Source organism: Falco cherrug, chromosome 3 (assembly GCF_023634085.1).
Source record: "Falco cherrug isolate bFalChe1 chromosome 3, bFalChe1.pri, whole genome shotgun sequence".
Classification (NCBI taxonomy): Eukaryota; Metazoa; Chordata; class Aves; order Falconiformes; family Falconidae; genus Falco; species Falco cherrug.
Window position 1 is genome coordinate 105120556 of NC_073699.1, and position 243793 is coordinate 105364348.

The 243793-nt window shown below is 47.8% G+C and overlaps 3 protein-coding genes and 1 long non-coding RNA gene across 17 annotated transcripts; 2 read left to right on the forward strand and 2 right to left on the reverse strand.

Moving 5' to 3' along the window:
* Positions 1-8156: 8156 nt before the first annotated feature.
* Positions 8157-166759, forward strand: SAMD11 (sterile alpha motif domain containing 11). Of its 7 annotated transcripts, none has more exons than XM_055705922.1 (16): positions 8157-8229; positions 35007-35049; positions 36180-36973; positions 38376-38467; positions 74378-74556; positions 85418-85468; positions 107399-107523; positions 124993-125085; positions 131662-131826; positions 137530-137680; positions 146817-146932; positions 147326-147404; positions 147671-148374; positions 155619-155743; positions 160587-160697; positions 163561-166759. In XM_055705922.1, the coding sequence occupies exons 3-16, from the start codon at positions 36196-36198 to the stop codon at positions 163807-163809; spliced, it is 3018 nt and encodes a 1005-aa protein (XP_055561897.1). In that variant the 5' UTR covers positions 8157-8229; positions 35007-35049; positions 36180-36195; the 3' UTR covers positions 163810-166759. The 7 variants fall into 7 exon arrangements, with proteins under 7 accessions (XP_055561897.1, XP_055561899.1, XP_055561898.1 ...); XM_055705924.1 differs by lacking the exon at positions 163561-166759 and adding an exon at positions 161197-163542; XM_055705923.1 differs by having other exon boundaries at positions 8161-8229; positions 38376-38416.
* LOC114015486 (uncharacterized) lies at positions 22062-36157 on the reverse strand. 3 transcript variants are annotated; one of them, XR_003559424.2, is made up of 3 exons: positions 32001-36157; positions 31499-31579; positions 22062-22386 (listed from the first exon to the last, which is right to left on the reverse strand). It is a non-coding gene; the product is annotated as an uncharacterized LOC114015486 (long non-coding RNA). The 3 variants fall into 3 exon arrangements; XR_003559425.2 differs by having other exon boundaries at positions 22062-22211; positions 22298-22386; positions 31499-36157; XR_003559423.2 differs by having other exon boundaries at positions 31499-32138; positions 33560-36156.
* A 514-nt stretch (positions 166760-167273) lies between the features above and the next one.
* Positions 167274-220016, reverse strand: NOC2L (NOC2 like nucleolar associated transcriptional repressor). Its single transcript, XM_055705929.1, has 19 exons — positions 219884-220016; positions 219478-219651; positions 218444-218612; positions 217802-217912; positions 217035-217155; positions 215713-215803; positions 213977-214055; positions 211910-212020; positions 210179-210292; positions 209308-209496; positions 206881-207020; positions 202565-202676; positions 195127-195240; positions 194856-194957; positions 189869-190012; positions 183861-183974; positions 178788-178923; positions 170315-170446; positions 167274-167716 (listed from the first exon to the last, which is right to left on the reverse strand). Exons 1-19 carry the CDS (start codon positions 219901-219903, stop codon positions 167571-167573), a joined length of 2319 nt encoding a protein of 772 aa, XP_055561904.1. The 5' UTR covers positions 219904-220016; the 3' UTR covers positions 167274-167570.
* On the forward strand, positions 219954-242404 carry KLHL17 (kelch like family member 17). Of its 6 annotated transcripts, none has more exons than XM_055705933.1 (12): positions 219954-220080; positions 230309-230560; positions 230982-231103; positions 231575-231796; positions 232849-232965; positions 233989-234202; positions 234292-234436; positions 235032-235199; positions 235555-235643; positions 236739-236812; positions 237852-238033; positions 238706-242404. In XM_055705933.1, the coding sequence occupies exons 2-12, from the start codon at positions 230350-230352 to the stop codon at positions 238932-238934; spliced, it is 1773 nt and encodes a 590-aa protein (XP_055561908.1). In that variant the 5' UTR covers positions 219954-220080; positions 230309-230349; the 3' UTR covers positions 238935-242404. The 6 variants fall into 6 exon arrangements, 5 of the variants coding, with proteins under 5 accessions (XP_055561908.1, XP_055561907.1, XP_005437796.2 ...); XM_055705932.1 differs by lacking the exon at positions 219954-220080 and adding an exon at positions 220106-220412; XM_005437739.3 differs by lacking the exon at positions 219954-220080 and having other exon boundaries at positions 220420-230560.
* Positions 242405-243793: the final 1389 nt, after the last annotated feature.

Genomic DNA, 243793 nt, shown 5'->3' on the forward strand with positions numbered 1-243793 from the left:
TCCTGTAGTGGTGTATAGCAAAAGGATTAGGGAAGGCAGGACAACACATTGCTCAATATCAGAAACTCATATCTATAGTTCTCATTTAACCTTTCAGGCATGCAGGTGAAGGTTTTGTTGACAGTAGAGTGTAGCTTCCAGAAGAACTGGGAGTATAGATTATACTGGGTTTGAAGATAAAGCTTGCATTAGCTTTGGCTATTACAGTAACGGGGAGATGCAGATTTGGGATTAATGAAATGTGAAAACAGCAGGGGAGAGAGAAGTATGAGACACTGGATACTATCATAATTATTGCTCTTTTTTAATAAGAGCTATGGATGCTTATCTCGGTAAATAAGGTTCCATCAGGTGCCTGAATTTAGGCACCCAAGTTTGAAATATGCCACCTTCCTGGCTTGCTGTCAGGGTCACAACAGCTCTGTGACAGATCTGGAAACAGAACCTGGGAGTTCTAACCCCTTAGCCTCTTGCCTCAGGCAGGCAGGAAAGGAACCATGGGGCTATAACTTCAGGAAAAAGAACTACCATAATGAAGGTTGTGCAGGAGCCAACTCAGATGCCTGGAAGGGAGAAGCACAGAGCTAGAACTGCAAAGATGAAGGACCTCATTGAACCTGAAGTGCCTCATTAAGTGCAATACAGCTTGTGCATGCACAGTGGCAGATTTTTCAGAAGATATATGTGCAAAGCTCAGACTGAGAAGGATTGGAGAAATGGAGGGAATCACTCCCCCTTCTAGAAATAGCAAAGTTAAGTATCATTGTATGTAAGGAAAATAATTAAATTATTTTATGCTTAGTAGGTAGTAACACGCATGGTCCATTTTAGAACAGTCTGGGCATGTGGAATTGCTTGTGTGTAAGGAAACAGAGTTGTCTCTGTTGATTCTGAAATGCCAAATGCTTGCTCTGTGCCTTCATTTTTCCACAGGCAAATCAAGGGTTATAAGTTGATTTATCTGAATCTTTGTGCGCAGAACTGTAAGGCAGCAAATATCCATGAGGTTAAACACTGTGAAGTAAAAACAAAAGCAGAATAGATACAAGAAATTGATTTGGAAATTCAACTATGTATTGAAATATTCAAGAATATTGAATACCAGAATGTTTTTATGAGGTTCTTAGTACTATGGGGCACTGCTACTAAAGCATGGGATTTTTTTTTTACATTACTTCCATGCACATTGGAAATCATACTAATATTTGTCCATGTTTGCTTCTTCCCTGGCTTCCCACCATACTACTGGAAGCTGAGAAAGGACTGTTTGCCAGGTGTTGCATGAACTTCAGATGATGGTTGCTATTTCTGTGCAAAGAAGCATCATGAATTAAATCAATGGCATGCTGGCTATAGGAAAGAAGAGAAAGGGGTCTGGAGAAGGACATCTGCTTGAAGTGCTGACCTCTTAGGAAAAAAGTGACTGAGTGTTGCTACTATAGTGTTGAGATGTCGAGATACGAAAGTAGGAAGTGCACTGTTTCTTTTAAAGGGTCTCAGCCATGCATGCTACTTGATTTATCTTCCTGGCTGGTCCTACACTTGATAGCATTTAGCCTTATAAGGACCATTTCTCTTATATTATTCAGATTAAGCTGGCAAGGTTTGAGCAAATGATGCACACTGGATTTCCAGGGACTTGTTTGAGAATGATTTGCAACCAGACTACTCTGCTGAAGAGTTGTCAGCCTGCTTTTAACCTTTAACTGGACACTGAAGTCCAGTTCCATGTTAGCTGTCAAGTATTTTCTTGTGATATCTGTCTGCTGCTTTTAAACCCACAGAATCTTTGCTGGACAAGTTCCATTGTAATCTCCCCTCCAATGTCTTGTTGTTGCTTCACCAGAAATTTTAAACATTTCTGTAGTTTGGTTTCATCTTTCGCATAGGAGCTGGTATTTGGCCAGCTGTCTCAGTGAGGGATGTGACTAAGGAATTGGGGAGGGCATGGAAATGTCACCAGTTTGGGTCCTCCAAGAGGCACCATGGAGACAGTATTTTTGACAAGTCCTGCCTGTGGCATGCTACCAATTTATTTTACAGAAAGCGTGGCCTTGGCAGGTGCTGATGGCAGCAGAACAAATTTAGAATAAGTTGTGATAAAGGGAGTTCTCTTGGGAAGTGGAAAAAAGTGATAAATATCTTAAAACTGTTTGATCACAGGAAGAGTGAAGATGTGCTTGTTGGAGCATTCAGGATCTGTCCTCTAATGCATTGGCTGTTGTAAGACAATCTGGGGGCATGGTGAAAACCTAAGATTTTTGTTCAGTGTTTTTTCAGTATTTTTCTCTCCAAGGATAGAAATTTGCCTGTTCCAAGGACTTAAATTACCCAGTATTTTGGGTCCCTGGGTCCTGAAGGGACAGTCAGCCTTTCTTCTAAATGCAATGAATCAGGAGCCCTGATTTCAGCTACCCTCTCAGTTGATGTGTGTTTGAAGCTGGTGGCTCTATTTCATCCTTATTTCTGGGTCTTTATGCAGTGAAATAACCTTCTGCTCACTCTATATTTTTTTTCAGTGTCTGCTTCCAGTCATGATTTCAAAAGTAACTAGATGGCTTTTTCTAGCCTAGTCTGCAGTTTTAAACTGGAGAGTCCAAACTGGGAGCGAGCTAGGAGAAAAATCAGAGTAGTGAAGGCAAACAGCATAGGATATGTGAACCTGGTAGTGAGGGAATCAGCCAGATTTGTGTCCAGTAACCAGGAGCACATACACGGTGCAAAGTGATTTCTTTTGCTGATGTAAAGTTTCTCTTTTCTGTCCATTAGTGTAATTTTGTGATACTGGAGAGGTTTCTACTGTGATCTGTAGAACTTTGTTCTGAAGGAGTTCTGTGATGCTGGTGTTCCTGTCTTTGAATTTTTTCAAGGACAGACCTGATAAGAGAGAAAGCATGCAACTATTCAGTTTACATTCATTTTTTTGTTTTAAATATACTTATTACAGCTGTAACTGACTGCAGCTAGAGTCTCTCCTGTGTTAATATTTTTGACATAGACGTGCTCTTTTCCTGGGTGGGCCTGATAAGGGAGTTTTCTAACATAGGTACTCAGTGAGATAGCGGTAGGTGGGCTGGAGTGTTGTGTGTGAGCAATACTTTCGTTTGATAGCAGTCTGGGGAACGTTCTGTAGCACATGGGCTTCCTAAATTACTGGGGTTGGGGGGGGTGGCGGTGCGCAGGGGCATCCCACTACCCTTGATGAGGATGATGTGCTGCTCTGCAGCTCTATTACATGCTGCTGGCTACTGAGATTTTAGCTGTACTGTGGGGGGAAAGGCTGCTCTTTGATTCTGACAAGAATTAACCCAGTGAAACAGAGCCCTATTGATGCTCCTTCAGCAGATCATAAGATCTCAGGGTGGACATCTGGAACATAGCATGAGCCATGGATGTGTCGGATGTTACCCTGTAGACATAAGCATCATTTTGAAATGATCACTGACTCACCAATGCAGTATAATCACCAGAGACATGTCGAGCACTGAGCCATCAATCACTCTTGACTTGACAATACACCCTTATGTGTGTGCTGTGCCTGCCTAAGACCCTTGTTATAAATCCTCTTGGAATGGAGGAACATACATACCTACACAGGAGTGCCCCAAGCATGTCACATCATTCTGTTATCGATAGACATCATCGGGCCTTGGTATGGCTGCTTGTGCTTAGCTATATTAGCAGGAAAAAGCATTCTGTGAAGCTGAATAAAATGCCCTGTGATCTCCAGCCTGTGGCTCCACTGCAGCTTTTTGCACATATGCTCTTTGTAGTAGACACGTCCAGTATGCACAGCCATTCTTGGCCTTCCCCAACCTTGTTTACACAGCAGGTATTCAACATTTCAGGAACCTGGGAGGGAGAGTAGTGGGCTTTGGTTGTGACTAGAGGAGTCACTAGAGTTGCCGGTGAAGTATGTAAAGAGAGAAGAAGAGAATGTGGATGCAAAGACTGCTGTGAACAGGCGCTGCATAGAAAAACACTCTCAACTGGTGGGTAGTTGTCTTTCAATGAAGCTACTGCTGCACCTCCTGACTTCACTTATCTGTAGGAGCTCATGGTTTGCACAGCCCTTGGCAAGTATGTTGGCAGATGCCAGACATGCTGTGTCGCCTGAATCTGTCAGTACTTTTGAAGTTAAGTAGATGTTGGTGCAACTGTTCCTGGGACACAATTGAAAGAGACACATTGAATGGAGAAGACCATGAGGCTGACATATGGAAAGGTCCAAGAATTCTGGTGTGGTTTATATGTGAACTGCTGTATTTAACAAAACAATTAGCATCACTAAAGAGCATTTCAGCTGCTGTGTGTCAGAGAAACAAGAAGGATGTTTTGATAGCTTTTAAATGAGTTTTAATCCTTAGTGTATTTCCCCCACTGAACTTCACGTACTTTGGAAATGTAAGTAAAGCATCCATTTTACAGAGGAACATTGAGGCATTCCTAGCGTTTACCTGCGTAATGCTATAGAAAGAGAAAGCCCAAGCAGTTTCTCAGCTACGTCCAAGAACTGAAACTTCTTAACCTGCAACTGGAGATACAGCTGTCTTGTGTACAGCCCGATTCTGTGCCAGTACTTTCCTCCTTTCAAGGATGGTATGAATTCCAGTCTCCTTTTTTCCTCACACTGAGTTGCACACGTGCAACTTTCTTGCTAGTATTCCAAACAGATATGTGATAGAAGCTGGCAGGATGGTGGAAGCCTGTCATTTCCTTACTCTTGAGTGTTGTCAAAGAACAGTGCTTTCATTAGAAATGTAGCTGGCAAATGGCAGAGTACCTGCCTGTCTCCACAGACAGTGGCATACACACAGACGCAATACAGTGCATGCACATGCCAGTATTCAGGTGGGGAGGAAGATTGAGGGAGAGGCAATGCAAAAGTGAGTTTGTGTAATTAAAGATGGAATAGCCATCTTCGCTGCCTTTCTCATGCAGCGTAAAATAAGACCAAGACTGAGGGGTTGGCTTCTGGCGATCTAGCTGTGGCAGCATGAAAAATGAGGAGGAGTGCGATAAGAAACTAATAATTTATGTTCCAAGCACAGACTCACACCAGTGTGGAGGGAAATTTGTGCCAATAACTCCTACTAACTCAGAAAGGCACACAATCTTTTATTGCACAAATTATTAACGACCAGAAAATAAATGACTCTGTAATCAGATTGGTGCTGCTGGCGCTTTTCATTTCTTCTTTTATTTGTATAAATTCTGAAGCCAGTCCACCCCTGAAGCTGAGGCAATGGGAACTTTTACTGGCCCAGTGCCCTGCCTGACAACAGAACAGATTAAACAACGGTGAAACAGGGACGTCCTAGTATCTCATTGCCTATCAGAGATGGGTTTGCTCAACAAACATGTTCTGGCCCCTTTGGCAGTAACAGCTCTGTAGGCACTTGGGGATCTCTGATTTGGGACTCCATTGCAAGTGAATTGTAACAGTCAAACTGCAGCATAGTGAACCTTTATTTATGAAAATATACAGAAAAATAACAGCTCCCTTGGCCCTGTCCCTTTTCAGGCTTCTTTCTTCATGTCCTTCCTTTGTCCTCAGGGCTGCTGGTGTTGCATTCCATATGCTTCTACTCTAGGTTTTCAGCGTTTGTGCTTAATATCCAGAAGTGCTAGGTACCTACAGCAATTACTGAAGTATATGAGAATTGTGGATTCTCAGCCCTTCTTAAATTGGGTCAAGGTGAATCTGGGCTTTGTACTTGCATGGGGAAAGGAGCATGAGGAGTTTGGTTTATTTAGACAGAGTCCATATGGAAACAAAACATGGAACAGTTTCCCTACCACCAAATGATTACATCCTGTAATCCTTCTTGAATTAAAATCTTTACTGTGAATGAAGGAAAGAAGCATTGATGAAGAATGAAACATCTTAAAGGGAAAAGATGATGACTTTTGGATTTACTGCAGGTTCCCTTCTGTTTACGTGGTGCTTTGTGTTATCTAAAGGGTGACAGTGTTCCTGTGTTAGGTAGAAGTAGTTAGGAGTTTGGGTGTGATGCCAAAGCAAGATAGGAATTTGATTTGGGCTTGGACTGGTAGTTATTTGCAGGGAGACAGAGCAAAGTAGAATGGTAGAAGCAAAACAACTTTGACCCCAAAGGTAGCTTTGGATCAAGATCTGACTTTCACTTGAAAGTTATCATGACAACATACTAACCTAAATCTTGGTCTGGGTGCCAACCCTAGGAGATATTTTAATTTGAACCTAAAGTTTGCAGGACTTGCTGCATCCAACCTGTTTTGAAGCCAAGCCTGCATTCTGGATGGCAAGGCTTTTTGGCCCTTTATCCAAATGCAGCTGCGTGTCCCATGTCTACAATTCACGCAGGTTTGCTCTGATTCAGATGACCTACACAAACCTGTGTGACCTGGCTAAGACTCGTTTAAACCCTGTGTTTAAGGTATGTAGGGTGATGTTTCTTCAATAAACAGGGTTCCTTGAAGGCAAGGGAGTTACTCTGTATGCAATTAGCAGCTGCTGGTCTGTGTTTAGTCCATATATTTTTTTCAGTTGGTGGAGGAGACCCATATGTGAGGCTTAGACTTTTCTTCTTCTCTCCCATTCCCCCTCCCCGTTTTGATTATGTGAACCATATGATAAGGAAGAAAAGCGTTTCTATTGTTAATTCAGCCCATTCATTATCGATGGCACTATCTCCCTGATGGCTTCATCTGAATGGAGGGGGGGGGGAGGCGGCACTGCTTTCCCTCTCTCTCCCCCTCTCTTTCTTTTTATGGTGAGGGGGTGTTGGTGAAGGCGACCGCAGCCGGGCTGCAATAATGAATAATGTGCAGATTGTTCCTGAGGACTGCAAGTGTTTTATTAATGCAGGTTTTCTTAGACTGAATGCCCAATTGCCACAGAACCATGAAACTCAAATTGCCTTACAGCTCTCTCATGAACATACTTTTAATCTCATTGACCTGTCATTATACTACAACACATAAATTCAGATTTGGAGATCTTATGTCCAATCATAAATTGGGCTGGCAGACTTCCGATCAACAGAATAAAACTGTCTCCTGTGAGGTGGGGTTTTTTTTCATCAGTGCTATTCCAGCAGATGGAGTGGAGGTACAGTCGGCTTTTCTTAATAAACTATTCATTAAAAAATGGAGGGAAATAAGAAACCCAGCATGAAATTCACAGGAGAGAGAATTAAAAAAATAAGGTGACGTTTAAATACCATTAACATTGGATATAAACTTAGAATGTGGAAAACTATGAATTAAGGGTTGTTAGCATCTGCTAGCATCATGGAGAAATGATAGAAAAATAGAAGAGTTTGTTCAGTGGCGTTCAGGCGTACAGATTTGGTCATAATTCTGCATGGTTTTGGGGCAGGCATATATGTGCCAACTTCAAAGAATTGCTTCCTCTTCTCTTATGTCTTTCTCTTAATTTAAAGTTTTATTGTACTTAAAAGTAAAGTAAACCTCTTGTTTTGTGGTGTTTTATTTGGATTCAGCAGTGAATGGGAGATTTCAAATTTCTGTGGGTCAGTAGGAATTTGGATATGAGGGGAGACTTTGCTATGCTGGTATCAGGTTGGGTATTCATGCAGAGGGGTTTCCTTGTGTGCAGAAAGATGACAACCAGTAAATCCTCCTAAGTGCTGAACACGTTAAGAGTGATGCGGCAGACTCATCTGCAAGTGCTGTCACTGCATATGGGCAGTTCCTGTTGTTGTTGGTACAGATGTCTCATCCTAAACGCTGGTAGAACAGGTCAGATAATTTTTTTTGTGTGTGCACGTTTCCTCTTTACAGGTCATTGTAGAAGAAATTCTTGTGGAGATATGGAGCTGCTGGCAGTATTTGTAATATTTTGAGTGGAGCTTCTTATTATAAATAAATATAATTAATAAATTAATAATCTTAAATAAAAATAAATAATCTTAAATAAAAAAATATTTAAGGAGCTTCTTCTCCTTAAATACAGCATGCAATGTTGATGTATCATTAGTGCTTTCATTTACATAAATGTCACCTTTTTAACACTCCTCGGTTGTATGTGTTGATCTGTTAAATAATGCACATTAAAAAAAAGAAAAGAAAGAGTATTTCATAATCTTGCAGTGTGCTGAACCAATATTTTTCTCTTTATCTTCAAAAGGGTTCTAACAGACAGCAGCACAGGCTTCCTCAAACACAGCTAACTCCAACATACTTCACATCCTACCTGTTACAACCAGCTCTGCGGTTAAGAGGGTAAGTCAGTAACATGCACCATCATTACACGTGGTTCTGCAAACCCATGTTGGAGCTAAGCTGGCAGTCTAGAAGTAATGTGCATCCTCTCCTCTGTGTGGCTTCACTTGGGGGCATGTTGCTGGTGGAAGGAATCCCTCCCTAAAGACAAAAAGCAGCTAAAGTTTGAGGAATACAGAAATGTGGAGACCTTTTTCCAACCTTTCTAGAAAGTCTGTGGTGGAAGTGGTTCATTTAAAGAGTATCATGTGTCTTTGGAGTGTTAGCAGTTGAGAGCAGCGCTAGAAACTGAAGAGTTATTGCATTAATATACGTCAGGCATCTGTACCTCACGGGAACTGCACACCGGGCGGGCATGCAGTGCACTCTGGTCAGCCCCTGTGGTGGTTCTCCTGCCCTCAGATAGGCAAAGCAGGACAGCAAACTCTGGTTTTGGACAAAGGTGCAACTTCTGGCAACTGCTTGCCTTCAGGTGCTGTCCAGTAGCATCGAGGCTGTGGCTGGCTCTGCCTTTGTTCCACTCAGCACTCCAGCCTAGTACCTGCAACGATTCGGCAGCAGTCATTTGAGGGAGCAAAGCACTTCGGACTCTCTCTCCCCCAGGGTTTTCTGCCCTTACAGTAATTTTTTGAAGGCCTCTGTTTTCACAGCACTGGGATAGATGGACCCCTAAAATATACAGCCAATTACATAGCAGAATTTATTAGACTTTATTCTAGTGCATGTTACGTGGTGGGGGTGGGGAAGAAAGAGCGAAATCTGGAAGGAAACCCATAGCAACTGAAAATGTAAGTGTGAGGATTAGAAGTCCCCATAAATATACCTGATTTTGCCATCTCTTTTAATTAAATGCAAGTCATGAAACATGGGCACAGAGTGTGTCAGTGACAGGGTGCAGCAGTGTTCAGAGACAGGAAGGAAGAGTAAGTGGGGGGAACTGGCTCTGTGGCCTGGGGCTGAAATGCAGAGCAGAGCCAGGAGGGTTAAAGCTATGCGGATGATTTAGAGCGAGCCCTTCACAGCAAGGCAAAGGGAAGTCTGCAATCAGTTATTAATGTTTCCCGTTCTATCTTCTCATCTTCATGGGTTTAATTGTAAATTATCCAGCATGCTGTACTTTTCTGCTGTGTTTTCTTCTCCCATCCCAGGTAGGTAGTAGAAGAGACCACACTGATGCTAAGAAGGAAAGAGGGGGGCATAGGAAAGGGCTGTCCCCTCTGAGCTTTGCCTCAGGCTTGTGCAGCCATGAATTGTGAAGCTCTCTGGGCTTTATGCCATGAGTCACTCAGCTTCTGAGGCCGCCTTCCCTCAAAATGATGTGCCAGAATCTGGCTTGTATGAGCAGTGGTGCTTGGTTTACCTCCAGATATGTGTGGCCCAGAGGGCCTATGTCTGAGAGACCAGGTTGAGGTACTATGTTAATTCAATCCTCCTGTAAACAGCTTCCTCATTTTCTTCCCCTTCTATGTATTCAAGCATTTTTGCTTTCCCAGCTCTGTTTCGCCTTTGGTAATCTCCCCGGCATGTACTCCATCAGCACTCCTGTGGGGCTTCTGTGTGTAGGAAATAAAGCCTGTAGTTCAGCGCTATCCATCTAATATCTTCTGACTGCCTTTAATCATAGCATTTTCCATTTAATTGGGAAGGCAGGCACACTTTGCATATTAATACAGCACAGCCTGCACCTCCTAAGCATTAAAATCATAGATGGCTGGGATGTGTTATGCAGCAGCTGCGAACCTGCTGGGTGTCCTTTAGCATCTCTGTGAGTGGGGTATTTTCAGCAGGGCTGTGTTTTGCCCTCCTTGATGAAATCCAACTAAAATAAACAATAACAAAAAATTCCCCCCTCCAAAAAAATATTGTATGGATTCTCTCCATTTAAATAATTGGTCTACTGACAGTGCCACCGTGCCTCTGTCTGTCATGTCCATTGTCTTTCTTAGATCATAACACTGCTGGTCCCATTGTCTGCTCAGGACAGCCAAAGGGGAAAATATCATCTGCCCTTCAGAACTGCTGGTTGTGTAGCATATTCCCCTTCTGTGATCCATCTATCCATGAAAGACCCATTCTTTCTTTTCTTGGCTTCACACTGCCACCCAGGAGTCTGTTTGTGTGAAACCAATAGTTTTGTCTTAATGTCATTGTAGTTGTCATGACTCTTTTTCTTCTCCTTGATCAAAACTTGCCTTGGGACAGACATATTGGTTTTGATTTGGAAGAGGTCTCAGTTGGTCTTTCATGCTTTTATGTTGAAACAGCTTTTCAAGAGCACACTCACATATGTACCTTGCTATATCTAAGACACAATGGGCAATTGTTGCTGTGATGTACTGTCACCGTTAGTTGATTGTATGTTAGATGCTGTCCAAAAAGATAGCAAATGTGCAGCTCTGTTACAAAGAGGAGGTGTACGCTTTAGACACAAGATAGGTTCCACATAATTTTGATACCCTCTTGAGGTTTCCCATTCTCCAAAGTTTGTGGTGTATGTCTTTGAAATTCCTGTTCAAATCTAGTAGAGGAATTGGTGAGCTGAGTCTGTACTAACATTTGAATATTTCCATTGTTCAGCAGAATGCAGATGTACAGTCCTGCCATCTTTGAGAACAGTTGCCCCTGGTTTTGGATGGTATGGTGCAAAAAAAGCAGTATGCATCAGACGTTAATTTGCAGGCTATCTATGGCAGGGATTTTATCATCTTTTCTGGTTGAGGTGTGCTGGCCACAGCTTCCAAGCTTGACAGGGTAATGCTGATGACACCAGAGGCAAAGTAGACAGGTAGATTGTCTTAGATTAGATTAGATACATGCTGTGTATGAGGGACAACTTGGGAGGCCTGTCTGGCATTAGCAAATTAAGGAGAAAATGGATTGTAACCACGGCCAAGGCAATGTAACATTTTATTTTCAGGAATATGATAGCTTCCAAGCCATTTTTGTCCTGGTTATCAAGAGGTTCAGCAGTTTAGTGAACTTTGTCTTGTTTGAGAGATTATCAGAAACCACAGATGCTTACTTCTGCTATTTGTGTTTCTGTCTGTCTTCACTGTGACAGCTCCCCTGGGAAGTTTTTAAGTATTACTGTACCTGAGACCTTCTGGATCATGGTCTGTTGTGAGCTGGTATAATCTGTCTCTTGGCTGCAGTGTGTACCAGTAATTCAGCTAGAAGGGAACATGTCAGGATCCAGCAGAGGCACAGAGTTTAATTGTAGGGGAAGGATAGATATGCTTCAGAAGAAATCATAGCTCTTCGGAAGTTGATGACATGGTAGTGGAGGGGAGGTCCAAAACGAACCACTTCTATACCAAACCTCTCTCTGACTTTCCTAATATCTCCACCATTGTTCTGTGGACAAAAAAAGCTCTCCATCTTCCACGCATACATGTTCTCCCATGTCTACATCCATCTTCTCAATGTCATCTTATCTGCTCTCCTCATTGCTACCCCACAGCACCAAGAACACCCCTGCTGTCCACTTGTGACTGCTTCTGTTTACTTTAGCAGAATTCTGCATGAGTGTGTGTTGTGTGTGTCTGTGAGGAGATGGCAGAACATGGAGAGGCATAATCTGGTCAGCAATTTTTCTCATCACTCACCAGGCTCCATTTTTTAAGCAAGAGGACTTTCTGTCTCAAATGCATGAAAGTTCGAGGAGAGTGGCTTGGGGAACAGTATTCAGGGAGAAGGGGTAGAGGGCTTGCATTGCTGCCTTAGGTGATGACAGAAAAAGAATGTGCTGGTCTCACACTCTTGGTCACATTAGCGGGTGCCACAGACCACCCTTCCTACATCCCACCATGGTGTGGCATAGCTTCTGGGTTGCATGAGGGAGGGCTAGGATTCAAAATAGCACTCCAGATACTATAGAGCAGGAATGAGGGGCTGGTACAGAGTTTGGGACTGGAAAGAGATGTTTTGAGTTGCAGTGTCATGCTGGGTATGAGGGACAACTTGGGATGCCTGCCTGGCATTAGCGAATTAAGGACAAAATCGGAGAAGAGCTTACCTCTTCGAGATGTTTCTGCTCCAGGAGCCACATTCATCCTGGAGCTTTGATTCCCCATTTCATGAAGCACTCTATTGATCTTGCTGATAACTCTGCCAGAACTGGTTGCACTTCATAGAACTGTGACCTGTCCTTTCACAGAAGTAACAGCCCTTCATCATTCCCAGTGCTTGGTTATCTCTAGCCTATGTGTCGATACTGGGTCTTGATCATCGTGACCCATCTGGTTGTAATACTTGCTCACACATATGCAGTGACATGCAAACATCCTTATTTTTCCTTAAAAGCATGCCTAAATTCAGCTGCCTTTTGCTTCTACTTCAGTCTGCTTTTTTGGATTCTGATGGTAAAAAATTGCTGGCTAGATTACCCTATCTGTTTGCAGGTGTTGTGTTCCTGTTTTGAGACTGCTGCTGAGATTTCCAGCCAGAATTTTGGAAGAGGGACAGTGAACGTTGTTCTAGTTATAAAAATTAGTCAGATGTTTTCCATAGCTATTAAAATACAACTTGAAAAGGACAAAACAGAGCCAGATCTTGCATGCTGCAAGTTTTTTTCCTTACTGATTTGTCATTGTTCCTGTAGCGTGTCAGTAGCCCTAGTAATTCCTGTTTTTCTGGTCTAGTAAGAGCTATGTCATTGCGTCTCTGTCTTGACCTACAGTTCCCTGTAGACTTCATAATTACAGCCTTCTTTAAAACAGACATCACTTACCATGCCAGAAATTGTCACAGGGTGGAGAAGTAGATCAAAATCCATTAGGGAACAAGAGGTGACTAGATTAATTTCCACCTGAAATTTCAATTAAGCTTTTCGGTATGGAGTTAGTGTGTAAACCAAGCCTAGGCATAATGACTCTGTTTTTTTAATTTTATAATTGGTCTGATAGGAAGAAAGAGACAGAGCTTTCTTGAGTTTTGAAGTATGTGGCACTGCTACAGACAACTGAGTAGAGCTGTAGATAGCTGTAAATATTTCAGATTATGAAAGCCACAAATATGTATAGGTTCTCCTCATATTAATGTGTCTGATGTGCTTAAAAGCTGGATATCCAACTGGAAACAAGTCAAAACAGATTCTTCTCCTCATCTTTACTTCAGCTAGAGACCCAGTCCTCTTTATGTCTTTTGGAGTATTCAATAGACTAGTCCCCAAGATAACACTGCTGCACGTGTATCCTATATGTATTTGGGTTTCTGAGGCATCCAAGAGGACTAGTATTCTGTAAGTGTGCTTGGGCTCAGGGTATGTATGCATGCATTGCTGGACCCTTTCCAAAATTTCTGCCTAACAGGCAAACAACTTTTGAAGAGACATTTCCTATAGAGGAACTATGGCTCAGCAATTACTGCTTTTCACTATGTGCTCTCTTCTGTGGGGAGGAGAGGGACCTATTGGTCCATCATCACTGTTGTTATAGACCAGGGGACCTCAAACTACGGGCCACGGGCCGGATATGGCCCCCCAGGGTCCTCAATCCGTCCCCTGTATTTAAAGAACACCCCCCCCCCCGCCCCCATTGGGGGTTGGGGGGGGAAACCAAGCAGCCACAGATGACCGCGTGCCGGACCCCTGTTTAAAAAGTTTGAGGACCCCTGTTATAGACAGTCTAAATAAGACTTGTGCTGCAAAGTGTCTAATCCATTTCTGAAAGGAGAGGTGGGATCCTCTGTGCTGATCCTGTGTGCTGAAACTGCTTTGCTGTTTCTGTGAGTTCTGTTATTTCTGAAGTACCAGACCTAGCTGTTTCCCTGTGCTGACAGAATGACTGCATCCCAGCAATTGTTGGGCTGGAAAACTGGAGTTTTCAGCTGAAACACACAAGCCTGATTCCCAGTATCTTTGGGGAGACAGCTGGCTTTTTGCTTCTTAACAGCAGCAGGCACAGTATACACATTCCGTGCCTTCAACCCTGAAAAGCATCTGTTTGAGCACCATTGTGGAAACAGAAGAAGAATATTGCTGGCATTATGCGCTAGGCAGGAATGTAGAATGCAAGATAAATGGAAGTGACAGTTGTCCTTTCTTCAAGGGTCTTTGGGTTTCATTGCCTTTTTAAAAATTTTTTTTTTAATAGAAATTTTACAGGTCTGGCCTGATTAACACTAACCCACAGTGACTGAGCTGCTCAGAGCTCATAGTTTGGAGGTTTCTTCTGATAGGTGACGTTAGCAACTGAGGTCTTGCACAGCCTTTAGCGTGCATTAACATTGAGCAAAAGATGTTGTGTATCAGAAAGAGGAGGACCTGGGTTTCACAACACCTCAGGTCTTTCCCTGACTCTGCCACTTCCTTGTTCTGTGTCCCCAGGAGCCTTATTTAAGTTCTGTCATCTTTATCGGATAGACTGTAATACAAGCATAATCACTGGCCATCTCCATCACACTGAAATTGTGAGACTTTGTTATCAAGGATCTATAGAAGTAGCTAGAAGTCTGAGGAAAGTTACGGGAGCATTAAGTTTCTTAATTCTCAATAGAGAGAAGAGAAAGAAGGATTATGGAGTTTGGTGATTTTTTCATAGCTTATAGTGAGACCAGGAATTGCCCCAGAAGAGCACAGGAGGCTGTTCCTAAGGCTGGAAGGCATTGAGGAGCTCTTCTCTAGGCTACAATATGTTTTTTGCAGTGGCTGTTACTGCTCAAAAATGTCAGTGTGTACATGCCACTAACAGATCTGTGCTTTTGGAAGTTCAGTGCTGGGAAGGAGAAGTGGGTGTTGCCCTCAGGATAGCAGAGGTCTTTTGTCTTTTCATGGGTTGTGAAAATAGTTCTGTTTGTTCTTTTGAATGGCAACAGGAGTAAAGTGCCTTCTCATTTTTTAGACACTCGTGAAGATGGATGGAGGAAAAAAGAGACATAATGTCTAGAAAGCTACTGATCAGGCTTAATCAGCAACTTGCTACTGTGAAACACTAAAAGGATGCCCCCAAAATTTAGGGACTAGAAAGTCACTGGGCTCCTTTGAGTCCTGTTTTTTTAATTTTATTGAATATCTTCTACTTCTACTACTTGCAGTACACATCTTCTGAGCATGTCCTTCCACATTGTCAGTGTGTGTATAGAAAATCAGATCCATACAAATTATGTGTGCATATAGATCTGTACAAACCACGTGTGTGTACACCCATATGCATGTGCATGCACACGCGCATGCACACACACAGCGCCACATAACTACAGACCTCGGGGGCAGCCTTGGGAGCCCCTGGAGAACAGGCTGTTATTGCACTTATTTTGTCACCCTTATTTCTAATCAGACACACACACACATGCACACACCTCTCACTGGCTCACTTCAGCTCTATCTATTTTCTTTTATTATCCTGGCAGGAGACAAGCTTCATTAGGGGAGTGGAGTCTCTAACAAGGATGGGGAATGGCAACAACAAAAGGATGTAGCAATATAAAGTTATGTCAAAAAACCTTTACAAGAAAAATGGCTGACATTAGAAACAGTGTGCATTAAAAATTCAAGACGGTTGGAAGGGGGGGCAGGACTGGGGAGAGAGAAACAAATAAATACACAGGCTTTAAATTAATAAATCCTTGTATTTGGGAAATGCATCAAACCCTGTGTGCTATTAAAACTGGTTTTATTTCTATTATTGTTAATAACAATAATATATACATTTTTTTCTTTGGATCTCAGTGGGCTATCAGCATTTTAAATACACGTTTAACCGGCTAAGCAATCTTTCCCTTGTACTGTTTCTGTTGCTAATATTGAGTGACTGGAAAGTCAGTTTCATCATACCTGAAATGGAACTGGCTAACTTGGCCAGCAAATAACTATCAGCCCCAATTTAGTCAGCTCTGTAAAGTTATACCAACCCATCCATCCTGTTTCCTTTGGCTAATCAGGTACACTAGCAATCTAGTTATCCCTGGGTTTTTCTAGTCAAGCTCTTGTGGCGAATCAGACACAAAAAACCACTTTAGACTAATGTACAGGTAATAGATTAATCAGTTTTTGCAAGGAGCTGAGAAGTCCAAATGTACCTGTAAGGGAGAAGGACATGGAAAGGAAGTTGGATTGCTGTGCTATTTAAGCACTAGGAAATTTACTTCTTAGTCTGATCTTACCCCTGAAGATCTCAAACACGTATTTATTTCCCTCCTTCTCTGCAAATTGACAAACATAACTGTATAGTGTAAAACTGGCTCACTAATCCAGTTCTGCAATTAGCAGGTTTTGAAATTAGAACTTCCACTTCTATCACCTGCCTCCTTAGAAAGGCGAAGACGTGTGCGATAGGTAGCAGGCTCCCCCGTTGCCATATAGCTGAGCTGTGCACCTGAGTGGGGACGCCCTGAAGGCAGGACAGTGGCAGAGGCAAGTTCGCCATTTTGCTCCCCTAACTTTGAGAATTCAGAAGAGGCCCAAGGTTCTCCAGCCTGACCCGTGCAGTCCTCCTCACCTACACTACACATATTGAAATTGTGATTGCTGTCACCCAACACCTGAGCTTGAATTTGCAGTTGCAGATAAACATGCAGGGATGGTTTCTAGGTAGAGAACCTCTCATGGTGCTGGTTTTATCTGCTTCTCAGGGTGTGTTAGCAGATGCCCATGGGTTATAGCGTTGTTTGGAGTTCCTGTAGTGGGGGCCCTGGCTTCCCAGCTTCTCCTTCGTGTCAGGTTTCTCCCACTTTTTACAAGGCTCATTTATAGTGTTGTAATTATAGACTTTTACAGACTTTCGCCAAACCAATTCTACCCACCTTTGGTTTTAAATGCATTTAAAAAATGACACAGCAATGCGCAGAAGTTACCAATGGTTCTTGGGAGCACCAGAGGTTGGGCAGGGTGTGGGGGTAAGGGATTCCTCTTGTCTCAGAGGGCAGCTTGCTTTTTAACTTTTGTGCAGCCAGCATGAAAAGATGGTGAGAAAATAACCCTCTCAAATGTGTAAGTTGGGTGGTAGAACCATCAGCACAGCATCTCCAAAATACAGCTTCAGATTGAAAAGGTCCCACAAAACAAAGGAGATAAAACCAGGAACATCATTCTTTGGCACTTTCAGCTTTATTGCTTTAAAAGTGGAAGCAGCAGAGCCATGCTTAACAAATCCTGTGATTTGGAGAGTATATAAAGCTCTGCACAGTATTAAGACTACTTCATACCTGGTGCTACTGTCTGTTGTACTCCTGACTTTCTGAATAGCTCTAACAATCTGCCATGTGCTTTAGACAGGTCAAAAAAAGACTCCTACCTACATCTAAACTCTCTCACCTCCCAGTATCTCTCTCTCTTTGTGTCTTTACCTATGCAGCCTTCCTTCCTTCCACCCTAGCAGACGGCCATGGGCCTGTCTTTTGTTCTTTTATGTATAATTGCATTGGGTTTACATGAAGAATGGGGCATCCTGCTGGATGGACACGGAGGATTTTTTCCTTTCTGTTTTCTTGCTACAACTGCTATGTGCTCATTGAAGTATTTTTTCTCACCATTTGTGCTTCTCTCCTCAGCAGTGTGAGGTTGGATATTTAGTTGTCCAGGTGGCAGCTTTTTTAGTTCCCTTTATTACAACTGCTCAGAAAGGGTAAAGTACCAGAGTATCTCCTTCCGTTCCTTGTAGCCTTCAGGGAACCGTATCTTCCCTAACAGTTCCCTAAACAGGCCCTCCAGCAGGATAGGATCTCTGTCACTCTTCAAGGCACGCTCTCTGTACTAGTAGTGTGGAGTGTAGGCAGAGTTAACAGTTGTTTGGAAGCATCAGTGGAAAGGGACAGTTGTGTGTTGTGGTTAGCGTAATGCCTGCTTTGTGATTTGTTCAGGTGACATAATGCAACCCAAAGCAGTGGGAAAGCTTTGTATACAGACAGACACAGGACCTGTGGGAGCTGGGTGTTTCTGAACTCCCACTGTAATATCAGTTCATGACCCTCTGAATGGTGTAATACCTGCACATGTTTATTCACTGGCCTTCCATGTGCAGCAGGGCAGGGAAAGCAGGAAAAGAAGGTGGTGAAAGGAGGCTGGGGTCAATGTGTTGACAGTAAAATACTCACTGAGAAAAAAAGTTCACTTTGAAGAACAGTGACAACCACTTTTTCTATCTCTGTGCAGTTGTGCATATGTATGTGTGCAGGCGCATGCTTTCTCTCTCTCACACACAGTTCTCTTAATATTATTTGTCCTTATTACATATTATTTTTCTTTATTATGATCTATATGCCATGGCTTTGTTACAATTTGTTCCTCTGCCCTCAAAAGAGGTTACAGAAGGCCTCACATAGCAAAAAGACAGGCATCCCTGTATAGGGGAAGAAACATGGCTTTCTCCCTAAGCAGTGACTCCAATGTTTCTCCTAAGCTATAATGAACATCATTTCCTGGCTTCCACAAAAGAATTTGGTTTTAGTTGTACCAAGTCTGTGAGCCAAGCTTTTATCCATGGTTATGGTCCCCAATTCCTTTGCAGCTGAGTGTGAGTAACTGCCAATAGTGTCAACAGGAGCTGCTTGCTGGAACAATGTCCCTCCCTTCTCCAGCTTACTCTTCTAGATCTTGATTTTCATCTTGCCTATTAAAAGAGATTCACTTAATGATTGCCCTTAAAGCAGGCTGATCCTTGTTCTGGTTGGGGAGGAACTTTCCTGGACTGCTTTACAACAGCTTCACCCAGTGCTGCTCTTAAAATTAGTCACAATTTAGGGACATTTCCACAGCTCAAAATGTCTTAAGAGGCAGCATTACATTTGGGTACATATGTGTAAATAACAATGATCAAGTGAATAATGCTTTCGAAGTTGCCAATAATGTTTCAGTGTTCACCTGAAGGAACCTTAGCCTGTCACTTGCTTCTGAGCAAAAAGATGCCCAGTTTTGTCAGTAGCATTGCTTTGCTGGAAAATCCTAAAGTGCCATGTCTCCAGTACCCTGGAAATTTTCTTCTTTCTTTGGTAACAGAATAGCTTAGCTCCCCAAACCAGAAAACTGAAAGCCGGAACCTGCTTAGCAAGCTAAAGGCAGAATCTTCAAAGAAATGTAAAAGAGACTGGAGCTGTGTCAGAATGAGACTTTCAGAACTAAGTATCTGGGGAGCCCAAGGACATGTGCTTTCCACTCCCTCAGACCTTTTGTCTTCACTGAGAAAAAATACGTGTTTTTGAAATGTATAAATTTCAATTTTTTATGGCCAAGGCCTTACTGCTTCATCCACATCAAAATTTAAAGCTGGGCCAGTGCTTGAGCGCCTTTGAAAATGCTGTAACAGAGTAACAGCAAGTAACAGAGAAAAAAAGAGGGGAGATGCAAGACCACAGGAATAAGAACCTTTCCTTAAGAAAATGTTGCTGTTTCCTTCGAGGTGACTGATTCTCCTTGTATGCCCCGTATTTGCTTTCTTCATTGTACTCTGTCCGCTCTGTGATCTAGTGCAGGCTCTGCCCCCCTGAAAGCTCATCTTCTGCCATAGCTGCACTCCCCCTGGCCACCTGCTCTCTTGCCCCTCACTCATCACTGCGCCTCTAGGACTTTTCCTTGAACTCACATGGGAAGTGGTAAAGTTGTCAGAAAGCCTGGATTTCCCGGAGCTGATGTCGTTCACATGGCAAGGAGCGTCAGATTTTTTGTGTTACAGGAAACCCGTGACAACGATAAAAACAACAATGCCCCACCCTCCCACTTCTTTACAGGCCATGACTTAGATGATTGTGATGCTGGCAGCAAGAGGTAATCTCGGTTTGGGAAACGGGTCTAAGGCAGAGTTGGGAAAAACTTTTGAGAACCATTGTGGGGTTGGGAATACAGCAGTGAGTGGTGTGAAGTGTTGTTTCATGACATGGAAGCTCTTTTTTTTTTTTTTTTCATGGGTTGTGCATTGTAACATGGCATAAATAATCTTTGCTGGGTATTCAGATCTGCATGCAGCACTGTGTGGCTTATAGAGCCCCTGTGATGGAACAATGCCAGTGAGCAGTAAAGGAGGAGTTAATGAAAACCTTCAAATACAACCAGCTCCCCTGTGGCAGAGCAAAAGAAACAAACTCTGAGCTTAGGTTTCAGTGCTGTGTTTGGGGTTTTTGATCTGGCATCCAGTTTGGATGCCAGAAGTTTCTAAAGCTGGCCTGGTATGACTCTGATCCTATTTGAGACATTGGCAAAACTCATGTGGAATTCAGTAATGCAAGAGAGAGCAGAGTTTTGGAGCTTATCAGCTAGCTGTTTGGGATGGGGACCATCTTTTGTCCTTTTGTCTGTACAGTACCTTACACAGTATGGTCCTGGACGGAGATGTAACAGCAATGCAAATAATAATGTTTTGTGAGTTGATCAGGGCTTAGAGCAAGTATACATGTATGCTACATGTCTATATGTATGATTGTCAGAATTAGGGAGTAGCTAATATTTAATCATGGTAAATAGACGTGTTTTCTTCTCTTTTCCTGAGGAGGTGGTCAACCATCCAGCTATTATTTATTTATTAAATATCACTGGAGATGGTTCAGCAGCAGGGGAGCACTGCTCTGTCTCCAGAATGATGATGGCCATCAGGCTTGAGAAATCAGTCATTTCTGGCAAGAAAAAAACTGTTTGGTGGGTTAATGATGCAGGGTAAATACTGACAGTGGCCAGTGGTATGAGCACGCCAGACATGACCTAAGGGAATCATAGATTCTGAGGGGGCTGTTGCAGCTGCTTCTTTGTAATGTGATTGCTTCTTTATAATGGCTTCAACTTCTCCTTCCCGCCCCCCCCCCCCTTATCATTATTGACCAAGGAGCATCAGTAAGGCTAGAGAATAAATAGTTCCCTGATGGTTAACAACAGGCTCTCCACCAATTGGAATTCAAGCTGTGCTCCCTGTTATATTCTTTATAATCACACTTTATTGCATAGAGCAGAAAATAAAGCATCCATCTATCCAAGCCCCCCTTTTCCTCCTCGCTACCCCTGGGAAATTGGGTGCTGTGTCTTCTGACGGAGCAGGTGAGAGCAGGCTCTAGGGCAGGGCATGCAGCGGTGGGACGGGGTGATCCTGCAGACTGGGAGCCTCGCTCACTGGGAAACTCGCTCCCAACGGCGGGGGCAGGAGAACCCCTCCCCGGCGTGCGGCTGCTCCCGCTCGGCGCCGGGACCCCCGGGGAGCGCCGGCCGCCTCGTCCCGGCGCGGGGGTCAGCTCGGCGGCGCTCCCCGCCGTAGCCTAGCCGCGAAGGCGAGGCGAGGCGCGGTGCTGTCCGTGTGTGTGGTGGCGGCGCCGCTCGGCTCCCCCCCGCCCGCCCGCCCTCCGCAGCCGGCCCCGCCCGGCCCCGCGGCCCCGCCGCCCGCCCCCGCTGCCGCCACCCCCGGCGGCGCGGCGCGGCTCGACGGGGCGGGTGGCGGGGCCGCCTGGCTCCTGCGCGCCCCAGTGTTTGCGCAGCCGCCCCCCCGCCTGGGGCTGGCTTGGGGCTGGCTCCAGGCTCCCGGGGGCGGGAGGTGATGATTTTCCAGTGGGTATTTGTCAGGTCAGAGTCTGCGCCGCCCGCCGGGCTCCGCGCCTCGCTCCCCGGGTTATTTATTACCTCTCTCCCCGGCGGCAGCGCTGCGGCTCCGGGGGCTGCTGCCAGCAACCGGCGGCGGCGGCGGGGGCCCCGCCGGGGGGTTCTCGAGCAGCGACGGGCCGGCCGGCCCCGCTCCTCGTCTCGCCGCAGCGCGCCAGGCCCAGGGCCGGCCGTGGCCGCCGCTCGGTGCTCGCGGTCGCCCCGCGGCTCTCGGGCAGATGGCGGGGGAGGGGGTGGGGGTGCGGCAGTAGGGAGAAGGCTTTCCTCAGGGCTGGGGGGGGCTGGTTGTTAAAAAGGAGTCTGGAGCCGAGTTGGAGGAAAAGGAATCTAATGTATTTCTATTCGTGATTTGATTTGCTGGAGCTGGAGAGACTGTTACAGCAGAGCATCCCAGCATCCACTGGCGTCCATCAGTTAGCTGAAACTCCTGCTGCCCCGAACAAACTCATCCTTTCCTTAGTCATGAGCTTGGAAGTCGCTGTCAAGCAAGGGAGAAAATGAGGTTCTGCAGACTTCTCAGTGACTGCAGCCCATGCCATTGCACGGCAGGCAGGGAGAGCTTACACTGGTGAGGTCTGTAGCCAGGCAGAGCTGCCCTCGGAGGCTGGTTGCAAAAGGATGAGGCTGCAGCTCACCTCAACACTCATTTGTACCTGCAGGCCAAACGATAGGAGTGAGAAAATAGGTTTGCCTGGGATAGCCTTTGAAGGTCTCTGGGGGGTGTGTGCTTTGTCTGTATAAGCGGGGGAGGTGGACAGTCTGGACTGGAGAATGGGGTCAGAGCTGTGTCAATCTGGCAACCACACAGTAAACTGTTTCCAATGCAGAACTGCTCAAAATCTGCACAATAGACTGCTATGTGATTTACATTTATTATATTTTTGTTGAGTCACTGTATGTAAAGTTGGATTTTTAAGATAAAATTGAATGCAGTCCCTAGGCTGACCTTATCTGCCATTACTGGCTATGTTCCCAGGATACCTTTAATCTAAGGAACCCCCAGTGCTTTCCAGATCTTCATTAGCATTTCACCCTTATTTCAGGTTGTTTGTTTCTTTGCTTGTGGATTTCATGTGTGCCCAATCAGGTTTTTTCCCTTGTCAGTAGACAGTGTGACCAGGGTCCCTCCATGGGTTTTGTCTCTGGGATTGTGACATGAGTCTGCTCAAAGTGATGAGACAGGAACGCCGTAGCATCGGGGAAGGGCTGGATTTGTTGGCTGACTTGTCAGAAGGAAATGTCCCCGTCTTGTGGAGAATTGCCATGGCATATGGGGAAAATGGTCTGGATGGGGATTCCAGTCTAAGCTTTCCCTCTATGCCTTCTGAGTTAGTCTGTCCCTTGGACAGAGGAGAGTTGCTGACTGCTCTTCTTCCTGACAAGAGCAGGCACTTAAGCCAAATCCAGTGATGCAACTCTAAGGGTCCCCATGTGTGACAGACATGTAACCCACGTTTCTTTTGCAAGGTCAAGCAATTCACAATTCAGTCTTGCTCCTGACAGCTTAACTCCTCGCTATTGTTAAGGTGCCTTTCAGACTTAAACTTCTGTGCTGCTTGCGATGTATTAGCCAGTTTAAAAAAAAAAGTGGGCACTAACAAGCATTTCTCTCTCGCAGTGAATTACACCTCTCATCCTGATTAGAACTCCTTGGACACAAGGGAATACCAGAAGCAAAGTAAATATTCTTTTGTTACTTTTTAGTTGTATATCTTCCCTGGTGTCACCTGTCTGGAGATGCACCAGGATCCCTGGAGCTCCTGAACCCCCCAGCGTCCCAGTCTGTTGCCCTCATCCCCACTCCCAAGCAGTGCAAGTATGTCCCAAAAGGCATTGCCTCTGGTTAACGGCGAGAGGAGAGAAGAGACCACTATAAACTTCCAGGATGTGTCAGGGCAACGATTGTTACGGGCAGGTTTAAAGAAACATGCATGGAGGGGCCCTTGGTACTCTGGAGGCAATGGGGACTGCACATGCAGGTGGGGAGGCCAGGGGAAAATGCTAACGAGTAAGAGGTGGTTAGCAGCAGTCAGAAGCTGCTAATTATCCCACGCTCCAGCTTGTTCTCATGAGACTGGGAAACTCTCTCTTTGATCCTCCTGCATTTCATCTTATAATTGGATGGGGGTTCCAGATGTTACTGCTGAGCATTTCAGAGAGCTGATGGAAAGATGTATCTTGAATCAAGGGGCCTTGGACAATCCCAGAGGTATTTTCAGTGCTTTGCTAAAGGAGTGCTTGGGACACCATTTACCTTCTTGTCCCTGTTGAGTTATTGCTAGGGTTTATTTGTATTGTCTCCTGAATGGCCTTTTCTTTACCATATACATCCTTAAGCTTCCACCCTTTTTTTACTCAAGTTTCCCGGAGAACAGAGCTGAATCTTTATTTCCTTCTGCTTAGAAGAGCTTTGAATTGGATTGAGTTTGTGTCTCATTGCTGCACTTCTGTATGACTATTTCAATAAATGGATTTACTGATTTAGTGGCATTTAGTGGTAGCGACTGCAGCAGCAAGTCTGAAGATGGCTCCAAGAACATCAATGGAAAGGGAATTTTGAATTTGTCATTGCAAATAGGCATGTTGAAAGCCTGATTCTGGCACCTAGACCTTTTCATGAACAGTACATCCAACCAAAGCAAAACAACTTGAAATACAAAGATGTAGGTTTTGTAATAAGTTGCTCATTAATGGGCTACAGATCAAGGTATTAGCAGAAATCAGCTGGGGAAGATTTTTCCTGTCTATTCTAGGAGGAGACAAATCCAATCCCAAAATGCCTGGTCTCACAGAAGCTCAGATTACAGACTGTCATTGCAGGTTTCTTTGGTATTTCCAGAAGAATTTCTCCTGTGGCACAGTACTGGATGAATGGAGAATGACAGAGACTGAGAAAAAAGGTCTATTCGCTTGAAAAAAAGTTACAACAGTTATCAGTGTAGTTAAAGTACTGTAGGTGTAACAGCATGATCTCTATTATTATTCCAAATAATAATGCCTTTCCCCAGTTGAGTAACACAAATAAGATCAGAAAAGTGCCTCTTTTGGAAAAGCATCCCAAGTGGGAGTTATGCAGTATGAAATGGCTCTATAATTTTAATGGTACATTTCTTGGTGCACACAAGCCCTGCTCTTGTAACAGTCCCGGGGAATGTCACAAAAGAGGGCATTAGTGTTACTAAAGGGCCAACAGTCTTCTAGGGAAATGTTTTCCATAATCCGCTATAATGTGAAATTATACAGTGCCTAGATACCATAGTGACATAGATAGATAGATGGGATGTGCCAGATACTCCCTGTAACAACGTCTTGAAGATCTCCTTATGGATGAAAACACCCAGTCACACACTTATCGTCAAGGCTTATAGCTCCAGATGGAAGAAAAAGCTGCATTCACCCAGGCATGCACGTTCTTGTCTGTCTTACTTGGCTGTTGACCACGGGCACTGCACGGAGCCGTGTCAGCTTCCAGGACTGCTGATAAACAGGAGACTGGGACCCATCATCCCTGTGTTCTCATGAGGCAGAACAAGAGCACAGAGGGGAGAGTGTCTCTGTCCTCTGTAAAATGTTGTGTTTGCCTCCTGAGATAAAGGTTAAAATGCACAGAAGAATCCTCAGCAAGGGGTACCAAAGGTAACATCTCTGGTGGTGCTGAGACACTCAGGGAACAGGGATGGGAACCTCTCAGCCCTGAGCCACTCCTGAGTTACAGTTGAGAAGGCAAGTGGTGGAATCTAAAACTGGTTCACTCTGCAGAGTCTGTGAACGCACTATGGGTACCACAGTCCTTGACTTCTTGAATATGAGCTCTGCTCTGCAAAGAATATGACAGGAAGCAAATACTGAGGAATTTTCAATATGGATGGCTGGAAGTTAACCAGACACATTACTGTGCGAATCTCCATAATCAAGGGCAGGCTGTCTTGCTTCTGGAGCTGAGATTTGGGGCTGGTTTTATGCATTTTTGGGGGAATCTTTTTTTCTTAGATGATGTGAATGTCTGAGCACTGGAGCACAAGCTGTTTCTAGTAGGTCATTCAGATCTCTTTCCCTGCTTTGTCTTGATACAGTCGTTCTAGCTGCTGAAGCCATTTTGGAGCTTTCATGCAGCAGTGGCTGCCATCAGCTCAAAGTGAAGATAAAACTGCACTGCTGAACAGGTCTAAAACGTGCAAAAAGGTGTGGGGCATGCACAAAACTGTATCTTAGTTTGAATGATGTGCTTGCTTGCTTGCTTATTTTCCTGCCACCACAATAAGCAGGACGGGGCCTATGCCTGTGCTTGATGAGACTCCTCCAAAGAAACCCCCTTGGTGATTCAGTAGGTTTAGTTTAAACCCCTTTTTCTCTCAGTAGAATTAAGGATCTGGACAGATGTCAGCCGTTTCAGAAAGGACTCTGAGTTGCTGTCCCATAATTGGCCTTATGACTTCTGGTATCTAGAACCTCCTCCTGTTGTACCACACCAGATGTCCTGACAGCAACAGCATAGGGTGTTTCTTCTGTGAGGATGGAAGCAAATGGTAGGGGCATATGCAGACTATGAGCATTAGCCATGGGGACCAGGAAACTAAGGGAGTGAAGGGAGGAGAAAGAATGGAGGCTCAGCCCAGAATAATGTGGATATAACATCCCTAACCAAGCCCGTTTACCTGGATTTGCACTGTGTCCTGGACTTCTCAAGGTTGACGCTAATAGGGTCACGTTCATGTTACAGAGAGAAATGAATGGCCTGGTTTGCATTACTGTATTTCATGAAGCAAACTACAAATTTGATCAGAATGAGGTATAAAATTGCACAGATGTATATAGCCTCTGTGTGTGTGTGTGTATGTTAATGTGCACGTGTGTACAAACACACAGATTACTTCCAAGAAGCACAACGTATTTGTGGTAGTCTGAAGGTTAATCCAGATTGGGAATTGATTTCCATATCCATTCAGTGGGAACCAATGCAGTCTTTGTAGTTACAACAAAACCCCCAAATATATTAGAACAATGAGCATTCCTCCAGTCAAATACAGCAAATTTCCTGATGAGTTATGCTAGGTCTACTCTCTCAGGTATTAGTAGGAGAGAGAGGGAGAATCTTGCACTCAAAAACTTAAAAGATCCATAAAGATTTTCTTTTTTTTAGCAAGTAATAATTCTTTGGAAATTAAGGCTAATTAAAAGCAATACCATCCCAATAAATGCATTCAGTTACTTAGTCAAGACAATTTTATATTTGTTTCCTATGATGTTACCATGTGCATCCTAATCAGTGTTTTGCTGTAATTGTGATTAGAGACCATACCTCAGAGGCAGGCTCCTTAAAAACTGAATGAAAGTAACAAGCGGGGGGTGGTAATAGAATTTAGTGTCTTCTGCATATTTACAATGGATTAGGCTTTTTTATTTGAGGGTCAGTGCAGCCTTAACCTATATGCAGTGGTTTATGGCTAATGCCAGCATTGCTTCTGGGTGCAAAGCACACGTGAAAAATTTCTGCATGCTTGATGTACTTAAAAGGGAAGACAGGAACTTAAGAAGATCTCTTTCCTGCACTACTCGTTTTCCATAATTGGCCCCAACTTCCTCCTAAGTCTTTTCCAGGTAGTGAAAAATGAAATGTGTGTTGGAACCCAGCTTTTTGCCCCTTCAGCTGTTGGCACATCTGTTCATCTGCTGAGGATGAGATGCATGTTACCATATGGCTGAAATGTTAGCGACTGAATTTCTGATGACTGCTTCTATAAAGCCAAACTAATATTTCAGCAGCATGTCTCTTACCAGTTGATATGCACAGAACCTCAGGTTTGGTATTTTAGCTCTTCCTGTCTTTTTCAGGGCACAAAACAAAGAAAAATTTGCGTTCTTGTTTACCCAGAATCTATTTTCTGAGTGCACATGCCCGTGCATCTCTGTGTGTCTGTGTCTAACAATGGATGGCCCTCGGTGCCAGGCTGTCACTACTACTGTGTGTGTCAATTGCTACAGGACTGTAGCTGTTCCCATCATTTTATCTGCAGCTATGGCTAACTCTGTGCTATAGACAACAGATGAAAGGAATAGTTTTTGTAAACAGCACAATGTTCAAAATGCCTTTTTATCCTTTTCTTTTGGTGCAAAACTTTAATGTTTCTGACCATGTACAGAGTAGTTTTCTAAGTGTGTGCTGACAATGTGTTTATTTGCATGTGTGCTTTTTGAGTGTGAAGAGTGAGTGAAAATGCTTTGTGCCATGTCTGGATGCAGATTAGTTTTGGCTAAGAAAAGGAAGATGTATGACAAACAAAATCTTTTTCTCCTGCTGTGAACAAAATAGTTATTTGTAAGTATTTTCCAAAGAGTTTAGATGAACAATTTTAGGCATCAGGCATGTAAATTATGCGCAAACTGCATGCTCTGACATTTCTGCATTTGCTGCTTGTGGTGCATTATGGCTCATAATTACTTGGTTTTGCTCAAGTATTGAACCTGAGAGAAACAGAGCTATAGAAATCTATACTATGAGATGGAAATGAATGAGGAGTGTGAGCACCTGAAGAGCAGTACTTCCCCACTCTGCTTTACAGAGATGTTTTCTCTGTTTCATGAGTGAAGAACCTGAGTTTGGAGTCACTAGGTGAATTGCTGCAGTCACACAGCGGCACAAAATAGGCAGAAATAGAAATGGGAATGCCTGACTCCACATGTAGAAAAGTTCAGGTTTGGAAGTCTGACAAACAAATAAAACTTGGTGCTAACTAGTTGCAGCAGGCAGCTTCCCTTGTCCACAAGCATGCTGCGTTTGCTATGAAGCAATGCAAAGGACGGAGCAGAAAAGTTGCTCATCTTCCAAGGAACTCAAATCCCCATGAGAAGATTCAAATGTGTAAATGCCTGTTTACATATTTTTTGAAATTCCCTTTATTTAGTTTTTGTTATTCTTTTCTTAATCTAATCTAAGTTTTTGTTTGATTTAAGCACTCTGTTGCAGTGTAGTCATGGCAACAAGTTTACTTCATTGAGTCTCTTTCTAGGAATGTAAGATTTAAAAGAAAAGAAAAACAAACTCAGACAAGACAAGCCTTCATGTGGTCCTGACCCAGCATTTATTCATAGTCATGGACGAGGTTCGAGTGAGGAGTGAGTGCAAAGTTGTTTATGTGCATTTGTCTCCTTGAGTTCACTGGAGACTCTGCTTGTGCCTGTGACTGTTTGTAGGTATGTCTTTGAGTATGTTGTGTTCAAATACAACGTACATGGTAGAAGAGACCATGTAAGAGTTCTGGTCACAGTGGCGCTGAAGTTACAGTTGCCTGCCTGTACCGGCGTTGATCTAGGTAGTCTGTGAAACAATTGCAGAGAAAGCACAGCAGCACAAACTTCAGTGAGAATTCCTTACACAAACGTAGGTCCATGTTGATGGAGCTCCTATGTGATATCTTCTCAGAGTACCAGTGTTAATTTAGGAACATTTAACTATGGCAGACGGGCACTTGCTGCAGTCATATCTGAAACTGCAGTATAGACACAGCTCTGACTAGGGCCTATCTGTACATAGTTTCACATGGCTGTAACAGTAATTGTTCAGAAACATTCCTAGTGGCATTTGCACAGCTCTCTCGTGGGGTGCAGTTATACTAGTGGAGAGGTGATGTACGCTAATCCCACTGTTAGTAGGGCAGTGACTACACTACATCAATTTCTAGAAGAGGAGAATAAGAACAATACAAAACCTGTCTGCAGAGATGCCCAATGACTGATTTAAAGACTTTTTAATGTGTTAGCTCTAATTAATGTGTTTGACAGCTGTAAGCCAGCTCAGGTGGTGTGTACTTTAGCACCCCCTAAATTGGTCAAGGCAGGTTCTACCTAGTGTTTAATTTGATCTTTCTAGCATGTATTAAAAGCAGTCACACCTTGATTGCACTAGACTCTTCTGAAACACTACTTCCAAAGGATTAGCTAACAAGGTTCATCGGCCTATCCTAAAAAAAGTGCTGTTTGTCCATGTTTGTATATGCATGTGAATTAAGGGAGAGACCCATGGCTTATTTGTCTGTGGCACTGTTTGATGTTGGGATGGCACGCCTAATGTTATTGTCTTTTCAATGGTCACGATTTTTTTATTGTTTTAACCCAGCAATAGATTCCAACCGTACCCAGATTCTTGGATAGCCAGTTTTTCAGTGTATCTTTTTGTTATTATGATTGTAGGAGGGAAGGCAGGCGGGAAGTTAGGGAAGTGGAGTAGCACAGAGTGATACACAAGTGTTGGGACACAGCCAAGCTTTAGATTAATACGTGACCGTCATTTCACCATCTTTTGATACAGTGAGTTTTTCTGAGCAGTGGCGCAGAGTGGAGCAGCACAAACAAAGGCTTTAGGGGAAAGAGAGAATCTGGTGGAGGCTTTCTTCTGCATTACATCTCTGATATCTCAAGTCTTTCACAACAGTTATGAATTAGCAATAAATAACCTCTGAGGACAGAGGAATAGAGAAGGGAGAAAGATGCATTTTTAATTGCAGTATGCACAAAGAAGTATAGTAAATGCAGAGAGAAGTACAGGGAAGCTGTCCAGAAACTGGGACTGCAAAGGTGGCAGCTCTTGCCTTAGAATGGTCAGAGAGCATGGTTATTAGAACAGCAGCTTTGATACGTAAAGCCTTATTCCATTAGTGATTTCTGTAAATGTTTTTTTTACATCATGGAGACATCACTTGAGTGTAGCTAAACTTGTTGTTTTCCAAAACCTTTGCAGAGAAGGGCAATCTCTTGCTATATTATGGAGGACTAGAACACTGAAGTGTCAAATCAGTAAAAATTTGCTGTTGGTTTTAATGGAAATAGGATTCTGCCCTTTTAATTTAAACTTCTTGTACAGATCTCAAGGTTGATTCTGATCTACATAACCCCAAGATAGCTGAACTTCAACCAGTAAGGAAGAGAGGCGCATCAGTCCTCCTATCATCTCATCGGTTTTCCAGTGTCACGTCCTCTGACAGCACATCACAAAGCAAAATGGTCAGTTGGTGCACAGCCAGCCTCCCAGGGCAGTTGCAGGGTGATTCTTGCTGTGCAGTATGTGCAGCAGCGTACAAAGGTCTCTGAGCTGTAGGCCAGGTGACTGTTTACAGTGTAACCACTATACCAAGTCAGAGAGAACAGAAAATGTGTTCCCTGCATGGGAAGTTATTCATTATTTAGAAGAATGGAGCAGCTAGTTTAGAATTAGTCCTTGCCTCCCAGATAAAACTTCCTTCAATTCTCCCCGACATTTAATTCCTCTAGGGTTAGAGTACTGATCTATTTAGACTGGTCACATAGCTATACAGGGCACTTGTAGGGAAGGTGATTTGGAGGAGACATTTTGTGAAAATAGTTTGAGGAGAGAGTTCCTTAAAGCACCATTGACTGGCCCAGGCTGTCCTCCGGGAAGCTGACAAAATGCCTGGGTTAGATAGGGATGTATGCAATTCACAGCTCCGGTTTGTTGCGTAAGCTTGTACTACCCTGACACTACTTTCAAGAAAGAAAAAACTCTCCAAGTTCCATTTTTCACTCCAATAAATTGGTTCAAAAAAGCGGTGTTCTGTATCAGTGGGATTAAAAAGGGTACAGCTCAGTAGTTCCCAAGAAAGCATTTTTTCAGAGGCAAAGCCTTTTCCAGTGTCTTCCTTCCCAACCCTCCTCCCCCGAATACCAACCTGTGCCCTCCCTGCTCTTGCTCTTGCTGCTGGACTGTCAAAGTATCTCTCATAATGAAGAAGTCTGGCCTGAGGCTACTATTACCTCCAAAACTGATCCCTCTGAGCATGACTCTGGCAGTATGGCTGGCTGTTCACATGCAGTGAGCATAGAGCTGGGCTACACCTGGCAAGGAATGAAAGACAAAATGCAGTGAATCCTGGCTGTTAGACAGCCTTGATGTCCTCTGAGACTGTGAAAGAGACTGAGGAAGGTGTGAATCTGCCTGGCTCAGGAGGTGGTGGTGTGGCTCTCTGGTCTCCTTCCCTGTCTTTTGGTAGGCTCGATGATTTGGGAGGGACAGAGCTGTTGCTTTCCATCATTGATGTGATACTGTCAGGGCAATTATGTGGTAAGATGGGGAAGTGGGGAAAGGAGCTGTTAACTTCAAGTCTTAAAGGTTAACCACCCCGTCTTCTTTGGGGGAAACAACATGATTCAGTTGGATACTACACCAATTGTTGAAAGTCCTGCTTTATTGTCTAAGCTCTTCTGGTGTACAGGACAGAACTTTTCCAGCACAGTTTTGGACTGTGAGACTACATACCTGCTATAATAAGGTCAGCAAGACCAGTGCTATAGATGCTGCTGTGCTGACAGAATGTTGTTATCTGTTCATTTAGCTTAGCTTAGGCAGAGGCTAAGTGGTGCCAGGGACGGCATGTATAGCATCTGTGCTGGAATCCTGCAAAGACAGATGTTCTGGATTAGTTTCTAAACTCAGGCTGGTCATTTTACATGTACCTGGGCATCTCTCTCCCCCCAGCCTCAACCTGTCTTTCCTGTAAAGGGGCAGGGCCTGCATCTGCAATGAATTTTAAAAACACAAAGGACCTTTCATCTCAGTTAGAAACTCTGAAGTTTACTGTCACACATGTAAATAACAAATTACATTTAGGAAGCTTCCCCTCCTTTTACAGGTAGAATAAGGGAGACATATCCAGGACAAGTAGTAACTTATCCTTGAAAGTGGTGTTAGAAAGAGAAAAATCATTATCTCTTAACTTTCAGACCTGTACTTGGAGCACCATCTCTTCTTGTAAAATGCTTTACAGCACAGCTAGCTCTTTGCACTTGTTAACACATTTGACCTGAGAGAAATAAAAGATCTAGCTTTTCTTTCAGTCCAACATGATGTATTCCAGAGGTGGAGAATTAAATGTTGGAAAATGATCACTATGTACTATGTTTACTGTAGTAGTGCCTCTGTGAGCAAGTTAAGAATCATGCTTTCCCTTTGCTAGGTGCCATTGAAGCACACAACAAAAAGACACGGTGATTTGTGCCCCCAGACTTAAAAACATGTCCCAATCCCTCAGTGTGGAATTTGCAAAGCATACCTGGTTCTTTCTCTAACCACATGTCCATGGACTTGCTTGGATCTCTCTGATCTGGTCTCCAGTGGTGAATCTGTTTACACTAATCCTGAAAGCTCTACTGTTAAGAGACTGGAGCTGAACAACATCAGACTCCTGCTGTTGGACTCCAGCATCCAGGCAGAGCCCTTGTTCTTTATATTACAGTGGAGAGGAGCAGGGAAGACTTGTTAGGAACTTTTAGTGCTTGTAAGAGACTGATAGAATCAGCCTGCCTCTGTGCCTCTTAAATCCCCCTAAACTTCACTGAGTTCTGCCAGAACACCTTAGGTCTGAGTGAGAAACCCTGCCTGATCCAAGCCATGCACCTTGTATGAAGCCACCAAAATGAGGCCTCGCTCTTCCACTGCTGGACCTCTACACCGCTTGGCCAGTGTACACCTATGTCACGACTGGCATCAGGTGCCTGTTTTTTTCCAGGAATAAAACACAGCCAAGTAGGTGCTGCCCTTCTAGAACGAAAACTCAGCATACTCAGTTACTTATGACTAGGTCCAGATTTGAACCCAGTTTCTGTAGAGGTAAAAAGCAACTGAGCTGACATGCAGTAGGAAAACCCCATGGCAAGTCACCTTTTCCTTTGAAATAAAAGGTAAACAGAAGTTCTCTGGATTAGGAAAGGTTTCATTACAGCTCTTTAATACAGGCAGACTGGATGGTAATGCAAAGTGCTGTTAGGTTTGAGTGTGCATCCAAACCACAGAGATCTGAGAAGTCTCGAAGTACGTACCATGGAAGGATTTGTTCCTGGAGGATGAAGGCCACTCTTGTTCTGCTCTCCTGTGACCCCTCCTGGAGGAAGCATGGAGACTTTTCTTTGGAGAAGGCTGCGGCCAAGGTTTCTCTGCATTTGGAGATGAAGTTGCCATAAGGAAAAGAGGTGGAAGAAGAGTAGTAACCCTTGTGGCTGTAAAAATGAAAGAAGGCTTGAGAAAAAAATACCCACTCCCTTGTAAAATGTGAAAAGAAATCAGTCCCATGAAGCCAAGTTACAAAGAAGGTGGAGTCAAAGGAGGTCTGAAGTAGTTCTCAAGCCTTTGCAGAGAGCTCTGTCTAGTTCTAGGTGTGCCGGGCATGGTTTTCTGGGAGCGTAAGAGCAAGCAGTTCTTCTCACTGTCTGGCCTTCTCACCTGACCTCCATCCAGAAGCCACTTACACCCTCTCACAGAGAATGCCTTGTGTCTCCTGGAGCTGCTTCCAAGCATTTTCCTTGGTTCATTAGGTGATAATAGAAAGTGATTTTCCCCGTCATCTTGAGCAATCAGAAGCATTAAGAGTAAGAGCCTAAGCCTGAAAGGCTAAATGAGAGGGTTTGATGGGTATGTACATCTGCCTTCTTCATTAGAGCAAGAAGCAAGGATGCCTCCCAGAGCTGGCATTTCTTGAGAATAAATAGGCAAGAAACAAGGATCATGGTCAAGTAGCGTCAAGAGAAAACTGAGGTTTGGGGCTTGGATTCTATTCCCATATCTGCTGAACCCCAGAGAGGCAGTTTCCTCCACCTTGACTGGTATAGAAGTTCCCCTAAGTGGTCCATTAGTGGAGTTTTTGTAGAGAGGGGTACTTAGCACTGAGAGCTTGGGGGGGAGGGGGTGGTGGCAGAAAATAACACCTGTGAGATCTCAGGAAGATCACTGGATGCACAGATGTGAACTCATCACCTGTATTAGCCTGTATTCACTCATAGTGGGACTCAGTACTGCATAACCCCCGTGTGAGTACAGCATTCATGTTCTCCATCTCAAGCCTCTTTACGCTTCAGCTTCTCCACTGGTAAAACGAAGCTAAAAGCAGCTTCCTCAAAAAGGTGTGAGGAGGAGGTGGTGTTCTTTCTCCTTGTCTGTGAATGCTCTGAGATCATCTGAGAGATGGTGCTGAAGTGCCAGGGGCTATTATTGCTCAGAAAGTACCCTGCTAACTATGTCAATGGCTGATTGTCACACCAGCAAGTCCATGTCGGGCTGGCTGGAAGGCAAGTTCAACTTTCGACAAGGTCCCCTAGTAAGAGAGCAAGTAATGAGACACACCTTGGGACAAAGAACTTCATGGTAGTGTTCTGGGAACTCTTAAGACAGAACCCATACAGAACTCTTGCTGTTCTTCCACCTTGTAAGACTTGTGGGGCATATTCCTTGTACTGTGTTTAAGGAGATAATTTATTTTTCTTTCCCTTCTAGGTGGGATTCTTTCTGCGTAGTCGATCCTACTTACTATCCAAAGGTAGGGGACTCGTCTTGTTGATGTGACAAATCTCTGTAACAACTGTGCAACTTAATTTTGGGTCCGTGTTGTCCTCTCGGGGCAGTTTCACATGGACCTTGTGCCATGCCTGCCACAGCTCGCAATGGAAAACAAATTTATACCCGTGTCTCCTGACCCTTGCTACATCACCACATGGGAAACGAGAAGGCTCTGCCCGCCTTCTCGAGGTATGGTGACAAGAGCAGCCTGCCCAGGAGAGCAAGCGGCCGGCCTTCCCGCACGGGAGCACACCCCCCGCTGGGTGCCCGTGCCCCCCCGCCGCCGCCGCCCGCCGAAGTCGGGGCCCCCGGGCCGCCCCGCCGGGCTGGCGGCTGCTGGTGCTGGCCGCGCCGTCCGTCGCTCACCCCCCGCCCGCCGCCGGCGCGGCGCTTGCAAGCGCCTCTGCTGTTTAAATGGGCCAAGTTGGAGAAGCGGCGGCGGAGGGAAATCTTGTTTGGTCAGAGTCTCTGAACTATACTGTGACTTCTGCGCACAGATCAATATATGTCTGTCCCAGCGCGGAGGGCAGCCCGGGCCTGTAGCCCCACACAGCGGAGCATTTATGGTCTGGGGGCAGAGCGCCCGCCGTGCCGTGGCGCGAGCTCGCGGGGATATAAACGTGGATGTCTGTCTGTGCACACGCACACACATGTAGATGTGTGTAATGCAATAACATGCTTTTTAAAATGTTGTGCAGGAGTGGAAATTAAACGCCAACTCGCAGTGATCGTAAAGGCTTTGGTGGGAGCGGGGCGAGGCCGCACTGTGCAGGTGGCGGTGGGCGGCCCCCGGGAAACTTCCCCGCGCCCGGGCGGCTGGAGCCCGGCGGACAGAGCCGGGGGCACCGACCGCCCCGCGCCCGGCGGCGGCGGGAGGGGAGGAGCGCGGCATAGCGGCGGGGGCGCAGCATTTAATTGTAATTATTGCATATAAATAAATAAACCAGGTGTCAGTTTAAAGGAAGGAGGGGGGCAGGGTGAAAGGGGGCTGGGTGGGCGGCGGCGAACCCTCCAGCCTGGTGAGAAGGTGGGTCGATCTAGGGGAATCAATAAGCTGCTTTTTTTTTTTTTTTTTTTTTTTTTTTTTAACCAAAATAATGTCTACGGCAGCGGAGACCTCTCCGAGATGTCAGGTATTAGTCCAGAGGGGCAGATCTGCGAGCCACACAGCAGCTCCCGGGTCTACGGTACATTAGCCTCTCCGTGGGAGAGGGATCCCAGACAGCTCTGCTGGGGAGCCAGCCCAGGAGATTTGTTAGCGGGCTGCTCCGGGGGATACCAGCCACCTCCGGCACCCGAGCGCCAAAGGTGCTTGTGTTGCTGCTGCTGCTGCTGCTGGCGCGTTTCATCCAAACTCCAGCCAGAGCGGGGGCAAGTTGAACCGGAGACATTAGAGCCACTGTGGTTTGGAGAGACGAGGGCGCACGGGGAGCGCAGCAGCACCATGCCTGCTATCAAGAAGGAGCGACTTGACAGGGAAGAGATGGCCCTGGCAGCTTTTAACCAGCCCATGGAAACCTTACCTGACTATCTCGCCCCTCTGGCTGCCGCTGCCATTCCGGTGGTAACCCCGCACCCGCCGGCTTACGACCAGATCTTCGCCCACCGCACGTACCTGGGCTTCCACGAGACCCACCACCCCCACCCCCCCCACCTCCCCGAGGACCTGATGCTGGAGAGGTTTTCCTCCATCCCGGATTTCCAGCCCTTCTTTGACAACGGAGAGCCTTGCATCGAGGTGGAGTGCGGGGAGAACAAGGCGCTGCTCTACATCAGTAAGTTGTGCCAGGGGAGCAAAGGACCCTCTATCCGGTACCGGGGAGAGTGGCTCACCCCCAACGAGTTCCAGTTTGTCAGCGGCAGGGAGACGGCCAAGGACTGGAAGCGCAGCATCAGGCACAAAGGTAAAGGCGCCGCTCGGCGTGTGCCAGGGTCCCCGCGCGGCTCCGCTCCCCCGAGCACCCTGCCTCCCGCTCCCGTGCTCTGGCCGCGGGCCCGGGGGGGCTTGCTGCCTGCGGGCGCTCACACGGGGGGGGGAGCCCGGGACCTGGTCTCCTGTGGCCGTGCCCCCCTCCCCCGCGCACACGGGTCCCTCTCTACCCGTTCCCCTCACCGAGCGCCCCGGTACCGGGCTCTCCGGAGGGCGGCGAAGTTTTCCGAGCGATTTGGGAACAGTTTTTTGGTTGTGTGTGTGGTGTTTTTTTTTTTTGTGGTTTTTTTTTTTCTTTTTGGGGGGGGGGGGGCGGGGGGACGACGTCTCGTGTCTTTTGGAGATAAGTTTCGTTTGGCGCAGGCAGCGGTTTGGCCAGCGGACAAATGCCGGTGTGGGGGCGGCGGGGCGCGGAAGCCGGCCGCCCGTGCGTGCCGGCGGCGGCGGGGGAACGGCGGCCCCGCCGCGCCGAGCGAGCCCAGGCACCGGCGGGGCGGCAGGCGGGGCGGAGGGGGTGTTCCCCTCGCAGCTGGGTGGTGCGGGACCTCCGCGGCGCTGGCGGCTGCTGACGGGAGCCTGCCCTGCCTCCCTCCCCTCCCCTCCCGCCCGCGGTGCAGCCCGAGCCAGCGCCGCAGTCCCGGCACCGGGGCCGCTGGTGCGGGCGGCAGGTGGAGAGCGGGGCCGGGGCGGGGGGGGAGCGGGAGAGGAGAATCAGTGCGACACGTAATTAGCTGAGAGCTGGCGGTGTCAGCCCAGGGGTCTGAGGAGTTATTAGGAGGTGACTGACACCTCGCCTTGTTTATTGATCGCCAGAGAAAAGGGGAATAACTTCGGGGGCTGCGCTAATTGTCATTACTCCACTCATCTCTTCTGTTTCTTTTATTACTGGGCTCCTGGCTGCCATCAGGAAATCTCAATTCCTTTGGGGTGAGTCAGGAGGACTGAGGTTGAAATGGTCGGAGGAGCAGGGGGGGGAGGCGCCGAGCGGGCTGCCCCGCTCGCACGGGCCGGCCCCCGCCGCGGGGCTGGCTGCGCGGGTGGCGTGGGCAGCGCGGAGCCCCCCGCGCGGGTGCGCGCAGGCTGCGCGGGCTGGCGGCGGCGCCTTCTGCCCCGGCTCCCCCTGGCTGCGGAAGCGCCGGTACCGAGGCTAGGCAGGGGCTCGCCAGGGCTGCGCTGGTGCTACCTTCCACGGGTATCTGCATGGGAGAAAGTTCGATGAAGGGGCGGGCAGGGGGGTGGGTGCTGGCAGGCAGGCAAGGGGAGGGGTGTTTGTAGGGAAGGAGACGCGTGCTTCTCCCTCCCCCGTTCCTTAAATACTTTCCTTTTATAAAGATGCTGATCCTTTTTCTTCTTCTTTTCTTCTTCTCTGCATCTAGGGAAAAGTTTGAAGACTCTTATGTCCAAAGGAATCTTACAGGTACATCCTCCAATCTGTGATTGCCCTGGGTGTCGAATTTCGTCTCCAGTGGTAAGATTATTGTTAAACTATGTGCTTTAGTTAAGACATCTCCCCTCCGCCTCCTTCCCTTAAAAAAATCCCTTTGCTTCCGAGATGATGAAACCGTGAACTCTGAGGGCTAGTCGTTGAGTCTGTGCCAGAGCACTGCTTGCACGGCGAGTGTACCCGCAGTCTAGTGGCAAGGCTAGCAGAAGAGGGGTTTGCTAACAGAGGAGGTGGGAAGAGCAGTGTTTGATCTAAAGGATGCAACATACAGTGTGACTGCATAGTTTTCAGGGGGAGCTGTCTATACGCAAACGGCAGATCGTTCATCAGCCTCTTCCCTGTTCTCATCCCTTCATTTTTGTGTATTGTGCAGAGGTGTAAAATGGCTAAATAAAGCAAAAGGGAATTACAATCGCACCCATGTGTTGAGTCGGAACAGTTTACAAGCCAGTAGTGAATTTTGTTAGATAAACTTCAGGAGGAGCAGGCTCATCTTAAACGTTTACAACTTTTACAACATTCATGTCACATATCACAGTGATTTCTTTTATAGATCTTTTCTTTTCAACTTTTGATTTCCTTGTGTTTTCTGCTGTCTGCCTTTATCCTAAGACTTCCAAAATGTCTATACAACATCGGTGTTTTCATGAAAAAGATGTTGATGCTATAAATAAAAGGCTACTGAAATCACAGTAAACGAAGGCATTAAAAACAGTTCATCATGTGTAAAAATAACCATAAAATACAGTAACATCTAAACAGGATGGCAAAGCTGTTTGTGGAGCTAAAGCAGGTCTTGGTCTGAAAAAAACCAACTTGAGTATTGCCAGTAGCACTGTGGAAACAGATGCAGGTGGAAATTTATGTCCTTTAACTGCTGAAATCAACTATTTTTTCTTTTACTGTTTCTTTGAGATCAAACGGACAATCTCTTTTCACATGCAGTATCTCTGCAGCAATTTCGCATGACAGAATTGTGAATTTAAATTATTTCTGCATAGTATGTATGTGCATGCGTGCTTATGTATACAAATACATACATTGACATGAGAAGGGGCTTAGAGCAACAACTAACAATTACATAAATTAATGTGAAGATACCATGAAGAGATGCAAGTCTCTTGTGTCTGTTTTGCGTAGCAGCAGTCCATACTAAAGCAGTAACTGTCCACCAAGCTTACGAGTACTAGATACCGCAGCATTGCCATGGTATTTCAAACTCAGCAAGGCAGATAGACTGAAACCCAGCTTTTCCAACGGACTTACGTAGTTCCTCTGACTTTACAGGGCAAAGTGCAACGTGCTGTAATAAGCTTTCTCCAGTTTTGAGCTTTGCATATGCTTTAGTTACCAGTCATGCATCAGAGGCAGCCAACGAGCAAGGGCTCTGTGGACCAAAGTGATGCCACAGTTGCTGGTGGTGGTGAGAAGTGTCTGGCTAGATGATGCTGTACTGGTTGCTTTCTGGGTACCAAGTTGTATTAGGTGGTAGCCAGAATGGCACATTGTGCTTTTCAAGCAGCAACGTTTTTAGGAGTGGTACAGGGATACACTATGCATTTACAGATGGGAAGGCAGCTCTGCATGAAACAAGTGCATTTTTTTAAAACTGAACTGAATTTGAGAAGCTCAGATAGAGGAAAGAAGAGGTTGGTGTAGTTTTGGGAAAGAAGTAAATCCTTCTGGACTTGCCTCCTACAGCTTTCCCAGCTGTGTAAATTAGTTAGAGGGGGGAGACTTTGTGCTGCAAGGACAAAACCCAGTAAGAGCTTTTATCAGAACTCTGCTTCTTCTCGGTGCTTACTGCATATTCTGAATTAGAACATATACCTGACTCAACAATTCACATTTTGAACTGGAAATCTTTTGGTAGTGCCTTGTCATAGCTACATGCACACGTTCAAAACGGCTACACAAGAAGGAGGATTAAAAATTGGGCAGAGTTGATCTTTCCCGATTTAGTGATCATTGATTTAAGCACCACAGAGATCAAAGGGCCGTTTCTCCTCAAACGTAGAAATGATTTGTATTTTATAGCGTAGGTAAGTAGAGACTTGCAGTGCCTGGGTCCTCGTGCTACTGTGTTATCACTGGCAGGGACGGAGGCGGGGAGCAATCCAGTCAGCAGCTGGTTCTACTGCCCCGAAATCGGGCCAGGAACAGGCCAGAACAACCCAAAGCGCTGCCTTTGTCAGGGGCAGGGGGCAAAGCAGAGCAGGGGCAAGGCCAGCTGCTCTGGGCATGTGAATCCTCCTGTGTGCTCGCTGCCGCAGGCACGGCAGCGCTGCCGGGGCTCATCCCTCGGGAAGGGTCACATCCAGCTGCCCCCCGACCAGACGGGAAGCAGCAGCAGCGGCTGTTCCTCCGGAGGCCCCGGGCTCCTTTCGGGGTCGGGGGGAGGAGGGGTTGCGCCGGGGAGGAAATTGCATCGTGCCGCCGACTCGGGTTTGGAAACCGCGGCTGCCGAGCCGTGCACCCCCGCCGCTGGCCGCGCCTGACGCGGCACCAGTGGGGCCGGGTCCTCGCCATAAAACCGAGCCCTCCGGACACCGCGCCCCCCCCCCATTCCCATTCCATTCCCATTTCCCGTCCCAGCACTGACCCAGCCGGGCCGGCCCCCGGCCCCCCCACCCGGCGCTGGCGCCGCGCCGCCCCCGCCGCTCCCCCCCCCCCGCCGCGGTGCCGGCAGTGCCGAGGGCGCCCCGGGAAAGCGGCGCCCGGCCCCGCCGCCCCCCGCCGCCCCGTCGCAGCTCGTTTGCTGCAGCTGCAGACAGCGGCCGGCGCCGGGTCCCCTCCGCCACCGACCGGCGGTTTCCTGCGAGGCGGAGAGGGAGCAGCCGCGTCGCGCCGGCCGCTCTGGCGCCTCCTCCCCCGGGCCGCGGCCACGGCCGCCCGCGCGCCGGCAGCCATCAATCAGCGGCGGGGCGGGGGGGGCCGCTGCCGCCCGGGGGGACGGCAGGGGGATGCAGGAGGGCCCCGCAGGGTCGCTCCGAACTGGGAGGGGGGTGCGGGGGGAAACCCCCGGGCACGGGGGCGCGCAGGAGGCCCCCTCCGGAGGCGGAGAGGGCTCCCCCCGTGCCGCCGTGGGGCCGGGAGGGCAGGGCTTGCCCCCAGGCCGGGTGGCTGCCTTGTCCCAGGTCTGCAGGGACGGGGAGTGGGGTGCTGTGCCCCCACCCCTGTCTCCTTCTGGAGGTTGCCTCTGCCTCTGATTTTCCCATCCCCTTTTCCCTGCACCCCAGGTCTTTCAGATCTGGAGGGGAGAAATGGCACAGCTCTGGGTCCCTGCAGTGTTTCGGAGTGCGGGGTGCCAAGCCTTCACCACCTAAGTTGTGAGCTGTGAACAGGGGCCTTCCCTACATTTGTACTTGCCAGTGCTGGGCAGACAGTTCATCTTGTTTGTAGCCCTGGATGGATTTCAGTCCAGTCTGGTGAAACCCGTTCACTACGGCATTCTGGCTGTCCCCATCGAGCTGCCCTGTGTGCTCCAAACACCGTTCACGCGTGCTTTCCATCTCCACTTTCAAACCCACAGCGGGGGCACGTCTTCTCAGTGTGCTCACCGGCAGCAGTCTTTTCACCCAGAGGGTGGGGGAAACCAAATGGTCTTCAGAACAGCACTAAAAGCTTTATTCCTAAACCAAATTATCTTAGATTTGTGAAGTCCAGCATGGTGTATCCAGTGTAACAGCAGAAAGGCATTGCTCAATGGTAGGTATACTTCGATTGTTTCCCTTATCAGAGTGTGACCAGTGCTGTATTTTTCGTACTAGTCATGCTGCCTCTGAAAGTGTGTTAGGACTGGACGCTGACTGCTCCTCCTCGTCCTCTTTTCCCACTTTTCTTGGACAGGGTGCCTGTTGGAAAGGTGACCCATGTTGGAGTTTGAGGTTCGGATCACAGGTAGAAGGAGAGGCAAGCTTTCAGAAAGCTATTGTGATAATGGCCATATTCAAACAAAACAAAAAGCACAACAGAATATTTTATTTTATTTTCTTTTATTCCATCTCCTTGGTTGCATGTCGAGACACACGGTAATTGTGCGTTATTTGGTTAATGACAATGGCAGTTCGTTTGCTTGCTGGGGCTGTGTTTTGGTTTGATTTATATGTGATTCTTTTCATTTGCTTCTCATCGTTGTTGTTTTCTTTTGATGCCCCTGAGGTTAATGCATTAGTTCAAGACTGTCAAGAATGGAAAAAGTAACTGTTTGCTTACTTAAAAACCTGAATGCCAGCAATCAGCAAGATCTCTGTTATTTGGCCCAAGATTTCTGAGCATTCTCCTGTCTCCCTGTTTTCAGAGGTGCCAGGGTGGAAGGCAGCTCTGCATCTCCCCCAAAGCGTGGCTTTGTGTGACTTGGGCTATTGGGTTCTGACTGCAGCTGCATTCACTGCCCTTCCCCAGTGACGCCCTCCTGGCCGTGGGCTGCTCTGATGTTTGCCTGGAAAGCCAGGGATGGAGCTGCACAGGGGGAAAGCAGGGAGATCCCTGGGCTACTGAGTAGATTGCTGCCTTGTGGGGTCCAAATTCAGCGGCTGGCCCAGAAAGGAGAGTCTTCCACACTGGATGCGAGTCTTTCAAGAGGACCTTGCTATGAGAAGAGGACTTTGCTTGCTGGAAAATTTAGTTGGCTGCCTGTAGAGGCAGGATTAAGTCTGAAATTTTGCTTTTAACTGAATAGATTAGGTTTAGGTTCCTTCCTGAGCTGCTGTGGACTTAAGGATTGGAGCTGGAGAATCTTGGGGTTTATGTGAAGGGGACTGTTTTTATAACTTTTGCCTTCGTGTCTCTGGGGGCTGCCTTATGAATGTGAAAAAAGCCCCTCTGTAAAGCAGACTTATAAAACTCTTTATCCCCCCAAGGTCTTTGGCATAGTCTGTTGATTTTTATTTGTGGTTTCATGCTGATTTGGATTGTTGCTTTTAATCCAGCACATTTTAGTTTAGGTTAGCATTTGTTGGAGGTTTTTTTCCAGTTGGTTGGGTTTTTTTGTTTGGGTTTTTTTTTTGTTGTTGTTCTGTTTTTTAATGGACTTCACTCAGGTGATTTTTACATTTTTTACAGTGTGTGTGTTGCACTGCAAACTTCGAAGTTAAACTTGAATGCTTAACAAGAGTTTGTTCAAAATCTGTCAGGCATCAATCACCTTCAGAGAGAAACTGGAGATGAGGCATGTTGTGCTCTTAAACGGGGTGAGGGACTCACACAACCCATCCAGTACTGTGGAGAGGTGCTGAGTTTGAGTCCACAGCCTTAGCTTGCAAGGCTTTCTAATCCAAGGGCAGTGGGCACGTGTATGTCTGCTTCTCCCTCGGAAGGCTCTTGGGTCATACAGAGGTTCACAGGGTAAAACTTGGAATGGGAGTTGATGTGGCTATAGGAGAGGTGTTCGTAAATGTGTTCTGCTTTGGAAGTTTTTCCTAATGGTCCTTAAACTCAGTTCATGAGCAGGGCATGCTTCAACTGCATGACGATTGTCAGAGATTTGGAAGATGGGTGTTGACCAATAAAATGACTAGTTGTTATTTTACACAGAGGCAGAACAAACCCGGATCAATGGTACTAAGAGTGCCAGCACAATACTGAAGGATTTAATTTTGTGGATTATTAAATACCCTCTGGAAAGGAAAATATTAATTGGATTGCAGTCTTGTGAGTGAACAGCAGAGATGTATAAGCAGCTATAGCTTAGGAAAGTAATTTTATCTTACAGTGGGTTTTAAGGAGTTCCAAGTGGGGGAGGTCTGCTACAGTGCAAGAGCTGTAGAGAGTTTCTGCTGTTCCAGTGAGCAACGATGAGAAACTGAACGCAGGAGATCTTGATGATGGAAGGATGGAGGAAGATCCATCTGTGAGTTCAGTTTAGTGTTTGCGAATAACAAGCCAAGCTAACCTTCCCTGAAAGATGGTGGAAGAGTATTTGTGCTGAGGTTGGCGTGTATGAGGGGTTCTGCTTGGAGCAAGCAAATTTCCTCCTGCTGGAATTCTGTAAGGACTGCAGATGGGGTTCCCTTGTCCTGCAGACTTTTGTGTGGTGTGGATTCCCTGGCAGAGCCAAGACAGAGTGTCATTTCTGGCACCGTGGCGGTATGTTCTCTGGTGGGCTCAGTTGTAGGAGCCTTCAGCCTCCATGGGAGTCAGTTTTACACACTAAGTCAGCAGATGCAGGGTGGGCTTTGCCGCCAGCCCTGCTTGCCTGGTGAATTGTACTGTACTCCATCAGGTCTAGAAAATGTCCTGGTCTGAGGAAGAGAAAGTTGAGCATGGGAAGAAAAATAAATACGTAAAAGCAGGGAAAGCGACATCGTATTCTTAGCAGTGTGTAAAGGGCAGTGTAAAGGTGACATAGGATAAGTAGTTTTGCTGTCAAAATTATTTAGAGATGTCATTAAACTGCTTAGGGCTGTCTCTGCTGCTTCAGGGCACAGACACCTGTTTTAATTTGCAGTGGTCTATGTCCAAACTTGCTGGCCCTATTCAAAGGGGTCAGTGCTAATTTGGAGCCTGTTGGCAAATGCCTTTATTGAACATGGGATCTAAATGGCAGAGGTGACTAAAGGATCAGAATTAACTCAGTCATAAACTTTGTTCATTTTTCTTTTCCTGAGGTTTAAAACTATCAACTAATTTAAGTTTGCAGTGATGATGAACTTTTCAGATGGCTTGTTCTGGTTCAGTTACGGGACAGGGAGGAGAGAGCAGCAGTTCTCTATTGGCACTAGACTTCAGAGAAGAGATCCACTCTGTTTTTAGTGAAGTAATGCTTGGTCAGAATGTTATACTTGCAAAAATCACTTTGTGTTGTCTATATTTTTTCCTTTTTCTGTCTTTCGTTTGTTTGTTTTTGTGGTTTTTGTTTGGGTTGTGTCCTCGGTCCCCCTGTCCCCGTCCCAGTCCCTCCCCCCCCCCCCCCCCCCCTTTCTGCATTGTCTCTTATTCACAGTCTGTTTTCTTCATCTGGAAGAAGTCTTACTACACAGCAGATTCTTGTTTGGTATCTATTATGCCCTGTTTTCTCCCTTCTTCCTTCTCCATATTGAAATGCGTCATCTTCACTTAGTCAACAGCTGAAGAATCACTGTTCTCACCATTTTAGGTTTTTTTGCTGTCTGGAGGTGCTCACCTTCCTCACTTCTGGTAGATGTCAGTGAAAAACTCATTATAGGGCTCTGTGTCCCAAACTTGTGTTTTCCAGTTGAGGGCAATGAAAGACATCTCCTGAAAAGTTGCATATTGTTGCAGGAATCATGCGCAGTTCCATAAATAAAGCAGAGAACATCTTTAGCACCACTGCTTTACTCTCATACTCCTCTTATATAAAGGTAAATCTTCTGTATGTACTACCTCCACTGTTGGAGCAGTGCATTTCCTTTCTTTTATTTTTGGCTCTGTTATTTTAACAAAACCAGTGAGAACAGAGAGGAAATTACACATTCCCCTGGGTCATAAATATAATCTGATAGGGGATTTTCTTATAATGTGTCTGACAACGAGGAGGAATGGATGGAGGGAATTCCCAAGCATGGAAAGAAAGGTTCTTGCTTGTTTATTTTACCTCTAGTCAACGTGGAACTTTAAGCTCTTAGTGATTTCACTTTATTTTGCACATGCATACAAAGCCACAGAATCTGGGAATACTGTCAAGCCCAAATTTGCCCTGTTCTTTGATTACCTGTACAAAAATATGCCTGCACATCAAATCTCTCATTTTAAGATGTCAAGATAGCTTCAATAAGTATGCAAAGTAGGCTTAATTAATCTTTTAAATCTTCAGCCTGAAAGAAACTTGCGCCAGTGTTTGCCAACAAGCCAGCTCCTTGGAGGCAGCGTCACCTTGGTGTAACATCCACAGACATCAGCGAAGGCTGTTGTCCCCGTGGCTGCTGTACTGTCATGCTGGACTAGGGGCTTGTACACACAGTCTTGCTTTTTTCAGTGGGGTGCTTGCCAGAAAAATATGTTGTTCAGCTGCATATGTGCTGCTTTTGCTAGTGGCAATGCCATGTGTATTTGTCTAAATTTGCTGTGTTTACCAGCATGCATCTGGAGCTCAGCCCTTTGAAAGTGATGTAGGGGCAGTGCTGTGGAGCAAGAGGCCTTGCTGTGCCTCAGTGTGGTTTGAAGGCACTTGCCTGGGAGCGGTTTCTGTGCTGATGCCTGCCCATACTGAAAAACCTGGGCCTCGATGTGGCCTTTTGTTTTATCACATTGTAAAATGGAAGGAAAAAAAAAAAGACTTTATGGTAAGGTTTAATCAACATTTCTAAGAGTAACAGTATCTTCTGTCATAAGATAGAAGATGATGGGCAGTACTTCGTACTTCTTGCATTGTGCTGATCGATTAAGGAGATAGAACTTTCTTGAATGGTTTCCCAAGAATTCGGAAGCAGGAAAACTTGAGAGCTTTTGGTGATAGAAGAGATACTCAACAGCCTTTTGGTCTAGAGAATACATCTGAAATATTTCTAGTCATGACACTGCAAAAAAGTTGTGTGTTTTCTTGTAGCTGATTCCCAGTTTAGTGCTGGGAGGTGTGTGGTTTTTTCCGATAATTTAAAAAGCAGCCCTGGGATTTTAAACAGCTTCAGTTAACTTGGGCCTCTTAATCACTGCAGCTTCTTAGTATAAAACTTTTTCTTTTGAAAGCAAGGAGGCTGCTTTACCAGACTAGTTCGCTGTCAATGAGTGTCTTACCCCTAGAAGGGTGTGTTTATCACTGCGTCTCTGGGGCCTTGCTAATTCAGAGTTACAAGCAAATTCCACTCCAGTGGTAGCTGCTGCTCTGCCTACTTCTACCCATCAAATTGCAAAAACTCCCTTGTAACCCCATCCTTTCTTTTCATCCGGAGATGAATGTGATAGGTGGTACTCAGCTCTGTTGAAGCTGCTTTTGCTGTGTTGCTAGGGTAACCGGAGATAGCCCCTGAAGACAGGAAAGGGCAACCATTCCTTTCTGCTACAGTCTGGAGCATCAGTGATTGAATGAGATTAGATAGAATTAGATAATCCTGAAATTCACAGTGATTTGATGCCAGACCTTTATTAAATAAGTAAAAGTACCAGCCCTTATAGTAAAAATGAATTCTTTTAGATCAATAACTTTTCCCACCATTCATCACAGCTGTAATTCTTGAGATCTCTTTTTCTGTGACATGAGGTGAACCACACAAATACACCTTTTTTTATTTCTTCTTTTTTTTTTTTTTTTTTTTTTTCCCCAGAGGGGACTATGATATCAGTTCCTTTTTTATTTCCCCCTTGTGATTCACCCACTTAACCATAAAGTACACTTAGAAAGGAAGGCACCACAAGATTCTTCAGTGATGGTTCAGTGAACTAGCGTTCACAATAGCAGTGTTATTTAAAAATTGTACACTGTTAGTCTGAAGTATTATAGTGTATTAGGGTCAGTTAAAAAAAAAAAGTTTTATGTTGTGTATGGCTGGGTAGTTTTTTTGCTCCTTGTGCGTTCAATGCCTAAAACTGTTGGGACCTCATCCATGCCTGGCATGTTCTTACTTAGCTGCAATAGAACTGATAACATCATATTCTGATCTAAAGTATATGTGGGTTAAAATAAGCATGGAAGTGTGAATGCAGGATTGGACTTTGATCGCAGTCAGTCTAGATTTATATCAGTTTAACACCATTGACTTCTTTTTCATCGTTAGACTGGCATAGCTTGCATCAAAATTTAGTCTGCATCAGAGGACATGTAGCAGAGCATGGAAAATTTGGTGTGTTCTGGCCCTCGAGCAGTTACGTCTCTTATCAAGCTAAATTGGCTCTTTCAGAGTAGAGGTCTGATTTATTAATTTATTTATTTATTTGGTGGTGGTCCTGTCCTTCAGGTGCAGCTCAAAACACCTCTGCTGAGGTTTTTGTAGGCATAGTAGACAGTATGTGGTCTCGAAATAGTCAAGCAGCAGACCCTCCAGAGTGAGAAGGGCAGTCTGCGTATTCCTCATAGGGATGCTTTTAATTCTGAATAAAAACATAATACATTTGGTCTGGTTTTTTTTTAATCCCCAAATTAACAATGTCATTTGTTAAAACACTTTTGGCTTGAAATTCATGAGCTGGTAATTCAGGGCTGGAAGTCTGTGGATCTGCACTTGTTTGCCTCAGCACTGTGGATCTGTTTTTTTGAAGTCTCACCTTGCTGTGATGGATTTCTCAGAAATGAGTTCAGCAAAAGTAATTCCATGAGGCTGGTGAGCATTTCTCTCCCTGGGTGTGTGCAGAGGACAAAAAATCATCTTTGCTATTGGAGGATTTAGTTCTTCCATTGATGTTTCTGCTATTGTCTTTAAATCACTATAGAATCTAAAAAAAAAGTATATTTAAAGGTTGTTTGAAATACATGTTCTGCAAGTTAGTGTGCTTTTCCTTTAGGGGTGTGATGCTGGAAAACTTACATCTTGAGAGTAATGATGTTGTTGTGGGTGGAATTCCTAATGCTCTGGACCACTTATCACACCAAACTTTGGAAACAAGAGTGAAAACTAATTTTTCCTCCCATATCACAGGCAAATACTTACATGCAGTAAAGTAAGAGAGAGGGAAGGACAGAGGAGTCTGAAAAATGCTTGTGTGTGAGTACTGTATCTTAAGACCAAACTCTGTCTTGATCTGTACCACGTATAATTCCACCCTCACTAACAGGGTAACAGGACACACTGATGATAGAATATTGTTGCTCGGTAGTCTGAATTCTCACCCCTGCCTTTATCCAGGATTCAAGTGCACTGAAAAGAGCAGTGAAGTGTCAAATCCCACTAGGAAACAAAGCAGGGACTACTCCAAAATACAGAAAAAGCTGGAATTCAGATCTTTACCCTATAACAGAAGCAAGACAGCTCCAGCTTGTGATCAAGTTTCTCACCTGTCCTGCTGTGCACTGGCTGTGGCTGCTTTGGGAAATGAGGCTCCAGGTGTACCTAGAGTGGGTAAAGCGGCAGAGCTGTTGCTGTATCACACCCAGTGTAGCTACTGGAAGAGCTGGAAATACTGTATGAAAGGAAGTGACCCAGGTGTTCACTTTTGTTGCAGGTTTCAGCTTCAATTGGGATAATCGTACTCTGTTGCCCAGAGATCTGCCCCACATGACCCCTGTCCAGCTTTGGGGGGGGATCCAAGACGTAAGCCAGGGAAGAATCTGGCTTTGTAACTTCAGCAGCGGTAAAGACCACACGTGTTCAATACACAATAAAGTCTTAAGTATCAGTTGCTTCAGTGATTTCCCATGTTTGGAGACCAGCCTCCACCTGGGGAGGTCTCTCGGCACTGACAGGGAGAATCAATTGGAAACATACACAGTGCAGAATTCTTTGTGGTGAGGCTGCACTCCAGCTTCAAGTTGCTTGAATGTTTTAAATTGTACGCAAGAGGAGTTGCCCTTAATTTGTTGGAACTCTTTCATGTCTCAGTGCATGATTCTTTTTCTAAACTCATGTTCTCTGGATGGAGCTGTCTGACACTGAAGAGCAAAATGAACTTGGGTGCTTGGGGCTCTTCTGTGGCTGGTGTTGGGGATCGTACTAGAAGGCTGCTAATCACGCACTTCAGTGGCAAAGCACAGGGCATTGGGAGAGAAAGATTTTGCTCTGGTTGGTTGCTATTTATTACCACTGAATACGCCACCCAATATAATAGACACCAGATTTTGAGATGTCAGTTGGCAGCAGTCCTGCTTCCTGCTTACTACATATTCCTATGGACAGAGAGGCATCTAAAGCCAAAACGTAACTATGCAAACTCCGTGTTTAATTAAGAAAACCTGATTTGTAACTTCAGAATCAAAACCATACCCTGCACATCAGGATAATCGTCCTGTGTATACTGGCTCTGTTCACTTGTGGAGTAGTGAATGCAGTGGGCTGGCAGTCAGGTGTATGGGCCTCTGCCCTTTTCCCTGCTGAGGATAACCCACATTGCTTTCCCCAACTTTTGTTATCAAATGCAGCTTCTTACTTGGGATGTTTAACTTGACTTGCCCAGAAACATACTTTCTCAGGGCCCACGTGCCTTTTTTCCCTTTCACATCAGGAATCTGTGTAGTGTTCGGTACCCTTGCATGGCTTTTGGAGACGTAGGTGCTAACCTTTCCATGATTCAGCTTCCCCATATACTGGCTGGGGAGAGCACCTCTGTTATTGCATATGGAAACTGAAATACTTAGATTTATGGGATAAAAGGGCAAGAGACCACTCAACGCCATCAGGAGTGAGTTCTTGCATTATGGTAAGCAGTAGGACTTCCTTCCCCAAGCTAGTTCCTGTTCATAGTGGCTTGTCTTTGTACTTTTCTTTTTAAGGAAAGCATCCAATCTTGATTAAATGTCCTGATCCTGTCCTGCATTGATCCTAGTAAATAGTTTCAGTGGGTAACTACTATCACTTTTTAGGAAACGATGATGATATTGCTAATGTGAATTTGTTCAGTGTCGCATTCCTGCTACTTGGTCTCCTTACAGCTTTGTGTGTCACCCTTTGGAACTCCCTCTTAGTAGCCTTAGGCCACCACCAAGAAACCTTTTAGCCTTCTCCTTGGTGAGTGGAGTCCTTCAGTCTCTCCACATAATGCAGCAATCCCAAATCTCGATCCATTTACACTCTTCTGCAAAACCTCAACACTATATATCAGCATCTGTCTTTAACTGTTAGCACAGCATTCGAGTAATGTCAAGCATATATATATATACACACGCTATAATCTTCCCGCTCAGGTTGCTGCTCTGGCATTTATGTCCACATTATTGTTATGGCTGGGGCATTGCCCATAATAAACCTTTTCACCTCATTCCCACCCTGACCCTTGTACTCTTTTCAGAGTCACATTTTCCTGGGATAATATCCCCTGCGTTTAAAACGCCAGCTTCACCTGCTAAGCCACACTATTTTGTGTCTGCGACCCTGGGATTTCGTTACTTGCCATTAACTCGTACATTCTCTATGTTAACCATCAGTGAAGACTCTTTGTTTTCTTCAGGTCGTGGATAAAAATATTAGGGAAAATTGGTTACATGCTTATGTTCTGAGGTCTTCTGATCACCTTTTAATCCATTTAATTTGTGCCGTGTTGGCTTGTAATGGTCTAATATCTCATTCAAAAAGTTGTGTGGTGTAAGATCAAATAACTTGCAGAAATCTAAGCATATTACACTAGCACTATTGTCTCAGCAAAAAAGATATATTAGTTTAACATCTTTCCATTAACAAGCTTTAATTTGCATAAATTATATCACCCTCCTTTAATCTATTACTACTTGTCCGTTTTCCTCTATTTCATTATTTCTCCTGGGGGTTGTAAAATTACTTGGATTATTCTGCTTATGCTTTTTAGAACACAGACACAGTGCTATGTTTTCCTGCTTACCTTGTATTTCCTCATTGTTCTGAGGGTCATTAAAAATCCTGAGTAAAGCGTCTAAGGAACTTCTCTGAAACTCTTTGTGAGCAAGTTACCTAAATCTGTGCATTTAAAACTATATAACTTTAGAATTTTCTGTTTGGAAGACTCCTAATTCAATGCTGGAATGAAAAGTATTTAATTTTCATACCATGTTAGAGCTGGATTTCTCTCCCAGTGCAGAAATTAAATAGTCACTGAACATTCTTACTTTATCAGCATTTCTGACAGTTCTGCCGTTCCCATATAGCAATGGACTGAAACCATTATTTTGTCCCATCCTTCATAAGCCATTGTTTACAAACCAGCTTGGAGTTCTCCAATGAATGAAAGAATTATTAAAATTACGCATGCAATTATTTAAGATTAAAATCTTTATAATGGGTGGGGAAGGACAGGCCTTCAGCACTACAAAGGCCCTTTACTGCATATTACGCTGATGAAATGTCCAGCTGTCTTAAAGTCTGTTACTCCTTAGTATTTGCTTTATGTCTCCAGTGGGATTTCTGCCTTTTTTCCTCCTGTTGTTCAGTGTTGGTTTAATCGGAAACCTGGCGTGCAGATCAGCTGGTGGTGCATTAGGGCTCTGTGAAGAGAATGATGCTTTCTCTTCATCTTCTCACTGTGGTGTACGCTGCTTGCCAGACTGAATGTTTACAGCTTGTGGGTTCTGGTAATGAATAGATGCGTTGAGCCTCAAAAAAACGACCTCTATGGCTTTCTCATGTAAGCCAAGCCTTTTCCCCCCACGTAGATGCTATGGTAGCTTACATTCCTTGTCTGGCTGCTTCTGTTGTTCTCTCCTGATCTTTCAGTCAAGTCATCCTGTCTGGCCACCAGATGACAAAGCGAGGTGGTATTTGAATTACCTAGAGAAGTGATTACGGTGTGTTGTGTCAAAGCTTGCAACTCCTTAAACAATCAAATCTACCTTCCTTTGACATTTTCTTTAAATGGTCTTGGAAAGGTGTCAGGTGGGGTTGTATGTGCAAGAGAAGAGTGGAGATGTGACACACCTGGAACTCTTCAAGTTTACTGCTTGCTAGAATAACCATTAGGAAATACCCTATCATCCACCTCCCTCTTCACAAGGCTTGGATTCATCTGTACAGAGAAACATCTCCAGCACTGGCTTGCAGTAAGATGCTGTGCTGTTAGCCTCGGCTGGCATGAAACATCTTGATATCCTACGAGCTGCGAAATTTGACATATGCTAAGGCAGCAATGGGAAGAGAATCTTTCCTCAAAGCTTCCCTGGAAAGTTCTGACAGTATTTTTAATCTGTCAGGGTCTACTATGTCATTCAGACTGATCCCAGTAGGCCAGAGAGTTAGAATCAATAATATCCTTGATCAGCAAATAATTCTACCTTGATCAGAGAATCCTGGTAATTAGAGCTGAAAAAGATGTGTGATATCACTCAGTCTGCTCCACAGGGTACTCTGAAACATGCTGGCGTTTGTGTGTGTGCTTCTTGTGGCTTTTTTGGTTGCTCTCATGATATAACGTTAGCTAGGCTCTGCTTTTGAAGGAGGACTCCATTATTACTGCCAGAAAGTGACCAATATTAGGTGCTGCATTATTTTCCCTCAGTACGAAAATGCCTGTTTTAGAAATGGAAGGGATGAGGGAGAATTGGGGCATAAGGAGAGGAACTGACCCCATGTAACCATCCAGGGATTCATCCCAGAGAGCTGGAAATGGAGTTCAGCCCCTGTGTCAGAGTCCCTGAGGCTCCATTCCGTTTTAGTAGATGCCTTGTTTATCCTCAGACCTCTCTTGTGCCAGCCCTGAGGGCACCTCCTCTGCTGCCCTGAGCAGAAGGCATTATTCCAGGGGAGCAGAAGTGATGCTCAGTCTCCATGGCTCACTCAATCTTTACCTGTCAGCTAAGACTGACCAAAAAGAGAGGCCCTGCTGTGGCAGCCCTTCGGTGTGGTTTGACAGGCTGGTCAGAAGGCTCTGAATCAGGATCAACTCACTGTAACACACAGGGTGCTGGGCACCTACTTGGCAGTTACCCTAACTGTGTCATCAGACTGGATTTGGCTGTAGGTGCTGAGGTAGATTAAGTGGCTTCCCCTTTTCTTCTATCACTGATACCCTCACCTTTCCTGGAGTTTTAAATTTGCATAACTGGAACAACTTGATTATTTGGAATGAAATCTATGGGATTTAGCTGAGCTGCACCCAGTGCAGGGCTCAATGGGAAGAAGGTGACAGAGGAAGATACTTTCTTTTATGTAGCTCTTTCATGGTAGTTGAGAGCATTTTTGTTCTGTGACATAAATTAGAGCAGCTTAGGGCTGACTGAAGGCTTAAACAGTTTGTAAGTGAATGTGTGGGAAACAGGTTGGAGTGTGCCGTGCTGGGGCAAAGGCTGCCCCAGAAGACATAGTCATCAAAATGCAAAGCACGTATGTCATATGTGGAACGTGTTACATCCCAGTCATGTCAGGTGTGGAGAGAAGGATCTGTAGATGTCATATACAGAAATGCAGCAATACTTGCTCATTACAGATCTTTGAAAATTAGAAAATAAAGCTAGGTTTTCAGATTTTTGTTGCTGTCTATACGAACCCATCAAACATGAATATGGCTGCTTGCCTACAAACAGATTAGTTTTTTATTGCTTTTGCCACCTCTGTGATGCTATAAGGCCCAGCTGTACTATATATAGCTCAATAAATCTGGTTTATATCAATATGAACTTTGATATATTTTATTAATATCACACTCATGATTTGAATATTTAAATATGCATGGCACATACAAAACTGTTATTTAGCTTATGCTTATTTTATTTAATTATTTTAGCTTTATAGAACACCTGTCATTGGCTTGTAAGTGCCATGCAATTAATTAAAAATACAGCCAGAAATTCAAAACTGCCTTTCTGGCCCATCTAGATTATCCCTCTCTCTTGAAATCATCACTCCCTCCTTTTCCTAACCAGGTCTCTTCTAGCGCCGTTAACCTGTTCAGTCTAATTCCAGGATAAAACATGGAGAGGACAAGGAGCTGAGCCTTACGATAACGTGCTTGCCAGGTACATGAATGGCAAGTTCGCATTATAAGGGGAAAGCTTTGAGAATCCGTAATGTGGATCACAGTCTTGCTGTCATAGCTGCTGTACAAACAGCAGCACTGAATTACACAGGCCTTCTTGTCCTGGTGGTTTTGCAAACCAGGTTGATGCCTATACACAAAAGGGCGTGCAGTGCAGACCATCTGAGGGATGAGGTGCTCTGGGCAGCTTGTTCTCTCACTCTCGGCCATTTTTTGGCACTGATTCTAGAGATTTCAGTAGGGTTTGGCTTTACACACTGATGTGGTTGCCAAGGCTGCAGAATTAGACCCTTTGTGGAGTGGTGATTTGTGAGTGTCACAAGTTGCCTCTAAAAGAGTCAGTGGCAGATTGAGGAAGGAGCTGGCTCATGGAACTCTTTGACCTAGTAGCAAGAGCAAAGGACCTCAGTCGCATGGAGGAGGGGCCCTGGTCCTAACTGACTCTGTGACCTTGGGCAAGTAAGTGGCTTATCCACCCTGTGTGCTAATCATTCCAGATGGAAAATTGGGTGAGAAAAAAAACCTCAAGAGCCTCAGCTGAAACCGTATGATGCCTCTAAGCACACCTTCCTGGGTTAACAAAGCACAGACAATGGTACCAAAGTTCATCTGGAAAGAAGGAGGGGAAGAGGCGAGTGGTCAGGCAGCCTAGGCAAAACGTCTACATCTGGGGGAAACGGGTAGAGGTTTGGCAGCTCATACAATTCAAAACCTTTGCTTGCAGAGTTCTCCCTTACAGGGGGCCCTAAAGATACCTTTCCTTCCTCTAGCTGTGTACTAAAAGCCATAGAGGGGAGGGTGTGGAGTTAATGCTGCGTTAACTCCCACCGGGATACCCACACGGTTTGGAAGGGAATGTGCATTAGCATGTCTCGGCTTTCCCCAGTTTTGCCCTTGCTGTCAGCAAAGAATTGTTAAGAAACAGTCTGAGGATCTGCTGGGGAATTTCAAAGCAGGGATAGCTTGATACAGAGTATGTGTTGGCTCCTGGCTTCTCCTGCCCTCTCTGCCCAGCACATGCCCCCTTTCCCCAGGCCATGGCTATCAGTAGAATTATAGAAACAACACTATATTGGTTATTATTTTTTGTCACATCTGGCCCACATACCCCATAGAAATTTGCAGCCCTTTCCAAAGTTTTACACATGCAAAAAGTCAGGTTCTTACAGGTGGAAGCCAAAAGGCACAGTGAGAGTGTTTACCCAACTTGGCTGACAAAATCTTGACCAAAGCAGCCTGAAATATATTTGAGATAATTCTCTTTCCCTTGTTACTGCTGAATTACCTCTTAATAGGCTGCAGAGGGCTGCTGCCGCAGAGTGCAGTGTGGGCTCCCTTCCTGTTGATGAAAGGTAAAGTGTAGCCCCTTTCTGTCACATGAGGTGACACGGCTGTTCTGAGTAATTAGTTTTAAAAATACATATGTCTCCCTCTGTGGTACCAGAAATACTGACTAAAATCCAGAAGGAAATACCAAAGCAGCTGCAAACATGCTTCAGAAGAAATAGTTGCACTGTATAAAATTCCCACTGTTGCATTTGCAATAAAATAAGCAAGAAGGGAAAATTCCAGGGAAATAAGGGCTAAGAAGCTGTCAGATATTTTTACAAGCATTGTCTTTATTTAAACAGCAGAGATCTTGGGGTCGGGTTTGTTCCTTTGTTCTGCTTATACAGTACCTAGCACCATGGAGCTACGCTCGGGGTATCCTAGCTGTTGTTGCAGCCAAAGAGTACACAGTGCTGATCTAGACAGGAGCATGTGCTGCAGCGACAGATACCTCAGTGCGTGCTTGCTCTCTTGTATATTGGTAGCTGCAGTGGTAAGCGTGATGTGGACCTCTGTAAAAGGGGCTGAAAAAAGCCCATGTCTGACAACACTGAAGAAAGAAACCAGTAGATGAGCTAGTGGGAAAGAGAGGTGGGGTACAATTTAGAGAAGAGTGGGAGACACCTGAAAACTAACAAGGCATTTGAGTTTCAGACAGAACTGGACAAGAGAGCATTCTGTGTTTGACTGGACAAGATCAGCTGGATGTGAGCCAGAAGACACAGAGTTTAGTGCAGGTCCTGGAGAATCAAGGATGTGTACCAAACAGGAGGAGCTACTTTCTGCTGCCTTACCATGTTTCTCTGCAACCTGTACACTCATTTCCCTGCAGGTGAAAGGACCATTGGGCAGAACAGAGCAGTCAGCAAACTTTTTCAACTTGTGCTCTGCTTCCTTGCAGAGAGGACAGCGTGTAACCTTATTTTCAAGAAAAACTAAGCTCTGCTCCAACTGTGGATTGGCAGGTGAGTTAAGACAGGAATAAAAAAAAAAACTAGACAGCGACTCTTAGGAGAAGATAACGGGTGAGAGGCAACAGCTCAGGAAATCATGCTGCATGTTCCTGATTTAAGTAGCATATTCACTGCTTGCAAGGCAAGACAGGCAGGAACAGTGGTGACAGCAGAACAGATCTGCCTGAAAATAAGGCACTCTTGTGCGGTATCCCTCCTCCAGGGGAGCTCTTCTAATCACCTTCCCCTTATCCCTCTTCCAGCTGACCTCCTAGGCTCAGCAAATAACATCTCAGGAGGCTGCAGGAATCGGTGAACAATCAGTGGCCTCCCAAGGGGGCAGAATTTCCTTCCACCTAAATTCCACATTTGCAGCCTTTGCTAAAGGATGCACAATTGTCATTCATTGAACTTGTATTTTTGAATACTATTCCTTGCTTTTCTTTTACCCTGCCAACTTCAAATGTGATTTCAGAGGGGATTTTTCTTGAGTTCCAGCTGGCACCCAGTGTCTAAACAAACCCAGACCTCTGCCTGTTGGAGTGCCTGGTATTGCTTTACTGTTACCTTTCTCTGTTTGGGATTGGCTCACCTGCCGCTCACCTGCCTGAATACTGTGCAGAGGAAGATTCAGTGGAGCCTTTTGAAATGTCTGGAGGGATTTCTCCACCTGATCCCTATTTATTTTAATAGGGCATTTAGTTCTCAAGAGGTGTCTCTTAGACCTGGTAGTATGTCTCCAGAACTAATAGATGTAAGATTTTGGCCCTGATTCGGTTAACTCTTATTTTGGCTGTTTCTCCATGTATCCCTCAGAATTTGGGTTTGTGCTGGGTCTTGGTGTTGTCTTGTTACCGCCTGTGCGGAGACTACATTGTGGAGTTCAAGTGATGTTGTTTTGTGCTGTACTGTGGCATTTGTATTCTGCTTTTGTTTTGAGCTGGAGGGAGGAAAATCCAGAGGAATAGTTTAAATCCATCTGAAAGAGACTGCATTCCTCTCCTTATGTAGGGGCTTTCCCTGGCAAGACTGCTGTTGAGCTGTGTTTGCATTAAGGATCCCCATACCAGTACCATCCCAGCACAGAGTGCAAGTGGGCGCCGGATCCTTGCTCATTTTCTCTTCCCTTCATCTCTGTCCCCCGTGGCGAGTGTTGCTGTGTGCTATCATCTTCTCCACTGGCGGCTTGTAGTGGGGTGCGGTTAGGAAAGGGTTGTGTGGAAATTCCTGCAATGAGCCCCAGCCCTTCCACCCCCACGCACTACCCTGGGAGAGACCCAGATGAGCAAGGTGACTCATCCAAGGCTGGCTGAATCCTGGGGCTGCTTGCGGGGAGGGGGGGTATGAAAGGCCCCCAGGCAAGGCAGCCAGGCAGCTGGGGGTGGAGCTGCTGCTTGGTTTGCTGCTCTTTTTTACACAGCTGAAAGCACAGGGACCTCGTAGGGTGCAGGGGAGATGGTTTTCAGTTGGCTTGAGAAATCGGTAGGAGAGGGGCACTGCGGGGAGAGAGGAGGGGCACCTAATGGGATGCTTGACGCATCTCTGCCTTCTGTAGTAAGTACAGCAGGGCCAGTTAATGTCATTGTGTGCTGTGTCATGCCATTGCGGGGCTTCTCCAGCACCACTGCAGGTATCGTACTGAGCTGGCATGTAATGACTGACCTTGCTGCGTCCTTCCTGATCTGTTATGGTGGTGAGAAGGCAGGAGCAGTAGCAGCAGCAGAGGTATGTTTCGGATCTGGAGGTTAGCCACTGCCCCAGCTGTTGCTTGGCGCTCTCTTCTGAGCTCAGCTTCGAAGAGTCCCTGTCACAGCCTGGACCACTGTTTTTCATCCTTTGGTCTGCTGATCCTACCTGGTGTTTGGACTCTGAGCGTCTCTGGGATATAATCAGGGAAAGCAAGCCTGTTACCAGGAAATTTAAGTTCAGTCTGCAGGGGTCCAGTCCTTCACTGAAAATATTCAAGATTCAGCAGATCAGAAGCATGTGAAAACCAGTGGCTCAAACTTCCAGGTTTTTTTGCGTTATCTAAGCTACTTCTGGGGCAGGGTCCACACAGGGAGAAGACCTGGAGCCAGATACGGTCTGTGTCTTTGTCTTGTTCTTCAGACTAGGAGAGAATTGGTGCTGTGTGCCTCTGGAAGTGGTGATTGTGGAGAGCAGAAGTCAGGTCTGCTTTCAGGATTTAAATGGCTCTAAACTTGGGTGGGGATAAGGCAGGGAGAAGAGAATCCCCTCATTTCTTACCCCCTCCCTGGGAAATGTGGGGAAGGTACTGGCATTTGACTGTGCTTTTCCCCTGCCTTCTGGACGTCCAGGAGCACAGGTGTGTGCCTAGTAGAAATGTGTGAAGACATGTGCATGCTAATGGCACCTAAATATAGCAGCTGCTCTGTGCTCCTGTTAACCTGTCAAATGACTCCTCACTCTCCTGGGCTTTGTCAAATGATAGATATTACTCAACTCCATGACTAATTCCCCATGGAGGGCCCCTAAAGAGCTATAGAAAACAAGTCCTCTATTGCTCTGGGGTACAAACCATTATGTCGTTTTTCTGAATTCGGCTAATGAGAGGAGAAGCTCCTGTAGATAGACTGCAGACAGGGAGTCCTCCAGCAGGTTTTCTCCGTAGCAGCCTGGCGCCCTTATGAGGAGGCATATGCAGCATTTCTTGCAACGCTTTGAAACTGTATGCCTGGGTGTCTGCAGGAAAGACCAAAGCTGTTAATTGGAACTGGTGATTTCTGCAGGAGGAAGATGTGATGGAAACATGCCTAGGGTGGGATTTCACTTTCACTTTCATGGACTGCTCAAATGCAGATGCTTGCCGGGTAAAACAGAGCTGCTTAACAGCACACAAGGGGATCATGCGACTGCAGAGAAGTCTGTCTTCTTGGAACTGCAGGGGGGGAATTAGGATTGGCAGAGTCTAACTGGTAAAGCTTGTATTTAGCTGGGATTTTTGTTTTAACAGGCCCAGAAAATCACCAACTAAATAATAATTCGGGACCTTAAATTTGCTCTCCAGCACCTCTGATGGCAAAGTATACCCAAGTACATTTATTCAAGAAGGAAGACTGCCACCTGTTGAGTCACAAATTTCCCCTCCTTCAGAAAGCTTAGTATAGGGTGCAGCTCAGCATCATTCATGTGATGGGAAGGAGCCACAGCCTGAGGTGGTATACTCATGCAAGAGAAAGCAAAAGTGTATGTGCTAGAAAACTCTGTGGTTTTTATTTTCGTTTTTTACAGATGTGTTTTAAAGCAGTGAATGTCATTTGCAGAAGTTGACATCAGCAAGCTTCCAAATATAGACCCTTTTCTGGAGGAAGTTCTTTGTTTAAAAAAACGAAGAAAACCTACAAGACTTACAAATAGTTATGGGCAACTTATGTTAACATGGCTTTATGTACATTAGACTGTTTGATGATTTAGTGGCTTTGAGTAAAAGAAATTGCTAGACTTGCTTCAGAGTAAGTGTTGGCTGTGTGAGCAGGTTTGCTTCTTGAAGTCTCTGTCCATGGTTGGAGTATTGCTGGGAGCGACATAAGACCATGCTGTCTCTGCCAGCAGCACAGTGGCAGACTGTTCCCCACCTTAGGGAAATGCTTAAATGCCTAAGAGGGAAATACCAGTTTCCAGACAAAATGTTTCACCTTTAAAAACATGCCCCCCCTTCTCCTTTTTTTTTGTTCCGATTAATTTATTTCTTGTTTTCACTCCCGTGAGAGATGAAATTTTTTCCACCTGCTCAGAAAACTCTTACCTTTGGTATTTTTTTTTTCCTTTTCTTTGCAGCTTCTTGTTTTTTATGCTTTTGATGAATTATTTACCTCTCCTGGGTTTTTTTATTTTGTTTGGGTTTTTTTTAATATATATTCTCTTTGTGTTTATCTTCAAAACATACAACTCCCAATACTCCCTACTTCCATTCAGTACTCATCGGAGAGCCATTGTATTTGTTGGTCATTTATTTCCCAGTGTTATATTTTTATATACAGATGCATTGTAAATCATGCAGTATCATCTCATGTTGCTCCTGATGTGCTGAGCCAACCAGTTGTTTATTTCTGTGAGCAGTTTTGTGAGTACACACAGTCTGAGTGGAACTCGTGGTTCTGGGTGCTGCACAGTCACAGCGAATGATGAGCTCAGCCTCAGTGCCTGCAGAACACCTGTGTGAGGCAACCAGGTAGACTGCTTGAGTTCAGGACAAAGATACAGGTATAGGGTGTTGCACACAGTTCTTCACAGCCTGCAAGCAGCAGTATCAGATCTTCCTTCAGGTAATCACAAGTAGATCTCAGCTAGGTTTCTTTTTCAGGGGTGCACTGGTTACTGAGTGGTGGGAGCACCAGATTTGGAGACAGGACCATTCCGTTCTAGTCTTGGATTCTTTACCATTTTACTGTGTGAGGATGAGCAAGTTGTCCCACCATACTTTTCCTTGGTCTCACTTGCCTAGATGATGATGTAAAAGCACTTTGTAGCAAGAACTGCATGCCCTTTTTTGCAAAAGATGCAGGCCTTGAAAGTGAAAGGCTACAGACAACTGCAAAGTGCTGTTACTGATACACTAGAGTTGGACTTTAATGTTTGCGCATTGTGTGTGTTGAGTGAGAAGAATGGGTTTCACACTGTGATTCGAGGGGCTGCACCTTGTGAAGCTGATAATTGGTTCCTTTTTGTTGTCCTTGTTAGAGCTGTTGCGACGCCCACAGCAAGTTGTCTGTCTAACACCCAATTTTTTATACAGAGCAGCAGAGCTGGGAAGTTCACTGTACTGTCTCTGGAATAGGTTCCCTCTCTCCTGGCAGTTAATCAGCACATGTAATCTGGTTTCTGAGTAGGAGTGGGATATGAGAGCAACTTGATCTTGAAGGACTGACTTTCCTGTTGAGGTGGACTTTCAAATGTGTTCTGGTAGCTGCCGTGTAGCAAGCAGTTACTGTGAAGCCCATAAAAGTGCACCATGGAGTGAAACATCTGCCCACTACACCAGTAGGTTGTGGGAGATGCATCCTTGCCTTGATTAGCTTGTGTTAAGGATGAGTGTCATCCTCAGTCATGACATACCTCTTCCTGGTGCTCTCAGCCATGCAGCACTTTGATGGACTAAGGGCATGTCAGCCCTTAGCAGTGCCAAGGAGTGAGGGATTCCCCTGAGTCAAAGAAGCTAAGCAGGAATTTGGCATGCTTTTAGCCTCATGCCTGATACTCTCAGACTCTTTCCTTTCATTAATTCCACTCTGTGCTGCAGCTGAAGAGCACGTATTAAAACTCTAAGGAGGCATGTCTAGTAGTTGTTCAAAATCAGTTAATTTTTTATTGGATTTGAAGTCAGACTTCATGGGCCAAAGCTATCCCTAGAGGACTTGGGATGGGGAACTGCAGGCAGTCGGGACTTATTCTGGATAATTGACTTTCTCTTCTGTGTCCCCCCTCACTCTCAGATTCACCTAACAAACCTCCCTATCTTTGCTTCTCTGCAGTGCTGAGGCTGAGAGGCCTTTGTCCCCAGCAGCCCCAGACATCAAGATGTATTAAATTAAACATACACACACATCACAGGCCTGAGGCTGTTAACCCCCCATGCACACAATAATCCATTTGTGGTTTAAGTAGAATAACTTATGTTTGGACCGATCTAGCCCAATTCATTTCCACACCTGCGGGAGTGACCTTCAAAACTTGCTCGAGGCTCTGTCTCAAAAGTCGTTTTCTCATTAGTGGAAATGAAATGTATTGTGGAGCTATTGCTCTGTCTCTGCATCTCTGGGGAGATGAGTGCAGAATAACACTTCTAGTCCTGCCCACAAATCACACCAGGCCACCTCACTCCCAGACGGTTTTCTAGAAAACCTTCTTCCCTGACTCCTCCTCCCTTCCCCTCCGCAGTAATGTAATTAAGATTAAAGAAGGTCCTTGCAGCCTTTCCCCAAAGGCTGTGATGAGCAGGGGCTGCCATCTCAAATGCTTTGGGCGCCTGGGCGTGCCGGCGGGCAGGGCAGGGCCCTGCGGTGGCTCACGGCCTCCTGCCGCCACCCCCCAAGCCCACCACCCCCCAAGCCCACCACCCCCCAAGCCTGGCACAGTCTGCTCTGCCCCCTTGGTCCCCCTGATCACTTCATCTGCTTTTGCCTGGCCTTGTGGCTGGCCGGACCCAGGACTGGATTTCTTTTAAAACAATACAATTTATTCCCAGAATAAACATGCTGTAGGATTGCTTGGTCTGGTACTGGTGTTTACTTCCAGCTGACATCCCTCTCTTGTACTACTGTTAAGAGCATAAGGGGGAAAAAAAGCCCCAAACCCTCCTGTTGTGCTTCGAATCCTTGCCATCCATCAACCAGGGGTCACAGTAACTGCAGATCATATGCTCCGGTCTCAAAAACTGCAGGAAATCAGTCTTTGTTACATGGAAAATAAAGCAGTCTATGGGGAAAATAACCATAAATGTTCATTATTTGTACAGGAAAATCAATTTGTAGGCCAATTGACCAAATAAAGTAATACAATTTGCTGGGAAATCCCCCAGGTGTGGCAGGCAGATCATGAAGTGGAAATGGAAGCAGTGGTTTTTGTAGGTAGTTTGTGGTGGTTTGGGGGTGAGGGGGCTGTGGGGAAGGGGGACAAAGCTTTAGGAAAAGGAATAAAACTACAGAAAAGAGTCCCTTTAGCTGTGCAGCCAGTTGAAGGAAAGGTACTAGTGAGAGGAGGAGAAGGGGAAATGGTCCTTGTCATGCTTTAGTATCGCAGAGGGTGCTGGAAGGCGGTAGTGGTGACACCATACCCCATGTGGCAGCAAGGACGGTGCTCTCCTGATGGGTGACAGGCTACCAAGAGAGGCCCTGTGGAACGACGTGCGGTACATGTGCTCTAGCAGTAGGAGCAGAGGAGCAGCAGGCACACAACCTTCTCGGTTCTCCCTCTGTTGTCATCTACCCAGCAAATCTTGGGCAAGTCATTGCCATTGTGCAGGTTGTGTGTGTGGAGTAAAATCAGGTAGTTGCCCCAAAATGACTTTTAAGGGGGTTTGTTGAGTAGTAAAGGCTTTTTGCAGCCTTAGCACAGAACCGATTGTTTCTGAACAGTAACACGCAAGGCTGGTGATGGGCGCTCTGTGCCCAGGCAGCACTTTGTCCCAGGTGCATGTTGACACTGGTCAAGTTAAAAAAGCTAGGGATCAGTTTGTCAGTCAGTCTCTTCCAATTGCCTGAACCAGATCCTTTGTGCTTCCTTAAGCGGCAGCTGTGTGCCTGCGCACATCTGAAGGTAGTGAGATTAGGAGGCAGAGAGGGACACCTTCAGCTGTTTTTCACTTGAAAGGATGCATTTATGACCCTAGCACTAGAAGGCATTGCTAAGGTATTGTAGTCCGTTCCTGTGATAGTTAAAAAAGGTCCACAGAGCTGCTTTTCCCCACTGGATGTGCATATATTGTCTTTGGAAGTGCAACAGGCTGCTCCTGGCTCTGCAGCCCTTCTCTGTGTGACTTAGCTCATCACCTTATGTATCTTCATCACACTTTGCACCACTGTTAAATGGACCTCCTGCTCCTCACCAGCCTCCCAGATGTGTTAAACCCCCTTAAATAACAAAAGCTTATAAAACACGTGGTGCTTTCTAGATGAAAGTATTGCAGAACGGCAGGGTCACTGTAGCAGATGATAGGCTTGTTGCCTCCGATTTCACTTGCTTTTGGCTCTCGGTGACAGGGAAGAGGCTCCAGGGAAGCTATGGCTTCACTCTTGTGCATGCAGCAGGTGTCAGAGCTTTTGATTTGTAAAAAAGGGGCCTTTCAAAGCCTTGAGTAGGCTTGCAGGGTACCGTCTGTTCATACGAACTCCACCAACCGGGCCACATGTGTGAATGAACTGCACCTTACTCTGTTTTGTTTTGGTATTGATAGTTTAAAAGCATGAAGTCTACTTAAACACCAGGCATTTTTTTTTTTGCAAAAGTGGAAGCAATGCCTTAATTAGTATTTGTAGTTTTCTTGTTTGCTTTGGATTTTCAGTTTGCTTGGCTGTTGGAGAGTTGAGTCATTCTGAGGAAACTTTGTGGGCAGACCTGGCTGTTGCTTACTCAGTAAGTGGCAGCTCTTTCCTCAGATTCCTCTGATCTGCTCTTCAGTGCTGGCATCAGACTTGAAACACTACAGTATGGGGATCCATTTATATCTTTTACCAGCCTGAATGATCCCTGTGCAGGTGTTAACTGAATGCTTGCGCTTAAGGTTATTGAAGAGGCTTATCTACTGTCCAGGGAGGATGGTGCTATATTGCTGGGTGGTCCTGTCATGGAGGCAGATGTCGCTGATATTTGGCACCAGCCTCCTTGGGGAATACTAAGATGCAATGCAAATCTCTGGTTACTCTGTCTCCGCTGTGTGGAGCAGCTGCTGTTTCTTTGCTCTCGTCGGTTTGGTTGCTTCAATTTTGAGGGAAACTGCTGGGAAATATATTTCTTTAAAGCTGAGAAAAATTGCCCTTGGGTTAGTTTCCATCTCGTTCTGCCTGTGACAGGAGTGGTCCAGCTGTGGGGATGGACAGAAGACCTTTCTTGGGTTAGTCTTATGCCAGGGTGTTTGAGGTGAGTATGGCTGGGGTTAGGGACTGACAGCCTGCAAGTTCCACTGATGCCCCTATGAGTTTATGTTTTCGAAGTCATCGGTGATCATGGGACACTTCAGTATTTTGGAAGACCAGCTTAGGATTATGTTGGACCTGATGTTTCCAAAAGAACCAGCTGTAGCTCTCATTAACTACAGCAGCAGCAAAAGCTTCTGCCATATGGACAACTAAAGAAGAGGAGGAACTGACTCAACAAATCCAGGTCTGTCTCTCCCATTAAGTGAAGATCATAATGATTGAACTTTGTAAAACACACTGAACTGTTTAGATAAAGCCTGTTTTGGTTTCTATTAAAGCAGCAACATGCATTTTGGGAAGAACTGTTTTAACGTTTCTGTTTGATCTCTGTGAAAGTTGGTCTTTATGACAGTGAAGACTTATCAAAAAGAAAAAAAAAAAGCTCAAAACAGAACTTGAGGCAGAAATTGCACTCTACCCAATGAAAAGCTGCAGTGGCTGGTCCTCATTCTTGTAGGACCCGAACAAAGCCTGGTCTGTCTCCTTTTGGCCGAGCAGGCTGTGAGCCACACTTTGAAATTTCAAGAATCTAAAAAAAATGCTTTAAGCTTGTGTCTCCAGAGCAGAATAAAAGTATAAACCCCAGTCAAATTCCTCTTGATGAAATATTTTAGTCTTGCTGGGAAAGGCCATGCTCTCTTGGACCTGATGTAATGAAACTTTGGAGTGAAACATTAATACCGGGGGGAATGACGGACAATTATTTTGTTCTCTTGTCTTTCTGTTACTCAAAAGGTACTGCAGTGAGGTGTGTGAAAAGCAGGGAAAACGTCTGAAAGCTTCTGTGCCCTTTTGCTCCTTGTCTCTTCACTAGAGAGGAGGAGCAGGAAAGGAAAGAAAAAAGAGACAAATATGTAAGTTTTGCTTTTGTTTAAGAGATAGCATCAGTGTACCACATCCTCCGCTGGTTGACTTACTCCGTTAATACTGACGTACATTGCCTGAGGACCTGGCTTCATATCTGTGCTTCCTTCTTTGCAACCTCAAACTGAAATGGACAAAGTTACTTGATGTGGAACAGACACAGAAAACAAAGCCTAGGCCACTTTTCAGCCTTCTTCCAAAGAATTTTTGAAAACAGGTAGCTCCAAAGGACTGATAGATTTCCTATCTTAGAGTTGCCTCCCTTCAAAGACTGGAAATTCCAGTTGGCTTTTCCAGAAAAGCATAGCTCTCACTCTATTAACAAATTATCCCTTAGGCTTTATAACTCACTCAGAGGTAATAAATGGGAAATGTTCCCTTCTGTTCACAGATCTTGTTCATCTGTTTCTTTAGGGCTTCTGAAAATAATGTTGTTAATATTGATGGGAAGAGCAGCAGCTCTACTTCTGTACTCAAAAGTGTGACTTTCTTTTGGTTTAAAACATACATATTTTCTCCAATTACAGTAATACCTACAGCCCTGTTTCTATGCAGAGCCTCAGACTCAACACATTATTCTCTGCTCCAAAGAGCTTACAATGTAAACAGTACAGAGAAACAGGTACAAGTGAGAGAGAAAGTGTTACTAATGGCTTTTTCTAGCAGGGAGACTGAGCACAGTGGGGTCAGGTGAGTTCTCTGGGATCAACACCAGGAAATTGTGGTTAAGAGTAATTTTCTCCTTCGATATACTTTCCCTCTCTCCAAAGATAAAACACCCTAAAAATGGGCCTGGACTGTCTGTGCTGGAATTGGTATCTTCTGTCTTAAACCAGTTGATGACAACTCAAAACTATTAATGAGGAATCATTAGACCTCAGGAGCCGGCTGGAGTAGTTATTCCCAGAATCTGTTGTCCCCCTGGCTGCAGCTCTTAGACCTGCCTGGCTGTGCTGAGTTGCCTCCTCACGTTGCCTCTAGCCATTGCCAGAACTTGTAAACCACTTTCCTGAGACTCTGACAAAGAGTGCGACGTGGTCCCCAAAACCTGCAAAGAATCTTAGTAATCTGTACTGCCTTATATTTTTGCCTGGGCATGGCTGTCTGTTCTCTTCTGCTCTGTCTGTACTTCAGGCCATCCCTCCTGTGCCGGAACAACTTCCAGTGTAACACTGGTGTTACTGGAAAGTGATGATAAATAATCAGCTTATTAGTGGTCAGGTTAAAGGGTGGGACTGCGGCTGACAAGGAGGGGAGGAAGGCAGATGCGGCGGAAGGCTGTCGACTGTTGTTTTATTCATTCGTTCTTTACTGAACACTGTAGCAGGAGGTGAGATGAGAGCCTGGAGAGCTGCTTCTGTCTGTGACCTCAGCTTTGACGGAGATGCTGGTAAGCGCAGGGCAGCAGAACTGCGCCTGTACCGGATTTGCTCCCGAAACAGTCAGCCTGGTAGTGCGTTGGCCCAAACGCCTAATGAAGGCCCAGGGGAGAGTGGAGGATTATCTTGGAAGGCAACTTGACCCTTTCTTAGGTGTTTACACTAATCACAGCTGAAGGTAAATGCAGACTCTTGTCAGTTATCCTACAGGGGAATATGTGGGCTCCATTGCTGCGTGATTTTCCTAATTAAAGCCATTTGACTAGGTTTGCTATTCAAAAAAGTAAAAGGAAAATATTCCAGGCTCTCAGAACCTCCCCCTTTCCTTTTCCCTATCTTTATTATCAATAAAAAGAGAGAGAAAATGCTGTCTGGACTTGAGGATTTCCTTCACATATGGAAAAGATTTAGCATTCTTCAGCTCCCAGCATTGGCAGTGCACAAACGTCCCCTCTTACCTTCCCCCAGCATTCCCTGTCTGCTCCCTCTATTTCCCAGATCTACGTATGCAGAAAGAATGCGTGTGCTGTTGCTTCTGCAAGGGTGTTTTTTTAATCCAATAGAAACTATATTTGAGAGTTGAGTCACAGGCACGTGAATCGTCTTGTAAACAGCTTTGATATTTTTATCGGTGGGCAAACTCTTTGTGCATTTGCATTTTTGTGCTTTTTTTCTGGTACTGATTTGGATGCTGAAGAAGCGGTGTCCATAGGGACTGCACCTGCTCAGCCTCCTGGGTCAATTCCCAATGGGATCAAATGTCCAGAGTTTGGCTGGCAGTTAATGTGGACTGGCAAAAGCTTTGCTTTCATGTGCATTTTTTTTTCCATGGAGCTTTTTGTCTTGCAGCTCTCATAGCAAAGGCCTTTCCATTGCTGGGATCAATTAAATGTTCACCAGGGACTCTCTCTGCAAGGAATCTTTCCTTTTCTGGCTGACTTTGAATGTCACACCAGGGCGTTCAGCTGTTTTGACCTTGTTGCAGTAGCTCCCAGGGCAGGAAACCTTTCCTAACCCTCCCTTCCTGTCTCTCCCCCAAGCCCTGTGCTCTCTGCCCGTCATTCCATCTGCAGGCTCTCCCAGGGCTCTTATGCAACAGTTTGGGTTTTGGTATTCTTGGCTGGGAGAACACGGCTCCAGGGGAGAGCTGTGAGGGGGTTGGATGGGTGGCGGGAGAAAGATTTTATTTTGTAATGCTACTGACCTTGCTTAGCCACACACAGCGGAATTTTCTCTCCGCTCTTTGGAAGGGGAAGAAACATCACCACGGTTTTCTTTGCCATCTTTCTGATGGTCCTTTGCTTTCATGACAGAACGTTCAGGCTTCCAGGCTTCACCACTCAGGTAACCTACCACTGTTCCCAAGTTGTTGGGCTTTTTTTATTTGTAGTTGCATCTCTAGACTTGGGTAATCAGTAACTTTAAATAGCGTTGGTACCCATCTGATTTTTCCTGGGGAAAGGAAATATGCCTGCCTGTGATTTTTGAAAACAAAGCAACCCCCCACCCAGACAATACTTTGAGAGGCAATGAAAGCAATTAATGGTGTCAAAAGACCCTAGGAGGGTGAAGTGGTGAGTGACTGAGGGCTGGAGTGACGCAGGAATGGCTGGGTGGGTAGCTGAATGTGTCTGGGGAATAGAGGGTTATTGACTCAAACTCCAGCTGTGCTTCGTTAGCTGGAATCATAACCCACAAAATTAATATTTAACAATGTATAAAGGGAAGGGAGTCCTAATACGTGAGGCAGTTCTGCAGTGCCCTCAACACTCACCCTTGCAAAAAGCTTTGGAGAATTGCAGAGACATTTTACTTTTTAGTACACTAATTAAAGAGAGGGTAAGTGATACTCCGTGTTCCATGCCCCCACCCTCTATCCAAGGGGTGGGGGAAATCCTTGTGTTGTGAAAGGAAGGTGCATGCTCTGAAGAGGTTTCCTCTGATCTGAGTCAGCGTTTGTCCTGAAAGCAAACATCTTTGCTCTCAGGCACCGAAGAGGTTGTTGGAGGGTTTGTTGCAGGGAAGGGGAGAGTACCTGTGCAGTAGCTCTGCAGCAGCATTTTGAGGGGCTAGCTATATTTCACCCCCAGACGTATGTGTTGAGGACAGGTCCTCAGTGGGGATCCTGTGTTCCCCCTGTGCATAGGAGATGTTATCTCTTCCTTGTATCACCTGTCTGTAGTCCCTGTGCCAGGGGGCTGGCAGGCAACCTGGCTCTGCTGGACCAAGCTATAAGACGTATTTACGGCTGCGTATACTTCATCTTTTTGCTGGAGGTGCTGCACCTGTACTAACAGCTGTTGGCTCTGCAGCTATAGAAAATGCTCCTCTGACCTGCTGGCCAAAACACTCCTACTAGTTTAAGCAAGCCAGCTGGCAAAGCGCACCTTCCCCCTTTCCTTCATGTGTGTAAAAATGGAGTTACTTAACAGGGGGGAGCTGGAGTCCCAAGATGCCTGGCTCTTTGGTGGCAGGAGATTATTGATTGTTTTTTTTTCCCAAGCATGAGACATCCCAATGAATATCAACAAATTGGGAGGCAGTTTTCTTTTTCAAAATATTCGAACTTTCTTATAGGGTTCATGGTTCAACATCAGCATCCCTTTAAAGTATGAGATCACTCTGTAATGGCACACAAACACAAGCTTTTTAAATGTGAGATTATAAGGCTTACATCAAATATCTATAAATCGTCATGCACCTCCCCATACATAGCGATGCCACTGCAGTCTCTGGGTGGGTTCTCGTACGTAACACCACTCTGCTAAGTGCATACTTCACTACCTGCCGCTGTGTGGCAAGTGATAGTTGATAACTCTGAATCTGAGTAACTGTAGGTATCTTGATATACTGCTCAGTTCTGTAGGTACATTCCTGTCCTGTAAGCTGTCTGTACAACTGGCAAAGGACTTCAGCAAAAGCCAGGGTCATAGCAATGAATCCTTGGATAGAGTGCTTCTCACAAATGAGTGGTTTTTATTTGCAGCTTGGACCAGTGCCCTTTCAAGTCAATGGAAAGACAATTGATTGTAGCAGGTTCTGGACCAGGCTTCTGGCTACTTTTGTGCTTAATTTAAAAGTAATGTGTATCTACTGGTGAATGCCTCTAAACAGATTAAGAAAGCGCAATTGATTCAAAACTGACTATAGGTGAACATAAAAGGCAAAATTGATTGGCTAAGTCTATTTTAATTTTCTGGGAATGGAGAAACGTAATAAATAAATAAATAAATAAATAAATAAAATGCCCCAATGGCAGAAATACAAAGTAAACACAACTTTAAAACATGTGTTGCTGGTGCTGGAATGCAGATGCTTACGAGGGCACTGGAACCACTGTGGCCCTGGTTCGGATGTTGTCCATGTCTGGGCCCTGGTCAGAACAAAAGTACTACTGTTTATCTGTGGTACTGTGGTATCAGAGGTTGCGGCAGATGCAGATTCTGTTTTCCATTCTTTTTCATTCGTCTTTTAAGGGAAGAAGCTTTCTGTGTGTTAGGTGATACCTGTATAGGTAGGTATATGCCTATTTGATTATTACATAATTGGTGCATATATATGTGTGTATATATAGGTGTCTGTATATATGCAGCAGCTTTAGGTGTAGGGATACAATTTACAGAAAGGCAAAGAATAAGCATTCTGGGGAGCAGGGGGAAGGGGGATCCTGTGTTCCTGGTCTGATGGGCTGTTTCTCTAGGTTTAGTGCCTCCCTGTTTGCTGCACTCTCACTCTTGTTAAGGCTGATGAGTCCCTGGGCAGTCACTGAGACCTGGTAACTGCTCAAAGGTACCATAATGACCATAAAATGATTTTTAGTATCTGATCAGCGCTGTTCTCTTTAGCTTGTGAAGTCACAGCAGAGAGTGAATTGCAATTATTTTGAAGTGGAAATTTGCACACCCTCCGTCCCCTCCCCCCTTAATTGTTATGATAAATTGCAACTTCAGAAAACTATGTAAAGCTTTGGTGTGATAAAGCTCATGCTGATATCAAACCCTAGCTTTTCATCATGACAGAAATCCAGTGCAAATACTGACCTCCTTGCTTTTTCTTTCCTTCCTCTCACTCTTCCCTTTCTCTCCTCTTCTGTTCCCTACTGCCCTTTTGACGCTGTGCTAGCTACAGTTACTAAGGTGGCTTCAGACAGAGGTGAGCTTTGCACATTTGCTCTATGCACTGGAGCAGAAAAGGGGGCAGGGGTGGAAATCTATCTGTACGCGAAGAAGTATTTAAGGCTGGGAGATGCACTGTTTGTGTTGCATGTTCCTCCTGGGGACAGACAGTGAGAAACCTCTTTGCAAAGGGCCATGTGAGTGGGTCTCTGCTGCTGTTTGAGGGGAGCCTGCAGGGGCAAGGGAAAAGCACTTGCTGTTTGTCACATAGATGCAGTTGGCTCCTCCCACCATAGCAATTCATCTTGTGCAGGTGGGTCTCTGGGAGCCCCCAGCAGTAATCAGAGTACGGATATTCTCCTGTGTCTGAGTCTGGGCATTTGGATTCACTACAGAGCCTGCTGCAGCTTTTGTATCCAAGTTTGGTACTTGGGATACTTGGAGATGTGGGAGCATTCACCTTGTTGCTGTCCACAGGTGTGTTTTTCCTCTTTGCATCTCTCTCAAGAGGAAAGTGCGTGTCTTTTTCCTTGTATACACGTTTTCCCATTTTTAAGCCAGTTTGGCCCACTGTGCTTTGCTCCCTTGGGTGTCTGCTGTTCACAGACAGCTGCGTTCTTGGCTTGGACGTGCATCAGAATGGAAAAGCTAATGTGCCTCCTTGGGGTGATGCCTTCCAGATGGATTTGGCTAATTATCACAATGATTAGGGCTCCCCTTTAATGACCACAACTGGAATTTATTGACAGAGGTAAACAAGAAGTTTTTGTTTTGTATTTGTGTAAAGTTCTTAATTTGTTTAATTAAAAAAACATGGGCTCTTCTATCACTTAGTCTTCCTCTGTTCTCCCCTGCAGAGAGCCTGACTGGCTTTCCCAGGACGTTTTCATTTTCCTAGGTTTAGCTGCAAAGTTGGAGTCGATGTTTCAGAGAAACTATTATTAGTTAAATGTTACTCTGTACTTACTTGATCTCTTTCAGACACCTTCCTTCCTTTTCTTCCAATCCTTGCTAAAAATGGTTCTTTTCTATGACTTGTCCTATTGAAGGAAGTATGCCTACATACCTGTACAAAGAATGTGCATGAAACTGTGCTTTCCTTTGCTTTGCTGTGGTTCCCTTCCTAATTTCATGATTTTGTTTGCTAAAATTTTAAATTCTGTGAGCAATGACATTACAGTCTCCCTGGATTTCCAATGTATACCTTCCACTGTAAGTGCTCATATTATGGCTCTCTGTCTTGGTCAATCACAGATCAAGCTGGATACCCCAAGTTCTAGAAACAGGGTCTATCACAGTGAGACCTAAAAACCCAACATGCTGTAGCTAGGCTCATACCTTCTTGTGGATCAGGCACAAAGGGTGCAGGGGCAGAGTAATAGTTGCAGAAGAAAGGAGGTTTGGACCAGGGTCATGCTGTGCAAGGTTCCGTACACAAATACACATGCAGTGGAAAAGCAGCTTGTGCCTCCTGGGAGTTTTCCTCTTGTTTATTTGTGTCTTGTCAGAAGTGGATTGTTGAGGGGGAAGTATGCTGCCAGGACCACCTAGGGAAAGGCTGCACAAGGCAAGACCTGCTAGATTCATCTGAACATGCAAATGAACAGTGAAAAGTAGCCTCAGTAATTCCCGTTTAAATTGATGTGGACTGTTCACTGGTGTGAGAGACAAACCTGCTGCTGGCTGGCATAGGCAGTTTTCCCTTTGCAGTCCAAAGTGTTCTGGATTACTTGGATCCCATCTTCCCAGGGCTACTGGCAAAGGTTTAATTTAACCTATTTTGCTATGTTAATGTGCAACATTTGGTAGGAAATACTCTGGAGAGAGAGATTGGTGCTAATTCTGCTGCCGTCTTCCTTTCCTGTTGGTGTAGAGGAGACACAAGCTAGGAATGAAGAGGTGGGGAGAGTGCATGACTTGAATATTAGAACTGGAAGAACTAGATGTAAATATGCCCCTGCTGAAAAGTGTTTTGCAAAGCAAACACAGCCAGTGTCCACCCGGCATACCAGTTTGAAACCTGCAAAGACTTAACAGCATTGCCTTCACGGGGCAGCTGTTTGAGAGGAGCTGCTTGGTTCTGGGTTGCCTAACCAAATTCTTGTTTTCTTCTCTTTTCCTCCTGCCCTTTCCCATTCCAACTAATTCCATCCCGTGCCAGAACCGGGGTCGCCTGGCAGAGAAGAGGACGATCCCCCTACCTCCAACCAGGATCCTGAAGAAAGAGCTGACCTCAATTTTCTCACACAGTGATGACAGTGAAGAGAGTGATAAGAGCAATGGTCAACACCCTGAAGTAAAGCAGGAGGAGGATCTCCATATCAGTATCATGAAAAGAAGGTACTTTCCTGCTAGGGAGTGCTGCATTGCAAGAGCAAAGACAGAGAAAACCGGGCAGCAGGTGACCAGCCTTTGTGGACCAATACCGCCCAGGCTGCCCGAAGGAGTCACACCCAGGGCCTGAAATTAAAGTGCAGATGTCACATTATAGCTCAGAAAGAGTAGTTGGGTCCTCTTTTCTACTTGCTTATTCCTGTTTGGGGTGAGTAGGACTCTATGGGGCCTTGCACCTTGCATTTGCACTAAAGGCATCTGTACTTGCAGACTAAATTTTATTTCACCCTCTGTCCAGCATTCTGTATCTTTGTGTCTGGCGAGGCCAATGAATTGCAAGACCAAGAAGTCATCTGTGGGCCTTTTTCATAGCTCTGAAAATACACAGAGCTGTATGGGCCTGAAGTCCTGCCTTTTGCTTTCAGTTGTCCCCAAATTCTGATGTCATATGAACTGGATAGTTTAACGTTGAGGAACAAAGTTTGGCAAGGAGGTAGCAGCAGTGGTGGTGGATGTATGTTCTTCATTACAAGTGTCAAAAGAGCATAGCCATGTCTCCCTGATCCTCAGTGCCTCTGTAATCTAAAACTAGAAGTAATGGAGTTGCAGTAGGCAAAGGGTCACTCAGATACTGGGGCTTACCACAGTACTTAACGTATTTTCACCGTGTCTTTCTCAGTACCATACACATTCATCCTGGAATCATGCAGATTTAAAGGAAGAGGAGAAAGGATTGTCTTGAGTTACATTCTGGCAACTGTCACTTGGGCTGTCATGTGTAGTCTCAGTGCCCATAATACTCAGCTGCAAAATTTTGGGTTCTCTCATCCCTCTGAAGAAATATGATGTTTAGAAAACCTGTAACTACAGGAAAATAAATACCTAAAGGCACCATGTCTCAGCCTCCCATGCATATCATTGCAACTCATCTTGATTGTCATCTTCCTCTGGTGCATAAAATCACTCAGATTCTAAGACAAGCCCTATAAAAACAGAGGAGTGGAAACCGAAGGCATGTAATTGCTTTTCTTATGTTTTATGTGTTTCTTGCTCCTGAGTAGATAAGCTATTTTCCCCGCTTGCCTTCCAACAGATGCTGGTACATCAGCAACCGAGAGCTTGAAAGTAGGGAGACAAAACAGTAACCAGCTCTTCTCATAAAACACACCTGTAATTAAAGTCTGGGTTTATCATTGCAGCTGTCCAACAGCCATGTTCAAGGGTTATCGCTTGGAAATGAAAAGGTGTTTGGGGAATGCATCTTCACTGTGCATGTACACAGGAGCCACAGAGGAGAAAGATCCCTCCTAATCAGTTTTGGTAAACTGCCCTTCTTCTCCTGCCCCTTTTAATTATGCTTCTAATTCTGCAAAATTACAGTGCTAGATTGTCTCATTAGGAGGGAGAACAACATGATAACTGTGTAATTGATATGCTGGGCCCCCCAAATATAAAGTGCTCTTATCTTGAATCTTTAATTACTGTAATTACTTTGCCTTGTTTATTAGGAAATGAACAAAAAATACTTAATAGTTGTTAGCCAGTGGTCCCCTAGCTTACCATTTCTGTGCTCTCAGTACTTTTCAATCAGTTTGCCTGAAGGTCTCTTGTTTCAGCTTTGTCTTGATTCCTTTGAGGAGAGCCACAGTTCTTACCAGGTAGGTTAGGCTCTCGTTGTTTTTGTGCAGTTCTTTTCATTTTCCTGGGAGCTCTGATACATTCTGTGGGGGAAAAGCTAAAAGGGCAAAGCTGGAGCAAACAGGCCAGGCAGCACTCTTGGCGAGTGCAGTGATAGCAGAAAAACAGGGCACGTAATTCAGTGCTTGATGTCCGCGCAGGGAACATCGACTGCTCAAATCCCCCAGCATTTCCAAGCAGTTTGGCCCTTACAAACGGGTCCCGCACCCTCCTGTCCCAAGGCGGGGGAGGACTGGCTGTTTCCACCCGCCAAAGAGCAATGAATGGAAAGTGACCTGACCCCACTCCAGCACAGCCTGGCTGGGGGAGCAGGCTCTGGCTCTCTTCCCAGTGCCATTAGCGGCCCGGGGACTGGGGTGGAAGGTGTGATGGGGCTGGCTCCAGAGAGAGCAGCAGCAGCGGCATACAGGCTAGACAGCTCGCAGACATGACAGCTGGGGCCTGGCAGAGACAGTGCCCCATCTGCTTTCTGTTTTTAATTCACCTGTTGTATCCTCCCCAGTTGGTGATGGATTGGGCTGAGGTTTTATTGTCTCCCACTGAGAGGAAGAAATAGGTTAAACTGTGATAGTAGGAAAACAAGGTCAAGGCCTGAGCAAACCAGTGTTTTCCTCTGGTACCCCTGGATGGCCCTCGTGCACATCTGCATGCATTTACCATTATAAACAGTTGGATTGTGGCCTTGAACATGATTGCCTTTTCTTTTTATTTCCAATTTCCTTTGAATTGACTGTTTCTCTCCAACGTTGGCAGAAGGCGTTCTGCTGCTTTGAGGTCTGGGCATTGGTGAAGAGAAGACTCTAGGGATTAGAGTAGGAGTTGGAAGCTTAGTTTCTTAGCTAGTCCTTCATCCTAGCCTTTGGCAGTGATTTTCTCTGTGATCTTAGGCAATTGCCCATGGTGATGGCCTTCCGAGGAGGTCTGAGGCAGAGAAAACCTGCCTTACGATGTTCTTGCAGTCCTAGAAAGGAGCTGAGACCTGTAATGACCACAGAAGTTTCAGCGCATGCCAACTTTTTTCATGACCAAGTCCTTGCAAAGACTTTGCTGTCTTGCCTATATGTAATTAAGTTAAGGGAGCCAAGCCTGACACTGAAGTGAGCTTGGCTCATCTGCTTTGAAATCCAGGTGACCCAAGCTTAAAGGTGAATGTTTTCATCTTGTACTGAGACCCCTTGAGTCCTCTTTAGCCTGCTTTGCAGGGTGTGCTAAGTAGCCTTTGTGTTATGCCTCCTGTCTGGAAGACACAGGGCTTAAAATCTTGTCTCATATAACCAGAGGCATCTGCTGAGCTTGATACCATAGCCTGATACCCAGACTGTAAGCACTCAGCTCTGAAGATTATTGGGACAGCACTGCAGAGGAAAATCCTTTTTCTTTCAATCAGATTTCAGGTTCCTGAAAATCTTGCTCTTTTACAGCATTGCCTACATACAACAATTGCATTGCCTTAATTACTGTGGTTTGGTTAAATTGTGCTGACTCCTGGTGAGAACGGTTGTCTGGCTATGAAAATAGCTTTTCCTATTTGGGGAAAAGAATTAGTATAGGGCATTTTTATACCGATACACTTGTGTCACCTGTATGGTTATTTTAGTTGTAACAATACTGGCATAGCTGAACTGGTACAGGAACTGTGTACAGCAGACTCCAGTTAGAAACTTTGGCTTCATGAAGGCTTTTTCCTTTCTCACTCCCCAGAAAGCTAAACTAAAAGTTATGCCAGCAAGCTTTCTTGTTACTGCTCTCTGGTTTATCCTAAACAGAAAATAAGCAAATGCAGATGTTTGAGACTACGAATTACATTGCTCTGCAATAGTTTGGGGAGCATTAACTTCTTTACACTCACTGGGAGATTCTAGCCAACACTGATGAATGCATTACCTCAGGAACAGTCGGTGTGCTTTTTCACACTGAGGTTCAAACTGCCTTTGAGGATCACCATTATGTTATTCCAAGAATCTCCAAACAGAGGAAAGCCAGTGTAGCCAGAGAGTAAGGTTCAGCTTTAACAGTAAGAGCCTCACATGCTGTTGGATTTAAACCCAGCATTGTCTTGTGGGTGCATGAATTTAATTTCAATTTTAAAGAACGGCTGTTTTCATTAGTATGGGAGGGGAGAGAAAGAGAAGAGGGGAAACGTAATGATAGCATCTGAGATTTAACAGGGTAGGTTGGGACCTGTTCACACAGAGCTTTGTCTTAGGTTGGGAACTGTTCACATGGAGCTTTGTCTAAGTCCCCAGCAAAATATGATGGCATGGCTAATAATGAAGCAGTAATACTTGAGCACCTGTTTAAAATCGTAAAGAGTTTTTGACCTGACCTGTCTCTGAAGTAACCTTTATGAGTATCAGTAAACACACACACTGGACTGAGAAGTAGGCAAGATAGGTGCAAATGGACGTGTACGGAGAAAATGAATTTAGAATTCTTTTGTTAAAGAAAAAGAGGATTGGGAGCAAAAGTAGGAGCTGATTGTACAATGAGAACACACAACGGGCTGGGTTCCTTTCAAATACTGCTCTGAAATAAAATCCATTTTAAAATGACAGAACATTGTTATTTTGAAATAACAAGAGTTGTCCTGTAACAGGGCATCTGTGCAACGAGAAGCAGATTTCTGGAGAATCTCATACTGCCCTTAAGTCCTTTCTCCTTTTTCTCTGTCACCCCCCACCACACCTCCAAAGCTTTTCTGGCTGCGTCAGCAGGATGACCACGGTGTCTAGCACCTGGCATGGGATTAGTGTTACTTCAAACCAGAGGACAGCATTTGAAATGAAGGTGCTTACACAAGGAATGGTGGAACAGTGTCGCCTTGCACCTATTCACACATGAGTGTGGAGAGGCCAGACGGAGGCAAGTTGCTCTCCCCTGTTCCTCAGCATTCCTCACCTCACAGACCAGCTTTACGGCATTCTCCTCACTCAGCATCCATTTTCTAATAGTGAAATTACTGACCTCCACTAAGCCTTAATGGCTAGTGGCTGTCAGCCTTTCCACTGCCTGCCTCTCTTAAGTGGAAAGCTATTTCTTATATCCCATAAGGCTGCTGCTCTTTGACTCCCTAATTGATTGAAGATCAAACCCGAGCACCCCCCCATGATATCTGTCACATGCACCTGCTTATAATACAGAGCCATGAGGTCCCAGTGCCTTCCCAGCTGATGTGCAATGTGCACAGTGTTCCCTGTGCCTTCCTTCTCTTGCTTGGCCTCTTCCTGAAATGCTCCCAGACAGTCCACCCTGGTGCTGCCCTGGGACAAGAGCCGTATGACATCCCTGCTCCTGGTGGAGCTCAGTTTCAAGGCAGGATATGCCAAACAACACTGCTTTTCACCTGCTGCCGAAGCCAGAGCATGTCTGGGGTCTGAGTTAAGCTGACAAGGCTCTTCCAGGCAGCAGACAACTGAGGAGAGACCAGACACATGACTCTGCAGGGCTCTGGGCTCCAGCCGTGAATCAGGCTCTCAGATTAGATTCGACAGCCCTTCAATTGCCATGACTCAAGAGAAGGAGGGAGGCAGGGCCCCTCTTGTGGCTGGTGGCATATTTTGCTGCTTTATGATACTTTTCTTTCACAGCTTTCACTGATTATTTTCTGTCAGTCCCTTCTTCCTTCCTCTGCAACCCTTTATTCTTTCTCCTTTCTCTTTCCTTGCCCCTTCCCTCTTTTTCTCTGAACCATGCACCACAATAACAGTCACCATATTCAATAAATATATTAATGATCACTCTGGGAAGCAGAGGCTGGACTTGGTCCAGAGTGCCAGGAAGCAGTCATTGACCTAATGAGAACATATATTTAAGGGGGGGCAGAGAGAGAGAAAATGTCTACTTACTTCTCAGGGATGCTCTAAGACAAAATGTAACGAACAGCAAGAAACCCTTCTTGCCTAGGAAGGAGATATGAGAAGGAAAGGTGAAGTGTGACAATGAAAGCAAATAAAATCTTGACCCGCAAGGGGTCTTGGCTGCTCTCTGTACCTCCTTGTATATGACCCTTGCAACATCAGTTCCATGGTGGAGAATAACACCGGTGCCCCAAGTCCAAGTCTCGGTCTGGCTGCAATTTTAAGGTCATTCTACCAGCCATCAGGTATGAGGATTCCTGGAGGACCCTAGCCCTGTTCATTGCTTGCACAAGCTTCCTCATGTTGGCTGCCTGAAAACAGCGTGATGTGGATATAGGGAGACTGGAAGCTGATGCAGTGATATATGCGAAGAGTAGGGAGGAGTGAGGAGCTAGCTCTGACCATCCAGCTGAGCAGGCTGCATAATTCCACCTGCAAATAGACCTTCCCAAGCTGCTTACCTGCAGCACTGTGATTTGCATTGCGTGGTCCTCCCTGTGTGCCTGAGTGCTCGGCTTTTCCATGCAAGGTGGTGGTACCCAAGGCCTGACCCACTGAATTCCCAATGACTGTGGTGGCCCGTGCCAGTTGAGCAGAAGTCCTTAATTCACCTTTTTGCCAACACTGTCCTTTCACTGCAGTCTTCTAAATCAGAGGCTGTGGAGAAACCTTGTCAGTATTTTTCTCTTCTCTGTGGCCTTGCCTGTGCTCAAAAAGCAGAAAGGTACAGACAAAGGAAGTGTTTGTCTTATAATTAAATAGGAGTAGAAAGGGACAGTTGTGGGTAAGAGATGGGGCTGTGATGGGTTCTCCTTGTGGCAGTCGTGACCTGTTCCTATAGCTGGATGCTGCCCGGTGTTCTCTACAACTTACATGGCCTATGTATTGGTTACGCAGCATGCACTTGGGACAGTGGGGCTGGAGAGGAATAAAGCTGGGTTAATTATCATTGAAATATATATATAAAATACACAGCTGTGGGCTGGCTTCAGGGGCGGGGACGGGGGTGGTTGGCTGATGTAGATCAGGTGCAGCTGTGGCTGGTTCTGGTAAGGGGTTGGGCAGCTAATGAAGAGGGAGCAGCCAAGGAAGAGAGAGTGGAAGAAGCATGAGAAGACAGAGCGCACCCTGGAAGAGGAGAGACTAGGAGAAGGCAGCAGAGGGACTGGCATGAAGAGTATGTTGGTATGTGATGGTAAAAGACCTTGTTGCAGCTGGCTAGTTTGGAGAGTGCTGCAGCACAGGGCGAGCCAAAGGGAGCAGCAGAAAGCAGGTCGGCCACAGCACAGAAGCTCAGCTGCAGAATGAGGTTGCTACTGCCCCTGGAGTGATAAGATGTTAGGGGGATGGCCTGACTCACCCTGTTGGCCTCTTCCAGGTTGTCACTGTGGTGCTGAAAGCTTGCAGGAACTGCTAGGGTAAAAAAAGAAATTACAGGGAAGGAAAAAAACCAACATAAAAATTAAAAACTGTCCCAGCTGCTCTCTATTATTTTGCCAGCTCTGTCACTTTCTTTTCTGTGCTGGATTCTCATTCCAGTACAGGCTCCAGAGATACCTTCAACAGCCTCAAGTCCTTCCTGTTAAAGTTTGTTTCACATACATGTATAAGCAATTTCAGTCTTTGCACAGACCAAACCCTGACATTCTTGTCCCTGCTTGCTGAAGTGCCTGATGCAGTAGTTTGTTACTCCCCCAGCTTGCGTACCCCTCAGCCCACGCTCCCTGCTTACGGAGCTGTGCAGGGAGCCCATCTTCCATTCCTGTGGGGCCCACCTGGCCATTTTTATTAAACACTTGCTAACTGATCACACTGTGTCTGAGACCTTGGGTAGGTGAGGAGGTGGGAGAGGCAGTAGCAGCAGTAGCACCCTTGCTTGCCTGGCTATGGTTTTTATTCCCCCCCCCTTCTGTTTCTGTTATTAATTTGTTAGGGACTGGCTCCTACTCACCACTTTTTATACAACCCAAGGACAGGCTTGTGTAGCTGATAGTTTGCAAATTTTTAGTAATTTGATTTCAATTGGATGAATAACCCTTTAAAGCAAGATGTACATTAGCCTCAGAAATCTAATTGGTGATAACGGCACAGAGATGTGGAATGAGTGCTTGGTTCTGCTCCCTATCGCTCTCCCCTCCCACCCAAAAAAAGATAATTAGAATTTAATTTCATTCTCACCTATTCATTTGTCTAAATATGAGTGTTTAATTATCCATCTCAGCAGATAGCTATGTGTGCCTCTATGTGGATCTGAGCTATTCCTTTGGTATGAGGTTTTCCCTCCCCCCTACTTACAACTCTGATGCAGTGTTCTTACACTTTGAAGTTTAGCTGTGCTAAGTCTCATTATGAGACTTGCCTTTGCCCAATGCTCAGGAGCACTACCTGCAGTCTGCCCATGTCAGTAGCTACAACAGACCACAAGAAGTTAAAACGTATGGAAGGCTGAGAGTTTAACTTGGAGACTAAACCCCAAGAGAGAGCCAGGAGCCCGGGCAAGCTCCTGCTCTGCTGCCAGCTCCCTTGGCTGCGTGAGCAAATCATCTCACCCTCTGTCCTTGTGCCCCCTTGGGCAGTGCCAAAGCTGGGAGGAGCCCGCCTGCTTCTTTGGCATTTGGGTGGGATGTGGACCCTCCTGTTACGGTACAGGTTGTGCAGTCTCAGGATCTGAGCCAGAGAGCTGGAAGTGATGGCACTGTGGATGGGAGCTTCTGAATGAGGTGTGTCAGCTGCACAAGTAAAAGGAGCGTTGCAGCCCTGCTTTGAAAGTCCAGTGTGAATAATGCTTTTTACCTGCCTGGGTAGTGTTGTAACATGTTATAATGACATATAACATTGTGAGCTCCAGAGCAGAGCATCTGTGGAAATGAGAGGCAGGTAGGTAGCTGAGTGTTAGGGTGAGGCAGGATGGCTGGTGGTGTGGCAGAGCGGGATGCTGTGCTGCTGTGGGTCTGTGTGTGCCAGCTGCACAGGCTCCGTGAGCCCTGCCGAGCGCACACAGCGGTGTAACGGGAGCACGTACGTGCTGCAGAGTGGGCTGTGGCCCCCTGTTAGGCTCTGAACACTGCCTGGGGGAAGTGCATGTTGCTTTCAGAGGCCCACGGGGCAGCTTACCTTAAACATAGGTTTTCAGAATTGATTTTTTTTTTATTGGGAATGGGATCATGGAGTTTTAATCAGACAAACATGGTGCTGAATCTACATACAGCTCAGGGCCAAACCCTTTCAGTTTTTTTGAGGGCACTGAAGAATGTTTTATGGACAGAGAAGTAGGGGAGGCACAGGGTTCCGTTCCAGAGCTGCAGTTTGTTTTCCAGCTGGTCCCACAGTGTTCATTGCTGTCCGGCACCTGGAGCTCTCCCCACTTCCACTCTGCAGCTGCCAGGATCTGATCTGCACAGCACAAGGTGCAGAGCTGGAGTTAAAGGGGGTTTGTAAATGTTTTGTGTATGGAGGAAATCTTGTACTCTAGGAAGCAGCTAGGCTTAACCACCCCGCACTCCCTTGTGAGCAGGCCAGACCCTTCTGGGCAGTAAGGGCTTTGGCTGCCTTAAATTTGCTTTGAACTTTGCATTCAGGTCAGCTTACCTGGAGAGCCCAAACGTGTCCCAGAGTTTGACCAAACTACAGTTCATGGGAATATTACTCAATGCCCCAGTTTGGCCTGTCTTTAGCAGAAAGTTTTCAAATGTCTGAATTTTAACTTAGAAGAACAACTGTTACTGATGTAAGCTCAGTAGCTGGGAAGTACCTATCCCGTCTCTGTTTGCAAATAAAATGTGGGGAAGCTGGGAAGCTGGGACAGGTTTTCTAAACTGCTACATATGAGGAAGAAGAAGAATAGGAAAAATGAGGTACATGTGGAACTACTAAGTACAGTTCTGAGCATAGCTTTATCAGTGGAAGTTAATATCTACTAAAATCTAACAATCCCCTAAAAGAACTACTGAGAGTGCAACCAGGCTGCTTTTCTGAGCCAGACTTGCAGGAAGAGTGCAAAACGCGTGCTATCACATTAGTAAAACTTGCAGCAGCAGCATGTCTTGGATGTGAAATTATTTCCGTGCTAAGATTTGTTTTCAGTTGATTTCTGAACTAGGCTGAAGCAGGGGCAGCCATTCAGGAAGGCACTTAAACAGACACTCAAACCTGAGTTAAGCCCCATTGACTTCGCTCGTCATGCTTAAGTGTTTTCAGGCCCAATTCAAAGCACATTGAGATTGGAAGAAGGGCTCGCTCTTAATTCAGCAGGTTTTAGATTAGGCTTTTTCTGCAGTCAGGTGGTCTTCAGCTACACACTATTGCTTTTTCTAGTTGAGGACAGAGGCAGGAGTGCTGTAGGGATACACAAAATGCACAAAAATGCATTTGGCCTCTGATACTTGTGATGTTTGCAGCCACTTATGTTTAATGCTGTTGGGAATGTACATCTGCAGGAGCTGATGTATACACACAGCTAAGGAACGAGCATGTTCACTGGCAGGTGCTGAGAGATGTAGGAGTGCATTTGTGCAAGGATACGGGCTTGCTTGCCAGTTTGGTCTCAAATGGCTGGGTTTCTCATCAATCACACTGACATGGAGAAACAGTGGTGGTCACAGACCTCCTTTGGGTAGTGGGGGAGATCAGTGTTCCCTGGTATCAAGTGGAGACACCAGACCACAGAAGGTCAAGCATTGCCTTAGCCGTCTGGATTGGTGTAGATGCTGTCTCATAGCAAGGGGGGGAAAAAACCCCCAACAAAACCCTAATGCCCTTGGTTGCTCTGTCTTAATTTAGGATATTGTTCATCTAGAATCTGCTATTCCTGCTTGTCAGTGGGCAGAGTGACAGCATATGTGACGTTAATTTCCGAGGTGGGAAATGGCTAATTATTTACAGCTGTGGCAGGTGTGGAGGAGGGAATACAGTACAGACATATTTGGGTTTTCTTCATAAAATGTCACTGCTTAGTTCTTTCTGCTTCCTCTGAACATGTCCTGTTAGTTGGGGCAACATCCTGCAGTCCCTACACTCATTAGGGAGACTGCATGCAGCAAGGAGAGGTTCTCTCACTGCTGTCCAGCTCACCTGCAGGTCTCACTTCCAGCAGCGAGTCCTGCTGTGGACGCTCAGGACTGCGACATGCGTGCAGTGTGGCCCATCCCAGCATCCCACACTGGGCTCAGGAGGTGGCAGGAGTTGTGGTTGAGAGCTAGGAAGAGGGAGTTTGAGGACTGTGGGGGGGTTGTCATGATGGAGCAGATCTTTTAAGTGGCAAGAGATGCAGTGTTCAGCATGTGCCATTGACCTCTCTGTTTGTTTGTTAACAGGATACACACCCATTGGGATTTAAACATCTCCTTCCGAGAGACCTCTTGCAGGTACCATTTTGGGGCACCTTCTTTGTATGGTAGGCTAAGAGTTTACGGTATGTTACTGGCATATGGATGCTGTTAGATGTGAATGAACATTTCTGTTAGTGCTGTGGCTTTTTTCTTCCTCCTTTGTTCTTCTTTCTCTCCTTCTTTTCTTTTCTTTTTATTTTGGGGAAAGTTATGAGGGGAGGGGAGGAGTCTCTGTTATGGTGGAAGAGAGACTTGAGTCGACATGTAAAGAAAGCCTGTTGTTGGTTTTGATATGTTTACTCTGGTCCCTTCTTGGAAGAATGCAGGGTTGGGGTGGCCCAGATCTGTTTCCTGACATGACAGACATGGGAGTATGCATCTCATTTGCAAAAGTGTTCCTTTGCTCAAAAGGCTCATTAAAGGCCAAACTGACCTATGCTCCTGAGCTGCTCAGGAGTTGCAGTGTTATGCTTAGCCAGCTTAAAGCAGTGCTACCTTAAAAGGTGGGCCTGTGACTGTAAATGACAAGAAATCACTGGATGACAGATGCTTTATATAATACGATTCCACTGAGACACCCTGGTCCTGCAAAAACTTATGCATGTAGGTGCTGAAGTATGAAGTCTTGGAGCCAATAGGACTCTGCATTTCGCAATGTGAAGCATGAATGGGTTGAACTACAGCTGCAAACATGCAGTGCAAGAGTATTCACAAGTCAGCTCAGGAAAAAGTTGACATTCAGAAAATTACACGTGTTTTACAAAGAATAAATTAAAGGAATGACATAGAAGTCTGAATTGTGAGAAGGATTGCAAAACCTTTCTGGTATATTGGTTTTGGAGTCTGGTTTCCTGCAGTAACAGATAACCTAAGAAGGTGGAAATTCATAAACTGAAGGTACCCAGTTACAAACATGAATAGTCCTTTGTGACCTCTGGGTCAGTTGGTATCCTGAACATAGTGTGTTTTCTGTATGTGTTGCTAGTAGTCATAAACTTACCTAATCCTTTAAAAATAGAACTGCAGAAATTTGCCTCTGTACTAGAAAAACTGGAATTTTGAAATTTCTCTTTTATACTGAATTGCCACATCAGAGTGAAATAGTAGAGCCTGGCAGGTACTGCTTGTTTTCTAGAACAAGAAAAATTGATCTGTGCAGCTGTGAAACTTTTTGGGGAATATAGAAGGAACTAGATAGGGTGCAGAACAGTTCAGAATCTGGTTCTGCAGGTGCTTCATACATAAATGCGTACTATAGGAATCAGGATCTGGCCCATTGGATCTGCTTGCAAATAGCAGCCCACTAATAACTTTTGTTTTGCTAGGTAGTTTCTGATGCTTTATGTAAACTTCCTGTTCAGTTAAATATTTATAAATGGTAGGAAAACATTACTGTTGCTATTATTGCTACTACAACTGCTGCTGCTGCTACTATACTTGTGGAAGTGTCCACTGCACACTAGGTACTTCACGAACGTTTCAAGAAATTATTCATACTCCAGAGACATCAGATTGTCTGGACAAGGGAGTGCAAATAAGTTTAGCTGATGACTTTTATGACAAGGCTTAACATGTGTAAGACTCGGTGCAGCAAATACAGTGTTTGCTCAAGAGAACATTGTTTAAGAGCTTTAGGGAGACATACCTATCAGTGCTGCGGCTGATGTGGACATTTCTGTTGTATCTGCAAGACTGATGCATCACTGACAGAATCAGGGAGTATTAGAAATTACTTCCATCACCATCACATGCCCTTCAAATGCAGTGCTAACAAGTTCTGCCCCTGTTCTGTGTGCTCCCAAAAACCCCTGTGGCACAAGAGTGAAAGTGGGCAGCAGAGAAGTGAAGGACAGATGTGCTCTGGCATTTTAACCCATTCACACATACCCACTTTGCCAATAATTAGGACTGTTCTGTTGGCAACATTGGTGTGTGAAGGTTATAGCCTAAACTTTGCACCTGGAGGGACACGTCCATCTGTATTTAATTGAGTACTAGAGTATGAGTTAAGTCTTGGTGTTGCCATGAGGCTCAACGGAGGCAGTGGGGAGTGAAGGGTGGCAAATCAGTACTGATTCATACTCCATTAGGGAACAAGTGAGGGCAGAGGTATTCACTGGTGTTTAAGTAAGCGCAGACTTTGGCCCTGACACGTAAAACCCAGTAAGTCCTAAAATTTACAGTGTTAAGAATACATAAACCCCACCCTGTCTGTAAGCATCTAGAAGCCAGTCGAGAAGGCATATCTCACACAGCACTCTGTAAAAAACAGCTGAAGTTTTTTGTATGGCAGCCTTTAGAATAAAGTCCCTGGTTTGTTGCTGTAAGCTTTTGGGACTCTAAAACACAAAAGAATGGATTCCTTCCAGGCAGACCCTTCCATGATTTCAGCCTAGAGCAGGGTTTTATGACTAAGTTATAAACTCCTAAAAGGCCGAGGTTTGTAATGGAAGTGCTGACACAAGCCTTAATTAATAGCCACGTGAACAACGATTCTGCACAATAGCAAGTTAAGGGTGCAAACACCTTTAGAATTCCTGTTTTAAAAAAAAAAAATCTGAACTTGCAATGCATAGAATAAAATAATGGTCTGATTTTTTATTTCAGCAAGTACAGTTCTTGGGCTTCCTTGGCTTAAGTGTTTGTTCCCTTCAGTTTAGCTCTGTCCTGGCAGAAACATTGGTAGTTCCTCCTGGGAACAGAAGTTTTGCTTTTGGAGATTAAACAGTTAGTCCCAAATACAAAAAAATTGTGCCCATCCCGCTAGTTCAGAAGAGAACAATGTGTTACACTGTGTGGGAAAGAAAGAAATTTGTGTGCTTGTATGTCAGTACAGAAAAAGGTTGTATGTTTAAGCAACCTAAATTGCCACACCATTCTGTAAGACATCTGGCATATCTAAAATACATCATGGGATGGCAAAAAGGTTTAACTGACCTTTGTTGTCAGTGACCTGCAAATTCAGCCCATGGCAGTTAACACAGGTCATCCCAAACCAGTGCCAGGAAATCATTATGATGCACTACACCTGCATGCATACACAGTCACCATGCTACTTTAAATCAAGCAGGTCTGAGAACTGCCATCTTAATTTACCTGCCTCTTTGTCATAAGTTTGTCTTTGATCTTCCTTTCCAAGTTGTCAGAGGATACCTGGATTCATTGGCTTGAGCCACCTTAGAATTTCTGCCTGCATTGCCCTGGATAAAAAGGCATTTAACCTGGTACAAATCATTCTATATGCAAAGAACCAACAGCTCAAGATAGGGGAATTGCCCTGAAAGGGGAGATTAGGATCTCTCCTTCTCATGCCAGGTGCTTTGCTCCCTTCCCTTTTAACCTTTGAAGTTCATGCAGGTTTGAGATTTTGTTTACAACTAGTCTTCCTTTAAAATTTCCTTTTTAAGGTAGAATTCCCTTGTATGAACATACTGTTCCTGGAATAATTTGCTGGAATGTGTTAAAGTTGTTATTTTGAAATAGTGAACACAAGGTTAAAGCCTGGTCTCCACCACAAGATGCCTGCTCTCTGCTCCCATAGATTTAAGCCTGAGTCACAGTTGCTCAGCACCACAGGCAGGATTACCTTTCTGAGGTTGAGGTATCTCATGAAAATAAATTGTGGAATAGAAAGGAGTTCCAGGGAGGAAAAGGATCTTTCTTCTGTTTGTTGCCACTTGATGTATTGAGGGAACTTCGGGGAGGTGAGTGACAAATAGATAAGAGGTGGTGCATGTTAATGCCATGCAGTGATGCAGCTGGGTATGGAATAAACATCTTGCCCACCTGAGAATTTCAAGAGGCTGTCAGTGCAATTAAACCATTTCTGTTTCCAGAGTTGTTTACTGCTGCCCTTGTTAAAGATGGCCTGACTGGTAGGAAAGAAGGTGGTATGTGATTTGGTTAAAGCTGGGTACAAAGACAAGGAGCATAGCGGAGAATTGATCTGGGCATCTTGACGTCCAGGTACATGCTTTAGCTTTTGGTTCCACGGTAAGCAAGCTGAAGACTATCCAAGGTAGCATTTCTGTCTTCAAAGTCCTGTGCTGGTGCAGGCATAAAACAGTGACAAAGGACAGAGGCAGGAGCATGCAAGAGAGTCTCTTTACTGCCATAAGAAAAAAATCCACTTGAGGGGACACTCCAAGCTTATTGGGCCTCCCAGGGGGCAATTTTATCTAGGTGCATGTCACATGAAGGCTGCATAAGGACATGTAAAGAAACAAAAGCATCATTTGCCCAGAGTAAATAAAATGCATTTAACAACCACAATTTAAACAAAGATTACAGTGGTGTGTAACCAGCCTTTCTGAATGGGCATGAACCATATTAGAATGTATTTTAAGCAGACAGACTTTGGCCAAGAGCCTGTGTATGTATCTGTTGAAATCTGACTCTTAACATACTTAGTGGGCCTTTCCACATTGATTTAACCCTGGTATAAACCCTTGCTCAGCCAGAACCAAGTTTAAACTGCAGTGCTTTTACTGGATTGTTACATGAATGTGTTTGGTCTACGTGGTACAGCGGCACGCTTTTTAGAAAACTGTATTTAAGGAGGAATGAAACAGGTTAGTCAAGAAGAGGGCATTAAACAAATGAGGCCAAGTGGAAGAAGCAGATGAAAAATACATGGGAAATGGGACAGGAGAAGCAAACTAAAGGGAAATTCACTGATTTAGCGCATTCCTTTGGAAAGACGCACAGGGAGAGAAAAGGAAAGCAGGAGAGGAGTATTGAAAAGTAGATGGTTTTGAACATGTCAAGGCTGATCCTGACTCAGCACAAAGTATTGCTGTGTGGTACAGGTAAGGTTATCAAGTGCCAGAGCATCCTGCTGCTCTGCCCTGTAAGGATTGATATAGGATGGCTTCTGGGTTGTCTATTTATTTATTTATTTATTTATTTATTTATCCTAGTAAGCTTTTGCCTTTTAATCTAGGAGACCTGAAGTAGGTACTAAAAGGTCACACGAAGTTTTTAGCAGCTGGAAGCTGGATGCGATCCCTTAATGCCCTGCAGTCTTTAGCATCTGCTGCTAAAAGAGCTGGTATTTGTCAGATAAGCGCCTCTTAACTTACAGCAGAAAAATCAGACCGTGGCAGAGGGACAAGAGTGCCTTCAAAAGGGGGCCTGCCTTTGCCCTTCTGTCAGGCACTGATTCCTGCCTCGACACCAATGCACAGCAGGGCTGAAGCAGCAGCGCCAGTTGAAAAAGCTGATAGTGAGCTAAACTAAACAGAAGGAGTCAGAATTTGCCCATCTGACTTAAGTCAGGGCAGAGAAGACTGATGAGATACTGTATATAGACCTGCAGAGCTGTTTCCATAACTCATGATGACTTTGGAGGACAACTGTGAAGCTGACTCTTGACTGTATAGTACAGAAAGCTTAAAAAAGATCCCAGTGAAATACAGCAGAATGCATTAACTGTGACTCCTGGACTGGTATGAGGAGGACACTTACTTCACATGAGGCTGAATACAGTCCTTCCAGATTATTTCTGCTGTGGCTTTGGGACATACATAGACTGCTTAAGGAAATGTTTTAATCCTCATCTTGGCGGCATATACAAAGAGCTCTCACCTTTGTAACTGTTAAACCAGTGAACCAGGACATGCTTCCTGAAGGCAAAGCCAATAAATAGAAGAAAGCTCTTGGCTAACGCCACTGTTGTTGGCAGTCAAGGCATGGCTATGTGGAGACAATATGTTAAAGGAAAAGACTTTCCAGATGGGTGAACTCAGTTTGTTCATCAAACAGTGACATACCTGTTTGATTATGGACAATAGTTGCCCAGCTAGTAAATGGATGTATTCTTTTGTTTAACTGGGAGAAGAGAAGTAAAGTAAATACACAGCAAATCCACACAGTTGATAGACATTAACAAGAACGTTCTGTGTCTGAATGAAGAGCATTTGGGAATGTTCAGCTAGGGAGCTAAGCCTCCAGTTCCGTAGAAAAAACCCTGTAAGCAACCTTTGGTTTGCTTGCGTTTCATCAGCCACGAAGCATCCATATGAAGTTCGAAAGCATAGATGCTGAGATAAACCAGGAGGAGCTGCGAGGTTCCGTCAGCTGCTTTTTGGGGGACTTCGGGTGGCAACAGGACAGACCTGGCTCTATGCTGTAGAGTATAATATTTCCTTTTATTTGTGGATCTAAACACACCCCCACACACAAAAGACTGCTACTGGCAGGAAGCAAAGTCAGTCATTCTTGATACCACCTTGCTGGAAGGCACTGATGAAATTTAGCCATAGACATTGTGTGTATTCCTGGACTCCACAGAAGCTGCTGGCAGGATGTTCCCCATGGCCCACGTGAGTGTGTTAGGCTGGGGATTTGCAAGGACGCATGCAGAGCAGAGTTACAGGTAGCTTTTGCTTCTCCCTTTCCTGTAGGGATAAAGGCAAACAAGGCCTTATCTATGCCTTATTGATGTAGATTCTGGAGCAAACATAGTTGTAGAGAAGAGTGGATGAACAGGGAGGAAAAAATGAGTAACTATTGGTTTGCTGAAAAGTATCATTTGATCTGAAAAAATTATTTCATTAGCAGTACTTTTTGCTCATATATTCATTCCCAGGAAGCTTCATTTGGGGTTGGGGAAAGGAGACCATTTGTGTACTAGCAGGGATTCAGAGAAGTGATGGAGCAGAGTAGGTAGCTGATAAACTAGGTTTAGCTTTCATTTTAAATCTAGAAGAATAGAATTATATTTCAAATAAGATAGGTGAGAAAAGCTATTAGATACCTACAAGGAAAGAGGGAATGTTTATTCAAGAGTAGTGTTCTTCGTATTTATCCCCAGCGTGTTGTCATCTCTAGGGTATCTATCATGGGAGGGGGAGTGTAATGGACCTTTTGTAGGGCAGCTGAAAGGACTCTGGATAAACCGGGCATGTGAGGGCATCTTAAGACCCTGGTATATTATTGAGATATGCATAAGCTTGGTTGCAGCTTTGGGGAGGCATTCTTGATGTATTTCAGCTGCATGTAGTGATCAAAAAGAGAATCGTATCCTTCTGCTTTTAGATGGTACGTTGGATCAAAACTTGAAGGGCGTGTTTCTGGAATAGAAGGTTTTCTGACCTCCCTTTTCACACCCTACTGTGAATATGTCTGTCTTGTCCTTAATAGATTGGATATGTGAGTGATTGTTGTAGCTCATCGGTTGCCACTGTCCATTGTCTAAACTTATACCCTATCGCCCATTCAAAAATCACTCATCTGGGTATTTTAATATTTCATCAGTTCAAAGCAAGTGTCTTAATGAATTGAGAAAATGAGAAGAATCTGGGAGATTTAAAGAGACCTTCTATCCGTTAGGCGCCTAGCTGCGTGTCAGCAACACATTCTTTTTATTGGCTGAGCAAAACATTCTGTTACCGAGGCACATTGGAACGCGGCATCTAGACAAGTCCAAAACTTCATGGAACGCTCTGCATGTCAGCAGGACAAGCCCATTGGTTGTGGTGCAAATCAAATGTGCCAAAAAACCTGTCAGGAGAAAAATCAGGACCTCCAGGCTGCCTGGTGCTGCAGGCAGAGAGGAGTTGTTTGGCTTTTCCCTGCACTGCACGCATGCAGCAGGAGCAGCTGCTTAGCTCAGAGAGTGAGGCTGTGGGTGTGACTTGGATTCTGACAAGGAACAGAGTTCCAGAAGTGCTTTTTAAGGGACGAGTTTGGAGATCCAGTGTGGGAGACCTTGGAACTTGGGGAAATTTGGGGTAAGCAGGGATGATTAGGTTGGTGTTACGGACGAACCAGGGAACTGGAAGAAGGGTTTATAAATGTGCATGGTGTCCTGGTTTCGGTTAAACCACAACACATGGGAACACACTAAGCCACTGGGAAGTGATGGAAGGGAAAACAAAGAGACCTCGAAGCTCTAGGGTGAGGGAGGATTCCAATGTGAGCTGCAGAAGTTCATGAGGCAGGGAGTACTGGAGGCTGACTCACACGGTCTGTATAGTGAGGAGGCAGGGAAGAGCAGAATGTAGACGGTTTTAGGTATTCATGAAATGCACTTGACCCACAATAAGGGGGTGTTAAAAGTATGCAATGCCCCACCCTCCAACTGCATTTCTGTTTGCCATGGTTGCCTTCATTATTCTCCTAGTGAAACTTCCTTTGTTAGTGGCCAAGGTGAGCTTCAGCCTGTGCTCGGGGAGAGGGGTGGGTGATCAATAGCATGGGCTTGATGGATGTTCAGGGAAAAAACGTACAGACACTTGTAGTGGTTGTGGCAGATGAACTGATGAAGATGGACTGTTACGGAAAATCTTTCTGGACTCTGGTGAATTTGTGTTGGGTTGCTGCCCAACAAATGTGTGCGTGGAAGGCAGAAGTGGAAGATGTTTTCAAGGGACTAGTTGTGTGTAACTGGGTGCTGCACTTTGGCACTAAGAAAGAACGGCAGGTGGGAGAAAAGTCTGTAACTAACCTTCAGGCTTCTTGCCACCTTGGGGTAGTGGGTTCCATGTCCTTATGAGAGGAAGATAGCACAAGATCTTCATATTTTTTGCCTCAGAAGACTGCAGCAATGCAAGCATCACAGGGGAAAGGTGCTTCCCGGGAACTGTACCTTCCCAGTGACGGTCTCGCACAGTGCTTACACCATACTTTTGTGATCCCTGTACTATTTACAAGTCTGGGTGAGGTGTCTCATCTGGAGGGCCGGTGTATCCTGCTGGTGATGGAGGAGTTGTAAAGTGACTGACTGTGTTTAAGGTTTTCCCTACCTTACTTGGATTCAGGCTCTCCTAATTTCTTAGGCTTTGTGAGCTCCTCCTTTTCTCAAGTCCCTGTGCTCCTTTATCCGGCAGCACAGTAAGCTTTTTGGCTCCCAACATTACAACTGTGGTGGAAGTGCAGGATTCAAGATGCGTTAGGCCTGTCTGAGAGTTTTCCAAACTCAGAAGCCCTATCTGCATTATTGTAGACAAGAGGGGAAATCTGAGGCTAAAATGCGTGGGCATCCCCTTTGTCAAGTGCTTTTGTGGCACCTTAGCAGATGGGCACATGTCAAAACCGACTCTCGGAATAAGGTGCCAGCAGTGATAGACTGGGTTTACACTTCATCTCAGTGCTTTATCTCTTCCACCTCCAGTCCAGCATCAATGTGGTGTAGTTCCATCTTATTTTTATTTATGGTCTTGCAGAGCTGAATGACAAAGCAGGATTAGAATAAAAACATCTTTACACCTAATTTTGGAGTTGCCAACTCTACTGATCATTTTTATGAACTGTCATGAGTATTAATGAAATTTTATGAGCATTTTGCTTGGGACATTGCAAGATTATTTTTATACTTTTTTTTTTCAAGATAAGTCTGCAGGGAGAATTAGGGCTGTATGGCCCATAGTTGGGGTTGGGATTTTCAGGCCTCTCAGCTCCCTCCAGTTGGTCAAACTTGTTTACCCCTCCCTTGTTCCTCTTTACCCTTTCCTCATTTTTTCCCTTTCCTTCCCTTTTTGCCTGTGTCTGATGGGTGGCATCTTGTCAGAAGGTGGAGATGCTCAAGAGGCAGAAGTGGGATGTTGGTAAATTGGTAAAAAAAAAAAGGTCTATCAAGACTGATGTCTAAGAAGGACAGAGAGTGACTGAGAGGTTTTTTTTATCAATGACGAAGTTTTAAAAGGCAACCAAAAGACTGAGCAATAAAGATATAACCAAGAAGGCCAAGGAATGAGGGGCAGCTGTGCCCTGAGCTTTGCCTGCTGGAAGTCATGCTTCTGCTTCTGTCTAGAGTGCAAAATTCTGGCAGGGTACAGCTTTACCGCTGTGGCAGGGGAGGTAGCTGGGAGTCTTTCCATTAGCTTTACTGGGCCCTAAGCTGGGTTCCTGAACAACAGGGCCAGTCTGCACTGGATTGAGCGTGTGAAAGTGCTGTTGAACACATCGCTGGCTACAAATGTGAGTTGCCAGGTAAGTGAGTGGTCTAGGTTTTTGCAGCAGATAGAGAAGTTAGAAATTAATTTGGGAATAAGGAGAGGGAGCCAGAAAGTGCATCATAACGTAGCTTGCCTCCCAGCAGTTTGCCAAATTGCAGTTCATGAAGTGGCGGGTTGGAGCAGCTAAGGCTGCCCAGATTGTGCCAGAGAGGTCGGAGAGTGTGACGAGTGGGATGGGGAGAGGCAGTAAGGCACAGAGTGGTCTGGAGGAAGGCGGCAACCCCTCTGCTCTTCAGAGTTGCACATACATATGCTTGCTTGCATCCAGCTTCTTTGTCTGGGGCTTATCTGCCTATCTCTGATGGAAAAGTGACACAGCCTGTCAGCGGGTCATGCCGCCTATTGTTTAACAGTGAAACAAACTCTGCTGCCCCCCCTTGCACCACCCCCAGCCCCATCCACTTCTTTATTAGTCACCTGATCAGAGCCTTCAGATCCTTGACCCAAATCCTCCTGTGCCCAGCTTTAGGTCTTACCCTGCTCTGGCTGTTCTGTCCACCGTCGACCTGAGAGGAGAGGTATTGGCTGTGCTCTGTGTGATTAGGGAGATGTTGCTGGATGTTTTGAGCTGTGTGCAAGGTGATAAGCAGGAGTGAGGGAGGAGGGGAAGAGCCCTTGATCGGTCTGAGCTGCGAGCTTTCCCTGATCCACATCCCTTCTCTGTTTCTGCTGACTCAGTGACCCTAGTTTTACTGCCTGGGAGTGTCACAGTCAGTGACCTTGCCTGTCTGCTCAAAGGCCATGCCAGAGTGAACCAAGACATGCTGAGGAGAAAGTTATTTTGCAGAATTTCTTATCCCAAGATGACTCTCAGCTTTGCCAGGCTGGAAGGTGGTTAATCCTGCACTGATTTGATGCTGTGCATGCAGCAGGGAGTCAGAGTGGTCATCTTTTGAAATGTACTTTTTTTCATCTGGGTGGGAAGGTTTACATGCTAGTAAGGAAGAAGCTGAGAGGATTCATCAGCTCTTGGGAATGAGCAGATTATTTTACTCCCATAGCACTCAATTCAGTGTGGTTGGGGTTCTGAGATGGAGGGTCTCTATTTGCGCCTTGGTGGGCAGAGACACAGATCACACATTTTTTTCACTCTGAGCTGCCACTGTTAACTGGGAGTACAATAGGGTGATTTTCTGACAGATTCTGTGCAGGAGGTCAGACAAGGTAGATATAATGGTCCTTTCTGGGGCTTAAAATCAATGAATCTGTGATTAAATGGCCCACAGAGGCTGGGCATTGCAGGATAAGGGAAAAGGAGTGATATTGGTGGCATTTCATGTGGGAGCTGCGGTCAGGTATTTCTCTTGCGGCAGCACAACAGCCAGTGATCCCCAGGTCATGTCTGTCTTTCTGGGTCCTTTTAATGAGCCCCAGATTTACCTGTGCATGGTAGGGAGACAGAAGGTGGATTTTTTTCAAGGGCTGAGCTGCATTACACATGTTTCTTTGGAAATTGTTTATTAGTTTTGTTTTGGGTTTGAAAAAATGCTAACTAAAAACTACGAGAGCCTTTGAGTGGTTATTTTATACCGGTCCTGACTTCACATAGTTGTGCTGTTACATAAGGTGGTTTCTCAGAGCTATAATGATGCAACAGTATTTATAGACCAATCTGGGTTTTGCTTTTAATGGCTTCCATAAAAAGCTCATTATTCCCTTCACACAGTCACCAACTGATTTACATGCTTGTCCTGTCCCTGGGCGTGTGCTCCAGTTTGGGTAGCCCTGAGCAACACACTCACACTGACTGCTTGTTGCTAAATCATAGAATTGTTTAGATTGGAAAAAACCTTTAAGATCATTGAGTCCAACCGTTAACCCGGAACTGCCAAGTCCACCACTAAACCACGTCCCTAAGTGCCACATCTACAAGTATTTTAAATACCTCCAGGGATGGCAACTCCACCGCTTCCCTGGGCACCTGTTCCGTGCTGGACACCCTTTCAGTGAATTTTCTCCTAATCCCCAATCTAAACCTGCCCTGGTGCAACTCGAGGCGTTTCCTCTTGTCCTGTCGCTTGTTACCTGGGAGAAGGGACCGACCCCACCTCGCTACACCCTCCTGTCAGGCAGCTGTGGAGAGCGAGAAGGTCCCCCCGAGCCCCCTCCTCCCCAGGTTGACTCTCCCCAGCTGCGCCCCGTCAGCCCTGTGCCCCAGCCCCCTGCCCGGCTCTGGACACGCTCCAGCCCCTCAGTGTCCCCTTGCAGTGGGGGACTCAGACCTGAATCCAGGATTCGAGCTGTGGCCCCCCCAATGCCAAGTATGGGGGGATGGTCACTGCCCCGGTCCTGCTGGCCACACTGTTTCTGACAGAAGCCAGGATGCTGTTGGCCACCTTGCTGGCACACTGCTGGCTCATGTTCAGCCAGCTGTTGACCAGCACCCCCAGGTCCTTTCCGGCAGGCAGCTTTCCAGCCACTCTTCCCCAAGCCCGTAGCGCTGCATGGGGCTGTTGTGACCCAAGTGCAGGACCTGGCATGGAACCTTGTTGAACCTCACACAACTGGCCTTGTCCCATCAGTCCAGCCTGCCCAGACCCCTCTGCAGAGCCTCCTGCCCTCCTGCTGCTCAGCACTCCCACCCAACTTGGTGTCACCTGCCAACTTAATGAGGGTGCACTCAACCCCCTCATCCAGATCATTGATTAAAGACATTAAACGGGGCTGGCCCCAGCATGGAGCCCCGGGGAGCACCCTGTGTGCCTGGTGCCAGTGGGATATAACTCCGCTCACCACCACTAGCTGGGCTTGGCCAGCCACCCAGCTTTTCACCCCACAAACAGTACAGCCATCCCAGCCGTGAGCAGCCAGTAACTGACAACAGTCTGACTGTGACACTGGTCTCATCCTCACACCAGAAACTTGTCTTTTGAGGAGATGGTGAGGAGAGGGGAGAGGAGGTCAACAGAGAAGAAAAAGTCACTTGTGCTTCTGCAGGTTCTGGCAATGTTGCCATCTCCTTGGAGCTGCAAAGTCTCTGTCATTCCTGGCATATCGACCTGGCCAGGCAAGGTGCTTGGGCCTGGCTGGCATGGGTGCATACAGTGCGTAGAAGGAAGTCACTGCAGAGTAAACGGAGTCTGTGACTCTGTTACCTGAGCTGGAGGTACCATTGGAATACACTCTTGAACTTGTGTCCGGTCAGGCTGGGAATGAGAAGGAAAAGAAACCTCATGTGTATTCCTCAGTGACACAGGAGGGTCTGTGTGAAGGATGCATGGGCACACACCTGTGTTGATCTCCCACTTTCCCTGGCTTTAATCAATGTCCTTGCATCTTATCCCCTGCAAGCTCTGACATTCCTCTTTTTGCATATTGGATTTTTTTTCTTTATTGTAGGGAGGGACCGAGGGTCGGGACAGTTTTATGGCAACTGTATTGATCAGTAAAATTTAATATAATCCCTGCACTTACTGTGTGATCGTTAAGGGGATGGAGAGCCAGTGAAACATATTTAAAAAGAAATATTTTCTGGTTTTATTTCCTCCCATGCTACTTTTCTGAGTCTCTTATCTTCTCCAAACCTGGCATCAATCTCCTGCTTTGCATCCCTTCAAAGACAGTCATACATTTTTGACTGGGTTTTCCCAGTTTGCCTTTGATTTGATTAATGATTATGAAAAGACTTATCCTGTCTGGTCCAGTGCTAGATTAATTCACCATTTTCTCAGTGAACTGTCTTGCAGTCTCTGAATCTCTGTAACTTTGTGTCTACTGAGAATATCACTCCCTCTTTTTTTATCTCAGGTGCATCTGGAACTTCCTGCTGTGAAGTACCAGGTTGCCTCTTAGTGTCTAATGCTTCTCACTCACACAGTGCCCCTGTGCATCCCCATGTGTATGGAGAACAGCAGCACGAAGTGGTTAACCGACAAGCCAGCGAAGTCTGGGCAGGAAACTGGAGCAAAACAATGACAGCATGAGTTTCAAACCTGTGCTAAGTATCCTAACCATTGGAGCAGCCTTTTTTGGGTACTGCTGAGTGGTGCTGCACCACAGGTGAAATACCGCCTTTGCAGAGTGACCTGCACTTTTTTATGCCTGATACCAAGCACTGAAAGGTTACTGTATGTGGTCTTGCAGCTCAGAGCATGGGTGGAGCAAACCCTGCCTGCGGCAGGATAGACAGTAGGAGGCATGCATTCTGGCTCACCCTGTGGGGAGGACGGGGCATGGCCTTTGTAGTGAGGTTACTGTTGCCTCCTTATTTGGAGAGGGCTGCAGCAAACAGGGAGGCAGCCACTATTGAAAATTATTTACATTTTGACCAAATTTTCTCCTTCCCCTCTCCTTCCCTCTCTTTGCAATCACTCTTTGCAGTCACTGTGAGCAGCATGTTGCAAGAATCACCAGACCCTGCGGGCGCCTGGCTGCCTCTGCTAACTGCAGAGACTCTGACACTGATTTATATTTTGGTTAATTGTCTCCATCCATTAGTCTCCTCATCCTTCTCCTTGTTAAAGATGCAGTTGCTGCTAATGTCTGTAAATGAAATACATTTAAAAGGCATTGCTCCCAGTCTGAATCCGGCTTGGGTTAACAATTGCTGGAAGCTGCCACCTCTGGAGGATCCCAAGGGTGGTATGTCTGCACTCTGGTGCCGTACAGGGGCAGGGCAGCCCAGGCATTTGTCAGCACCTCTCTGCTTACCCTCTCTTGAGGGGCCAAGAGACTGAGGTGTCTGCTCCGTTTGTCTAGTCCCCTCTGTAATGCTGAATGTGCTGGCAGGGCTGGCTCCAGAACCAGGCTGGGAAGAGGGCTTTCAGCAGGTGTAAGGGACTAGTTTGCTGGGACCATTTGAGACTGAGGAGAGGTGACGGGAGTGAGGGTCCAAATGCTGGTCAGCAGGAGGACCAGGGGACAAGACAGGACCAGAAGGGATCTTGGAGCAATAGCTGCTGGCTTCAAACAGTGCCAGTCAGAGCATTATGGTGCAGATGTTGCTCAAGAAAAGATTATCATTCCCAGAAGCTGGTCGCACTGGATTGCTGCATGTCTGATTACCACAGCGTCCCTGGAAGGGCTTGCTCCTAATTCATTTATACATCCCAAGGGATGGCCACAGTTAGCAAGTCTGACAGTTCAGTGGCAGTTCCTATGATGGACTTCTCCTTCCTTGAGCACAGGTTGTGGCTCATTAACTAGATTAGATGACGTTGCTCATGCAATGTGTGCCAGAAATGATAGTCCTGCTGGTTTAGCTGTTGTCCTGCAGGTGCTTCGCTGCGGACTGCACAGATGAGTCAATGGATTGTTGTGACATCTTGTCCCAAATAGACACCTTCTGTCTGGGTGATGTTTCCACCAGTTGATGTGGCTGTCTGTCTCCTTGAGTGCCTTTTCCTGTAAGCACTGCAGGTATCAAATGACCACTGGTGGACCATTATACTGCCATTACAGAAAGTCTCATCAGAACAACCAGCTTTGGGAGAGACAGAGGACCAGTTAGTTCCATTAAACATAGACACTGCAGCAATCAAAGCATTCATAGAGAACATTAGCAATGTATTTTTTCCTCCAGTGGTAATTTTTGCAGCCATTAGTTATTAGTACATCTCATTGCTGCTTTGCAGAACGGTCTTCTTATATCAGAGCATTGGGTTGTGACAGGGAATTTTAGACTGTCGGCTCTGATCTGTATCTGTGGTGTCCTGACTGTACTCCCAGAGTCCTACAGTGGTGTTCATTGGGTTTGGATGTGAGGTCTGAGGATGAGAAAGACTTGTTTTGTTTTTTCCTGCACCTAGCATGGAACCTGTGGCATATGCCTTCTATGCTGTGCTCCCCTGCAGTTTTCTTTCGCTGCCAGTGTAACAGGTCAAGTGTCCAGTGTTTTCAGAAATACCCTCCAAGGTCAAATGGCCGTTTTGTTAGAGAGCAGATTTCATTTCATATTACATGCAGGTAAAGGAGCCATTTGTACTTGTCCTTAAAAGCTCTGTGGTTGCTGCTTGCAGCATGCATGGCCCGAGTTGTGGTGTACCAGTGAGCTTGCTCAGTTGCCTGTGGCTTAGGCAAAACCCTTATCACAGCTTTCCTGCATTCCTAGTAAATGGATCTGTTGCTCCTGTGCCCTCTCTTCATTAGGTTTTGAAAATTGCCCAATTCATAATAATACCCAGCCACTTATCCTACTGTTGCTTTTGGCAGCAGGACACAGCCTTGTGGCAGGGTGGGAATCCTGTTGGATGGAAAGCAGCTTGCAAAAGCCTAGGACATTCTTTTCAGTGGGTAAATGGGCAAGGAAAAGGCAGGATAGATACATGGCATGTTTGGTGGGATGGTTACTTCTCCGATGCTATGTGGAGCACAGTCATAAACAAGCACGCATCACCACTGCCAGCTTTACTCCTTGTTAAAGTGTCTTCCTTATGAGGCCAGGTTCATTATGAGGTCTGTGCCACTTGCAGCTGTTCCCAAAGCTGAAGAGTTGGCCTTGAGGGTTCGACAGTGCTGTTAGGTACCTGCTACCTTTCCCTTCTTTCTTAGTAGGAGGGACAGCTTTCTGAAGATGGGATCTCACTTCTTTATCAGCAGTCACCACATACTTCTTTGCCACACAAGATCCTCCAAATTTGTAACCTTGTACTCCTCTCCGCTGCTGCTAAGTATGATGTTGGAAAAACAGGATGGTGGATTCAAATAGAGAGTGAGCAACAGGATAATCAGGAGATTATCCTTACTAGGCATGTTTATATTCACTGTTCAGGTACCAGACAAGGGTGAATTTTAATGTTCTGTATTGAGGTTAAATGTCTATTGGATTTGACATTCAGACTCAAAAATCTTGTAGTGCTACAAGTTCTTTCCTAAAACTTTGCCCACCAAAATAGCAGAAATACTGAAAAATGTCTTGTGATCAGAGCTTTGACCATCCTGAGCCAGATAGCAGAAGAAAGGTCTTACAAGACTGTCAGTTACATGGAGTCACTTCCCAGTTTGAAGGCAAATCTGTACACGGCCAACCAGCCACGTGCCCCCTGGAGTTGCTGACAGTACATACTCTGTTTTCTACCCTTCATTTTACTGCAAGAGCAAAACCTGCTGTCGTGAGATGGAAGTGCCCAGGCAGTCATGCCTCAGAACATGTTCCCTTGCTGCTTGGAAACATACCTGTATTACTGTGGGTCCCCAAACCGTTAATTACCAAAACCCATGCAAACTGCACGTTGCCATGGCAACCTGCAGCCCTACAGAAGGCTATTTGTCTCCTCCTTGACCTTTCAGGAGATCTGTATCTTGCTCAAGCCCCCTTCTCTAATCCGTTTTTTAAAATATAATATTATGCTACTGGAAGGGATCAGACCTTTAATCTGATTGTGTGTGCATGTGTCAGTGCATGTCTTGGGGGGGTGCCTGCATTAACAGGCACCCAGCAGCGGCTCAGAGACAAGACAAAGGAAGAGCAGAGCGTGACTCTGCCCTGCTGGGGCTGCAAGTGAGCATCTCGGTGGAATGACTGCCTTCAGCACACAGGTGGGGGAATCCTCTACATGCGAAGGACTAACTCTGCATTCCCCTTGATGCGGGCTCCTTCCCGCTGAGGTCATGCAAGAATTGGGCTTTTGCTGGTGAGGACTTCAGTGGGAATGCTGTTACACCCATTCCAGTTTCCCTTCCAGTGAGCCTAGGTCCCAGCCTCCAGTTGCATCACTCACTATGCCAGACAAAGCAGCCAAGTTTTAGGTGTTACTGCATGTATGTTGGTCTCCCCAAAGTGCACGCTTGACCTGGGTCCTGCAAAGCTGGATATTCTTTTGCCTGTTGTATTCCCTCTGAGGGAAGGATCTTTAATCCTGCACTGGCTCTGCCTGCTGGGGCCCTGAGCTGATGAATTTGTTGCCTGTTCGGTCTATGACAGGATTCCTGTGAGCGAGTTTGGTGGCGTATAAACCCAGAGGAACAAACATCCTTTTCCTCAAGAGACTTGCTGTCTTTTCAAAACACTGTCCTGTATGGTGAGCAGGTTGAACACACAGAGAACACCCTGTACTCTGGGCTGAGGGTCTCGTTTCTGTGCTGTGCCACTTGTTCAGGATGCGCTTTGCGCTGCTCAGCTCTGGACATGGAGACCCAGTGCCTGCGAGATGGGCTTTGGTAGGGGCTGGGCTGGGCCTTTTCCACGGGATGTGGGCACACAAGTCTGTAGCTGACAGGTAGGAGTGAAGAATGAGGAGTGGGACTGAGGAATGGGGGAACAGTCAGTCAAAGGCCATTGAAACACGGGGCAGAGGACCAGCATCCCTGCCCAGGTGTGGGCACTAATCGAGCACAGGGGCTCCCTGTGCCGCAGTGCCGTGGGCGTTTGCTGGGCGCCGGGGCTGCTCTGCCGAGAGGAGCGTGCTGTGCGGTTCACCTTCAGCAGAGGGTGAGTGGTTGGTTGAATTTTCAGAGAGCTGTTTTCTGTGGAGAAACTTGCCAGGCTCTTTCTAGGATTTTTGTGGCCAGTGGATGGGGCAGGGCTGGGGTAGATGTCTGCCTGCTGGTGTGGGTGAAGGCGATTTGGCTGAGGTGTTCGCCTCAGGGCTGGGGGCAGGACTGAGTTGTGAAGGGGTTTGGCCAGGCTGGAGGCACAGCTCATGTTTTGCAACTTTTAGTACATGGACCGAGCAGGTGTCCCACAGCCTGTGGCAGTGCTAGGTGTTCTGCCTTCCCGCTGGGCCAGCGAACCTGAGGCAGTGGGGTGTCAGGGCTGGGAGCGCAGTTGCAGTGCCGCAGCCCAGGGTAGCAAGTAAGCAGCAGCAGCTAGTTTCTGAAAATTGCTTGTAGCTGGGCAGAGTCCTTCTTCCTGGCTAAAGCACTGTGTAAATAGCATAGGACTTGAAGAACTGAAACTCAATTAAAAGTTAAACTTTCACTACCTCTATTAAATGGCATTGAGATGAAAGCAGTTGGTTGGGCTTTGCTCTGTGGAGGTTCAGGAGGGTCTCTTGTAAAAGTGATGTTTGTTTACTATCTCATGCAAGTCACGGGTAAGCTGGAGGTGGGAGAGTTGTCAGCTGCAGAACCAAAGCTGGTGTTCTATTCTGTTGACCCAACATGGTGGTAGAAAGACCTCTGTGGTCTGAGCAGAGCCTTACACAAGTCCGTCCCTTATTAGAGTCCACATAGTCCCCGAGTGTCCTTGCAGCTGCGTGGAGCTATATTTGCTGGGGCCAGCTTGGCCTACAGCATTTTAAAAAAATGCTTAAAGCCTTTACCTACACAGAAAGGTATCTCAATTTTTCATAAGCAGCTCTGGTTACCTTTCACTCTCTTTTCTCATGCTAAGACTGAGCACCAGCTATAAGCTACCTCCCGTTGCGCCAGGTGTAGAACAAGCCCAGAACAAAAAGGCAGTCTGCTTCAAACCTCTGGTGCGCTAAGACAAAAGGAACAACTCCTGGGGACAGTTTGATGTACTAAAAGCTGTCGTAGCCTGTTTGCCTTATCTCTAGTCTTTCTCCCCTTTCCTCTCAATGTCACCTTGGTGTTCCGTTTGCCTTCTGCAAAGGTATTCCGGCAAAGCCATGTTTTCCTGGGATCCTGCCGAATTGCGAATTGCGTGGGTGGACTGAGTTGAATTCAAAGCCTGTAGTGTGTGCCTATCAGCCCTGTGGTATCTGCTCCCATGTGGAGTTACGACTTGCTAATGCTCCTTTGCATACCATGCTGATTTTAATTTTAAGGCCTTGGAAAATCTCCTAAACCCTCAAGATTTTTGGGGAAGAAAAATACAGTTTCTTGTGTGGTAACGTTTCCTTCCACATACATCTCCGGGATATAGTTTTTGGTGGATATATCACAGTATTCTGCACTCTTTGCATTTTGGAGAATCAAGTCATGTGAAAGAGTTGCTATGCTCTTTTCCAGAAGGACAGGTAGTTGCATTTTGGTGGTGGAGAAAACAATTCCTTCTGGTAGCTCTCTTAATGTGTTTACATATCAGAGGTGCTTTGGGCTCGATTGGGATGCAAGACACTCTGCAAATGCAAAGATGTAATTATCCCATTTTTCTCTTCCTACTCCCTGCCTTTCTCGCTCTGCACTTCTGGCTCATATCCTCTGCCCTTTCCTGTGCATTGTGCTGATGGCAGCGTTTATCTGCATTTGTCCTCTGTCCCTGACATCCAGTTATTGATTGGCATGATTAAAAAGAACTGATAATCACTTCACATTAATCCCATAAATGACTTAAGACACCAAAATATTTGCATAATGCATCTTAAAGGTGGCAGCTAAAAGAGGATAAGACCCAAAACTGCTTGGCACAGGAGAAATGGGCTTCCCACTCACCTGTGGGCTTGCTTAAGTAATTAGCCTTCTGCTTGCATAAGGAGGAATCTGAACTGGTTTAGCGGAGGAAGATGCAATGGGTGCTCAAAGGCTTTGAGATCTGAGCATCCTATCTCATTGCTAAGACTGGGGGTGGGGGGAGTGCGCGGGGGGGGGGGAGCAGCAGGGAACATGACAGCGGCTGCTGAAATGAGAGTCTGTTTTTGTCTGCTACATCTTGTGAAAATCTGGAGCCAGACGCCCGCTGAAAGTACCTCTGTCTAAAGACTTTCTGTCATAAACTTATCTGATTAGCAGAGAGCTAGACGACAGATTAGCCCCTGCTTCTGCAGCAGGGATGGGCTCTCTGGAGCATTTGAGCAGATCTGCTCCTGTTGCTAGTGCTGATAGCCTGTAGGTGGGGGTGCAGCAGGTGGGGAGGAGGTAAGGGGGGGATAAGTGGGGGATATTTAAGGGAAGATGATTGCTAGGTAATTCTGCAGATAATGCACCCTCCGTGTTGTCCTGCTGGTCCCAGGTGAGGACACTCTCCTCTGCACCAGTGAGTTGGTGGTCATGTGCTGTGTGTCACAGCAGCACAGAGTGGGTGCATTTGTCATGTGAGTAGAGGCTGGGAGGGAGCTGTGGATGTGGGAGGGAGGGCAATGTTTCTAATATGTATAATTTTTTTGTAAGTGTCTCTAGTTCTTCTGGCTGTCATCTTCCATTTAGAAAGACGGGAGGAAGAAAAATAGCCACATTTAGCTTGGGGCAAGCACCTTGTGCTAGAAGGATGGGTGATTTAACATATACTGCAAACAAACAGAAGGGAGATATTCCAGCATTTCCATTTAGTATCATGGATACGTTTTAGCTTGTTCTTCCTCTTCAGTGTTTGTATATCATTTATTCAGAAATATTTAGCAAGTGGATAGCAGTTTGCAAGCAGAAGCATTTGCCAGCTGAACTGCAGTATCTGCTACAGTGGATGTCTTTTTGTGCTCTTCCTCTCCATAGAAGGAAAAAAAAGAAAAGGAAAAAGACTAAACTAGCCTACTTAGCAGCAGTCTCATGCAAGGACAACAGGCAAAATAATGCTGAACTGCTCTAATGCATTCTGTTTTCCCAGAAGGAAGAGAGAATTATTTCAGGATCTGTTAGTGAAGAGTTGAAAATTAGTTTTGTAAACAAATCTGTACCCTCAGCTCTGAGTAATGCCGATATCCGGGACCATGGTGGGTTTCTCTCTAAACCCAAAATTATTATTCAAATAAATAAAAGTATTCTTGCATTCCAACAGTGATGGAATGGAAAAACTTAATTCTTTTAAGAAAAGAAGTGTGGCAACTGATAGAAAACTATCAGTTATTTCAGTTCAAGTTCCTATTAATTCTGGAATAGATCTGCCAATTTCTACACTTTCAGTTTTTCCATCTGAGATGTAAGTTCTGGCCCACGCAAGTTATATCTGGCAAAACTGAAATCAGGAGCTCTGGCAGCTGCAGAGTCCTTTATGGGAAATGAGAGTGCTGTTTGGGAAGTGCTTTGCAGTTAGTCTCCACTCCCCAAAACTAGAGGAGGTTACCTAGGAACCTGATGGGTAGGAGGGGGAGAACCCTTCTTGAGATACAGCTATGTTGGGGCAAACAAAAGAATCTTGCGTGCATGCACACATATGCTCATACACACAAAAATCAATTATGTGGTGGCAAATAGGATTTCCTTAACTTGGTGCTTTTCTGCTCTGTTGCAGCCGTGATAACGACCTTTCCACTATCATCTCCAACCTGCATCAGAGCCGTCAGCTCGTTATGCCAGAGACCCAGAGCCGCTGCGAATTCAAGAGAAACAGCATTGACATTGGCTTAGGAGCAGCAGGTAAGCAGCTGGAGCAGGTCCTGCTGGTCTGGGTTTGACTTCCCTCCTCTCTCTTCTGCTCCTTCATTTGTTCATTTTTTCAGCAGCTGTTTTTTCTGTGGCTGTTTGTGTTACTCTTTGGAGTGAGCTGTATGAAAGCTTTTAATATTCTGGCTAAAGATTAACGTGGAAAGGATTTCATGGTAATGTTAAAGTCCTTTTGAGATCTCAGCCCTATGTTGTTCTCAAATCTAGCGGTCTGTGTTAAACTACTGGCAAAGGAGCTTGCGCCAGCAAAGAAGTGAAATGTCCCCAGGGTTAGTGTCAAGTGAAGCAGAAAGGCCTTGCAGAGAGCATGGTTTGATTTGTAATTTCATTAATCAGAGGTTCCCCATGCTGCCTCTGTGCCTGCCAACTCCTTTGTGAGCATGATTGTTTGGTTTTGTAGCGCATCCTTGCTTTTTGGGGAAGTTCACCTGGTTTCAACTTCACATGGTGAAACGAGAAATGCTCCTCTTGGCTCCTGCATTGTGCCTCTCTGCAGGTCAGTAAGGGAGCTATGGGCAAGGATGCTTTGGTGAGATATTCATCAGTCAAGAACTGAGGCACTGGTAATAAACTAGAGATCTGTTTGCTGTTTGCAGAATCTACAATTTGCTTTTGATTATAAATAAAAATTGAGGAAAACCTGGGAGTTACGCTAGTTTTTATATGGAGTGATCCCTGTCCTTCCAAATCAGAATTTGATCCCTCGGTGTATGTTAACGCAAGCCTTTCCTGAAAATCTGTATGTTTTGGGTTTTGTTCATATTTTCTTGTAAGTCATTCTATTGACTGTGTAACTTAAGCCCGGATCTTAAGGGAATACCACATCTAATACACTTTGAGAATGTCTTTGCAGGATATTCAGCAACATGGCAGGTACCTGGTTTGTCTTTGGTTTGAGAAGGGTTCCTTCTTCCTGCAGTGAAATTTGTACTGGTGTGACTACTTCTGCAGTAGTGTTCAGTCCCATATATGTATTGTGCTGAACTGGGGGATCTGTGACACATCTGTAAAGCGACAATGGGCAGCTACCAGTCTTTGCTTTCACAGCTAAATCTTCATATCCTCTTCATTAATCTGTCTTCTCAGCCCCTTTTCCTACACAGCTCTAAGAGCCAGACTAGGCAGAGAGAGAAGTTTTTCTGTATGATCTTGCTTGAGTCCATATGTCTCAGCTGACCCTGTATGTTAAAATGGTTTTTAATACTGTTTGCATTACAGACGAACTGCTAGTCTTGACCAGCGTTGCTGAAAGTCTTTGGGACCCATTCCAGAAATACTAGGGATACTTTTCATTCCCATCGTTGTTAAGCAGTAGAAAAGATTAGATGTAGAAGTCCTCATTCTTATTTGCTAGAATTTATGTTTGAGGTTCTCTGGTTAGCTTCTTAAAAACATAGGTGCTGCACATGTGCACACACACGTGCACGCGCACCACAGTGCTTGGCTGTGACCTCAGTGAAAGTCTGAGCAATGAAATAGAAGAGGGCTCATTCACCCCAGAGGCCACCAAGCAAGTCACAGGGTTTCAGGACGTGGTAGATCTGGTGTGTCTTAACAAGAGTTGACCAGCAAAAGAGTAGCTGGGGGGATGGTGGGGAGATTAGGTTTCTAAAGGGAGAGGAGGCTTTGTCACCTCTCCACAGGGACAGTTTAATTCTAATTTTTCCCTGCTGTCTGTAGCTGGGTCGCTCTATGTGCTTGTTTGATTAAGGGAAGACTCATTTGCCAAAGCCTATGCAGAACCTGTCAGCTTTGGCTTTAGAGCATGTGCTGAACTGGTACCTATGCCACCACCTCCTGGACACACAAGTTAAGGGAACAGATACAAAATGTGCTGGTATTTGTAGTTGATGCCGATTACTGGGTTTACATCTTGGTTCTGTTTGTGTTCACTGGAAGGGGAGGGTGGTATAACTACTTGCTACATATATAATTTTAAGAGAGTGTTGGGTTAGTCTAAAAGGCTGGCTGTTGTTTAAACCATTTAGTTACAACAATAAGGGAAGAAGAAATGTGCCCCTGGTTGTCTACTGTTTGCGTTGTATGCCTTTGAGAACAGTACTGTGTCATTGGGTTCTGAGACACTTTCCCTCAAAAAGGCATTTGGAGATGGAAAGTGCTGAATAAATGATATTAATGCTGGCATGTTTAAAAACTCCTGCATCACTCATGACTGTAAGCTGCAGTGCTCTCAAAGTAAGTTGGAATCTGCTGCTATAATGTTTTCTGTTGCTGGTTTAGCACTTATGGTTTGAAGTTAGGCATACAGCCCCAGCCGGTAGAGGCTGGACAATCCAGAGTCTGCTCTGCAGCTCAGACTGCAAATTCTACATGTGCACGATGAGAGGTGAGTGCATGCTCTGCTAAAACAGGATTCAGAAGTGTTACGTGGCTTCTTGGCTATGCCTGAGTCTAAATAGAGGATCGAGAGTAAGGATAGCACAAATGGAAGAGATTTGCTTATTGCAGGGCTCGTGGGGTTAAGAAGAGGGTTGCAGTTGGCAGAGTTGGTTGGTTTATGATTAATTCTGTGAGGGAGTTCCTTGATTTACAGTTAAAACCAGGATTAGAGGCAGTGCTATGGTTTCGAACAGCACGGACTGGAAAATTAGAAGTATTCCTGGATCTTTTATGGTCGTTGAAATGCAGGAAGGGGCTGAAACTAATGGAAAATGATGGCGTATAGTTAGTTCTGGGGCTTTCATGAATTCTGGGAGATAGGTGAGACTAGAGTCAGGGTTCAGACTAGAGCTGGGCTGATGTTCAGGTCACAAGGGGCTGAAGAGACTGATGTATTACTGGAATGTATAAGGCCTTTGGTTGGAAACCTTGGAAGTCTTCTGGATATTTTAGAAGTGAAAACAGGTTACTTTATGTCAATGGCGGTGGTTATGTTTGGGAACAGAAGCTGAAAAGCTTAGTTTGGGACGGCAGGAGCCGAAAGACTTAGAAAATAACTGGGTCCTGAAAGACTCAGAGTTTGACCCTGACTAGAAGAGGATTTAATAACCCACCTCAGTGGGTGTAATAATCCACAGTGGTGGGCACTAGCAGTTTGGAACGATAAGTTTAGAGGACATACGGTCTTAGGGCTTGGGGTAGCTGGGACAAAAAAAAGTCACCGTACTTTGGATCTTGGGAGGCCCAAAGAGCTAGAAGGAATCTGGAGCCACCAAAAACAAATGGCTAGGCTTTCTGTTGCATACTTAGGTGTGATTAAGACCAGTGTAGTGATTGTGACATCTTCATAAGTTTAGCATTTACAGAAGTCTGGGCTAGCAAATCTGAGAACTGCAGTGCTTTGGAAATACACTTACCATAAAAAATGGACAGACTGTTATTGCTAGTCTACAGTGCTGTTGTTAGTCTACAGGGGAAAGGGAGGTATGCTGCCAGTAAGGAAAGTTTCATCAGAAATGTTGGACAAATAATGCCCTCCACCAGTTTTCACGTACATTGTAGAAGTGCACGAGTCGGCCGAGACACAAAACGGCAAGCTTGCCCAAGATCAAAAAGCAAGTGATGACTAAACAGCAGAGCTCAGTTTCCTGCTTTGTCCTCCTTAGCTTCTCTGCCAGACCTCAGTGGTGGTGTTCCACAGTGACAATATGGACTAGATATGGATTATGGGCTACTTCTAGAGATTCAGCATATGAGAGATTTGGGGGTGGTGTTTCCCCCCGCTAGTGTGTGTACTGAAGCACGATGTCTAGATAAGAATAGCTGACAGCTTACCTCGTGTTTGAAGTATCCCCTGATACTGAACCTTTGAAGGAAATAAAGAATGCCAACAACAAAAACCTGCAAAAAAAGCAAAAATCTGGTGCTTCTCAGTCAGTCACCTGGAGACCTGGCACTGGCAGGGGTAACTGAGGCTTCTGCAATGACAGCAGAAGTAGGTGGCTGAGAGGCGTGTTCTGATAAAATCTAATTGCCCTATCGATTGGTTTCAGAGCCACCATCAGCTGTGGTAATGATTGAGATATTCTTATGTGTTTGATGCGTGTTAGCTGTATCTCGCTGCTCTGGGCTCACGGGGGACCTTAAGGTGTTACAGAGATCTCTTAATCATGGAGCAAACTTGTGTGTGTTGGGCCCGCTCCGCGGCGCTACGGATTTATTACAATTACCACTGAGGCACTCGGATTTCCTTAGATCCCAGGGGTCCTGGGTTTCAGGAGGAGCTGCTCTGTTTGTAATTCTGAAGGATTCTTAACTGGCTGAGGAGATCTGCCTCACCGATTTAGGATTTTACCCATCTGCACCCTCTCACACTGTTCTTCCTTCCTTCTCATCTGGGTTGACTGTTGACAGTATCATGTCCTCAGACATTTAAGAATAGTGAATGTCTGCTTTCTCTGCCTTTCTGATGGGGAGTGGAGGTGCTTGTGCTTGCAAAATAGAGCACACTGGTTTCTGTAGTCCCTGGATAAATGCCTGCACACCAAACAGTTGTGCAGATTTCAAGTGTGCCAAGTTTGTTGTTTCCCACATGGATTGAAAGTGCAGTAAATTCTTGTGGAGGATCAGAGAACGTAGTGTAAAGGAAGGGCACTTGCCTCTCTGCCATCTCTGTTGCTCTTCACTGATCAAAATGGTATCTAGCCCCTCTTTTGAAGTCTAGATTATGTCTACATTGGGCTTGTGTCAGCTGCTAAATTTAATCCTCTTCTACTTCTCTAGCCAGTGTTGGACCTTTTCTTCATTTTTAAGAATTTTATTTTTTTTTTTAAACCTGGGGCTAGCCAGTCCAGCTGCTGAGAGGTAAGGTTGGCTCTTGGTCAGAGAGATACTCCCTTGGCAGAGAGGAAAGGTGAGCTACTTCACCTAAGTGCTGACAGTCTGCAGGTCTGCCGTTGGGAGGAATGTTGACAGCCTACCTGGAAAAATAAGCTTTGGTGATGCCCAGAGCTCCCAGGCCAGTTTACCTAGGGAATGTAAATGGTCTGTCCTCTGTGAACCCTGTGAACCTGATTTTCTGCTGCATCCTCCTTTTCTGGTGATGTTCTGCAGTGGAAAGTGCTGGAGAAAGCTTTCCTTGGTGCTAATTAAATAGCAGTCATGATGGGGCTATAATATGCCAAATGGAGGAAGAAAGGAAAAGTATGTATAATAGGTCTGTATTTCCTTAGGAACATACAGAGGCAGCCTGCATGGGTGAGATTCAGTAAGAGGCTTAACAACATCTGCAAAGGTAGAGCAAGTATGCTTAAATGCCTCAGGGGGAGCGTGCATGTGGGAGGGGAGGGCAGGCAATGAGCCTAATGAGAATGTGAAAGTTGTTTCCAAATGGATCAGATAAAGGCAAGGCAGCAGAGAGGGTACAGCACTGGCACTACAGAGGGGCTTACCTTGCAAGCAAGCGGATGATGACACAAGGTGCTTTTAATCTTAATTGAGAGAGACACACACACACAAGGATGAGCAGAGCCAGGGCTGCTTGACAAAGGCACAGTAGCAAAGCTGATGGTTTGCACATCAAACACGGATTTAGAACCTCTTTAAGCAGCTAGCAGTGTGTCTGTAAACAAGTTCAATCCCCTCTATCCAGTTTGGCTAATGTAGTCTGCCAGGGCCTTCGTAGCATGGGGGAGGACGGAGGGGGCCTTGCAGGGCTCCATAGCTTGCAGAGGAGGCATGGGTGCTGTCTCTGTGTTTGTGTGTGTGTGTGTGTGTGTGTGCTTTGCACGCTGCTTTAGGATTTGAACAAGTGTTCTGCGATAGAGTCCTGGTCCCAAGGCTCTAAATAATTTCTCTCCTGGAAAAATCCTGTTAATTTCTCCTCTTTCTCTTCTCAAATACCCTCTGTTCTGCAGTGCCAGATTTCATGACTTTCCAGTTGCAGTAGGACTATTTGCATGGATAGAAGTGGAGGAATCAGGCTCACTGATGCTAGAGGAAGGTGGGTAGATCTTCCCTCTCTTCCTTCTGCCTCTCGTGATTAGAGTGGGTTGGTTTGATGTCTGAATATTGTCTGAGACAGGATGCTTAATGGAGACGTGGCAGAATATCAGGTCTCGCTCCAAACAGCAAGCAATTTGCTCTGGTTCTGCATACAATATTTGGGTCTGTGCATGGCTTAAAGACCTCTTCCCCAGTGATTAGAGACTCCTGTGGTGTGGGAAGAAGCAGAAGGCCAACTTTCCAATGGTGCAGAATTCCTGGAGAGCTTGAGCTTTTTCTAAGGGTTGTTGGTCAGTGGGATGAGATGACAGACCCTGAGAGTCTTGACCTCAGAGTAGTGATGTGCCCAGCATAGCTGCATGTTAAACTGCAACGATTCCTGTGGAAATCCCACGTGATAGCGAGAATGCGATATCTATGTCCCTTGAGGGGTCTCACTTTAGGAGCCCTGCTCCATTGGAGGGCGTGTATACTTGGTGCTGTTGCGGTCCTGGAAGAGCAGTGTTTGTCTACATGGCTCAAAAAGAACATGAGAGACCCCCTCTCTCTCTACAAGGTTATTTGTTCTTCTGTATTAACACTCCTGTCTCATCTTTCCACTTTATGCTCTGTTGACTAAGCAAGGGAGAAGGAAAAAAATTCAGGAGTGAACTGTAAACAGATTCACATTTAACAATTGGTCTTGGAATTTTTATTGACAAGGCAGTGCTTATGGCTCGTGCATGTGGATCCACAGCTGATCAAACTAGTTGTCTCACTTTCTTTGCACTTATCCCTGAACTTCGTGTGCCTGCCATGGAGGGCTTCCCCATGACTTCATTTGACTTCGCACCAAGACCTAGATCTTTCATCTGCTAAGGAGGAGTTAGTATTGAGGGTTAAAAAGGATTGGGGTCTGGGATGTTGTAGCTAATGGTTAGAGACAGAATCACAGTGAATGGCTGTTTTCTGAGTGTGTGATAATGAGCTAGGATGCAGACATGTTTTCATTTAACAAAGCCAAACAACAAAAAAAGCAGAAGCCTTTATTGAACTGCTGCCTTAAATTGAGCAGAAAATCAGCACCAAATGGGCATCTAGGAGTTGTAAGCCTTGCCACCTTTGTTTACATATTTTACCATGAAGGACAGTTGGCTTCTTGGCTTGGATCTGGAGGACTGTCCTTTCTTTGTGCTCTATTTAAGTTCATTTTTATTTCTTCTGAAGCCTTGTGGGAGTGGGAGGTAACCAGCATCCTTCTGTAGTACAGAGGTCTTGGGAGGTGAGGGAAGAATGGGAAAGCCCGACATGGGAGCATTTCCTTTGCTGTGCCCTGCAGCTGCACTTGCTGTGTAGGTTAGGGCATAGGATTTTGCTGGTGTGAGTGTTCAGGCTTTGTTCTTGGCTTTGTTGCTGCAGGAGGAGAAGGAGCCAAGGCAGTTTAGTGCCCTGTTCTTGGACTTCAATAAACCTTGCACTTGGCAGGGATTTGAAGCCTGCTTCTGGCAGCACGGTTCTTGTAGGATGGCTCTGCAGACACCTTTGTGAAGGTCGGTGATGTGTTTCAAGGTGTATCTCCCTCACTTCTAGGAAAGGAGCGCCGCAGCTGGACAGGGCTCACCATGGCAGTGTAGGTAGCCTGGCCTCCGCTGTGCCTGGTGTGAACAGGGCAGGCTGGCCAGAGACAGGACAATGAGTGTGTCACTCTGTGGCAGTTGGATCAGCCACCGAATTCACGGCCAGTACATGCTGAAACAGAAATAAACATTACCCTTTCTTCCTTTCCTTGCAGCTCTAGGAAGAGCAAGATTATCCTGCTTCCAAAAATAACCTCTTCCCCGCCCCCTGCTTCCAGCTCCTTTCCCAGGTGCCTTACAGGCAGCTAGTAAAGAGCTGAAAACGGATCACTGTTGTGGTGACATCTTGCTGATGTTATATGTAGAAATCCAGTACAGATTGTAATGTAGCACCTGACTTGTCCACTCTTGCTTGCTGCTGGGTGGAAGGAAGCACAGGGGGCAAAGGCAGTGAGTCGCTGCTCCTGACCCTGCCACAGGTCAAGCTGATACTTCAGAGCCAGGGTTTTGACACTGTTCCTGCTCCAGTGCATATGTGTAACTCTGTGTCATCAGGTCTGAATGCTGCGGCTTTAGTCCTGCAAAGCCTAGCCTTCTGCTCTTGCTGCACAGCAGGGGTAACGCTCTCCCCCCACGAGCTCCTCATAACTGCGTGTCTGGAAAGCTTGTGCTGTGATTAGATGCTCAGGTGGCAGGGACTGAGCTGCTGCTCTGCTCCACATCTCTTTCAAGCAATCAGCAGGGCACTGCATGGCTCACAGCTTCGTGAGGACTCCGGTGAGAGTGAGGGAGAAGTCCTGCTGAAGGGAAAGGGGTGCAGTGCTGTGTGTGTGAGAGAGATGTGTTAGAGGAGACGCGTGAAAATGTTGACCCACTCTTTTGGATTAAGGCTTGAGAGAATCCTAGACAGAAGCATGGAATGGTTTGGGTTGGAAGGGAACTTAAAGACTATCTAGTTCCAATCCCCTGCCGTGGGCAGGGACACCTTCCACCAGCCCTGGTGGCTCCTGGCCCCGTCCAGCCTGGCCTTGAGCCCTGCCAGGGATGGGGCACCCACAGCTGCTCTGGGCAGCCTCTGCCAGTGCCTCACCACTTTGAAGAATTTCTTCCTTATATCTAATCTAAATCTACCCTTTTTCAGTTTAAAGCCATTCCCCCTTGTCCTGTTGCTATGTGGCCTTGTAAAAAGTCCCTCTCTAGCTTTCTTATCTGCCCCTTTAGGTACTGGAAGCTGCTATAAGGTCTCCCCAGAGCCTTCTCTTCTGCGTGCTGAACAACTCCAGTTCTCTCAGCCTGTCTTCACAGAGGTGCTCCAGCCCTCTGAGCATCTTTGTGGCCTCCTGTAGACTCTCTGTAACAGGTCCACATCTTTCTTATGTTGGGGGGCCCAGAGCTGGATGCAGTACTGCAGGTGGGGTGTCAAGAGAGCGGAGTAGAGGGGCAGAATCACCTCCCTTGACCTGCTGGCCATGCTTCGCTTGATGCTTTGGTTGGCTTTCTGGGCTGCAAGCACAGATTGCTGGGTCACGTTGAGTTTCTCATCAACCAGCACCCCCAAGTCTTTCTCCTTAGGGCTGCTCTCAATCTATTCTCTGCCCTGTATTTGTGCTTGGGATTGCCCTGACCCCCTTGCACTTGGCCTTGTAGAACTTCATGAGGCTCCCATGGGCCCATCCCTGAAGCTTGTCAAAGTCCCTCTGGATGGCATCCCTTCCCTGCAGTGTGTTGATCACACCACACAGCTTGGTGTCATCAGCGAACTTGCTGACGGTGTGCGCAGTCTCAGCAGGAAAACAGACCTGAGCACAATAAGCACAGTTCATTTAGAGCCCCAGGGTGGGCAAACCTGCCAGGGTAGCGTGTGCACATGGCTGCCTTTTCTTGAAGCCCTGCCAGCTCAGTCCCTGCCTTATAGCACTGCTCCAACCCGTGTACCCTTTGGCAAAACTGGCCTGCTCTGGGCTGATCTGGGAAAGAAGACAAAACCCATTACTGTAATTTGTGAAAGGTCATGTATTGGTTTGGGTTTTTTCCTCCTGCTGCCTCTGCATATGCAGGTAAGCCCACGTTTCCCCACAGGGGAACTACTTTCCCTCTGCTAAGCATGTCTGATTTTCTACGGTTATTAGCCTCTTCAGTGCAAATTGAGGAGATGGGTGGGGATTCTCAAGGGTTGAGTTGCATGTATATCACTGTGGGGAGCAGACTCATAAATTAAACTGAAATCTGTCCTGATGATGTCCTGTCCCCAGATGCAGGCTTGTGGTGTCAGACCTGGTCAGGGGACTCAGCAGTGCCACACGTTTTACGTCAGACTTGGGAGGAGCCCTCCTAGGATGGAGGGCTGGGGGTTGGAAAAATTATTAATGATTTGCTGTGAGCAGGAAGAGGGTCAACTGCCTATTTCATTAATTTTTCATCTCTGCACAGTCTTTTTGTTCCCCATTCCTTTTCTTTCCTTTGATCTTCTCCCCTTTCCTGCTCTTTTCCTTCCTGCTTATGTTTCTTTGGTTCTCAAACCCTTTTTTACCTTTTCCTTTTCCATTCTTAATCCCCATCTCACACATGCACCCTTCTTCCTTTCCATTTCTCTTCCTCTCATTAGTTCCCTTCTCCTCCTCCCTGTTCTTGCTTCCCCACCCTCCCTCCATCTCCAAGCTCCTCGGGAAGAAGACAATTTGAAGGCTTTCCGCTCTGCTCTCAGCTGAGAGGCTCCTTCCCTCAAGCCAATCAATGGCAGCCTTTCAGCCCCAGTGGGGCTTGGCAAACATTAGATCAATAAGTTATTAGCACCATTCTGTCAGCTGTAATGTGGAGATTGATCGGGGCCGGGGCTCCTGCACACTGCCTGGCACTTCCCCAGCCTGATAAAGATGACAGATTAAGGGAATAAGAAAAAGGAATTAAGGAGTCTGGCTGTCAAAGCTGTCACGGACTGGAGGAGCGCTGTTTTTTTCAGGGGCTGAATGAGTGCAATTGGACATTTAAATGGTGCTAAGGGTACAGCACCACCAGCAGCTCTGTTGGAAATCACTATCTTCAGCGTTCACTTTTCTAGAGAAATGCTGGAAGGCTTGGAGAAGATGCAGCTGGAGGAGGTGGAGTAGCTGACCTGGGTGTTGGAGGGAATACCAGGTTGCTGGCACAGACCACATGCAGAAGCACCTGGAAGCCCACAGGGAAACACGAGTGCTGTCCCTGCTGCGTTGCCTTGCCTGCCTTTTGGCATGGTTAGATGTCATCTGACATTCCCCCAGGACTGAGGGAGGTATCAGTGTCAGACAAGTGATGCCAGTTTTCATAGCTTTTTATCACAGATACATAAATTGAGGCCAAATGAACTTTGCCTGAGAGGTTTGTGGTCCCTCAAGAAAAACCTGAACCTTATTGGAACCATGCTTAAGTCATCTGATTTAACAAGTTTCCACCTTTTTCTGTCTTGCCCGTTAGAACATGCTCCTTCCTAGAGCTAAAAAGTGAGTCTCCAAAAGACCTGGACTTCCAGCCCACCCTCCCAGGCTAATTTTTTAGATTTTTTTTCTGGAAGGGAGTGAGGATTCACAAGTTTGCAATTGCGAAAAAGCCTCTCTGCAGCATACAAAATTAATCCAGATCTCTCTCTTAAGTGCAGTATATCCTCTCTCCATAAGTGTTTTTCATAGTATGAATATTTACCACCTTTTTATGGCTTGGTGCATGCTGTAAAAATGGATTTTGTAAGAATCTTGGAGACAAAGGGATGCTGGTGCACCTTCCCTAATAGATGGCCTTTTTACAGACAGACAGGAGGGTGGCTCCAGCATGACCTGTACCTCCTTCTGTTTCACTCCTTGGGAACTGAAATATTGCATGGTCCTTTTAGGTGCTTAGCTCCAGCTAGGCAAATTGAGCGGGCACAAGGAGGTGGGAAGTAGCAGGATACTGTTTGCATGGTAGGAGGAAAGGCAGATGGCCTAGTGGTTAGAGCTGGGAAAGAGGATGCAGGCTGCTTCTCATGCCTAGGAAACGATAGTTGATATGTTATACATTGGAAATCCTTCTTCTCAACTACTGTCTTGTTGTGCGCTCCTACAGCTTTGACATATGCTGTGGTTCGCTCTCATTTAGGAAGTGGTTAGTGGTGCTAGGTGTACCTTTGGGATGCTACTTTCTATGTAACGCACTTGGATCAGTGAGTGGTGGTCACTGACTCTTCCCTGTTGGGAGTCCTTCTCTGCTGTTGAGATTGAATGCATGCCAAAGTTCTCTCAAAGTGAACAGGAAAGAGAAAAACCTTTGATTACTCACTGTTGCATCCTCCTTGCTTTATAGTAAGAGACCATTAGTGTGTCCCATTCCTCCCTCCCCTTTGTGTCCCATTTTCCTTCCTGTTTCAAAGAGCCTTTTGTCATAGGGAACTTGAAGTGTGATGCTTGAGGAACATTTGCAGATACCTTGGTCTAGGCTAGGGACAGTCCTGAGCCAGGAGTGCCCAGTTTGCTCTGCTGTTGCATTATTAAGCCTGGTACAGCAGCTAAGCAAAAGGATGCTTCCTGCCCTGGAGAGCTTGCAGTCTAAATCTAAATGACAAGCAACAAATAGATACAGATGTGGAGACATAAAGGAATGACGAGATAAGCCAGTGCAATAGCTAAGGTTTGAAGCCTGCTGCCTGCCATGTCCTTAAAGCCATTAAGCTGACCTGCTGGGAGGAGGATGCTACCTTTATTTTGCAGCTGGTTCAACATCCCTTTTGCAGAGATCCAGTGGTATTTTCCCCCTTCCTTGCTAGACCTAACCCTCCCCCATGAGCTGGCATGTACTTGTATTGTTCTAGGATCCCAAGTCCCAGAAGCCCACGGCTCCCCTTCCCCCAGCTTCCCCAATAATTTTTTTTCCGTTCTCGTTGCCCTCAGTTAAATTATGGCCTGTTATTCCCATGACCTTGTGCTTCACTCTCCCTTTGTTGCATTGATTCCTGCTGGCCAGGGATGGGGCCGATGTGCAGCCAGATTCCACGCTACTGTGCTCAGCCTCCTGCGTGGCCCCTTGTACGCCAGCCTTTGTTGAGAGCAACTCTGGGCCTGCTGAGACTCGGCAAGCTGGTGCAGCTTCTTACAAAGGCACAAGCCCATCACTGGGCAAGTGAGTCTCCAGGGTCCCTGCAAACCTGTCACATTCGGCACAGGAGCAGACTGAGCAGCAGGGCTGGAGCATCAGCGCTGTTTGAGCAGAGCAGCTCCTCTGGTGATCGCCTGATTGTACCAAAGGAAAGGGGAGACCTGAATAAACTGAGATGCTGCCAAGACATTTCAGACTGGTCAGTGGGAATTGTCATCTCCAGGGTTTAAGTTTGATGGGGGAGTTAAGAGCAAGGGAGGATGTTTTCCTCCTCTTAAAATATGTGAAGAGAGGTGAAAAAAGGACTTTCTTCTCATTAGGTGTTGGCTATCTGAGCCTGGGTGATTTCCCATGTAAGTTGGCGCAGCCCTCTGTTTACTCAGGACTTCAGGGTCCAAGAAGCTTTCAGAGCAAACCCAGTGATATGGACAGGGCTCATGAGATAGGTCTCGATCTCTTGCCATTGTACTGCAGCATAGCACAGTGCAGAAGAACTTGGTGCGGTCTCTTGGCCATAATTGGCACTTTCTCTGTAGTCCACCCATTTAACACTGGGAGGGCAAACATTTTGTGACCACCTCACATCCGTTCATTTTCCTTCTCCTGGTGAAACCCTGTGCTCTGTCACTGGGACACAGGCTCAGTTCTCATCCTGCTGTTGCTGCAACGTGTGTCCTTGGTGCAGCTTCTCTGCTGCAGATTCCCTTGTAAAGAGTGGAGATAGTCCCTCCATTTTTGGGTAAACCTAGTTAGGCTTTCTAATCTTCCCAGCTGACTTAGGCTCCCATGTCCTCTCTTCAAAGCTGATAATGAGGTTTGGAATTTTTAGATGTGTTGGTGAACACGACTGTTAAGTTACCCAGCTCTGATGAGTGCTGGGAGGCTGAGGATTGGTGGCAGTGCAGGAGTACAAAGCACTGTTACTTCCAGGTGACGTTTCCACCCGTGACCTCTGATCAGTGTGTCTCAAGTCTAGAGAGGGCTGTGATTAGGGAAAGGCCGCATTTCCTGGCTTCTACACAAGCTCGTTTCATGGTGCCATACCCACATCCTTTCTCTTTATGGTTGCAAAGCCACTGGGTGATACTTCTGTATGGGGAGAGAAGAACTGTCCTCCTCCAGCTGACCTGTCTCTATTCATGTTTCACTGTAGTAACGCAGCAGGGGAGTGCTGGAGTTTCTCTTCCCATGAAAGAGGGGGGAAAAATCCACTTCACTTTGTAGATCTTTGGGGAAAAGATTTGACTGTTTCCAAAAACCTTTCAGGATCACCTTCTCTACTGCCTTGTCAGGCTGGCAGGAGCCTTGAACGTAACGTGGGATCTGGGGACCTGCATGGGAGACCTTGGCGGGGAGGCTCGTGTGGTCAGGGCTGTGTTGCACTGGTGGCAGTCAGTGATCAGTATGCTTGGGGCTTCCTCTAGCACTCTGTACTTCAGTTATTGCCTGGGCTAGCTTCATAACGTTATTGTTCTACTGATAATGTCTTTCATTTTCAGCTTTAATACTAAAAACTGCTCTGATTTGGCTTCCTTTCAACTGAAATGCTTTATAGAAGGCAGGAGAGATGAGGCAAAACCAGGGATTTGGGGAACAAAGAAAAAAAAAAAAAGGGCAGGAAAAAAACCAGCCCCCCTACAACCGTCCCTCCCACCCTCTAAGGTGGAGTGTTGCCTTTTGCAGGTGCATGGGCTGAGCAAACAATTCAGGTCGCTTTGGCTTTCTGGTGGATGAGTAGCAACGTACTCTAAATGCACAACCTGTCTTTGAGAGGGTGGCAAGACATCCAGAAGCTACACTGCCAACTCATTTGCAAAACATATTTGGTTTTGCTGCTGCTGTTGCTGCAAAGTCAGAGGGAGATGGACTGTGGATGCTCCTATCCCAGTGCCTTCAACCACTGTCCTAGTACTTTGTGAGTGCCAAGAGTGGTTGGGTGAATGGCATGGGGGCATAAAGGGATGAATTTAGAATATAGGGTCCCGTAAAAGGGCATGGGTTTAGCAGGTGTAAGTGGTATGCTAAAGCTGTGCGTATGATTTAAGATGTAAAGAGGAAAGCATTGGTGCTGTAATATAAATACGTCGCTGTTTAGGTAGTACCCCAGAATCTGTGAGTTAATGAAAATGTGACCAGGCTCTTCCCTCCTTTGCAGTTAAGAAAGCTAAGAGGGGGGTATGACTTCTTTTAACACAGGGCTGGAATTTGAAAGATTGATATTCAGTCTTGTGCTCTCCTACTGACTCGGTAAATTTGGGATGAATTGTTAGATCTTTGTGCCTTCATAACTGGCTACTGATGATAATTACTCCCTTTTCCTTACCTACTCCATATCTTGCTGATTTAGTCCCCACATTTCTGGGGGCAGAGGCAGTCTCTGACACATTCCAGGATTTTGCCTTAAACGAAGAGGGGAGGGGGAGGGGGGGGGGGAAGAGGAAAATTTTCATTCTGTGATCTGACTGACTGCCGTAAAAACTGCTGGGGGGCAACCTGAATATAAACTTGGTGTGTGGGATTTGGTGCTTTGGTGCAATGTGAACCTGAGATGCTGGAAGGAAAATTCTGCAGATCACCCGAGAGATTAATACACTAATGTGGGATCTCTCTGGAGGGCCAAGTTCAAATCTCAAGTGCAAGACATCTGGGACCTTTTGCTGTGGCATGCTGGTGATGGCAGGCTGTCCCAGCTGACTGTTCATGTAGCTGCCAGCTCACTTGTGTGTGTGCCAAGAAGTGGGTGTTTTGGAGACTGGTGGGGCATGGGTCTGATGGAGTTGGTGCCGCTTCAGAGTTACTGTGCGATCTTGGTCTTCCCCTGCACAAGTGCAGGCAGGTGGGAGTGAGATGGGACTTGCAACCTGTCCTGCTGACGCATGTGGGAGTAGCAGGGCATGGCGCTAGTCAGAGCGAATGTCTGCTGGCAGATGGGTGCACAGGGGTGGGAGTGGAACAGCAAGAGAGAAGGAGTGATGGCAGAGTTGTGAAATCAAGGCATTTTCACTGCTCATATTCTAACTGCTGTCACATGTAACTGGTGCTTCTGTCACCAGTTCTTCCATGGAGTCTCTTCTGCCTCAAGTACATAAGAACAAGCCCTGTTGGGTTTTGCTGCCTCCTGCCCAGGCTGGGAGGGGCGAGCAGAGCAACGGGACTTTTGTTGTTTCAAAGCCACAAATCCCAGATGAGAACACTTCTGAGGAGGATATATGATCTTGGCCTCCACCGCTGAGGGTCTGCAGCATCAGACTAACATTTCCAGGAAAATCAACATGAAGAATGAAGCGTTCCGTGGGGAGGGAGCTTGTGACTCTGTTTGTGCTGTGTGGCCAGGTACTTCCTAGCTTTGATGCTGGCTTGGCAAGCTGATACGTCTGTGGCTTTGGAGAAGTTATTTAAAGGGTAAACTGAGGCAGGAGGATTGATAGCATTCAAATTGTATTGACAGGCTGACTCAACAACTGGGATGTGAAGCACCGAGAAAACTGAAGTGCTGTCACTGGCTGACAGTCCTTTCCCATCTGCTTTCCAGTTGCCACTGTTTTGTTGTATTTACTTTGCTCTTGGTTATGGATGATTGCAAGCCTCTGCAGTTGTCTCCGAGTACCAGTTTTGTTAACAGGCTGGGTGACAGGGTCATGGCAAGATAAGATTGGAGGCAGCTTGTGCTCTTTAAAACCTTGAAATGCCACTTGTAACTTTGCAGAGTTCCAGAATTGCTCTTTGGATAAAGGCATTGCCTGGCAGGCTGTGCCCTCGGCGCGTTCACTGTCTGCTCTCGGTGCTGCTCAGCCTGTGAGCAGCCACAGATCTGTGCCCTGGATCTCTTGATAAATACAATGGCAAGGCAGGAACCTGGGCTTGCTTAGCTGAATTCAAAGTAATGTGGAGTGATTCTGAGTATGAGGGACATACTGAGTTGCTTGGCTTAATATGTCCCCCGGAACATAAATAATTTTGTTGTTCTTATAAATAGGACCAAGGGAGTTTGTAACCTTTCTTAACCAATACACTTTGGGCAAATTGCAGAAGCTTCGTGTGCATGTTGACTCACAGGCAGATGCAACATACAGTCACTCAAATATGGTGCTTATTTGTGAAAGTAATTTTTTTCTTTTAAGATGCTGCATCTTTAACAAGCCCTTGATAGATGAGAATTTGATGCTTGCAGTGACAAACAGTCTCTTCCTTCCTGCCCATATGCAACATCATGCTTTCAGTTTCCCTAGCATTATTATAGGAGGATATTGATTTTAAATCTGTTCAGGGATGCTGTAATTGTATATTAGATATTTTGTGTTGGTTTGTAGGGCTGCAGTAATGCAAAAGGCTTGAGTGTTTCCGTACAATCTAGAGGGGGAAGATTGCTAAGGACCTTGAGGTTTTGAAGGAGGAGGGGGGAAAGAGGGGGGGAGAGAGCTTGAGAGAGAGAGAGAGAGAGAGATACTGTGGTAGGAAGATTCGGAGATCTGTTGTGCTTTTTTTGTGTGTTGTTTTTTTCCTCCCCTTTCTCTCCCCCAGTTGCTTTGCATCAGGGCATGAAAGGAGTGGAAACACCAGGGGGACAAAAGGCAACAGAACAAATGATGAAACTCAGTAAGGAAATCAACTGGATTCAGAATTTACAGCTTTAAAATGTTGCATTGATCAGTGTATGAATAGTCATTATGTGCTTTTGGACTGCGTGATTAGGAAAGCAGATCAAGGCTCTCAAGATGATGATTTTTCTTACTTTCATTTTTTTTCCCCTTTGCTTGTAATGTGTGTGTGTGCGTGTGTGCCTATGTGAGAGAGAAGCAAAATGCCAAAGTCTCTCTGGTTGCTTCTGCAAAGAGGAAGGTACAACCTTATCTGATGCTCAGATTTCTCATCTCTCTTCTAGATGAAATTTTAGGCAAGAGAAGAGTATGTTCTCCCAACAGCAGCAGTGAGTGTCCTTTAGAAAGCAAGAAAGCCAGAAGTGAGTCCCCAAAGGGTAAGTGCTGCTTCTCCCTCCCCCATCCCCTTCCCCTTTCTTTTCCTTTCTTAAGAGTGGAACTTAATTGAAATTAAGGAGGGAGGGAAGGGAGGGTTGCAGGAGGCTGTGGTATGGGAGCTGTAAGTATCCGGCGCTAAGGGTGCATGAAGGAGGCTACCAGTGCACTGTGCTTTCTTTATCTAATCGGAGGGAAGCTTGCAGTGTGGGAAAGGAATTGCCTCTTAATTAGAATAATTGCTTTGTGATGGAAAAAGTAAGCTGCAGCTTTTGGGGTGGATTTTAGGGGTGTTTCTACTTTTCAGGCAGAATGTCTTGATTACATGTTTAATGTGAAAGATACACACAGGCTTATCATGCTGACATCTGTTCCTTTAAAGGGAAAAAAAGAAGCCTAGCAGGGAGAATAGGGCTGCCTAGTTCTTTCTTAGGCATTTATGGCACTGTTCCTATAGAGATGGAATCTGCAGAAGGTTTCTCTTTAGGGATTTATTTTTATTTTTTTTTTAAGATCTCCTGATTTGTCTTACGGTTCTTTCCTATAAACATGATTTTTAAACTTTCTTTACGACTGGCAAAGTGGAATGGGTAATGGAGCCTGCAGTTAATGAGTTTGTCTCAAGGTTGCGTAAATGAGGTTTTGCAGGCCGTTCACTTAAGTCTTTGTTGTTAAGTTCAAACTAATTAGCTGTCAGTAATACCCATCTTGATCACTCTGCCTAACCTGCACTCTTTGGCCACTAAAAAAAATACAAAAGCAGACCAGCTGTCTGAAGCTAGATCCTGTTTCATGGGTTTGGAGTCCAGTAGCTGAGACTCTTCAAGGGATATGTTCTCAATAACCAATCCGGGGAATCTCAAAGAGGACTTTTTGCAGCAGTTTGTCCTGAAGCCTTCTTAAACTACATACCTTATATTATGCTATACAAAGAAACATTGTAAGGACTTCTACTGCATCCTGATTTCACATAGTGTTCCTGTATATTGTCTCCTCTTGACTCCTTGTCCCTAAATTATGATCTGAACGGCAGCATACTCTGAGAGGATGCTGAATGCTAAGTGTCGTTCATTATAATATTGCTAATACTACCTAAGAACATGCTAAATCTTTTCTTTCACATAACCTTCTTCTGCCTGTTAACTCTTCAATACAAGTAGAAGTGCCTTAGCTTTTCACTGGGCTTTTCTGAAAGGTGTAGAGAGGAACCCTATACGCTGTTGCTCTTTAAAAAAAATCAAGGAAAACAGGTAATCTGCCCTATTCCTGTTATCCTTGAAATGTTTCTAGTAGATGTGCAGGTAAGTTCAAGCAGGATGCTTCTGTAGATTTGGAAATGCATTTGATACATAGGGACATCAGACTCCTGTGACACACTTGATACACCTGATGTCATCTTTGCTGTTCCTGCTGAGTCTGTATCCTTTGTAATTCCAAGACAGTGCATGCTTAGGAGCTGAATCCTGGTAACAGCAACCTATGTGGTCCAGGTGAGAATGGGCTGAACTTTAATCAAGCCATCTGAAACCAGATGGCTGCAATTGGATTCACCCTAATAAAGTGGCTGAACTGGCACAAATGAATGTTTTTGCCATGGGAGCAGCGGGGTCAGACGATCCAGTTCTATTTCTTTCCTCTGGCCTTCCCACCATTTTTGGTTTACTTGAGAGAGCTGAGTGCAGCGTGAGGCAGACAAGCAGCCCTAGGCTTTGCAGTATGCGCTCAGGATCTAAATTGTGCTCCTTACCTCTGAATGACTCAGGACTTCCCCAACTCATTAAGAGAGGGGTTCCGAGGAAGCCCAGAATAAAAGCAAACTTTCATTTTCTACTCCCACTTTCTTCTCAGAAAGCCTTTCCTGCCCTTTAAAAGAGTGTGAGACAGAATGGAAATTCTGAGCGGGGCCTTTCACTAATCTCCCACATGACCTGTTTTTTATTATATTGGAGCACTGGGGAACCCCTGTTCTCTCCAGCACTGTGGCAGGCGTTTTAAGCCTAGGCTGTGCTGATGCAAAGATACCGTCAGGATAGTGAGGGGCAAAGACTTCAGTGCTTCTGGGGCCGTTATCTGCCCACCTCCTGCTATGAGAAGGGGGCCAAAGGAGAGGCTGTAGCCAGTGTTTGTGTCTTAAGCCCCAAAGAGTGAGAGCATCTTGCAGCTGATAACTCCAGGAGACTCCCTCTCCTGCTGGCAGTCAGGCAGTGTTCCTGTGGCACGGGTGCCCTTGGGGGCCGGGAGGGAAATGATCCCTGTGTCCCAAGCTCTGCACTAGGGAGCTGGTTGGAAATGGAAGGATCCAGTATTGTGACGTGCTGTTTTCAAACAGGATGGACCCTAGCGGCTAGCTACCTGGAATTGGAAACTGTTGCTGTCAAGTAGTGCGGGATTGTGCTAGAGCCCCAAGCTTGGAAGGGACCCGGGTGCTGTGAGTGTTGTTTGTGATTTAGGAGTGGGAAGGGAAGCGAGGACTGATTGGAGTTTTGTAGCCTGTGCAGCCCCACGTCGTCCGCTGGTAGGAGCCAGGTCTGCAGCATCTCCCTGGGATGCACCCCTTCCTTTTGGTCCAGCCTGGTCGTGTGCCTTGGGTGGGTGGGTGCTGGTCCTCTGCCTTTTTCGCGCTCTGGGGGTGTGTGCAGCTCAGGTTGGGGACTGTCCCCCTCTCCATCACATGCTGGCCCTGGATGCAGCGCTTGCTCAGGGCACAGCCGCATTGTCCCTGAAACAGCCTTTTGAAGAGGAGAAGTGACCCCGTGCCTGCGGCCCATCTTGTGCTGCTGTGGCTGCGCCTGACAAGGCAAGGAAAACAGAGGCAGCCAAGTAAATCACTCCTTCTCTCTGACTGAGTGAAAAAACACCTGTAGGGCTGGAAACCCTTCCAGTGGGGAAGCAGTAACCTTCCCTTCCCCCCTCCCCAGCGCTCACGGTGTGCGCACCAGAGATCAAAAGAGAGCCCTATCTCAGTGGAAGCAGGGCCGTGCCAGCACTGCTGTCAAACAGAGCAGAACGTTCTCGTGTCTAATATGGAAATGCGAGCATATCAGAGGCTCGGAGCGAGGGCTGTGCTGGCAGGTCACGGGGGAAGCTTTCTCCCCAGGAGACAATTCCCCAAGTAAAACCCTCGCTCCTGCGGCAACAGTATGTGTGGAGATCTGCTGCTCAGATTCCTTGAGACATGAAATAAAAGTGAATGATTGCAAAAAGAGAAAATCAGTAAGAGTATTTGGGTTCCTGTTTGAACTGCTGAAAAATAAATCTGGTAGAAGCCTCATCGTTTGGGAAGATTTGAAACTAGGCTGGACTAAGTGCTGGAAAACACACGTAGGGAACAATATTGCATTCGCCCCCTGTGGTGGGCTGATGAGCTCATATGCTGCTCCTTCTGCCATTCTGTTTTCTTTGCTATTGTAGATCATTTAAAAGAAAACAAAATCTTACTGCATCTTTGGTTAATGAATTAGGCCAGAGACAGAGCTGGACTACAGCTGAGCAGTTCAGATCCCACCTCTGTCAATTTGTTCCTCTTCGTTGGTGGGGATGTCTGTGTGTTGGTTGGTTTGGCAGCTGTCTGTTTGGCCCCTTTCTTGCTAATGATCTCACTGCCCCCCAGACCCCTCTGCTGAATGTGGGGCGGGGGGCATGGACCCTCTCTGCCCTGGTGAGTGACAGTTTCTGCAGCAAAGACCCTAAAGCTAACAATGAAGACCTGGCTTTGAACCTGGGTGAGATGCTTTTGCAGCAGGCTCCGTGAACTTTACTGTGGTTCTGTAAAGGGAGCCTGGGCCTGTCCTGGGTTTGTCATAGTGAAGGAGAGGGGGCAGGCAGGCTGGGTGCTCCTGCCCTGTCTGGGCTTGCTTGGGGAGCACAAGCTTTATAAAACCTTGCTGAAAAGGCCATGCAGCAATGACATGTCCTTCAGGCTGAGCAGAAAACCTGCACCCTCTGGGAGCCTGAATTCCTTTTGGCTGCTGCTGCTGGGATGCTGCAGCGCTGTTGAAGGGTTGAAGGGGGGGGGGGGGGCTGTCACCTCGGCTGGGGCACAGGGGGGAGCATGCCAGAGAGCTGGAAGGCCTGACAGATGCCTGCCTCAGCTGTGCCTTCCCAGTGGCTGTGCCAGAGTCCATTACACACCTAGCGGCTGGGAGAGATTTGGCAAGATCAGTCTCCCGCATTACCCCCTGGTAATGACAAAAGCAGACAGCAAAGCTTCAGCAAAGCTGGAATTACCGCTGGCTGAGTCATGTGAAATCTTCCAAGTTTTAAGTGTGGAAATCCAGCCTTTTGCTGGAACTCCTCCTTCCTCTTAGCCTCCCCTCTTGCCACCCCCATTCTCCTCCCCTCCTTGCACCTGAAATCTGCTCTGCGGCTGATCGGATAGAGTTTATGGTAATTAAGTGTTATTAAATCCCCTCCCCCCTCCCTTTTTCTCTAATGACACAGCTGGGGGCGGGGGGGGAAACCCACTGTGTTTTTCTAAATCAGGTCTGTGGCATGCGGCTTTGCTCCTTAGACCTTTGGTTAAGAGCATCAGAAGGGAACTGAAACAGTTGGTGCATTTCTGCGTTCCTGGGGGAGGTGGCAGGAGCAGCAGGAGTGTGGAGGAGGATGCGGGAATCTGGCCCGCGAAGTGACTTGGCGGGAAGGGAACCTGGGAGCGAGTTCTGCCCGCCACCCCCCTGCATCTTCCACTGGTGTCTTGCAGGCTTGGGTACCGGAGGCAGGGAGGAGTGGGAGGCAGCAGGTATGCATGGCTGTCATCTTGTGCAGCCTCCCTGTTTTGGGTCTGGTTTTGACACGTGGGGGTTTCACAGCGCAGGGTGGGGACCCAGCTCCTGTTGCTAGCTGGCCTGAAGCAGGCCATGAACCTGTGATTCACACAAGGAAGCCTGTGGTCCCCGAGATACAGGTACGTGTTGCTGGGGTAGAGATCGGTGGTTGCAGATATGGCCGCAAATTGCGATGCTGATTGAGAATCCTTGCTGAGCTGGGTGGCTGGCCTGAGCTGGAGGAGACTGAAGTAAATCCCCCTTTGCAGAAGAAGCGCCTCAGGAGCCAGTGATGCAAACCTTTTTAACTTGAAACTTTGTGCAGCTAGACTCTTCATTATTGTTATTATTAACTATTATTAGCCCCTCCTATGTTTTGGGCAGGAGATGGCTTTGTTATGACATGTGAAGGTTGCATCCCCAAAATCTGAGCCCCTGTATGCTTGGTTGTGTAATGAGTTTGGTGGCAGGCAGCACTTGCCACTGACGGCCTCTCATTCCAGCCAAGGCAGAAGTGAGCTGGTCCCTAAGCTGCTGCAGCAGGGCCACGTTTTACAGGTGCTCTGTCTCTTGGACCATATTTGTTTGCCGTGGGCTCTTTTCTGATAGCTAGCTTAGGGGTCTTTCTCTCACTTGAGATCCATGGCTCTTTTCCCAGCAAGATGTCCAGCGCCTGCATATTCATCACAGTGCTGATGCTGGTGTAAAGTAAGTGGCCTGTGCTCGGAGCCACCACCTTGAATTGGGAGCCAGTCTAGCTGCGGAGTCATCCCTGCGGGACTCTGTCTGCAAAATGAAGTGAATGAAGCAGCACGAATCTGGGTCACACGATAGGGTGGTCTTGTGACTGCAGCATGGGGGGGAGCCCTTCCCCTTCCCCTGTTGAAAAAGTTTTGCCTGTGGGGAAGATCCAAGATAAAATAGTGTTAGAGCAGCCACCACCAAGGCAGTGAACAGTAATTACTCTGAGTTCTGCTTACTGTAAACAGAAACCCTCTGTGGGTTTATCTCCCTGATTGTTAGACTGGGATCCCTACAGCCCAGGGAGCAGGCAGGCCCTTCCTCAAAGCCCTCCCTCCTGAGCTGTGCAGCCATTCTGGGAAGATGGAGAGGTAGGCATGTTGGGTGTAATTTTAACGGCCTCAAGGAGTTTAGCTGTATGTACATACCTGAAATTTTGTGACATCCCTGCAAGACCTGGGCAGGTGGGCTGTCATCACTGTCTGTTGTGCAGTTTTCAGCATCACCTACGCTGGGTGCCTGAACATCTCTCACATTATTGTGTCCTTGTGGGTGTTCAGAAAGGTGGGGGAAAGAGGCACATGTCTGATCAGGTATCAGTTGAAAACAAGAAAGCATGTCCCCCAAGATGAAAGGGTGAGAATTCAGTGAACTCTTTCATCCTGCCTGTCCTCTTTGCCACCTTGGGGACAGAGAGCTTGCTGGTAATTTTGTGTTACTGTATTGCAGTGCTTGTTGCTTGGGGTGGGGGGAGTTGTTCATGATTTTTTTGGGGTGGTGTGGCAATTGAAGCTGTAGACTTTATTGTACATGTGTGCCCACATTTGGAGGTTTAGCAAGTTGTAGGTGTGTCTTGACAACATATAATGATGGTACATCTGGGGGCACAAGGACAGCTGCACCTGGCAGCTTGGTACACCAGGTTAGTTCAACGGGTACAGCCGATAGTTCTGGGAGAGTGTGCTAATATCCCTCTGCCCCCCTTTCTCTTTCTTTGCACTGTCCCTATACTTATGTGATTTTCCACTATATTTCTCTCTGGAAAAAAGACCAAATCTTTCTGCTCTTCAGAAAACTCCCACACGCCTCTGCTTGAGGACTCGGTGACTCAGATGACCCCAGAGGAGCACTACAGGCGCATGATGTCAGCACTGAATGAACATAGCACCTTTGAAGAGCAGCAACAACAGCGTCTCTACCAGCTGGCCAACAGCATGGCGGTGCCCAGCCACGGAGGTACGGGCTCATACCCATGGGAGAAGAGGGCGCCCGCTTTATCAATTCTGTATAAGTCTTGTAAGGTGTCCCTAACCCCTGTGTGCACGTGAGGAGGATTTATGGGCTGCAGTGTTGCGTGTTTATCATGCAGTGAATACAGGTGGTGCTAAAGAGTATCCTACAGACCCTTTCTCCTACCATCTCTGTGGGGGCATCTACCCTCAGCCATCTATAAATGCAAATACCTTCTGTAGCTATCTCAGGGCCTATGCGTTTGTGTACTGGAATACATCAGTTGCACCGTCGCTACTTTTTGCAATGGCAGTGAGGAGGGTCCTTGTCTTCCTTTTGTTTCAAGGGTTTGTGTCAATCTGAATATTCAGAATCTGTGGTCTGAGTCTTACTTGGGTCATAGTATGGAGCAAGGGAAATGAGTGTTGACATGCAGGGAGGGCGGATGAGAGGTAGGCAGTGCCAGGTACTCCTGCTATTTAGTGATAGGACCTGAAACAGCAAGATGATATTGCAGGATTTAATTAAGCATTGATGGTGGTAGGTTTAGAAAGTTTGTGCAATATGGTTGCTACACACAGGCATAGCATAAATTGGTGTTAAAGACCTTTCACCTTAATGAGAATTAGGTGTCTTGTGATTTTACAGAAAACTAAAATGTGTAGGTGAAGCGAAGTTGCAGTGAAGACAGCTTAGCAGGCTAATGCTGAAGTCTGTGGGACAGGTTCACCCATGGTGTCATCTACTGAAAGCAATTATGTTTATATCACCAAGGATTGATCTGGTCCTTTGCTAGCTGAAACCAGGTCTGCTGTGGAAAAGTGAGGGGAAGGATTAGAATCCAGAATGGTTTGGGTTGGAAAGAACCTTAAAGATCACCTAGTTCCAGCCCCCCTGCCAGGAGCTGGGTTGCTGAAAGGGAGAGAACCTCTTCCATACCCGGTGTATGCTCACTTTGTGAGGGCTTCCTCAGAACATTGCCCTAAGGACCCTGTAGATCACGGCTTCCAGCACTAAGAAATTGTCCCCAGACCTTCCCAGGATGGTGGGCTTCTCTGAGGTTGAGCTGGGTGCTAGGGACTCCTGAGGGACCCCCCCTTTATTTAAGGCCTGATGTGCACAGTGCAAATGGTGCCTCTGTACCTCCCTGTCTGCTGTTCCTAGGTTTAGCAGCACAGGAGTGTTTCTGCACAATACCTATGTTCAAGGGAAGGTGCTGCCATTCTGCTCTTTAAAAGGAGGCTGGTGCTTGTGCAGTTAGGGTGATGCAATGAGGAGAAAAATCCAAACCCTAGTCCTGCAGCAGCCTCTTCATTAACAGATACCGTTGTCCAGTGATGCTGTCCTGGGGCTGGAGCGGTGTCCCGAGGGGACAAGGGTGCTGCAGTACCAGGATCTAATGGGTGCCACGTGAATCGAAGGAAGGCTTGCGGGTGGCTTTTGCCTCGTTGGTGGAGGAAGCTGGCTTGTCCCGCTTGCCTGCAGCATCCCGCGCTGCGTCTAAAGGGGGCACTAGGCAGTTGCAGGTTCTACCCTGGGAACTGCTTGGCAGAGTGCGGGAGCCATGAGCATCCCTCCACAGGCGATGTCCTCCTCAGCCCCCTTCGCCTTCCCTCGGGTGAGTGAAGGCTGCGGGCACTGGCTCCGCTTGGTCGAGAGTAAAGCTGTGCCTTGTACCCCAGTCCTCTGATGCGGGAGCTGGGCGTGCAGGAAGTGACTGAGCTGTCTGGGTCAGGCAAAGCCAGGGAGACAGAAGTGGTGATGCTGTTCCAGTCTTGGAAGCAGAGGGTCGAAGTGTCGTCAAAAAGCAACACTATGAATCTGTAGCCCCTCTGCTGCTTCCAACCCAAGGTGTGGAGGGCTGACCTGTACTGCCTGGGTGAGCCAGGTAAGGAGTGCAAGCAGTGTTGGCGAAGCATCCAGCAAGAACTGGAGAAGAATCTCTGGTCTAGAGTGTAAATCCCCAGGGCTCCTTGTTAGTTTAATGAAGAGGCTGTCTTCCTTTCCACTCTGTTTGATTTGATTGGCTTCTCTGGGGGCAAGAAGGCAATTCCTTCCACTGTGGAGTAAGGATTTGCTTATCAGCAAAGGCACGACATAAACCTGTGCTTAGGCACACCGTGGTGAACATGGCACATGATTCTGTGTGTGGTGTTCAGCTGCCCCAGGCATTCACAGAGCTGCAGAGCTCCTGCAAGCATGATACATAGGTGCGGGGACAAAGCCACACACTGTAGGTGTAGAGTTCCCACACATTCATGCAACTAACACAAGCACGGTAAGTGAGAGGACAACATCTAACATGTGCCATGCACAGAAGGGTAACACATGCAGACATGCAAATGCTGCATATTCAACCGTGACGCATAGGTCTGCGTAGACCATGTTGAATACAACAGAGCACGTACGCGACATGAAATGTGTTGCGCGTGCTGGTATTGTGACAGTCAGGATAGAGCGCTTAACCTGGGCACCAGGTGGCTGCTGGACACATGGAACATGTACGTCCAGGCAGAGTGTGTGCTGCAGAACAGCTGCTATCACCCCCTTCTCCCCCCTTGTAATGAGCAAAGTAGCTCATTACATTAAAAGCCTGACGTATTTTTTATGATTATGATTAAATTGTCTTATCAGCATTTGTTAGGTGAGGGGTCACACTGAGGTTTTGGGGTAGGCAGAGGCAGAGAAGGAGTCTGCACAGACAGACTCTCGTGTAACATTGACAAGACAAAACTTTGTGTATTTTGGATTGTCTCCACACCACAGGGCTCTGGTTGGGCTATAAATTATTAGTGCCAGTACAAAGCACAGTTTATCTGCGGGCTCACATGGAGGCACCAATAACATTAATAATTTAAAAAATGTTAATAATTTAGAAATCTTTTTTTTTAATTGCTTTTCGACCCCCCTTCTCCACCCCCATTCTCCCAGTGGCATTCATCCCACATTCTGAATTCAGTCTGTCTCTGTGCCTGGAACCTCCATCCGCCAGCGTCCCACTGTCAATCAATCTGATTTCCCAACTGTCAGAGTACAGGATTGTAAATAACAGATCCGGGGGGGGGGGGGGGGGGGGAGGGCTCTGTGAGGGGGGAGGGCCGCAGGGGAGGGAGGGAGGGAGGGGAGAGAAAGAGGAGAGGGTGTGCATGTGGGGGGTTGTTGCGGTCATTCAGGATCAATGCAGCTTCTGGAATTGGCTGCATGCCAGACTTCTAAATTACAGGCACTGTGGCAATAAGGAGTGACCTGGGTTTTTCAGATAATTAATTTATAAACATTGAAGGTGCATGGTCCCTGGCTCAGAGAATTCTCTAGGCTTTTTATGTGATCTGATAGAGTTTGTTGTTTCACTGTTTCTTACGTACTTTTTCAGTTCAGAATTGTATGTTATTTTAATGTTTGTCCCCTCAGTTGTGGGGATGTGGGGACAGGGATTGTATGTGCGTGAATGTGGCTGGAAAAGCCTAGGTACCAATGTCATTCTTACTGCCCACAAAAAGTGTTTCCACCCCAACTTGCAGCCCCACCACGGGGCTTCAGCCCTGGCCAAAATGTCTGAAAAAGTGACTGGTGAAGCTCAAGCTTAGCTGCGCACATCTTGTGGCTAATGGGAGTATGGATGGCTGGGATTTCCAGAACCAAAGGAAGACAGCACGGTGGCGTAAAGGAAGGCAAGGAGATGAAAAGTGTATCGTTACCAGGGTCATGCGACACTCTTAGATTAACCTAGCTTTATGAATCAGTTGCAGGGAGAGGACTAATATGCTGCTGGATGTGGAGTGCTTTGAAATCTCCATAGAGCAAGCTGGTCCTGACCAGGGTGTGTTCATTAAGAGAAATCTTCCTCCTCTCCCCAGCTGTGTTTTGGTTTCCTTTTGCAGAGCGGTGTGCAGTGAGTGTGTGAAGGAGGATTCCTCTAAGTATGCGTGTGTGTGTGTGTGTGTTTGCTGTGCATCATGTGAATGGCAGCAAAGGTTTTGTTGTGGGATATAAGCAAGTTGTGTACGGGATGTTTTCAAATACGTACAGGAACTAAGGGACTCCTGGTGCTTAACTGTGAGAGTAGCATTCTGGAAAAAGCCTCTGCCAGAGCAACTGCTATGGGTGTCCGTGTCGCTAGACCTTCTCATAGGTCTGTCCAGCATTGTTCCCCAAGAAGGCAAGTGCAGTAGCACGCCAACTGTACTTGCTGCCTTGCCTGTTCTTCCTGGGAGTACGCTGTGATCCCCATTAACTTGTGCTTGTGGTGTGTCTGGCCATGCCTGCATTGTCCATCACAAGGCACTCGTGTGGGCAGTTTGTCTGCACTGACACCCACCTTGGAAAGACTGTACACACGTATAAGCTGTCATTGCACAGTCTGCCCATGTAATAAATAGGTAGAGGGTTCTGCGATGGTGCCATGGCAGAGCAGGTTAATGAGGGGTGCATTTCTTCATGACCTGCTGATGGAGGTGCTGTGCCTATGGCTGGAAGGGGCCCCTTTCTGTACCCCATCCTCACCTGCTCTGTGGCCCAGTCTTTGCTAGAGCAGAGCTGTGCTAGGCAGGCACGGACCTGCCGGGGCCAGCTGCCCCCCCCCCCCCCCCCCGCCCTTGCCCAGGCCAGAGCCGCAGCATCCCCCAGGCTCTGCGTGGCTGGCAGGGGGGTCACCGCGCTCGGGGAAACAGCCCTCGGTGCTCTGAGGCGTGGTGGCCGCAGCTAAGCTGGACCCGGTAGCATGGATGGGGCTCCCCCGGCTGGGTGAGAGGCGGGGGGTGCCTGCCCCAGGGGGTAGGGGCTACGGAGGGAAGCGGGACCCAGTCCCCTGCTTTCAGCAGCAGCGGGAGATGCTGGGTCGCGGCTTTTTTTTTTGGGGGGGGTGGGGATGCTGCTCGAGGGGGCTCCGGGGGTGGACCGGCCAAAACCGGCGGTGCCCGGCGAGCGGGGCTGCGGGTCGCCTCGGCACGGGTGGCCGCGGGCCGGGCCGGTGGCTCCCGGAGCGGGGCGAGGGGCGGATCGTGCTGCGCCCCGCTGGGCTCGGCGCGGCCCGGCAGGTGCTGCCGCGGCTCGGGGGGGCGCGGGGTGGGCGGGTAGGAAGCCTCCCTCTCCTTTTTGTCTCCCCCCCATGCATGCATGCATGAATCCCTTCCTCCCTCCCCCCTTCCCTCCCTCCGACAGGAAGGCAATTAAACAGCAATCCACCCCCTCCCGTAGTTGCACAATTTCCTCCGCTGCCAAACTCCCGTGGCGGCGGAGGCGGATCCCGCGAAGAGCCCGCTCTGCCGGGTGAGCACGCGGGGCAGCCCGGGCCCGGCGAGCCGCAGGGCCGGCCGCGCTCCCCCGCCTCCCGCCGCTTGACAGCTTGCCCGCCCCGCGGGGACGGGGGGCGGCGGGGACGGGGGGGCAAAGGCGCAGCCTGTCGCCCGAGGGGCTGCGGGGTGGGCCGGGCCGGGAGCAGCCCTGGCAGCAGCAGCCCTGTCGCCCGCGGAGGGCCGGCAGCAGCCCCGCAGCAGCCCCGCAGCAGCCCCGCAGCAGCCCCGCAGCAGCCCCGCAGCAGCCCCGCCGGCCGGGCGGTGCGCGGCTGTAGGCGAAGGGGCCGCAGCAGCCCCCCACGGCGGAGGGCGGGCGGGCGGTGGGTGCCTGCGGGGGGCCGGTGCGGGGAGGGGGGTGGCGGGGGGGCCGTGGGGGCCCGTGGTGGGCAGCAGCTCATCCCTTCCCTCTCCCCAGATCTCCTCCGGGCGCGGCAAGAGGTGGCGGCGGCGGCGGCGGCGCGCAACCCCGGCGCGATGGAAGCGCACATCCCCTCGGCCAGCAACTCTTCCAGCCAGCGGAGGAAGCAGGGCCTCCCCCAGCACAGGGACACCCACTTCCCCGAGAGGTACCGCGGGGGAAGGGCCGGCCGCGGCTGCCCCACGCCCCGGGGCGGGGTTTGCTCCCGCCGCCGCGGCATCCACAGGGGTGCGGGGAGGGGGGGGGGCGGGCTGGGCCGCACCTCGGAGATGCTCTGGAAGGGGGTGCCCCGTGCCGTAAGGGTCCAGGAGCAGGGCATCCCTGGGTGAGGGCGGCAGTGCCCCTGCGGGTGGGCAGGCTGGGTCCTTAACGCATCCCAGGGCGATGCAGTGCCGGTGTGCTGCCTCGTGCTGGGGTCCCTGCACCGGGGGGCGGTTGTGCTTTGCGGTGTGTGTCCGCATCCAGGCCGGCGACTTCTGCCTGCTGGGAACGGCCCCGGTCTCGGCTGCGGTGGGAACGGTCCCAGTCCTGCCTTGGATCTCCAGAGCAGATGCTAGACTCTAACCTGTTCTTTGGCACAGAGCAAGTTAAGATTATTTTAAGTTTGCGTTGTATAGCATCCTCAGATAGTGAGAGGGAAGGAATGCTCTAGGATGGAATAGAAAGAAAAGAAATTTTCTTTTTTGAGGAAGAAGGAGGCACAGTTTGCCTTTACTACTGATAGGAGTGCTAGAAATCTTCCCCCCCGCCCCAGAAATTCTAGCTCATTTATTTTGCTCTGTGCCATAAGCTATTCCCTCCTCAATCAAGAACTTTAGAAGGAAATTAAATTAAAGCTCTGTGTGTTTCTGACAAGGACAGCAGAGGCAGGAGAGGGCCTGGTAGCCACAGGGATGCAAAGGCTTTGGGTATCACGGGACAAGCTATGAAAGACTCCAGTATCTAGACTTTTTTGGCTTTCATCTTGGAGTGGGGGCAGGCAGCAGGCTGCAGTATTAGTTCTGTAGCACGCATATGTTTATGTTGAGTTTAAAATATTCCCCCCGCCCCCCTTATAGCCTTGGAGATCCTGTCTTTTTTTTCTTCTTTCTCACCAATGGGTTTGCAGTGTGTAGGCGCTGGGCAGACCTGGTAAACCTTTCTCCTACAAGGGTGTACTTTGGCTAACCCACCTAATAAAATCCAGTGCAGTCCATGCGGATTGTAGGCAGACCTGTGAGGAATGCAGAGATAGATGAGTTTTAGTGCAGCTAGTCATCAGGAAAACTTCTCCAGCCATGTGTGGCCTGGAGAAGTGCCAGGCCAGCCAGAGGCCTGGCTGAAAAGGCACGTATGGAAGGGTGGAGGTTGCTTATGGTGAGGTGCTTCGCATAGGAGGGGCAACCTGAACGTGCATTAGATATGTATCAAATCCAGAGGTACTTGCCACTGCCAGACAGGTGTTGTAGCTAATGGAGCTGGGCTAGGCCAGGAAGCAGTAAATCACTTGGGAAGAAGGTGTTATTAGCAGGTTAAGGAGAGGGCTGGAGATAGGGCCGTTGTTCATCAGCAGTTACTGGAGGGAGAGGGAAGTCATTCGCTAGGTCAGAGGACAGAGACTGAAGGCCAGGAGTTAACAGTTGGAAGACCACTCCTTTTCATCTTGATTCAGTTCTCCAAGCAGCCCTAGGAATAGTTGCGTTGGCATAAGCGAGGAGAAAATCCTAGCAAGGCGAGGTGGGGGAAAGGAACACATAGGGGCATGACCTGCCTTTGATGTTGAGAGAAATATCTGTAGGACCTTGGGTTAAGTTTGCAGAAGTCACTCTGTGTCTCATTTTCCCTTGCTGCACAGTGATAGTGGTTCTCATTTTGAAAGCAGGTTGTACTGAATGTTTGGGAAGGCCTTTGAGCACCTCAGTTCAAAGAGCAGTATAATGCAGCATGTTGTATAGAGCAAGGACACTTGCACCCACTTGTGGCTGTGTTGGTGGGAATGAAAGAAAGAAGCTGCCTTTTTCTCTGTGCTACATACTCCTGTAATCTCATTTCTGTCCAAGAGTTTGCAGACTGAAACAAAGCTCATAGCATGTTATCAGCCCTGGTTTTGTTTTCCCACACTGCTCCTGCCTTGGACCATGCGTACAGGACCTGCTCTAAATGCCTGGGCAGAGTAGTTCTCCAGGGAGCTTTGAGACAAACGACATGAAACATCACCATGGTGGACTTGGCTGGGCACATCTTGTGCCTGCTTCTTCCAGTGTGCCAGGGCATGGCAGACCGGACTGCCTGTTCTTTCTGCTGCTGTCTGCTCCCACAAGGAGGGTGTGATACGACCCTGCATGGCCTGCCTCCTTGGCCAGGCTCTCAGGTGTGATAATCCTCTGTTAGCAGAGCTGGGGAGTCCTGCTGGGAAACGGGAAGCTAGAAGTCTGCCCCATAGCCGTGACTTGGTATGTCTCCTTGACGTTGGTTCACATGATTGTTATTTCTCCCCAGAGGTCTGCAGCCACCTGAGTGTCACTAAGGGTCGGCATGTATCGCTCTGCTTCCACTCAGAAATGGCCTGGTTGGAGCCGTCATGTGCAAACTGTTTTCTTGCTGTTTTGCCAAAGCACTGCAGGCGTTTTAGGTATGCCAGGAGAGGCCGTGGGCATGTATTCTAAGCGGCGAAGCGCTGTCTGGGTTCATTTCTCCCCTCCATTCTCCCTGTTGCTGTTAGCCTTGAGTTTTGTACTTGGCTGCCGTGGTCTTTGTCAACAGGATAAATCAAAGCAGCCTCTGTGCACATTTGTTATGAAGGTATAGAAATTTTAAAAGGTTCAAGTAGGCACTGACAGAGGAGAAGGGAATGGAGGAAGCTGGCTCACATACGTAGGCAAACTGTAGGTAGATTTATGGCATCTCCTTTCCCAAGAGCAGAAGTAATAGCACATGATGCAGGGGGATGTGAACTGTTTGGCATGGTGTTAAAATTCCATTTCAGCTTCCTATCGGGAGATCTGTGGGGATCAGGTCAGCTCTCTAGTGCAGCAGCTTTGTGGGCAAGAATAATTGGCCACTCCAGACTTCATCCATTATCTCTGGTAAAGCAAGGGGGGAAAACCTATACTGGTGACCTAGTTCTATTTATAAGGGCAGAGCTGCTGGATTTGCAAAGGTAGGACTGCAGAGACCTTTGCCTGCTAGTGGGAGCTACGTATACAGTTTTCCAGTTTCCGGGTGTGAAGAGGTGGATGATGAGCCTTCCCAAACATTCATTAGGTGAAGATGGGTACGTTCAGACATTTCTCAACTAGTTAGCATCCATCTTTGCTGGTCAGAAACAGGCTGGTAAGTTTAATGATACTAAGCCCAAGGCAGGCAGGTGGGCACTAGCTCTGAAGGACATGATACACACGTGTGCAGGCAGACACACTGAATACGGATTTTCTTGGAGCAGCTGAGGTCCTTGTAGCAGAGTATTGGTCTCTTCACCTCTTTTGTACCAGCTTCCGCCTGCTGAAGAGTTAGTAAAACTGATATGTCTTGCCAAAAGTACAGTCAAGCAGCAGGCTTGAGAATCCATTTGGTTTCATGGTTTGGGTTTCCTAGATGCTTCTCTAGATTGCTTCAGACTTGGATTACAGAGTGCCAGGACCTGGTGGTTTGTTTGAAAAGATTGTTGAGTTCAGTGTTATAAAAAGACTTGGAAGAGGAGAGGGTGCAACTAAAAGGTGTCATTGTAACTACTCCAGCCTGGAGTACTTCCCATCTCCAAACTGCTGTGTCTCCTGCAAAAATGGCAGGTGGCTGTGCCCTGCAGAGATGCAGAGTTGCTTGGATCCTACTCCTTGGATCCTGTCTCCAAATTTTGTTGGCAGTGTACTTGGTTTTGCTGGGGTCGTTTAGCCTGGCATGTTCTTACCCAAAGTGCTCATCTCCCTGTACACGCTGCAGAATTTGCTCCTGATAGTACTCTTGAAATGAGCAGAATGCTTCTCACAGAGCAGGCTAGTGTGCATGAAGCCTAGGGAACACTTGCATTCACCCCCCTTTAAAGAAAAACTTTTATACCCTGAAAATGAAAGGCATTGCACGGGTTCTCAGATGAGGCTGGATGAGCTGCTTAACAGTGTGATGAGTGTGGTGAAGCTTGGTGGCTAAATACGATGCATCAGGTCTGTGTTATAGTTGCTGGGAGCTTGTTCACATACGTACAGTATATGACATGGGGTCTGTGTGGGGTAGCCTGCCCTCTTTCACAGGAGGGGCAGAAGGCAGATGATAGTCAGAGAAAGGGCAAGTGTTGAGGGGCAGGTACTTTGGTAACAGTATTTGGCTGTCTCTGGTGCTGTCTATAAGGAGCATTAGGGACACAATTCATCTTCTAGGACCGTAGACAGCTATGGGGTGAAGGCAGGAGGAGTGCCAAGGAGCAAGGAATACTACCTGGGTGAGATGCCATCAGCATCCTGATCTGCTGAGGTCCTGGGAAGCCAAGCCCTTTGGCTAGAGTGTTCTGGGAGTGGGAGCTGCAGAGTCTCAGAGATACACTCCTTGCCCTTTCATTGCAGAAAGCTGACAAACATTGTGCTTCAGCCAGAGGTCTTTCTCTGTGCAAAGGTGTGCCTGAAATACCCAGCAAGGATTTTTGGATTGTGTTCTTTCCATCTGCTGTTGCTACCATTTTTGATTTCATCACCTAATTCCTTCCCCCGCCCCAGTCGCAGAGGCTTTCCTTTTCACTCCTGGCTCCTTGGGCACATTCTCCTGTTGTCTGTGGACACATTCTCCCTCCTACTCCAGCCTTGCATCCCCCTCTCTGCTCTGAATGCTGTATCCCTCTTTCTCTGATTTTTGCACTGGGAGGATGCCTCACCAGATCCCAGCTGGCTGAATGTTATGCAGAGCAAAGGCCAAAGAGCTTGACCTGATTTAACTAATTTGGTTTTAGCACCAGTTTGGATTTTGAGTGAGCGATTTCTCCTGGCAGCATAAACCAGACCCTCTCTGTGTCCAGGTCTCATTGCTGCCCTAGAAGGGCAGCGCCAGTACATGTCTCTGCCTGGAAATCCCAAACACCATTTTTAGAAAGCCCTTTCATTTTATTTATTTTCCCTTCCTGGCACAGACAGCGTCTGCGGATGGCAAAACAGCAAGGAGCTGTGTGCTGCTTGGCTATTACCTCAGGTTTAAAGTGTCTCTTCCTATCAAATGCAAAGCAGAAGAAAGCAGGGCTTTCATGCATTCTTTTTTTTCCCCCCCTCTTCCATCCGTTCTAAATTTATTTCCATGCCTTGCCGGTTTCAATCTGCATTTCCTGACCCTCTCACATCTCCAGTCACAGCCTGTGCTCCGAGCCTTCCTTTTGAGCTTGGAGTGAGTTGGGGGGAGCACTGCTCTGGGGTTGGGAGGATATGATGGGGTTAAAGTGAAAGGCTTGATTTTAACAGTATAATGTGTAACCTCATAATGACTTTAAATATTGATTATTTGAAGGCCATTAGTGCTTATTGTTAAAGAAAAGTCGATACTTTTTAAGCCTTGTGAACCATTTGTCTCCTGTTAAAGGACATATCAAATTTAGCAGCATGCAGTGCAAATCCCCTAATACCCTGCTCACAAGCCTCCAGCTGGCATATTAGGGGGAAAAAAAAAAGGGGGGGGGGGTGAGGGGAGGAATATGTAGTAACACAGAATTGCTCTCTGCAAGGTAAGGACAAGGCTTATCAGATGTAATTGCCAACGGCTAAATACACATCCTCAGAGTATGGGACTGTAATTCAGCCCTTACTCTAAGAGGGGAAGAAGAGGAGGAAGGAAATTAAGGGGGGGGGGTGTGTGTGGAGGTGTGGAGGGGGGGTTGAAGGCTGATACGTACCTGAGAAAGCATGCAAGGATTTGTGTTCTGGTGCACATCCGTCTAAAAGCACAGTAGCCCTTGTTAAAGTCTCTGGGGCTTTTTGCTCTGGGGTTGCCAGTACATTTCCAAGCTTCCTTGGAAGCAGTTGGCTGTATCTGTACCAGGCAGCCTGGGAGGTCTTCCCAGCTCTGTGCCAGGACACGACCTGGTCATACTCCCTCCCTCCAGTGCCAGGTTTCCATGCCAAGGATCAGGCAGATGGGCTGGGGGGGGACAGCAGCAGGCTCTGACAGGTCCCGCGCCTGGACGGCCAGGGGGCTGGGTCTGTGGGATGGCAGAAAGCATCTGTCCTTTGTGGTAGCGCAGGCAGTGTGAAGCGCTGCTCCACGGGGGCTATGCAGCATGAGTATCTGCTGTGAGTATCCTGCTACACCTGCTGAATATCGGTCTACCTGCAGGGAGAGGAGTCCCTTGTCCCCCAAATATTCATGAGCATACCTGCTTTCTTTCTAGGTTACCTGCTGCTCGGGACTGATGCTGAGCATTAAGGGGGGGATGCCAGGAGAGGTACAATGACCCCTTCATGTTTGGGCACGTGCAGCCTGCCATCTCAGACTACAGGCCACAGGCTCCAGGGGTGTGACGGTGTCAGTCACGGGACCTTGGGCTGGTCCTGGTTATCTGGCCTCAGCCAGCAGCTTTGCCCTATGCGCGTGTTTGGTGGAGAGCTCCAGTGTTGCTGAGAGAACAGCTCTGGGGTCTCCATGTGGTCCACTGTGTCGGGCAGGCATGATGACAGCAGGTGTAAACGTCTCCCTGAATTTTCTAAACCTTTGGACTCATCCCCAGTGTGTTTTGCTTGTGTAACATAAGCAGTGACTGACCTCTCACGTTCAAAGTTGCTCCTGATGCGTTTCTTACAGCCCTTTTTCCAACTACCTCCAGCCCCTTCCCGAGCCACTGCAGGTGCCGTGCTCAGCCACGTGCCCGGCAATGTGATCGGGTCCCGCAGTGACTGCTTTGTCCTGCCGCCCCCTGCCCCCCCGGCACCGCTTACTGACCACTGCAAACTATGAGTTCATCCCTGGCCCTGAAAGGCAGGGAAGCCGCACAGCTCTGGTGAGAGGACAGAGGGAATGAACTGCAGAGTCTTGAGCAGATGTGAATTCCTTAGGGATCAAAGTTAGGCCCTGTAGTGCAAAATTAAAGCATAAAAATGCCCTCTGATGAACACTGGGCTGCCACCAAAGGGAGAGCCTTCTGTTTCCCAGTGCCCAGTCCTGATCCCCATCGGACACGACACCAAGCCTCCTGGGCACAGATTGTGGCGTCTTGGCTGAAATCAAGAAGCTCTCTTTGTTTTTAGCATTTCCTTCTGAGCTGTGTGCTGCCTGCACCTGGGGCTTCTGCGCATTGTCACCTCTCGGACAGGGTCCCCTCTTCTGCATATGTAAAGGGCATGGAGGGCATGGTCACAGTTTGCCTGGCTGCGGAATGGTTAAAAGCAACTTGATTTCCTAAATTGCTTCTTATAAAACGAACAGCACGTCTGCCAGGCTCGTCTCCCCATGATTACAGCTAATTACGATCGAACGGACACCTCCTAGCCCCCGTCATGCCGCTTTAATTGTCCGTTATTCATCTGCAGGCTGTCCGGGGTGGCAAAGCACTTGGCAGCCCAGCGACCGAGGCCTCGGCTAATTGTGAGGCCTCGGGGATTAGGGCAGGTGATTACACACTTCATGGTGTAATTACATAAGCATCGCTTGGCTGCTGCCCCGGCTCTGAGCCGAAGGTCACGCGCTGCGTTACCTGAGATTAATTGGAGCTGCCACTGAAGTGCGAGGTGCTGGCGGAGCGGTTATACGATTAGCATTAACATTTCAACAGCGACGGATCGATCTGTGGCTCTCCTCCAGACACAGCGAGCTGTGCAATTAGTTTAGAGGAGAGCTAGGGGAGGAAGGAGGAGGAAAGCAGAGACGGAGGGAGCCAGGGGAAGGGGAGAAGGGGAGCAGAGGCAGACGGGAAGGGGGGAGGCAGAGACAGGCACATGGGCAAGGGCTAGGGAGAAGGAGGAATTTCGGAGGGGAGTCAGCCTGTTCTGTGCTGTGGGTCAGTGTGTGGCAGTGTTTTGTAGTGGCAGTTGCACAGAATGAGGATAAAACCGCGCTGGGAAGATCTAGGGAAAGGACAGGAATCCTTTCCTTGCCCACCTCATCCACAGAGAGTCCCTGACTGGCTTTCCATGAGCCATGGTAGTAATCCATCCCCGACTGTGTGGGGTGGGGGCATGGATGGCTAGGATTGTCACATTATCCCACACTTGGCATGGCATCCCCGCACTGAAAGGGGGAGCATGGTTGTGCGTATGGTCTGGTTTTTGCAAAGTCACATGCACCTCCTTGCTCCCTTTCTCTTGCCCTCTAGTCTCTCCTGAAGCAGATTTTATAGGGAGATATTGTAAAATGAAAATAAACGGCACAGCACTTGGCTTTGCCTCTAGATGCCCTGGTGAAGGTAATAATGTTGTAAGTGGCCATCAAAAGGAATTAAGAGACGTGCAGCCGGAAAGCAGAGATTTGGTTGCAGGCTCCCAGGACAGATTTGACTAATGGAAGAGACCTTGGCTCTTATTCCCTTCCTGCCCTTTTTTTTTTTTTTTTTCTGTCTTAATTTTTTCATTTGCTTCCCCCACGCACCTCCCCGCAACAAGCAAGTGCTGCCTGCCTTGCTTCCAGGCATCATCCTCTTCCCCACCCCTCAAACCTGCCTCTTCCAGTTTACTTGCCACCTTACATCTGCTCTACCCATTCTGGCCACCATCACCCGCTCCTTCACCAGTCGTATTCCCTTCCACTGACCCTGTGGCATTTCCTGCTCACATCCCTCTCCCAGTCTTGCCTGTCTGCGTCTTCCTCTGCCTCTCTTACAGCTTTTCCATCCAGAATTAAAAATCACCCCTTTTTCCAGCTAGGATGGTGATTTTTTGTGAGGTGTACCAGTCAGTCACGCCTTTCAGTCTTCGTGGACCCACACTTCAGTTCCCAAAATACAGAATGCCTTTCCACTTGTAAGGTAGTTGAGATAGAAACCCAAGCTTGCCAAGGGGACAGGCAGGTGTAGCATCTTCAGCCTTGCTTTTGCTATCCCTGGGCAGCCAAAACCCCTTTGAACAGCACAGCTGGAAGGCCACAGAAGCAGACGTGTCAAGGTGGGAAGTATGTGGGACCTACGGAGTCCTGGCTGCTTTCTTCCCCTTCTGGTTCTGCTTCTTTTTCTATCTCCCTTTTAAAAGTTTTGCATGTGGGTGAATACGTATCTTCCTATCTCAGAACAGCCTCTGGCACAGAATGCAGGTCACCTGCAGAAAGGATGTTCTTCCCGAGCCTGGGCCCCCTGGGCGCTGTGGATGGAGCCTCCGGGTTTTCAACATGGATTTATTTTCTGATTTCTGCAGGGAGATATCCCACCCACCGCCTCTGCTTTCACCCCAGAATGCACCCCATATTGCCCTGGGGCCCCACTTGAGACCTCCTTTCCTTGGGGTGCCTTCGGCTCTGTGCCAGACACCAGGTGAGTGCGTACGAAATGCTGGCGGTCAGCCAGGGGAAGCGGGTAGAGGGAAGGCGCAGGCTGTGACAAACCGTCCTGTAGCCTCACAGCCCAGACATGATTTCTGTGTTTCCCTGTTACTGTTGTGCTGACTTCACCCTTGGTTTTGCAGTGATAGGAGCAGGTTGCCTTGTTCTGCTCTCTCTTTTAATCCCCAGCAGCCCTCCTGGTCCCATGTTTTGAGCAGCAGGCTGCACTGCCTTGGGAGCGAGGGCATAAATGGGCCCTAGAACAGAAAGGCAGCTCCCGCTTGCCCTTTCCTGCTCAGTTAGCCCTCTGGGGAGCCAACCCTGAGTTACCCAAGAGTCAATGCTGAGATTAATAACCCCTTGGCACTGTTATCCCTGTCCCCAGGTTACGGGTTCCTGCAGCCAGCACAAGCAGAGATGTTCGCACGGCAGCAAGAGATGCTACGAAAGCAAAACCTGGCAAGGTAAAGAGTGTAGAGGGCTAGCCTGCCTGGGCTGGGGTTGGGGTTTTCCTTACCTTTCCTAGCAGCAGGCAGAGCAACGTGGGGTGCTGTGCGGGGTGAGATGTGCCCAGGTGACAGAGTGGTGCCCAGGTGAGACTAGTGGAAACAAGGCGTGGGTGTGGAGGTGACACCATGGTCCTGCAAGCTCAGGTTCGGCATGGCGGGGTGTTAGCACGTCACTCGGAGCCCTCCTCCCTGACGTTCCCTCTCTGCCTCTCCCAATTTAGGTTGGAGATGTCAGCTGAGATCATCCGCCAGAAGGAGCTGGAGAATCTCCACAGGCAAAGGCTACTGGCTGGTGACCCGCTGAGCCTGCATCCCGGTTTGCCCCCAGACCACCCGGCCCTGCGCAATGTGCACGACATCCCTGAGGGCCACCCGCTGCGGGAGGAGCTCTCCCGGAGGAATGCCATGCTGGTGCTGCGGCACAATAACACTCCCCTGCTGTCGCTCAACCCCAGTGTCCCCAACAGTGCCACGCCGCCCAAGGAGCAGCCCCGGCGGGGCAGCCGTAAGTCGGCACACCACCGCGCTGAGCCGCAGGGGCTGAGTGAGGCCAAGGAGCTGGCAGAGCCCCGGGTGCGGGACGGGGCACCGGACTGTAATGATGAGGAGATGAAGGACTCTGAGAGCGATGCGGATGTGAGCGATGAGAAGCCGGAGAGCCTGAAGGCTGAGAGCAGCAGCTCGGCTACTGAGCTTAAGGAGTGCAAAGAGACGGGCAAAGTCTGTGAAGGGGCCAAGGAGCTGGGTGAAACGGCTGCTGTCCAAAATGTCCCCTGCAGCTCCTCGAGTGCTGAGTCCCCCAGCCATTTGCTTGGACCAGGCATCAACAAAAACGAGGTGAAATATCTCCCGCCAGCCTCCATCCCACCACCTCAGCCACTGCCCTTCGGATTCCCTTACACGATGAGCCCGTACTTCCATGCAGGTGAGTGCCTGTTGCTGAGTTACTGGCTGGAGCAGCGACAGGTTTTGCAGCATGCCAGAAGTGGGATGCTTCCCCCTTCTTGTTCTGCAGTGTGGTTGCAGCTCTTTTTTCTCTGCAGGGAACCAAGCACCTTCTTTCAATTAGTACGGACCCATTTGCAATGAAGCAAATCAAGGGTCATAAAGAGGGCCAGCAGGGACAAAGCGAATCCTGAGCATGTGAGATCTCAATGTGATGGACTACGGGATCTTGCAGATGCTTGGGCCTTCTTTGGAAGCCATGTTTCAGGACAGACACCAGTAAATAATGGAGGGCTTCAGGGGGAGGCAACAAAAATTATTGATGGCTGCAAGGTGCTGCCCTACAAGTGAAGGGCCAGAAGCATTGTCTCAGGGAGGGTGGCCTGAAAGGCTGTAAAGACTGTTGGGCTGTGCTCATGCGATTGCCGAGGAGTAGGGACCGGAGGGCCCAGGTTGGAGAGAAACACCCGGGTACAGCAGGACAAAGAACCAAAGGAGAGCTTGCCGGGGTGACGTGGATCTGCGCTGTGTGGGCAGAGGCCGCAGGCTGGGAGCAAGGCAGAGGCTGTTCTGCAGGGAGAGGTGTGGACAGCACTGGGGACGTGCGGGGCTGGAGGGTGCCTGGCTGGTTCCCACATGCTCGTCTCTCCCTCTGTGCATTGCCGTGGCTTGCGGCGGGGGAAGTGAAGGATTAAGGCTGCAGCGTTTCCCTGCCTGCTGAGTGTCCTGTCTGGCACGTTTCCAGGGTAGCATGTGAGACAGCACCTTTGGGATGGGGTGTCAGAGTCCCCCGGCAGTGACTTGTAGATCTTGGCTGCCCTATGCCCTTGGGGGTGTCGGAGTTACCGCTGCTGTGCCCCTTTCCCCGGGCAGAGGTAGGTGGGCTCTTTCCCCTGCCCGTGGGGTGTTTCTCAGTCTCACAGGCACTGCTGTAGCTGCATTGGTGCTTGTTGGGTACGGCAGGCAGGCAGGGAGGTCCTTGCCAGCTCTCTGGTCCTCAGCGGCGCAGTCCCTTGGGCTGTGGAGAGGGGCAGAGGCAGGCACAGCTGGAGCTGGAAGGGAGCAGTGAGTACAGGTGGTACAAAGTGGGGCTTCAGACCCCGGTAGCTGGTCTGCCCAGGGGTCTCCAGTGGGGAGCAGGTTGGCAGCACTGCCAGCATAGCCCAGAGCCAAAATCTGCCTCAGCTAATTACTTGGCTGAGCAATTAGCAGGAGGTGGGACCTCCTGCCACACAGAAGAGGGAGAACGGGGCGAGGGGGGGGGGAGGCATGGCATGTGGGTCGCTGAGGCTGCCTGTTTTCTATGCAAAGAGCTGCTGCGGTTGTGAATGCGGCTGCCCATCACTCATTAGAGCTGCCTTCCAACCAGGAAGGAGGAAGCGATTTTTCTATGACAGGCAGGTGGCCAACATGATAAATATTCTTGCTGCCTTGGGCTGCTGAGGCTTCCTCACAGGAGCCTTTTTCTCCTGGCCATTAAAAAGGGAAACACACGGCTCTGTGGTGCTCATCACTTGTGTGAGGCTCTGCAGGGAGGCCAGGACTGTAGATGGGTTTCCTCCCTCCCCCAGCAATCCGTGAGTTACTGTAATAGGCCATTTATTATTATCACTTCGAATTTATATCACGATCGTGTCTTGAGGCCTCGGCAGAGATCAGGGCTGTGTTTCACTGCCCAGTTTTCGAGCACTTGTGATTTGTGGAGCCTGTTCCAGGGCTGTAGGTCTTTTCCTGAGGGCAGTTTTGCTTTTGGCTAGCTTCACATGCTGTCGCGGCTGTTAATATTGCCTGTTTGAGGGAAAGCAGCACAGAGTTTAGGCCCCGTTTTGCTTGGCACTGTACAACTCCATGGCAGAAGCTCTCTCTCTTCTCTTCGGAAGGCAGGGCATCTTGTTCGGTGCAGCACAGCAGGCTGGTAGTGGGGCTGGGAGTTCAGCAACTGAAATATTGAGAGCTATATTGATCCAAATGCTGCGGGGATCGTGGGGTGTGCTGGGGTAAGGTGTGTCAATGAAAAATGTGTTACTTCGGTTCGGGGAACACAAAGCACCTACAGACAGGCAGAACTGCACCCACCTCTCCCCTGGTGCCAGATAATTTCCGTAACCCCTTTTTGCACAGGGACTGCTCCTTTGGCCCGGATGGTCACTATGTTGTGCTGTATGCTGGAGGCTGTCGTTATAAAGTAACGACCTGAACAAGGCAGGTAACGTGGCAGGCCGAGAGGAAGAGCCAGAGGGAGGAGAGGAGGGAAGTGGCTGGCTGAAAATGACTGCTGCGTTTCAGGCAGTTCCTCTGGTCTTCCAGCACCGGGAGGCTCCTCCTTTGGAGGCACAGAGCCGTTTTCTGTCCCCACTGGGAAGAATATCGATGAGGCAGCCAGAGCTTGGTCGATTCCCTGAGCTGCCTTCTGGGGATCTGGCGGCTGCTCGATGACCTCATCTTGTCAAGGTTTCAGCAGCCTTGCTCCCCTCCTCCTCCCACCGCCCTCCTCCAGCCCCGTCCTTTGGAAAAGGTGAAGGATGGAGTGTGCAGGAGGCTAAAATCCTTCTATTGATCTGTAGTCTGGAGAGCAATTAACGCAAGCCTTCCAGTGCCACTCCATGACCCAAGCCCTCTCTGGTGTGTGAGAAGGAGTGGGAGTGCGTGCACAGGGTGGAATGGGGAAGGGGTTAGAGAGAGGTAGCAAAACTGATTAAACCCATAGGTGGGCTGAGTTTCAAGTGGGTTTGCTTTGTGCACTGGTCTCCCAGTTGGCACCTGAATTGTCTCCTGTGATACCAGGAGCAAAAACTCACCCGTCTCCGTGCGGCAGAGGCAACCCTATTGCAGCCTGGCTGCCGGATTTGCAGCAGAGGTTTCCCGCACTGTGCTGACCAGAAGGGTTGCTCTCCCTGACCTGTTCAGCGTTTGGCTTCTCTTCTGAAGCAGCTGGATATCAGGAGGAGGGAGGGAAATTATAAATGGGTTGCGGCATGGGTGGTGAGGGCTTTTACGTGGACACCTGTCTACAAGACACTGGCCTGGGACGATGGATTCTTTTCAGTTCTTACACGCGGGGCCCCATCTGGTGAAATGCTCTGTAATCCATTACCAGTCTCTCGGACCGTCATTTATCATAGAGCAAGACAGAGGAGGCCTGGCAGGGAATAGATGCTGCCCTTTATGCATCCTCGCAGTCCAGCAGGATCCAGTGACATGTCATTATTATAATAGAAGGTGCCTCCCTTCTAGCCACTTGGCACCTATTTATTATCATTCTCCAGACTGCCAGAGCAGTGGTGAGTGGGTGCAGCCATCCACAGAGATGGAGCAGACGGTGATGTATCTTCCTGAGGAGGGACAGGAGGAAGGACAGGAACCCTTCTGCTTTAGGGATGTTAAAATTGGAAAGGGCCGGTGACTGCGTGCAGTGTGCTGAGGGCTGGACCTGTACTAGTTGCAAATTAGATACACACTGAGGCCAGAGGGACCACTGTGGTCGGCTGCTGTGTCATCCTGCAGCAGTCCTTCCTGCCAGTATTCCTGCATCTGGTGACTTCAGACGGCTGGGAGCAAAAGGGCAGGGGGGACACCTGAATACCAGGCTCCACAACCTTGACATCAAGGGTGCTGAGGACCCAGAATGGCGACCGAGTCTTTGGAGCTACCAGGGCTGAGCTGTTCCGCAGTCATCATGAGGTTTTGGGCTTCTCTGCAGGGAATGGGAGTGTTTTGCCACTAACTTCAGTCAAAATAGGTTTCCACCCTCTAGCTTTTAAGTTCTGTGGCCGGAACCCGAAGTATTGGTATTTACCTTCCCCCTCCCAAGAATATTTCCATCAGTCAGTCCCTGTTTCCCTGTTATAAATGGGAAGGGAAAACAAACTCTCTGAGATAAATATTTTGGCTGTATTGCATTTGTCTGTGTGTGGGTATGTGGAAAATATTTCTTGTTCCCATACAGCAGGCCTGTCTTGCACTCAGTCTTGGACACAGCAGGTTACTGTGTGTGCATCTGTGTGCATCTTGACCTCTCCCTTCCTTTCTTCTGGGGGCACGACAAGACAAAGGAGGGAAAACCACAGAGAAAGGCTTCTGTAGGAGAAGCAGTTGCTACTCCAGCTCCGCTGGCAATGTCTGTAACCCCGCAAATAATCCCACACTCAGTGTGGTTCCGGGATCACAAGCACGTGTGCAGGAGAGGGACTGTAGGGAAGCCTTACACTTTCCCCCTCATCCCTGCCAGTTGTGAATGCAGCATCTGGGCTAAATCTCTGCCCACAGCGGTGGGGACCTGGCGAAGGGCAGCGTGTGCCTGGCAGGGACTCACCAGCCTCTCCCTGTGCCGGCTGAAGTTAAACCCTGAGGATGGGTCTGGCTGGCTAGTGACTGGGGAGTTCATTCCCAAGCACTGTGTTGCTGCAACTCAATCCTTGGCTTGCTTTTGGAATAAGGAAGTACCTAATTTTAAAGCAGTTGGCTGTTACAGTCAGATCCCCTCAGAGACGCTTGCTCTGGCTGCAGATGGAGGTGTCTCGCCCAAGCATTGACTGTGCCTGGAATAACTGAGTTCAGTTTCACTTCCTCTGTTTACCAAGCTGCAGCCACTCTTCCAAAAAGGAGAAGGAGAATTACCCCCACCCAGAGAAAGAAAAACCCTCCCCCAAAATGGCAGAAAAGGAAAAGGAGCCCTGAGCCATTTGAGTATTTTGTGAATTTTAACATAAGCAGCTGTGTGTTTGTCTCCTGCAAAATGGAATGCAATAGGAAGGGGAATGAGGGCTCGTGTCCATCTGTCTGTCTGGTAGGTGGGGGTGGCGAGGGGGAGGAAAGTGCTCGCTGGCTCTTTGGCCATGGCCTCTGCCTCCACCTCCCGTGCTGACAGACGCCAGGCTTGCACGACAGCCGATGGTTTTCTCTGCAACTGTTATCAGACACACAGAAGTCTTTGAAGCTTTTTATAGCTGGAAAAAGAAGGGGTGTGAAGTGAGCAAGGGGCTGCCTGGCCTCCAGGGGGATGGAGGGTGGCGAGGTGAGGGGCAACGAGCTCCCCATACTCGGCAAGTCCCAGCCAGGCAGAGCTGTCCTGGGGAGCAGCAAGCAGAGCATCTTGCGAGCCCTGTGCCTGCACGAAGGAAAGATTGCGGTAGAGATGAAGGATATGAAGGAGGTGCAAAATGTCTGATTGCTGCCCACAGCAAGGCAAGCACGCTGAGGGTCCCGGGCTGGTAAGAAGCGCTCAGCAGAGAGGCCTGCAGGGACATGTCTGAGTCACCGAGGTGTGGGGAGAGAGAGGGACAGCCCCATCCCTGCTCCAGAAGGACAGGTAGAGCTGGCAGAGGTGGCAGGCCTCCTGGCTCTCCCCACAGCTCCAGCCAAGGTGCTCTGGCCCTGGGGCTGGTGCCCATCTGTTTGCCCTGGCTGTGCATGTGAGAGATGCAGACGTGTCCCCATCTGCCGGGGGCATGTGGAGCTGTGGCGGGCCCGGGGCTGGTGGCGCTGGCGCTGCACCGGGGGGTGCCCGTCACCCGCTCAGTGCTGGGCGGGGGGTGCAGTTTCGGTTGCAGCAGCCGTTGCTGTCTCGCTTCGGTGGGGCGGTGGGAGGGCACGTGGTGCGGCGCGGAGGACGAGGCTGGGCCGGGAAGCAGGAAGTAGGGAGCGGAAATGTGGTGGAAATGGTTACACAGCATCTGACCGCTTCTTGCGCAGACTGCTGGTGTTTTACATGCATCTTATTGGCATGATGACTTCCTCTGTAAATCCTGTCCTTTTCCCGTTACCCTGGACTGTGCTGGCGGCTTTGCTGTTGGCTCTTTCTGTGCCTCTTGCCTCTGAACTGGTGCGTTCCCCCAGGGAACCGGCCACTCCTCGTTCTCCCGGCTCGTGCTCCCTGCCATGACTCTGTTGCGTCCCGCTTTACCTTGTCACTGTTTGCAGAAGTGCTCTCTGACCTGCTGTGGCCAGAGCAAAGGAGTCGAAGCCAGGGGTTGCGTCCATGGTGCTGATCACACACCTCAGGGAAGCACCTTAAGCCTGCAGGACCGATAATTCTGTCATGATAGACCCCTGGGAGAAACATTTTTTTCTGGTAATTTCTTGCTTCACGCCCTGAAGCGTAATAGTGTAGCCCCTCATAAACTCTTTCTCTACCCACTATAATCATGGATGTTCGCATCCCTATAAATGTCCTCCGGGTTGCGGTGTAAATGGCATCATGCAGCAGTGAGTTCCACAGGCTGATGGTGCCTTCCCACCCCCGAAGTGGTGGTTTCTGGAACTAGGTTTCTTCATTACTTGTTTCTGCATTTTTTCCTTTTACATGCTGCAGTCGATACCTGGCTGGCATTTCTCTCGCTGTTCTTATTCTCTGTGCCTCTCTTCCGGCTCCTCTTGGCTCCAGCCCAGCTTTCTCCCCGTGTGCACGTCCTGTGCTGTCAGGCACGGGCAGCACAGGGGTGGGGGGGCTCTCTTCCACCCTTTTGGAACCCATCACCTTCGTCTCTGCTGACAGGGCTGGGACCTGAACCGCTGTTGCGTTTCGGAGAATTGACATATCAGCTTGAACCGAGCTGTGCTGTCTTTGGAGTGTCGCAGGGGCTGGCAGGGGTCATCCCATCACCCGTCAGATGCTTGGCCAGGAGAGATGCCCAGCTCCTGTGGCGGAGCAGAGGGCAGCGCGCTCCGAGACGGTGGCTGTGTTGGGGCAGACCGATCCGATGGATGTTTCAGGCTGGGGTGGATTGAAAATGAACGCTTTGAAAGAGCAAGATGTTCTCCAGTGATTCGCGCTCCGGCAAGGCAGTGGGCCACCAGGGAGAGGCATCGGGGCCTGTTACCATTCGGAGCACGTAGCCAGGAGAAGGGTTGAGGGAAAGAAACCCACAGGGCAGTCAGAGTTTTCCGCTTTGCGGTGCATGTGGAGAAACACTCCTTCAGGGTTTTTCTTTTCTCTCCCCTCCCCCAATTTCTTCCCCACAGCTGAAGAACGTTAAACACATGAAATGCATTAGCTAGGATTTTTCCTTTCCCCTGCCCCCCTTTCTAAGCTGGGGACCTCCAGGAGGAAGAGGCCTATGAATTGACCCTGCCCAGTGCTTTAATTGACAGGTCATTAAAGATGAATGTGTGGCTAGAGAAAAATATTCAGATTGCAGGCTAGTTGTTGTCTGTGTGGGATTTTAATGATTTATGTTTCTTTCTCCTCCCCTGCTTCTTACCCTCCCCCAACTCCAAACAATCCAGGCACCATGGGAGGTCTGTTTCTGGATGGTGAGGAAAGCCCTGCGCTGGAAGACATCAGCAAATGGACGGTGGAGGATGTATGCAGCTTTGTGTCCAGCTTGTCTGGCTGCACCGAGTACACTCAGGTAAATCTCTTAACAGCCTCAAGAACATCATGGGAGGAGCATCCTCCCTGCGAGCCCCTGTTCTCTCCCTCCTGTCTGTGCCTATTTGACTTGCAGTGTCCCTCCCAGGAGAATCATTTAGGTTGGAAAAGATCTTTAAGGTCACCAAGTCCAGCCGTTAACCCAGGACTGCCCAGCCCACCGCAATATAAACCAAAGGTGTATCTTAGAGCCCTGCAGGGGCTTTTTGTTTTTTTTTCTCCTGGATTGCTAAATAGCTACTTGCTGCCAGCAAAGACCCTGAGAAGGTGTGTGATGGGCGTCGCGGATGGACGGCAATAAGCAGCGAGTACAGCAGGAGAGGATAGGAGCAGGGGCAAAGTCAGGAGTGAGCATTCGAGTGGCAGGGTTGATCGTGGTTAGTGACTTAGTGTCACTGTCTCTCCCTGTCCAGCTCATGCTTTTAGAAGCTGTCCTGTGTTCTGTGGCAGAGGTGGGCATAGTGGTGGCTTTGTGTGGAGTGGCTGTACCGAGGGACGGGCTGTCACATAGTCCCTGCATCGGGGTGGGCAGCTTGTGGTACCAGCCAGCCTGGCAGAAGGTGCTGCATTCTCTTGCTGCACACAGAGCGCTGTGGGGACAGAGGGGGGTTGCGAGAGACCCTGGCTGCACAAGTGTCAAAGTAACCTCCATGCTTACACTGTAGAGCAGGGGTCCTCAAATTACGGCCCGTGGGCCAGATACGGCCCCCCAGGGTCCTCAATCCGCCCTCGGTATTTACAGACACCCCCCCCCGCTGGGGGCTGGGGGGGAAACCAAGCAGCCGCAGATGACGGCCTGCCACTGCATCCGCGTGCCGGCCCCCTGGTTAAAAAGTTTGAGGACCCCTGCTGTAGAGCGATAGTGACTTGTGATTTTTAAGCTCATTATAGCAGAGTTGAAACGTCCATCAGTAATGGGGGCTTCATAAAGCCTGCTCAGTGTGAGATCATGAGGTGCAGTACAAAAAACAACCCTGTGTTTTTTGCTTCTGCATCTTCTAGAGTCCATTATAAATGCCCCATTAAGAGAATGCGCCAACTACGAAGGCACAGATTCCTGAGCTGTCTGGGACACCCTTGTAAAGGGGCTCTAGTGTGCTTAGAAGGGAGGGACTGAAAGTAGCAGAGATAGAGAGGCAAAGGGCCAAAGTTCAGAACAATCCAGCCTTTCAGCGGAGAGACATCCTAGGCTGACAAGGTCTTGCAAGGAAGGAGAGCAGGAGTCAAGCTTTCCAAAGATGCCACTTCAAGAGAGGAGACTCCCTGATGGACAGCTAAGGAGTGCAAAGCTGTGCTTTGACATCCAGGCTGGCTGAAATCTGATTTCTAAAACTCTGCCACCTCCTCCCCTTTGGCCCTTGCTGTCTTTCCCTCTACTAGTTGTGTTAGGCAAGTGTCCTCTCCCAGAACTTACACCCTGCTCCCAGCTGTTTGGGAGGGTGAAGCTCAGCACTCCTGCCTCTGCTGGAACCACCTGTTAGGAGAGCAGTGTGCTTACCTGGCCCTTGGGAAGTAATTCCCTTTAGGTTATGCTGATTTGGTAGCGTGCTATGGGGAAATGTGTGTGCTTTTGCATCCCTCCGGAGGGGATGGGCAAGTGGAAACCTGGAATTGCCCTACACCTCCCCTTTCCTGCTCAGGTGATGGGATATAATGTGTTTTCAATCTAAAGTCTGTCCTTCCTTGCCCCCTAACCATGATGCTAATCCCATCACAACATGCTTTGATAAAACCACCTGTAAAACCGGTGTGCTTTGGAGCAAGCAGCTGTGCCTGCACGCGAGAGGCACTGTTTAGGAGAGTGAATGCTTGTTATGGGGATGGGGTACATGTAACATTCCCCAAGAGGAATGACAGAGATTTCGCATGTGCTTGGGAGCGGATCAGGCTGACTGGGTGTGTGGAAGAGAGATGGGTCAGTTTCTGATGATGCAGAGAGGGAGGGAAAGGACTGCTTAAAAAATGATGGTGGATGGATGGGTGTTTACAGGAACAAGAAGCAGCAGGTCTGCAGGCGTAGAAGCTGGTTCAGGAGCTGGGCTTAGTGAGGATGATAAGGGGATGGGTGGTGGGTTCAGGAGAGTACATGTGGGTTGCAGTGTGTGTTGAAGAGAGCTCAAGCAAAAGGCTCTGAAGCCAAAATATACAGCTACTCGCATTCCTTATTACCCCCCACCCCAGATAGCGTGCTCTCGCACTGGTGGTATTGCAGTTTATCTGCATTCCTGCACTGGGGAATGAAATTCAGAGTTGCCTGGAAGCTTCTGAATTAGGCCTGTAGGAAATGTGCAGAAATCTTTAACACAACCACCTTGCAGAGGGATCATCCATTTACACCTTCCATGCCAGCTCCTGGTATACCAGTGGGGAAGAAATCAATAGCTCGCTGAGACAAAGGTTCAGCAATCTTCTCAGTGCATTGCAAACAAAATGTTTTACGATAAGGGGAGCTGCTGTAAACAGCCTCCTGTCGTGGCCTTGCTATGTTGCATTATGTAGGGGGTGCATGGCTTAAGGGATGATGCGTTTTTATGCTCTAGGGTTATATGCTTAACAGGTTTTTTACTATGTGAAAATGCCAGTGTTCAAGGGTGACCCAGCTCCATGGCTCTAAACTGCAGAGCTGTCTGTGTTCTCTTCTCCAAAACCACAGCTGCCGGGGAGGTCTGGCACTGGTCTGCAGGCCTCTCCTGCCAGGAAAACCCAGCAAGAGTTTGGTGGTATGCTGTGCATTTAGAAACATGTTGCAGACAAACAAGAAAATTTCAGCAAACACAAAAGTTGCCATGCCTGATTTCAGCCCTTGACAATATTCAGCTTTGTCTCTGCAGCGGATCAAGACCTGTGGGACACCCAAGGGGGATGCTTTTCTCAAGTTAAGGCTTTTTGTGGAGAGTTTTAGTGCAGAGCGAAAGGAAGCTTTTGGCTCCCAGCCACACTGGCTTCAGAGGAAGGAAAAGAAATCAGTATAGTAAGTTTTGCTAGGTCAAAGAGCAGATACACGTGCTGCAGTCACGGGCAGCTTTGCTTGTGGAGTCCAGCAATAAAAACCACTTGCAACAGCTCAGCTGCCTTGGCTGTAACAGCCACTGCCACTCTCCAAAGGGATGGCTCTGGGCTACGGTTGGCTGCTGAAGAAGCAGCCATTAGAGTAAATTGAAACACCCTCCCTTGCCATAGTGTTTAGTAATAATAATGCTATGCATAAGCCATGCATGGAGAGAGACAGCAGGATCAGGCCCCACAGACAGTTCATTTGGGCAAGCATCCAGCATGAGCTGGGGTGGGGAAAAAAAGCTGTGGAGCGGAGGTGTGGTTTAGTAAGAGAAAACCAGCATCTGACTGACATCTCGCAGAACCAAAGGGAACCTGCTGGCTAAATTACCAAGCGATGGCAGTTTACTCTTGAAGTATTAAGCCTTTACATCCAGAATAAACACCCAGGGGAAGCTGGTGTAACTGCAGCCCTGCTCTATATATGAAGAATGGAGCAGTAAGACCACGTATCCAGACCTTAACCTTTATAATATAGTACATGAGGTGGAAAACCTTTGTATGACCCTGTCATTTGAAAGAGAGGCAAAAAAAGTATTTTTGCCTGTCCCTAAGAATGTGTTAAAATGGTACAGTTTTGCATGGCTGGGGGTATTAGAATGCATTCATATGAAACTGCCATTTTACAAGGCTGTGCTAGCCCTGCTGTCATTTCTGTGATTAAACCTATGCACATGTCCAGGGTCTGCCTCATGCAGCTAACCAGGAGAAGAGGCAAGAGTCTTGCTGTATTGTTGATGGACACTGGCTGAAGGGCCAGCGCGGCTGGCTCAGTAGGCTCATGCCACGTTTAGTGGTACCGCTCGGCTGCCTCAGTACAGTGGTACTGCAATATTTATTAGTCTATGCTGCTAGAAGTGTTGAGGAAAAAGAAAGGGCCCAGTGCTGAAACAGGAGGGCTCATCTTCTCTGATCCCAGGTGGAATCAGAGTCTGGGATACCGGTCTGGGTATCGAGAGCCACTGCCAAACAGCACGGCTGACTGCATTCTCCTGGCTGCTTGCATGTCCTAGGCATAGTTGCAATATATCACAGGCAAAGGAGGAGATAAAAAAAAAAAGTGTAAAACAGTGTTGCACATGAATCGGGTAACCTGCAGATGTGCCTCACAGATCTGTTTATGTATTTTGCCTGGAGACTCTTTTGGAAATTAGCAGCTTGGAGAAGGAAATGCATGAACAAGCAAGTTCCTTCTCAGTTGCATATGCCTCACTGAAGACTGCAAATACTTTTGGAGTCTACTGGGTCAACTTTTTCCAAATATTCACACAAGCGTGAGTGACTAGGATTTGCCAAAATTTAGATTCTTACCTTTTCTCCTATGTCTTCTGCCCTTTATGTAGTTGGGGTAGGACCTCTGGGCATGTCATTCTTCTTTCTCAAGTCTGCTGTCGTATGCTGTCAGCTGGGCTTACTCATAATGTTGCGCTTAGGTCAGCTGCTTTGGTTGCTAAACCTGGGGATGTTCCCCAGAGAAAAAATTTCATGTCCCATCCCAGCATTAAAAAAAAAAAAAAAAAAGTAATGCTTTATCTAAATTGGCCCAACCAGCCCTAATTTCACCTTCTCACGTGTTTCCTTTTACTTGTTGGCTCCTAGCTGTGCATACAGGATTGTATATACCTGTCATATTAACAGGGGCCTGCTTCACCACCGAGGCTCTTAGAAGCTACCTCTTCTACAGCACCCTTCTGTGCAACGGCAAGGCAAGCGCATCAGATAAGTCACTGTCATTTCTAAGCCTGGACCTGTGTTCTGGTTTCTTCCAGGTATTCCGAGAGCAGGCCATTGATGGTGAGACCCTGCCCCTCCTAACGGAAGAGCACTTGCTGAACAATATGGGGCTCAAACTCGGACCTGCACTGAAGATAAGGTCACAGGTAGGAAAATGGGCTATGTAGCAGTAAGTGGTGCGCTTTAAAGTTGTCCCTAGTCGGAATAGGGCTGTCAAGAGACCTAAGTCTATTGAATATAGTTTATTAAGCAGTAACTGTTCAGTTATTTATTTGTAATTATGGTTTCAAGAAAGCTTGATGTGTCCTCCAGAATGTTCCATATCCTCACCTGGAGCCAGTCAAACAACTGTTTCAGGAAGAAAACACAGGTGGTATTCAGTGCCCGGGGCAGAAGCGAACAGTTCAGAATAAGTGGTGGGAGGGAGTAACAGGGATGCAGTGGGCATCTCCTAAAATGGACCAGCTCCTGCCAGAAAAGACACAGGCTGCTCCCACAAATACCGGCCAGGAAGGGAGAAAAGCTGTAAACTCTGAGGCAAGGTAGATTGTTTAAAATCAGTTGAACCTGAAAGTAGTTACCCTGAAGTACCTAGAGACTGGGTAAAGCCATCTCAGGAACCTGCTGTCTCTTTTTTTTCTCTAGACTGGACGCAAGGCCTTTTGCTGCTCGTTTTCCTCATAACTAGGTGGCTCTTGGTGCTTCTCCTTTTTAGCGAGGCTTGAAGCACAAATGCATTTAACATGTCTCAGCATCATCTGTTGATTACTTTCCCTCCCCAGTGAGTAATGGACCAGTTCTTTCCCTTCTCTGTTGTGCTAGTAATAGACTTCTGTAACATTTTTACCTCTTGCTAGTCATAGCTTACCGGTCTTGCTGATGGGCCATGCCACCCCCCTCCCACGCTGCACCACTTCCCCCACCCCACCCTCCAGCTTGTGCTATTTGCTTGTATTTTGATACACTGGAAGTATAAATTATACTTGCCTCTGTCGAGTTACTCAAGTTCTCTCTTTTAGGGAGCTGTATTTCATCCTCAACAGACTAGTTTGCTGTTGTGCCCTTATAGCGATGGTGGTTCTTCTTAAAATACCTTCCCCCCAGCCCCCTCCCTCTATGACTTGGCTCCCAAGTCCCTGCTTGTAGAGGGCTGCTTTCGTAAAATTGCTTCGCTATTCACCAGCAGTCATGGCAACTTCCATTTGAGTTGCCTCCACTTCCTCTGGGTTGGACTCCAATCTAGAAGAACATCTCCACTAGCTTCTTCTTTATCCATTTAACAATCGGAAAATAGCTTCTGACACATGTCAAGAACAGGCTGTTCTATTATATTCCCTAGGGTATTATGTCACGCAAATAGTTAGGACAGTAATGTGCATGTGCGTGTGCACATACATGGGTTGCACAGACAGCCACTATTCTGGCATAGCCTCCCTAACCCACAAGCTATACATTTGTTACATTATGTTAAAACAATAAGAGCAACTTTACTGCTTTCCCTACAGCCCTCACTGTTTATGAGGGGGCTAATAAAAAGGTTCTGTGGGCAACTGTTCCCTGTGGGTCAATTCAGTAGGAAATAAAACTCGTATATTTCTTAAAAAACAGAGAACCCCAAATAGCTCACAGACATTCTGAGATTGGATTTGGCAGGGGGAATATGGGATATGGGCTGAAACTAGAAAAACCCTGCTTCAATTTAATCAATAGTGTTTAAAGTTCTAGTATAAGGCATGGTTGGGGGGGAGTAAGTGGGGAGCAAAGTCCTGATGTTGCTAACTGAATAATGCTGCAGTTGTCTGGTTTGAACACAAGCCTGTGTTTCTCTTTAAGCTTAAATGTGAAACAGCTGTGTAGGTGCTGGAAAGTTGTGGGGCCTTTGGCCCTTGCTGGGAGGCGAGAACTGCTTCAGGAGTTTTCTTCAGTACTGCAGAAGGGAGAGGCTGCAGGCTTATAGCTTCCTTTGCAGTTAACAGCAGCCACCCTGTAGCCAGATTGTTTTTTTCTCCCCCACCCTGTTGCCCCAGCCCCCCTTGTCTCCCCTCTTAAGAGCAATTCCAGCTCTTCAGATGTGGACATTGTGTACCGTCCGCCAGTCCAGCACCCTGGGCTGGGTTAGCGAAGGGAGAGCAGAAGTGTTGCATCAAATTGCCCATCCAGTGGTGCCTGTTAACAACAGACATGGTAGGAATTGGTCAACCCTCTTCACCTGATGCACCTTCACCTGAAGGCAGCTACAGCCAGGTGTGCTCCCAATGCCTCGTGTCGCAGAGATGCCTAGGAACTGCTGCTTACCACCACTGTGTATCACTCACAACAGGGGTGAGCTGGGCTCCATGAAAGATGAAGAGCACTGTCACAGTTGTGCATGCAGCCTTATCTAGCCGGGGAAACAGGCTGCAAGTTTCCATAGTCCCCTGATGAGACGGTGAGATCCAATTATTTCAGATCAGAGGCTGGACTTGGTTCAGCTTTAGATTGCACACCCTTTCAGCCCTCACCTCAGCAATACCTTCAGTCTCATTCTAGCCAAAGAACACGGACATATGCAAAACACGTCACAGGAAAAGGGCCTGCACTGCAAGTCCCAGCACATCTTTAGCCTGAGACATGATCTATAGGGTAGACCCTGTAGCTCCAGCAGTACTTTGGTGCATGGCACCAAAGCGCCCTGTGAAACAGAGCTGGGGAGCACTACTGTAGGACACAGAGTCCTTTAGAAAAAAAGAGAGAGGAGGAAACCATCCCTGGTCTTCTCTGTTAAGTCACCACTAAGGGTTGTTTTGGGGCTTTTTTTGTAGATTGGGAATGGTAGCTCTTCATTCAAATGATGTAACCTAGCTCTTCCATCTGCAGTTCACTTTGGAGTACAGAACCTGGGCTTGCTGCATGAAAATGCAGCCTCTGTGGGTTTCTGAAGACAGTTTGTGCACATTGTCATCCCTTTTTGCTTGTCCCCCCCCGCATTTATTTCTTTTCTTTTCTTTTTTTTTTTTTTTTTTTTAATAGGTTGCCAAGAGAGTGGGCAGAGTTCTGTACATGGCAGGCTTCCCCATGGCTTTCCCACTGCAACCTCCTGGTTTACGGCCACCGGAGCGGGACCTGCCCCCAGCTGATCTCCGGCCATCCTCCACCGGCAGCGTGGCCTCCCCCTTCAGCAGTGGCCTGCCCTCCGCCAGCCGTGTCTCACCAAAGCAGGAAAATGGAAACCCCTCCATCATTGCTGGGATCAATGACACCACAAAACCTCCATCTTAACTGCAGGACAGCTCTTGACTGCTTCTGGAACTGAGATTCAGTTGAACAAACTGAAGGTAATGCATTTTGAGAGACCAGGAGAGCCTCCCTCAGCAGTGTGAGACACAGGAGTGAGGAAGGGAGGTTTTTAATTTTTTTGGATGCGTATGTTTTTTTGTTTAAAGAAAGAAGAAAATCAAACAAAAGTCCTAAAAACTGTAAAAAGGGAAGGAAAGAAAACTATCCAAAGATGTACTGAGACAAGGCAAGTGAAGAGAAAGAAAATGTTTCTAGAGGATGGCAGCAGCGTTCCCATTCCCTTTCACACCCCTTCTCGCTCACCAGTCTGAGATGGAGAGCCATGGACAGGGAATGAACGTTTTTCTTTGCCTTCAAAGAAACATGGCTTTCAGGAACTTCTGGGTATGACTCCAAGCAGGCAAGGGGAATGGGCACTGCTCCTCCCAATGGTACTCAGCACCCCTGAGCAAAAAAACCCATCAAAAATGAAACCAACCACCTTCCCAGCTATCTCCTCCTCCCTGGAAATGGTACTCAGTTCCTCATTCAGGTGTCTATGCATCTCTAGCAACTTCTAAAACAATACCAAAGACAGACAAAAAGAAGAAAAAAAAAAAAAAGGGAAAAAAAAAAAAGAAAAAAAAAAAAAAGGCAAGTTCCGGTCCATGTTTACTTCAGTGTGGATGGTACGGCACAGGCGGCTCAGTGCTGTCCCGCAGGCTAGGGCATGCCCTCTCCCCTGGCACGTTGTCCCTGTCAGCACACACAGAGAATGGACTCTGCCTGTGCTCCAGCCCTGCAGAGGTGGGGCTTTTTTCCTATTAGATGTTTTGTTTTAAAAAGAAGAAAAAAGTGTGTGCTTTGGTGGGATGAAGGGTCACAGCCCTCACTCCGGTGTGGCCCCCTCCCTCCTTCACGTGTACAACAGACTCATTTATACATTTGGGGTGGGTTTTTTTTGTTTGTAGGGTTGGTTTTGTTCTTTTTAAAGCCTTGTTACAGAGGTGGATGTAGTTGCACATTCTGGCCTGCTGTGGACCATGAGACAGATACCTGTGCGTTCCCTGAGGAGGGGGAGGGATGTTGGGGGATTCAGGCTAAAAACAATGGATAGAGTTTTTGCTACTGTGAATGAGATGGTAACTCCTGGGGGTGACCTCCTGTGACTTGTACAGTTGTGAACAACAAGCACATGTGGTACTGTTCTCTCTCTCCCCCCCCCCCTTTTTTTTTTTTGTTTAAACATTGCACGTGCTACCGTTTTTCTTACAAAATAGCTTGGTGGTACATTAGCTTCTTTATATTGTAAAAAAAAAACAACAAACGTCATTATCCATCACATCACGATAAAAATGCTTTCCAGCAATCAATTTAAATAAAAAAGAAAAACACTTAATTTACAAATGGTACCTAGCTTCCTGAGCTCCTTGCAAGTGATTGCTTTACGCAATGTCTCCTTTCTTTCACTGTGTACACTGGGGCCATATGCCTTACCGCTGGTGTTAGTAACTCTGTGTGTGTTAGCGCTACTACATTTTTGGCCTAAAAACCGATCTGAGGGTTGGTTCACAGCTGCCAAAAGGCAGAGAGCATCTTGCCCAGCTATGTTAGAGAAAGGAGGAAAAGCAACTCCTTTCTCTTTTGGAAAAAAAGGTAAGTTAAAACCTTTTTCTTACAGTTGGGGCCTTACAAGTCATCTCTGCAGTCATATCCCAGGCTCCCTTTTGTAATTGCCTTTACCAGCTGTAGGGAACCTCAGCCTTGAGCGTGCCCAAACCCCTAATGAAGCAGCTGGTGCATTGGCCTCCTCAGAGTAGGCTATAAATGATAATAATAATGATGATAATCGTGATGTCCATAATAAAACCCAAATTACTAATTTCTGAGGTTACTTCCTCCCCCTTACAGGAAAAAGGGTATCTGGGTGCATGTCTAGGAAGGGCAGGTCTAGTAATTACTGTAACTGCAGAAAGAAGCCCTCGCCAACCCTATTCCTGCCGCTAAGCTCCAAAACTCTGAATGAAGCTGTATGAACACTGTACTACAGCAGTAATTACCCGTGTGGTAACGATGTCTGGAAGCGGGAAAGGAGCAGCACTCGGTGTAGGACAGGAAGAGCCTAATTACCTCTTTACATACACCAAGTTGTTACCGCTTACACATGTGGGTAAGGGAGACCACTAGCCAGGCTATAGTACACATTAGTAAGTTTGGGTTTTCATCTGCAATAAGGCAATGTTTTTGAGCTGTGGTTCTTCTGAATCCATGAAAACAGAACTTAAGAAAAAAAGGAAAAGTTGTTCTTTTTACATGTTTTTTAAAAAAGCATCTTTTCCTCTTGTGGTGCGCAGGAGTAAAGATGCCTGGAGGGGAGCATGTAGGCAGTGCAGAAAGCAGAGATGGCTGTGTCTGTGCAGGTGGCTTGGCCACCCCTAGTGCTTACAGACAGCTATTGACCTGACTGAATGATGGCAAAGAATAAAAATTTTATTTAGTCTTGGCCCCCTATCTTCTTTTCTAAAAATCTGCATTAACAAATAACAATGCTCTCAAAAGGCACAGTTAATTTTCAGGAGTGACTCTGTCAAATACGCCCTAAGAATACTTAACAGCAAATACCCTCTATTGCCAGTTTATTTTCCAAATAAATTTGTTTCCCAGCTGCCAGTCCTGCAAACTAACAAGAGATAAGCTGTTTATATTTTCCCAGCAGATCACAAATTGCATTTACCCACCTTGAGCTACACAATGTTCTCCCACAAGCACCACTCCTACAGGAAGACATGTAATGAGCTGCATCTAGAAGCTGCCCAGGTGATGCAGTAGTTGGCTTTGAGGTCATAAAGAAAGGCTGGGTGCCCAAGACAGCCTGCAATCATCACTACTGTTTTCAGGACTCGGAACAAAACCGTGTTCACCACCAGCATCAGCAGCTAGGACCGGCCTTAGAAGGAGGTGATTTTATGTCACTGTGGATAACAATATATCTGTTTACAAAACACAGGCTCAGACTTGTCCATTGTTTTTGCTAAGCAAATGCATCCCAGGCAAATCCAACAGCCATCACAAAATGAAAGTATGTTTCCTGCATTATTATTTTGCCTCTTCTTATTCCTTCCCGCCTGCACAACCTCCCATCTCTGTGCCCACCCTCCTCCGTATCCTAAGGCGCTTTAAGTAAAGTTAACTTCTTTAGCATACTTACAGCTAGCTTGATTGAACTGACTGAGCTGCTTCTGATGTTACTGATGAAGGCTTTGCAAAACACTCCATGCAATCCTTAAGCACTTCTTGGCAACAGGGAGGGTTTAGTGAGGGCCCCAGAGCAAATACGAGGTGACACAGGTGGTTGGCTGAACAGACAGGAGGACCTTTAGACAAAAGAACTTGTCCTTCCCTTGGTCAGCTCACTCATGCTCCAGCAGGAGCTGAAACTGAACCCTATGCTATTTCAAGCGGCAGACTTCAGTAAGGGCTTTTTTATTATCTATGATGAGCAGTTTTACTGGCCTTGATGTGACCACAATTTTACTGTTACCAAAAACATGGCTGGTAGAAAAGGCTTGAAAGTCCAAGTAGCATCTCCGCTGTGTCACTGAGAAAGTCCTTGGTGGCACCTGGGGCTGGCCTCCCACCCTCCATGCTCCCCAGCTCTTACCACCTCTTTGAGAACCAGCTACAGGTGCTGAAGGCTGGGTGATCCAATACACAGCAGCTTTGTAAAGAATAAGCTTGGAGGGGGGTTGTGGCTGTGAGGGTGCTCAGTCATCGTCAGAGAAAGCTAAATCCTCCACAATGTCCTCTTCTCCTTGGGCTAGCTGTTCGAGCTCAGATCGCGACAGCCCCTGAGTGCAGCTCCTCTGCTTGTGTGACCCTTGGGAAACCTGAGCGGCTTCCTTTTCTTCCTCTGTGGGTGGAAAGAGTGAGAGGTGTAAATCCTGCTTTACTGGGAGTGAGAGTGAGGTGAGTCAAGGCAACTTATTGCTAATTAATCCCAGACGCTCATTAATTATTGGCGCCACTGCAGCTCCCAGATAGTGGTAGGAGAGTGCTGCAGGGTGTTCAGTACAGCGCTGGCTCTGAAGTACTTGGGGCAATAGGAGAGGAGACCAAACTAACTGTTGGGAAAGGAGACCTAACTGAGGCAGAAACACAAAGGAAGAACTGGGGGCATGAGACAGGCCTCCAAACCTTCAGCCTGCACGGTTCAGGTTAGTTTTCCTCACTGGAGATGTCAGGCTAGGCGCTAGGAGCTGACAGAAAGAAGGTATCATAGGTAACAGCCAGACTCCCAAATGCAAAACTAGCCCCATGCTCCCTCCTTTTTGGAATGGTATTTTAAATGGGGAGCACAAGTGAGAACTGGTTTCTAGGGACCGTACATGTCCCCATTCCCAGTGCCCTTCCTTTTCATTCCAGAAGTGTGGCTTGAGCTTCCTACACCTTGCTTCCAAACAGAGCCCTGCAGACCATCTCTCTTAGGCTCTACGAGCAAAGCATCTGCTCAGCACAAATTCCTACCTCTGGTCTTATTCCCACAGCCTCTCACCGGCTGTGGAGGGTGGCAGCAGCAGCTGTGGGATGTGGCTCTGCTCTCTCTGCTCAGCACTTCCTGAATCAGCTTCCAGGCTCTGCTAATTCAGCTCCCTTGCCAAAAAGTACAAAAAGCACAAAAAGCTATCCCCCTGCCCCAGATCAGGGGCTGGATGGTCACTGCAGTTCCCATCCTTCAAAACCATGCTGGTGACACAAGAGCATCAGGACCACAGAAGTGCCTCTCCAGGGCACTGAGAGCATGTGCATGCCCTAACTGACCTGCTGGAGGGTGGGAAGCTTGTCACAGACACAAGCCTCTTGCTATTCCATCACCCAACCAGACTGCATGCGTGCAGGTGTTTTGGTAAAAAGCACAACAGGAACACTCAGCACACACAGCTTAAGACTTAGAAGGGGCGGATCTGCCTCTCTGCCCTGCCTGATTGATGTCTGAAAAAGTGCCACAGGCCAGAAGCACCCAGGCCTGAATGTGACTGCTGCTACACCAGCATATCTGGGCTTTAAGAGACTGCTGGCTCTATACCATGCTCCTACAGCCCAAAGTGAAGGAAGCTGCTATTAGGGCTGAAGGAAAGGAAGATCAGAGTTCCTGCTCCCCCTGACACCAAGGAAGGGTGCTTTTCCTTCAGCTTGTCTGAGTACTCCAATAGGCAGAGAGGGAAAACTCTCCCTCTTTTATCCTTTACAGCGTTGTCAGAACATGCATCAAATGCCCATCTATTCTCGGCGCCGAGGTTTGGGTGTGCATGCCAAGCCGCAGCCATCTGCCATGCTAAATCACTCAGATTTTGCTCTCACTTGGACTCTTTCCCCCTTCCTGCTCTCCCTGTTCCCCAAACTAGTAAAGAAAGCCCGCACACAGGAGCTTTGTGGCTGTTCCCCACAACCACACATCACACCCAATGGCATGCCGAGGAGCAGAGGCTTGGCACTCTAATACAAAGGCCTAAGCAAGTGGCACACAAAACCCAGCAAATGAACACAGCAGCCAGAGCCCCTGGCAGGCCCAGCTTCCGTCTGCTACGTTAGCAGAGCAACTTGGCAGACGCAGGCAAGACTGAGCTGAGTGTGGTTAGCTGCACTCTGCGGGGGTGCCGAGCAGGCTCTCTAGCTGTGGCTCGGTGCAGTGGACGGAAGAGAAAGATACTCTCTCTTCAGCTGCAACAAAGCCTGGTTCGGCATTCTGGCACAGCCCTGGTGACAGAGCTGGCAGCTTTCTCAGTAGCCATCGAGACAGCTGTTCTTCTGGCCTGCTAGGAGCATGCTAAACTGGTGGCGTCTCACACCGACACCCACCACTCTTACTGATTCTGTCTCTGGGCAGTGGCTACTAACTGGCAGAAGCGATCAGGACCAAGCACAGAGCAAAGCCAGTGGTTCTAGCAGGGACTGTACACTGGCAAATAACCCAGATGAGTGCAGGACTTGGACAAGGTCTCCTGTCCTGGGAAGACCTGTTGAGAAGCAGCAACTAAAGGGTTACTGCTGCACAGTGCCCCATACTGCAGCACTGCTCAGATGAGAAGTGAAGTGCACCCTCCACACCCCCACACATGTGTAACCTGTGGAGAGCCCTGAAGCAAGGAGAGCCCTGAAGCAAGGTTTCTGTACCCTGTTGGGGTGGGCTGTACTTCAAGAGTTTGTTTGAGCCTCTCTGCAGGAGGCCCGTGAAAAAAGATGAAAAGGACTGGTGGCTCGTTAAAGCAAGGCCTGCAAAACCTTAACCCTTTCGCTCTCTTCTCAGCATAAACTCAGAACTGCCGGGTCTTCCTGTGCAGGGTGTTTGTGTGTCTGTGTAGAAGCCCCTCCTGACACTGCACAGCTCAGAACAGCAGCACAGCAAGAAAAGAGGAGATAGTTCCTTTGCAGGGGAACCCCCAGAATGCAAAGGAGCAGTTACCAGTGCTGCCAGTAACTCCCTTCCCCTTTGCCTAACCACACTACTTACCATCTGAGTCTTCCAGTTCTTCCTCGTCCTCCTCGATTTCGTATGTTCCTTCTTCATCATCATCATCCTCACCATAGTCTTTGCTGCTTGCTTCTGAACTGTCATCTGATGCCTGCTTGGCTTTGGCTTTACCTGCAAGTATTTTTACTGTGTAAATGGAAACATAAAGAGCAGCACACAAGCATACATGCAGGCAGGATGTAAAGGGCAAAGTACTGCCATCCCAACATTCATCCTCAGGAGTACAGTCATATACACACTAAAGGGGAAATTTACCATATTTCTCCAAAAGCCATGTCCCCGTGCACTAGAAGCCCAGAGAAGGATGCATTTCATTTCAGAGGTACCTGCTAGAGGCTAGGAAGGCCAGGATGCAGAGAATCACAGAAATCACCTCAAAAGCCCATAGCAGGGTTTTACTGCTAAAGCCCAGGACTTGCTGCTACCTGGTATTTATGGAGCACCAGCGCTGTGGCACCCAAGTGTCCATCACTAACCTAACTGCCTGCCCTGCTCAGAGACATGAAAGCTAGGAGAGGAAGACAGACAGAAGAGTAGAGTGAGAAGAAATGGGCCTAACAAACAGACATGAGCCAACAGAAGGAGTAAGTCACAAAGCTGAGACCAGAGAAGGATTTGTTCCACTGAGAAATCGTGCCTGCATATACCACATCCACCCCTCTATGGTTATATATAACTGAACACAGGGGTAGACTCTCTGGTTCAGGGTATCCTTGTAAACCTCTCTTAGCTTTATTCCCTCTGTTAGTCACAACAAAAAGGTCTAGGAACAGATATTGCTGCAAGTTCCCTCTGTAGATGGCTAGCCACGTCACCCAAGGCAGCGTGGGAGGAAGTATTAAGAGCCTCTGCATGCTTGACCTGGGGAAAAATTATCTGCCTCTGAGCCTCTGGAACTGGACTTCTTTTACTGGTGTAGAGTTCACTTCACTGGAGGAATGCCTCTCCCCTCTCTCCCCTCCTGAGGACAGTGTGAGTCACCAGGCATTTAAATGACAGAACATACATTCTCTACTGAGGGAGCAGAAGAGAACCAGCCTCCTCTTGCCTCCTTCCAGCCACCACCCCTGAGCTAAGCCCAGCTCAGTGCTGCAGGTTGCTCGTTCTTGCTTATAAAAGCTGCTGAAGAAGCTATTAATTCACACTTCAGACTCTGCTTGGAAACTGGCTGTACATCCTTCTCACATTGTGATTCTTGGGCCCCATCATGGCATCTATTTTTTGCCCATCCTCCCTCCTCAGCAGCTGCCCTATGTTACTCACTGAACTGGATACAGAGCCATTAATAAGCTGGCTGCTAGCATTCCCAGCTCCCCGTCATCACCCTGGTTGCTCTGCTTTCACCCATCTGTCAGCTCTGCCAGCATGCAGCCTCTGTGCAATTGCCCCCCAAGGGATCGGAAGCTACATCTCATGGACGGAGCGCTCTCAGGCGCTTGCAGCCATGCGGAGAACACCCGCTCCACAGGAGATGGATTGTAGTGCTATTCGCTGCACCACATCATATTGATGGGCACCTGAGAAGCTCAGGCAACAATCAAGGGGCAAGCTCTCATCCATCAAGCAGCACTAGCAAAAGCACTGACAGATCCAGCTACCAGCTCATCTTAGGGTATGCAGAGAAACCAGCTATGGGGCAGGAATTGGGTACAAGGTCACTCCTGTGTGCTACAACACAGGCAGCAGGCCGCGAAGAGGAATTTACTGAACTTCTCCAGCCTCCTGCTCGCCTCCCACTGGTGGGCACACACAGGGGCCCCAGTACAGCCTTCAGGCAGAGCTCGAGCTTCCATCTTCTGAGGCAGAAGTGTATCAGCCAGGTTTCAGAAGACGATGCTGAGGGTGCTGTGGTTAACCAGTGCTCCTCCCCTCTTCTTCCTCACTCTGCCTCTAGATCCTCAAGCTGACAGCCCACAGCAGGAATTTTGCCACTGAAAAGGGCCCCGATTATTCTGCTAGGAAATGAAAATGTCTGACCTCTCTTTCCACACCCCTAGCCCTCACCACTCTGGCATTAAATTGATGTAATATGATTATGTGAGGGACAAATGAAGAAACCTGTTCAAGTTCATTAAAGGCACACCAACACCTAATGTGGACAGATCACTCATTACGGCCAGGCCCAGAGAGACGCTGCAGCTGCACTCCCTTCTCGCCTTTAATTGCCTCATGACGAGGCAGTCCAGCACCTCTTTCTAAGCCATTAATAATTTCCAGGAGCAGCCGCCTTTCCTCCCAGAGATCTGTCAGCTGGTAAATGGGAGGAACACGTGAACTTCCCCACCCCCACTAGCGACACACAGATTGATCAAATCCACGCTCTTTCCTCTGCATCTCCTGGCTCTTTCTGCCCTTGCCTGCTTGGGGGTTCCTGAAACATGCAAACTTTTTTCTCTCCCCTCTTCAGACCTTGCAGAGACCCAAGCAAGGGAGTCTCTCCTGCCTGCCAAATGCTTTCTCCATCGCAGAAGACAGCTTGTCTTGATATGATGGAATTGTGTTCGCCACCTTTCCTGCCCCCTTGGAGAGGATGCCGGGGGGCGCACATCCTGCTGAAATGAGCAGGCAGCTTTCAGCTCCACTTGCACAAGGTAGGGGGAATCTCCCCTCCGATCCACAAGATTAAAAAAGGTTTTCAAATTCACCACTTGCCTTCCTTTTCCTGTGCAGCCATATCTGCTGCATGCATCAGTACACTGCTAGCCATTTACTCCCTGATGTGGCTGCACCACAGCCAGGTGTAGACGAAAACAAAGCAACCAGAAATAGACAGCTGACAGGCAACATCACCTTGTTAGAAGGACCACTGTGCCAGGATCCTGGACACGTGACCTCAAAGTCCTGTCTCAAACTACACTCCAACTGTGTCAAGGCATCCCTCCCTCTCCTGCCTCAATTATTACACCTGAATTTTTCATACCAACTCACTGAGCAGGGACTACTCCTCCTCAGTGGGCTACGCAGCAGCACCCCTTACCAAACTTGATCTTGGTTGAGGTGTCCCAATGCAATGCAAGATGCACTGACAGGGAGCTAACCAGCATTCCTAACTTCCAGGTTCTGAAAGAAGCCAGTATGGATTTGTGTTGATGAACTTACTGAACAAATTCTAAAAAACTGTACACCATCCTCTCTGTCCTTTCAGGAACCCCTAAAATAAACAGAAATGCTGGTACTGACAGAGCAGGGGGCCCAAACCACACAGAAAACCCAATGAGACTTCTATAAATGTGACACCAGACACAGAAACATTTGTTATTGCTAGCCTCGTTAGGATTCAGAAGAGATTCATTCATTCATTGTTGGATTTGGCAAGGCCTGAGAAGACAGAATGAAGATTCAGAGGGGGTGGGAGGCTTTTTCTACCAAGGACCTGTGGCCTACAGCAAAGGCTGAAGTCAGGATTCAGACTCAGGAAAGAAGACAACCTGCAAAGCTTACAGAGCTAGGGAAAAGGCTGCTGCTGTCAAAGATAAATGGCTTATCATGGTTTTGGCTGCCGTGAGGCTGCTAAGTCTAAGGTTAAAGTATGGAAGGATCAGAGAGCTTAGCTACTGCTGTGTCCTGCAAGACCTGAAGGACTAGGACGAAGGCCTGAGCCAAGGGGAGTGGATGGCCTGCTATCAGCCTTTCATCTCTGGCCTAATGCAGAACTGTGGTTAGGATTCAGAAGAAGACAGACTTCTAAGAGATAGGTTTATGTCTGGATCCTACATGGTCCATTAAAGCAGACTGATGGCTGTAGCTAGCACAAGATGCCAATCAATGAGTTCAGTGGGCAGTAAGCTTAAAGAAAAAAAAAGTGGTTTTTTTTTCTCCAAAAAATATCTACATTACAGTTGTGGCATGTCTTACTGTGTTACCAGAGGATGCTGTGGAAGCCACATTAACAGGAAGGATCAGGCACAATCAGGGAACCAACAGATCCGTCAGTGGATATTGAACAAAACAGTCTCTCCGCAATCCTCAGTTCAGAACATCTCTAAGCTGCTGAACGCCCTGCCCTGAACACACTTTTTCCTCTTTCCTAGTTGCCTCCATATATTGCAAGAGCACTGGAGGTGTTTAGCTGGCACCTGCATCTTTATGCACCTGCCCTTTATCCCTCTCCTCAACACATGCAATTATAGTGCAGCCCTGGAGCTGAAGGGCAGAAAGATTCGTGGCTGTAACACCTGGCTGGAGCTGACTGCCACTGTGGAATCACTCCAAGGATACCTCCAGGAGCACCTGCCCTGTGAGAATCCATTACCGCAATGTTATGTCCACACCAATTCTCCCCACAGGAACCTACCGCATCTGAATCTGCTCCTCAGCCTGTGCCACAGTCTCTCCTACTTTCTGGGAAATCTAGGATGCTTCCTGTTCAACTCCAGAGCAGTCCCCAGTGGCCTCTCCTTGCCTGCTTGAGGGATGCTGTTCCAGGAGGGTTCCGAAGCAGGTGCCTCTGACAGATGCTGCCGCTGCTGCTGCTCCCCAGTGGGAGGAGAGCAGGGGCGGGTGGTTCCCATCTGGGAGCAGCACACTGGGGCCAAAGGCTGCTCGAGCTGCAAACACCAGTCTGCTGGTGGCCATTTCCTGCAGCAGTGCCAGGGGCTGGATGCAGCAAATATCCCTTCTCTGCTACAGCACAGATGAAAATGGTGGAGGTGGGGGTGGACAAGAGGGGGACGCTCAGAACAGAAGGGAAGGTAATACACAACCGCACCAGTGCTGCTGGAGGACAATAGGATCTGCACATTACCCCTGCTCCCACATGCAGGGACACTTTTCATTGCCTCCCTTTGCCTCCCCCGCCCGGAATGAATAATGGCAAACTGTGAGAGCTCCCCAACCCTCTCAGTCTGGGAGAAGCATGCCATTCCCTCCCTGCCTGGGACTGGAAAGAGCTCTTCAGAAGCCTGCTCTGCTGTGAGAAATACAAAGGTCTTCAAAAGTGCCTCAGAAGGCAGAAGTTAGTTAATGAGCAAGATGTTCTGGGTAGTAATAGTTAACCCAAGAACACTCTCCAGGCCTACCCTCTTCCAGAAAGATTAGGGACAGTGTAAACTGAAATCAACGTTTCCCTGATACAACACCTAATTTAAATAAAAATAAATAGTGGGCTTTGAACAGCAGCTAAATAACAGAAAACTGATGATTAGGCTTTTAGCAAGCAGTTTTCCACTCTCATGAATTTGGTCTGGGACCTGACAGGCCAAACAATTACTAATCAGAAGAAAAACATCCTGTCAACATAGGAAAGACTCTACCAAGCCAAATGCTGTGGTAGGTGAGAGATGGGAGCCCTTTTCACCGTGCTTCCATACCCAACATTCCACCAGAAAGCCACAATGATGCTGCACCAGCAGCAGGTTCTGAAGTTCAGATTTTTATGTAGTCATCATCAGGGGGAGGAGCATTTTCCAGACCAGGGCAACCACGCTCACAGATTTAACCCATGGGGCTGCCTAAGAGGATGAGTTCAGAACAACCGCTGCAACTATGTAGCCAGGACTTTTCTGACAGGGAACTCTTTCCTTCCAGAAGTCCCTCCCTCCCCCTTTTCCGCAGAGACCTACACATCCCCAGGACTCTGGAACTGGCTCTTACCAGTAAGAACTTTGAACAGAGTTTTGGGTGCTGCTGCTAAGCCTTGCTAATGAGGAAAGCATGGATGTCTCTGGGTATGGCTGAGCTTTCCAGTAAATCTTTTCCCACATCAGCCTTGGCACTCCTAAATGATGCCCGGGCTTCCATTCCCAGAGAAGGGAGGAGGGCACAGTCTACCAGCCCCATCTCTTCCGATCCATGTCTGGAAGTAGTGTTGTGTCAGAAGGGCTGATCTCTGCTCTGATAACCTTCCCAGACCCCCACAACATATCAGTGCCACAGCTACTTTCATAGCACCAACCTGTCTTGCCCTGCCACTTTTCAAGGAGGTCAGCATCATCGGGCATTCTTAGCTATATTTCTTGTTTTCCTCTCCCAGAAGGTTCATCCAGGGCAGTCTTATCTTCCTGCCTAGATTTCTGCCATCAGCTGCTCAACATGTCTCTCTTGGAAGTAGTCTGAGGCTGACTCAAGATGAACCAAAGTCCTTCTATTGTCCTAGACTCTCCTTTTGCCTTATTTGAAAAGAGGAGATTGTTATGCCTTCAAACCTCACAGGTAAAGAGGCAAATACACAGGCCATAGCAGCTGCAGGGCATCTGACCACCCAGTAGAACAATGGCCACAAAGACAGGGAACTGCAGCAAACCGAAGCACTGGCTTCTCTGACTTCCATCTGCAGCCAGCTTTGACATTTACTGAATGCTGAGCACGGCTGGGAACATCTCACACCCCACACAGAGTAAGAACAAGAGCTCATTGTATGCATCTCCCAAGACACAGGCACTTTTCCCAGCCTCCCTGTTCCCTGTCCCTTTCTCACTGCAGAGCCACACCATTGTCTGAAGGGGACTTCATCCTATACTACAGTACAGACCAAGTGCTCTGCTGCCTCCACCCAGCACCTCAGGATCCACGGTAGGGCTGAGCACAGTTGCTCCTTGAGATGGAAATTGCCTTCAGGGCCTGTTTCCTCCCTCCAGAAAACACCCTACTAAGAACAAAGGCTATGGGAGAGGCAGCTGACCCAGGAATGTTGGAAGGCAAGACTCATTACTGACACTGCAGTGCTGATGCATGCTCTGTGACTAGATACCACGACCAGATACAGAGCAGGGAGAGCCCTTTGACAGATCACGTGGACCTCAGTCCTCATTTGCGCTCGCTTCACAATATATGTCAGCCCCTTAAAGCTGCCCAAGAACCTAATGGACAGATGTCACAAGCATATGAACAGGCAGGGGGCTATAAGCCATGCCTAACAAGTAGATTGCAAACCTTCACATTCAACTGATTTCTACAGTGACCAAGCAGCCATCAGAAACAAGGTGGAAACTGTATACTTTAGGTGCCAGACAGACAGCTGTCACAGATATTGTATCATGAGTAACATCCATCATGGACATGCCTCAGAGTCCCAGTGTACATCCAGAAATCCATCAGTCCAAGAAACCTCCCAAGTGTACATAAAAGTCAGTTCCTGGGAAGCAGAAGAAGAGACCCTGGGTCTCCCTGGCTCCCAGTAACCTGCCTTTGGAACTGCAGTTATCACTGATTTTTAGAGCCCACCGGGATTCTTCTGAGGCGTTGACTCATACGGCAGGCAGGACAACCCCAGATCGCAAGGATGTATCTCAGCAAATCATTTTGATGTCACACTGATCTGTCAGTACCTTGGTGGGCCATGTGCTCACTTTTGCTCTCCTCCCGTTCTTTGCTGGGTCACCTACAAAACTTCACTGACTTCAACCTCAAGTCATCAAACAAGAGTTTTCCAACCTTTCCTTCCTCCTGTGTCACAGATGCCTGTGAGGGAGACCATGCTCATTGGTTCTGTGGCCTCAAGATTTATCCTCGTGCCTTACAATGCATCTGACAGACTAGGATTTTATCTGTAGATTAAAGCTCCGAACAAGAAAACTCCATATTCCTGCAAGTCGCCCTACTATATGAATAACAATGCATTCAGAAAACCTGTGAAATCCCAAACATTGCAAATTATAAAAAGAACATTTAAGTTCTTCCTCAGACTATGCGGTGAACTTCTTAGGCAGGTTCCACAATTTACTGTGGCCCCCTCGTGGTCACAGCCAGAGAGTGACATCACTCCATTTTCTCCAGGGGCTCTACACTTCTTGGCTTGTCCAAAATACTTGCAATGTCAGTCACTATAAAATAAATAAATCAGAAGTGCACACAAAGAGAGGATAATCATTCTTCCATCGAAGATCCTTGTTCTGGTAGCCAGCCCCTGCGATAGCTATTGTTTGCAATGACATATACAGCAAAGATCCAGCATGCTGTCAGGTAGAACAACATTCTTATTCCTCTTTTATCAGTGCAGAAACAAAACATGGACTTGTGCACCTCCACTCGTGGTGCAAGAAAAGTGAAAACACTTTTGCATTCTCCAAGGTAAGACTTCAGTCCAGAACCTGCACAGGTTATAAGCACAAGAAGGAGAACTCACTCTTTGGGAATTACAATATGAACCATAGCTGCTACTTTGAAGCCTTTGAAAGCCAGGTCTGTGTTCAGCCAAACCTCCTCCGGTTCTTGGGCTATCATGACAAAACAAAGGTGCTAAGGAAAGGACAGATGATGGGTCATGTACAGAAAAAGACTGCAGGACTAAAACTTTAAAATGAGCTGGACTGACAAAGTAGGAGAGGGAGAGAAAGATAAAAGCCTCCCAACCCCCTTCTGCCTGTCACTTTAAAATGCCTCCAAAAAGCAGCAGCATCATCCCGCTCTCTCTCTGACAGTGTATCTTTCGAACCCAACACAGCCAGCACACATCCCCCTTAGGACAGAGCCCTACAGAATTCTGGACAAGGAGGAGCTATGGGGCTGGGCATACCTTTTATAGGCAATCCGACATTCTCCTCATCAGAGTCACTGTCCAGCTCAAAGAGGTCCTTGAATTCCTTCTTATCTTCCTCTTTGCTTTCATTTTGCTTCTTACGCTTAATTTCTGGGAAGTTCAAGTCTTCAAGCTGGAAAAAAACAAAACCAAGAGTAAGAACAACCTTAATTTGTACTTTCAAACATAAAACGCTGAGCTTACACAGGAACTTGGCTTTGTCCAGTATGTGTAAGCCACACTGCCAAGAACATTTGGGTCTGCCTTGCTGCCAACTAGGGGAGCAACAGAAAGATTTGTGAGTCAGTTACAAAGGTGAATGATACACGCAAAGCACCACTGCTCTATTGATCTTTACTCAATAAAGTACTTTTGCTAACGGGCCATCTACTGCTGGTACCTTAACATGGATAAAAATGCAAGGCATCCATGACAAGCTGGCTGTCCTAGATCTCTGGACTGAAAGCCATGCAGACCCTGTGAGCTTGGGCAGCCAAGCACAATCAAGCAAGACTGTGCTGGTCATCTCTGAAGTGGCAGATTTCCACCAGCACCAAAACCTGTGACAGCTATAGCAAAGGCACTGTCTTTTCAGCTGCAGATTTCAGCAGTTAAATGGCAAGGTGCTGAGGATGCTTAAGGTCTGTCTACACCATGGCTTCCCCAGTTACTAGCCGGTTACTAGCCCTGATGGGGATCAATGGGCCAAGAGCCTTGCTGCTGCAGACAGCCAATATCAATGCCATTAAGTACTTGCAATTGACACCACCTCACTGCTCTTTACACCTCTCTAGAGGGGGATTAGGGGGAGGATTTACTTGCAGGGCTCAGGCCAGCAGGGCAAAGATAATCAGAATGCAAATTAAATCCCAAGTGCTCTCTGAACATCAACTGCCTGCTGCCCATTCCTGGCTGCACACCTCCTGGGAAGCACTCATGCATTAGCACACATTAGCTTGCTTGGAAACATTCGCCCTGCAAGTAATAACTCATTTGCTTTCCCACCAGACAGACCACCCCTCAACACACTCTTCTATGACCACATCCACTTCAACCCTCCTGTGAGCTTCCCCCAGCGGGAAAAGCAGCAAAGCAGAGTCTACATAGAAAGACAGCTCTCAGCAGACAGAAAGAGTTGGGGGGGGAAACACTGAGAGACACAGAGACCCGGATTTGCTCTTGCAGCCAATTCCAGCAATTTCTCCCAGCCTGTTTCACGGTTATGATCCCCAGCTGGGCAATATTGATTCTGGGAGCTGAGCACTTACAAGCAATAACCTGCAGCACCAGGCTGGAAAGTCAAAAGCTGACCAGAGAAGGGGAGAGGGAAGCAAATCACCAACCACCATTTGCAGGGTCCTAATTCTGAATCATCTTCCCACCTGCTCTTCTCCACTATGAGATGCCTTTCCTTCCACCAGCCCTGAAGAGACCTGCTGAGCAGCCTCTGTGCTGGGAAGATGCGTGAAGAAAGCAGCGCATGACTGGCTTTCCAAACAGCAGTCATTGCATGCTAGAGAAGAGATCTGGGAAGCAAAACGCAGCAAGAGCAACAATCCAGAGTCACTGCCAAATGGCTGCCCTCAGCTGACCTAATGACATACTGTAACCATCCTCTTTCCTAGAGTGGCTATGCTTCAGAAAGCTCTATCATGGGGCAGGGGAGCTGCTAGGGTGAAAACATTTTCCTTGGCCTCTACCAGTTTTGGTGGACGAGACTTGCTTCACTCCTCTCATTTGTTCTAGCATGTAATTTTATGGAAGGTGGGAGGGCAGAGGGAGATGCTCCAGAAACAGAGATTCCATTAGAGGCTCCAGAAATAAAACACAAAGGTCTCAGAAGCTAAAATATATCAGCAGCTATGTTTCCAACCCAGCATTAGGCTGTGATCACAAACACAGTGCACATATCTGATCCCTTTCGGTTTATACATTCCTTGCCTCTTCAAGCGCCCCAGCCAGGTCATGCTGCCATCATCTCAGCCCTGGGGAGAAGCACTGGTGCTTTCTGCAGCCCAAGACCTGGACTACCATGTCCTTTCTCAGTAGTTCCAGATGGGTCAAGGCCTCTCATGTCCCAGAGATGTCACTCCTCAGGAGTACCCTCCCAGGTACTGGGAACTGTAGCCTGCGGCATGTCATCAGTACAACTGAGCCGACTCTGGAGGTTCTCACAGTCACAGGCAGCACCTTTGGGCCTTCTTCTGCACCAACAGCCATGCTACCTGCAGAATCCCTGTCTGGCAGCATGGGTAGCTATCACTCTTCAACAGCAGCAGCGAGCCCAGTGATGCCTAACCAGGAAATAACTGAGGTTGAAAGTGTCACAAACAGAAGCAGAAACCCAGTTTTGACAACAAAAAACTGCTGCATCAACTGCCCAAGTCACTGTTGTCTAGTCCTTTTCTCCATGACCCCAGTCACTGTTATTCCTCAGCAGCATTAAATAAAATGCAAAAATAATCCAAGGTCTTACTGGCCCTCCTCACACATCCTGAACATGGGAAGTCTCCATGGAACACAGCACTTAGTAGGTTTAATGTGGAAATGGAGCTGTGTATGAGTAAAACATCTCATGAACGTGATGTGGAACAGTCTTCTCCAATTCAAGGGAGCAAAAGAGAGAAACTTATCACTGTGAAAAATTTCTCCAGTATCCTGTGCAGGGCATGTACAGCCGGGAGCAGAGGCTGTCAGTTTGGACTTCGTATTTTCATACAGCCTGGGAAAAGTCCCCATTTCCAAAGGCAGCCTACAGTTTTGGGTGACATCAGTCCTGGCTGAACCCAACCTGAGCATATTAAAAAGGACCTGGTGTTGAATCATCCCGAGTTGTGCTGCCTCCACCATTATAAGGCTCCACAGGAGTGCCTTCAAGATGGGCACCTCAAAGTAAAGGCAGCAGAAAACCCTACTAGCTGCAGGGTGATCACAAAGCAAAGGAATGAGATTTTTACTGAGCCACAGCTCACAGATACAGCCTATGTTCATCACACAGTAGCAGTAATTAGGTAATTTGGGGGTCAGTCTTTTAATCTCCAGCTAGAGGGTTACTATCTACTGAGTCTCACGAAGCCGATTAGTCTACATCCCGTTAAAAACCATTGGAAAAAGCAAATGGAATGGGCAGACAGGGTCAGCGTTGTTATACAAGGCAAGCTGCAGCTCGTAGCAGCTGAGAGCCAGGCTGATTTTTTCTGTTGTTATTTTTTCCCCCCAATGGCTGCTAATGGGACATGGATTTTCTCAGCCCTAATGGGCCTCATGGTGTTCACTCTCCTGCTGGGGCTCACAATGCTGCATCATTAAGCTAGCAGTCCCCACCGAGAGAGACAACGGCCCCATTCACCAAGCAAAGATGCCAGGCAGCCACAGGCTTTTCAGAAAGCTAATTCCAAAGTCTGTCTCTCTCTCCAGTTTATCTGTTCAGCCCACTTTCTCCAAGAGAAAACAAGTCCCTGTCACTGCTTTTCAGATTTGCCCTGGTTTCAGAAGTCACTGTCTTGAGCCCTACTATACCAAAGTGATCCCCCTGACTGGGAGCTCTCCACCTCAGCTGGTCCTGGCCACCCCCAGGAGCTCCAGCTCCCCTCCCCCCTTTAAAATGAGGTGGGGGCTTGTCTACAGTGAGGGCTGATCTCTCCCCTTGTGATAGCTGCTTCAGTACCTTGAAAGTGTCAGCTCATGCCAGCAGGGCCAGTTTTGGGCAAGAGATTAGCCCTGCTCACAGCCATCGCTTCTTGCTGTTTCTTAGCTCCCCTCCCCTGCCTCCAATTTCCTTTCTGCAAAGGCCACATTCTCCTGATGGGGTTGCACAGAAAACAGGTGTGTTTTTTGTTCCCTCTGCATGGTTGCCCCAGGAAATTTCAGCCTCCTGCTCTTACCTTTGGATGCTACATGATACTGAGCATTTCTGTAATCTTCCAGGTCTTCTGCCACACTCTGGGACTTGTCTCAGAGCCAATCATCTTCATGTCCCATCGATTATTTTAATTGTTCCCCACCATACGCTGGAGAACCAATTATATCTATTTCCTGCTCCCTGGCCAAGAGCCTAGCTCAGCTACTTTCATTGCATTAGCATCAAGACAGCTTTCCTTTAGACTCCTAATGTAAGCAAGCTCCCACCCCCACCTTCTGCATCCTGGAGTGCAGTGCCATGCGGAACAGCCAAGGAGCCTTCCCTTGGGCAGAAGATGTGGGAAATGGCAGTCTGAACACTTCTGTCCAGACAGCAAATCCTACCTCGCAAACAGCCACCCCCACCTGAGTAAAATAAGAAAATGCAAACAGAACTCATCTCTGATATTCCCTCTGCTAAGAAGGGAGGCACTTTCCCCTCTCTACTTTCTTGCAAAGTTAGGTTTCAGCATGGCAATCCAGTCACATTCTGCAGAGCTGGCAAAAGAGCTAAAGACCTACACAAGCTCAACCCACACTGTTTTGCTATCAAGAAAGCAGTGCAATTTGCAAGACGTGATGCAAACTGCCCAAAGCAATGTGAGAAGGTCCATGAATGTGGGGATGAACACACAGAACACAAACTGCGTGTACAGTCTAAACTTTGAAACTACGTCAAATGCTTGTTCCAGAAGCAACACAACATCCACAAGGCTATTGCCCCAGGTGCCCACACAACCGAATCTGTTATCCAACCCACCCCTGCCAGTACACACAATTGCTCTGTCAGTACCGTCCTCGGCTTCCTAGCCTTGAATTACAATGAGTCTTGAACAGCATAAGCCTAAACAGAGGCAGAGGGAAATTCACCCTAGCACTAATTCATCCTATCTCACTGTCCTCTATTAACTTGGGCAAATGAGCAGGCTACAGGCAGGGGACACAGATGTTGCTCCTAGAGACCCCAGCAAGACAAATCTGCAGGGAGCTGAAGACACCAGCCCATGCTCTTTCCAAGAATGCTCAGCCTATGCGCTCACACAGCTCAAGCCAATTTCAGCTCACACCGTGGAGCTGGTTTTGACCAGCACCATCCTGCTGCCAGAACATGGCTCTCTTGTCTACCCATGGCACAGATGATGTTCAATAAGTTAGGCATTTCATTCTTACTCTTTCTTTGCCGCTGATTTCCAGTTGAATCTCCTTCTCTCTTAGCTTCTTCCACTGAGTATAATACTTGGTCAGAGGTGTCCCCTCCTCTTTGACCTGCTTCTCCCATTGTTCCTGTGGAGAAAGGGGGTGCAAATTTAAGAAAGGTTTTCAAAGCAGTTTTCCAATAAAACTGGCAAGCGCAGGGAGTCAAGAGCAGAGGTTAAGACCCTTCCCCAAACCACCTTTTCCAAGCTCCTGGGTGGGAAATCGACAACCATAACTAAGATGCCAGCAGGACTAAGTGTGAATTCAGACACAGTCATTTAAGCAACTAGTGGGTCAGGAGTGGTGTGACTGACAACTTTCCTTAGGTAAAGCAATGCCCGGGCACTGCAGAGAAATCAAAGAAAGCCCAAAGATGAAATGGACAGGGTGGCCAATGCAACAGCTTATTTATGCAATACCAAAGCACAGGATACCAATGGCACTGAAGGACAGCATAAAATCCTCACAAAGGAGCATCTGTGTGGTGGTGCGTAAGATGCTTTAGCTTATGGAAGATCACCAGATTTTCTCAGCATGGTGGTCTGAAACGTGGGTTCCCAGATTCCTATTTCTCCATTCTAGAAGAGGCCTGAGTCCCAGAATTGCTGAGAGCTCACGATAGGCTCCTCCTAAAATCAGCTTAATGCCTTCTGGGATCCACTACTACTATCTTGGCCTTGAACTTGGCCTTCACTTCTACTCCAGCACTAGTGAGAAGACACTGACACAGAAGTAAAGTCAGATGTTGCAGCCTACTGTAATGAAAAAGAAATTACTTCTGAAATCTGAAAGTAGGAATCAAAGGGACAGATCAGAGGACCTATCAGGACAAAATGTGTCCTCTACTCCTTCTACAGAGGCATTTGATCACTTGTTCAGTTCTTGCTTTTTAATTCAGAAACCTCACGCAAGTATTTACAAGACCTAAGTACCAAAGACGTCTGATTGCCTGTTCCCCCTGTTCTACAGCCAAGTGTTTATTTTTGAAACAAACATTCCCCCGCAGGGTCTTGGACTCATCCCAACCTTGAGAGAGCAGAGCACAAAGTGCTGAGCCTGTTTCCGCTGTCCAAAGAGGGAGAACAAGAAGGTGCAGACACCGTAAACGGTGGGAAGCAAATTAGATGGTTAAAAATTCTTTTACGCTTCAATCATTTGGCATGTTAGTGTTGAAACGCGGGTGGTATGTCATATTAAAATACATTCTTCTTAACCTGCCAACATCCCTTTAACTTACCAGAACTGTACCTGTTAACTGGATTACCACAGTGCCCAGAGGCTTTGCATTACCCCACAGTAAAAAGTCAATCTAATGCGTTCAGAAAGACATACAGGTAAGAATTGAAACAGGCAAAGGAGGAAGGGAACAAGCAACAGCAACAAAGGTTAGCATAGATACACTCAAGGGTCAATACAGATGGAAAAAGAGTATCCTGAATCCAGGGCTGAGAACAAATCTGGAGCTCTCTGTGGGCATCTGTGTGTACACAATGCCCCTGTTTGAGGGTGGGAACAAAAGGCCAGACCATCTTCACAGCAGAAAACACAGCAGCAGCTCAAATATTCCTCAGCAGATCTCAAATCAACTGCTTCTGGGGAGCTGAGCCACAAAACTAGGGAGCTATGGTGTGTACACTGCAGCCTGTGAGCCAAGTATGGGAAGAAGTTTCTTTGAAGAGCAGCGTATGAACAAGATAGAAGGAGCAGGTCTCTGCCATGGATAGCAGTGCAGAGCTCCCAGCTTACACAAACAAGCAAATACTTGGTATATATTGTGCAGTGAAATACATCGGCCTACACCAGCTTGATTTGGCTCATCACTGTGAGGGAAGCGGAGACAATCTGTGGTCTCTGCAGTTGGCACCAGGAGCTGAACTTTGGCAATTAAATGGTGACCACCTTGTGTCACCTGCACTCTAATGGTGTAGAATCTATTTATGCATCCTACAACAAGCGCTATCAATATTGCATCAAGCCAAACAGGCCCTTTCTGATAATCGTGGGTCCCAGACTCAGTCCCTACAGGATTGTTTGTAGCACGGCTCCAGGTCTGCACGGCTGGAGCCTGCATCTGCTCCCTGGTCTCCTCCCCGGCAGGCTGACTGTAAGCACAGCTGATGTACCACTGACTCCAGCAGCACTTGCTAGCGGAGACGCCAGCCAGCAGACAGCACAGCTTTACCATCAATCTGACCCACCGCTATGGCAAGAGCAGCAATTCCTGAGGAATACAAAGCCACCCCATTTATAGATCAGGCTCATATCAGGCTGCCAGCTGTAATCAGGCAATTTGTTGATGGTGTTTGGTATGGACAGCTTCTGAGAAAGACTCTTCTTACAGAGGGCAAGTGTCTATTTGTTCTGCCTGATACAGTTATTTCAGTTTTAAGGTGTGCTGGAATCCAGAGATAAAAAAGACCATTAAAACACTCCCATCTTTCTAGTCAGAACACCTCAAAAGGAATTTTGAGAGAGTGGATGTGATCACACCCACTTCAACCATTTGCAGTTCTCCTATTACTGCTTTTGCCTCACTGTGCTGTCAGGCAACACCCAGCACGGATCAAGCCCAGTGCTAGCACCTGTACAGATGTAACCAAGATCATCACCCACCCTCCAGAAAAACCTCCCATCTGAAACGTGAGATGGGGACGAATGCAGAAGATCTGGAAATCCCACAGAAATGAGGCAGTGCTTTCCATCAGCTCATTGCCTCGCTTCACATTTCATTAAGCATGACAGCGTGCTGGGCTATAATGTTCTTTAAACGAAGGTTGCCCAGCTCAGCACAAAGGTCTGCCTGGGAGCCAGAGAGCTGTAACGCAGCCCGGCACACTCTGCAGGTCCTTTTGCTTCCCAGCATTTTCCCCTTCCAATCCAAGGGGCCTGCACTAGCGCAGACAAACCTAAAACCCGAGCTGCACATTAGGGGTCTAGATTCAACTTCAGCTGCGGGCTCCATGTTTTTTGGCTCCCCTCACAAAAACCTTAATTAGTATAGCAATCTATTAGCACTGTACTCTCAAAAAACCACTGACAAATATTAATCTGCTTCTTGCAAAAAAAGAAGAAGAAAAAAAGTAAAGTTCTCAATCTTAAAATAACGTGGAAGAAGTCAGGCTGAACACACCTGGAGTGCCTATCCCTCCATACCACAGCTCCTGGGATGCAAGCAGGGATACCTCCACAGTCCCTCCACGTTAAGTTAAACATTGCACCACCATGCTCCCTCCACAGCACTAACTTCAATCCGCAGGCTGTTTCTTCTTTAAAATTATATAATACAGGCCCTTAGGCAAAATCCACCTTTATAAATCACACCCACTACTCTGTAATTCCCCCCCATGAAAGTTGCATTTCAGCATGCTGCATGGAAGAATTAGCTTAGAATTTGGGCTCTGCTCCCTACAGCACAGCAGGCACAAACACATGCATGTGAAAACCAGAGAGCATTTGATATCAATTGCTCTTGCTGGCAAGGGGGACATGCAAATACCTCCTCTTCCTTCACCCCCCTTTCGCTTCGCATTTCTGGCAGCGTTTGCCCATAAGAAGTGCCAATGCCCCACAGATCTTGGAGACAGCCTGGCAAACTCAACCCAGACTTCGAGGGACACTCCAAATCGTTCTGGGAAGCCCAGTCTCTGTGGGAGCTTTGGCCCTTATTGGGAACCTACACCATCTGCTTGCAGAGGCACAGGGGGAAAACACAGGGCCACCTGGGCACAAAACTTGCCCTCTGGACACAAAAGATAAGCCACTATGGCTCTTCCACCCCACAGAAGTACTGAGTGGGCAGTTTCCTCTGCTCCCAGAAGATATCCCATTAACTGAAGGGAAAGAAGGGCTCCCTACTCCCACAGAACAACAGCACGGTGCAAAAATACAGATTGCACAGGCAATCCAGGTATCCTCCCAGAACAGCACTGTTGCTCTGTCTCCTTAAATGGCAGAACAGCCATCTCCAAACGGGCCTGGCAAACTGGTGCCTGCTTCCCTTTACCAACCTCCCTTACTGAAAGCAGGCTGCCTGTTACTGCCCCTCCAGAGACAACCCTGCCTGATGCATGCTACTCAGCCACCCAGATGTCCCTCGGAAAGCACATGCACCAATGTCAACTAGGAGACACACAGGCAACAAGATGTTAAAATAATAATTTAGTTCTTACACAAGGGACTGCAGCTAGAGTTGCTGGGAAAGGCAGACAGTGGCAGAGTTGTTGGAAACCCTGTTTTATTTAGCCAACAACCTTCCCCAGCTCATCTGTTTCATGGGGAGCCCTAAAGGCTGAAATCTCTACACTCTGCAGAGTGGGTGGGTGGTCACAGCATTGCCCACAAATACTAAACAGCAAAACCCTAACCACTTCATTCCAGATGGGAAGCATAATTCCTTTAGCAAAGCAGTCCAACCCAGAATGGCATTTACAGAACCAAACACTACTTAGTCACTTCAAACCTAGTACCATCAACCCCTTAATGCCAGAATAGTGCTGCTGTGTCCTGGCATTGATATGTCAGGATTTCAAAGGCTAATTTTCCTGCAGTCCCTGACCCTTAGTGTCTGAAGACAAATTAGTCTGCACTGCAACTTCTGTTCCATGCTCAGCTCCATGCCAACAGGTGGAGCTTTCAATGATGCAGAACTCCAGACTTTCCAATACCATGTGGCCAAAGAGACTACTTTGACCCATCAATTATCTTGCAGACAGATGTCTTCACCTCTCTCCTGCCACACAAGGAAGAGTCAGACCCACTACCCTCTCTCACACAGAGGTATACACACACAAAGTTTACCTGCTGCAGGCTTGCAAAGGCTGCTGTGCTGGATAAAAGGCACAGATAAAATGTTCAACCCAAAGGACACACAAACAAAGCTTCATTAGCGAGTCTTCCTCCCTTTAGCTTCGTTTACATACAGCCTAGATTTCAAATACCTCAGAGTTTAGGCAGGTCAACAGGACCCCAAAGAAGGGTGGAGCAAAGCAAAATCAAAAAAGATTCAGGAAAGGACACTGAAAGGAACCTCCTGACAATATGCTACACCATCCCTAGGAGGACCTCGCTCAGAGCGGGCAGACTCCTGGAGTAGAAGAAACAAGGAGAAAGGCAACACCTCTCAGCCTGGTAGCCACGTGGCCAACTACTAGCTAACACACTCTCTAATATACTGTTTTCTAGCTGTGCTACAGTTTACTCCCTAAGAGAAGAGGGGGGTCTCCATCATCACCTTTGTCACTCCATCTCATCACTAAGGTAGAATCCTGACATTTAACTCAACTGCTCCACAGGCACTATGAGCCACCCAGAGTCGCTGCAGCCTTTCTAGGTGTCAAATGTGCTCAGCATTTTCTCAGCAGGCTGGATTGCTTCAGCTGCAGACAGAATATACCACCATCTCTGCTGAGAAGCCAGTGAAGCACCCAAGATGCCTGATCACTGTTCTTATGGCTCACAACTTTCCTGATTATATAGCTCTGTCCCCACAAAGGCCTAGGAAAATGGGGAAAGGTTTGCCCCAGGATCCTAAACTACCAAATATTAGTCTGCTGACAGTTTGGTTCTACACTGATGGAGACTGGTCTCTACAAACTAGAAGTAAACGTGCTTACAGAGTTGGCAGAATCATCCCTATCACTTTAGGCATGAACTGGCACCTACGTATCAGGAATGGGATGATGAAAGCACAAGAAATCTCTCAGCAAAGGAGATGCCCCAGCAAAGCAAGGTGCCTTCATGCATGTGTGTTATAATAGAAGGGTACAATTTATGGACTGTGTTTTCCATGAGGCTCTTGGCTACACAGTCGTGCCAGCTATAGCATCAGAGCCCTGCCAAGTTCAGTTGTTTGTGAACATCTGCCCCACCCCACACACTGTTTCCATATCTTGTCGTCCCTCCCCCCTCTGCCACCCGCTCAACCCCAGCAGCTGGAGTCTGACAGTCTTTCCAGGAAGCCCAAATCGAAGTAGCAGACTCACCACAGACTCCCTGCTGGCCACGCCGAAGGTAGCTTTCTGACGCCTGCTGGCGATGTAGGCAGAATTTTCCTGCAGTTTCTCCAGGAGCTGCCGGATGGGCTTGCAGTAGTTGGCAACTTTGCATTCCTTCAGGAAAGATTTTAACTGGAAGAAGGAAAAGGAGAGGAAGAATGAAAGCAACGTAATAGTTTCCATAAACAGATCCCATCAGCAAAAAACCAATTCCCACCCCCAGTGACAGACAGCATGGGGTGCCTTTTCCCTTCCATGCATACCATACTTCAACGTATCACCCATACTCAGCCCTGGGTGTCCTGACACCCTGGGCTGAGAGGATGCAAAGCGTTGCAGTGACAGGTCAGATGTTTGTATGCAATCCAGCACAGAGGCCTTGCTCAAAACCAGCTCTTTGCACCCTTTAACACTACTTCTTTCTGAAAAAAACATATCGACGGAGTTCAAGCAGCCAGCAGGAAAAAAGACTATGCTCCCTGGGGCCTCAGCTGCTAGCTGCTGTTGGTAGTTTCCTGCTCAGCCTGACAGTAAGAGGGACTGCGGACCAGATGCACAGAGAACAGGAACAGGGGATACCTGTGCATGCTAGTTGGCCAAATGCGCAGAGAAGAGGAGATTAGAATGGGGGAAGGTGTCTGTGTGTTAAAGACTATATTAACACCAGTCTATATTGGAATGGGAATATCAAATAGGCTGTGGATGAGACTCATGGCTAGGATTGAAGGCAGAGTTTGAGGAGAGACTTAAAATCGGGGTGGAAGTGTCTGTGGACTGGAGTCAGCATCTTTGGCATAGCTCAGTGGGAAAACTTGGTGCTGGTACAGCAACAGGGCTGTGGGTCAGGACAAATGGCCATCTGCAGTCTCACATGGGGTGAAGTTTACTTAATGTCTGACTTTACCAACCTAGCTCCAACTGGCACCACTCATTTTTCAAGAGTGCAAACCCACACAGCCACCACACAAAAATTTACAAAATAACCCTCTCTGTGGGCAACTTGTGCAGCATGTGCCTAGAGAATTCTTTCCTTTAGACCCAAGGCCTTATGTGTAACCCTCAGAACAAGGGCCAGTCTGCACAGAAACTACAAACCCTACTGCTGTCTGAAAGGGCAAGGACCATCCTACTCGCAGAGAATCTGTTCCTGCCCTCCCTCTGAACCCAAAGCACACTTCACTACTCTCAGACAATTCATTGCAAACACGGTACGTTCTTGTGTTGTTTTCTTTTCATATCTCAGTAGCCTTATCCACAAGCAAACGTCTTTTCTCCCTGCCAAAGAAGATTTTCCCTCCCGATAAAAACTGTCCTCCAACACCACTGCACTGTTCTAACACCTCCAAACTAAAAGCTGAGGCAGCAGTGGATGCTCTTGATGACAGAAAGAGAGATGGGGGTGTCCAGATTGACTCATGGCTTGAATTCCAGTTTACTACACTATCTGCTAACACTTTTCACCAGCTCCAGTACAAGCCTCTGGAGTGCTGTCCAAATTCTGCAGGCCAAGCTCTTTACTCAGGCCATGTATATGTACACACAAACGCTACACAGACAGTCGATTCAGAGAAAAGAGTTCCAACAAGGCAAAAAAGAATGGTTAACCACAATGGAACCTTCATCTCAGCTGGGACCTGCAGATGCTATCATAGTAGAGATAAAGGGTTTCCAGTCAGCAAATACAGTACTGCCTTCTCTGCTTATGGCTTCAAATGTTCTGCCTCAAAAGACACAGTTGGAGGAAGGAAAAAGATGTCTCCCTCCTGTCAAGCCTACATGTTGGCTTGATCTTACATGCCAAGAGGATAGGTATTAAATGTTAATCAAGAGGTGACAGTCAGTTACACCTAGGCCCTCTCTTGTGAGGACACTGCTCTCCTGATGGGTATATTGTTGCAGGATCTGCTGTCTGCTACACACATGGAGAATTACCTAGCAGCAGAGGCTTCTCTTGTCCCTTTATCCCCAGCACACACCCACCTGCCATCATACATTGACCTCAGAAAAATGGGAGTTAAAATGAACACCTTCCCCCATTTCCAGAAAGCATACAGCCAATCAAACAAGTACAAAGAAACCTTTAGCAAAACTACACTTCTGCTGGTGAAGCCTGTCTCTACCCTCACCCCCCTCTTTCTAAAATATTTATTTTTTTATAGGTGCTGCATATTTATCTCCGCCGAGAGATGCATTTGTCATTCGATTTATCTCACTTGATCCCCACAGCTGCAGCCCCAGATCCATTTCATCCGCTGCCACATACATTATCATTTTTCTTTTGTTGCAGAAGTGTCACCAGAAATCCTGCAAAATCTCAGGCTCTATCTGTGCAGTTTGGTGTTGTGTGTTTGCTCTCACAGCCGTATGCGCAATATCTTCTTTCCCCCTCCTCTCTCCTACCCCTGCAATCCCTCACAGTCCCACCACTATCTGCCACAGATATTAACGAAACGTAATGAGATCTCACTCCTGTGTTACGAGGCAGGGAACACAACCAAGAAGGTAAAAGGAGATAGAGGAGAGAGAGAGAGAGAAAGGGACACTGTATATGCCTTTTTCCACTCTGCCAAATACAACAATCATCTCTTTCCAGAATAAAAGCAATCAGAACACACGCATGTATGTGTGTACGTGTATATGTCATTAACATCTCACATCAGTTCCTAGCTAAGCAGCTCTGTGATTAGCGGGATTGATTCTGTCGAACTGCCAGCCTTAAACACCCATGGTTTAGACCAGCATAGACCACAGCAAAACCCAACTCCTCTTACTGTAAATGACGCAGGGAACTATAAATGATCTGAAGCAGCTGGGTATGTGTGTTGCAGGGAACACAAATCAAGCCAAATCCCCCACTCACAAAAAGCAGAGGGAATATTCAACTCAGGACAGAGAACAAGCAGCAGTAGGAGTGGCTGCTGGCAAGGCAAATGGCACCTCCTGCCCTTCTATCTAGCTGCAAGTCATCCTAGATCATGCCATCCCCTGCCTCCACCCAGAAGTACCTACCTCTTATCGACGCCTGCCGTTCTGCCCTTTAACCTGCCACCTCTGCTCTGTGATACCTCTGTCAGGGCTTTAAAGGAGGGAAGAGGCAGTCTCTTCCAAGTATCCACAGAGGCTCTGCACTCTGAGCTCCTTACCAGCCTATGGACACAGCGACCACCATGGGGTCATCCCAGAGGCTGGGCAGAACAGAAGACTTCGAACTGTCTCCTGGCCCTGCTGGCTCTCCCTCCCTTTGACCTGCCGGGGTGCTTCCTGCCTTCCAGGCAAGGAGGGTTTAGAGTTCAGTTTGAAGGCAGTTCACCCTAGCTTCTCCCAAAGCCGCTGACCAGAAGATGAGGAATGTAACCCTCGCCAGCTGGAACACAGCCCCTGCGACACGGCACTGAGAGAAGCGTGAGCTCATCGGGGAGGAAGAATCGGGACAGATGGATTTTTACAGTTAACTGGAACCATTCCAGGAGCAAAGCCTCCCCCCTCCACACTTTCCCGAAGACTGTGAGATTTTGGGAAGCTAACCTCAGCACCCCAGCCCAGCAGACGACGCCACAAGGCTGTGGTTAGTGGCAGCCAAATAGGAATCTGATAGCATTAATTCTCTGCAGAAATACAGGCTGGTCCCAGGGTGTGTTTGGGAGCCACAGGGCGCTTGGTGCCAGAGGGCCGTCAGCCGTTTTTCATTCCAGCTAGAACATCGGCTCCGACAGCTTCAATGCTCTCAACAGCTGCTGGCTGAGAGGAAAGGGCCTTGTTCTCTGCCAATAAGTGAGAAGCACGCAAAGCGAGAGCAAGCACAGGAGTTGCTCTCCTAGCACAGAGAGTGCCTGTCAGCTCACATTAGCCAAAGCAACCTACTGCCAGCTAGGCAATGGCCTGTGCCAGGCTGCAGGGACCCAGCCAAGAGTCATGCACCTGACAGATGCCAGCCTATTACATACAGCAGAAACAAGGAGATCTGCCTCCCAAGCAGTCTGTGGGTCCCAGCTGAGACATTGCTCCCACGTCAACACCAGAGGCACACCAGAGGCATCGTAGCCACAAGGCATGCAGACGCCAGGTCTCACGGCAGACAGCAAAGTAGAGGTTCATGTCCCCATGGAGGATACAACATTAGTCCTCTGCCAATCTTGGATGACACCTGCCATGTGAGTTAAAAATAGACAGGACTAGGAGGAAGGGAGGGAACAAGTTCCAGCATGTTGGTACTGAGCAATCTTACTGTTCAAAGCAGAGAGGTCACTATTCATGCAAAACCGAAGGCACCCAGCTAGCGAGGTATTAAGGAAGTATTATGCACAATATCCCCAGGTGCACAGGGCTATTAGGAAGTTTTATTGCGGACAACAGAGTATGTAAACATGAAGTAGCTAGGAAGAACACCCTGCACTGTGGAATGCCAAAGGAGAGTCAAAGGAGACTTACTTTGCAGCACTGCTGTCAGGTGCAGCAAGGAGGAGGGATGGAGATAAGCACTGTATAGCACGGAGGGACTCTGGGAGAAGTGCCCCAGCTGGCGGAGATGCCGCGAAGGGAGGGAAGGTTGCCATCTTGTGGAGAGCATGTGAGGGAGGCCGCAAGGCAAGGCGAAACATGAGCTCACAGAGCACAGGTACTGCTCTGAGACGATACACCAGTCTGGACAACTCTGAATTGCCAAGAACTCACCTCCATTCGCTAGTCAAAACCACGTCTCTACAGCAGTTATGCAGCCCTCTTCTCCACTTTGGCTCCCAAGACAGCGGCTAATCCCACAGCCACTTTCAATCACCTTCAGCCTCCTACTTAGATACAATGCCTCTCTTCCTCCCCATGAATTCCCCAAAATGCAAAGAAAAACTATAATTAAGAAGTAAACAGCTCTCCCCTCACATTATGAGGGCCATCTTGACTACTTTAACTAGCAGCTTCAACACCTTTATCGTGCTCTGTGCACATTCATAGTGTGACAAAGAAGTGTTTAACGCCTTACCTGAATGACAGTGGGGAGAACCAGCTCTGGGAATCCAATGCTGTAGGCTTGGCAATGGAAATACTCAAGCATCAGGTCATAAAGCTGTTCAATTAGTCCATCCTGAGCAGGGGAAGCAGAAATAGAGATATCAGATAGGAACTAAACCCTACAGCACCCAGACTGGGAAACCAGTCTTCAGTCTTATGGGACAGGAACTCAAAGGAAATCCCTAGGGCAGCTATTGTTTACGGAGAAGCTGTGCACTGTTGGCCACTGAGGTTCCACTTACTCGGAAGGCCTTCTCCTGCAGGTTGGCACTGGAAAGCTTCAAGATTACTGCGAAGTTTATAGGCTTAGCACTTATACGCCCCGGCTTCTTGTTGAAATCCACTTGTTGGAAAATCTACAACAGAAAAAACTGAGCGTAAAGATGATCACACCATAAAACAAAATAGATCCCAAATGACTCAGCTAAGATCACACAGTTGGTGGCAGTGCTGAGAAAACAATCCAGAAATCCTGATTCCTCCTTGCCTGTTCTGGTTACTGTCCCACAGCTTTCCTAAATACTCTACCTAAGGATAGTTAGGGAGCAAACACCAACCACACTTGAAGTTTTAGAGACCTGAGTGCAAAAGGTTCCACAGAAGTGTGAGGTAAAAGGAAACCAACACAACCAACAGCACAAGAAACTAGAGGTTTGTTCCTCAGACCCATGCTTCTAATGGTCAGAAGGATACTACTACAAAGCTTGATTGTATTTTGGAGCTGTCCCTTAAGGTGAGAAGCTTTACAACTGCAAGACTAAATGTTGCTTACACCAAATCCATTACTTTTATTGTCACTGAAATGATTGTCCCAGGAAGCAGAGAGACCAGTAAGCCCTTTTCACAAAACACCCCTTGCCAAGCAAGGTTTCTATTCTAGCACATTTCCCATTGGCATTCCTTGTAACTATTATAACTGAACGGCCTTTGAAAAAGTATGTATTATTCTCCATGGACACATTTCATTTTATAGCAAGGAACATGGAGGAAAACCGGTCCCTTCCCAAAGTTTGAGAGCAGACCATGCACCCTACTCATCAAAATGATGAGGACAACACAAGCTCTAGGGTACAGTTGGATGCGCAGTAGACTAGTATGTAACGTCAAAAGGCAGACCTGCACCTTTGCTTTTGTGTTTTTCCAGAGCTTGTTTAATGATAATGGCTGGGGAGAGAAGTATTTCTGAAAGGGAAGGTATGAAGCTTACACAGTAGAAAGAAAAAGGAAAGTAAGTTCACATGTGTGTGTATGACTGGCTCTCCAGGGTGGCATCTCAAGTTTGGTTTTAGTTAAGAGCCATTATTGCCTTAAAACGTAACAAACTAATCACGACCAAGAACTATGAAAGCCTTTTCCTCACTCCCTTCTTTTTGGGAGGAGTTTTCCAACTTCACTAGGGAAGGGTAAGATGAATCAACAAGCTTCCATTCTCCACTTCCCCCCAAGGCTACATTTGGTGCACAGGAAACCTATCTTCAGCTGACATCAGCTAGAGCCAGAATCTGCCTTGGTCCTTACTGCTCTGGGCAGACATCGGGGCACACTGTCACAGCAAGCCTGTGCACTGTGCTGCTTTTCCTCTGAAGCTGTGATACTGAAAGGAGCAAAAGGTTTTTAAAATGATCAGCATTTCAAATATGCCCTTTCCCAGCCTGATCGGGGCAGATCTCAGGAGAAAGATGGCAATATCTGTAAAACGCAACTGATCCGGGACAGTCCCCGAGACCCCCATCAGGGGATAACAAGTGGCAATCAAGGGAGATGTTCACCAGCACTAGGATCTTGTTTTAAAAAAAAATCTACAAGAGCCAACAATTGGTAATAATTTGCATATCTGATGACAACCACTGATGGGGGCTGATGAGGAGCATATCCTGCCCACCCATACTTTCGAGCATCTCAAAAGCAGCCTGCAGTTCCTCTCCCTATCCCCAGTGCTTTTAAACAGCACTCCTGAGTGGGAAACAATTTCTATTCCCCTCTATGCAGCAGCAACACATTCATGATCAGACCCCAACCAGCCCAACATGGGGATGCAGCACGCTGATTGCTCAGAGGGTGCAGTGAGAAGGAAAGGGAGGGTGTTCAGGTCACATAGATGCCCCCAGGCCAGAAAAGCATAGAGACGACTATTGATTTTTTTACATTTTATTTGTCAATCCAGGTTATTTGGAAGGGAGGGACAAGCTTGGTGGCTTGTGAAAACAAAGAACCCTAGCCTAGGGAATCGATGCTATAAACCTCGTTATGCGCGGTTATTTCTTTGGCCAAAACAGTAGTATTGATCCCTGAGGTCAGACACATTAAAGCAAAAGGCATCAGGCTCTGTGGGATCCTAACGTGCCGCTAGGCAAGCAGGGAAATGCAACCAGAGGTTCTGAAAGTCTCCCAGGAGGTGCTAGTGAGTTGGTCAGGACATGCGGGAAGGGGGGAAAATGTGGTTCCCATCTCAAGACTGTGCAGAATAGATCAGCTAACAGCTAGACTGAAGAAGAGGATGACTGATGTCTGGGAATCCTGTGGCAGGGTAGAAAGACAATAATGAAGGACTAGAGGGCCAGAAAATGTCAGAAACCAACAATCTGGCTTAAGTGATAACCACTAGCAGACAGAGGAAAGGATGGGTCAACACAGGCAGGAAGGAGAAAGGAGATTTTTGGAAATCTCAAGCTCACAGACGACTTCCACGTGGCTAGTCAGAAGGGTGCTCAGATATACAGTTTGTACTGCCAGAGCGCAAAGCAGAGAGCCAGCTCTGCACCCAGAACTTTCCCACTGTATCGCCCCAGTCACCCCCCATTCCTTTCTCAGGCTCTAGCAAAAGTCTCCTGGCAACTGCTTTGATCACCCCAAAGCTGGCTGCCCCAGGCCAGCTCGCAGCAGGGATACGTACAGCGCTTTGCTGGGCCTGCCTGCAGGTCTGTCAGTCACCCTCCCACTTAGCTGAGGGAGGGAAGGGCTAAGAGAGTCTAGTTAAGCCACTCAGGCAGTCTGATTACTGTCAAGTTCAGACAAGCTGTCCAACTTTCTGCAGAGGCTGGCTTGAAGCACTTGGTCACAAAACTGTTAAGGTCAGAAGGGACCTCTAGAAGTCATCTAGGAGGGTCAACTAGCACAGGTTGCTCAGGGCCATGTCCAGTCAGATTCTGAGTATCTCCAAGGACAGACACTCCATTATTTATCTAGGCAACCTGCTCCAGCCTCACTATATAAAACTGTTAGGATTTTTTTGTGTGTGTGTTTTTGTTTGGGGTTGTTGTTTTGTTGTTTTTTTTTTCATTCAATGCTTAAGTGAGACCTTCTGTATTTCTTTTCCTGTGTATTGCCTGTCTAACTGCCATTGAGAAAAAAAATCTGGCTTCAACTTCTTTACTCACAGAATGACTGAAGTTGAAACCTCTGGAGGTCATCTTGTCCAACCCAGACAACAGGGCCACCTAAAGCCAGGTGCCCAGGACCATGTCCAGATTGCTTTTGAGTATCTTCAAGAATGGAGACTCCACAATCTTTCTGGGCAAACCATGCCAGTGCTCAGTGACACTCACAGTTTAAAAAAAACAAACAAACAAACAACAACAAAAAAAACCAACAAGTGTTTCCTGATGTCCAGACAGACCCTCCTATGTGTGTTTGTGCCCACAGCATCCTGTCCTGTCACTGGACACCATTTAAGACTGCCTGGCTCTGTTTTCTGTGCACGCTCCTTTCAGGTATGTTATACACATTAATAAGAACCTGAACCTTCTCTTCTTGAGGTTAAATAGTCCCAGCTCTCACTGCCTCTCCTCACATGACAGATGCTCTAATCCCTTCATCTCGATGGCTCTTCACTAGACTCACTCCAGTACATCCATGTCTCTCTTGCCCTACAGAGCCCTGAATCAGACAAAGCACTCCAGCTGTTGTCTCACTAGTGCTCAGCAGCAGGGAAAGACCGTAGTCAAACTGCTGGCAAAGCTCTGTCCAACGCAGCCCAGCATGCCATTGGCCTTCTTGACTACAATGCCACATCCCTGGCCCTCAGTCAACTTGTTGTCCATGTCCTTTTCTGCAAAGCTGCTTTCCTGACAGTCAGCCCCCAGGATGTTGTGGGGTTACTCTTCCACAGGTGCAGGATGTTGCACTTCACTCTATTGAGCTACATAAGGTTTCCACCCTCCTGTTTCTCCAACCTGTCAAGGTCCCTCTGAACTGCAGAACACTTCTCTGGTGTATCAACAGCTCCTCTCAGCTTCATACCATCTGCAAGCTTGCTGATGGTGCCACTCTACCCCGCTATTCAAACCATTAATGAATATGATAACCAGTATCAGCCTCAATATTGATCCCGAGGGTGCATCATTAGTGGCTAGCCTCTAGCTAGATTTCATGCCACTGATCGCAGCACGAGCCTGGAAGTTCAGCCAGCTGTCAATATACCTCACAGTCTGCTTATCTAGTCTGCAATTCATCAACCTGTCTGTGAGGAAGTTATGGGAGTTGGTATCCAAGACCTTGATAAAGAGAAGATAAACAACATCCACTGCTCTCCCCTCATCCACGGAGCCAATCACCTCACCGTAGAAGTCTATTAGATTGGTCAGGCATGATTTCACTCAAACAACCCCTGGTACCTGCAGGGCTGTGATCCAGAATTTAAGAGCTGCAGTATTGCGGTGGAGGGAAGAGAGTGAGGAAAAGGAAAGAATACACTTTCAGTTGGTGCAGTGGTTCAGCTTAGTCTGTCTAAAATTCCAGTTTTTCCTCTCTGTGCAAAGGAGGTAAAGAGTCCATGTCTTGTAGAAAACTAATTTCAGATCTGTGCTTAAACGTTTGACAACGTCCAGCATTACCAGTTCTCCAACTAAAATCTTGGCATCAGCCAATTTCCTCCAACATGATCTGCTGCCAGTTCCCATATATGTTGCACTCAAAGCCCCTGGGGACTTTCTCTGAAGCAAGCTACACACCTAGAACAAGACTCAAGCCATTTAAGTGTCAAAGTGAAAAACTCATGCCCTCCTAAGCATCAGGGTTAACCTGCTCTCCCATCCCTCCATAGATGAAGCCAATTTTAAATTGGCATGTGAAGTCTGCCTGTGGGAAGACTTCCACCTTGTTTATCCACACCTGCCTTCCAGCAGATAAGCCACCAATTTTCCTGCTGCAGAAACTAGTGTCTGTCACACAATAATTGAAGTGATTTAAAAAAAAAAAAAAAAAAAGCCTGGGATCTCACAGGACCTTCAAGGGGAATAACACCACAAAAATAAAAGCCTGTCTGCTTCACACTCTCTCCCAAGCTGCCACCTCCTATCCAAGACTTAATTTTAGCAAGCTCCACCCTGGAAAGCAGAGAGGAGAGCACTGGATGCCCATGCTGGAGAGCATCAGCCCTTGTCAAGAAGCATCAGGCAGCCAGCTCTCATTTCTATTGGTAGGGGCTTGGGGAATTCCTGTGACTATGGGAATTGCACAAACATTCAATCTGGCATCTCTTGAAAGCACAGCAGCGACAGGGCTGAGACAAGAGATAGCAAGGGTTAGGTTTCCTTGATGGAGAGACGGCAGGGAAACAGAGTTACAGTCACTTCTTACACAAGAAACTTCACAGAATCTGCACTCTAAGGCCATGCAGCGCACTCTCCATAAAGTGCACAAAACACAGGGTCACAAACTCCACAGCCATTATTTTACTGCACTTGGATTCAGTTACAACAGTGACAAAAAGAGCAGCCTTTCCTCCTTCCTACCAAATGGAGCGTACCTTACGCTGGGAAGGCTTCAATCCAGGCCTCAGACCTCAGTCATGCCCCTCAAGTCTACCCCTGCATAGTACCAACACACTGAGCAGATCCCTCAATCACATGATGGTTTGGATAGTGGGCTTAAAATGGATTTTTGTTTCATGACGTGGTGTGGCGTGGAACTAGTATCTATTGACTAAGCCACAACCGAATTTCTGAGCTCATAGAAACAGGCTCATAGTTAAAGTACTGTGGCTGGTCATTAGAATGCAGATTTTCCTCCCAGCATCACCACAGCCACCTTGGGACTTTGGGCAGGTCACTTCCCCTGTGTGTGCTAAAGATTCCTACCACCTTATCTGCACAGCTGGAATACATCTGCCTAGAGACAGTTTGTGGAGACACTATGTGTTATAAGAGTGTTCAGATACCTGTGTAACAGAGAGGAGGGGGGAGCCAGAGAGAGATGGAAGTACACAGGGAACAGCCCTGACCACTCTTGGGAGCTCCACAGGGTATAGGAGGGATCCCTTGCAAGAGACAGGCAAGAAGAAGGGAAAGGCTGACAGCTGCAAGGAGATTTGGGAGTTTAGTATCATGCCAGTCACATTGGGTTATAGAAGTTAAAGCAAAATAGTTGTTTGAGTAATGTGGAAGAGTATGCAAGCAACATACATGCACACACTTACCCTGCCCCCACCTCTGCCTTGTCACCAACACCTGGACAAGCTAAGGAAAGTAGTGCCTCACAAACACACGCAGCAGGATCGGATGTGGTCGGGGGCTGGTGGAAGCTCGGAGGAAGCTCAGTTTGCAGTGTAGTAACTTCTGGCTGGGGCCCGACACACCGATTAGAGCCGAGGTGTTGGGGCCAGAATGCAGAGAGAGGGAGGAAGGCCCTGAGGACAAAAAGGCTTGATCCCTCAGAGCACTAAGAAGTAAAAAGCACCAAAACCATCCTCACTCCAAGCTCCACTACCCCAGAGTGGAAATGCCTCTATCACTAAATCTGGTTGGCAGAATTTAAAAAAAAAAATGCATGAACAAGGGGAAGGAAGCAGGCAAATAGCAAAGCCACACAGGTCAGGGCCAGGGAGCAGCAGCAGAGGCAGGAGATTTATACACATCACTGCCTTCCACAGCCTCAGAGGATGTGGCTTGCAAAGGACATTCACAGCAACACAAAACCACAAAAGCCTTTGCTTCAACAGAACTTGATTAGAAATGAGCCCAGCTGGCTCAGGTCATTTATTGCAGAAGTCTCCCTCCCTCCTCTTCAGTGTCCAGCCTCATACTGACCTACTAGGGCTTCTGCATTCCTCATCCTGCCTCACTCACATCTTCAGTGAAATTTGGCTGTTCCATTTCTGTACTACCTTCTCACAAGAGCAAAGCTAGAAAGACCTATGTGGAGAGATGTCAGGTGTCTGAGATATAGGAAAGCTCGATGGTCTCTTAGCACCAGTATTTCACAAAACATAATGCATTTTGTCAGGCTGCATTCATGGAGATCTTCCTAAATAAATTCTTAATTCTTGAAAGGCTTTTTCCTTTCATTTCCCTTTATCTGCAGTTAGGAGAAACTCTTCCTTTTGCTAAGATATGAACACACCAGCAGGATCAACTAACACCACAGCCTGGGGAGTTACTGCAGTCAGACGAGGCTCTGAATCTCTTTGGCAAACCCTTTGCCTATTCCAGCTGCATTAGATAAACCACCTAGGTATGTATTTTTGCACACAGCTGATCTCAGATGCTCCCCAGCCATAGGCCAATAAAAGTTTAATCCTATTTGCTAACCAAACAGTACATTCTGGCTGATGTTCTCTGCCAGGAATTTTAGGAAGTAAGCGAACTAGGCAACCTTGGGATTTTAGTTAGCGAGTATAGTAAATGAGTGTGTTTATTAGGTAGTTGGCATCAGCCTTAGCTAGGTCCGCAGGAACCAACTAACCTCCAGGATAAATGGCAACACTGGGATGAAGGTCCTGGTGTTCTCAGACAGCAATGTAAGTGCACGGACACAGTGCATGCGCAGAGGGTAGAAACGAGCTGTTGGTACCAGCCTAAAAAGGAAAAAAAGAAAGGATGTTAGGCTAAGCTTACACAGGAACTGTACCTGCAGCCTTCAGGAACACTTGAGAGGCTTTCCTACTCTACAAAAGAAAGGCAGCTTTAGTATCGTACAGCAAACTGTTTGAGCTGCTGAAGCTATCCCATAGTTGGAAACAAAACTCACACATGTTAAAGCTGTAACACTAAGAGACAAATTCCTGCAACCAAAGCACTAGTTCTCCAGCTTCCACTGGGAGAAAGTGCTACAAGACAAGAGCTCTGCAGATGAAGTTTACCACTGATGCTGATTAGTTACGTTCAACACTTCCAGCATTTATCCTTCCAGCACAGGTAGGTATGCAAGAAAAAATGGCAGGAACCAGCAGTAAAATGCCCATCTAAAGCAGCAAGTTCGACCAAGAAAAGGGCTCCCCCAGCATACCAGACAGACAAGAAGGAAAATGTTTCCCATTTCAGGCTATGTACCCTCTGTGTACTCACACAGTTCATGCTGTCACCTGAAGAGTGACCCTCTTCAACTGGAATGTCGCCAAGGCAGAAGAAGCTGGACTAGCAGTGATCAGCGTATCAGAAATGACAGAGTGGGAATGAGAATGACCTCCCACAGCTAAATCTGTTTAGCTCCCTCCAATCCAGAGGAGCACCTGAGCTATTCCTATCTCCTTCAGGGAGGCAACATGTACATTTGAACAGCCAGTAATCAGCACGGAGGGCAAGAGGCCAGACTTTTTGACCTGCACTTCAAACCATTACACACTCAGGTACTAAGAAAGAAGTAGAGCTGCCTCCCTTTGTAAGGCTGGAACTGAGAAGGGTCAGCTCCCCCCAGCACCATGTAAGCCAGTAACAGAGGGCAGAATGAAGAGATATCCCTAAAAGACACCAGATCTCATTACTGTACCACTCTAGAAACCACTCACTCTGAATGACTTGTACCTGAAGATGTGGATGCCTCCAGCATTAACAAGGGTTTTATTTTATTTAACAAAAAACTCCACAGTTCCCAGACAACAGGTTCAAGTCTGATAAATGAATGCCTCCCCTCCCCGAAGAGCTTGCTGAGCAATCCAGGAGAGCAAGAAAAAAAAAAAAATGCTTGACCAGGCACCATAAATCACCTGCATCTCCCCCCCTCCAAATAGTGAAATAATTATCATTGGATCCATTATAGAAATAAATCTACTTTGCACCCCTGATCTGGCACCACTGGAGATGACGAAAGCCATTCTCAGGAATTAATTGATCGAGGAATAAACCTGTTAAGTGTATAGATTTACTGTAAACCAAGACCATTAATTTTAGAGTGCGCAGCGATGCAACAATCTGCTCAACTTCCCAATGGCTGGATGCACAGGGAATACAAAACACAGCTGGGTCCCAGCTCTGCTGAGGAAGGTCCAACTGCCTAGTCACTACAGGGTGCAGCCAGGGGGTTTAAACTGACTCACATTTCATCTCAGCAGAGCGCGCTCTCTAATGTCCTACCATCGCTGTCTCTTGGAATACCTGCTATATTTCTCACATGCATGCAGGGCATGGGCTGCGATGCAGAGAACAGCCTAAAGGCTTCTCAAGGCTTATTTTTACTTGCTGCAGCAACATCAGTTATACTCCTGGGTGATCACAATCTTCCTCTGGCTAGAGAGGACAGAGAAAGCTTCTTCCAACATCAGCCTCTGCCCCACCAGGACAGGTCACCAAGGAAGTTGCTCAGGGACACAAAAGCTGTGCTTGCTTCTCCACAGAGGAGGCTGTACCTGCCTTCTCCCCTATATGTGCCGAGAGATCAGAAACCAAAACTTAACAGGCACCAAAAATCCTCATTTAACTATAAGCCAAGGAGGAACCTGATTTTTATAGCTTAGACTGGAAGCAAGGTAGAAATCCAAGCAGACATGGTTAGAAAAACACTTTATGGGATGAGGGGAAAAGGGATACCAGAACAGGAGCTTCTGCAACAACCCTGCTGCAAAGAAAAACAACCATCAGCTAGGACAAATGCAAGTGCACAGATCCAAAGGATTAACTAATGGACTACAGAGGCAGAGAAAAGCACAAAGCAGAGAAAGGAAAGTGGAAATTTCCATGTTCTACTAACCCTGCAATACCTACAACACTGCCCCACTGGTCAAACTAACTGCAACCTTTCAGCTGTTTGTGAGAACAGCACTGCTCATTATTACATGGCAATTCCACGAGCATACTCAGCAATGAGGCTCCTCCCAGCATCACAGAAGTCAGAAACCATCAGTTCCAGCACCTCTCCATTTAGCAGTCTAACTTCCCTGGACCACATCTTGAACACAGGTAACTGCCAGACACAGATGGGGTCCATTCCTTAAATACTTATTATTCTAAATAGTTTCAATGCATTTTATATGCCAGAAAGCAAGAAGAAGCAGCAAGAAAATGAGGGAGCTAATGTTGATTTTAGCAGTCTTCTGCTAGTTTTCTTTAATCGCTTTTGAAATTCTGTCCTGGTCCTTGCTTAGAGCAAAAAGCCTGTGATGGATGGTGGTTTCTCCCCATCCCTCTCACCTAAGAGGCCAGCGCGGTGTAAGGAGCCGACAGACAGACACCCTGCTCACTGCCCTTGCGCTGGAGCCAGGCGCCACCTCCCGGCACAAAAGGCACCGGGGGAGCCCACTCCGGCAGTACCACCCTCCAGATGCACCCCAGAGCACACCACCACATCAAGAGCAGAAGTGAAAGGAGCTATTCCAGGTGTTACCCAGCATCCTGCCCCACCACCTGGTCACATACACACCCCTCTCAAAGCTGAGCAGCCCAGAGAAACAAAGAGAGAGGTTCAGCTCAGCAGTCAGGTACTAAGCAGCCCTCAAGCAGATGTATACCCCTAAATGGGTCTTCCAGAAGTGCACAGAATGGTACACGAAGCCCTTGACCTGTAAGCTAGATTATTTTCTCCTCCCAACTCAAACACAAACAACCCGAGTTCTGCTCTAACACAAGGTTGCTACAGACGTATCTACACCAGGGATGTGGCACAGAGACTGACTGACTCTCGCTAGCCTCAGTGTGGACAGCACAGCCACCAACGCTGAGAAGAGGTTGCCTATACTCAGGAAGGAGCCACTGGGTAGCTCCTTCTGTGTAGCCCACCACTGTGTAGCCCACCATGCCACATCATTCTCACATCTGCTAACCCACCTACCTGCCTTTTATATCCCGGACACTAGCTTGGCTCAGTTAGGGTGCTATCTACTTCTATCTTCCCAACCCTAGAACCCATCTGTCAGGTTCCCAAATCTTTAAAGCCTTGTCAGACAGTAAATGTACTTCATGCCAAACAGCCCTGTCCATCACAGATACATTTTTTAGTATCTGCTGCTCCTACTAAGTTCCACCCCATTCACCTTTCCTTAGCCCCAGATAGCCAATTTATCTGCCTGGACAGGTAGAAGACTATGTAGATTCATCCACAGGACAACTGAAGCTCTACAACAGCAGTGCTAAGCAGCCTGTGCACATGGGGGATGGGAAGAGGGATGTGTATACTCTAATGATCGTTTAAATCTGCTTAACTTCATCACCACTTGGGAGTTTTTCAAGACCAGGCGGGTGGTGTTTTAAAGCCAAGAATCTGGTTAACAGCGCTAACAGGATTGCAGAGATCATGAGAGATTCAGAAATTCCCTCAATGCTCATTATTAACAGCCATTTCTAAGCACAAACATTTTGTATATAAACTGATGGGAAACAGAGAAAGAAATTCTCAGCAGGGACATACTAAAAGCAATAAATATGTCCTAGTAATTCAATTTCTAACAAATATGCACCAAAATGCATCTTCTAACTGTATTTACCGAGCTAGAGATGAGGACTTGGTTCTGTACTTTGGCATTGTTAGGTCTTGAGGCAAGTCAGTCCATTTTTCCTTGCCACTTTATACACTGGGTGGATAATCCGTCCAGGCTATTCAGACAGCAGTTTCTCTTATACAGAGAATTTAGCCTAGGAAAGAATAACCTACACCACAGCTCTGTCAGCACCTAAACCTACCAGTGCTCACAACACATCTTCAGCTGAAATACTCTAATCAAAAGCAGCTCTCAGGCGATGCCTTACAATGCGAGGTTAAATCCAAATCACGTAACTGTAACATCCCTTAGAAACTGCTCTGCCACATGAAGAAAGAGAAGTATAGCCAAAAGAAGAAAAAATCCTACTTACTTTATACAGCCAATGATGACCTGCGTCAAAGGATAGATCAACGGCTCCATGACCTCACTGGGATAGATTGTGCTGAGAACCCGACACCAGAAATACAGACAGTGAATATACTGCCAGTTATAAACAGACTGGAAGTTTTCCTGCAGAAAAGGGAAAAACACAGGCACAAACTTGATAATGTGGCATTTGAGAGGAGCTCAGTCTGGTTTCTCTACAGGACTCATTTTATCAAGCATTCTCCAAGAGGACACTGTGTACTGTTTAGGGGAGTAACTAACATACTAGCTGTCCCTTTGATGCTAGTGGCTGACCCACCATCCAGCAAGTTGCTGTGCTGGCAACATTACGATTTGGTACTAGTTACTGCCTTGAAGGAAATAATGAGCACCACACAGACTGCTTTTCTTCACAAGCATGGCTCATTTGAGAAGGATGATTTAATGACCCAGCTCACAGCAGACAGTGGGATGTGGCCAAGCATTAGGAAACCTTTAATTGTTCCATTTACCCACAGTCCCTGTGACAGTCCCCGGTCTCCCACAGGGAGGAAGGCTGGAAAGTAGTACCCCTCTGACACCCTTGTAAATTGCCTTCTGGCCTCTACAGACCAGAGGGTGTGGGGGGGAAGGGTGTGTAAAACTACACTACAGATTCAAGCTAGAACAATTTCTTAAATTAAGCTGGATTTCCCCTCTCTGCGCTCAGATTCCTTTGGTTGCTACATAGCAGCTTGTCCTCCCAACCCGAGGCTTCGCTTCCCTCAGCTGTATTAGTTAAAACCCCCAAACAGCTGCCCTACTAACTCTGAAAGGCAGTATATTAGTGCTCATTTTAAAGATGTTACTATAAACATTCACTGTCAAAGCAAGTACCAAATCATCAACCCAACACTCCATGTTTTTGGAAAACACGCTACCCAGTACAGTTTCATTTTTTTTTTTTTCAACTGCGGAGTAGAAATGACAGGCAGCAGGGCTGAGAACAAACTTTCAGTTCTGTCTCTCAGTCAGTCTTCATGGTTACCAGCAAAACCAACGCAACAGGCCAGCAGCGTGCCTGAAATGCAATGACACACTGAGCTGGCATTTCAGGCTGGCTCATAGTATAGGTAGGTGTGGGTCAAGTCTTGCACAGATCCAAGAGACTCTGCCTTCAAGAATGTTTGGGCAAGCCCTTGCTCTCCCTGCCACGTGCTTAAGCAGCTCATAGTGCCAGATTAAATAAAAGCCTACAAGAGTGCCGGAGTCCCTTAAGGACACCCCCTTTCCAAAGAGTTCTGCAGGCCCACACAGTCCCTAGAACTGCATCAAGAACCTAGGAGATCACACTTAACAAGATGCCTCAGCTCCAGCCTGTGTTTCAGACAGATTTTCAAGGCCCAGGTCACCTCCTCTTTTGCATGGATGAAGCATGATGCACAAGTCCTGAAACAAGTACAGAGCCCTCAACTGCAGCTACCAGACCAAACCTTGCAATAGGGACTTAAGCTGCAGCTGGAAGTGGTAGAGCTCTCCCAGCTCACCAAGATATACCGAGAAGCTTTGTTCTCAGCTTCTGTTGCACAGATAAGCAATCTGCTCTTGTAATCACCTTCCACAACCACCCAGTTTAAATTGGCTTATCGCTTGGATTTGTAAATTTTGGTTGTGCTGTTGTATTTAAAGTTCCTACAACCCTCCCCAGCTGTGAAATCAAGGGGATTTAGTTCTTGTCTGGGCCACAACAGAGGGTGTAAGAAGCCAATGCAATCCAATTAAGGCATATGCAGCCCAGACTTCATTTATCCCCATGTCTGAACAGCCAGGAGATTTAACTGGTCACCAATCCTGCAATGTTTGAGAGCAGCTGAACAATTAATCTATAGGGGTCTGTTTTGCTAAACATGAATAAAGCCAGGATTAGCAATCTGACTCAGATTTCCGAGGTCAGACTGGAGGTGGTTGAAATCAGGGCTGCTCCCACAAGGTCTGAGCTGCTTTGTTCAATTTAGTCCTTTAAACAGTACACACTTCATTGGAAACATACACACACCAGGATGGTTCTTAATCTTCTTTACCTTGAGGTTTTGCAACAGAGGCTGCAAATGGCAGCTTCACAGAGTGGAAAAAGGGTGCCCAAGGCAGAAGATGGAAGGTGCATCAAACACTCTTGCAAGCTGGGGAGAGAAATGTGACTCCCAACCTGCAGTTGCCTTTTCTCTCCTTCCTTGCTGAAATTCCAGACTAGCACAGGCAACTACAAGGTGACCTCTGAAGCTCCCAGCCTCTAGCAAAAAAATTCCTTGGCACATTTTAAAACAGGTCAGACACAAGTAGCGACACTTTAGAGACACTACCAAAAGCCTGGAGTACCTACTGTGATTTTCCCTTCTCCACACGTTCCCCATTTGAGGGTATACTCACGCCTTCCACACTGGCAGGTACCCACCTTCTTCTTTATTGTCATTGCACTACGCAAGTGAATGGCAAGCTGACGGATATAGATGAAGGCATGCTGGTAAGAGGTATGTGTGTCCAGAGCATACATCTCTGTCAGCGTGCGCTGCATGAAGTTGATCATGGGCAGGACATTGGGAGAGGTGAATCTGGAATTCTTCACAAATGCGATGTACATTTGCTGTGCAGGAAAGGATGAGATACGAACCACATGAAACAGATTACAAACATTCTTTCACTAACCCTCCCCACCCAGGTATGTCCAAACCAGGGTGAAACGTTCCTTTCATAAAGACAAGTCACTTCAATGAATATGCAGAAGTAACAGTCCAGGCTACTACTTCTTGATGGGAGACAGGAAAGAATCTGTTTAGCACAGAGCATGGAGATGCCTCTACCATTACTTCTCTGCCAGAACAGAGAACTGTGGGATGCCCTTGAGCCATACATGCTTATGGCTGGCCAGTCCTCTTTCTGTAACAGTGGTACCTAAGCAAACTGCACTTGGGAACCTCTGCTATTACCTGAAAGATCAGAGCAGCTCAATAGTGCCGAGTAGTGTGTCAGCACTTGAGGAAAGCCCTCAAGAATTGGGAAAATGTGTATTCATCCAGCAGACAGCTGAGTACCAGAGGCCCTCCCTGCTCTCCATGACCCTGTGTGCCTCCAGCAGGAAGGGCAGTAGTGGGAAGCAGGATATTACCCTGACCTAACACAGAATTTCTTCCCTGTTTAACTTACTGAAGGTAGCCAGCACCATCTCCAGCAGCTATCCTACCTAATAGGCTGCAGCTCATGCTCTAAGGTCTTCGCATAGAACAGGAGTAAGAAACGCTGCAGAGTACAGCAAGTACCAGCCTTACCTTGAGTAAGGGACTTAGGTACACCTCTTTCTTGTAGCGGCAGATCTTGTTCAGCACAAGGAAGGCCAGTACTCTTACTGTTTCCTCACCTGTGCTCCACAAATTAATTGTTTGCTGGAATGGAAAATAAAAACATACAGATAAGTGAAGGGACAAAGAGCCCTTTCCTGGTTATAGACAGGTCTGAGCTTCCCTCCTTCATGCCAAAAAAGCAAGGAGGAAGATGATACAAAGATGTCAGGCTGTATCATCACAGAATCAGTCACAACAGCCATTCTGTCCTCACACTCTACCTGTGAGACCACACAAAAGGTGAGGTTGATGTTTCCACAAGCAATAAAGGAGACTGTTCAAAATGAGCATCTCTGAAAAATACATGCACTTTTATTCATGTGCCTAAATACACATTTGAGCTTCTGAGCATAGGCACCAGCCTGCACGTGCAACTCAATGTCCTAGGCTTTGCAAAGCTTCCTCACCATCCACTAGACAGCAACACCACAGCAGATTACACATCTGGCCAATATATCTTCCAGCTCAACAAAAAAGTAATTTTTATGTCTTACACCGAATTCTGCAAAACAGCTACACCACAATTACAGTGGTAGTATTGACTTAATTCTAGTTGCCTGCACATTCACTGTATTAATTCAAACAGTAGAGTAGCAGCAGGGTTTGAACCCAGAGACAGGACCCATGTATGGCAGCACTTATGCCGAGACACATCCTCAGTCACTCTAGTACAGACATGATGACAAGCACCCAGTCCACCATAAAAATACCAGCTGGAGAGGAGTAGGTTAGTCTACGTAGAGGTCTGGGCTCATAGACGGCCACCACTGACATGTGAACTCATCAATCTGAATTTTACACATTTCTGCACTGTATAAAGCAATCATACACTGATCTGTCACCTCAACTTTTTGAAAAGCAAATTAATAGATTTTGTTCTTCCCAGGCCTGCCTGCATTTGCCTGTTCAGAGCATAGATTCACTTGGACTTGTCTGGCCCTACAGGAAGCATCTGGTAGAGTAGGACCACAATCATGGCTGATGCCTCCAAAAACTAGTTACCTTATCTGTGCTAATGAACTGTACAGGACATCAGAAAGATTCCAGCTACAGGGCTGTAAAAGCCTACTCAAAAATCCCTACTGCAGCAGTAAGCAGACTGCTAGACCTTCAGATATGAGGTGTACCAGCCTCCCATCTCTGTATACCAGTCATCTTTATCATCAAAGGGTTCCCAGCCTCATTTAAATTTTGTCACAGCTTCTCATTTAAATGTGACCCTGTTGCCCTCTTCTGTTCTTTCACGCCTCCTTTGTTGTTCTCAAGTGCTCAGCAGTTGGGACTAAGTTTCTGCAAAAATATTCCACCCCCAGCTCTTGAGAGTGAAATGCTATCACAGACATACACACAGACTCAACACACAGGCAGCAATTACTCCATCTGCTTCCCCAGAACATCCCCGTGTTGCTTTCATGGGGATTAGCAGCAGCTACCCACAGACACATGCCCACTCACCTCGGTGTGGGCATGGTTTATGGCACCTAGAAGGCCTGTAAGAGAATCAGGAGTCCTTTCCAGGACCAAAAGAAAAGCAAATGAATGGGGAGTACAAGAGAATGAACTACCATAGGATCCAGGCCAAATACCATGAGAGGCTCATCTAAAGGGGTAAAGAAAGTACCTCAGATCCAAATGACATATCACAGCAGATCCCCTTACCTTGAGAAGTACACGACACTGCTTTGGAAAGGACAAATAATAAGGCACTATAGAATTGACATGCTGAAGGACTGCTGCACCAACTGAGGCTTCTGTTAAACAAGACAGGAGCTATGGAGGGAAAACAAAACACAGTCACATTTAGCGTGGGAATCACCTCTTCTTTTATCATTAAGCATCTGTATTTTGCTGTTTCCAAGTATTTCTGTGTTACCAAAGGACTGGAAAACCAGCCTTCCCTAGGAAGGCTCAAACAAACCCATAAAACCATTATCAGGAAAGGAACAGACACGTGGCAGGTTAAATAACCCACCTGAAAGTACCTCATCCTGGTAAATGTGAGCTCAGGCTACTGGACCTGGATGGCTAATAGCACCTGAGCTCACCACATAAAAGTCACTAAAGCCTCACTTGTGTATACTGCAAAAGCTAAGTGTATATACAGTTTAAGACATCTTACAGATGGCATGGCACCCATGCCTGTCATCTCACTACAAATGGTCAAAGCACGATGAAGACACCCTCAGTCTACACAAGACTTAGAAACAGACCATCTGGGCTATCTCATAACTTACTGGATTTCACTAGGATTTCTCTAATGGGAAGCTGGAATACCACTGGGTATCAAGAGGCAAACTCTAGCTCAGGGAAAAGGTTAGACAAAGTATTAAGAAACAGTATCTTTATATTTCCAGATTGTTCAGCTCAGTTCACCTGGAGCCAAACCCAGAGATGTTTGCAGTTTCTAAAGAAAATTATAAACTCAAAGTCCCTTAAATTTGTGAGAGGTTCTGCCTAATGCAGTGTCCCCTCTTGCCTGCAGTTCCAGTTGCTGGAAGCAGTGGCATTTTTTTCTACTTTTAACTTTCTTCCTCATTCTCCTTCTTGCACTACAAAGATTCTGGACTGAGCAGGTCCCTTTTGCGAAGTCCCTCACACCCCAAAAGGAAAGTAAAAGGTACTGTTCACAAACTACAATGTCATAAAAACACTGTAGTGAAGCCTGGGACCGAGGGCACTCAGAAGTAAGCACAGGACCAGGGCTTACTTCAATGGGACTGCATTGAAAGCTTTCCCTTTTCTACTGCAATCTTCTGCTGCTGGCAAGAAGCACCACAACTTGAGAAAAAAGCTCTACTGATCAAAATGCTTTTTGCTAAGTCATTCTGCCAGCTTCCAGCTAAGAGACATCAGCACTTTTTTTTTTTTCTTTCCTTATATTCCCTTCCCTCAGCTTCTGAAGAATGATTATTTCAATAATATTGTTTGTTTTTACCACTCCAAATTTGGTAATGCATGATGAAGCACACAATTTCCTTCAGAAATAATCCATGAATTCTCTGAAACACCAGACATCAGCAGCTTTGGATAGATATGACATCCTAGCAGGATGGAGCATAATTATACTTGGAGATGTCATATGCGAGGTTATCAACATAACAACTTCCTAGTATTTACTACAAGAAGTGGCAGGATCATAGTGCCAAAAATTGAATTAAAGCACAATACAGGAGCACAGCACTGCAAACTATGTTAAAGCCTGTTAAGTATTAATTTGTCAGACAAACTAAGCCAGAAAGAACTGCCAGAACGTTAACCCAGCCCTTCTTTACAGGCTACCTATTTTGACCTAGCCATCCTATGACCTCCAAATTGTTACAACCAAATACTTCCAAAACAAGACAGGGAACTGGATGGACACACAAATCTCAGATGCCCAGGGCTCTGAGACTCAGCAAGTCTGCTTCTGCCCACCACAGTCTAAGCCAGTAAGTCTTATTTATTCTCCACTACAGAAGGCACAGAAATCAATATCCAAGGTTCCTAGTATTGGGATGACCTGAAAGTTGCCCTCAAACTGGAATAAATGTCTTTCCAAAGGGAAAAGCACTTGAGGCTACATTGTTACCTGCTTTGTTAATTATCTTCTTGATCATTTGGCTCTCCTTTCAGCAGTGTTGTTTACAGATGCAAAGGCCCATCTGCCTCATTCCAAAAGTATCCTGAACAAAAGCCCAGCAAGGCAGAGACCAACCCCAGTAACACAAATGTGCTGAAATTTCTTACTTGAATGGTACAGCTGAGGTATGCTTTTACATCCAGTCGCACTTTGCTCCAAAGCGGGCTGGTGGAAGGAAGGACCATTCTGGAAATGAGCGAGAGTTGAGTTTAGCTTTAAAAAAGCCCATCAAATAAAGATTTCAGCAGCACAAAGAATAGAGAGTTCAATTCCTTGATACTGACAGTGAGTAAAAACTGCTTGCAACACAAGAACTAAGAGAAGTAACAATTTTGTCACGGGTGAAAAGTACTTCTACTATGTAAAAACTGCCTGAAGCACAGCATTAGAAAATTCAATTCAAAGAGCTTCCCAGCAGAGTACCTAGATCTCTGAAAGTGTGATACAGGGAGCTATGACAGCCAGAAAGCCTGGTGGAGACCTGAATCTCTCACACTGATATTTCTAGTCAGGCATTTTGCAGCCACTGCCCAAGAACAGAGCAGGCTGGCTTGTAGCAATAAAGTCTATTTTTGTGATCAAACTAGTTGTAAGACATTTTTTCTGTCTCTTCTAAACTTTTGACACTGCACTCATGAAGCCGTGCCCCCAGGCCACCCCAAAATTCAGACATGGTCTGTACATGTCAGGCCTAGGGAGGAAAGAGACTGATACTTACACAAAGAAATGAAATTTACTTCTCTGACTAGGCACCACTGTCTACAAGGAATCTAAAGTTTAGGTCACCCTTCCCTTCATCTGTGACAGGGAAATTAAAAATAACTGCCACAAAAATTATCCTGGAACTGAAAGCGCTTCTGAAAGGCACTCAATACTCACTGTACCCAACAATGGGAAAACCAGAAGAGCTCAGAGTATGAAGTAAGTAATAGAACTGTGTCACAGAACTGAAGCTTCTGTGAATGTCTAGTAGGAAACAGGCACAGAGACTAAGTAAGGCTGCTCCAGCTTGCAAAACATACTGGGAACTTCACAGCTTATTTTATGAAACTGGGCTTATAGCCCCCAGCTATGGCACTGGTTCACCCAGCAGTAGTTCAGACTGGTACTTACTGAATTCTCTCACCTTTTTCCAGCTGCTGCTGGGTAAGCCATGCTGTTACCTATTCAATTATGTGCCCAGCCCGACTCTGAAATGCTTTAAGCATCAACCCACAAAATAGCCAGAGAACTCCCAGCTCCTAGGCAGCAGCTGAGATTTCAAAACTGTCATTCCTCCTCTCTAGTCAAATCAAATTGCATCAGCAAACGTGACTGAACCAAGGTACTGGACCAATGCCGTCATTCTGGAGAAATATGAACTGCACCATTCTTTGCCCGGTTGCATGGTTGTTTCCATTCCATCCATGCTCTCACAGTAAACAGCTCAAACTCAAATGATCCAGCTCTCTCAGACCACCAGTCTCTAAGCCATAATACAGCTGCTAAAGCCCTGGATTAAATAGTCACACACTTGTGACACTGACTACATATAGGCAGAAGGTTTAGTCCCTTCCTCTGAAAACCAACTCTCAATGCTCCTGAGGGCAAGCATATGCAGCTCCAGATCTCTTTCCGTTGAAGCCACTTGTCCTCTGCAAATGGCTGGTGTCTAGTATTAGAGGACATATTTCAGTGGAAGAAAGGAAGAACATGGCTAAGATGACTGTGAATATAATCAGGCAACTTTGCTAGTGTTTGGGAAGAGCTGCCATCTTTTTCCAGCTTCACAGCCAGGCTGCAGTTATGAAAAGCCTCACCCACCTTTCTCTCACCTGCAGTTCTCAAGTCTCCTCAGACTTACTTTAGTTTGTTCTTTGGAGCTTTCAGAAGAAGCACTTTCTGCAGGCAGCGGAAGAGATCCCGGACACAGAAGGATACAAGGGCATTGAACACTGGTTAAAAAAAGTCAACAAAGCATTTGTAAATTATCTTTCACATATTCCTGATTTCTCAGCTAATCTGAAAAGAGCTCCTCAAGGAACTGAGGCCAGTAATTCCCATAGCAGAACTATTGTGTTTCCTCAAGCTTCCAGAAAACACCAGTTTGTCTTACCCTAGACTTTTTTTTCTCTAGACAGCAAGATTACAACTGACAGCCTTCCAGCACAGGAGTCATCTCTTTGCTCTCTGAGTAAAGAGCACCAAGCACAAAAGCAGCCTGACCCATGACTAGGAGTCTACCACCATTCTCCCCCCAAAACATAATGAAAATTAAAGGCACTTTTTAATAAAAAAAGTCACAGAAATTGACAACATGGGAATTCTATATAATCCCTTGCATTAAAGAATGAGATTTTACCAAAAACAATGAAAGAGATATAAAGCCCTAAGCCAGCCAAGAAAGGTCTAAGGAGAACAAGTAGACCCATCCCACAGTGCCAGTTCTAGATGGTATGCAATAACAAGCTGATAAAACACAGTGCAGAAGTACCTACTAATTCGGTGGTAAAAGTAGGTAGGCTGCAGGTCACATCCTCTGAGATACTAGCAAAAACGTTTTCCTCTCAGCCATGCTGTTTTGAGTCTAAACAGGACTGTCTGCAAAACCTGGAGCTTATGCAAAAGAGGGCTAGGCTGGAGAGAGAAGGTGCATCTCATTTGTTCTACAGGCATGAAAATCCTGTAGAGGAGGAGATCTAGACACTAGAGGTCCTGGCTAGGGGAATGTGAACTTCATAGTACAACTGAACTCTGAACTGTTGTGTGGTTATAAAACATTATTTGGTAAGAAGACTTAAAATAGTCCTGTAGGATTAGTTCTAAGAGGGAAAGCAAGAAGCCACAGCAAACATTCCAAGAAACGTGCACTACAAGTACATAAATAATATGTAACTTCAGCTTCACTCTAAGTAGTCTGGTGAATGCAGGATGGTACTTCCCTCAGCAGTCTGCAAGCCCAGCTGCTCCAGGCATGCAGAGAAGTATGTTTACACACTGAGACACCAGAAGAAATACTACTGCACAGACTCACCACCAGGAAGATAAGCTACTTAAGTGAGATGAAGCCTATGAAAGGGTAAGTTAACTCCTGTTAGTACTTATCCCTATTCTCTTCCAATAACTAAACCTTCCCTACCGAATTACTTCCCTTATCTCACAGAAGCAGCACGGCAACAAACTCACCTGCCATATCAGTGACTTGAAACTTGCTGGGATCAGCCCCACCATTATCTCCTTTGGTGGTTGCTACAGATGCTTTAAAGGCTTGAGTGATTTCATGGAAAAGTTTTGGTGTTAGCCTTCTCTGGGGAAAGAAAAAAAAAGGATTGCTGAGGAAAAAAAAGCAATGTTCTGAAACTCTGAATTACTTTATTGGGAGAGGAGTACTGGAATTCATCGTAAGTTTGATTGCAAAAATAGCTCCATACTTTAACAAGGAGGAAAAAAATATTAAGACAGTGTTAACACATAGTAGTAGCCTTCACTTGCTCTAAAACAGGCTTTTAGGGCTCTTCATTGGTTGGGGGTTGAAAAGCAATCAATCAGCTGCAAGCAACTATCCAGTTTGACCTTTCCATCCCCCTCAGAAGCAGAAAATTACTCATTACGACTAAAAATGTGACTGAAATGTTCTGGCACAATGCTAGCAAGAGGGTGAAAAATCAGAAGTTAACCGTTTTGACCTCTTCTGAGCCACAAAAGTTTCTCTAGCTTCTCCCTCAGAAGCAGTACAAGCATTCTATAATATTGCAGCCCAACAAAAACTGCAAAGATAAGTCACGCTGAAGTAACAAGAGCTGTAGGAGTATGACCTTGTATGTAGGACATCCATCTTCTCTGTACATTTTTGTGAAAGATGAATAAATCAGAAGTTGGTCTTTTAGAGGCAATGACATGTGAAAGAATGTTTAAAGAACACTCAATGTGCTGTATTCCAACTCCCTGCTCACCTCTGCAGCTTTCTTCCATTCTTCAACCATTTTCAAGCTCACGGGGATGAAAGTAGCTTTCTTCCGTTTGACTTTTTCATGCTCCTCTTCTTCATCTTCATCACTTGCTTCCTAGAGAAGTCAGTACCAAGACTGAAAAAAGGTTTACAGGCATCTTTTCTGGCCCCAGCTCTTTTGTGAGTAGCTACTGAAGAAGAAGGCAGGGCACAGTGAATTTTATTAAATGCTGCTATCAGCACTTCGTGCAAAGCAATAATGAAATTGTAATACATCTAAATTCAGAAAAGCTACTTAAGCCCTGCAGCTTTGCTACATAAATGTAATGTGCAATAACATGAAACCTCAAGGAGAAAGCATATCATAAACTCATTGGAAAAAGCGACACAAAACCAAAGCCACAGAAAAAATACACTCTGAGACTCTACTTTCACTATCTTTAACAAACTCCTCATGCTCAGTTCAAATCCACAGCTGACTTCTGGATTACAAGCCTGTACACCTGCAGATGATCTTTGGGGAAGCTGCTCCCCAGCCACCTGTGCCACTATAAGCCCAAATATACTTAGGTCTTGCACTGAAACTCAAATACTTAACATGCAAGTAACTAAGATAATTATTTCCACATTCCATAGGGCCTAGTACCTCCAGTGTATCAGGTGGTATATGCAATGCCTCCTCCTCATCAGAACTGTCTGAAGTATCAAAATTCAGCAACGTGCGATCATTTTCCTCCAAAAACTTATAGAATTCAGGATCTTTGTCCTTCAGCCGGGAGAGCTGATCCTTATGTTCAGATGCCTTTCCCTTCTTCCTGGTAGACAAAAATTAACATGTATTTATTAATTGCTTAAATTTCTGTTGACGCTGTAAGAAAAGCAAGCAACTTCTGAGCACTAAAGCATACCTGGGGCTAATTTGAATGGTGATGGATTTACCAGGGTTCTGATCAGGGTTCTGGATCCCATTTAACAGCTACTCTAGAGGACTCGGGAAATATTATTTTCATTCAGAATTAAGAAATCTGGACAGCAAGCTATCAGGTTGTATTGGGATACTGATCAGAGGTCATGAAAACACCTTGCAAAACAAAAAACCCAAGTGTGTTTCAATTTCTCTGAATTGCTCTTGCAAGCTTTTATAAAGAACACTGAAAGCTGTAGTGCCAGAGAAACTTGACAGTGAAAGCTTAGTAAGATCTTACCTAGTGCTAAAGAAATGTTTTGGCGTCTAGCAATGCCCAAGAACTACTTTGTAGGTTTCTGTCTTGCAAACACTACAGTGTCTTTCAACAAAAGCAAATATGCACAAACTGAAGAAAAACAAAGTAAACTCTGCCTGACTCCAACATCCCCTCCCTGTAAGAGATTAAAAGCACACACAAGCTCTTCTCCACTGCAGTTACTGAGTTGACATGAGCACGACAGAAAACCTGATCGTCCTGTACCCTGTCACCACACTGCAACCTTGAGCACTGCCCTTTCAGACGCCTCTGGCCCAGCTTCTCCCAGAACTAGCCCATTCTTTGACAGATGCTGCAACGAAGCCCGATCGTTACTTATAAAAGCACGCAGAAGTAGAAACTGCAAGCGGCCAAACAAGCGCTGAAGGCGTGCCCAGCCGCCCCGGAGCGGACGAGGCCGCGGCCCGGGTGGGCCGGGCCGACAGCGCTCCCTCACCTGGCCGCCGGCCGGGCCCGCCGCCCCTCCGCGCCGGCCCGCCGCGCCTCCCCGCGCCGCCGCGCCGCGGTCCCCGGCCCAGGCCGGGCCGCCGCCTCCTCCTCCGAGCCGCCGTCAGGCTCCGACTCGCAGCCGGCAGCAAGGAACTCGTCCAGGCTCAGCTCCGCAAGCTTCCTGGGGACAGCGAAGGGGGACAAGGGGGCACCTCAGCGGGGAGCCGGGCCGGCAGCGCCGGGCATACCCGCTCACGGCGGCCTTGGGGCCGGCAGCGCGAGGCTGACGAGCCGCACCGCAGTTCAGCAGCGCCCCGCGGGCCCCGCCGCTGCCGCCCTCCAGCGACCCCCCGCCTGCGGTGCGGTGCGGTCTGGTCCACCCCGCCTCCCGGGCCCGCGAAGCCGCCGCTCACCTCTTGCCGGCAGCTGCCATGCCGCCTGCCTCAGCCCCGCGCGGCCGCCGCTTCCGCTCCCAGAGTGCCGCGCGGCCGGGCGGGACCGCCCCACCCCCGCCCGGCCCACCGGGCTCCGGCGGCGGGGCCGCGGGCTGCCTCAGCGGGGCAGCGGTTACGCGTGTCCCCACCCCCCGCAGGCCGGGCCCCCGTGCCCGGTAAGTGAGCGGCGGGGCGGGGCGGGGCCAGCTCCCCTTTCCCCGCAGCCCGGTGGCACGTGCGCGGCGGGATTTAACTGCGGGGGGGGGGGGAGGCGCGCAGCCGTGGGTATCCCTCGCACGGCTCCGCGCCGCGGTGGGGTTATTCCGGGTGACGGAGGAAGCCGCAGCCGTGGGGCCGCCCCGTCCCTGGTCCTGTCCCCGGTCCCGCCGCGGCCCAAGGAGGAGCCGCGCACTTGTCCCCTGCCCGTCTCCGCGCCGTGGGGCCGGCGGTTGCGGGCAGAGCGGTCCTCGCAGCATCCCGCCGGCCGGGCCGCCGCTGCGCCGGAGCCGTGAGTACCGCCGGGGCACGGCCCTGCGCCCCCTCCGCTGCCTCTCCTGGCGCCCGGGCCCCGCGGGAGCGCCCCGGGAGGGGTTACCGGGGGGTGGGGGCAGTGGCAAGAGGATCCCCCGGCAGAGCTCTCCATCACTCCACGCCGCTGCCTCCGCGCTGCCGGTGGCCTGTCCCCCCGGGAGGGCACGTTTCCCGGCCAGAGTACGGCGCAGCGCGGCCGGGGGAGCCCCCGGCTGCCTCGGCCGCTTCGTGTCCGCGCCTCGGCGGCTCTGGCCGCTGTGCCAAGCGCGGTCTGTGTCCCCGTCCTCCGCCAAGTCCCGGAGAGATCCCTTTAGTAACGGGAAAACACGCAGCTTCAGAGCCTTTGGAGAGGCAGGGGGGCGGGGAGAGCCGCAGGGAGGTTCTGGCATCGCGGTTTTACTCCCCCTTGGTGGAAGCACCCGGGCTGCTCGGTATCGTTGGCTGTGGGGGAGCTGAAGGGCACAGGGAGAAATGTCGCCTCAGGTTTTCTGATAGCATGACGGGGGGGAAGCGGGAGGCAGCTTTATTCTGGCCTCTGCAGTGGCTGTGAGGGCAGAGGGCTCTCCTTGAGCTACAGCATCTCTGTTGGCGGTGGTGGTCCTGGGGAGCATCAGGCTGGGGCAGGCAGCTGGTCTGGTTCTGCTGGCTGAGCAAATGCCTCCCTCCCTGACGAGCGCTGGCCCTGCAGCCTCGGCTGCCCTACAACAAGGCAGAAACACAGCGGCTGGGTGGCTGTCCCCGCGCTCTGTGCGTCAGTACACAGCCACTGACTGACCAGGCTTTTGTGCCAAGCCAGAAAACTGCAGAAATGGTGGCTGCGCTTCTATGGAGTTGCTTTGTAAAGGAAGCCTGCTCTCCTCTGACTTCAGGGGCTACTGTCCCATGAGCGCTGTCTCAGGGCACGCTCTGTTGCTGGAGACCACAGGGAGGGAGGGTTAGTTCGGGAGTGATTCAGCAACATGTGGATGTTCAGGTGCTTTTGGTCCTGACAGTCTGCAGGTGCGCTAGGCTGCTGCAGGTAATTTCTTGCCCCTAGGACAGGATACAGCTCAAATGAGTCTCAGGGAGCTGCTGCCCTTTCTCAGTATGGATGGTCCAAAGGCAGAAGCTGCATTTAAGGATGGGAGGAGGGATGGGGCCTACACAACACATTTGGGGTGTCTGTGTGCTAGCGTTTTGCACCAGGAGTGCTGGTTTGTTACGAGTTCGCTGTTTTGTGGCTCGCTGACACTTGAATGTACTTTGGTTATGATCGCTACAGCCAAGCAAACATCTCTGTGGAATCTTTCCCCTGTGCACCCCAAGTTTCTCTCCTGGCCCACAAGCATCTGCTGGAAATACTTTATTCATCATGGCAGTGAGTAAGACTCTTAAGGATCTTGGGTGTAAAGATCTGAGTTTCCTTCCTGAGAACTGACTAATTCATGAATCACAGTAAAATCTAACTCAGAGTGGACCAGGAGCTGGCAGATGGAGCAGTCACCTGCTCTCGTGGCTTTACAGTCTAGGATCCAAATGGAGTCACTCCTTGGCATCTTGGGTAGCTAGGATGGTCCCTTATGCTTTCTGTCAGCTAAGGTCAGCTTGGTGAGGGTGGCAATGGAACCTCTTTGTGCTGCCAGCCTGTCTGGTGGCCATCCAGCCTTGCTCTCATCGGCATCAGTCTGGGTCTGTGTAGATGGAGTGGCATGTGAACGTCAAGGCAGGTGTGCTCCGAAGACTGGAGATCTGGTGGGGAGACTTTTCTGGGTTCAGGTTTTGCTTTGCTGCATTTCAGGCTCAGCAGCTCAAAAAAAAAAAAAAAAAATCAAACAGCCACGCTGAAAGTCTCAGTGTTGGCTTCTGCATTTTCTCAGGTGCTGGAGCTTTGCCTCCGAACCCTTAGGCAAGCTGGGCTTGGTAGGCTTGAGAGGCTTCACCCTTTCTGCCTGGCCTGCCAGAACTGGCTACAAAGCACACTACCTCCTCTAAAGGATATGACTCCTCAGGGACAGCTCCTTCAGCTGAAATTCCCAGGGTCTGGGACCCGCTGGCCTTGGCGAGCCCCCAGTGTACCAGCAAACTCAAGGCCATTATGTCACGTGCTCCAAATATCTGAGTTTTCATGTATGTGGCCTGTGCTGCTGCCTGCAAGAAGATGTGAGGGAATTCTCTTAATCATTTTCTGGCTTGAAAACAGGTTCCCGCTGCTCCACAGTGTGAAGTGAAGCACTGGGCTTGTTTGGAAGAGGAAGCACATTCTGCTTATGTGGTCCAGTACATCTACATTGCCAACCCACGCTATGACTGAAGCTGGCAGGAGGCTTTGTAAGCTGTCCATAAACATGGCGTGGGCCACGCAGTTTCTGCAAAATGGATGAGGACAAGTGCAGCTGGTGACCTCCTGGTTCAGAGAATCACTTGTGAGCAGTGCTTCTCAGGGCATCGGCACTAGCATTGTTCCCTGGCTTACCCGTCTGTAAAAGATCTGCTCATCTAGAGCCTGTAGACCACGCTGCCTCACATCATGGAGTCAACTTTTCCTTTAGAAGCTGAGCAGTAGCTCGTGCTGAGTCTCACTGAATTCATCCCACTCGTTTGACGTCAGGGCATTGCTGAGTGGTAGCGACCTGTTCTGAGCTGGCCTGCTGCCACCTATTCAAGACACCATCACCTTGCACAGCGGACAGGTAAAGGGCACAGTCCCTCTTGGAGTAGCTGCTGGCCAAGGATGTTGCAGAGAGGGAGCTCCTGGGCAAATTTACGAGCCAGGAATATTGAGATCCTTTGATACGGACTGCCTCCAATGACCTGAGCACTCTCATCTGTCAGTTTACCTGTCTGAAAAATGAGCACAGAGATGTCTGTCATGGTGAAGACTAGAGGGAGATTAGGAATACCACAGTGATGGGTAGCACAGCTGAAGCTGTTAACTATGACTCTGCTGCCTGGAGAGGAGACTTGCTTGATGCTGGCATGTAGAGGTTTGGCACTGCTTGTGCCATAAAATAGCACTGGTTGCAACGGTAGCTCCTCTCCTGTGTCTGCAGGGAGACACTGGGAAGGGGGAATTGAGATGTGACCCATATTTCCAGTCCTTGGCCGAGGCAAAGGGCTCCTTGTGCTTATATTTTGGTGCACTTTGTGGTGGAGTGTAGGAACCGCTGTCTAATCCCAGTGCATCTGGAGACCTGCACATTTTGCTGAGCATCTCAAGGCCTGAATTAGTTTCCATTTCTTGTTTCTCCCTAAACTGGGAATTTGGCAGTCCCAAACCTGTTTGGGTCCTGACGCTTAGAACCAATTATTTAATGACCCAAATGTTAGCACAGATGCCTCTAAATCCCTCAACCATGGAGTCCTGCTTGGAGATGCTGTGATCCTCCGAGTGCAAAATACTGAAGGCAAAAGCTGAATTTGAAGATGTCTGCAGGAAGAGTTGCTGCCTGTGCAAAGTGTGTGTGAGAGGGAGAAGACTGTGTATGCAGAGAGGCACTAAGCAGGTTTGATACCCTTGATCTCTTTCAGGTGTGGGAATGTCCCAATGCAGGCACTGAGGCCTTGTGCTCCCTGCCCTCTCAGCTAAAGCACTTCTGAGCGTGAGCTGGCATGATTGAGAGCCACTCTGAGCTGAGTTTCCAAACAAAACTCCCCAGGAGTAATGGGGAAAGAGGCTTTAATTAGAAAAGACCTCCAACCTTCTGTGTGCACCAGAGCCGATTGATTACAACCCACTGAGTTGCTGAAAGACACTGACTAGGTCAATGTGCTGAGTGCCCTTCTTGCCTGAAGCCAGTGCTGTCTCTGTGCTGTAGAGCTGGCAACTGTGTGCAGTTTTTCTTCGTCCTCCCCACCCCCTTGCTGAGGCTCCACATCCTCTCTGGCAGCTTGTCACTTCTCTGCAGATGTCTAGACAGGAGGATTCAGTGCGTGTCAGTTATGCCTAATTCATTAAAAAAACCCAAACCCTACTGAGAGCTGGGGATTCTCAGTCCTGCAGACTCAGCTCTGTCTGCGGTGCCCTGTGCTGCCTTGAGGCTAGCTCGGAGCAGATTAATTCCACTGATCAGCAGGAGCAGCGCTCACCTCACCCTCCCGTCCATAGCAAGGGGGCTTGGGGAATAGAAGGCAAATGTGGTCAGGGGCAGTGCTGGCAGTGGGAGCAGAAAAGAGAGGAGAGCAGGTGGAAAGAAGCATTTGGGCTGAGGTGCATGCTCCTAACCTCTCCTTGCAGCTCACCCCACCTATGTGTTCTTGGTGTGCTTATGTCCTCCATTGTGTCCATCAGGAGGTAGCAAAGGGGTGCAAGGTGTCAGAGTCCTCAGTCTAGCAGTCTGCTGTCAGCTTCCTAATTCTACTGTCCCTACTGCTGCCTCTGAAGGCAGAGCTGGTGTCAGGAATGACAGCTCCCATTGCCACATTAAGGCACATTTCCATCAGTATTTGCAGTCCTGACCTCTGTATAGGTGCAGCTCTAAATCAGCCTTCACGGTAGCTCAGAGTAGTTCAGAGCCTCTAGTTCACTTGCTGGTCCTGAACCATTAGGTCCCTCTGCTTCCTCACAATTGCTGGCTCTTCTAGGCTGAATGCACAGTTAACCTTGTATTAGAAAGATTGGATGTGAGCTGCTGCATGCTGTCAGTGTCTGATTTCCCTGGATGCAGGTAAAGTGCTACAGGGGCTGAGAAGGGACTGAACCCCTAAGTGTTGTGTTGAGGGGACAGAGTCATCTGTCTGTATCAGTGGTGCTGATGGGACAGGTCCTGGTGGGGACAATTCCTCAATTTAGCGGCTGCTTTGCATCTGAGTCCTGGGTTTAGACAACTGGATGATTTCCAATCCTCTTTGTGTTTGCTGTGGGGAAGGGAGCAGGAAAGGTAAGAATGCAACGTATTTTGTGATGGGCAGTGCTAGGCCCTCTGAAAGAAGCAAGAATTTAGAATACCCAAGTTAAAGGTGTAAGGGCAGTGTTTGTCTGCTGTAGCTTATGAAGACAGCAGCCCTGGTGTCTTAGACATGCCTGCTGCAGGAGGATTACTGATGCAAAAATACTGCTAGTCATCTGGTAGTTTAAAGCTTCTTGTTAGACATCGGCTTCAGAGCCACGGACAGGGTTCAACAAAAGGGGTAGCTCAGCCAAATTAATGGGGCCTCCACAAAGCAGTAAGGTGAAAATTTGCAGGCCTGTAGTGTACTCGGCTGCATCTCTGGATGCTGGTACGAGCTGTATGAGTGGTCCTACTTTGCAACAGCATAACAGCAGCTATTGTTACTGCCAGCTCAGCTGTTTGTGTCCCTTGGCTGGTGACGGGAAGGAAGAGTCTGCAGGGACACAGGAGCACATCTTCTTCCCAGCCCTGCTCCCAGGAGAAAAGAAGCTATTTGTCCTTGTATGCACACCCCCACACATAGCTGGGCAGGGGCTCTTGCCTGTCCCCCCTTAGGCTGCCCCAGTCTAGTCCTGCCCTGATCTTTAATGTGTATTTCGTGTTTCAGCTCTTTGGGAGAGTGCTGAATTGCCCGAGGCTGCTTACCAGCAAATGGCCTGTGACTCCTCTTAGAGGGGTTAAAAATCAGAATTCTGATTTCTAGTGTGGGGGAGATGGAGATGCACTTGGAAGCAGTGATTCCTGCCTGTGACTCTACTGTCAAGCTCCTTCTTCCCCAGGTGTCTGTGCTGTTGCTCGGCCCCAGGATGAGTTCTGCTGTGCTGCTGTGGAAGGCACTGCTTTGGCTCCACCACCCGGATTAGAGATCTGAAGCGGCAGGGCACAACAGAGTAGCACCGCCAGCAGCCCCTTCCTGCCTGGGGACAGAGCCAGAGGAGGTCTGCAGGCAAAAAAAGGACTTTGTGCCTGGGAGACAGAACCCCAGCACCAAGAAGGGGGGGAAAACTGCTCCTCTGAAAGGGGAACTGGCAACACAGTGCTACCTTATTGACCTTGTTTGTGCAGCCCTTTGCTCTGTTAGCGCTGTGACATGCTGGGATAGAGGTGAGTGCCCGCAAGGACTTGATGTCTTATCCTGAAGGTCTAATGGCAGCCTTCTGTGGGAGATGCAGTGCTGTGCACAAAGCAGGGCTTTGTAGCTGGTTTACCAGAAAAGAGGTGCCGGAATATCAGCATAGGGATAGGGCACACATGGAAGTGATGGATTTAAGCATGAATGTATGTCAGGACTTAGGGCATGTCACGCCTTACAGTAGGGGATGTCACCTTATCCACAGCAAAGACTCATCCCCAACATCTGACCAGCTGTACAGGATGTGTCTTTGCAGTCTCCTAGCCAGCCTGGCAGACACAAAATCTCCATCCAGGCTGTCAACAAAAAGCCATTCTCCAGGGCCTTCCTGGGGAAAGGGCAGGCTCTGAACTTTTCCCTGGAGGATACTCTGTTCCCTGTTTATTGCTCAGCATGCTTCTTTTCACTCTCAGCAAAATATGTTTTTTTGTGCAAAGAGAACAGACCTCCCTTTGGGCAGGGATCATTTGCATTAATTAACAGAGCTGTTATGCATGGCCACGCTCTGTTGCATAGAGGCCAAACAAACGCCTTCTTTTTTTTGTCATAACCTAAGAGTTATTACAAGTCAACCACCGCATCCATTATAGCTGATGCGTAACACGTGCATTCATGCTGCTGCGTGCTCCACAAAAGTGGGCTTGTATTTACTTCCCCCCGCTGGAGCTCTGGACACTGCTTTACTGTCTCTCGAGGTCCAGGCACTGTTCCTCATTAATTATATCTTAGCGGTGCTCATAGACCTTCATTTCCTGGGAATGAAGTTTTACAAGGAAATAAGGAGTATTCAGTGCTGCCAATGAAGCTGAGAGTTTGGGCACGGGGAGCAGCACAAGCAGCAGTGGGGTGTCCTTTCCCTTTTTCCCCACTGATCATATTCTGATCCATTAAAGCAAAAGAGTTCTGGTGGGAACAAGTTATTGCAGATTAGAGGGGACACTGGGAAGTGGGACTGAAGGGGCTGTACCCATGGCAAACCTCAGGCCAGACCCATGCCAGCGCTCCCTGCGCTTTGGAAGGGTGACCTTTTCCCAAGGTGGGTGAGTGAGCTGCTCTTTGAGGGAGGGACGGCTGAAGCTGTAGTGAAAAATCATCAAGCAGAGCTGGTTCAGGCTGCCTGTGGGTCAGGTCAGCTGTGGGCTGTCCCCTGGTGTGTGGATGCTCTTGGGAGCCTGGTGGCAGTGCGGTGACTGGGATGGCATCTCCCTTTGGCCCTGCTCCCTGCTGGGTCACATCAGAGACAGTGACGTGATGGTGTAGCTCAGGGTGCTGCACAGCGGTGTGGGTGAGGGAGGCACCAGCCCTTCAGAGCTCTGTGAGGTGCATGCCATCCCTTGCTGTGACAGTAGGGTGGTGTGGGTGGAGCGGGAGTGAGCAATAGCTGGTCTCTACCCCCTCACCAGGGGAATCATTGCAAGGAAAGATGATGTCACCCTTGTCACTCTGCATTTGCACTTGTTCAGAGTTGTGCAATGACTCAGTGGCAGGGCTGGGAAGAGAGCCCAGCACTTCGGACCCTCTTTGGAAATGTGTTTGATTACTGTGATGCCAGTGCATTGGCTACAGCAACCTTCAGTCTGGTCTGCTCTCTGTGTCTCTCCCCTGACCGCTGGAGCGGAGTTGTGTGCTCCCCCTGCCTGGCTGGGGTGGCAAACCTTTCCTCAGAAGTCTCCAAGAGCACAAGGAGAAGCAATCCCATCTTTTTCCTGCTCTTCTGTCCTGTCCTATGTTGTCCCCCCCTGGGTCCTCCCACCACTGTGGAGCTGGGAGCTCCTGTCCCTGGCTATCAGCACCCAGAACAGGTGGTGCGAGTGCCCTCAATTAGAGCTGGGGCATGATTAAATACTGATGGGGAGAAGTATGCCTCAGCAGTGCATTAAAAAGGTAGACGAGCTCAAGCAGGTCTGGAAGACCCTCAGGCTTGCAGCTAGGGAGAGGAGTAAAAGCAAGAAGGCACTGTCTGTGCCACTGAACCAGATCTGGGAAAGGAGCTCTTGAGCCCAGGTAGAGATGCTAATAATTATAAACCACTTTTGTGCAGGCAGCTCTCATCCAGCAGTGTCCATGCACGTGAATTAACACACTGAGGGTGCCCTAGAGATGTGGCAGCTTTCTGAAAAGCTCAGCTGAGGGGTGTTGGAAGAGAGGGCCAGTTAGCTCAGGGTTTCTTCTTTCCTGTCAAGGGCACAATAGCATCCTACTCATTACTGGAAAGCATCAACAGGTGTTGCCTTTGTTGTGTGCCCGTGAGTCTTCCCTGCTGACAGTGAAATGAGGAATCTCGTATCACGTGGGATGATACAAATAGAAGAGGGCATTGCAGGCTTCTCTCCTGCTCAGGAAAGATGTTTATTCATCTTTTTTCCTCCCCCAGACTCTAGTACATGTTACAATTGCTATTTAAAAACGGATAGCTGCATTCGGGGCTGAGCCGGTACAGCATGGTAGATTTCTATTTTTAGGCTCGGCACGGCTGGCAATGTGTAGGTGTCGTGAGGAGCACAGAGACTGAGGGGATTCTCTCACCGCAGGGATGCGGGGGTAGGCGCACGAGTGCAGCACACGGGCTTTTTTTTCTTCAAGCTGCCTTTTTCTCCTGCTTCCTCCTCCTCCTTGCTCCTGCTGCTCAGTCATCCTCTCTTCATTCTCCCACCTCTCCTTCTGGTGCTGCTGCAGGGGGACAGTCAGACGCCTTTCAAAACACCATGAGCAGCCTAGATGCAAACAGAATGGAAAGAGAAAATACCTTTGTGCAAATAAATGCCCTTATTCCTTGATTTAGGCAATGTTTGAGTTCTACAAGCCAATCAAGTTCATACTCCTGTTCCCTGCCGGGGCTGTCCCAGATTGTGTGGAAGGACTGTCCCACTCCGTGCTCAGTGGCGTGTAGGTGTGCATGCAGACTGAGTTCTGCATTGGGTCCCAGCGGCCTGATCAGCATCACTGATCTTTGCTGTCCGTTTCTTCTGTCAGCCTTGTCAAACCAAAACTACCTGAGGTTCAAAGTTACCCCTTGAAGGACAGCCAGGGTCTCAGCTGGGATGCTTCCAGGGAGATCTAGGAGCTCTGTGTTGCCCAGATCACCTGCTAGGCCAGCGCTGAACAGGAGTCTGTGGTGCTGGAGCAGGACTGTTTGGTGCAGCCTTGAGGCTGGGTGAGCCTGGGTAGAGGATGCTGGAGGGAAGTGGAGATCAGGATATTAAAATGCATGTTTCCTATTCCCTAACGGACCACCTGGGAATCCCCAACCTCTCCCCAAAAAGGGGCTTGGAATATAAAATGGCAGGAAGAGTTGAACCCCTGGTCTGCAGGAGTCTGGACTGGGACTGTAGAGCTCTGTGCTGCAGCTGCCTTTGCCCACTGCCTTATCCTTCTGAATTGTGTGGGCACAGGAAAGACAGCAGCTCTCCAAGCTGAACTTTTGAAGGCAGATGTATTCATTACAAATCTCCTAGCGTCTTCTGGAAGCTGGAAGGGAACAGCCACCACTCGAAGAGCTGTGGTCCATAACATTGCTCTTGGGAGTGTGCCTTGTTAGGCAGATTTGGAGATGGTGCATATGTTGTAGAGCAGTACCCTTCTGAAGGCAGGTAAGGAGGATTTCGATCCAAAGATGAACACAGTTGGGAAGCAGTGTCACAGCTGAGAAGAGTCTGAGCATCGCTTTCTATTACTTGTGTTCCTCCAGAGACTATCTCCTCCCCATCATGGGTTTATGAGCTGGATGATGTTTCCCCGGCAGGGGCTGGTTGGGTGGGAGGTGTTCTTGAATGGGGTCTTTGAGCAATGGCAGGTATACTTGGGGACAGTGGGAAATATCTGGGGCTAGAGCTATTCCTGCCTGGGTAATGCTTTGGTTTTCCTCCGTATCAGTGCTGGTGAGAAGGGAAGCACACCATCTACTACCTGCAGCCATGGAAGGGGGTGTGCAGCTCCTCAACCGTGATGGCCACAGCATCTCCCACAACTCCAAGCGGCACTATCACGACGCCTTCATGTGCATGAACCGCATGCGACAACGCGGGCTGCTCTGTGACATTGTGCTCCATGTGGGCACCAAGGAGATCAAGGCCCACAAGGTGGTGCTGGCGTCATGCAGCCCATACTTCCACGCCATGTTCACAAGCAAGTAGTGTCCTCTCTTTCCCACGGCCAGTTATCTCCCGCTCTTCAAACCCTCTCCTCTCTGCAAGCCCCCTTTTGTTCTGCTCCCTGTTCTCACTGCCCTACCCTATGGAAATGCGGTGCTTGTATGTCAGTTCTGTGAGCAAGTGCAGTAACGTTCCCCATTTGAGTCCCTTCTGTGAAGCCCTTTGCTCGTAACCCCCCTCATGGGTATCTTGATGCCCATCCTGCAGACACGGACCCCATTCCCTAGAGTATATTGCTGCTTCTCCTTATTAAGAGCTGGGGAGGAGACCTTCCTGGGCTGTCATGCGGGGCTGTGGAGGTGGATGTGGCTTGTTCCGTGCATGGTCAAGTCTTCCTGCGGGGAGACAATCCTGCTGTGGGACTTTGTCCATGTCTAATGTCTGTGTTGCCCCAGATGAGATGAGCGAGAGCCGCCAGACCCATGTGACTCTGCACGACATTGACCCACAGGCCCTGGAGCAGCTGGTGCAATATGCTTACACAGCTGAGATTGTGGTGGGCGAGGGGAATGTACAGGTAGGAGCTTACCCCAAAATCTGTCTTCTCCACAAAGCCATTCTGTACAATACTTGCCTCCTGGGGACTCTTCTTTCCTTCTGCTCAACACTTTCAGCTGTTGTTTTGTGATGGCATCTGCATCTAACAGTGGTCAGGGAGTTCATTTGCTCCCCTGTGCCCAGAGGGGTGGCTCCTGTTACTGCTGTGGCTGGGAATGGCTCCTTGGGGCACTATGCAGTGGCCAGGTCTAGTCCTGAGCATCTGCCATTCTCCTGCCATTTCCTGGCCCTGTGGGGAGTTACAGGTGCCCTTCTCAGCTGTTCTTTAGCTTAGTCCTGTTGGAAACAAAGAATGCTTTGTCCTTTATGCGCTTGTGTGCCTGAAGGTGCTCAGTAAGCCTGTTCTGTTACTGACTTGCAGTGAGACAAGGGTGAAAATGGTTTCCTTGCCCTGGAAACTCTCTTTTCCCTCATTCTTTTTCACTGCCAGACACTTCTTCCTGCTGCCAGCCTGCTTCAGCTCAATGGTGTGCGGGATGCTTGCTGCAAGTTCCTACTCAGCCAGCTCGACCCATCCAACTGCCTGGGGATCCGGGGTTTTGCTGACACGCACTCGTGCAGCGACCTCCTCAAGTCTGCACACAAGTATGTCCTCCAACACTTTGTGGAGGTGTCCAAGACGGAGGAGTTCATGTTGCTGCCTCTTAAACAGGTGAGGTCCTGATGGGAGTGTGAAGATATGTGTGTGACAAGGCTTTTTGTGCTCTGTCCTGGAAGGCACGGTCTGTGTGTCAAGAGCCCAAGGAACCTGCACTGAGGGGACAGGGTTTGGCAGGAAAATGTATCCAGATTCTGTGCTTTGGTCCTCTCCATCCAATGGAGAGACAGTATGTGGGAAGAATGCTGTGCATAAGCTTAATCCCATGTGAAATAGGGATGGGAGGGTAACACGGAGGATAATTGCTGTTGCTGGCGCTTGCCATGTGAGCTCTGGGTACACTGCCCTCTCTCCAGGGACACAGCACAAGGGAAAAGTCCTGGCTGCCCTGGTCACATACCTGTGATGTTTAATTCGGCGCTCAGCTAATGTTTCCTGCTGCTCTTCACGTGGTGCCAGTATGGCCCCTGGCTCATAGCTCTCTGTAGGGCACTGTGCTGTGCCCTGGCCTGGAGGCATTCCCAGTCCTTTCTTTGCATCAACTGACCCTGTATGGTCCCTTACCAGGATGCATACACCTCCCTTTGTCTGTTCCCAGGGCAGTGGGGTTTGTGGCAGCGAGGGGAGGGTGTGTATCTCCACCTGCTCCAGCTCTGTAGTCCTGGGCTGGTGGAGTGTGCTGGGAACAGCCAGGGCACCTGGCTCTATCCCATGAAATATTGAAGGGACGTGTGCAAGCAGAGTCGGCTGCCTGATCTCACCGATGCTAATTGGAAGTGTCAGACATTGCAGCAGCTTCAGACACAGAACTGGGGGAATGAACCAAGAAAGATGATCGAGGGCAGAGCTGTCTCCACACCAGTGCTGTGAGGAGAGGAGACACATGGCTGCACCTGCCTACTTTGGGGGGACCTGGTTGCTCTTTGGGTCCTTCTGCATCCAGTGGGAGACTAGCTGTACACCCCTCATCTGCCAGCATCTACAGGAGGCAGGGGCTCTGCCTCTGACAGCACTGTTCTGCTGGGCCAGTTACCTGGGGGTGTGAATGTGTCGCTTCCTTCCCAACCATACCAACCAATACTTGCCCTTTCCACCCAACTCTGCAGGTGCTGGACCTCATTTCTAGTGACAGCCTCAATGTGCCATCAGAGGAGGAGGTATACCGGGCTGTGCTCAGCTGGGTCAAACATGATGTGGACAGCAGAAGACAGCATGTCCCCAGGGTGAGTCTGCTGAGGAGGATGCCCTGGTTCTACCCACCTGCTCCAAGTGCCCGGCCTGAGTGGACACACAGCTGATGGAAACTGCAGGATGGCCAGAGGACAGCAAGCAGGTCCTCGCCATACCGTTTCCAGTCCAGGCATAGATGAGGGTGTGGCTGAGAAAGTTCAGTCTCCTAGAGTGAAGTCCAAACTATTGACAAATCCAAGGGGGATGCCCTGTCTGACCCCTGGCAGCTTGGGCATGCAGAGCTCTGGGGAGGGTGTGGGCAGCAGGAGAGATCAGCCTTGCCTGCAGCCTTCCTGAGCTTTCACATGCATCCTCAAACTAAAAGCTCAGGCAAATTTGAGCAGGGACTTCTTTTAGCTCATGCTTTTGCCTCCCTGCATCTGCATCTTGGAGCATGGGCCTGCGATCCTGCCTGCCAAAGGTGCAACAGAGAAGACATGGTTAAGCCCTTTCCTGTGGGGCTGCCAGTGCTTGCACAGCATGGGCACCCGCTCACAGACGGAGCCCTGAACTGCAGTAGAGGCTGTTGGTGCCTCCAGCAGCCCTGGCTTCCTGAAGTCTCGCTCCTCTCATGCTTCCAAGGTGGTAGCGGCGGGAGGAAGCATCCCTGGGTGTCCTCCCGAAGGCTGGGACTGAGATGGGGCAGGATGAGGAAGACTCTGTCTGAGGGTTTCCACCTGCCCCAGGGGTAGAGGAGTTCTGTCTACACCTTTGCTGGTTGTGTGCACTCAGACATCCCTCCTGTGGGCAATGCAACATGGGGTGTGCTGGGTGGGAGGGGACTGGTGTCTGCAGTGAGGATTGTTACTTGTACCATCAGATCTGGAGGAGGATGTGAGTACCGGCAGCAGGCAGGGTGGGAATCTGTGGGACCTGTCACGGCTAGGCTGAGGGCTCCTGGCTCTGCAAAGACGTGAAAGCTAATGGTCCAGGCTCCTGCCAGGGTCCCCAGGGTTTGCAGCACTGGCATAAACCTTTCTCACCCTGCCAGTGGAGTTTAACTCCTCTCCCCTCAGCTTATGAAGTGTGTGCGGCTGCCCCTGCTGAGCCGGGACTTCCTCATGAGCAATGTGGACACGGAGCTGCTGGTGCGGCATCACTCGGAGTGCAAGGACCTGCTGATCGAAGCCCTCAAGTACCACCTCATGCCAGAGCAGAGAGGGGTCCTTAGCAACAGCAGGACGAGGCCACGGCGTTGCGAGGGGGCCAGCACTGTGCTGTTTGCTGTGGGTAAGGCCCTGCCACATGCTCACATACGTGCGACCCCCTTCCCAGGGCCTTTGGACTGTTGTTTGCTCTGTTTGCCATCCCGTGTGCAGGTGGGGGGAGCCTGTTCGCCATCCATGGGGACTGTGAGGCCTATGACACACGGACGGACCGGTGGCACATGGTGGCCTCCATGTCGACTCGCAGGGCCAGAGTGGGCGTTGCTGCCATTGGGAACAAGCTGTATGCTGTGGGCGGGTAAGGAGGGCATGGGAGGTGTGCGCAGGGAGCTGGCAGGGCTGCCTTCAGCACCTGCTGTACAGAGCCGGCAGCAAGAGTGGCAAAAAGCTGCTCTGGGAGCAGAGGCGGCCAGCAGAACCTCCCAGGGCCAGCCTCCGGACAAAGCAGTCCGCTATCTCTGGGTTACTAACTGTGGGCATAGCAACTGAAAACTATTCTGCTGCCCCTGCAGTTTGGAGCAGTGAGTTTGCTAGTTCTCAGTTTGGTGGTGGCTACGTCCTGGACTTGTGCTGTTTCCTCCCGTTTCCCTTAGCCCTACGCTGCTGCTCCCCAGCCCGCCCCCTCCCCAGTGTGCAGGGCTCTGCGACCCGCGGTCTTCGCAGACCCCCAGGAGAGCCCTGCTCGGGGCTCTGCGCTGCCAGCAGGTGCTGCGGTGCACTCTGCCTCGAGGAAGCTGGGCAGCGGGGAGCGGAGAGGGGTGGTGGCAGGGACACAAGCAAAGCTGTGCTGTCTAGGCCCTTGATCGTCTCTAGCACAGTGGGACAAGCCCGCAGCCTCACTTGCGGTCCAGGCTTCACAGCTCTTAACGCGTTCTCCCTTTTTCTCCCTACAGCTACGATGGGACCTCTGATTTGGCCACAGTGGAGTCCTACGATCCTGTCACCAATTCCTGGCAACCTGAGGTATCCATGGGCACGAGGAGGAGCTGCCTGGGTGTAGCAGCGCTTCATGGGCTTCTCTATGCTGCTGGAGGGTACGATGGGGCCTCATGTCTGAACAGGTAGGGGATTGTCTTGCTACAGGCTCCTCCACTGCTCTTGCCTGCACTGGCCTTGGTGCTGGGTGCCTGGGGGAGCCCCCGAGGCCTGCTCCTGACAGATGGACTGGCCCCAGAGTACATGTCTTGCAATCCAGCTATGTCTTCCAGTGCCTTCCAGGCAAAGTTTTTTGCGGGGAAAACCCATTTTGTAGCCCTCTGTCACAACAGAACACAGCCTTTGTCAGTTCTTCCCTCCATTTTCCCTATCTATTCCCAAGCTTCCTTGGGAGCTGCCCCTGAGGGCCTGTGTCAAAGAGCTTTGACCTGGGCTTTGCCAGTGTCACACCTTATGTTCCTGTGTCCCTGCCTGCTGCAGCGCAGAGCGGTACGACCCTCTGACAGGCACCTGGACATCCATCGCTGCCATGAGCACGAGGAGACGCTACGTCCGGGTGGCAACACTAGGTGGGTGATGGCATGAGGACCTGGCTGACTTCTGTGCAAACTGTCTCTTGCATTTCTGGTGGTTCCTTTTCATGTTATTCAGTTCCAATTCCCACCCCTTCTTCCTAGATTCCCTAGCTGTGAGTCCCAGTAGCCCAGCCATTCCTCTGCGATGTCCTGACATGCTCTCTGCCTCTGCCCTCCTCCTCAGTCTCCCTAGTGTAATTGTGTTTCATCACATTCTGCAGGCAACTCATGAGGGAACCCAGAACTTGTTCCTCAGCTCCTTTGTGGCCCTTCCATTTTGGAGCAAGAGGGCTGGCTGTGGATGATCACCTGTCCCTAGAAAGGAAAAGATAACTTTATTACTCCATCATTACAAAAGCAGGACAGTCCTTTTAGTGATGATCCAAGCGGTGGTGCAGGGTCAAAACTGTCTCTGCCAGGGGTGTCACAACGCTAGGTGCCATGTCTCCTGACTTGGTTGAATGAGTTCTGTCCCTAAGGAGGGTGCAGTGTGAGAACCACTTCATTGTTTAGTGCAGCTATGGGGTTAATGCAAGTATGACTCTTCACCCTAGCAGGTGCTGGACCTCCCTGGGGATGCCAGGTTAGCATGCTGTTCCCCACCATCCCAGGAACTGCTGTGCAGTGTCCCAGTGTCTCTGTGTGCCTCTCCCCTGCCCTGTTCTCTGGTTTCAGCTCTCAGTGCTGACTCAGAGGTTTCCTTCCCTCCATCACCAGCTCATACTCTCTGCCTGCCACAGCCTTTATTGCCTTCCCCTGCTCCAGCCTCTGCTGCTAAAAATAACCAACCCATTGCTCTGGTGGGGAGCACTTGCAGCTCCCATAATGAGGAGGTCAAGAAGTGGCAGGCGAACGAGCTCTTTGGGAAGCTTGCAGTGTGGCAGAGAAATTGCCTGATGAATATTTCACAGTGCTCCTGCTGCAAGGGGAGGGGGAGCTGGGGGAGCCCTGCTGAGAGGAGCTTGGCTGCCTGGGGAGCAGGCAGCACTGCGGCTCAGCTGATACCTGTGCAAGAGCTGTGGGAGGCTGTGCTGGGACTGGGGCCGTGCTCTTTAGCTAACTCCTGTGCATGTGTGACTGTCTTTGCAGAAGGCAACCTCTATGCTGTTGGGGGATATGACAGCTCATCCCACTTAGCCACAGTAGAAAAGTATGAGCCCCAGGTAAATACGAGAGAGAGCATGCCTGATAACCCTTTTCCCTCTCCCCTCCTTATGCGTGCCTGAAAGGGCCCTGCAGAAAGCTGAGGGCTACACAAGTTGCTAGAGAACTTAGCAGACAATGAGAGATCAGGTACGCGTGGTCTCTTGGAGCTGCCATAGCTTATGATGTGATTAAGTGATTAATAAAGTGATTAAGACCGCTTCCTAGCAATGTATTGCAGCAGCAGTGGAGCAGGCAGTGTGCCCACAGGAGCCTGCTCAGCACTCACCTGCCTGCCTCCTTGAAGACTTAAGCCACCGTGCGTGACTATGAGATGGAGCGGGTATCAGCCCCTTCCCCAGCTCTTTGGCAGGGCAGAATATCTGGGGTGCAATCCAGAGCAAAGTGAGCCAAAGCTGCAGGCTCGGGGTTATCTCCTTGAGGTTGTCAGCTGCCAGAACACACTATCCCCATTGCCTGTAGGCCAGCTCAACTTCTCGAAGAGGAAAGGCTCTGGTACGTGCCCTGAGCTTTTTCCAGCTTCCAGCTGAGGTCCTTCCCTGCACACACATCCAGAGCAGTTAGAAGGGGTTGTGGCAGGCTAGGGGCATGTGTTGGGCCTTGGATCTCTCAGCTCTATTAAGAGCAGGTTAGATGACTGCAAAAAGATCAGAGAGGGTCCTGGAGGTTTTTCATGAGCTGTCAAGCCACAGTTGTGGCTTGTACAGTTTTGAAATAGATACAGCTCAACTCCAGTGACTGGGCTGGCGTTCATCTGTGACGTGACTGGTGGCCTGGCACAGGGATCTCTGCTCAGGCCCCTGGGCTGGCAGGGCTCCTGCCAGCTGTGGCTGCGCCTTCCCAAGCCAGTCGGCAGTGGCCTCTCCTGGAGCCTGCAGCTTTTCTGCTGGAGAGCCAAAAGGAGAGAAGTTAGGTCCCCCCAGCAGTCTTTTTGGGGGAAGGACTGTTATCTGAGGAGCTGTGTGGTTACCACAGGACTGGTTTGGCAGGGATACGTAGAAAATTACTGGCTCACAAACAAACGTTGCCTCTTCCCAGATCAACACCTGGACGCCCATTGCCAATATGCTAAGCCGCCGGAGCAGTGCAGGAGTGGCCGTGCTGGAGGGGATGCTCTATGTGGCTGGTGGCAACGATGGGACCAGCTGCCTTAACTCTGTTGAGCGCTACAACCCCAAAACCAACACATGGGAGAGTGTGGCACCCATGAACATCCGTAGGTAAGGAGCTCTGCCACTGCCACAGTCCCGAGCTGCAGGGGAGCTTCAGCTCCTGCAGTCAGGAACAGGGATCCCATCTCACCGAGAGCCCTGCTGTGCTTGGCGCTGCAAACCATTAAATGCAGACCATGCCCCAGGGCTTGGCTAATGCTGCAGTTGGTTGGCTCTGTGCTGCCTGCACAAAGGCAGCCAATACTCCCTGCTGCACTGCGAGGGACTGGTACGCATGTGCCAGGAGGGCAGAGCAGGGACATTCTGCAGCAGGCACTTTCTGCAAAGGGATTTATTCTCGGCAGTCTCTGTGGCCATAAAGAATCAGGTGGTACAGCTAGCTGAGGCCATGTAGGAGATGTTGCTGGGCTGTGGGAGGATTTAAGGCTTGGAAGTCCAAGGATTTTAGGCTCCTAGGGCCTGTTACTTAGAGGTGGTCCTCCTCTAGCAGGAGGAGGGTATCAGAGTGAAGAGGAAGATCTGAGGCTCTATATTGCACTCTGCCACTGACTGACGGAGCACCAGTAGTTCATTTTCACTGGGCATTTGTGAGGCTGGACACTCCCTTTTGTGGGATGACAGAGCTCTGGCCGGTTCCTCTGAGGTGCTGAGCTCCCCTAATGCCCCACATACACCGTGTTCGAGCCTCACACCACTGTGGTCTTTTCATGGTCATTCCAGGAGCACCCACGACCTGGTGGCCATGGATGGGTGGCTGTATGCAGTGGGTGGCAACGATGGGAGCTCCAGCCTCAACTCCATTGAGAAGTACAACCCCCGTACCAACAAGTGGGTAGCAGCCTCGTGCATGTTCACACGCCGCAGCAGCGTGGGGGTGGCTGTGCTGGAACTCCTCAACTTCCCGCCCCCCTCCTCGCCCACCTTGTCGGTGTCTTCGACAAGCCTTTGACAAAGAGTCAGGATCTACCTTACCTCAAGGGGACAGGGGTGCCTGGCGGAGTGCTAGGCCAGCATGGCCCGCCCCGCGGGGCAGCCACTCGCTGTAGGAGGAGAGTGAAGGTACCGGCTGCTGCCTCCAGCCCCAGCACTCCTGCAGACCCCCGGAGCTATCCCCACTCCTGGTGCACACATCGGATCAGCACGACTACAGCAGTTAGAAATGTGCTTCCTGGACGAGCACCCTCCTTGTAGAGGGCGAGGAGAGGGGATGCTCTCTGCTCTGTTCAGACTCATCTCACCACTCACCCAAAGGGCGTGTATTTTCTTTGGGGAGGGGAAACTTTAAACCATTGCTGCTTCTTGGATTCACGTGATCCAGCCGGTGCCACACATATGAGCACAGCCAGCCTTGGAGGCTTCCAGGAGTCCAGTGGGGTGGCAGAGGTGGACAGCACTCCTCGCAGGGACATGGCTGAATGTGCAACTGCTCCTCTGAATGTCACTGTAGCCAAACTCTTTACCAAGCCTATTGTGCACTGTTAAAGACTCTGAGGCCACTGTATGGCTCTCAATGGTGTCTAATTGATGCCTTAAAATACACAAACAAAAGAAGCCCAGCTACGGGACAGCATCTGGAGGAGGTGAGGTTTGGAGACAAAATTGGATGCAGCATCCTGAACCCTCCAGCATCTCCATACTCAGCTGGCCCCACCTCATTCACTAAGATCCCAGCTGACCATTGCTCTGGGGAGTCCCCAGCCAGGCAGATGGGTTGAATGACCTTGTTTGCATCCATGCCATTGCTGTCCCAGGTTCAAATGACTGTGCGGCTGCCTACTCCCTGCACGTGGTCCTGGTTCACAGTTTGGCTGGGAACAGAGCAGCCTGTTTGCTGTTCCTCTCTGCAGAGCAGATTCTGAGTTTATGGAAAGGTATTGGTTCTTAAACAAGGACAGTCTAGCCTTCTAAATGAGGATTGCCTGGCATTACTTTTTTTTATTGTTAATTTTTTGCCTTTTTTATTTGAATGCTAATATTTTAATTTTTAATTACTTCATAGCCCTTTATTTTTTACACTGTTCTTGTATTCCCCATCCCATCTGCTTTTAAGGCAGCAGAAGGGATGCAATTGCTTTCTCATTTGTTGATGAGATGATGACTGTGTCCTGGAAGATGTTCTCTATAGATGTGTGGGGGTGTGTGCATGTGTGAGATACTGTATTTACAGTGAAAACAGCATGGAAGGGACCATTTGCAATTAGTGACTCCCTGGCAATTAAGCAACCACTTTAATGAAGTAAAGGTTGATAAATTAGTACTGTAAGTCACAGGTCTGGCCTAGACCCACCTGTGCCATGGAACCTCTTGGGTGGTGTTTTCAATGCATATGCTGTAGGGTGAATGTATGAGCCTTGAACTGAGACATATTATCAGGTGTTCTCCACGTTACATAGGAATGACTCAACCACTGGTACCTCAATAGTGTTCAAATGTAGCATTGGAAACATGGTCTAACTGTTTTGAACTCATTCCTTTGTCCTCCCCCCCCCCCCCCCCCACTTCTTCTCATTTGTAGAGTTCAGATTTCACTTGTTACGGTATTTGTTGGCCTAAATTTTCTAGTGGCTAGAGATTTCTTCTTTTCTCTTTTTTTCGGGGTGAAAGGAGAGTTTGAGATCAGACAGGGACTCCCCAGCTTAAGACAATTTTTATGGCAATCTGATTTATCCTGGACAGGTGCCTGCATGTTTTACAAGCCCACTTACAGTGCCTAACGTTGGACACCTGAAATTACCAGCAGCTTCTGAAAATCTGGGCTGCTTCTCCCCCAGCCTCTTCCCCAAGAACAGTCTGGGCCCCTCAGGCTCAGGAGGCCTTTTTGGCTTTTGGAACAGACTCTAAATCTGCTTTTCATTCTTCTCTCACTTGTCAAGCCTCTGCCCCAGCCTGTCACAGCTTGGCAGCTCTCCCAGTCCTCTGTATTGCAGAGGTCCCTGTAAATGTCTGGGCTCTGCTAGTGCAGGTTGCCTCCTGGTCAGCACCCCAGTAGGGCTGCCCTAACTAGGCGACATGAATCTGCTTTGTTCAGAGTAACGATGAAATCGGTGACGTCTGCCCTGTTGCGTGCGTGTGCCTACGCATGGGCGAGCTCCCACTCCTTCCCATCCCATTCCTGTAAGCAACATCAGGTTTTTTTGTCTTCTGCTGGACTTGTATCGGCCAGCGCATTCAAGGTGCCCCTGGCTCTAGGGACCTCTTTGAAGGAGAATGAGCCTAAAAGCCCTACAGCCATGTCAGAAGTGGAAGGTGCTGTTGCTGGGCTTTGGCCCTGTATGCCAAGGTCCTGCTGAGGACCTGTGTGAGGAACGGCGAAAGGCCGGTGCAGCCCAGCCAGCTGCTGAAGGGCACAGAGGAGCAGCGCAGGGACTGCTGAAGGGAGGAACGGGGCTCATTTCAGAAACGGCATGAGTTGTTACAGCAGTGGCTCAGCGTCTGGTCCAGCTGTGGCCGCTGTAGTGTGAAGGGGGGCTGCTGTCTTAGAGGGGTGGCAGGCAGGCAAAACCAGCGGGGGAAGCTGGCAGTGCAGCAGGCTGAGGAGAGTTCTGCGCCACACACCCTTGGCCCCAGTGATCTTCAGCAATGTACACTACAAACGATGTGCAGTGCTGTCCTGCCTCGAGGGTCAGCAAAAGGGGCAGTGTGGCTCCTGTCACCCGCCGGCTGGGTCCTGAGCAATATCACCACTGAGCCTGTTCTGCAGAAGCCTGGGGAGGAGGGAGCCTTTTGTGTCTCTGATGTACTAACTATGCAGATGCTCACTGCTTTCCTGTAAAAGATAAAGAAGGAAGGAAAGGGCAAAATAGTTCCCCAGCAGCTTGCAGGGGTCTGGAGCACCCTGACCCACACTGTGTGGACACGAGGTGTCAGCATCTGCCCTGGGAGATTCCAGGGTAGAATTGCTTCTGGTGCTGCACATCCCTTGCCGAGGAGGAGGCCTCGGAGGGGCTGTGTGTCTGTGTCTGTCTGTCTATGCGTAGTTCCCTGTCTGAGGGGAGGAGAACTGTCAGCTGTGTGTGGCTTCTCTGCCAGTTTTAGTTAGCGATGTCTCACCCAAGATGTTATTTGTGTGATCTCCCATGTGAGCTTTTCCCAGCTGAGGAGCACCCCTGAGCAGGTGGCTCCAGGCTATGTATGTTGATGTGTTTTGCCCAGGGACCTCGGGGTCGGTCTGCCATGAGACAGCAAGACCAGGCAGGAGCCCTTGCCCCCCAACATGGGGGGAGAGGTTCGCTTGGCCTTACTGGTAGGCAGAGCCGGTCTACTCCATGTCAAACCGTTTCACTTTGATTTCTCTGTAAGTTATCTGACTTATTTATGTGGAACTTTGTTTCTCTGAATTTTTTGCACTACATGGGATTGGGGAGGGGATACAAGCAATAGAAGCCAACATGTACAATAAAGACATTTTCTTGAATACTGGATCCTGCCTCCTGCATCCTTCCTTCTCACTTCTCTGGCCCTGCTCCTGTGGAGGCAGGGAGCTACTCTCTGTGTTGCCCTGTGCAGAGGAGGGGAAGGAGCCCGAGGCAGAGGATGTGCATGGCAGGCTGCTGCACATCTGTACCTAAGCAGCCGCCAATGAGATCTCATCTGCCTGGGTGCAGCCACTCCAGGCCTTGAGGCATTTGCGCAGAGCAGGGACAGGTACCCATCCAGGGGCCATATCAGGCTGGCCCTGCCGTTGTGAACGTTAGTCAAGGAGGCCAGAGGAGCCAAAGGCAGCTTTGAAGGCACTGCTGCACTACAGGTGAGCTAAAAGGAGTGGCTTTCAGCCCAGGTCCCAGCCCCACGCTCAGCTGGCTGGTGCTGGGTGCCTGGCCGGGGAGATTGGGGTCCTGCAGATAAGGTGCTTTGTATTCCCAGAGAGGGTGCTGTGCTGGGGCTGTCCGCTGCTCTGTGCGCCTTCACCCTGCCCCAGAGAAAGAGCAGGGCAAAGATGCTGATGGTGTTGGAGACAGCAGGAAAAGCCCAGCCCAAGGGGCTTTAGAGGCAGACTGATTTACACCTCTTCCCACAGTTAAATTCTAGTTTGGTCTCCCTAGGACTCCCAGGGCTATTGACAGCCTTCCCCTGCAGTGGAAATGAAAACCAGATGAGAAGCACCCTCCTTTACCTCCAGTTGCCACGTGCATCTTGCCTGGGGGCAGGTGCTGCCTGGGGGCAGGCGTAGCTGCTTGGCCCTGTTCAGCAGCGGGGAGGCTCTGCAGCAGATCAGATCTGCCTTCCCTAGCTGCTGCCAGTCACTGCTGCCTGTGGGGGAAATACTAAGCCGATTTCACGGTGGTGGGAGTGTACGGGGTCAAAAGAGCATTGAGAAGCTGCATGGCAACATCCCATGGGACTTGAAAGGGCACTTTCCCATGCATGTGTACTGCAAGCCCTGCAGTTAAACCACGATGCTAATACAGCAGGCATGCCAGACTTGGCTATAGCCCTGCCATGTCCTCTTTCTTGCTGCTTTCTAGGCTCTTGCTTCTGTTTCGGCTTCTATAAATAACTACTGTGCTGTAAAAGTCTTTCCAACGTCTGGAGCCTAACTGCTTCCCCACCTAGTTCAGGCCCTCCTGGAAGCAAAGCAATGGGAGTCTGGGAGAGCGGTTTGCCCTGCAAGCAAGCCTGTGTGCCCAGCATGCAAAGAGAGCCAACTGTCCTCAGCCACCGGTCACAGCTGGCCCTGCCAGCTGTGCTGATGTCACTGGTGTCCCCGTGAGCAAGATGATGCATATTTGCAAGACCTGCAAGAACAGAAGGAGAGGGACAGCTTTATCACTGTTTTGAGCTTTATTTAGAACAAACATATTGGAGAAA

Bases quoted from the DNA above. Each gene is read 5' to 3' on its own strand.
- SAMD11 (XM_055705922.1), top strand. From the start codon at position 36,196: ATGTCAGGTATTAGTCCAGAGGGGCAGATCTGCGAGCCACACAGCAGC. The intron at 74,557-85,417 runs GTACTTTCCTGC...GTTTGTTAACAG, and splicing joins ATCAGTATCATGAAAAGAAG to GATACACACCCATTGGGATT. The intron at 137,681-146,816 runs GTACCGCGGGGG...TGATTTCTGCAG, and splicing joins GACACCCACTTCCCCGAGAG to GGAGATATCCCACCCACCGC.
- NOC2L (XM_055705929.1), bottom strand. From the start codon at position 219,903: ATGGCAGCTGCCGGCAAGAG. The intron at 212,021-213,976 runs GTAAGAAATTTC...TTCCCTCCATAG, and splicing joins ACCTCAGCTGTACCATTCAA to CTCCTGTCTTGTTTAACAGA. The intron at 183,975-189,868 runs GTGAGTCTGCTA...CTTTCTCCACAG, and splicing joins TGGCCAGCAGGGAGTCTGTG to GAACAATGGGAGAAGCAGGT.
- KLHL17 (XM_005437739.3), top strand. From the start codon at position 230,206: ATGGGGTCTTTGAGCAATGGCAGGTATACTTGGGGACAGTGGGAAATA. The intron at 230,561-230,981 runs GCAAGTAGTGTC...GTGTTGCCCCAG, and splicing joins CTTCCACGCCATGTTCACAA to ATGAGATGAGCGAGAGCCGC. The intron at 232,966-233,988 runs GTGAGTCTGCTG...CTCTCCCCTCAG, and splicing joins GAAGACAGCATGTCCCCAGG to CTTATGAAGTGTGTGCGGCT.